Source organism: Balaenoptera physalus, assembly GCF_965194825.1.
Source record: "Balaenoptera physalus genome assembly, chromosome: 21".
Classification (NCBI taxonomy): domain Eukaryota; kingdom Metazoa; phylum Chordata; class Mammalia; order Artiodactyla; family Balaenopteridae; genus Balaenoptera; species Balaenoptera physalus.
This window is the reverse complement of record NC_138902.1, coordinates 22,006,317-22,294,674: the sequence shown is the minus strand read 5'-3', so window position 1 is coordinate 22,294,674 and position 288,358 is coordinate 22,006,317. Positions and strand designations below refer to the sequence as shown.

General features: G+C 37.6%; 2 protein-coding genes and 1 long non-coding RNA gene across 5 annotated transcripts in view; 1 reads left to right on the top strand and 2 right to left on the bottom strand.

The window, feature by feature from the left end:
* Positions 1-75,213: 75,213 nt before the first annotated feature.
* LOC309651746 lies at positions 75,214-98,211 on the bottom strand. 2 transcript variants are annotated; one of them, XR_014258355.1, is made up of 4 exons: positions 98,082-98,211; positions 97,400-97,468; positions 80,931-82,567; positions 75,214-80,610 (listed from the first exon to the last, which is right to left on the bottom strand). It is a non-coding gene; the product is annotated as an uncharacterized lncRNA (long non-coding RNA). The 2 variants fall into 2 exon arrangements; XR_014258356.1 differs by lacking the exon at positions 97,400-97,468 and having other exon boundaries at positions 98,082-98,192.
* On the top strand, positions 97,543-273,192 carry TNKS (tankyrase). Its single transcript, XM_082444601.1, has 27 exons — positions 97,543-98,461; positions 122,783-123,007; positions 144,980-145,075; positions 180,509-180,545; positions 181,305-181,380; positions 202,357-202,451; positions 203,926-203,992; positions 204,298-204,484; positions 208,090-208,211; positions 209,677-209,768; positions 209,861-209,939; positions 229,471-229,642; positions 233,294-233,373; positions 236,564-236,709; positions 239,030-239,195; positions 240,557-240,776; positions 241,078-241,187; positions 247,375-247,563; positions 249,421-249,658; positions 250,248-250,330; positions 257,392-257,512; positions 258,726-258,823; positions 260,826-260,900; positions 261,614-261,719; positions 262,328-262,514; positions 265,242-265,398; positions 271,382-273,192. The coding sequence occupies exons 1-27, from the start codon at positions 97,789-97,791 to the stop codon at positions 271,466-271,468; spliced, it is 3,984 nt and encodes a 1,327-aa protein (XP_082300727.1). The 5' UTR covers positions 97,543-97,788; the 3' UTR covers positions 271,469-273,192.
* Positions 273,193-287,962: 14,770 nt separating this feature from the next.
* The window catches only part of DUSP4 (dual specificity phosphatase 4), a 16,424-nt gene continuing 16,028 nt past the window's right edge, over positions 287,963-288,358 (bottom strand). For both annotated transcript variants that reach the window (XM_082444414.1, XM_082444415.1), the window contains exon 4: positions 287,963-288,358. This exon is cut by the window's right edge and continues 3,546 nt beyond it. The gene's annotated coding sequence lies outside the window, so the exon portion shown is untranslated.

The window sequence follows — 288,358 nt, the reverse complement described above, 5'->3', positions numbered from 1 at the left end:
ATAATGCTCACATCCTAGGATGTTTAGGAAGATGGAGAAAGATATGCAGGTGAAAAGACACAACACAGCAGCCAGCACATAGTAGGTGCTCAGCCCATTATTTCTCCCCTTTGGTCATGAAGTCTCTTTGCTATCTCATCAGTTTTAAAGACTATCACTCTCTAATGTCATTTTTCCTCATATTACTGAATGGCCTGTTGTCTCGATCCCTGTGAGAGAAGGATGGTCTTATGTGGAGAGATGGGGAGTGGGCAAATCAGAAAGAGAAAGCCATTTGTTAGGAACAGAGAACAGGATGTCTTTGTAATCGAAATGGATTAAAACTTCTTCCCAAACCAGGTGGCCAACGGCCCGCTGCCTCTGCCAGAGCCCCAGGTGCATTTCTGCCCATCTCTTGCTCGCCTAGGTGTGCTCCAGAACCTAGTGCCACCCCACCAGGAGGGCCTTCATCCTCTCTTGACTTAGGATCTTCAGCTTCATCCCAAAATGACAGACGTCACAGTGCTTTGGTAGATGGTATTAAATTGAGGCTCTACTTCCATAGAACTAAATTTTAATCTTACACATTTCTTTGGAAACTCCCGAGATTTGATAACTGACTCAGTGAGCATCTACATCCAACATTTCTCCACCCTCAGGGGCCTGGTTTACTGGTACCTGGCTGCAAAATCCCAACAACAAAAGAGCTTTAAGTTCAAGATTTATTTCCCTCTGCCTTCTTGGCTTCCCAGTTGGTACAGGACATGCATTCCAATGGAAACACAATGCCAAGCGTGGTTAGGCTGCCTATGGCTTTATTGCCTCGGTTCAGCTACGTTTTGGATAAGTAGGCTTTTGCGGACTGGCCTGGGGACTTTGCCATTATGTATCATTTTCTGGCTATGGGAGGTGAGGCCCAAATTCTAAATGACTGGCTTACCAACTTACTTTCAGAATTTACATTGGGAAAAGCCAGTTCTTTTGTGAATGGCTGGAACTGGAAGCATGATTCAGATTAAACAAGGGAATTTCTAAATGACAAGAGGGCCCACAAGAGAGCTGTTTGCAAGAGGGGCTGACGTGCCTTAGGAAGACAAGCAGGGCACACTTAGGTTCTTAGAGCAAGAGTCAAGGTCAGAGAGCCTGGTGACTCTGAGTAGAGAACACTGTCCTTCAGGCCAGCCCATGGACCATTGCCCATGTCTCAGAGCAAAGAGAGGCAAAAACAGAGAGCCTATAATCATTTCAAAATAAAAAGTTTTTTTTAAAAAAGGATTTAGAATATCCAAGGAAGGGTTTTCACCATGAGACCCTGTGTTCCTGCGGCATTGGGTAGGATTAGTGTTCTATAGCACACACGCTGGGAGATGCACATCAAAGAAACTGGATTCTGGACCAACTATCTTTTTCCCCATTGCCCTGACATCCCAGTCCCAGACCTGACCTGCCCGGCTTTGCCTCCATCTGTGGCCAAGCTTGCCCTGAAGTCATATCTCACAGAGTTGGTTGTATTTGAGAAGGTTTTCTAGAAAAGTTATGTCTTGGTTTATTTCTAATTTTTGCTTTTCTTAGCCTGTCCTGTCAAACTTCTGTCAGTCTGTGTCAAGTGCCATGCCTCATCCACAGCACTTAATGGGATGTGACACAGGTGGCAGGTCAGGATAATGATAACCAAGAGTCTGGAGGAAACAGATTCATTGTTGTAACAATAACTGAATACTCTCAAAAGGTATCATGACATGAACAGAATAGATCTGGAAGAAAGAAGTAATTGTTTCTGGTGCAGCTGACCTGCAGTGTGTGCACATTTGGGTTGATATCTGTATCTCTACTGACGCACAGCCTAGATCAATGGTTCTTAAATTTCAGTGGCCATAAGAATCACCAGAGGAAGCCCTGTTAATGCTGAGTTACATTAGCATCTAGGGGAAGGGCCTCACCAGGTGATACTGAGGCAGGAGATTCTAGGAGCACACTTTCTACTATGATATAACTTAAAAAAAAATCATGTTAGTTGAGAGTCTTGTTACTTGCAATTCATATTACATGAAATATTTAAAACAGATAACCTCTACCCACTCACACTAGCTCATACATTTATCAAATGATTTTTTAATTCCCTTGCACATCATTCAGAAACAAACCAATGTAGGTGTGTGTGTGTGTGTGTGTATGTATTGAAAAATAAAGAGTAATAATCATTTCCAACTTGTTGGAACCTCAGCATAATTTGTGATATTCCTAGGGCTCTGGGAAACTGATTTTTGTTCTGTTTATTTTGCATAGTCATAGTCAAGGAATCATGAGAGAGAGTGTGAATATTACCTTTATGAGCCCTGTAAAAGCCTCTATGAGTGCTTTGAAAAGCTTTTTTTTTTTTTAATTGACCAAAAAGAAATCCTAACAAATGAATCTGATAGACTTGGGAGCTTGTTTGCTATTGGATATTCTGGCTGATCTTTAGAAGCCCCAGCTGGAGCCATAACCCAAGGACAAAACAGTTTTAGGAAAACAGAATAAGACTCAGTGATTCGAGGGTATATAACAGATATAGTCTCAGTAATACACAATCCCGGACGTAACCCGGATGCCTTGCTGTGAGTTTCTTTGGCTGGACCATGGTGATCCACATCACCCTGGTGTCTCCCGGAACTATTGTACGCAACATGGCAGACTCTAATAAAACGTATCAAAGGATTTTTTAGCCCTTCCAACCACCCTTCCCCAACAAGGAGGTTTCTAAGTTTCTCTGAGTCCTGTGATTTTGTTGTACTGATGTAGTTCAGTGATCTCCAAAGTGAGGTGTCCAGAATTGACCCACTGGGTATAGAAGAAAATGTTGGAGCTTTTCATATCAGTTTTATCTAAAAATAAAGAAGTTTAACATAACTAACACTAATACATCTGTTGGAGTTTGGTATCCTCACAGGCTATATATCCCGAATGCAATCATGGGACCCCTGTAGTATTCCCAGGATCTTAAGAAAAGAGTAGAGACTTTTTGATCAAGGAGGTTGGTGATAGCCCCTCATTCAGCAATGAGCTGTCGGTTATTGGGAGATATTGCAGTGGACATGTTCCTGGCTATTATGGATCATGTTATTTAGATTTCACTAAACTAATCCTCACAGAATGAACATGTGGCTTAAAACAATTCCTACAAGAAACTGCCCATGCCTTTACTACAGAAAACCCAGAAAATGTCCAAATAACCTAAATAATCAGTTGATGATAATAATAATTCAAACACAAGAGAATGCCAAGAAAATGAAAAAGCTGATATTTTTTCTACTCCCCAAGTGGACTCTTCATCTGCCCACATCATGGGATATTTTAAAAATAGGAGATAACCTATTGGATTTGGAAAGAAGTTGGCCAATCTGTGAGAAAGTGCTTTTTGAAGAGTTGCATGCTATGAAAAGAACAATTTGAAAGTGGATATTTGGAAACATTTCCATGTTTATGTGATTTTTTTTTTACATGAAAAAAACTTCTGTGTCACTTATAAAAACTCTCATATCAGTACACTTAAAGAAAGTATCAAAAATCTGTTGAAAATTCTTCCAAAATGAGTTTTGGTGAGTTTTGACCCTATTTATTAACTGTACAAAAGTGAAAATCATTAGTTAGGAAAAGTAACTGAGTGATGTCAGGGAAGATGAAATTTACTAGCGGAATTTAAACAAAAACCTTTGCATAATCAATAGGATGAAATGAAAATGTGCATCTAAAGGGGCACTTCTTCCATCTGGTTCTGTGCATCTTTGCAAGGGAACTTTTTCAGCTGTAATAAGTAATAAACCCAAGTATCAAAGAAAAGGAAGGAAGGGAGGAAGGAAGGTTGAAAGGAAGGAAGGGGAGCAAACCCATAACCTGAATTAGAACCACTGTATCACAAGTATTAAACCAATGCATTCTAATATAACAAAGTATATTCAATCATACTACTCTCACTAAAAATTATTAATAGGTTTCATAGTGAGAGCAAAGTTTTAACTTAATAAATAACAATTTACTTTTAAATATATATATATAAATATATATAGAGAGAGATACAAATATGAACTCTGTCTCAAACTTTAAAATTTTCTTCTATGTACATTTTATAATGAATAAAATATATACATTGATAGTACCTGAATATTTTAAATCTCTCTCTCTCTCTCTCTCTGTGTCTGTCTCTCCCTCTCGTTTTTTTTTTTACGGCTCAGATAAACAGTCAAAAAAGTTTGAAGACCATTGATTTAAATAGGAGTGAAAATGACATCTGGAAACATCCAAGAGAGGTGGAATTAATTTGGTTGATAATAATGTCGGCCTGAGAGCAGTGGCTAGGAGAGGGATCCACGGGGGTGAGTTGCTGGGAATGGGGAGGAGAGGCAGACCGGACTTGTTCTTTGTCAGTTTGTCTGTGTGTCAGGCTGTGTGAGAGAGATGAAGAAGAGAAGGAAAGCACTGCTGTGGGGAGAACTTTCTACTGTGCTGCTCTATGACATTCAGTGTATTGTACTTTCCACTTTGATGCCTTTTCAAGAGCCTTAAACAAAGGTCTGAATGACTTTTCCATGCTTTTAGGATAACTGACTTGTGATTCTGTTTGTGACACTGAGCCGAGATTGTCATGATGAGACCTAGCTGTCTATGGGCAATAGAGGCATCACCCATGTCTTTACCATAGAAAACTCTGGTCCAAGAATCCCAAATAGTCAAAGAGTGTGGCTCACCAGACTGATCACAAGAATAAATCTTTTAGTTCCAACATTGCCAACTTAGTGAATATGTGTAAATATAGAAATACAAATTTATCAAAATAAAATGTTTAATTTGCTCAACATAAAAATAATTTGGGAAAGATATGATACTTCAAAGGTGCATGGGGTCAGACTGTGAGGGTAAAATGCAAAAACATCCAAACTGAGAATGCACTTGCTATTTGAGACTTGGAAATGGGCCAGCAAAAGGAAATCTATGGCTCCCTTAAAAGCAAACGTGACATGTAAACAGAAAAGCATGGGGTGCCTATTGACCTGTCACCTCACTGGAGTCCCCAGACCCCTTCCGACAACTGGAACCATGCAAGTGATAAGACCACATCCAGCTCCCTACGGAAATCACATGGACCTTTCCACTATAAACCCAAAGACATACAGACTTCTAGAAACAGCAGAAGTGTGTAAGGAGCTCTTCAAGATAGGCAGAAAGGTGAGCGGATATGGAGGCCAAGGTGAGGCATGTAATAAGGAATCCGGGATGTGATATTTTAAGGTGATAGAACTGAGATGCCAAGATTCTTAAGCCTTTGGAGAAGTTTCCCAAGGAATCCCAAATATAAGGAATCAGGAAATAGAAAAAGACACTATGAATCATATACAAATCTACACGTGTACATGAGGAGTATATGTGAGCAATAGTGTAGAAATCATGATATTAAGAAACATTTCTAATCATAAATGCTTTGAAAATAAAATTGCCCCTTTAGATATTACAGCTTCTACGACTATGCAAAACAATGCAGGGTGCTGGATGCTTTCAATATGACCATTTTATTAGTCAGGTCAAGCTGCCACAGCAAAGCTCCACAAACTGGTGGCTTCAACAACAGAAATTTATTTTCTCAAAGTTCTGGTGGCTAGAAGTTTGATATCAAGGTGTCCATAGGGTTGGTTCCTTCTGAGGGCTGTGAGGTGTTAAAAAACAAAATCTCCTAGTAAATTTTAAAGATCTTATCGGCTTTATTCAACAACTCGTGAATTGGGCAGCACCCAATCTAGCAGATAGAAAGGAGCTCCAAGGAGCTGTACAACATGATACAAGTGGAAGGGAAAAGGAACAAGGAAGTTGTACTAGGCAAAAAAGCAGGCTGGTTATTGCAAGGTTACTTTCCTTTAGGGGACAGTAGGGGTCTACCAGGCAGATCACCTAACTAGTGCTGATCAAGTGATTCCTCATTGACTGGTTTAAGATTCCATTTCTGTGGCAGCTAAAACCGTTAACTAAATTAAGTCTTGGTTTGGTGATGTAGGGATTAGCATAAGCGACTCCATATTGGGCGTGTTGTCTTGTTTTCAACACAGGGAAAGACCTGTTCCATGTTTCTTTCCTAGCTTCTGATGGTTTGTTGGCAATCTTTGGTGTTCCTTGTAACTGGCTGACTTCTCCCTGTGTCTTCACATCATTTTCCCTCTCTGTGTCTCTCTCTGTGTCCAAATTTCCTCTCTTTATAAGCACACTAGTCACATTGGATTAGGGGCCCATTCTGTTCCAGTATGACCTCATCTTAACTAATTACATTTGCAATGACCTTATTTCCAAATAAAGTCACATTTTGAGGTACTGGGGGTTATGACTTCAACATATGAATTTGGGAGGGACACAATTCAATCCATACCAACCATGATTATGTAAAAACACTGTGGTTTGGGTCAAGGGCTGGAACTTGCCAAGCTTGCAGTTCTGCATGACTGTCACGCATCACATCTGCCCTCAATTGCCCCATATGCAGCCTCCATCCTGTACCCAGTGTGTGGTACCCCAGAGATAGAAACCAACCAGAAATATTTTGAGGCAAGAATCAGTTCTATAATTTACATTCCTGTCCCTGTCGCTAGCCATGCCTTCCCACGGCTGTTTGCTCCTTTCCATATGTCATACCCTTTGCTCTTCTAAAGCTGCAGATAAAAGATTTCAGACCAGGCAACATTTCAGGGTGTCTGTACCATCTGTGAAATCTCTTCCCAAATGAACAGTGAAAGGAGACACTTTAAAGGTCTTCTTTCAATAAACTTTTCATTCTGAACATACTGAAAGTGGGATTTAAAAAAAAAATTCTTGCCCTTTACTTGCTTTCATTTTCAATATGAATAAAGAATTTGTCCTTACCTCAGGGCAGGATGCTTTCCTTCAGAATACAGCGGCTAGAAATACAACACTTAGATAGTCATAAATCCTTAGTGTAGGTGATAAACAGAAAGTATTCACGACCTGTGAGGATAAAAATCTTCCACAGCCATCAAATGTTGCTTTTGGTATTCCTGTGGCCATTATTCATGGTGTGAATAATGAGGAAGGCCTTGGAAACAGCCAGCAGGCTCCAGGAGCGAGGTGAGGTGGGTGACTCAGCTGCCATAGGTAATTTCCAGCTAGAAATTACAAGTAGAAAATCTGAATTGAACTGAAGTTTCTCAACCGAAAAGCATCTTCCTGGAATATTAAAATAACCCAATCTGAACCCAATACAGAAAACTATAAGTCTCTGGATTGGTGGAAGATACTTTATTTATTTATTTGATGTGGATCATTTTTAAAGTCTTCACTGAATTTGTTACAGTATTGCTTCTGTTTTATGTTTTGGTTTTTTGGCCTTGAGGCATGTGGGATCTTAGTTCCTCGACCAGGGATCGAACCCGCACCCCCTGCATTGGAAGTGAAGTCTTAACCACTGGACTGCCAGGGAAGTCCCAGAAAATACCTTAAAAATGTGTTTATGTCTGCGATTTTAAGGGGCTCTCTGAGAAGAAAGGGTGAGTAATGGTTACAGGGTACGACCTTTCTCAAAGATAGAAGCCACACCTGTGTGTGATCATTTGACAGGGGACCTTTTGAGCCTCTTCCAACCATGGGTAGTAAACAGGGGACCTTTTGAGCCTCTTCCAACCTTGTGATTCTATTAGTCTTTGAACTCTGGGTGGTGAAGACATTCATAAGCCCAAATAGGGCAGAGTGAAGTGAGTTTGGGCCACAAATCCAAAAACCTTTACCTATTCCAGCTCTGAACTAAAGTATTCAGTCCTGGAAGTGAGAGAAAAAGGGGGAGCCGGCAACAGCATTCCAAAAAATGTACTGAGCACCTATACTCAATGATAATCATTATCATTTCCATAGGAAATGAAGGACAGTCTACCCCAGAGACAAACTCTTAGGTCCATCTTTTGGTGGATAAAAGGCATTCAAGCCATTCCAATACTTAAGTGTTTAAGTCTTAGGAGTTAGGGAAGCTCCATTTGCTCTCAAATGCACCAGAATTAGATTGAGCATAAGCATCTGCATGGTTCCTACAACAAGAGGCAGCTTTGGTCACTGCTCCCAGGGTAAGTCAACGCTACAGAAGGGACAGAAGGTCATTGAGCCAACTGAAATCAAGAGGGAACAAGATGGCAGCTGTTTGTTAATTACCCCCCTCCCTATGATAATCTATGGATAAGCCCAACCCACTTCCTTAAAAAAAAACTGTGGTAAAATATACATACCATAAAATTTACCCCAAAAAATTTTAACTATTTTAAGTGTATAATTCAGTGGCATTAAGTACATTCAACAATACTGTGCACCCGTCACCACTACCCATATCCAAAACGTTGTCATCATCCCAAATAGAAACTCTCCACTTCCTCTTTAATCCAAAAGAAATAAACATGCGAATTGTCTTCTCTCCCCTCTTCGACTCCAAGCACTGCTTCAGTCTTGCAGTGCCTTCTATGGAGAAACAGCAATGCTGAGAATAGGCCGTGACCACCATAACTGCACAACTGTCCTCGCTGAGATTCCATGACCTGCATGGGACCAGAGACCGGGCTGCACCACGCTGATGGAGAGAACACACTCAGACCGTCCACCAGTATTTTTCCAGGAAAATGCGTCCCTCACATGGTCTGCTTGTTATGTGCCGAGATAAGCACTCAATTAATTTAAAAAATGCCATAAACTCGATAATCGGAAAATGAAGTGGACCAGTCTGCTTTCACTCTTAGGGGTTAATGACAAAGGACACACGATAAACAAATAGTGTTAAGGCTGAAAATGACTACTTTCTCTTGGTCATCTGTCTGGACTGGGCTCTTAAAGCTCCCATAGTTTTGTTTATTTAGGAGGTAGCAGTAAATCTCTGGAATTAGAATGGCCAGAGCACGAGGGCCAGGGCATAGAGCTGCCCAGCCTTGCTTTCCTCTACTCCTCAAGCTGTTCCACCCCAATCACTGGGAACGGCTAACACCAATTCTGCCCCTGGGGTGAGGAAAGGTTATGGGCAACAAAGCTTCTTTGAGTCATTCAGGTCTCCTTCTAGAATACAGGATCAGCTTTGATGAGATATCAGTTCTATCTGTGCCACCGCCTCCTGGGATCTTCTCCCCTTCAGGTACTCAAGGCCACCTGATAACACGTGCATATTTTGTCTCTGGTGTCTTCTCTGCTGTGATAATATTCTAAGTCTGTTTCTTTCATCTCTAGGAGATAAATTGAGTGGCTGGGGCTTGTGAGTTACAGCCCTCATTACGAATGGCGAAACTCTAAAAGAACCATTAGCTAAAACCCCAAAACTTACCTGTTGGCCAATTTCTAGGTGCTCCCTTTCCCAGAGGAAGAGCATCAGAAGACCAGAACTTGGGGCTGACGTTGGTAAGAACCAGCAGTAAGCTGGGAGCTTGAGACCATGGAACCAGACACTGGACTCAATACTCTGAATAATAGAATTCCATAAGTGGAAACAACTGTAAGGATATTTTTGGACCAGTGAGCCTCAAACAATTCATACTGGTTAAAATATAGATTCCCAAGGCTCTTTCCTAACCTATTCATTCAGAGTTTCTTGGAGGTGGCATCCAGAAATCTGTATCTTTTAACAGTGTGCCAGGTTATTCTGGTGTTGTGTCAATTCTAGGAAACAGTGGTTGCATTGATCAAACCTCCCACAGAAGATGCATCTGGAAGACCCATGAGACAATCCCCTCTTTGTTCTGGACTTGCACTCCTGTTAATGCAGCCTGAGATGGCATTGAATCATAGTGGAGAATCATTACTGAGCTTAGGGTCAGTGAATATTCTCAAGTCCTCTACCCCTGAATCACCATCATATTTATTCTTGAATCTTGAAAGGCACAAGGCAAGGATGAGATGTGACAAATTGGAAGCATAATTTAAGCCTAGTTAGTTTACTCTGCCCTTCTTTCCTATGTGCATCTTTCATTGTTAAAATCGATGGTTTCCATCCCATCATGGGTATCAAATTATAACACAAATAGAGAGTAGACCTCAGTCTATAGCATGGTTCACATTTCAATTCAATTCCACAGATATTTAATGAGCAAATAACTCAGCAAAGTATTAAAGTGCTAGACAGTTCATATATAAATCTATAACTCAGATACAAGATAGAATTGATATCTGCCCCAAGAGAGATGCTAAATGTTATGCATGTTCAAAAAGGCAAAGATCACATCTCGTTGAGAGTGGGCTGAAGACACAGAGGGCCCTTTTGGGGAGAGGTCCTATTTGAGCTGGAGCTTAAAGTACCATCTGCATAGAGGTGCTAAGGAAGGCCTAGCATACATAGAAAATCTTGTGAGTCAAGTAATGAATGTAGAAAACATGTGTGTTGAGGGTGGGAGTGATCATAGAATAGTCAACTTTAAGACTAAAAAAAAGTGGGTTAGGCTAGTGCATGGAGGGCCTTTGCACTAAAGAATTTGGATTTCATTTTCCAAAAGTGGGGAGTCAAGGAGTGGCCATAGGGGGCAGAGCGAAGCCAGGTCAGATTGGAGTCAAGGGTTCCTATCAAGAGGGAAGAGGCACTAAAATGTTTACAAGTCCAAAAATTTGGAAACAACCTGTATTAGTCTCCTATGGCTGCTGTAACAAATTACCACAAATTTCATGGCTTAAAAAAACAGACATTTATTCTCTTTGAGTTCTGGAGGTCAGACATCCAAAAATCTGTTTCTCTAGGCCAAAATCAAGGTGGCTCTAGAGGAGAATTTGTTTGCTTGCCTTTTCCAGCTTCTAGAGCTGCATTCCTTGCGTTTCTTGGCTCTTGGCTTCTTCTGAAACAAGCATGTGACATTTTGGTAATTAAAATAAAGACAGGAGGAGTGAATGAGGGCCAGAAATAGTCCAGTGAAGATGAAAAGGGAAGAACTGATGCAGAGATGAAGTCTCTAAGATTCACCAACCCATCAGATCTCAGAGACAATGGAGGAAAGACCGCTCTCAGGCAGTAAGCCTGGGTGACAGAATGGCTAGGCTGCCAGCAGACATCTGTGCAGGAGGAGCTAGTTTGGGGAAGAGGAGGCATCTTTCAGATGTGTTTGTCCTTTGGGTCTCATTGTAAATCCACAAAATCAGACTTTTTCCTGGAGGGATCTGGCAATTAGTGTTCTAAAAAGTGTTCCATGTGGATCATAGCATCCGAGACCTAGAGCAGTGGCTCTAAAAGTGTGGTGCTGGAACCAGCATCACCTACATCATCTGCGAACTTGTTAGAAACGCAAAGTCTGAGGCTTCCTCCCAGACCTACAGGATCAGAAACTCTAGGGTTGCAGTCCTGAGATCTGAGATTGAACAAGCCCTCCAGAGGATTCTGATGCATGCTCAGTTGGAAAAACCACTGACCTAGAGAGCTTCTAAGGATCCAGATGACACTGATAATTTGAGTCTAAATCTTGCATGGGCAATTTTATTCCGTCTCTCCTGTGGACCCAATAAAAAATAAAACCCTATGGTCAATCCTGAGACCTTACTCTCCACTGAGACTGACTGGGTAACTCATGCACACTGTCCCCAAGCCAAAAGTCAGGATGGTAACCCTTTCCACTATTCACTGCAAAAAACCCAGCTTTCCAGAAGAAAAATATCCACTCTCTTCATGGGACCTCCTCATTGTAGAAGCTGCTTGGGCACTATATTATTCGCTAGACAGGTAAAAATACTTTCGGACTTATCTGATCTGAGTCTTATAGACTCTTTAAAGCTCATAGACTCATGTTATTGGAAGAGAATGGAACGGAGCATCTAGTCTAATCCCATTTTACCGATTAAGAAATGGAGGGGCCCAGAGCTAGTTGGTACCTTTGTATGGTAACCGAGATCATTACACAGTTTGTGACAAACCTGGACTCAGACTTTCAGACTCATTTCACTGACCCCGTTGCTTCAGCCTGGAAGGGACAGGTGCCTCATCTTCTAACCCTAAGACGCTGCAAGCCCAGTGTAGCTGCCAGGGCCATCCATACATGTTCAGGGAATTCAGGGTCTCCAGGAACGGTGTGGATTTGGATTCCTATTGGCACAGAGGAGGCAAATAAAGGGAACAAGGAGAAATGTTTTTTCTAGGCGTGCTACATTAATAACAGCTCTTGCTATAGAGGTTCCCCCATGTACCAGGTAGATCTTTACCTCAAAACAACTTTGTAAAATGGGCACAACTATCCCAATTTTACCCATGAGGAAATGAGGCACAGAGAGGCCAAGTACATGATCAAGTCCAAACAGTGGGCAATGAGTGGAGGTAGTATTAAAACCTCAACTCTGAATCCTGGGCTTTCCCCATGTAGCCATACTGCTTTCTGGTGAGTTGCTTTTGAACTGGGGGTGTGATTTCTTTCAGCCTCTAAATCAGTGAATCCTAAGCCTGACTGCAGGTTAAAATCGTGGGGATCTTTTAAAAGTACTAATAGCTGCTGCCCTTCCTCCCACTCCCATTAAAACAGAACCTCTGGGTTCTGATACCAAAACAACAGGATTATTGGTATTCTTTTTTAAAGCTCCCCAGATAATGCTAATTGCTGATGGGATGCAAACCACTTTTCTAAATGTTTAATTTGCTTCAAAATAATTTAGCTAACCAGGAATAGACACTGTTCTTTAGGCAAGTGGTGGATAGTTAATTCATTAAATTACTCAAACCGATGATTGAATTATATTTAGAAGTTAGATAAAGAAAGGAAATGGGGGAAAGGAGAGTTGAGTTTTTAGGAAATAGTTTATTTGTGGGCAGGCATGCAAGACTGTTGTTGGACATCAGAAATATCAGCTCATCTCGGGGACCCCCACTGGTACCCCCGGCCCCCAAGATTCCCTGGAACACAGTGTTATCCTGGTGTTTGAAAATGTATATGTGTTTAAAAGTAATTAAAGCAAATTGGAAGTTAATTATTCTGAACATTACTTTACCAAGAGAAAGTCCTTTTTAAATTTAACAAGCTTTCTATTTAAAGCATTTTGGGTCATGTTCCTAGGTTAAACGTAGAAGACAGTAATCTCATGGTAATTCCTTGGGTCTTATCCAACAGAATTTTTAATTAATAGCATATTCATTAAGGTTAAAAATAGATCTTGAACAGAGGTCTTTCTTTAAGGAAATCTATACCTCCTACTCTTTAATTAAAGCTTCCTGGTAGGTGCCATGCTCCCAGAAATTCTAGTCCTTTTGATTTTTTAAAAGCTTATATCCCCTGAGACTCGGAGTAACCAACCTTCTATTTTTGAGTGTGAATACTCAGGCAGTGACGAATCCCAGAAAGCGTCCACCTGTAGCCATCAAAGCCTCCCTCACCTCCTTCTTCACATGAACAAGACATCAACCCGGATGGCAAAACCCAACCACTAACTGCATCTCCAGAAAACTGCCATCTGCTTTTAAACTCTTTTAAAACTGAACCCCAAACTGGTTTATAGACTACATATTTACTTTTATTTTCCTGCCTGAAAATTTTCATACCTTATTTACTTATACATTTATTTAATCTTGAAACTTCAGTAATAGAATTTCTTATGATTGGAGTAAATTTTTTTTCAATAAAGACCTCTACAAGTTTCTGGAGCATTCCTCCACCTCTCCAGGTCAGATGAAAATGTCCAAAATTCTGGAATTTAGAGAGAAAGGTGCTGGGAAAAAATCTTTGCAATAGACTTAAGTTAGTAGGATTTCTTAGCCTGGAGGAAACTGGCTTCAGGGTAACCTATTAATTGTCTAAATGTATACAAAGATGGCTCTACCATCTTTGCATGGTAGAAGGGGTAACCAGCTATTTCGCACATTCACTGAGTAAAGAACAAAGGAAGCCTAGTTAAACTGCCAGAGGAGGGATTTTAAGGGATCGTAAGAGGAGGACTTTTGCACTGAAAGATATGAAAGAGCAAGGACTCTTTTTTTAAAGCCTTAAAGAAAAAGCAACATACTCCCTTGTATTGACTGGAGTTTAGCTATTCTTGAAGGGAGGAGAATTCATTGAGAACTTTTCACTGAACTGTAACAGAAATCCAACAACTAGCTCCTTTTTAAAAGACGAAATCGTTGGTTCACGTAAATACAAGTCCAAGGGGTGGACTCCAGGCACTGCTGGATTCAGGGGTTTGAACAATACGATGGGCACTCTGTCTCTTTTCATCTCCCACTCTGCTTGGCTTTATTCGCTGAAAGAATTTCTTCTTGTGACAGCCAGATTGCTGCAGGCAGCTTTGAGCTTATTCTGCCCTTAAAGCTCCTTTTCCAATATCTATATCAGTAAAGGATTCTGATTAGCCTTGACTCTGTCCCTAGGCCATTCACTGGTTCCAGAATAATTGAATCCATCAGACCGGGTTGCGTGCCCATCCTCATGGCAGAGGCAGTGAGACCCCTCAGGTGGCAGAACCCACAGATCATATGGAGTGCAGGAAAGAGAGTTCCAAAAGGCAAAGAGGCAAGACGGGAAGAGAAAGAACATGGTTACTGCAGAGATAACTTGGGAAGAATTCTTGTTTTCCTGCAATCACAGGATGACTACTGTGAACTGAGATTTTAACAGACTACCCTGATGTCCCAAACCCCAAAGCTAAACACTAATTTTTTTTCGGCTAAACTTTAAGCTTGGAGCATCTTTCATTGTTTTTGTATTTTGGTTTTGGCTTTTTTGAGGGGGAGGGCGTGGGTGGAGGCAAAATAATAAGCTCCTGATGAACTAGTTAGAATAGGAAGCCATGTAACTTCCCTTAATCTTTGGATCACTATTACCCAATCTGAATTTGATTTGGTTTGAGTTCATCGGCCATGACCTTCCACTATCACCATGTCACAGGGGCCAGATAACTGCCCACCAATGGAACCCTGGCCCTCTTTCTCAGAGTCTAGACTGCAAACTTTCCCTGGCTCCAGAGTACAGGAAGTCCAAAGTGATTGATAGTGACCTTGCTCCCAGGACACAGGGAAGACAATTGCTGACAGTACATTTGCCAAAGTTTGGGCTGTTTGGTCTTTATTAAAACCCTGTGTATCATTCAGGGTCCTGGGAGGATACAGAATTCATCTCAGGTGGCTTGAATGAAGAGATTTTATGAAGAACTATCTACAGATGGATGAGCAGGATTAAGGAAACAAACCAGAGAACAAAGATATCCAGAGACTAGCAGTGTTGGAAGCCATTATCACCCCTAAGGCAGAGAGACAAGGAGGAAATAGAGGTACCAGGGCTGGGTGAGAGCTAAAGGTAGAGACAGGACCACCTGGCAGGAACAGAAGTCATGGAGGGGGTTAGCCATTTGCTGCCTCTCTGATACCCTGGCACTATCCCCCTGGACCAAATCCACTTGCAGCCAGTCAGCAAAGGGCCAGGGATTCAGTCCACAGGGATCGGTGTCCCAGGGCATGGAGTGGGGCAGAGAAGGGAGAGAATGGATTGGAAAAACTAGCTCTGGCCTCCCAACAAGGGAAGTGACACCTAAGAAAACACAAGGAAGAGGAGGATGCATTGGTCAAGTCTATCTCCTAAAAATCTAGAGAAAGTATAGCTCTAATCCCATGATGCAATGAGTCTCTCAATGGCCCTAAAGAATTTTGTTCTCAAAGCTTTGAGATTTGTTTCTTCCAAATTTTATCCCAGGTAGGCATGCAGTGACATCCATAATAGACTACTGCAACCATTACACCTGGGCTTCCCTGAGAATTAGTACTCAGGAACAAATTCAAATTAATTATCTGGCTACACAATGGCAGGATTAACCTTTAAAGTGGATGCAACGACCATGATTTACATAATCTATTTAATCATTTTTCATTAGAGTTAATATTTAGAACGCAAGTGGGGAGAAATAAATTACATCTTATAGCTTTTTGTGAACACCACGTTCAGCTCACAAAGAATAAAATTAACATTATCTAAGGTATAGAACATATCAGGTGCCCGGAGCAATAAATTAGATTACAGGGATCATTAACAACCCTTCCAGAATCTCCTTGTAATATGAATTCATCCGGAAAGTAAATAAACAGTGACACACAAAAGGAGCAGATTTTATTCATCAGTTTCCTCTCGGATCCAAACAGAGATAGTCTGATCTGGTAGGACCTTATGAGATATTTGACAGGTGTGTGTAATAAACATCAACAACATTTATTTAAGGATCTATTGGAAATATATCTAGAATAGAAGGAACAGGCTGAAAATGAGGCAAATAAAATTTAATTTGAATCTGCGTTCATTTCTTATCTGATCATTTTCTTCATTTAAGTTCCATTCTGGGTGGAACATGTGTGTTTTATTCTTTCTAAAGAAACAAGGGCCTAAGAACTGAGCACTGGAATGGTCTGTTCTCTGGTCCTAACGAACCTGGTGCTTGAGAGCTATTCTTTGAGGAATCCAGAGAGTTCTTGGGGAAAGTGTTTAGGGAGAGATGCCTTATTTAAAGTGAAATTCCTACAGAGAAAGACAAATACTGAATGATATCACTTATATGTGGAATCTAAAAAATACAACAAACCAGTGAATATAACAAAAAAGAAGCAGACTCACAGACACAGAGAACAAACCAGTGGTTACCAGTGGGGAGGGGGGAGCAAGATGGGGGAGGGGAGTGGGAGGTACAAACTATTGGGTATGAGATAGGCTATAAGGATGTATTACACAATATGGGGAATAGAGCCAATCTTTTGTAATAACTGTAAATGGAAAGTAACCTTTATAAATTGTGTTAAAAATTGTTTTAATTTTAAAAACAAAGTGAACTTCCTGAATCTAAAACTTCTAAAAATTTAAATTGCCCCAAGAGAATGAGACTGGAAGAGTCATGGAAAAGCAGAAACCGTGTCAATTTAAAAGGGACTTTACATAAAAAATTAATTTTCAATTAAAGTACTCACTGTGAATTTTGAGAACACAGGAATAAAAGGAGAGTTCCAAATGGATCCAGGAGCTCTCCCTCTTGGTAGAATATGAGAGGTAGAATCAAGTATACACTAGAGGAAGCAGGGGCCTGGGGGCCAAAGAAGCAGGTTCCAGCCCAGCCTGTCACTAACTAGATGGTTCTGAGCAAACCCACATTACTCCTCTGGTGTCCAGAATCCTCATCTGAAATATAAGACCCATATCACATACTAGTAAGTGTGGGTATAGACTCAGTCCAGCCTGCGTTTGAGTTTAAGCCCTACTAGCTGCATAGCTCTGAGCAAGACATTTACATCTTCAGCCTCAGTTTCCTCATCTGCAAAATAGAGAGATTAGTAGAACCTACCTCATAGGATTATTGGGATGATTAAATAAAATAAATGTATAAAGCACTTAGCACACAGAGCCTGGCACATAGTAAGGGTGTGATAAAAATTGGTTCTTATTACATATAATATAGTTCTAAAATCTCTCCAGCTATATTATTCTATAATTCTAGTTTTATAGCACAAAGAGAGAAAACCCATAGTTGAACAACATTACAAATGATGAGTCTGTAAGCTATGTCAATTCATGAAAACCTACATATACCATCATCTTAAGTAGAAGAAGGAAGTTGGGAATAGTTGTCCCCAGTGTAGATTTGCTGGTAAAAAACAAGGGGAATATTGAGAAGCAATGGAAGGAAATCGTCATTGAAACAGTTGAAATGTCATATTATCCTTTTTTCTAAAGTTGTTCAGGAGTTCAGTACAGAGTTAATAAGGAGCTGAAACTCTATGAAAAGTGGTTTTTGCTTGTCTTCTTTTTCTATGAAATTGTCCTAGATACGTAGAGATTACCATTTAGGGTTACAGTCAGTGCTCGAGGGCCCTTGGATAACCATCCTGCCAAGGTGATGGATCTAGTTGTTTTGTGGCTCGTCTGTAGCTTCTCACAAAAAGCTTTTCAAAATAGAAAGATGGTCCAATCTCTCTTAGTGAAGCTGGCTGAACATCTCTCCTCAGAAAACGTTCTTATTAGCTTTTCTCCAACTCAGCCTCCAGTCTAATCCATAAATTACGCAGACACACTCTTCATCAAACTTGGACTTTTTACTTCTTGAACGTTAGTGGGAAGAGAGGATTTAATTAACTTTGGAGCGTGAGAAATCACAAGCGAACTCCTGAAGGTCTCTGGGTTACTTGGATAGTTATAAAAATAACAACAACAGGAGCTCAATTATTGACTGTTATCTAGATGCCAGGTGCCATGCGAAGCACTGCACACATCATTTGATTCTTAAAACAGCTCTATGAAGTAAGTAGTAATATCATCCCCAGTTTACAGATGAAGACATGGAGGCTTAGAAAATTTAAGTAACTCGTTCATGGTTACAGCGTTAGTAAACAACAGAGATAGGATTCGAATTGCCTTTGACGTGGTTCCAAAGCTCATGATCTGAACAGTTACTCCATAAGGGCTGTCCACTGACTGAGTCATTGCTCATCCTTAACAGTCTTTCCCAAATTACTGTGGTGTCTCTTCTTCTTTAAGAATAAGACATCTTACTGTACGTGGCTTCAAGAGAGTTTTCCCCAGAGTGGGTGCCCAATTAGCCAATAGTTGGTCTGTTTTATGCCCAGCATTGTGCTAAGCTAAAAAAAGCCTTTGAACTTCCAGCCTAATCATTTTCTAAAGAAAATGTATTGGAGGAGAATTAATAGACAGATGAGGTTGTAAAAAATTAAAAGTCCAGCCTTAAGAGACTCCTTCAAAAGTAAGCTAGAGGGCAAAAAAATTCTAAACCAGAATCTGTGTGTGTGTGTCTTTTTGTGTGTCTTTGTGTGTGTCTGCATAAGGGGAGTTGAAGAGAAATGTTGTCCATTTATTCCACAAAATGCCAACAGAAAAGATGAGCTAGACCAAGGCAAGAGAAAACTATAGCTATTTATTCCCCCAAAGAAGAGCATTCGAAGAGATTCATCGGCTTGACATTAGCAATCCTCCCAAACATTTACACATGAATTCTTGAAGACAAGAAAAGGACAAATCAATCAGGAGCCCAGCATTTGAAACTATCACACTATCCAGTTCTGTAATAAGACATCGACTGTGGATACAGGGTCACTCGCCTCCCCTTCACTTGGCTTCCTCATCTTTCACCTCCAAGTATGAAAATACAGCTGGGAATCAGCCAAATCAAGGCAACTGTACTACACATGGGCTCTTTCCAGTCAATAAGCAGGAAACAAAATGGAAAAAGCCCACCTTTAAATCAACATAGTCATTCGTAAAGAGAGAGCTCCATCTCTTCCTGTATATGGCTACAGCACCCCTCAGAGAAGGGCGAGGGCTGATTTATCTTTCTCTTTTCAAGGGTTAATTCTCCTGTTGTCATTCACAGAATAGAACATAATATCAAATTGGAGGAAAGATCCTTTTGTTTCTCTATGTCAGTAATAGATGTTTCTTTCAGATCAGGGAGCTGCAGGGAGGAAGAAATTTCGTCTCGTGCAAACTTAAAATGAGCTACCCAACACTGCAGAGTTATGTCTCTGCCAGGTTCTTTGGGAAGATTCCTGACCTTAAGATCAGCTCTGTTGGAGCCATAAAAAAGTGTTCCTTTTCTTTATAGGAAGCAACTTATTCACATCGATTTGGAACACACCAGTTCTTGGGCTAAAAGTCCCGTCTCCCATAGCACCGTATGAGGCCGTGGAGTTTGGCTCTATGACCCTGAACTCTGAAGATGTGCAGACCTGAATTCAAGCCCTCGATTTCATCTCAGCATCAAGATCTACTGTGATTTGGGGAGAGAGAATAGAGGTGTCAAGTCCAGAACTATTGTTTACAGGATAAATTATAGATCTTTGGGAACTGTTGTCAAGGTTTGAGGAAAGAGAAGAGGATTCTCACATCAATCTTTTAAAGGCTTTATTATATATCTGGGAGAGAGAAATTCACCAAGTTTTTCTGAAATTTGGTTTCTTCTTTTGTAAAATGGAAATAACCTCTTCTGCTTACTGCATAAGAACAATCTACTACAGGAAGAGTTTCTTGTGTGTAAGGACAGTGTCCCCTAAAACTTTGCTCTCCAATTTTTGAGCAGTGCCTGGCATAGAGAAAATGCAGAAAAATGTCATCGTTGAGTGAATGAGTAAATGAAAGAATGAGTACATCAATGGATTGACAGTAATAAAATATGAAAATTTATGAAGTCCTCTACACTAGTTGTAAGCACTCTTCTCCAAATGAAATAAACTACTGGTGCTTCCTTTGGCATAGTTCAAAGTCTCTAAAGCATCTCAACCTTTGATTTGGAGCTCTTTGAATTATCGGTCTTTTAAATTCTGTTTTATCTTTGGCAAGCCAATGCGAATACAAACATAGCTTTTCCTCTAAAGACTGTGTGATTCATCAAATAGCCTTCACCTGAGCTCTGTCTAATCTCCTGACTGGTCTCCAGGTAGCCAGAGGTGTTTTCATTTGTGACAGCTCAGCGGGAGGTTTTAGGAAGTCACTTCCTCCCCTAAGCTGCATTTCTAGAAAGCAATTCCCCTCCAAATATGAGTGGGAAATGGTGCTTTTAGTGGAAAATATTAATGAAATTTGAGGTCCTAGTCTCAGGTGTGGTTTCCCCACAAGGCAGGCAGCAGGATCCGCCGGGTTCCTCACATGCAAGACATGCCAGCTGGGTTCATGCTCTTTGTCACATCCCTAGAGGAGATGTTAGCCATCAACCTGTTCTGACAATGGTCCAGGCCCACGTGAGGCTCTGTGGGGAAACCCAGGTATGTTGCATCCACCTTTTCCAGAGAGACAGACATGAACACATAAAAGCTATCCAGTAATCCAAGCCAGCCCATCTAAAGGGCCACCTGAGTGAGCTAGAGTCACCAAAAACAAGAGAGCCTTAGGGCCAGAGTCTTCAGGGAGATTTCATGGAGAAGGTGGGCCTTGAATCAGGAAGACTCCGCATCTGCACTGACCTGGCATGGAGCCAGTAGGACTCTGCATGGGTCCTGGGAAAAGTCAGCAGGCCACCGGGACTCTGGGTTTTCCTTTCTTGACAGCATTTTCTCCCTCATACGGTCCTTGGAATGACCAAATTAAATAGTGGATGTGAAAGTTATATGAAAATTCTAAACTGCTACTATCATTGTTATTTAGGAAAAATATGGCCTGAAAAGCAGGTCAGGCACAGATCAGGAAGGACATTAAAAGTTTGGCTAAGGGGCTCCCCTGGTGGTGCAGTGGTTGAGAGTCTGCCTGCCAATGCAGGGGACAAGGGTTCGAGCCCTGGTCTGGGAAGATCCCACATGCCGCGGAGCTACAAGGCCCGTGAGCCACAACTACTGAGCCTGCGCGTTTGGAGTCTGTGCTCCTCAACGGGAGAGGCCGCGATAGTGAGAGGCCCGCGCACCGCGATGAAGAGTGGCCCCCGCTTGCCGCAACTACAGAAAGCCCTAGCACAGAAACGAAGACCCAACACAGCCAAAAATAAATAAATTTAAAAAAAAAATTAAAAAAAAAAGTTTGGCTAAGGAGCCGTGTTGGTTAAAATTGAACTTCATAAGCAAGAAAGGGCAACAAAAAACCCTGGGCAGGCCCTTGGGCTCCTGTCTCCCTGCAGCAGCCTCCTTCTCTCCCCTCGCTGGGTACCACCCACTGCAGCACAAACCTCTGTCACAAACTTGGTGGGAAATGAAAGCTTATCTCTAAGAGTGTTGATGAAGTGTTAACTCACCCATTTCAGCTCTCCCCTCTCCCCTTCACAAAGCTAAAAATGAGCAAATCAATGAACGTGGTCTATTTTAGAATTTCGGCAAACTTCGAATGTTGGAGGCAGCGCTGCCTAGCAACAAGAGAGGATGTAGGGATCACCTGAGCTCTGATGCTCTGATTCGGAGTGTCCCACAGGCTAGCTGCTTAACTTTGGCTTAACTTTCCTTGTCTGAACCTCATTTTCTTCCTGTGTGAAATGGGTGGTGTGTGTGTGTGGGGGGGTCTTCCACGTTCCCTAAGGACTTGTCAAATCCTCTTTGAGATGTTTCTGTACCTGAGGCCAGGGGAGGGGAGAAGCTCCGGGGGGGGGGGGGTGGTACTAGGGGCTCTAGGAAAAGCAGGTAAACCATGTGGAGGATACACCGTCAACCACATATCCTGTCTAGAGCCAGGCTGACATGGTCTATTCTTCCAACAGACACTGTGGATGTGCCCAGTAGGTCTGTGGATGAGTGACACAGAGCTTCTGACATCACGAAGCACACAATCCAGTGGCAAAATCAGACAAATAAACACACCGTTACTCGGAAGCATGGTAAGTGTCAGGATGCAGCAGTGCTGGGAACTATGGGAGACAGAGGAGGGACCACTGCACCAGACTGATTTCCAGTATTCTTGTCCTGTGCTTCCTGCCATGCTTTCTCGGTCTGTTTCCTGAACAGCTTCCCCAATCAAGAAGACTTGGATACATTTGATCTATTTTTTAAGAATTACAACGATATTAAGTATATCAGATGTGCCCAACGATCAGGTTTGGATCCTCCCCCACCCTCCATGGTGAATCATAAATTACCTAAGGACCTTGTCCTGTGCCATCATCCCATGATTCCCTATCTTGGTCTCTGCCGGCTGTTTCTGTATGGCATTTTTTGAACTCACTTCGAGAAGCATGCCCTTCCTTTTCCTTGCTCTGTACCTGCCACTTGGCTGTGTTACGCCTTTCACTGGGTGTCCGAATTTTGTTGGGCAAATTCCCTATATCCTAGGGCAGATACCAGGATACAGACTCAGCACTGACAGAGAAACAAACTATTAACCACCTGCTTGGATTTAATCAGGAGAGTTCATGCCCAAAGCCAGTGAGAGTCAATGGGGTCGTGATTAGTGGTGTTTAGCAAACATGTACAAGTTTCCACTAGAAAAATTCATGCTTTATTTCTTTTTTCCTAAAATGGCCTTTCTAAACCCTAGAGGGTTTGATATCCAAGAATCTTGTGACCACACACATAATCTCCATCCTTACCCTTCCCCCGTTTCAGAGATCCGTCTCCCCCCTACCACCCGCTTTGCCTCCTCCCTACCACCCGCTTTGCCTCTGCCCCTCTGGACTGAAGATCCCAGCGTTTCCCTTCTGCCCAGTCCTCCAACCCCTTGATCACTTCACTGGCCCATCCCTGAGCCTTCTCCTGTTCCATTAGGGTTTTCTTGAAGTGCAGAGATGAGAATACGCATAGCATCCCTCAAGTAAAAGCACGTGTTTGTTATTTGTTTCCAAAACTCTTCCTGGAGCCCCCAGTCTCTTGCTGGCTTTGTGGCCACATCAACCCATGTCAGCAGATACGCCAAAAGATAACCTCTCGGCTTCCTTTCTTCCTCTATTCTCAGGGACAGACTCTCTCCAAGGCTCTCTGAAAATGACCCCCCCGCCAGACAATAGCAATTTCTCCTTGCTGTATGGCTGCTCTCTGCCACAGGTAAGAATCGGTAAGAAGCAAAACCCATTTTGCAGCCAGGAGAATTCTAACCCTGGGCTAAGCGTGTTCGCATCCCGCACGCATGCAGGGCACGGATTCTGACACACAGATGACGCAGCCGCAGTTGTGGAAACAGAGCTGTTCAGAATCTGCCAGCTTCCTCCTGGAGCGGTGGGAGAAGCTCTCCATCAATGCCAGTCCCTCTGATTACACCCCTAAAGCACAGCCGCGGTGTGCACTCTCCTTCCAAACAGTGTGAGCCTAAGTCCATGTGAAATGAGCTGGACCGTGTTCATCAAAATAGCTTCAGCAGCGATGTGAGCCATTCCGTTTCTTATGTTCGGATACAGGACTCTTCTCTGTTTTGACTAAAAATTCTAACCTAGGATTTACTTTTGTTCTCCTAGAGACACACACGTGTGTGTGTGTGTGTACCCGCCCCCTCTTCCCCTCTCTGGTACTGTTTCCATATTTCTATTTTCTTCTCTTTTTATATATTTAAGTATCTCCTTTATTTCCTTCCTCCATCCCTTCTCCTCCTCGTCCTTCTCCTCCCCCTTCTTTCTTTCCTTCTCTCCTCTCTCTCTCCCTCCTTCTCTCTTTATCTCCCCTCTCCTCATTCCCTTCCTCTCCCTCTTTCTCTTCTCCCATCTTCTCCCCCTGTGCTTCTCTCCCCACAATTCTGCTAATTCTCCTAATGCCTTAAACTGCACAAGCAAAAGAGTTCAGCCCGCTCTCCTGAAATTGCAAACTGTTGTGTGGCTTTGTGACGGTAGTGTCATCTACTCAGTCCCTCTCACTATATCCCGGTGTCTAAAGATTTTCTTCAATACGTACTCGATAAGCACCAACATAAAAAATAAAGTAGAAAAAAGCCGTAAAAATCAGACTGTACTGAGCTTGACTTTTCTGCATTCATTAAAACTTGTTGATACCATGGATTCTATTAGGCTAATCCCAGCTACAGCGGGACATGATCTTTATTATGCCAATGCAGAGCCCTGAAGTGCTTTCTAAAATATAAAAGATAAAATGAACAGGAATAGGGGGGTGGTGTTTGAAGGGGTATTATATTACACCTTGATTTTTAGAAAACTGGTAATTTGTCTATGGTATAATTTATATACCAGCTTATAACCAACCAGAACATGTGATGGACCTAAACTCTTTCTTCCCTAATGGTGTCACATGGCAGAGAAGCACCATGGAAATAGCTATACAAATTCTTTGTGTAACATATTGGAAGATAATACAGAAATGTGTGTAAATGTCTCAGAGTATACTGGGGTATGATCCAGAAGTGTGTATAAATGTCAACAGACCTCGAATATCATTCATTCCTATCCTTGGAGTTCCAATGGCAATAGCAGCTGCTTCTGACAAATCCTGATTGTGAATCTGTCCTTGCTGACCCACGCCTTTTGATGCCTTTGCTCTGGGAAGGTCACCCACTCCTGTTGGCTTTATCTCCCTGGCCTCTCAGCCTTAGTGCTGTCAGGTCTCAGCCTCTAAGCTGCATGTGTTTGTCATTTCAGCTTCCCTGAGAGTAGGTGATGCCTAAACAACTCTGTCCTGCACGCATTTGGAATGAAAACATATTTTGTACTTGTCCCAGCAGTCATGAATTATAGAATCATAACTCTGAAAGGAACCTCAGAGTTGTCTACTCCAATCTCTCATTTGACTAGTGAGTAGAGTGACTGGTTTGTCTGGACAGTTTCAATTTATGCCTCTTGTCCTGACATAGTTATTAATAGCTCCCCCTTTTACTCTCAGATGTATCCTGATGTGGACGATAAATTGTATGGTATCCCTACTAATGAGGAAGCAATGTAGCTGAGGCCAGAACCCACACCCAGGTATCCAGAGTTTTTATTTTTTTTAATAATTATTACTGTGCTGCCTGTTTCACCTTAGAGATATTCCTTTAGAGCAATGCTTCTTAATCAAAATCACCTGGAGAGCTCTTCCAAAACACAAATTCTTTAGCTCTAATAAACTCTCAGGGTAGGGGTTGGACATACATCTTATGGCAGAATTCCCACGGCAATCCTGATGTACATCTCTGATTCAGAGCCACTGCTTAGAGAAAAGAGGTGGTTAAGAGAGATTGCTACACCCCCCAAACCATGTGGCAAGATGTACTATTTCAGCACTAACAAACCTGACGAACAATTCACCAGACTCTGAGGCTTCATCATTGATCGCTCCATTTTGTTTTTGTATATGCCGTGTGACTTTGAAATTAGGCTAAACAAGAAGCTAAAAAGCCCGAAGGTGACTTCTCTCTTGGGTCCAACTCTAGGAGACATACAGAAAGACTTCTTTGATCCATAGAGGTTTCCGTTAGTTTGACTTTCTGCTTCGTATTGACCACGCCATGAAATCAGAGGTCAAAGAGCTAGACAAGGATAGATTTTCTTCATGCCATAACAGATGAAGTTTATAGCCTAAGGGTGGCTATAAGCTAAAAAGCAATGCCAACCACCAGCAATGTGGAGCTGATGACCAAAGAGATTTAGTAAAAGGCAGGAGTACTTCTCACATTTGGCCAGGAAGAAAAGAAACCAGCAGAAATGACTCCATGCCGGTAAGGAGACGTGAATCACAGCTGGAAATCTAAGTGAAGGAAGAGCAGTGATTAATCAGTGTTCGAAAGCCATCTGCTTTCTTTGGCTCTGGAATTCAGGCCGGCAGCACTGGCTATACAGATGCTTGAAAGTGGGCTGGGTGCCAGAGAAGGGACAGTGTTTTCCTGTTCAGTGAAGGTGTAAAGGTTTATCTTCTGCAAGACTGGAGCTGTGAAAGGGCATGTTCGTTTGGGGCAACACGGGTAGGTCCCACCCACCAGCCCATCTGGCTGACTTTCTTTTATTTCAAGCTTTTGTGTTATGATTTTACTGATGTAGTAGGGCTGTTTGAGAATGAAATGAGATAATGCATGGGGAGGGCTTTCCACAGTGACTGGAACATAGTAACCACTCAATAAATGAGAGCTCTTGCAATCAGCTTTTAAATTCCTCCCAATCCTGAAATTTCTTGATCTAGTCTATTTTAGTCTGGAAGGTCTAGGTAGGAACACCTTACAAAGAGAAGAGACAATAGCACAGAGCCACCTGAGCTTTTGAGGAGGGCATATTTTGCACATGTGTCTGGTGTGGACTTGAAGATTATTATTGTTCGCTCCATTCAAACCCTGTACAGGAACTATGAGATACATAAATGCTTAAAATTCACATTCCTACATGTTGGTAGCTTGTTTTCTCCTTAGTTGATTAGAGCAAGGGTATGAGTCAACAAGTAATGAGATTTCTTGTAATTGCTTTTATTCTATCCCTATCTGCGAAAATGTATACTTGGATCCCATTTCCTATTCTATGAACTCTAACAAGCCAACATTTAATTGACTTATCCTTCAAAAAGAACAGTTTTCTTTTTTTTTTTTTCCAGTTTTCTTTTCTGACATAGTATTTTACTTGAAAAATAAATTTGGATGACTCACTGTAACTAATAACATATTTTGGCTGAAATAAGAACTTCCACAAATAACCTAGAAAACACATGGGCAAGATATATCAAAGAGAAACAGTTTTTGGTGTGACTTTACCTAAAACAATAAATCCTAAACTGCTATTACAAATGTATACTATTTTCCTTTAAACTGTGAAATTTAAAAAAATTTTCCCATGTATTTACTCAAAAAGATTTTCTTAAGCATAATCTGCTCAGACTAAAGGGATTTGTTTTTAAAGATTAACTTTTAAGGCGCTCTTGAGATTTGCATAAATCTTCTTTAATCATAAATTCCTGTTCAGCTATTCTGCTTCCCTCTATAATATTTGGAGCCATTCCCCTCTTTAATACCTTTTGTCTTTTCAGTCATTTTTACAGAGGGTTAAGTAATAAAACCACAAAGAACTTATTCCATTGAAATTTCCCTGAAACATTTGCCATTCTCATAACAGATTGTTTTATGAGTATATTTTATCCACTTGCATGAAACAGCAAGACAGATTTTCCTTCAAAAAGAAAATAGGTTGCATGCATCTTTAACTTTTGCAATTCAATTAGAATAAGCAATAGCATGCTTTCAAAATACTAGATGGATAGCCCAGTGTGCTGCTTGTTTCATATTGATTATTTAATTGTGCCTAATATATGGACTTATATTGATGTGTCTATCCATTCAATATGCATTGATACCTACCTGTGCCAAGCTCGGTGCTCGTCCTAAAGAGCTCAGACAAGATTAGGAGGACACTATCTCTGCCCCAAAGAGCTCACGGTTGGTCAAGGAGATAGAAGAGGCTTCAGAAGAGGGGACGCCACTTGAGCTGAGCCTTAAAGGAAAAGTAGAAGGTTGCCAGGTAGAGGAGTGATGAAATGCTATTCCAAGCAGTGGAACAGTCTTTTCAAAGATTCTAAGGTGCAAAATTGCATGAGACTTTCAGGAAATGAAGAAGTCAGTACATATAACAAGAGGGCAGTTGTCTGTCTTTGAACAAAGGTGTGATTTTACTTGCAAATTGGTAAAAGCATTGATTGCAGATGCACGTTTCCTAATCCTATATTGTGGGCCACTTGATCCCCGATCTCCTGGACCTTCAGCACTGGGAGGCTTGCTCCGATCACCATCCACTAGACTCCCTGGGGTCACCTTGTTCCCAAAGTTTCACATACACATAAATATCGTGCCCACTCTAGGCAGTGAGAGCAGGATAACTCAATGATGAACGGCATGTACTCTGAAGTCAGTTCTGCCACTTCCTGTGTGACCTCTAGCAATTGACAACCTCTTTTGCCTCAATTTCCTCACTTGTAAAACGAAGATGAAAAGGCACCAACCTCATAAAGTCACAGCAAGGATTAAATGTGATGAGGTATATCATGATTTACATAAGTTCTTGGCACATAGCAAATTTTAGCTCTTGTTTATTAATAATATTTCCCCCAAATTCCTCACTGTCTGTAAAAAATAAGATTCTATTAATAGTTCCCTTTTCGGCTTCATCTATGCTTAAGGAAGGTCAAAACTTGTGGTATCTGCTGCTTTCAGACTAATGAAGAACCTCCATGTCCTGGGAGGTGAAGTTCCCCGTTCCTCTACCCACCCCCATTATTATCTGTATGATTATCTGACATTTGCTGAAATAGACACAATACCTTTTTTCATCTAATCATGCGACATAAAGAAAACTCAAATAACAATATCATCTTGAGTCTCTCTTCTTTGATCTCTTCCCACAGGTTCTGTGCAAGCTTCCCTGGGTTTGTGGCTCCCCCAGCAGGTAAACATTGCTCCATACATAGGGCCACATCCCCTTCTCATATACTGGTTTCCATTGAAAAAGACATATTTATCCCATCCCCATACTAAAATTCTGAGTTCCATCACGTAGGTCGAGGCAATCAGCTCCTGAGATTATATTTTTATGTTCTAGCCACTTAATTCCAAGGCTCTGCATGGTGGCACAAAGATGTCAGAAGCTCTGAGTACTGTTTCTGCCTCTCCCCAGCCCCCCACTTCAGTGTTTCTCCCTGTGAATTTCCTGACCAAGCCCCTTATTCCTCTGTAGCTGGGAACTTTATCTCCTCCTGCTGTATATTCAATTCAAACTCTTCTTTAACTGGCAATTCTCCAGGCAAATAGGCTCTCCCCGTTCTTCATGAGGTACAACGCATGTCTACCCAAAGGATCACTAACATAGATCGAACTATGCTTCATAAATCACATTTGGATTTTGCACAACCTTTGTAGAGCCGACCTTCTTCTCACCTCTAAAATCCCAATAGGAAAATATTACCTGTATTTCCAAGTCCTTTCCTGTTTTATCACTACAACAATAATGGTAACAGGTAACATATATTGGCCCCTGCTTTATGTCAACAACTAAAATAAGCATTTAATGAACATCAGTTCACATGATATTAATGAGTCCTGTGAGATAGGCAAAATTAGTGGTCTCATTTTACAAATATAGGAAACAATGCTTGCAGGTTAAGTAATTTACCTGACATCACACAGGTGGGAAGTGTTAGGACAAGGATTCAAGCCCCAAACTTTCTTAACACAAGACCTATGCTATTAACCATTAGATTCAACTGTCTTTCCTAAAGATACCTCAGAATATAAAGTTTTCTTATATATTCTGCATCTTATGTGTAGTAGATTAAATGATTATCCCCATTTCCATCTCTCCCAATATCTACACTCTTGCCATGGCCTCACAGTGGTTCAGCATGTTCTTCCTGCCCCTTGATTTGGGGTTTAGGCCAGGAAATGTGGGCGGAAGTGAGAAGCTTGGGCCTTGTATTAGTTTCCCGGGGCTGCTGTAACAAATTACTACAAACGTGGTGGCTCAAAATTTAAAGAATAGAAATGTATTCCCTCACAGTCCTGGAGGCTCGAAGTCCAAAATCAAGGTGTGGGCAGGGCTGGTTCCTTCTTGGCAGCTCAAAGAGAGAATGTGTTCTATGCTTCTGTCTGAGCTTCCAGTGGTTGCTGGCAATCCTTGGAGTTCCTGGGTTGTGTCAACATAACTCCAATCTCTGCCTCCATTGTCACATGACCTTCTCCTTGTGTGTCTGTGTTCGAATTTCTCTCATCTTATAAGGATGCCAGTCATTGGATTAGAGCCACCCTAACCCAGTTTGACCTCATCTTAACTTGATTACATCCCCAAAGACCTTACTTCCAAATAAGGGCATATTCACAGGTAGCAGGGGGTAGATTAGGACTTCAACATATCTTTTGGGGACACAAATCAACACACAGTAGCCTTAAAAAGCGCTTGGTTTTTCTGCTTGGTACCTAGTACTACTGCCATCACCCTGGGCCTAAATGAAGATCTACAGAGTAAGAGCTGCCCCAGCCAGACGGATCCACAGTTCAAAGCAGAGCTGCTGGACTGAGTCCAGACTATGTGAGCCACCCCCGTCTGACCCCCAAACCATGAGAAAATATGATTGTCATTGTAATCCATAGTGTTTTCAGGTGGTTTGTTATACAGCATTTTTGTGGCAACATCTAATCAGTGCAATAGGTCTCCTACCCACTAAAAATAACTGATTAAAAGATACCATGTGAGGGAAAAACCCATTTGCAATAGCAACAAAAGCCATAAAACACCTCAGTACACCACTCTTCAGCAGATATTGGTCATGTGAACTTAAATTTTGTATTATTCATGGAAGACTATTTTCTAATAAAAAAATTATTGGGGAACCCACTGGAGATTCATTCAAGAAACAATGTGAACCTATCTGTGGATAGTAAGGAGGGATGAGGAGGAGAAAAAAAAGGAGCTAAAGACGTTAAAAGAAAACATCCCTGCCCTCAAGTTGCCCACAATTAGATGAGTGTACAAACTTCTGTAGGTGAATGGGGTAAACAATATGCCATTATAACTATGTCTAGCTATTTATTTCTTGCCCCTCAAAGGCATTTCTGAAAAAGAACAGCAGCTGCAAAGGAGCCTAACCATTTTGCCAGGAAGAAAAGCAAGCATAGGTGCCCGTAATAGCCAGACATGTTTCTAGGCTTTTCTTTTCTATGGGCCACAGGAGTTCAAGCTGCCCATTATGCTTTCCAGCTAAAGCCACGCTCAGACTTTCTCATCTCATTCAGCCCTTTCCTCCTGTCACATGTTTCCCAGTCCTGACCATACCCAAGCATCTCCAAGGAAGATTTTTTTCATGCTGCTAATTAGAGTTGATGTATTCATGGGACTCTATTTTCCCATCAGATCATCCCGTCTGAGGCCAACATTCCTTTTGAAGTCTGGAGACTCTGAAGCTTGGAGGAGCTGAAGAGCTCTCAGAGAACAGAGCCTCCGGGAATAAAACTTTAGAAAGATCTTAAGATCATTAGCACTCTTTTTCTTCCCTGCTCAAAGAGTATCTCTTTGGAAAATCTTCGATGGTGAAAGTCATTAAGGATCACATATAAAACCCTAATTAATCAAAGTGTGAATCCAATTCTTGACGAGCTGTTTTCATCTCCATTAGATTTGGGGTTTGTAGAAATCTGGACTACTCTAGCCCATAACAAAAGGTGGTGGCCCTACAATGTTGAAGTCTAAGTCACTCGAGCTATCTTTTCATTTCGTCAAATTCCTGGTGACCTCGCATGAGTCATTGTTCAACACTGAGGATTTCTAATTCAGTCAACAAAGAGCAACGGAATGTTCATCTTTTGCTACCCATTCCTCAGTTTGAAAACGACATTTACCTGCAGTATTCAGTATTCAATTTGTTCTCTTGAATGACCTAGAAAAGTTACCTTATACCAGGCACAATCTTCCTGTTTCTCTGGCAGACAGCTGTCTAGGAAATGCACTCTGTACTGTTGTTTATTACTTGAGAATCTGCTGCTGTAGAAGCACAGGCACATTTACAACACCATAGAGGGATGGATGGAAATGAAGCAGGGTATAGAAATGAACTCTATGGTTTTAGGTTATTTATTAAGGCTCTCTAAGCATCAGTGTCTTCATCTGTATAATGAAGATAATATTTCCTGCCCATCTTACAGGATGATTATGAAAATCAGTTCATCAATGTATAAGCAGTACCTACGATATCCAACACTGTGATAGCTGTTTCTGAAAACATAAAGGCATTACTTCTTGACTCCATGGTTTTTTAATGGAAAAATAAAGTAATTTATGTAAATGGTTAACAGTCCTACAAATACAACGTAGTAGCCGAGGTCATGGTAGTCAACTCAGAAAGTCAATATTGGAAGAGAAGTTAAAGATTCTGCAGTCTAGCCCTCTCATTTTAAACAAACTGAGTTCCAGAGGGATAAAGGACTTATGCAAGGATGTACAACTAGTAGAATCAAATATTTGTTGTTAAAATATCCCAATTTTTAAGCAGATTCCTGGAAATTCAGTATGAGCTAGTCTAGTCTGCTAAAATTTAAACAGTTCTATGGGGAGAGCTGAGGACATTTAGAGAAACCATTTAGCTTCGTTGGACACTGCAGCTAAAAGGACAGGCTCAGGAGTCAGACTGATGGGTTTTGGATTCTGGCTCTGCCACCTATTAACTAGTGACCTTGGGCCAGTTACTTAGCTTTTCTGTCTAATTTCTTCATCTGTAACATGAAGATAATAATAGTACCAAACTCCACAGGATCGTTATGAAGAGTCAGTGAATTAATATATAACGGGCTTAGAACAGAGTCTGGCAAATGACAAGCCTCAGTAACTGTTATCTATTAATATATTTAAGTCAAGTAGAGGCTCACATGGGTCATTCTGTTGGGAAGAGAGGTACCTATGGAAGGGATGACTGGGAAAGACAGTCACATTAGACCAAAGGGCAGCACCCAAAGCAGTGAATGCCCTGAACGCCACTTTCCCCGCAAACCAACCCAGAGCTGTTACCTTTAGGCTATTTCCTTCCTTTCATAAAAGTGTCAGTTAACATCCTGAGCATTTCAAATATTATGCACGAGGGTTGAGGCAGAGCATGAGCCCGTAATTCTAGAACTGTAGCACGGCTCTCTCATCAACTCGGCTCCCAGCAGCAGCTCACTCTGGGTTCAATTCGGGCAGCCAGTGGTTTGCAGAGAAGAGGCAGCCCGTGTTCTGCGATAAAGGCATTGATCACCCATCATTAACAATTCATTAGCCTCCTCTGCCCGGCTGGAACTGGCCTAGATGTTGACAGGCAAAGCCTGGAGGGGTTGTTTGGTCTACACACTGATCACACGTAATTATATAAGGCTTTCTAACCTCAGCAGAACGCGACAGGCACTGCAGACCCTAGGTTAGGGTCACTCTGGGACAACTGTCCATTTTCCAGCCTCACTAGGTGATGGGGCTGTAAGCTAGTCAGTGAAATTGGCGCAGCTGGAGAATGAACGTGTCAGCCCAGAGGTGTGGCCAGCTCGGGACAAAGCAGCGTCCACGGGCTAGAGGGAGTTGGGAACGCCCAGGTCGGTGCTGGAGCAGTGACCTGCCACGAGAATTCAGTCGTCTGATCCCCTCTAGGTAAATCCCTTTGATAGACAGCTAAGCATCCGGCTTCCTTTAACATTCCAATCAGACAGCCACCTCCCTCTCCCCCCTCGGATTGCAGGCCGCCTGGCTGTCTGCTGATGATAATTTGACTTCCCACGTAGACTTCACGGCAGGGAGAGAAGGTGCTTGAAACAGAGTATGTGTCTGATCTCCTGGCTGATTCCACTTGTCGTTGTAAGTTAATACAATGGTGTTTTGATTTACACATCTCTCTCTTGTGAACTTGGTTAGTATGACTAAGGGCCCAGTAAACTGATCTTACCTCAGTATGCTGACAAAACCAATTTGCTCAGTTTTTGCACCTGAAAAACAAAGGGCCAGACCCTGGGCTGTGTGGTTAAATCACCAAGGTAAATTCCTCTTTGAAGCATCTGGCAGCGGGACAGCCAGCCTTCCCTCTATTGCTTATTAAACACATTTATCTCCTGGACTTTAATCTTTCAAGGTGAACGCTCCATGCTCAAGGCCCACTAAATGATTGATTCCATGGTGATAAACACAGGAAATGGGAAGTTTGCCCCTACCCTGAGCTACCCAATCAACGTTTTGATAAATCTACAAAAGCACCTAATCACAACATAATTCTAACGAGCATGCGATTTTTAGTGTTTTACACATGTCCTCTATTCAAAACTATTAAGTTATTCTTCATTTATAAGCCAAACTTTCCTAAGACTTCTCAGACAGTACAGATTAGGTTATGTTATCTTTAAACCCAGTGGTGCTGGCTGGGTGGCCCTTAGCCCCTTCCCCCAAGTCCCCAGTCTGCTCTGGGAGTTGTCTGAGGGCATCTCACCTGTGCTCACAGCCCTCTCCTCCAGCCTCTTTCTGAATGTTGGCTGCCCACAGGTCGCTTCCAGGAGAGCCTGACCTTTGCCACCACCCCTGCTTTTGGTGTTGCAGTCATTCAGAAGATTTCGTCTTCCAAGCATACTATTTCTGGCAGTCTGCAAAGATATTTTTGGAAGTCAAGCCCATCTTCAGAAAGTATGCATTTTCCATCTTCCTTTTCAAGTCAGACAAGGTAGTCTTGCATCCCATCATCAGCCTCTGGTCTTGACACATCTAAATGGCAGGAAAATTCATGTATCTGAAGTATTCAGATCGCTGTTAACAGATCAACAACAGCTATATCAAAATGTCTCATATTTCCAATGGCCAAAACTGTTGGTACTCATGACCCGTCAGATAGGAAGATACTGGAGGATACAAGCTCTCTCCTACCGGCAGCCCACCAGCTACTTGACAAGGAGCTGCAGAGTCTTTAGGAGTAGAATGGCACCTCTCAAGCCCAGACCCTATACCTGTTCTATATCTTAGTCCATTAACAGCAGGGAGGGAACTTGAAAGCTTATTAGAAAAGAAGGCAATCATGCAATAACAGTGGCAGACTTTGTAGATCATCATCCAATTGCGTTTTGGAAACTGGTGTGGTATTTTAGGCATCTTGACTTGCCCAGTAATTACCTGGGTTGATTCTGTTTTCTGAGCATTGTAACAGATATTCAAAGATACTCCACCCCTGTAGTCTGAAGATGGTAAATATGTTTTAACACAAATGTTATGGGACATTATGAAAACACGCAAAGCCTCCTTTGTACATCCCCACACCCCAAAGTATCCAATGGTCTCATTTTTGCGAAAAAGTGATAACTCATTTAACCAGGAGCTATTGAAAAGTATGGTGAAAAACATTAAAATGAAGATCTATGGACCAATGAATCAGATTTTAGAGACACTAAGTGTCCACATTTTAAAAGACAGCAGCGCTTACACTGAGAAATACTATTTCTATCACTTGTCATATAAAGATGGCATATGATCGTCTCACACAAAACTGTGACAGATCACAAGTACAAGGGTGATGGATGGGATGTGGAATAACCTTTGGATGTGTGTGCATGTGTGTGTGTTCTTTTGATGTGTATTGTATAGTCAGTGTGTAAAATAGCACTTCTATAAAAAACACAAGGAAAAACTAAAGCCATAATAATAACAAACTGTCATGTATCCAAGAAAACAGCAACAAAAGACCTGGAGCAAAAACCATTAGCATGAAAAGCCACGTCAGTCTATGACAGAGCAAAGAGATGCCCCCCAAATTTAATAATGTGTTTGAGCAACGTAAACTTAAAAATGATATTTTATATATTTACATAAATGTATATGTATGTGTGTATATATGTACATATCTATGCATATGCATATATATATATATATATATATATATATATATATATATATATATATAATGTAGATGTTTATAATCTTTCCAGGGATGGGATCCTGGGTGTAGTTTTGTACTAGCTGGTCCCTGTGTTTTCAGGAGAAAAGCAGTAAAGCATAAAGGGTAAGGTGCTCTGGGCACACACCTTACACACTTCAGTTCTCAGTTCTTCGATTCACTTAAGAGGAATGCTTCCATATGAGATGTTCAGAAGAGGCAAATTCACTGAGACTGAAAGTATATTAGCAGTTGCCAGGGTGACAAGGGAATGGGGGTGACTGCTCATGGGTATGGGATTTCTTGAGGTGATGAAAATGTTCTAAAATTGCATAGTCATTATGGCTGCATGTCCTTATGAATATCTACCCAAACCACTAAATTGTATACTATAAAAGGGTGAGTCTAGTATGTGCATTATATCTTAAGAAAGCTATTATTAAAGAAATAGGTTACGAAAAAAAAAAAGAGGAATGCTTCATCTTCCTGAGCCTCAGCTTCCCCAGCTGTGAAATGGGATGATGACGATAGCTGCCTATGACGATGCATGTAAAGTGCTGAGCACAGAGTCTGCTTCCAGTCACTTCAGCAATATCACCCTGTCCTTGCCTTCCTCTGCCAGTGGCTGGTACTCAGGCCTCTCCCCTGACAGAGGAGGGGAGTTGCCTCCTGTACAATTCATACCATTATATAACTTCACTGGTGTCTGTAACTTACGTTTCTGCCCTGTTGTAGCACTGATCCACCCTAGAGGTGTCCTTTCTATAGAGGAGGGAGAGAGAAAAGAAAACAGCAACATTTCCTGGGCTCTGGTGACAATTTTTCCACTTCCTAGGCTATGGAGCTATAGAGGGAGCTCCCAGGAAGGTTATTTAAACTCCAGGGCACATCGGTGTTGCTAGGTGCCTGTACCTGGTAGCACAGCCTTGCTCCAAGATCAGTTCGCCCATCAGAGAGTGTGATGAGAGTCCAACCCACATGCCTGATGCTGTTCTCTCTTATGGCACCTTTATTTAACCGTCTAATGCCACCCAGCAACCTGAATGGACTCGCCAGCACCCCAATCCACTAAATGTGCATATATATGCCTAAATCCCAGTTTGGACAGATTTCAAGTTGTTGCCTATAGTGCTTCTTGCCACATATGGCATGTGGCTGGTATTGCCCAGCTTCGTGCTCTGGAATAATTGAACCTGAATTTTAATCTAGCTGGGCCCCCTGAGTCTGCTCTCTTCTGCAGAAAATAGACCTTCTCTTTTTGAGAGAGCCATAGAATGTTTACCAAATATTAATCATATGAAGATAATCTCAATAAATTCAAAGAATAGAAATTCAATAGGCCACATTCTCTAGCCATAATGCAATAAAACTAAAAGCAATTTATTTAAGTTATAACCAAAAAAAACAAAAAACAAAACCCTAACCATTTGGAATTCTTTTAAGTCTTCTAATAACCATTAGGCCAAAGAGGAAATCAATAATACAAGGATATATCATTTAGAAAATAATGGAAATAATGAATACATATCAAATCATGAAATGAGGCCAAGCAGAATTGAGAAATAAATTTATAAACTTCAATTGTTTAAATAAAAATGAAAAACACATGCTAAGCTGTAAAGTTAAGATTTTTGAGGAAAAAAAAAAAGGTCCCAAGGAAGGAAATAATCAAGTTAAGAGCAAAAAGAATACCATCTTCCTTATAATGATTGCCTACGATGTGTCGGGTTCTCTTATATACATTTTCTAATCCTTCCAAAATTACAAATTGGGTACAGTCATCCCTTGGTATCCTCAGGGGATTGGTTCCAGGACATTGGTGCCAAAATTCTCCAGTGCTCAAGTCCCTTATATAAAATGGCTCAGTATCTGCATATAACCTATACACACTCTCCCATATAATTTAAACCATTTCTATTTTACTTATAATACATAACACAATATAAATGCTATGTAAATAGTTGCTGGCACACAGCAAATTCAAGTTTTGCTTTTTGGAATTTCTGGAATTCTTTTTAATATTTTTGATCCGAGGTTGGTTGAATCCACAGATGTGGAACCCACAGATACAGAGGGCAGATTTTACTATTATTTCATTTTGCGAATGAGACTACTGAGTATCAGAGAAGATGAGGAACTTGTTCAAGGCTTCACAGCTCTTAAGTTATGAAAGGAATTTGAGCTCAAGTCTGTCTGACTCCAAACATTGCCCTATTTCTACTATATTCCATCCACTGATATGTGATCTTTCTAATATATCTCATTCATACAAACATACATTAAAAAATTGACCACATGCTGGGTCATTGAGAAGGATTATATTGGGTTGGCCAAAAAGTTTGTTTGGGTTTGTCCATAAGATGGTATGGAAAAACCTGAACGAACTTTTTAGCCAAATATAATGGATAAGCCTCAGAAAGACTTAATGAACAAAAAAGATAACAATAAATATTATATCAGATGCAGAGATTTAAAAATAAAAGTCATACTCTATACAAATACATAATACTAGGCTTTCTATCAGATAGGCAAAAATTCCAAGTTTAACAATATACCCTTTTGGCGAAGACTGAGGAAGAAGGTGCTCACTCTCTCTCTCTGTCTCTCTCTCTCTCACTCCTACATTGCTGGAAAAAATGCAAAATGGTAAACCAATGGAGGGAAATTTAGCAATACATACAAAAACTCCACATGCATTTACCTTTCAACCAGTCCAGCAATCTCACTTCTATAAACTTATCCTGAAGAGACACCACCAACAACACAAAAATAGCCAAGCATAATGTTATTCATTGTAATTTCAAATTATTGGCAATTACCTAAATGCCCAAGCACAGAAAGTTGGTTAAATACTACGGAACATGCACAAAGAGGAGTACTATGCAGCTGGAAAAAAGAATAGGGAAGAGCTTTATAAACTTACATGGAGTGATTTCCAGGATATATTGTTACATTAAAAAAACAAAATGCAAAAGATTTTGTATAATACAGTACCTTTTGTGTAAGAAACAAGGGAAAAATCAGAAAACATACATAAATCTGCTATTTTGGGGAAAAAAACACAAAAAGGATGAATCATAAAACAGTGAAATTTGTTACCTACAAGGGATAATGGAATGGAGTAGAAAGGCTAAGGGAAGGACAAACATCATTGAGTATCAGTATAAACTTTAATTTCAAAAATAAAAATACATATATTTCCTAGTACTATCTGCTAAAAGGACCTAGTGGCCAGATACTGGTTTCTAAATACCAAGGCTGCTTTGAAGGGGCTCCCATTGGCTAAATCTGGGATAATTTGAGCATCAGAATAAGTAAGAACTATACTGGATTACATTCTGCTATTTAATATAGGAATCATGAGTCCATACTGATGGTAGATAACTAGAGAGATAGTGGATATTAGGTAAGTAGGTAGATTGATAGATAAATAGATAGATACATACACATGTACATATGAAGGGAGAGTTCATCCATGTAGCCCATTTATTTTTAAAAAATAGTGATTTGCAACTGCATCACCCCTTGCCAACTGATAAATGTGTAGGGAGTGATGGAGTTGAAAACCACTGTTTTGCAATGATCACAATGAAGATTATTTCAGGCAAGAATCATCAATAGATGCTAAATTTGAGGGGAGAAATGGGAGCAGGATATTTACTTGGTATAATGTGTCTCCCCACAGAATGTTTATTAGTTGCAAGGGGAAAATAGTAATTATACAGTGAAGAAACTGGGTAGCACCTTGATTGGGTGATCAAAATTAGCATCAGTAATGAGGGGCAGATGGGCCTCCTGTGCCTCCAGATATGATACCCTGAGGACACGGTAACAGCTTTGTGGTATTCTGGCCTCCAGTGGATAACTGATGCATTTCATCATGAAGAAACACCAGACAAACCCATATTGAGGAACATTCTGTAAAATAACTGGCATGTTTTCTTCAAAAATGCCAATGCTATGAAAGATAAAGAAAGGCTGAGAAACAATCCAGATTAAAGGAGAATAAAGACACATGACAATTTAACACGATACCTGATTCTGGATTGTATCCTAACTTGGAGGGAAAAAATATGGTCTAAAGTTCATTATTGGAACAATTGACAAAATTGGAATATGCATTTGATTAAGTATTAGTCAAAGTTAAATTTCCAAATTTTATAACTGCACTGTGGTTACATAAAAGAATAACTTTTTTCTCAGGAAACACACATTGAAGTTTTAAGCACAGTGATACAGTCAACCTGCTCTAAACAATGACGTTTGTCTGGTGTATGTAGGTACTTGTGTGGAGAGAGAGAACAAATGAGGCAAAAAGTTTAAAAATTGGTGAATTTGGGTAAAGGGTATATGAGAATTCTCAGAATTATTCTTGAACTCTGGTAGATTTGAAATTATTTCAAAATAATAAGTTAAATTATATATATATAATTTATTTAAATTATATTTAAATATATAAATTTTTATTTTTAACAAAATTATACATATATATTCCTGAATGGATTAAGGGCTTTCCTGTCTTTTTTCTCATTCTCATTCACTTTGGACAATTCCCTTAAATGAAAGACAACATTTTATATTCTTATTCTCATCTTCATCTTTGACCAGATCAATCTCTTCCCCTGCTGATACCTTTATATGATGTTTCATTACACAGTTTTAGTTTGAGGTAGGTAAGAAATGAGAATTTTTCTTCCCAGTTGATAAGTGATAAAAAGAGAAAACTAGAAGTGCTAGGAAGAGAACATCCTTGCCAGGGATTAGGCAGGGGAGAGGGCAGCCCGATGTGGATTTTGCACTAGGACACTCGGTGGCTCCCTGGAGACCTCTGGACTTAAGTGGCGGCTTGTAGTAGGGTGTGAGCCCAAGGCTAGAGGAGGCCCCGGGTCCTTACGAGCAGCCCCGATGTAGTCAGCGTTTACCACTTCCTGGACTGTACCCAGGAGCACCAGGGGTCCCGTTAAAGAGGCAGAGCCCAGAGCTCAGTCTTTCAGCTCTTATTCTCACCCAGAGACCATCCTCTCTCCTCTCCCTAACAAGGCCATACAGTGATAATTATAATGATTTTTTCCCATTCTTCCTAGACTCATTTCCATCTAGTTAAAAATGCACTTCCCCAATGATTCATTTATCAGCCTGCTCCTGTATTTAATCATGCCTTCCCCAGCGCCCTTCCCAATGACGCGAAATTGTTATCCAACGAGACCCAAACCTCTCATACTCCCATATGATTGCATGGCACTCGCACCATTTCCTTAAGTTATAGCAATAATTAAACTGTGCTTTAATTAAGTAAGCCCTACCCTCCTCTTATAACAGCCCCATTCAGGCAATTTCCTTCAGGTGATTTCCTTCATTTTGATATTATTACTCACGCCTGCTGGGGTTAGAGGAATATATGTGCCGGCACAGGATGAGATTTTATGCTGTCTTTGAATGTTGATTAATTACCTTAGCAACATGTGTAATTTCTACAGCTCTATAAAATCTAGCTCCTTATTTTCTCTCTCCAAAACCTCTTCTTCTGGGGAAGTAGAAAAGCAAGCCCTTCTGCCGTTTTCCACCTGAACTGTAATCTGCATACAACTCTCCAGACCCAGGAAAGAATTGATATTTATAGCTCTTGCTATTATGCACATCAGAAAACATGACAGACTGGACAGTTCTGAGTGCATACATGAAGCACCATATTGTGGAATTCCTCAGATCCCTATTAAGTTACAGAAAATGTGAGGCAATCCGTATAATTCTGCTCTGTGTCAGCCTTGCAAACAGGAAGTGCTAGTATATTTTTCAGACCTGAGTGTCCTCAACCAACACAGTCAGGGGCTCTCAGTCTGAGCTTCGTAGCTCAGAAGGTTAGTAAGTATGGCTGAGCCCAGGCCCCAGTTAAGCCCCTGTCTCACACCTGGGAGTCCAGCTGGGCGTTTCTGCCCAGTCTACCGGAGACCCAACCCAGTAACTATAGGGCACAAGAGGACCAACCTTCCTGGTTTACCGAGGACTGAGCGGTTTCCTAGGACCTGGCACTGATGCAGGGAGCAGGAATACCTCTGGGATCTGGGGACATCTTCAACCCAACAGGAATGCAGGTGCCCGTGGCTCACAGCAGAGATTCTGGGTTCACAGCAGCAGTTCTAATCTGGACCTCACAGCTGATCTGCCCACTCTGGCAATGGACTCTTTACCCCCTTCAAGCCTGACGTGTGCAAGGGGTCAGGACTGAGAGTGAATGATCTCAGCTAGGGCCGGCAGAGGCAGGGCTAACCTCTTCATTCAGCAGGCCGGTGAATTCGCCTGGGGAGAAGAAATTGCAAGGCCAGTGCGCTAAGGTGCACAGTTGAGCGTGAGCTGCCCAACTGCCTGAAGTGACCCAGGACCATGACTTTCAACCCTTGGAGAGAACGTGGTTGTCTGAGTCGAAAAGTGGTGGCGGCACAAGTGAACTGTCTGAAACCTGAGAAAGAAATGTTGGCATGCCTAACATGGTTTTCAGTCAAACACAGAACCAGCCCCAAAGCTAGCCAGTTAGGCCAGATATGTGGTCTGAACAGTCCTACCTGGAAAAAACACAAAACTGTGAACCGTTCTTTCTGTCTTCCCGGGAAGATCTGAGGTTCTCAAGAAAATGGACGCTCTGCCTCTTGCTTTAAACGAAGAATTCTCATTCCCTGGCTCTTCCCCAACATTTGGCGTTTGCGTTGCATGAAGAGCGATCAGGACCACTGTGGTTTTAGCAATGGGTCCTGCTCCTCTGGCCCTGTGTGTGTGTGTGTGTGTGTGTGTGTGTGTGTGTGTGTGTGTGTGTGTGTGTGTGTGAGAGAGAGAGAGAGAGAGAGAGACACACACACACACACAGAGAAGTACCTTAGCTTGCGCAAAGGCCTCCTTTGCTATGGATATTAATGCAAGTACAGCTCGAAGCCTGTTTTCTTCCCAGAAGTCATCACAGTACACATTTCAGCTTCTTTTTAATGTGCCTGTGTTCTAGAAGCTGAATGTCTCCAGTTGAGGAGAGCAGAGCCTGTTATTTTGCCCCAATCTACTGTCGAGCTCTTGTCTTGGAGAATTGATGGAAATCATATTGGCTTTTGTTTCTTTTCTCCTACCCTTGCTGGTGGAGAGTTTTAGAGAATATGGCCACCCCGACAGACTGCTGTTCCTGATCAAAACTCCCCGGGTTCTCTGGGCAGAGGGCTCAGCCGCCAGCCAGCCGTTTGTAGAGGGTGAGGAAATGAAGCAAAATTAGCACCATATCCACACTCTTTCTTCTCCTAACAGGCCAGCAGCTGGCTCTTCCCACTGGGCAATTTTTCCCTTTTTCTTTGTGATTTGCCAAAGAAAAAAAAAAGGAAAGGAAGAACAATTAGGAACATCATTTAAGGTGTGTGCACCTGGTGGAGCCCTTTCAAGTGACATTCAGAAGCACTGGATCCCCGCAATTCCTGTGCCCCAGGCCAGTCTGGCCCAGATTTCTTCTTTCAATGACATCCATTCTTCAGCTTCCTCATTGTGTTCTGGTCTCTTCTCAAATGACGGTACCCAGGGGATAAAACATTGCCCTTCTTTTTTCTTTTTGTCTTTATTTTAAGGGCAATTCCCCTAGTCCTTTTTTTTTCAACCACGGAAAGGAATTCCTGTTATCAATGGCTCTGCTGGGCTGAGGCTAACCACAGGTAGATATGTGGACAGATCTTAAAGCTGGTGGCCTGAAATCTTTTACCCATTATAGGTGAGCCCCCATCTAAAAATACTCATTCTGGGGAAACCTGAACTTTCAAACAGATTATGAAAGCACTTAAGAGATTCTTTACAAAAAGAATCCTCCCAAGATTGATTCCTGTAGGTAATTGCTTACAGATCATTCACTATAATTAAAGATTGGTAGAAGATTCACTGGAGAGGAAAAATTAATTTGGAGAGAAATTTAAAGTCAACCTGTCAGAACCATCAAAAATTAAAATCTCTCAGAAATGTAAATAAACCCTTGGGTTATAATAAAAACCTATGCTGAAACAGCATTTTGTATACAATAATTAAAGCCATATTTTTGTTTTCTAAAAGCTAGATTCTAATGGAATTTGATTAATCAAATGATTAAATCAAAGGCTCATCTGTAAGTACAAGGAACAAACTAGTGTGACCATCTTATTCCTTTCAAATGAAGATGTAAATGCAAACTAGCTCATTATCAGGCAGAAGGAGAAAAGAATGCTTCTTTCTGTTTGGAAAAAGGCAGCCACAAAAAGAACCACACAAGAGTTCCACATTTTTTTTTCTCTTAAACTCCTTGGTAATCTAATAAATGAAAAATAGTATCTTATTGTTCTAATATGTATTTCTCCATCCATAATAGAAAAATGTATTTTCACATGTTTATAGTCCTTCAGATTTTCTCCTTTGTGAATGGTCTTATTATTATCGTTCTTTTTAAACTTGTTTATAGGAGTAATTTCTATATTGTAGGTCTATGCTATCCACTACTGTACCTAATAACCACATGTGACTGTTGAACACCTGTGGTTAGTCTGAATTGAGATATTCTATAAGTGTAAAACAGACACTGGGTTTCAAAAACCTAGTACAAAAAACCCGAGTCTGGATGAATTAAAAAAACACCCAAACATAGAAAAAGATCCAATTATATACTGTCTATAAGAGATTCACTTTAGATTTAAGGACACACGTAGGCTGAAAGTGAAAGGATGGAAAAAGGTATTGCATACAAATGTTAACCAAAAGAGAGCAGGGGTAGTCATACTTAGACAAAATAGACTTTACATCAGAAACTGTCACAGGAGACAAAGAATGACATTATATAATGATAAAAGGGTCAATTCACCAGGAAGAGATAACAATTATAAATATATATTCACCCTATATCAGAACAATCAAATATAGGAAGCATACATTGACGGAATTGAAGGGAGAAATAGAAAAAAACACAATAATAGTAGGGGATTTCAACACCCCACTTTCCATAATGTACAGAACATTCATACAGAAGATCAATAAGGAAACAGAGAACAACACTATATACCTGATGAACCTAACAGACATATAGAGAAAAAGCAATCTTAAAATTCATATGGAATCACAAAAGACCTCAAATAGCCAAAACAATCTTGAAAAAGAAGGACAAAGCTGGCGGCCTCATGCTTCCTGACTTCAAAATATATTACAAAGCTACAGTAATCAAAACAATATGGTATTAACATAAAATAGATGTATAGACCAATGCAACAGAATAGAGAGCCCAGAGATAAACACGTATATGATCAAATGATCTTCAACAAGGATACCGAGACTATATCATAGGGAAAGGATAGTCTCTTCAGCAAATGGTGTTCAGAAAATTGAATATACACATGCAGAAGAATGAAACTGGACCCTTATCTTATACTGTACACAAAAATCAACTCAAAATGGATTAAAGACAAACATAAGACCTGAAACTATAAAACTCCTAAAAGAAAACATAGGGGTAAATTTTCATAATATTGTTCTTGGGAATGATTTCTTTGCTATGACATCAAAAGCACAAGCAACAAAACCAGAGAGAGAGAGACTACATCAAACTGAAAACTTCTGCACAGCAAAGGAAAAAAATCGACAGAGTGAAAATGCAAGGCAACCCAGAGAATGGGAAAAAATACTTGCAAACCATATATCTGATAACGGGTTAACAGCCAAAATATAAAAGGAGCTCCTTCAGCTCAATAGTAAAAAAATAAAAAAACAAAAAAACCCAAATAACCTGATTTTAAAATGGGCAAAAGACCTGATTAGACAGTTTTTCAAAGAAGATATACAAATGACCAACAGGTATGTGAAAAGATGTTTAATATCACTTATCATCAGGGAAATGTAAATCAAAACCACAATGAGATATCGGTTAGGATGTCCATTATCCAAAACAAACAAACAAACAAAAAACCCAACCATAAAATAACAAGTGTTTGGAAATTGGAACTCTTGTGCACTGTTGCTGGGAATGTAAATTGCTACAGCCACCAGGAAAAACAATGTGGAGGTTCCTCAAAATATTAAGTATAGAACTTCCAGTTGATCCAGCAATCCCACCTCTGGGTATTTATCCAAAAGAATTGAAAACGAGATCTCAAAGAGGTAGGTATTTCTACTCCAGTGCTCATTGCAGAGTTATTTACAATAGTTGAGATGTGGGAACAACCTAAATGACCATTGATAGAAGCAAACTGTGGTGTATACATTCAATTAAATGTTATTCAGCCTTTTAAAAAAGGGAGGTCCTGCCATACTACAGCATGGATGAATCGTGAGGATATTATGCTAAGTGAAGTAAGCCAGTCACAGGAGGACAAATGCTGCATGATTCTATTTATATGAGGTATCTAAAGTAGTCAAACTCACAGAAGCAGAAAGTGGAATGGAAGTTGCCGGGGGCTGGGAGAGAGGGAAATGGGGAGTTACTGCTCAATGAGCATAGAGTTTCCATCATGCAAGATAAAATTTTTGATTGATGTAGTCAAATTTTTAAAGTTCCCTTTAGGGCTTATGCTTTTAATATTATTCCTTGTATTAATCTTTATAACAATATTCTATATTTTATTCCAGTTGCCTTAAATTTATTTTTTTTCTTTTGTTTAAATCTTATTCCATCTGGAATTGTGTATGTATGTGTGTGTGTGTGTTGTGAGGTTTGGATAAACTTTTTTTTTTTGTGGTTTTGAAAACCAGTTGTCCTTATATCATTTATTAAACAATGTATCCGTTCCTCCACTAATTTGTTAAGCCACCTCTATCCTAAATCAGGTTTCCATGGTGTGCAGGGATGTGTTTCTGAGCTCTTTATTCTCTATCATTGATCTATTTGATCTATCTTTTACCCCCATGCCACATTGTTTCAATTGCTATGGCTTTATAATACATCTTATCCCTGGTCAGAAGCTCCTTGCCAACCCTCCTTGTTCTTTATTTTCACTTGCTGTTAGAACTTTTCAATTTCAGGATTGGCTCCCCTGCAGCCCTACAAAGAGTAGGTGCTGAGCAGTCAGGCAGCTGACTCTCCTCTGGACCCTCCCCTGAGAGATGGTACATTGCCAAGCCCTAGACCTAAAGTCACATGATCTGGTTCCTATCTAGAGAGAGAATCTGTTTCCTCTCCTGGCCTCTGGCAACTGGTCCATTGCAAGCTGTAACTGGAGGCTATGTTACATCCTCCATCCTCTAGTATAAAGCATGACCTTCACACAGCATTTTAGGAGTGGCTTCCCTGGGTACGTGGTATATATTTGCAGCTCCCACTGGACCACAAAGTGTTGGCCTCCCTTTACTGCAACTTACTGCCCCATTCATCTCTGAATGCTTGGGGCTCCCTTGGTTGCTGTTCACCATGATTCCCTTTCCTATTTTCAAAAACAGCTATACAGTTTTAATATCCTTTTGTTATTTTATCCATAATTTCTCTGTATATTAGTGCAGAAGGGAAAGTTTTCTGTGCACATTGGAGCCATCATTAAAAATTATAGAAGTATATTTATTAATATGTGAAGGTATTTTGATATATATGTAAGGGGAAAAGAAATTAACAAACAGAACAAATGGATATGCTCATTTAAAATACTGACAAACATGGGACTTCCCTGGCGGTCCAGTGGTTAAGACTCCGTGCTTCCAATGCAGGGGGCACGGGTTCGATCCCTGGTTGGGGAGCTAAGATCCCATATGCCGTGGGAGGCGCAGCACCCCCCAAAGTAAAATAAAATAAAATACTGACAAACAAAATATGCTCCCATGTACATATATAAGTAGAAACTATATTAAGGTTTTTGGGGCTGATTGGAAAAGACATAGGTTTAGGTTACATCTGATGACATATAAGAATAAATTCAAGAGGAAAAATGAAAGGGAAACTTTTAATGCTGCTCATTTAGTCCTTATGGAACTGCAGGGTCCTCATCACTGTTCGGAACAGAGCAGTGACTCTATGCTCCAATCTGGCAAACCTGGAAGAGATGTGACAATCATGTGGCAACTTGCCTTGTCATTCCCCTCAGAGAGCTCTGCTTTGTTCTTTCTGTTATTCACAGGACCCGGTTCCCTTCTGTCTTGTGTTTACTTCTGCCACTGCCTACTGCTGCAACCACATCTCTCTTTGCTCCCTTCTCTCACTCACAGTTTCTGCTTACCCACTGCTCCTACGGCCTCCTGGCTTCTGGTCACTACTTTCCCTCCTTGTTTTTCTTCACCACTGAGCTTCTCTACCTTCCACATCCATCTCTGTTTTGTTTGGTTTTGTTTTGCTTTTTCTAGCTCCAAAAGAAGGATCTGATTCATTTTGTTCTTCATGATCCAGTATAGGGCATCCTTTTGGCTCAAAGTTCTGACAAGAAATCACCTTAGACTATCACAACATTGTAAATCAACTGTACTCCAATAAAAATTTTTTAAAAAAGAAATAAGTGAATTATAAATAAATAAAGGAATAAATGAATGAAAAGAGAAAAAAAGAAAAAGAAAAAGAAATCATCTTAGAAACCTCTGGCTTCCTGGTATCCGATCTGCATATTGCTGCCTTTGGGACAGCCACAGATGCCTGGTTCCATGAGCGATGGTCAGGGCTGCAGAACCAGATGACCGAAAGCATGAACACCCTTATGTAGAGGCTGCCTGTAACCACGTGACTTGAGAGGATCAGGTGAACCTGCCTGGCAGCCGCCTGGACCTCCAGTACATCCATTAAACCTTTAGGAGCTGTTACTATGAATGGGTGGGATTTTAACTTTCCTTTAAAAAGAATAAAAATATTTTCTCATGTAAAATTTTAACATTTGGCAGAGTTAAATATATCTTCTAGCTTATATTTCTTTAAACCTTGCCTTGAAGTATACATTCTATTTAAATGGTGTCCTCTAGCATAATAACTTGACTAATAGAGTTGAAATGAGAATAGTAATGGATTGTTTTTGCTTAATATGATACAGTGCAGAAACATACCAATGTTTGTCTCCACTAGCCATGTGTATGGAAACCCAGGATATTTAAACCCCAAAGCATCAACATCCATCATGTGGTAGATTATCCACTCGGGAGAGGCTACCTAAGTGGAAATCAACCAAGGATTTGTCTTCAAGTCAAAATGATAAAATGACAATAATGATCATATCTGTTTTGTAAAACGTGGAATGGTATGATTATGATGATGTTGATGGCATCTCTCATTTGCATAGGAAATATAGTATAAAATGGAATTGTATACATTTCATCTTATTTGATTTCTATAGCAATTCTGTGCAGACAAGACATGAGATATTATCCCCATTTCATAGTTGAGAAAACGGAACTGGGAGAGACTGAATAAAATTGTGGAGTACAAATAGGATTCAGAAATCTTGACTAAGGTCCATTGCTTCTCCCAGTATACTTTAAAATCCAGTAATAAAAATGTAAATTATTTCCATTGGGAAGCACCATTATAACCCTCTTCAGGCACTTGAATAATATGGCATACATACACTTCAACTCACAACTATATTCCCGTATGTTCAATTCGATTCAATTAAACCCAGCAAAGATTTGTTTTCTTCTCTTCTCCCAGGTACATCATTTTCTTATAGAAGTGATACCTTGGAGATGTCCAGTCCCGACATTTTTACGTTCTTATTATCTGACACTCTTTTTGGCTTCCTGAAGCACCTCTGGGGCAATGGCAGCACCTACTTTATCCAAATATGCTTGATGTACCTAAATCTCCACCAGGTGGGGAAGGAAGGAATGTTTCACATAAGATAGCCATAAAGTATTAATGTTAAATTCACTACACTATACTGCTGCCCAAATTTCCAAGACCCCCAGAGTTATATGTTCAATTGAGCATAAAACATATGTCAGGTTTGTATTTGACTGTAAATAACAGAAAATTTTACTACAATGGCTTAGGCAAATAGAGGTTGATATTTTTCTTCGCATTCCAAGACATCCTGAGTAGGGTAGGACGGTCTAGACAGGCACTAAAAGATACCATCAAGGAACCAGGCTATTTACATCATTCTGCTCCGCCTACTGGTCACAAGATGGCTGCTGCATCTCCAGGCATCATGTCCACACTCAAGTGGAAATACAAAGCATCACCAACTGCCTCCTTTTTTTTGTTTTCAATTTGGTTTTTTTTTTCCCCAGATAAAAAGAATCTTTCCTAGAAATCCCTACAAAAGAGTTCCCCTTAGGTCTCAAAATTTCATAAGCTAGAGCTAGTTAAACATGGCAGCTCTTCTCTGCAAGAAAGGTAAAATTTGGGGAAATTGGGGCACAGGTTTGTCATGACTGATCATGAGCAGGCACAATCCATCACCTGAGGCTGGACTCATGGCTTCTCCAAACAAAATCTAGGTTTGTTTATAGTAATAGTGTTGGCCCCTCATGAATCAAACATTATGTGGTGATGATAATGAATACCCAAATCCACAGAAAATGAGGAAATGAGGCCAGGTAGCCCTACTCCCAAATGTGGGATGAGAAGGTTGCTTTACCTATTCTTTTCTTTCTTTCTTTCCTTCTTTCTTTCTTTCTTTCTTTCTTTCTTCCTTCCTTCCTTCCTTCCTTCCTTCCTTCCTTCCTTCCTTCCTTCCTTCCTTCCTTCTTTCTTTCTTTCTTATTATTTTTGGCTGTGTTGGGTCTTCGTTTCTGTGCGAGGGCTTTCTCTAGTTGCAGCGAGTGGGGTCCACTCTTCATCGCGGTGCGCGGGCCTCTCACTATCGCGGCCTCTCCCGTTGCGGAGCACAGGCTCCAGACGCGCAGGCTCAGTAGTTGTGGCTCACAGGCCTAGTTGCTCCGTGGCATGTGGGATCTTCCCAGACCAGGGCTCGAACCCGTGTCCCCTGCATTGGCAGGCAGAATCTCAACCACTGCACCACCAGGGAAGCCCCTGCTTTACCTATTCTTGAACTGAGTGGAAAGGGGAAAGATTTCAAAACTTTGATTTGGTCAATAAGAACATTTTTATGTATGCCCATATTTTTAAAATAGATTGTACTGTCTGCAAAAAAGTTTTGGAACCCTATAGTCTCACAAGGCACAGAAGGCTACAGTTGGGCCTGTCCCAGAGGGGATGCATTCTGAACAGCAATAGAACTGGTCTAGGATGGCAGCGCCAGGCAGCATCATGCTACCAAGAGGCTTATGATGATTCAAATTACCAAAATGCCTGGGAGTCACTTTCATTATCTTTATTGACAACTTTAATGGCAAAATGAAATAATTAAGCAAAAGTAATTCTGGAGCACATAGCACTCCCTTTACTGTTATGAAAGGAATTCAGTGGTGCAAAGGCAAGTTTACCAAGTCTAGGGCTCTTTAATATGAACCAAGGTGGTATGGAGCTAAGATTATGGTGAGAATTATGGTGAGTCACTGAATTCATTAGCAAAATTAACTTTCCGTTTGGCATTCAAGCTATTGCTTTACAAGTTATTTAAGGTAATTAATAGAAAATGTGCTACAATAATGAATGGTATTTTAGTAACTTCTTTGCCAGTATGCATTGCAAAGAGCACTCGTATTTAATACTCCCATTTTTTTGTTTGTTTGTTTCTGCTCCTTGGAAGGCATTTTGCCAGGAGCTTGCCTACATTTAACATCCTCGCTTGTTGACTTTGTCAAAGTTAACAGAACTCTAATTTGCCTCTCAGTCACTGTCTTAGAGAACATTAAAACTGGGATTTAGGATTTAGGATTTCAGTGTTTTCCAATTGAGAAATGGTTACAATCTTGGTGAGGATATGCATTCTTGTGCTGGGGGACTGACACCCATATTGCAGGGAATTTATCATCCCTGGTCTCTGGGCACTAAATGCCAGTAGTATCCCTCAATAAATGCCAGTAGTATCCCTCAATAAATGCCAGTAGTATCCCTCAATAAATGCCAGTAGTATCCCTCAATAATTTGATGACCCCAAACACTCCCACCCATTCCCAAATATCCCTTAAGAACACAGGTAAGCCACAAACTGAGATCCAGAGAATGTCTTAAATTTACAGATGTCCAAAGTAAGATGCTCAGTAACCCAGATTATATATTGATTGGTGGCAGAGGCAGTACTGGAACCCAGGGCTAGAACTCTGAGTCGGGGGGAACTTCACACAACAACAGGCTTTTTTCTGTCACCTAATAGAAAGTTAATAATGTCCTCTCTTGTGCATAATAGCTATTTCATCAATATTTGTTGAATAACTGAAAATCTAATTCCATCAACAAAGGCAATGTTATTCATTAGGAGGTGGCCATCTATGAAAAATGGCATCCTTAATAAATAAATAAGGAAAGGTATTTTGCATTTGGGCTCCAACCAAATATTAACTGAAGAGGCTTTGCGTTGCCTACAGGGTCAGACAAAGGGCTAGAAAAAGGTTGTTGAATATAGGCGTTTGGGGCCAAGGCAAAGTCAGTAATTCCATAAATGAGGCATCTGGGTGTCCAGAGAAGCATTTTGTACAATGTCATGCTTTTGGACTCTGAGCAAAGGACTCAGAAGTATTTTCAGCAATACTTTCTCTACTTTCTTTTGTCAAATAAACTTTTATTTGGTAATATTTCACTCCCTTGGCCCGACCTTCTACCTTTATCATTAAAATGAGCACTAAATACTTTCCTTCACTAAATACTTACAGTATTCTTTTGCCTCCTTGCTAGCCACTAAAGTACACATTCTATTTATCACTTAGTCATTCCACACAAGTGGGCACAAGAGTACCCACAATGTGACAGGCCTGATGCTCAGTGTTGGAATACAGCTGAAATATATAGCTCACAGAAATGTTACAACAGATGTGTGGCTCTGGAAAACCAGGTTCAAATTCCAACTCAGACTCTTGAAACCTCTTTAACTTGGTCATATTCCAACTCTGAGCCTCGGTTTTCTCATTTCTAAAAGTGAGGGAAACACCTATGTTCTAGAGTTATTATAGAAATTAAATATAAATTATGTGAAAATTCCAAGCACAGTGCAGGGCACATAAATTTCCTTTTGCTTCCAAAAGTTTTGTGTTCTGTGATAACTTTGCCACTGCCCTCAGCTAAGACTTTGAGTGAGCTGCAAAACCACACGGTTTCCTCATCTGTCAAGTGAAGGTGCTACCTGCCATATCAACAGGAAACAAGGGGATTCATTCACAGGGGTATTATGAGATTTGAGTGATTTGACAGAAAAAAAGAGATTCACATGGATCTTAATCCAAATTTTTATACTTAATTGAAACTTTAAGTGCACCTACTAATATGTTTAACTTATTTCAGATTCATAGCACTGAGTATAGAATTGGAATAACACAAGCTCAATTCTGATAATGGCATATGCTTTGCATTAATTTTTTTAAAATAAATTTATTTATTTATTTTATTTTTGGTTGCATTGGGTCTTCGTTGCTGTGTGTGGGCTTTCTCTAGTTGCGGCGAGCGGGGGTTACTCTTCCTTGGGGTGCGCAGGTTTCTCATTGCAGTAGCTTCTCTTGTTGCGGAGCATGGGCTCTAGGCGCACGGGCTTCAGTAGTTATGGCACGTGGGCTCAGCAGTTGTGGCTCGAGGGCTCTAGAGCGCAGGCTCAGTAGTTGTGGCGCACGGGTTTAGTTGCCCCGCGGCATGTGGGATCTTCCCGGACCAGGCCTCGAACCCATGTCCCCTGCATTGGCAGGCAGATTCTTAACCACTGTGCCACCAGGGAAGTCCCCTGCATTAATTTTAAAGAACTAATTCTTACATGCTTTTAGCCAAAATAATCATATTCTCATTAATGCCACCTTTAATCACACATAGAAAGATTTCTCTCTTGTTCTTTTAAAATAAGCCCCCAAATATACATATATATACTATATCTCAATCCAGTTTTAAGACCCTATGATGTCACAGTGATCAATATAATTGTCCTGTGGTGAATGCAAGTATTACTGGGAACTTTGTAAAATTAGATTGGCACAATAAAAATCCAAATATTTTAGAGGCTGACCTGGATGCAAATTCCAACCTCTCCACTGACTAGCAATGGAAGCTTTAGAGAGGTTCTTCAAAATCTCTGTTTCCTCATTTCTAAAAGATTAGTGTGAAGATTAAATTAAATACTGTCTAGGAAACTCATAACAGGATTAAGTACTCACTAAAGATTTGATCCCACATCCAATAGCAGGTGTGACTCCTAGGCTAAGAAGGACCATTTCTTCCCTCTTAGTCTGGCTAACTCCTACTCATCTGCCAAGACTTTGACCCTGGCATATCTTCTCTGGGCAGCTCCTGGCCACTACCAACCCACTCTGATTCCCAGCTGGGCCAGGCATCTCTTCTTGTGTTCCCCTGACACTTTGTGTGTGTCTATCTCAAATCACCAAACACTCCAAATGAGTTGCCATATTTTACCTGTTTGCCTCTGCCACTAGCCCTAGAAGAGCTTAGAAAAGTCCAGGGACCGTTCTCAGCCTTATACTCTAATTCCTCACATGCCATAGGTGTTATAAACATACACTTGATTTCAGAAATTTGAATGAAATAAAGACACACACCAAGTTCTATAAAACCATGCCCCCAAGGTGTTAAAACACTTTTTCTTCCCCATCTTTTCACCAGCCATGAGAGCTACAGTCTTATCACTGAAGCCCAGAACTTTGAAGTCATTTGATAACGGTGTTAGTGGTGCCAAAAAAGCAAATCAAAAGACTCTCTAAGGGGTTGCTCTTCTCCTGAATTTGAAAGCCAGTGTCCGAACACTGAGATCCTGTGGCAAGAAATGACAGTCCCTTTAGGACAAGCGAGAGAGATTTCTAGTTACTTCCTTCTTTCTGTAGTACTCTATGAGGCCATTTCTTCCCCAAAATGAATATGGGAGATAAAAGCAATGGTATGGCATATTTAAGATCATTATTCATTTGAGATCCTCATGGAAGTGGCATGCGCTGTGGATAATTCTGTCTAAAACTGCCATCCTGTTGGTTACTTATCTCTCTAACCCCTGCTTGGTCTCCTCTCTGGTCAAGGCAACAAGATAGGCATCCGAGGACAGACGGTGTGTTGTCTTCATGGAATAGGCAGTGAGGGAGAAGGGAAGAGAAAGTATCCGTTACTAACTTATTCTGCCAGCCTTTATGTATTTTGCATACATTATTTCATTTAATCCTCTCAAAAGCCCTGTGAGGTAGTTAAGCAGTTCATTATCTTGGTTTTACAGATGTAAGCCCACAGACTCAGAGACAGTCAGTAACTTGCCCAAGGTCACACAGACTGGAAGAAGCCCTCAGTGCCATATGGAGCTCCCACACAAGGAAATTTCTCAAGAAGTCACTAAGTTGCACACAGTTCTTTCATTCATTCACGGGCTTTGAAGCCACACAGAGGGGTTGAGTCCCAGGCACAGAATACGCTGAGTGAATGTACAATCTGTGGGCACATTTGTTACTTAATCTTTTTCAGGCTCGATTTGCTTATCTGAAAATGAAGATTATAAAAATGCCTGCCCCGAGGATTGTTTGGCAGATGAAATGAAATAAAGCATGACGTGCTCAAGACAGTGCAACTGTGCTGGTACAGGACATTTAAATGTGTTTCTACCGATGAAGCAGTCCCAGTCCAGCGGGAGAGCCAGTGTCATAATCAACCCGCTAAGAAACAGCGAGCACTCTTTTCGTAATGATATAAACTAAGTTCTACAGGAATACTAATGAGGAAGTGAAGGATTCTGCCTAAGGGACTAGAGGGGGCTCCCAGAGGGGATGACATTTCAGCTGAGCCTTACAGGATCTGTTCTATTTCCCTGATTTGGCAGAGAGAAGTTGTACGGGGTTGTATCACAGGCGTGGGGAACGCTATAAACAAGGCTTGGGATGCTAGATAGGGGTCGATCATGGGGTGCATGGAGGGGGATGGCAGGAGATTCAGCTCAAGTCGTAGGTTAGAGTCAGTGGGAAGAATCTGACATGTTGGGCTCCAGGGTTTGGGTTCATGCTGTAGGCAGTGGAGAACCGTGAGAACTTCCCAAGCCGGGGAGCCACATGTTCTCATTTGCATACTGGAAGAAGAACTGGGGAGGCCATCTGGACCACAGATTAGAAGGGAGAGAGCCGGAGGCAAGAAGACCATAGTGACTCTCCAGAACATACAGGTTGAGCAAGCGCATGGGAAGGGGACGGAGAGTAGGGCTCCCATCTGACGGGATGGGTTACAAGTGTCAGTGATGCAAGCCTGTCCCTCACTGCTCTAGGGCAAAGCTGTTTAGTGTTCTATCTTCTTTTTCAGAATCAGAAAGTCTTATAGGTTTAAGGCAGTTCTTAAGAATTTGAGAAGTGAGGGGACGCTATAAGAAACAAACGAAAATAAGGGTAGCTTTGTGGGGTGTGCAGCAATGTGACGTGCTTGATCTGGATGGCCTTCTGACCTACTCTACGGATACCCCCAATAAAACTTTAAAGTATAAAGAGTTACTGGAGTTGCCATTCTGTAAACAGACTGTGAATATCATATTCCCATTTTCCCAGGCTCTGCATTCTAGCATTCTTCTGGAGAACGTATGTTGGTCAAAATCAGGTCATTAGGAAAAAGAATACCGACAGAGGGGTTTTCTTCAAGAGTCATTTTACCAACTTGGCCCCCAAAACACAAATGGTAAGATTAGCATGAATGTCCCAATACTGGGTGCAACCAAACTCTGCAAGATGCTTAATGTTCAAGGATACGTCTGGATTTTAAAGGTAGAAAACATTTGTTTTCAGATTTTTATATAAACCGAGAGATAGAATGCTAAGTGTACAAAATTTTTTTTAAAGGTTGTGAACTGAACATTTTAGTCCAGGACTGGTTAAGAGCTGACAGGGAAAGATGTGAATACATAATAAATAAACATTCAAAGGGCAACTTCGGGTATTTCAAAACATAGAAAAAAAAAAAACAAACTATAATATTTGATGAATGGTGTCAGAACATTAAGCTGTAGAAAAAACAAAAATCCAGATTCCTACATACTCATTAATCCAAAATAGACTCCAGATGGGAAATAAAACTATTAAGACAGAACATTTAAAAATGTGTTATGATTTTGCAATAAGGAAGACATTCCTAAGTAGAAAATATACCTAAAAGCCATAAAGGAAAAAGATGGATAATTTTGACAATATAAAAAGTAAAAACCTCTGTAAACATATATTAATAAAGTCAATATTAATATAATATATTTATGTTAATATACATTAATGAAGTCAATATATTTATGTATTATTAACATTATAGATATTATTATGATAAAGTAAGAAACAAACAACAATCTGAGAAAAAAGGCATTTGCAACACATATGATCACCGCTCACCTGGCCTCCATACCTTTATCTGCAAGTGTTAAAAACCTCCCTACAACCCTATATGCTCATGGCAAGGTTCCTTCTTCTCCCACCTTCAGTTCCCCAGCCCCCTCACCTCTACCCTCACAGCCTCACCCCCATTTACCTCTTTGAGATCATCAGCACTAATCTCCATCATGACCTTTATCCTGGTTCATATCAATCACCTCAAGAAGCCCAGATTTCCCTCATTATTTGGACCCTTATTCCCATTCGGCATACATTCCTCTTCTGACCGCACACCTCTAATTCCTAAAACTGTTCCACTGTGCTGTCACTCAAAAGCAGGTCTCCTATATGCTGAACTTCTTCTCTAAACGTTCCCATCAGCTTCCTTTTTTTTTTTCGGCCCAGTGGCATGTGGGGTCTTAGTTCCCCGACCAGGGACGGAACCTGCACCCCCTGTGTTGGAAGCGCGGAGTCTTAACTGCTGGACCACAGGGAAGGCCCTGCTGTCAACTTCTTACTCTACTGCCCGGCTGCCCCTGAGCATAGAGCTTCCTCACAGCCCCAAAGCAGTCTGTAAAGTGTGTGTGTCCATTAAACATCTCTGGAAGGACATATAAGAAGCAGTTAACAGTTATTGTTTCCGGGGAGCAGTTCCAGGAGGTTGAAGAAAGGGAGATTTTGTTATTGTTATATTCTTTCCTATAGTGTTTACTTTTCATGACATGTATGACATTTTCTTTTTTTCAAAGGAGAGAGAAGCACCTTAAAAGACAATGGTCAAGTTCTTTTCTCTTTTATAATTTCAATATTGTGTGTGTGAATCTATTCACATGCGCACACGCACACCCACATCACCTTTCGTGCAGTGCATGGAGTTAAAGCAATTTCATATCAGTTAATGGATCCAGTTTTTTTGTTTAAAAACTGTTTTCAGAGGGTGAAAACAACCTGTCAGGATAGTTGATTAAGTGTTCCCTACCCCCCACATACATATACATAAATGCAATAATAGAAAAATATCATTCAGACCATTTGTTTGGCATTTTGAAGACAAAGCAACTAACTAATCAATAAACAGCTTCTCATTTGTGAGTGTGTGTGTGTGTGTGTGTGTGTGTGTCTATGTGTTATTCTTTAGACAAATACTATATTTCGGGATTTAGATAGGTAAGTCTATTTTATCTGCCTTGTACCTACAATTGTCCAACACTGGATTAGGTCCTACAAGTAAACAAACTAAGCCTCTGCCTCAAGATGCTCATACTCTGAAAAGGTGGAAAGAACAATATAAACACAAAGGAAACTGTCAGGAAAGATTTAATGGAAGAGTGAAGACTTGAGAGGCCACAGCAGAAATCAAACCACATAACCAACAATCAATGGCTTTCTTCTAACAGTTGGCCTTTGAAATCACAGTTTTAATAGTCCATGTACTCCAGTAAATTATGACAAATCAGAATGCTACATTAAAGTGGACCCCTGGGGCAAAACTCCTTACCAAACCAATTTGAATTCAAATGGGCAGCAGGATATACAAAGAGAAGAAAATAGCGGATACCATTTCCAACATTGCTTTATAAATATAATCAACTTTTATTTATTCAGATATAAGAAGATATTGCATAGTGGAAAATGGTAACTATTTGGGGATGTTGCTAAGGATGCAAGACTTTCAGGAGATTCCCTCCCCTCCGTTCACCCTTCCTGAATTATTATGCCCATTACCAACTCCATGTCTAAATCAGAAAATTACTCAAAGGCAAATTGAACAGAGCAATTTACCTGTGACTGAAAATATCTCCGAGTTAACAGAGCTCCACTGATGAGATCTAAACAAGCCCAGGGAATCATGGTACCTAATTTACAACAGTATTATTTAGCAACATAAATTTAACCACAAGCAATGTATATCGTGAAAGTCATAATAAACACCAGAGAAGAATGGAGGAAAAATAAGAAGTTACACAAAATGTGTTCCATTAAAAGGGAAAGGGATCACAGGACTATCACATTAGTACTTGACACACAGTCAAATTTCAAACTGGTTAAAGTAATGAAACCAGCAAATTAAAAATTGTGATTCCATTCCTTTCCCCACTGCAGATTTACAAATAAGTAATCAACTTTTTTGTGCGATTTAAGGTCTCTTGAAAGATTTCCACAGAAAACTATTTCTCCATCAACCTGTCATGGTGGTGAAAGTATCATTGTTAAAAATATAAGGATTTAAAAGTCTTTTGGTTTCCAAGATTTCTCTATTAAATCTCAGAGAAAACTGACTCTTCATCAGCTAATGTATCATCAGAAATGATGTATCCTAAAACTCTTGAAATTTGTAGACAAAAGAGAGCTTAGTAATGCAATTATTCCTTTTCCTCCGAATTTAGAGATGAGTAAATTGAAACTCAAAGATATTATCCTAGGTCATGAAGCCAACTGTTGGCTGAAATGGAACTAAAATTTAATGTTTTAAATTTCCTATCTAGTACCTTTTCCTTACTCTGTGCCTGTTTCTTTCCAAGACTCTACAACAGTGAGACATGAGAGAGATACCCAGGGCAAGAAACAGGAATTGTAGGTGTGTCCCAGAAAGAAAAAGGGAAAGCACCATAAAGTAACATCACTAACTTCACAATTTTGCCTAGATAGGCTCTATTAAAAACAACTGAGCGCTGCCCTGGTGACGCAGTGGTTAAGAATCCCCCTGCCAATGCAGGGGACACGGGTTTGAGCCCTGGTCCGGGAAGATCCCACATGCTGCGGAGCAACTAAGCCCATGCGCCACAACTACTGAGCCCACGTGCCACGACTACTGGAGCCCACGCTCCGCAACAGGAGAAGACACCGCAAGGAGAAGTCCGCACACTGCGATGAAGAGTAGCCCTTGCTCGCCACAACTAGAGAAAGCCCTCACGCAGCAACAAAGACCCAACGCAGCCAAAAATAAAAATAAATAAATTTATTTTTTAAAAAAAAGTATAAAAGTTGCCTGCTAAAAAAATAAATACATAAATTAAAAAAATAAAAACAATTGAGTCTGGGAATTCCCTGGTGGTCCAGCTGTTAGGACTCTGCGCTTCCACTGCAGAGGGCATGGCTTCCTTCGGTCCCTGGTTGGGGAACTAAAATTCCGCAAGCCGTGTGGTATGACCAATAAGTAAATTAATAAATAAAATAAAATGGACCATACTACCTTTAAAAAAAACACAAAAACCTGACTTTGGGTTTTTTTTTTTTCCCCGTCAAATTCAAAGCTGACCAAAGTTGAAGCTTGGTGTTGGAAAAGTTGACACTGTGTACAATGTTTAATCATATTATTGGTTGTAGGTGATCTTAGTTGACAGTCCCTACAGGGTAAAATTCCTAAATTAACATTATTTATTGTTCTCCTGGCCGGAGTCGCTACTGCTCAACTTGATCACTCACCACTTGCAAGACTAGGTTATTATACAAGGTCTATATGTACTTACTCCCTTGTGGTAGTGAGATTACCTAGTAGGTTACCTGGGTTACCTAGTAGGCACACTATATAAATGGTTGGGAAACTAGCAAAGCAGAGGCAGCAAGGAAAATGGAAAGAATTTGATAGTTGATATTTTAAAAGTCAAAGTAGACTTCATTTAAGAAAGTCAGAACATTGTTAGATGGCTTTATACCTCTTTTATAGCTTGGTGTTTCATTTTAAATTCATATGGCTGAAAGTTTCCATAATCGTTTTTAGAGCTCAATGCCACTAAAGCATTTAAACTAGAACTTCTGGTCAGGATGACACAGTGTCTTCATGCTTTGCTGCATTCCCTATGCCTCACTCTCAACCCCTCATTAAAATCAACAATGATAGACAAATAAATGGGTGAGTATAGTCAGTGTAAGAAAACCAGATAAATATCTCTGCAGACCAGAAGCAGAACAGGACCTCAGAACGGTGAAAGAGACAGAAGCCCGAGCCCCACTGGGATCTGGGTCAGGAAGCCAGCAATGGCACCTGAGGAGTCACAACTTCAGAATGACAAGGATAAACAGTGCTTCTCCCTAGATGGACCTGGAGCCACATGCATGGAGAGCCCAGGGACTAGGATGGGGTCCTCTGTTCTTGAAAAGATGCTGAACACAAATGCTGCCACCATCTGGGTGGAGCCATGACTTTATGGAAACTCAGGGCTCTGGGAGAAGGGAGAACAAACCAGTCCTCAACTGGAGACTTAAGTTGTCCTCTTGGCTCAGTGGAAGGATCTTCAATATCCCCAAGGTCACCGTGTGCCACTCTTACCCAAATTTCATTACGATTGATCTGGTTTGTTAGAGAATAGTGAACACTTTCTTAGTCCAATCAACAAAAGTCCACCAGGGACAAACCTATAGTCCAACAAAACCAGGTTTATTTACTCATTGCTACAAGCAAGACAGCACCCCCAGAGAAACTGTGAGTGTCTCACCAAAGGGGGAAAATAGGGTTAGCATTGGATTTGGAGAAGAATGGAGTTTAGGTGAAATTTAAATGAAGAGGGTGTTTATTTAAACCATCCTAACCATTTTGAAGTGTATAGTTCAGTGGCATTAAGTACACTCACATTGTTGTGCTACCATCACCACCCGCCATCTATAGGACACTTATCATTTTGCACAACTGAAACTCTGTAGCCATTAACCATTAATTCCTCATTCGTGTTCCCCCCCGCACCCCTGGCAGTTACTCCTACTTTCTGTCACTATGAATTTGCCTACTTAGGTACCTCAAGTAAGTGGAACCATACAATATCTCTCCTTTTGTGACTGCCTTGTTTCACTTAGCATAATGTCCTCAAGGTTTATCCACACTGTACCATGTTTCAGAATTTCCTTCCTTTTTGAGGCTGAATAATATTCCATTGTATGTATAGACCACATTTTGTTTTTCTATTCATCATCGACAGATATTGGGTTGTTTCCATATTTTGGCTATCAGGAATAATTCTGCAATGAACATTGATGTACAAGTATCTGTTTGAGTCCCTGTTTCCAAAGCTTTGGGGCATATACCCAGAAGTGGGAATTGCTGGGCCATCTGGTAATTCTGTGTTTAGGTTTTTGAAGAACCACCAAATTGTCTTCCACAGCAGCTGCCCCATTTTACATTCCCACCAGCAATGCATGAGGGTTACAATTTCTCCACATCCTCACCCACACTTGTTATTTCCATGGTTTTGATTATAGGCATCCTAGTAGGTATGAAGTGGTGTCTCGTTATGGAATGAAGTGGTGTTTTGATAGACTCAACACTAAGCAGGCCTGTGAATAAAAGGGCCAACACCAGGCTAGGACTGTGAAGTGGACTCAGGGTCTCATTTCCTTGGAAACTGCAAAGTTAAGTTAAAGTGAAATGTGTTCAGAAACCCCTCATCTGAGCCTCTGTGCCTGGGTTGATCATTGAGGCTGCTTGTCTGTTGCAGAATGACTTAGATCTTCCAGGCAAAAGTGGAATGCTCATTCTTCCTGATATAATTTCAAACTGCAAAATCTCAGACAGTCTGTGATTTTAGAAAACAAGTTTTCACAGTGAATACATAAAAGAAACACCCCTTAAAAAATGGGGGTGGTTGTGAATTTTTACAATGGCAGAGTGTCCTTGGGAGAAATATTGGTTACTTTTCACTTCGCAGCTGGCTTTATCTGTTACCTGTTAGCCCAGAGTGATGAGTAGCAGGGCAGATATTTTATTTACTTTCTTAGTCTGAGCTTTTGCTTTCTCAACATCAAGGATACGGTAGAGAGCAAGGAAAAAATAAGTCATAAATCAAAAGCTTCCTACTCAAAATGAACCTACAAACCAAAATTCCAAATCACATAAATATGATGCGAAGAGAGACAGCCACTTAGCTACGGCCACATCGGCATGACACTGATGACAGATGCGATGTGAGGTCTGCCTACCTTACCATTAACTAGCAGCGTGGCTTAGTGAATTACCAGCTTTTCTCCAGTTTTTTATTTCATCATGTACAAAATGGAATTAACAATATGACCCACTCAACAATCTTGTTATTAGATGATTCAAGGAGGTGATATGTGAGAAAGGCTTAACATTGCAACATGACTTTCAAAGGCCGGGTATCACTATTAGTGCCATTTCTTCTTCTCTGAACGAAATGTTTGGTGGTGTTGTTCCTCCCGCAAACAAGAGCATCTATTCTTCTTTCCAGGTTAACTGAAACGCACGGAACATTTTCTTCATGACCCTAAGCTGTAACGTCAGGGCAGAGTCTGGGCGGGACCTACCTCTAGCACCCTCTTCCCTAAAGCCTCTTCTGTTCTTCCGAAGGGTTATTGCACCCATTTAGACTGTATTTTCATGTACTGAGATACGGTTGGTAATCTCTTACTATTTCAGCCATTGTCCTTTTAGTAGCAGAAACGGATAGTGAGCTTGTGAGCCTAAAGTGCCAACTGTGCAACTTACATCCATCACTACATAATTAGCAATTAGCTGAGCACAATGAAGGGAGATCCTGCTAGGAATACCTCTCCACACAATCCAGACTGGGACATCATGCTTACTTCTGCCTTGCAAAGTGCAAATTGGGAACCATCCAAGTATTTAGCAAGAATAAAATACAACATTTAAATGAACTGCTTAGAGATGATGATGGGACAGCTTTTATGCAATATTGTCAGGCCTTCTTTGGGGATCTCATTTTCATTGAAGTCCAGCTTCCTGAGCCCGGGTTGACTCCCTAAAGAAGAATTTAAGATATTTTCTAAATGAAGATGGGGCATTATTTTGGGTAGTGACTTCAGACCCTGGGCTCTAGTTAGCGGCTGATGAGGAGACTTTCAAGCTGAAAGCTAATATCTAAGAGGGAAACTGATGCGGCCCTTTTCACTTTGCTTCTTCAAGGCTGAAAGCCAAGTAGAGCAGTCCCTTGCTGGCAGGAAAGGTAAAATAGACCAGTATGACCAAGGCATCCTTCAGCTTTGCGATTAGAGTAATAATCACTCTGCCCCCTAATTTTCCCGCCACTGCAGGAACTATAAATGGCATTCTGTGAGGCCACAAATTGCTATGGAGCACTTTGTACATGAGGGAAATTCTCCCATTGTGTAAATGGATCGGTTCCCACCTGAAAATTACTGGCCTCTCTCTGACAAAGTGATGTAGGAGGTCTTGTTATTGCTTGCTGGGTTGTGTAAAATCCAACTAATTTTACAGGAAAAAAAGCTTTCTCTACCTTATGATCCCTTACAATGGGAGTTGCCAATTTTTGGTCAAACTAGTGAGTGAAGCAGTGGTTCTTTTCTTCCTTTTACTCTTAGGAACGGTCATCTCCTGAACTGTCATTGTCCAGGAAAAGAGAGTCGGTTCCCGTCCGAGGAATCAGCTGAGAGAACATTTTTGTACTCTTTTCCACCATGGTTCTAGACCCAAACCCTCTAAAACGTACCCCCCACCCCCAAAGCATACCTACCTTCCCTGTCTCTACTTCATCCACACATCCACACCCACCCCACACAAAGATTCACTGTTAGGAAAATTCTCACACACTCTCTAGGCAGGTTTTCTTGGGCTATCCACAAGAGGTAAACACATCCTTCTTTGCTCCTACACTGCCTTGCTCATGCTTCTGAAGTAGCTCAGCTCACTTCGCCCTAACGATTTGTCTCCCCACTAAACTGTAACCTGCTAGACACCAGAAACCATGCTGATTACATCTAACTTTGCATTCCCAACACAGGCCACCATGCCTGGCACAGAGTTGGTTCTTAATGAATGTTTATTGTTGAATATACCTTCTAAGTCATAATTTACCTGTTCTTTTATAACAGGCAATTTAAACATACTTTTAAGATACTGATTTAAGAAAAGATGGATAGATTTGCTTCCTAGGTCTATGGTGTATGTCTCCTCTGGGCTGGGCAAAGAGGGTGCAAAGAGGACTGAGACACTGCCTACATCCCTAGAGGCTCACAGCTCAATGGGAAACAGACCTGAAGACACATGATCACAATACTGAAATAGAGAAATAAAACAGTGCTAAAGAAGCACAGTGGGAGTGGCCAACTCCATCAGGGCCAACTCGAGAAGATTTCACAGAGAAGATGACTTTTAAAGGGGTCTTGAAATATGGGTAAAATTTTCCATGTATAGGAGGATGGAAGGCATCCTAGGGCAAGAAACAACTTCTGAAAATAAAAATTTCAAGTCTAAAAGGGCTGTGAAGAGTGCACTTTTAGGGCTGTGTTGCTGTCCTTCTTACTTGTGTGTACACCCATCCAATCCCCTCCCCTCCCCTCCCCATCCCCTATCTCCAAGCACACTCTGTGGGCTTTCAAAAAGAATCTCTTCCAGTGAGGGGCGGTTGAAATGGGTGAAGGGGGTCAAAAGGTACAAGGTTCCAGTTATAAAATAAACAAGTCCTGGGGAGATAATGTACAGCAGGGTGACCGTTGTTAACAATAGGTGTATTGTGTATTTGAAAGTTGCTAAGAGAACAGATCTTAAAGTTCTCATCACAAGAAAAAAAATTTAGTATCTATGCATGGTAATGGATGTTCACTAGACTTATTGTGGTGATCATTTCTCAATGTATACAAATATCAATTCATTATATTGTACTCCTGAAACTAATATGATATTATATGTCAATTACACCTCAAAAAAAAAAAAAAAGGAATGTCTTCACAAGTATTTCAGAGTCTTGTTTGTCTTTCCTGCCGTGTATTTGGGAACTTTGGGTCCCAGTAGGCAGGGGTAGGAACTCTGTAGGGGGTCAGTTCACTTAAATCACAATTCTCAGAAGGAAAGGAAAAACCTCTCCCCTCAACTATGAGTGAGATCCCTGAGTGCCTTGTTCCTGGTTGCTTGTTTGTAGAATCAGAGATGCTTCTTACCAGAGAAGCCTTTAGAAGTCACCACCTCTGCCCCATAGGAACATCCTAACCCAGCCCCTCCACATTCCTCCCCTCCCTTGTGTGTATCTGACTTTCTGAGCTCCAAAGACCCTGGAAAAAATTCCAGAGTATCACTAGAGAACATGCTGGAGAAAATCTCACATGAGAATAAGCATGTAGCCTAAGTTCCTACCAGTGGAAACCAAGGTATTATCTTTTGTCCTATTTTTCTTCCTCGCTGCCATTTTATCATCTACTCCGATATCTGAAATGACCTCCCACAAGGCCCTGAGGACAGGACCAGATACAGGACAGTGTGTGGTAGCATTGCATATTTTAAAATTCTGGTTAGATTATGCTTTTACATCCAGGCCAACTTTAAATATGTTCCCGAATTGCACCTTTTAACTGCAGCCATCCTGGTTTAAGTGGCCTGGAGGGAATATAATAAGCCAATTTGCATCGTAGACTAAGATACAACTGTTAGCTACACATCAACTTTAACAGACTTTGACCTATGAAAGTCCTGATTCAACTCCTATATTTTGTGTCTCTCTTACCCAGTTGGGTCTGCCTCTGACAGTTTTTCAGTGCTCTCATCCACCTCGTTCACTGTCCAAGGCCTCTGCAGGGGCACCTCACCTGGAATTGACCTTGTTCCCTATACCAGTGATTTTCCAACCTGGATGTACAGTAGAATCACCTGGGAAGTTTGTTTTTATTTCAATTCCAGAGCAGATTGCTGGTATTTGTTTTAAGGCCCCCAGACAATGCTATCATGCAGCCACGGTTGAGAATCATTGCTGTAGACAGTGTTTTGTTTTGTTTTTAAGCTTCTGAAAGCTGTAGAACTCTGTTCAAATGAACACTTATACCAAAACCCAAAGTGTAAAGGAAATTGGAGCAGAGTTTCTCTGGTTGATGAAGTGTAAGTGTGGAAAGGAACACACATCCACAGGGGACTCCGTAGGACTGTCTAAAAGCCTTCACGGATCTCTACCCACTCCATCAAAATGTACCTTCCCTGAAAGCCACTGCATTCAACCCATGGGCCCGCAAACTTTTTCTGTAAAGGGCCGGTGAGTAAGTATTTTTAGGCTCTGCAAGTCATATGGTCTCTGTTGAAACTACTCCACACTGCTATTGGCCATGAAAGAGCCACAGACAATAGGTAAAATAATGAGCATGGCTGAGTTCCAATAAAATTTTATTTACAAAAGCAGGCTGAGGACTGGATTTGACATGCCAGCCATAGTTTTCTGACTCATGTCTTAAAGCATGGCCCCCTTCTAAATGATTGATTGCTCATCTTACAGACTAAGCATACTAATGTTTTTCTTCCATCCAAGTTACGTCTGTGCTTGTTAAGTTACGTGTGTGTTAATTGGAGCCCTCTGATAACAGCCCCAAATACCAAGAATTGGACTTCCTAGATGGCTTTGGTAGAACCGAACCAAGCGAGGAATTATTTGGTGGAAGGTGGCAGGTCTATGCCATGGGCTAAAGTGGGATGATAGTAACTCAATCAATAGTCTCTTCTGAACTGGAGTTTAAAGAGTATAGGAGAGAGGTCCCTCCAACCTCCTGGAAGCACCTGGTAGGAGGGCCCTGATCGGGGGGCAGCGATCGCTGTAGCGATCTTGCTCCCTTTATCAGATAATCGTGATAGTGTGTTGGGGTAAAAAATGCCCTTCCAAGGTCTGCCATGTTTGCTTGTAAGAGTCTTTGTGTTCGGGCTTCTCCTACTTGAAGGATCACATCCAGTTCAGCTCAGAAACAAAAGCTGAAATCAATGCTCCAGGGAGGCTGTAAGTGCTCCTACTGTAGAGGCCACATAAAATGACATGGGGCCATTCAGAGTGTGGGGATTTGATTCTGCCTGTCAACAGTTCTGCAGATGTATTTACCTTTGTGCTGCCCGGCCCTGGACTGTGTTTCCCTTGGGCCACATTCAGGATCAACTTGTCCTCCTCTGCTGACAGAACAGTATTCTTTTCCCTGGTCAAGCTGCTCCTGAGGTGCTGGAGCTCACTTATTTAAGAGCATTTTTAAAAACCACATTCTTTTTTATTGCTTTCTGTTTCAAATCTACTTGACACTCACTTTTCGTTCTCACTCAAAATGCCTCATTTTTTTTTAATCTATAGCCCCTTGTAAATGAGAAAAGAAAATAAATGTTGGAACTAGTTAAAGATATGAATGTTGAAGTATTTGTGGAGAAGTATGCTGATATTTGCAATTTACTTTGAAATGCAACAAAAAACTGAGATAGGTTGACAGATGGATAGAAGGGTAGATGGGTACCTGATAAAATAAGTAGAGTAAAATCTTAATGGTAGAATGTAGGTGGTAGGTATACGACGTTCATTGTAAAATTCTTGCAATGTTGCTATAAATTTGAAATTTTCATAAAATGTTGAAAAAAATAAATGTTGGAATATTTAGAAAAAAATAATTTCTTCATATGAATTATGCCAATGCTTGAGTCAAGACTCAAAAACTTGGACCAACATATGAGAATCAGTCTGCTTGGAGTACTAATTATGAGTAACCCTATTACCAAGGAGCCTAATTAGATTCAAATATTTTATTCCATCATCATGGTTATGAAATTCCGTTAAACAGCAAGTACTAAATGAAGTGTTCTAGGATCAGCATCATTTATTCTTATTTTTCTCTTTCATCCCTTTGGCTCTCAGGTGGCCAGAATTGGATTTTCCATAATCCTTGGTCACACTCTCATTATTGGCCCATGCTTGACCCATTTCTGTTTATTCATTATTTAGTCATTTGTATTAAACACCTGTAAACCCACCACCCAAAATAAAAGCCAGAGCCTTGAAAACCCATATCCGACTACATGGTCTCCCCAGCCCATTCCACACCACCCTGAATTCCATGGCCATCATTCCCTGCTTTCATATGTGTATGTGTTCTTTGTATATCCATATAGTCCTATAAAAATATTTTTTAAATTGTTTTTAACTTTGTAAAAAGGGTATATTCATTTTGACCAGTCTTCGTTTTTCCCACTTAATATTATTTGCAGAGATTTATTCATACTGTTGCGAAATTGCTGTGGTTCATTTGTTTGATTACTATATAATATTCCATTATGTGAATCTACCATTTATTTTTTCCCTTCAGTTATAGACATTTGGTCCCAGATTTTAATGTTACAAGCATTCTTACATGTATCCCCTGCTATATATGTGCAGGAATGTATCTTGGCTATTTGTCTATGAGTAGAATTGCTAAGTATTAGGCCATAAAAAGGTTCGACTTTAGGAGATAATATCAAACTGTTTTCCAAAGTGATTGCACCAATTTGCACTCCTCTCGCCTACATTAATATGGTCTCTGTCCTTGGACAACATTCAATCCAGTGGAATATAGGAAAATATAATGAAATGATTTAATATTACACATACATAAATGGAGTGAATAATGGAATAAAAGCTTTAAGATATGCCTTTTAGTGATGAGGAAGAAGTGATAAATGGATTTGTCTCCCCCTCAATTGCTACTCATTGGAGTTACATCTAGATAGATGTTTGCATTTCTCTCCTTCCACTCCTGTTTTCTTAGTTTTGAAATTGTTTGTTCTATGTGAGTCTCTTGGGTTCCTCTTCATCTTAGAGGCTGTGGAAATGTTTTAACCTTTTATTCTTTGGCGAAACTGGAAGCCCCTTCCTACAATTTTTTTCTTCAGCATCAAAAAGCACTAGCCCCCCACTCCCACCTCTTCCAATAGCTGTTGGTCCTTCTTTCTCTCTCAGTTTTCCTCTGTCCAATGAGTGGCTTTGTGCTTGGAGGTCAGAGGTGCCCAATTCATTTACTTTGTTATTCAGCGTCTGGAGAGCTTACTTGGGCCTCTGGGTTTGTTAAAAACACTCCCCGCTGGTCACAAATTGGTGTGATTCATTTTATAGCTAATCCAAGTACAGTCAGGCTGTTAGTGTCCTACTGGTGTCCAATCTGTCTAATATCTGGACAGCCAACCCTGAAAATGGATGGTCTCGGGGGCAGCAGTTGCGATAGGCCCGTGACCACACCCCACCACCCCTACTAAGAGCTTTCAACATTTATTCTACATATCAATTCACCCCGACAGCAGAGAAATCCGCCACCTCTGCGGCAGGTGGGAGAGTCATCTCAGGTTCCTGGGAGCCGGTGTTCAGTATGCTGCTCTGCCTGCCCTTGGGTCTCCTACACCAAGGCGGCCTCATCAGATAGCAAGTTTCATTATGCGCTGTCCACTGGGGACTCTCCTAAAAGCAATAAATTCATTTCACTGTGCTAGTCTCTGGACTATTAAAGCATTTTAGTCCTGTTTCTCCTTTAAGCTCCCAGGAGCCAAATATTCACTCTGACAAATGCTATTCATTACAAAGTTAAGATGACTTTGACTCTGTTTCTCTCCCATATAATACAATGAAGACGCTTTGTCCTGGATTCATCTACAGCCTGACAGTATTAGGAATAAAAACGTGCCAAGGCAGGCAGTCTGTTCTCCAAAATGGACTGTAATTACCTCTAGCTAGCTATGCCTTGCTCAGATAAAGAGTAGCTGAAAAAAAACAGTTTTCTGCTCATTTTTAATATCCTGACCGATATATTGCTTAAGGGTGGATGATCAGAAAAAAAATAATAAAGTAGAAAAATGAAACATCACTGGAATAAAAAAAATATCAAATCCCTTTCACTCCTCTTTAATCCACAGATCTTTTCTCCTGCCTTTTCTCCCCAGGCTGAGAGTTAGCAAATAAATGGGGGAATTTGGTGGAGTTATAGAATATCTCCAGACCTGGACACAAGGAAGATCTTAGAAAGATCTTGCTGATTGATTGATTTGAGCAGAAATTATAGCTATATTTGATTTATCATCAAAGTCCAGCTGTGGGTCCAAATCATGCTTCTAACACATACCAGCATCGGGTAAATTTTTTAACCTCTGGTATGGGGGCCTCTTTCCTCATCTATAAAATGCGAGAAATAGTACTTCCATTATAGATTTATTGTGAGGACTACATGAAATAACATATGCAAATCTCCTAACCCAGCACTTAACATATACAGTAAGAAAAATTGAATATTTATTTCCTTTTCTTTTTCCTCCCTCTTCTGTGGAGAGCTAAAGAGAGAGGCAGGAGAGGAGAAGAAGAAGAACACAGAGGTAGATTGTTGTTGAGTCTCAGAGAGAAAGCTGTGTCCCACAAATCTGACTTCAGAGAATGTGATCTCTCTTCTGTCTACACCGACGGCATTAAACCAAATAACCACAGAAAATGTGATCACTGTGTTTGATGCAGGAATGAGGTTGCAGATATTTCAGATAAAAGCTGCTAGAGGAATTTCTTTGTAGTCAGAAGTTGGAGGAGAGCTTTGCAGCCCAAGAGACCAAGTTTGCTCTGGTTTTATGTGTAACCGATCATCCTTCCCTCTTTATGTGTCCTGGGCTTTATAGCTGTGTTTTGGGTACCAACTTCCGGTCTAGTTTCATCTTAATCCTCCCCTTCATTTCCTTTCTCTTTCACCCACGAATCTTCTTGATTTCCTTGCTTATTTTCTGCATTGTTGTATGCTAGGTACTGTTGCAAACTACCTTGTACCCTATCTGATGACTTTGTTGATTAATTAAAACTTGGCTCTCATGCTTTTCTCCCCACAGCTCTGCAACAGGCTTTTCCTTTGCACGCCTGATGGGAACAGTGGAGGCTTGTCTGTTCTAACAGCTAATGTCCGGCCTCAGGAACAAAGGGAGTCTCTGTTGCTTCCACAGCTGTGGCCAGCCCCATCCCAGAATAAGGAGAGATTTGGGCTGAACTTTCCAGAACACTGGAAAAAGCCCCCCATCCGCCAAGAAAATAACAGCCAAGTCATTCATCCTCTCACTTGTCTGTCCAATTAGAGACATTGCTTTATAAATAATTATTTTTCTAAAAATGTTTCCATCCACTCTCTTTTAGTAGAGTAACTTTAAAATACCTGATATTGTCAACTCTGAGGAGTTCCTTGGAGAGTATGCAGGATCCATCAGGATAGGAAAAACTATTTTTTTAATGCCTTCTTTTAAAAAAAAAAAAAAAAAAGCCTTCTTAAACCCTGGAATTACTTTTGAAGGACACCATTAGAATACCATGATGGGGGGAGGGAAGGAGAATAAGGATAAATAAGAGTTTTTCCAATTAAAGTTGTATATTTGTGCCTCAATATGTTCAAATAGTTCATCAATTATTTTTTTATAGTTTATTTATTTATTTTTTTATTTTTGGCTGCGTTGGGTCTTCGTTGCTGCGTGTGGGCTTTCTCTAGTTGTGGCGAGTGGGGGCTACTCTTTATTGCGGTGTGCGGGCTTCTTCTTGCAGTGGCTTCTCTTGTTGCGGAGCACAGGCTCTAGGCATGCACAGGCTTCATTAGTTGCAGCACATGAGCTCAGTAGCTGCGGCACGCAGGCCCTAGAATACGCAGGCTTCAGTAGTTGTGGCACGCGGGCTCAGTAGTTGTGGTTCGCGGGCTCTAGAGCGCAGGCTCAGTAGTTGCGGCACACAGGCTTAGTTGATCCGTGGCACGTGGGATCTTCCCGGACCAGGGATTGAACCCATGTCCCCTGCATTGGCAGGCAGATTCTTAACCACTGTGCCACCAGGGAAGTCCCAGTCCATAAATTATTAACTGACTGGGAAAGTTTGCTACACCAAAACATACAACACCAGAAGGCATTCACCAAAACAGGTTCTATTTATTGAACGTTGTTTACTATCTCTTGGCAGCTCTGTCTTTTGGGACGTTGTTTGGAAGTCTCCCTAAGGTATACACTGTCGAGGGGAGAGATCTTTGTTTGGATTTTTCAAATAAAAGACTGGCAGACACCCAAAGGCAAGTACACTAACTTCAGATCCTTAGAGAGATCAAAGCAAGGTATTCAGCAGCAAATCCACCTATGTTGAGTCCCTTCAATTTGTTGAATCAGTTCAGGACTCTGATTTAGTGGTGAGGATTAGACTTGTAATGCCGTGGTGCGTTATGATGAAATTCAGAGCTTAACATACTGTGAGTGTGAATCGAAGAATAGATATGAGTAGAGAAGAAAATTCATGGTATTTAAGATGTGAGTTGGTGTTGTCCATTCTTGGCAGCATGTTGAACATTTCTTTTTATCCTAAAATCCTTTAGTTTGTTATTCTAAAAGGTAGAAGGAGTTGAGAAAGAATGAGAAATATAGGAGATTTTATTCTGTATGTCTGAGAGGTTTCTTTTAGCACATGCAAATATAAAGACCTGGCTTTCAAAAACATGCACAATTGTGTAGCCTTTTAGGTGTGAAATTATGAATTTATAGGTCTTTTCATTGATTTCTTTTTGCGATGAGCATTTTGTTGAAGCCTCACTTTCAAAGGAATAAAGAATGAAACAATAGGATGAAGAAAAGAGGTTGGGAAAAACAGATCTGCTGAGATCTCAAGAGTGACTGGACATGGCCTTGACTTTGCAATGCAGTCTCAGAGATGACCACAAATTTGGTGTGTTAAAGATCACAGGGCAAAGCAGCCATTCCAATTAATTACCTGGGCACGTGCCCAGGGCACAACAATCTAATGCATGACCGAGTCTAGAGGGGGGCTACTTTGGTGGCCATTTCCACCAAAGTAACCTAGAACCCCAGATGTTGACTCCTATCTCAGGCTAGAGGCATGTGGAGGAGTCTGGGGTACCCTATGTGCAGGTACAGAAGGCAAAGATGGGCAAATTCTTGGTGGTTATATCCACCAGCATCTTTTGCATTCCCTCACCACCAACTTCCCTCACAACTTGGGTGAAGGTCCATGTAGGACTCTTGGGGCACTGAAAGCCACATTGCACAGGGAACAGCGCTAGCCAAGCAATTGGATGACTTTTTCTATATTAACCCTCACTTCTTGGAGACACAAATAAGAGTCCAAGGAGGTGAAAGTACTCGTCTATGTCTACCTGAAGCAAGGCAGTGGCCAGGAATTTACTAAAACCTATGAACTACAGATTCCAGGCCCAGGGTTAAACATTCAAAAAGGTTGGTTTCTCTCAGTAGAGCAGTACCTTAGAGTGAACAATCCCATAATGTAGGATCATACAATTTTTATTCTAACATATAGAGGCATAAATGGAAAATATTTCTAAGTTTTTTTTAAAAAGAAAAAAAAAACACATGAAAGTATCTAAAGCTATTTTTTTTAATTTCACAAATCCAGAGTATAATGATTGTTTTATTACATTATTTCATCACTTGCTTTTCCAAGAAATATCATCCAACTTAACCTCAGGGTACTTGAAAGAGGCACAGAGTCCCGGCTCTGTCTAGAACAGTTGAGGAACTGGGGTTCTGTCCTCCTTTGGTGAAAATTGCAGAGGATATATTCTTGCTATGTCATCTGAAGATTTATATCCCAAAAATAAGGGGGGAGGGATAGTTAGGGAGCTTGGGATGACAAGTACACCCTGCTATATTTAAAATGGATAACCAACAAGGACCTACTGTATAACACAGAGAACTCTGCTCAATATTATGTAACAACCTAAATGGGAAAAGAATAGATACATGTATATGTATAACTGAATCACTTTGCTGCACACCTGAAACTAACACAACATTGTTAATCGACTGAACTCTAATATAAAATAAAAAGTTATAAAATTTTTAAAAATTAAAAAAAAAACATTGCAATGTACTTGATTAATAGCAACCATGTTCTATAATAATGTTCAGATGCACTGGCTCTATGCCATCCCCAACACAGAATGACAAAATGGAGATAATGTGATATAGCAATCTCCCTCTCCTACCTTATTCCTCATTATATAAAAGCAGTGCCATTTTTCTCTGAACAACAGACCTAAGAAAGACATACTTTTCTTTTATACTTCCCCAAGGAGCAAATTTCACGAGAAAGAGTTACATCCACCAAGAGCAATTTGTGTACCAAAAGTATTCAGAAATGCTCAGCCTGCAGAACCATCATTAGCATTCGATCACACACTTTGTTCCTAACAAGCACTCCTTGGCCCTACAAAAGGTAATAATTGTAGTTCTCCTTTATCTACTTTAAATTAACTTATCCTTTGGGGTCATAGGACTGCCAGGTTAGCAGTCCCAGAATCTAACATCGTAATTGTACTAAACTATAGCCTTACAAGCCTTCCTTAACAATCACTTTAAAAAAAAAAAATAGATTCTTTCCAAATCCTGGAGTTTAGAAAATAGGCAATGAGGGACACAGCCGACCTAGATCTAGAGGTTGATTCCTAAATTATACAAGACAGGACACAGAGCGTTCAATTCTTTGTATCTATTGTATACTTGTTATACATATTTATCTGTAGAATAAACAGATATTTACAAAGTACGATTAGGGTACATTATTCAGAGTGATCTGAATTAAAGAAAATACCTAAAACCACACTCTTCCCTTGAATTTGCTAATCTTGGTTGATTTTAACCCGTTGTGTCTTTTTTCCCGCGTCTAGTTCAGAAATGTATTTAATGATGTTGATAACAGGGTGCAACCTGAAGTAAACAAAAATGAACCTTATGGAGATTTGAGAGATCCAGCTGATGCCATGACAGCTCCGAGCCTGGGCTTCCCACTCCTTGAAGCAACTCTCAAGTAAGAAATCATTGCACTCTGCCCTCTCTGCTAAAACCACGTTCCAGTGGGAGCAGGAGACTGGGTCCAGCTGGTAGGGTTCCAGGCAGGAAGATCAGGACCCATGGGTGCTGGTATCCACATACTTGACTGAGCTCCTAAAACATTGGCCCAACAGGTCAAATCCAAGAAATCGCAGAGTAAAGCACTTCTCTTGGGGCTTTGGGAAAACCAAACACAGGAAAACGATTCATGGTTACAATCAAAGCCCATTATAGAGTCCAGGAACAATTACAGGAATTAGAGGATGTGTTGAGCAGAAAGAATGGCCATTTACTGGGTCAGACTGTACTCACAGGAGAAAGACGATTGCTGAGCAAAGTTGAGAGGACACTGAATGAGCCCAAAGTCAGAACAGAGAGATCCAAGCTGGTCAGAGTCAGCGGCCTGCTGCTCTGGTGAGTACCCAGGGAGCAGTCACTTTCTAAAGTGACAGCTTCAAACCCTGGCCTTAGTTGACCTTATTTTTAAATGCCTTCCACCCTAGTAGGCTGAGAAGCTGCAAGGGTCCTCCCAGTATTTGGTGACTCTAAAGAAAGCCGTGTGGCACCTCCCTGGTGGCGCAGTGGTTAAGAATCCGCCTGCCAATGCAGGGGACACGGGTTCGAGCCCTGGTCCGGGAAGATCCCACATGCCGCGGAGCAACTAAGCCCGTGCGCCACAACTACTGAGCCTGCGCTCTATAGCCTGCGAGCCACAACTACTCTACTGAAGCCCGCGTGCCTAGAGCCCGTGCTCTGCAACGAGAAGCCTGCGCACTGCAACGAACAGTAGCCCCCTCTCGCCGCAACTAGAGAAAGCCTGCGCACAGCAACGAAGACCCAAGGCAGCCAAAAAAAAAAAAAAAAAAAAAATGCTGTGTAGGGAACTCTGAATGTTACTTTAAACATTTGTGTCCCCAGGGTTGAGCACTGTGTGGAGATCAGAGGAGGGACTCAATAAATATTTGTGGAAGGCGGGGAGGTCAGGAAGGGGTGAACAGGCCAGATTCAAGTACCATTAACAAACCATTCAAAACAAGTCTGGCTTCCAAGGCTGCGTCGGGAAAGGACAGAAAGAGCCATGGTCGAGCTGCTAGCTGTGGGATAGTAATCATCAGAAAAGGGGTTGTGACTGGGGAGGTGGGTGGTGGAACTCTCCAGTCACAAAGAAGGGCTGAGGTGCAAGATGGAAACTCCAGTGTAGAGAGAACGAGGGATACATCCTGCTTCCAAGGAACTGGAAAATTAATTACGACCTTAACCACCAAGACACAGGAAGGAGGAGAGATCAGGGTACCAGGGTAGGGAGGCATTGAGGATAGCAGGACTAATAACCCCAAGCCCTGACTAGGATATTCCCCTAACCAGGGTCATTGTTAGTCCCGGAATAAAGATGAACCTGCACGAGGGGCTCCGTACTCTTCAAAGAAAACGTTCAAGGTCCAGCAGACATGGAAACCTAACAGATTATTGCACGCCTTTCTGGTGGTTGGTTATGAGTTATTCATTCTGCCCCCTGGGTAGCTGGGGAGATAGGGTAAGTCCTCTTTGGTTTGGTAAAAGATCTGCCTCTCGCATTCATTTTTTTAAAGAGAGGAAGGACAAAGGACATTGATGAATTGTTACCTGGAGAAATAAGGTGGTGGGAAAGTTCATCCATAAGTACATTTCTTTTAGGAAAGTGTGATGGAAGGAAACAGGATGACCTTTAAGGGTGAGGCATGATGTTCCAATTCAACAATATCCTATCAATCCAGTCCCTGGCTGTATATTTCAGCTCCCATGTGGGGTCATTTGCCCCCTCCTAGCATCCTCTGTTATTTCCATCTTAGTACACTCTGTACATTCTTTACAACTGCCAGGTTATTTTATTTCTGTCTCTAAAACTATAAACTCCAAGGGAATAGGTACCATGTGTATTTTTTTCATCTTTGTATCCCCAGAATCCAGTTCTGTGCCTGCAATGCTCAGTAAATAACAGTTGGATGGATGAATGAATGAGTGAATGAATAAATATCAAGAATTTGTATCCAATTTCAACAATAGGGAAGAGAAAATTTTAGAGACAAGAGATGCAGGGATAGTGTTGCTTCTAAGTTTCTGCTAAGAGGGTTCCTGAGGGCTGCAGTGTAGCAATATATAATCTCTCTCAACACAGAATTTGGGGCTGGAAGTCCAAAACTTACAAGAAAAGAATGGATGACAGAAGTATGTAATAACTTAACAGTAATTTCTAGGTCACTTGCAAATGATTAGCATTAATAATTACAAGCTTTTATTGGGCCCTTTCTATTTTCAGAGTGCTTTGCAATCGTTAATTTGTTATTTCTCACAACATCGCTATGAGGTAGATCATCGGTATTATCGCATTACAGAAGCACTAAGGATGTTGAGTTGGATTTAACTGACCCAGGAATGTAGCTATTCTTAGTAGTTCATTTGCCCCTCTGCTTTCTGTTCTTAAAAATCTATTGATGCTGCCTACAGGGTGATACTGCTGAAGTGCAATTTAGAAAGAAACATTGCAGACAACCACAGAGAATCACAGGAGCAGAGTAGGTACTAAATTTCTGAAAGGTAAGAGGTGCCAGAGAGAAGCTTCAGTGTAGTCTGGAAGGGCAGGCACTAGCTTCCCATCCTTCCAATCATTCTCTAAAATCCTCCTTTTCACCTAAGGTGACTGCCATCTTGAAAATACAGATTTAATTTAGCATGCATAGGTTTGAAAGCAACTCATACGATTTGGCCTCACAATGTTAAGCCAGGTTTCCTATCAGTGATAGGTCTGAGTCCCGGGACCAAACTGTTTTGTTTCTATGGGAGCTACATGTGATTAGATGTTCACTCCAAGGACTAAAACAAGTAGGGTCAAATGCTGGAAATAGTATTGCCCAAGAAGGCTGATGAATCTGTAAAGCAGCACTTCAATCATTGGAACGATATTCAAGGAGAGTGCTTTACCTGCCTGTCTATGGGATATTTTTCCTTTCCCTCTCCATTGCCTGGCTTTCCATTTGTCCACCTGTGGAGTCTTCTCAACCAGCACTGAAATTGTTCTTGTTGTGGGCTGAATTGTGTCACTTAAAAAACCTATGTTGGAGTCCTAACCCCCAGGCCCTCAGATTATGACATTTGGAAACAGGGTCTTTGTAATGGTAATCAAGTTAAAATGAGGTGATTACGGTGGACCCTAATCCAATATGACTGGTGTCCTTATAAAAAAAGGGGAAATTTGAATACAGAGACAGACATGCAAAGAGGGAAGAAGGCCATGTGAAGACAGAAGATTGGAGTGATGCATCTACAAGTCAAGAAACACCAAAGATTGCCAGCAAACCAAACCACCAGAGGCTAGGAAGAGACAGGGAGGGAACATATCCCTATAGGTTTCGGTTTCAGAGGGTGCACAGTCCTGCCAAGGTCTTGATTTCAGACGTCCAGCCTCCAGAACTGTGAGACAATAAATGTCTACTTTTGTAAGTCACTTAGTTTGTGGTACTTTGTCAAGGCAGGCGTAGGAAACTAATGCAGTTCTATTGATAGATTAATCTCAAAAGGAGATGAAAAATGACATACTGTCCAAGGCCACTGCCCAGTATGCAATCCTTCTTTGTATAAGTCACTTCCTACTATATAGTAAGTTGGGTGCATGAGAGATGAGCTCTACCATCCAGACCATTGGGCAACATTTCGAGTTGTTCCATTAACAGTTATAATTATGGCCACAGCTCTACATCATAGAAGCTGCCCTCTAAAAAAATAAGGTTTTCATACTTAGTTTCTTCGGGGATCCTCATTTGAAAACTCATGCTTTTGGTTCCACAAAAGACAATGAGGAGAAAGGCAAATGGTATAATGCAACCTATCACCACTATAGAGAAAGTGTTTTAAATGCATATCTTCCTAGTATCCATCACAAGCAATTTCTTAAAACACAGTAAATCACATTCAAATAACGTAGAACAAAAGAAATAACAGAAAGGGGAGATGAATGAAATAGAAAATATAAAACAAAGAAAATCAACAACGTCAAAAGCTGGTTCTTTGAAAAGACATTTAAATGTGATAGATATTGAGCACAACTGATAAGAAAAAGAGAGATAAGACACAAATTGTGAATATTGGAAATAGAAAAGGGACATTACTATGGATTAAACAGATGCTAAAAACTGCTAAGATATTGTGAATAACATGTCAACAAATTGACAATTTAGACAAAATGTACAAAGAAAAACACAATTTAATAACAGAAAGATAAATTTAAAATTTTAAACGTATATCTATTAAATAAATTGAATACTCAGTTTAAAACTCTCTTACAAGGAAAACACCAGGCTAGGCTAGATGGCCTTGCTAGTTAAGTTCATCCAAATGTATTTAATGATGGAGTAACAACAGTCTTAACAAAATCTTTCATAGCACATAAGGGCAGAAGCCCTTTCCAACTCATTTTATGAGGCCAGCATAACTTAACAATGACATTACACGAAAGAAAAACTACAGGATGATATCTCTCATGAGCATCGATGCTAAAATCCTAAACAATATGCTAGCCAAGACCTCTTACAGAAAACTGTAAGGCACTTTTACAAAAATTAAAGCGGTCCCAAATAAATGAATAAACCATATGCACCAATTTAAAAATTTGATATCATAAAAACAGAAATTCTCACACAAATAGATATATAGAGTCAATGAAATACCAATCAAATCCCAGAAGTTTTATTTCTATGAAAATTGACAAATTGACTCTAAAATTTAGAGGAATAAAGGAATAGCCAAGACAACCTTGAAGAACAAAGCTGGAGGACTTACACTACTAAATACCAAGACACTATAAAGCTGTAGTAATTAAGACAATGTGGTATTGGCCCAAGGATAGATAAATAGACTGATGGGAGCGAATACAGAATCCAGAAATCGACAAACAGCAAATACAGCAACTTGATTTATGACAAAGGTGACACTGCAGTACAACAGAGGAAAAGATGGATTTTTCAATAAATGGGGTCAATTGGATTCCATATGGAAAACCATACTGTTATTCCTGCCTCACATCATATTAAAAAAATCAAGTCTAGATGATTTCAGATTTAAATATAAAAGGCAAAACAGTAATGCTTCTAGCTGGGAGAATATCTTCACAAATGGAGCAAGCAGATTTTTCAACAGGACACAAAAAACACTGACCATGGGCTTCCCTGGTGGCGCAGTGGTTGAGAGTCTGCCTGCTAATGCAGGGGACACGGGTTCGAGCCCTGGTCTGGGAGGATCCCACATGCCACGGAGCAACTGGGCCCGTGAGCCACAATTGCTGAGCCTGCGCGTCTGGAGCCTGTGCTCTGCAACAAGAGAGGCCACGATAGTGAGAGGCCCGCGCACCACGATGAAGAGTGGCCCCCGCTTGCCACAACTAGAGAAAGCCCTCGCACAGAAACGAAGACCCAACACAGCCAAAAATAAATAAATAAATTAATTAATAAAAAAAATTTATAAAAAAAAAACACTGACCATAAAGAAAAAAAAAATGAACATACTGAACTTCAGTAAAATTAAGAACTTGTGCCCATCAAAAAATAACATTGAAAGTGAAAAGGCAAGACACAAAATGGGATAAATATACGTGTGTGTGTATAAAATTTCCTGTATCTAGGATGTAAAACTCGGTATATATAAATAACTCCTAAAATCAATAGGAAAAAAGTGAGCATCGGAAAAACTGAGCAAAGGACTTGAATACACACTTCATAAAAAACAAAAATCAAAATGGCCAATAAACATATAAAAAGTTTCTCAACATCAACAGTCACCAGGGAACACAAATTAAAACCACAATGAGATAGCACTACCCATTCACCAAAATGGTTAACATGAAAAAGGACTGCACAACCAAGTATTGGTGAGGATGTGGACAAACACTCATTTATTGCTGCTGGGAATATAAATTAGCACAACCACCTCAGTAAACTGTTTGCAGTATCTACTAAAGCTAAGGATACACATACCCCATGGCCCAGTAATCCTACTCCTAGGTTCACATCCGACTGTAATACACACAAGCAGCTACCAAAACACATATACAAGAATATCGAGATTAGCGCTATTTCTAATAGCCCCAAAATGAAAACAACCTCATGTCCATCAAAATAAAATGGATAAATCGGAACACAATACAACAATGAGAATAAACCAACTATTGTTACATATGCTAACACAGATAAACCTCACAAATCTATGTTGAACAAAAGAAGCTAGATACAAAAGAGAACATACATTTATGTAGAGTTGAAGTCTGGAAAAACTAATCACAAGTGATAGAAGGTAGTGGGCAGGGAGTGAGTGGGAGAGGGTCTGCAGAGACTAATAGGGGTGCTGGTGATGGTCTGTCTCTTCCTTTGAATGATGGTAAGTTTGTTTAGAAAATTAATCAAGCTATACACTTAAGGTTTGTGCACTTATTTGTTTGCATATTTCAATACAAAGTTTCCTTGAAAAAAATGCATCTTACTGATAGCGGATCTTACAAAACCACAGAACTTTAAAATCTGATAAATTCTTAGATTTAAGGGTCAAAGGGGAATGACTGACTCACCCTTGATAGGGAGGTGGCTAGGAATGAGGCTGGGAGAATAAATTCAGGCCACACTGTGACGTTCTCTCAGTGCAATGCCAAGGACTTGAGAGTTTATTCAGTGGAACGCGGAGAGTGAGTTGGGACTCAGTGACGCAGTATGACTAGATTCATGTTTATAGAAACAAATCTTTTACCAAGATATGAAATAAATTGAAAATGGGGAGGGGAGAGAAGATCCAGGGAAACTAGGTAAGACACCGTCAAAATAATGAGGAAAAAAATGAAAGCCTGAGATGCAGAAGAAGTAAAACATATGTTTTCCCCCTGCCCATCCATGTCTGCCCTTTATCTGGACCTACCGAGTAAACAAGTACAGATTCTGAAAACACTGGTTATGCCTGGAAAGTTGCCATCCCTCCATCCCAGGAGCACCTTCATGTTGATGGCTTGCAGGAGAGGGGCGATTCCCCGGAGTAGCTGCTGTCAGACCGTTTTTATTCTGACGAGTTCTTGGGTGCTAGTTCTTGTCATGCTTCACAGCTCAAGGCACTTTCAAGCATGGCATTTCCTGGGAAGTTAAAAGAGAAAGTTATGTTATCTGTTGAAAAATCACAGGACCGAAACTGCAAGCAGCACAGATCTGAGGACTACAAAAGTGGATCAGTGTTTTTTGACACTAACTTCTTTACTTGGGTAACGCAGTCTGAGGTTTAAGATAGATTGGAAAGGTTTTCTGGTCTCTTTGATGGATCTTTGTGCATGTATACCTTGTTGATAAACTGGGGGGAAAGGGTATTTCTGGGGTCCACAGGGCTGGAGGAACACTCTTGTTACATTTAAAACCATAAACAAGCTACGGCGTTCCCTATGCTTTTTTCCCTGTTACTGTATAGATAGATACATAGATACGTACATAGAGATAGAGATATTTAGAGAGAGAGATTTTAAGGAATTTGCTCACACGATCATGGAAAGGCTGGCAAGTCAAAAATCTGCAGGGTGGGCCAGTAGGCTAGACACCCAGGAAGATAACCATCACAATCTGAACACCTGCTTTCCTTCTGGGAGTCTGGGCATATGGTACATGCCAGGCAGAGGTTGCGTTTGTGACCAGTTCCCAATAAAAACCTTGGGCATGGAGTCTCTAATGAGCTCCCCTGGTAGACACCATTTCGCAAGTGTCTTTTTTGTTTGTTTGTTTGTTTTATACTGCAGGTTCTTCTTAGTCATCAATTTTATACACATCAGTGTATACATGTCTATCCCAATCGCCCAATTCAGCACACCACCATCCCCACCCTGCCACGGTTTTCCCCCCTTGGTGTCCATACGTTTGTTCTCTATATCTGTGTCTCAACTTCTGCCCTGCAAACCGGTTCATCTGTACCATTTTTCTAGGTTCCACATACATGCGTTAATATACGATATTTGTTTTTCTCTTTCCGACTTACTTCATTCTGTATGACAGTCTCTAGATCCATCCACATCTCAACAAATGACTCAATTTCGTTCCTTTTTATGGCTGAGTAATACTCCATTGTATATAGGTACCACAACTTCTTTATCCATTCATCTGTCGATGGGCATTTAGGTTGTTTCCATGACCTGGCTATTGTAAATAGTGCTGCAATGAACATTGGGGTGCATGTGTCTTTTTGAATTATGGTTTTCTCTGGGTATATGCCCAGTAGTGGGATTGCTGGATCATATGGTAATTCTATTTTTAGTTTTTTAAGGAACCTCCGTACTGTTCTCCATAGTGTCTGTATCAATTTACATTCCCACCAACAGTGCAAGAGGGTTCCCTTTTCTCCTCGCAACTGTCTTCACAACTTGTTGTTGGGGGAATTAAGCACATCCTGTGCAACTCCACTGGGAGAGGACCCTTGGAAGATTGCTTTCCCCCAGACTTTATCCCATATTCCTTTTCCCTTTGCTGATTTGGCTTTGCATCCTTTTGCTGTAATAAGTCATAGTTGTGAGTATGACTAGATATTGAGTTCTGTGAGTCTTCCTAGTGAATCATTAAACCTGGGGGTGGTCTTGGGGATCCCCCAACCCAGGGTATTACAAGAGCCCATCTTATTCCCTTTCTCCCTTGAACTACATCAAAAGGTGTAACACAAGTAAATCACATAGTGTATCAAAAGAACATTATAACGTATAACATAAAAACAGCTCAAGAGGAACTAGTGATTATATAGTACTTGGGGAATAAGAAGTGCTACAAAAATGCTAAGTAACGATAATAAGACAAATTATACTTTTCCACTAATTGCAAAGGACATTACCACAGATTTTCACAGAAAACAAACTTAATTATGTTTGTCCAGCAAGAACTATTATAAATCTTTTAAATAGATCTAGAATATTTTTAGTGAGAAGGATAAGTACAGAGATCCATTAACCAAAGGGAAAAATGTTTAGGGACAATTGAATGAAATTTCAAGCCTAATAGGTTTTGAAATCAATTTATTAGAATTATAAGGAAATATTTCATGTATAATGATCTCTGGGTTTTGCTTAATAGTCATACTAATTAACTTCTCAAATTCAATAAAAGTGTAGGAAATTTACTTATGTTCAGTACTTGACAAAATAAATCATGGTAATTACATATTCACATGGCCAATGATAATTCCTCTAACTCAGTCTAATAAACAAGAGTTCTTTAAGATAATTATTCTTTAAAAAAAAAAAAAAGAAAAAAACACATGTATAAAATGACTCCTACTTATTAGGAGTTTTGAGCCTTCATGATGATGTATAAACAAGAGTTTCCTAAATCTTCAGGTCAGTAGTAACATCCTTTCAGGTCCAGCTTTAGTAAGCTGTGTATTCCCATGACATTATAACACACCCAGGTACGATCTCTAGGGGGTTGAAGGTGTTGGGTGACATAGTTATGGGATTTTTCAATTTCAGGGCTGCCCTGACGTCCACCGTGGCTACATGGGGAACAAGGTAATATATCAGAATCCCAGGAAAGCCATAGATGATGAATTATCAAAAGCCTGATACCTAAGAAGTGATTAAAACCATATACCAAGCAAACTTTATCTGTCTTTTGTATCACAAATAAGGCTGGCATTCCATCTCTTGACATATATAATCTAAAACAATTCTCAAAGTGTGACTCTCAGATCATCATCACCTGGGAATTTGTTAAGAATGCAAATTATTCAACAACAACAAAAACAAATGACCCAATTCAAAAATAGGCAAAGGACTTGAATAGACATTTCTGATAGACAGATAGATAGGTAGATAGATAGATAGATAGGTAGATAGATATACAGTACATATATGCAAATGGTCAATAAGCACATGAAAAGATACTCAATATCACTAGCTGTAGTGTAAGTGCTTGACTTTCAATTCCCGAGGCATTCATTTCAAAAGACAACCATTCTGAATAAACATATTGCCAGGTGTATAACACAGCAATTAGCAAACCAACCAGATAAGGGACTAGGCTGTCCCCACCCATGAAGGTCCCCTTTTGGAAAGCCCAAGGTAATCAAGATAACTGATTGAGTTATCCCCTTGGGGGACCCCACTTCTCCCTTTTTGTGCTACGATTCCTGTTCTTATCCTTTCAATTAGCCAATAAAGAGTGAACCCAAGAAACTCTTAGACACCTCACTCTCAGACCCTAATAAAGGCAGAGCCCCAGGTCTGAGCTCTCTCTCTCTTTACCCATGACCTCACTGTGACGCTTGGGTGTGCTGTATATCCTCCAGGACTTATGAGTTAAAAGTATGTTCCTTAGCGCTCCCTGGCGGTTTTTGCTGAAGTATGTCTGTAAGAGCTGGCCCAGTCGTAAGTAGGGGTCCCAGTGGGGAAATGTCTATGGAGGTCACTGGGAGTAATGTGTGCCCAGTGGGTGTCGCAGGCATTCCTAACCAAGGGCACTACCATCAGTAGGCTTGGGACCCATGGAACATTAGTCATTAGGGAAGTGCAAATCAAAACCACAGTGAAATACCACTTCCCACCCATTAGAATGGAAATGGAAATTATTTTTTAAAAAACAAAATGGAAAACAGCAAGATTTGGTGAGGATGTGGATAAGCTAGAACTCTTGCGTGTTGCTGGTGGGAATATAAAATGGGGCAGCCACTCTGGAAAGTGATATGGCAGTTCCTCAAAAAGTTAAACAGAATTACCAAATGATCCAGCAATTCCACTTCTAGTTATATATCCAAAGAAATTGAAAGCAGGAACTCAAACAGATACTTGTACCTCAATGTTCATAGCAGCATTATCCACAGTAGCCAAAAGGTGGGAATGACCCAAATGTCCATCAACAGATGAATGAATAAATAAAATGTGTTCTATACCTACAGTGGAATATTACTTAGCCTTAAAAAGGAATTAAATTCTGATACAAGCTACAACATGTATGAACCTTGAACATATTATGCTAAATGAAATAAGCCAGCCATGAAAGGACAAAGACTGTATAACTCCTCTTATATAAGGTGAAAAGCCACAGCTGGAGACATCCAAGACAAACAGACCAGGCCTTCTTAGCATCAAAGGACAGTAAAGTCTGATCTTAACAACATTCTGAGTTCTCACTCTCCCAGCAGGAAGCAGCAGGCAGGAAGAACTGACTCATTAACAGTCATAAGCACCCCTGGGAGTTCTAGAGAATATTTGGAGAGGAGACACCTAGGGAAAGTCTGGACTGCTTAATCATCTGGCAAGTGAAAGGATATAAATATGGGTATAAATATGTGACCATATTTTATTGTTGCAGATGGGTAAGGCCAAGTCTCTGTGTTACAAAAGGGAAATAATAGTGAGATGTGGTTGTCTGAGAGGTATTTTTTTCAACTATCCTCTTACATACTTGTCTCCTGTGGTACTTGATTGTAATAAATCATAGTGGGAAAGAGTCTGTGTAGCTGATTCAGTAATATCCTAATATCCCTGGCAATGGAGAAGCCAGGCATTCAAGGAAAGTAAAATAGGCAATAAAATAAGAAGAACACAGACGTTCAAGCCAGACAACTGAGGGTAGTGGATTCTAAGGGGGTTCCATGCGTGCTCCATGGGCTCCATTTCTCAGCAACACTTTGAGAAGCAATGTAGCATGTACTTGATAATGGGTGCTATTGATATCATTCTTGTTATATGACGGCAGTAGACCTGTGAAAGAAGTTCATTTAGTAAACTCTTACCTTCTGATTACTTACATCTGCTTTGATTTCACATGACCAATAAGCACCCTGTGTATTCTCAACAGCGACCAAGGGCCACTGGGTTCCCTGTCTTAATCCATGTCTCTGTCACTTTGGAGCGCCTCCCCCGCCTCTAATGATGACCACCCTTGGTAGCTGACCTCTTTGGGTCTCCTCCACTTCTCCAAGTCTGAATAGGGATGATTATGAGTTTCCAATGTTAATCAAGGCTTAAGATATTGTCAGCCAAATCAATAAAAGCTTTGTATAATTAAAGTTGAGCACCTCTTATTTTGCTTGAGAAAAGCTGTAAGGATGCTCTTGCTCTTTAGAAAGGGTTGGCTGACATCTAAAGATTTTCAATAAGTTCAGATTGCCAGAGAGATTTGTTTCTGAGAGGGCCGAAAGAAAAACGATAAAAAGAACTTGAGAGTACTGTATTGGAGAGAATTGTAAAGATAATTACCCACATTAGTCACATTTTATCCATTTTCTTTCTCTGCTTTTTTTCTAAAAAACTAGAAAGGGAATCCAATAAAAACTTTTGTGATAATAGAATAGATCCCTTTATGAAGTGTATGTGCACTTGAGATAAATCCAAATGGCAGTGCTGTAACTGCCAGCCTATGTTCAAATATTCTGTCCAAGTTAGGTGCTGAGATGACACTTGATAAAGATACAGATCACTGGTGTTCGTAAGAACTTCTCCTCGGGTGCCCTTGGGTTGGCATGGAGCTCTCCCAAGGGAGATTGTGATATGATTCTGGGCACCCTGCTCACAGAGTAAAACCAACTATGCTGCATTCTATCTCCCTCTAGAAGCACAGGGACCCTGGAAGCCCGGGGGCAGCTCCTTCAATGATTTTAATGCCATTAATACCAGTCACCATTTATAACAAGACCTTGGTAATCAGTGATGGTACTTCATGAATACACAGTGCACCTAACTGGCTGATTGGTATTTGTTGGATATCTGTGAGATTTTCAGTGTTGTACAAAATAACAGAACTACTATTATTGAAGGTGTGATCCCATGAAGCTTTCAACATGGTAGAGTTGTACATATGTGCAACCCAATGCGTGTGAGGACCCGTATGCAGGGGTGATATTCAAAATATTTAACAATCTATATGGCCCAGCCACCAATTTGTCAGATAGATGTCAGTCAACAACAATCATTGCAGCCCGACTACTGCTTTTTTGGAAAATTATTTTATATTGGAGTATAGTTGATTAACAATGTTGTGTTAGTTTCAGGTGTATAGGAAAGTGATTCAGTCAGCCCTTGGTTCCTGGATTCATGAATTCTGACTATCGGAGAAACAGCACCATATATTGGATGATGAATTAGAGCATATACAACCTCCCAGAGAACATTGCCCAACACTGCAAGTATTGCCACCTAACTTGCACTTATATCTAACTCTCTTCAAAAGACCATTCCACAGTTCTACCAAGCCACCTGTTTTAGGTCGATGGGAAACATGGTAAGACCAGTGAACTCCATGAGCATGGGCTTATTACCACACTTCATTTAGTGTGAAATGAGTTCCTTGATCAGAAGCAATGTTTATACTATGACAGTGGATAAGGCAGTCTGTAAGTCCACAGACAGTAGTTTTGGCAGAAGCATTGCATGCAGGAAAGGCAAATTCATATCTAGTGTATCTATTCCAGTAGGAACAAAACATTGTCCATTTCCTGATGGAAGTGATCCAGTGTAATCAACCTGGCACCAGATAGCTGGCTGATCACGTCAGGTTGGTGCCATATTGGGGACTTGGTTTTGGTGTCTGCTGTTGACAGATTGGGCCCTCAGCAGTGACTACAGCCAGGTCAGCACTGGTGAGTGGAAGTCTATGCTGCTGAGTCCAGACATGACCTCCATCCCTACCATCATGGCCACTTTGTTCATGGTCCATTGGATATGACAAGAGAGGCTGGGGGAAAGGCTGACTGGTATCCACGGAACGTGTCATCCCATCCTCGTGATTATTAAAATCCCACCAGTTGGTGAGTATTGACACAAATATCTTCATGTTTTTTACCCACTTAGAGAGGTCTGTCTACATCTACCTCTTCTCAAGACTTCTTTGTCACTAATTTTCCAATCATATTCCTTCCAAGTCCCTACCTATCCAGTCAAACCACTGGCCACAGTCCATGAATTGGTATGTAATTGCACATCTGGCCATTTCTTTTTCCAAGCAAAATGGCCAGGCAGGTGCACTCCTCAAAGTTTTGATTAGTAGAAGGATTTCCCTTTACCACTAAGAAAGGGGTTGCAGTGCTCTTGCATATTGTGGTGCCTGAATATTGTGCAGGACCATCTGTAAATCAGGCACACGTTTTCTCTTCTTAGGGAACTCCCCACAAGGCCATAAATGCGGGCTGGGAGAAAATAATGTAAGAGTGGCAGCCATGGACACTTGGGCCATTTCCTCGTGTAACTTACTTGTGCCTTCAAGGCCTGCTCAAGCCCCGTCTCCTGTATACTAGCTCCATTTGATTACGGAGTGTGCTGTGCAGGCCCAACTTTATGGCTCTGTGGGTCCGACAACATTCGGTTCACGATGGGCAGTTCAGGTCACATGGTAAATTGGTGAGCTGTGCATAAGCAGCTAGTGTCTCTAAGACCCAGTAGCAAGCAAGTCTCTCAAAAGGAGAATAATTATCCACAAAGAATGGCAGGACTTTGCTCCAAAATCCTAAGGGTTTGTGCTGGGATTCACATATAGAGGCTGCCACAGGCTCCAAACAGTGTCCTTATCTGTCACTGCCACTTCAAGCACCATTAGATCTGCTGGCTTGTGTGGCAGAGCAGTTTGCACATCATCGTGGACTTGTTGTAGATTTTGGACCCAATTCCAAACCAGCAGCTTTGGGGGTCACTCAGTAAATAGGCTGGAGTCATACGCTCTGAGGAATATGTCTCCTCCAAAATCCAAAGAGACCCACCAGGCATCGTGCCTCTTTTCTGATCGTAGGAGGGCCAGATGCAACAACTTATCCTTCACCTTAGGAGGGATATCTTGTCATGCCCCTTCAGAGGCAGAAGACCCCTGAATTTCGGATTTATTTCCTATCCTCTGACAGGCAAATGTCTTAATAATAAGCCCACAGTCATTACAAACTCTTGCTCACTAGGTCCAATCAGAATACTATCCTCAATGTGATGGGCCAGTGTGATGTCTTATGGAAAAGAAAGGCAATCTAGATCTCTGCGGACTAAATTATCATAGGAAGCTAGGAAGTTGACATGCCCCTGAGGAAGGATAGTGTTAACCCCTCACAGTTCTCTGACTAAATATGATGCTTTGTCTTCTCCTGCTCCTTCCATGTGGTAAATTGACCCAAATCTGCCCCTTAGGGCAGCCTCTCTCTCCTCTTCAGATGAGGGGCTCTTTGGCATTCTCATTGTAGTAGGCTGAATAATGGCTCCCCAGATATTCCCACATCCTAAATCCAGAGCCCATGAATGTGACCTTATATGGCAAAAGAGACTTTGTATATATGATTAAATTAGGGATTTTGTGATGGGGAGATTATCCTGGATTATCTGGGTGGGTCTGATGTAATCACAACGGTCCTTCTAAGAGTGAAGCAAGAGGAGTCATAGCGAGACTGACTTGTTACCCCCTCATCTCCAAAGCACATCACTCCAATTTCTGCTTCCATCATGACATCACCTTCTGTCTCTCAAAGAATATTGGCAGCTACTAGAAGCCAAAAAAGTCAAATAAACATTGTCCCCTCAGAGCCCCCAGAAGAAACCAGCACTGTTGACTCCTTGACTTTAGCCCAGTGCCACGGATTGCAAATGTCTCACCCCAGAACCGTAAGAGAATAAATTTGTGTTGTTTTAAGCCACTAAGTTTGTGGAAATTTATGACAGCAGCCGTAGGAAACTAGTACACTCTGCCTAGGGCTTTGAGGTCAGCCTGTGCTATGAATTGTGATTGTGAAATGTGAGGAGGACATTTTTGTGACTCCACAGTGTCCATTCCACCTTCTTCCATTCAACATGAGCCATACCATTTGGCGAATTGATCCCCGGAGGGGGTCATGATTAGCTCAAGCCCAACTTCCTTAGAGTTGGTTGGTTCAGGAGCACAAGCCCAAGTCAATCAATGCACGGATTTCTCCTGGCAACAGGGATTAATTTAGAAATGGGCATGTGACCCAACTGGGGCCAGTGAGATGCAAGGAGAAACAAAGACAGTCTTTCATCTCTGCTTTCTATTTCACTAAGAAAGAAGAAGCAATCAAGAGTCTTTCTCAATCTCCCACCATGTATAGCCATGTATTGCTTCTGTGCCCATACACTCTGCCTTTTTGTGATACTAAGGATGAACGGTCAGTTACTGTCCTCTAGACTTGACCCCTTTTACCTACTTGAGGACATATTGCCCCAGAAATTCTCCCCTCTATCTACTGCATCATGAATTTCCCCCTCTCTACTAGATTCTTATTAGCATGAAAATATGCTTTTATTTTTCCCATCTTAAAAATTTCCCTTTTAAGTGACTGATAATGGGTATGAGGTTTCTTTTTGGGTTGCTGGAAATGTTCTAAAATGGATTGTGGCAATGGTTACACAACTCTGAATATACTAAAAACCATTGGTGTGTACACTTTATTTTTTTTTAATTCCATCAGTATTTTAATTAATTAATTTAGTTAGTTTATTTTTGGCTGCGCTGAGTCTTTGTTGCTGCGTGTGGGCTTTCTCTAGTTGCGGTGAGCGGGGGCTACCCTTCGTTGTGGTGCACGGGCTTCTCACTGTGGCGGCTTCTCTTGTGGAGCGTGGGTTCTAGGCACGCAGGCTTCAGTAGTTGTGGCATGTGGGCTCAGTAGTTGTGGCGCACGGGCTTAGTTGCTCTGCGGCATGTGAGATCTTCCCAGACCAGGGCTTGAACCCATGTCCCCTGCATTGGCAGGCGGATTCTTAACCACTGCGCCACCAGGGAAGCCCGGGTTTTTTTTATATTGAGCTTTATAAGCTGTTCGTATATTTTGGAAATTAATCCCTTGTCAGTCGCATCCTCTGCAAATATTTTCTCCCATTCCTTAGATTGTCTTTTCAGAAAATCTCCCTATTTTAAGGTCAGCTGATTAGCAGCCTTAATTCTATCTGCAACCTTGAATCCACTTTGCCATGTAAGGTAACATATTCACAGATCCCAGGGATTAGGGCATGGCTATCTTTGGGGCACTATTATTTGGCGTACCACGAGCCCTAAATATAGATATAAAAATGAATGTTGGATTGTTCTATTATGTTTCCTCTGATACAGGGCCTTTCATTTGTTGGGTTTGCATTTTCTCTCTCATGCTGTAGGCCCCTCTCATGTATTTGGTGACTTATGGTGCAACTTCCGTGGGCGATTTCTGCAGACATCCATATGTCACTGACCTCAGGAACCATGGCTGCGTTGGTTTCCCTTGAGGGGGCTATGGTGGACTCCCACACAATAGCCACTGTGGTTTCTCAGTACTGTGGACAGAATGTTTTAAGGGAGAAATGTGCAAACTTCCAGGCTGAGCATCCCTTCTTTGCAGAGTCTCCACCCCCCACTGCACCCAGCACACACATCATGACTACAGCCAGGAGGGAATAGCTGCCTTTCCCCTTCTGGTTCCCAAGCTTATTAGACCTTCCTTTAAGACACTGTGAAAAAAGAAGTATGTACGAGAGGCTGCATATCAACATTATTGGGTGAAAAGGAACCTGCTTGTTATTAGGCAGGCAAAACCAGTGCTGTCTCCCAGGTAGCCTTTAATGTCCCATACCAGAGGCCTTCTCCAGTTTTTGATAATAACAGTTGACATTTACATAGCATTTAGCATGTGCCAGAAGATGTTCTAAGCATGTGGCACATATTAACTCATTTATTTCTCACAACTCTTAATATCCCCGCCTTGCAGATGGGTTTACAGAGGCTGAATAACTTCTTCAGGATTATTCAATGTTTTATTTTGAGCAACATCTTCAAAACAAAGACGATATGAAGGAATGCGCAACAAGAGAAACTGCACACACACACACACCCACCATTTAACTCAAACAGCTTTCACTCATTTATTTCCTTCAACAAGCCAAACAATGCCAGCAGGCAAGAGGAGTCAGTGGCTGGAGAAGCAGGGGGAATCCTGTTCTGGGATGGACTAGTGCCTCTCGCTCCCTCGGCTGCCACTTATTCCCAGCCAGTAGGTCTGGTGATCTCTGCTCCCAGAGTTCTTTGCTCCAATCTCCACTGGAGGTAGGAGATGGCTCACCATCACTATGTGGGAGCCTGCAACCCCTGACAGTCGCAGGAATCAACACTCCACAAGGCTTGGCTGGCTGGCCCTGTGTTCTGACTGGGGAGGCTGAGCCCTCCAGGTGTGCCTCACAATCTATTGGTTTGCAGCGGCATCAGCCCTATTCTGATTGGCTACATGCAAAGTTTCATAAGCCATCATTCCATATTACATCATTACATATGCATTATTGGCTAGTTACAGCATTCTTCATCAATATATTCCAGAACTTTTGGGAACTTTTCTAAACGTGTTTATGAACTTGGGAACTTTTCTAAACTCGTTTATGACCAGGTATTTATCTTTTTTGAGTGAGGAAGCCACATGCTAACCCTTAATGAGGTATATATGTACGATTTTAATTACTTTTGGAAAAAATGTTTACAAGAAATGCTTTGGGTGGAAAAGCTAGTTTACCATTTTTAAAGTACAGCAAGTAGGTTTTTATTTATCCCTGTTAGAACATAGGGTGGGCCATCCTTTAATCACACACAGCTAGCCAGTGACAAAGCTAGGATTCATATCCAAGCAGTCTAAATGCAGAATCCACATTCTTAACTACTGTCTTATATTTACATTGCCTCTCTGCCTGGAACTAACACTCTTGGCTCAACTCAATACTCCTCCCAAGTGTACAGACCATACTCGGAGAAAAGCCAGGTTATCAAAAGGGCAGACTATGGATGTCTTGTGAGCAACGTCCAGAGGACCCTGCTGTGTAAAAGCTATAAAGCTACTGAAAAGTTCCGAGGTGGGGGATGCTAATAAACTAATATATAGGGGATCTTTAAGTTACTGTAATTTTCCTGCCTTGTAATAGTTGCTTTGCTTTTTTAATAAAATTTTCTCTGATACAATGTGGTTGGCATGATTGCAGCTGTTGGAATTATTGCCCACCTATAGCTTTACAAAAAAAGATTCTCCTGGGTTTCTGGATGAAACTTCAGCTAAAAATTCTCTTAGCTTAGTAGTAATATCTTCATAGAGAAATCTGGGCCTTTGGCACCATGGGCATTAAATAATATAAGAAAAACGTTATCTTTAAAAAAATTTTTTTTATTAATAGCTACTTTTATTTATTTATTTATTTATTTATTTATTTAATTTTGGCCGTGTTGGGTCTTCGTTTCGTGCGAGGGCTTTCTCTAGTTGCGGCAAGCGGGGGCCACTCTTCATCGCGGTGCACGGGCCTTTCACTATCGCGGCCCCTCCCGTTGCGGGGCACAGGCTCCAGACGCGCAGGCTCAGTAGTTGTGGCTCACGGGCCCAGTTGCCCCACGGCATGTGGGATCTTCCCAGACCAGGGATCGAATCCGTATGCCCTGCATTAGCAGGCAGATTCTCAACCACTGCGCCACCAGGGAAGCCCAGGATAACGTTATCTTTTTCTAAGGCCCAGGTAAGGAAATGGCACTGCCTCAGCCAAACTATAGCTTTAGCTTGGGCTGTGGTTGCAGAAGAGGCATTGCACAGAGCATCAAACAATAAGTGGACTTAGTAGATTGGAGCCACTACCAGTGAACGTGAATGTGGAGCAGATTACTGGGAAGCATATGAATGGAATAAACACACCAAGTCTAATTGAAATATGGAGACTGCACAAGTTCACGATTGTGTAATTTACAAAGTGTGTCCTTTGGGGGAAAAACAAACATCACAACAGGGTCCAGAAGGTGAGTGACCTTTGAGTTGGTGGCTCTTTCCTTTGTAACAACAACATGGCTTAAGAGAGTGCTATGTGCTCACATTTTTATACCACTTGGACATGATTTTTCTGAAAACATTTTTGAAAATGGTAAGATGCTACACAAATTTGATCTGCAACAATTATTGGAAACAGTCAGGGCCTGTATGAAATCTTAAATTTTCAGATGAAGAAACAATTCAACCTGATTTTTCTTTGCCTAAGATTCCTGTTACATGTAAAATAGTGGCTATTTATTTCTAGTCATTATCTTTGTCATAAAGGAAGTTATGAGGAGAGAGCTACCGATAGTGGCTATTAACACTTTATGTATGACACGTAAGAGCATGAAACTAACAATCAAGGTGTGCTTACAAAACACCCAGGACTTCTAATCCTCACGACAATGCTACAATAAAATCATAATTTTAGAATGACAGAGCTGAAGCATATCTACCAAGACTAGCCAACTAGTAATCATTAGAGATGTGATTCAATCCCAGGTTTGTTTTACTATAAGCTTTGCTCTTTTCACGAGGGTATAGTGCATCACTCATGGAATTGTTTAGCTATAAAAGATCAGGTAATGATATCTGCTTTTTCATGTTTAGAGCTCAACATTAGTCCATATAAACCCAAACCTTATAAATACTTAATGTTAAGTACTTTTACTACTTTCCAGTGGAGGGGAAAAAAGCAATTTCCAATTGATTGAATGCATTTTCAGACACAGTTTACCAGTAGGATAGTTTCAGGCAATTCAGCCTTTTTATCTCAACCAGCAGAAACTTTAAAATTTATTTTGTACTGATAAACAGACATGCTAGATGCATTTTGAATTCGGGTGAACATAACTACTTCTTGTGATCTATGAGTAACTGGCCATCAGGGTACCAGGTGAGATAATTCCTATGCTTCCCATTCAGGGAGAAGGTCATAGTCAAGGGGGCACAAGGTGAGTTATGGGCATCTAATGCATCATGTTGATTCACTCCCACTCCTCAATGCCACCCTCTGTTGTGCATTATGATTCAAAACCAGGAGAATGTGTGTTGTGGACAGATTTTAGTTACACTGATGGAGTCTTCCTATCCAGCCACACATTTGTCAATATGTGAACAACTGCACAAATTTATAAAACACACGGATAATGTTAGAGTTATAATCTGCAACCCCAGACTAGATGACAATAAATGTCACTCATAATATTATGTTCCTGACCTTGTTGTATTTAGATGGTAGTCCTAAAGAAACTTACCTATTTATGTGGATGGGAATATTAGCATCACACTAATTATATTTCATAATGAACATGTGAAAGGACAATTTATCACATAGGTTAGTATTCTGCAAAGCAACATTTCTACTTGACCCATTTAAATCTTGGGTTTTTCTTAAGACACAGAAGCTCCATTTGTGTCCACTCTTTTGGAATAATGCTGTTTGTCTAAATTTCCAAAATGCCTAATTTACTATTAAACAGGAGGCAGGAAATGGAGACCTTACTGAGATTATCCCATTCATTGGTACATTTCTTTTGATGGTAGACAAAAAAAGTAGGTATAGGCAGAGGAAAAAGAGAAAAAGTAATTGTTGAAGAATGGCTTCTGAAGGTGAGTGATGGATGGAGAGCAGTCAGGTTTTTATCTTAGTTTGGGAGGGGGAGGGGGGAGGGATGAGAGGAACAGACATGAGAAGTTCAGCTAAAAAGAATTCAAAAGAAAGGAACATATTCGTAATTATTTGGGTCAAGCTTAAGGTGAGAAATAAAAGTACAGAGATAATAGAAAAACCCACAATTTTAATAGTTAACATTTATTGAACTACTAATTCCATTTTGCAGAGGGGAACCTGAGACACAGAGGGGTTAAATAGCTTGTCCAAATTTACACAGCTCGTTCACGACAGAGCTTGAATTTCAATCCTGGCAATCCGAACCACTATTTTAAAATGGGATATTAACGAAGTACAATACATAAAGTGAGAACTCTCATAGAGAAGGGATAGAGAGACCAAGGGATTAACTGGGGGGGGGGGGGACGGGGAGGGAAAGAAGACTGCATTTCAAAAAAAATTTACCAATGGGCTAATTATAGTTGTGTTTTATTAACGTACGGAGCACTTTGTATATGTTAGCTCATTTAATCCCGCTAACACTTCTGTGAGGTAGATACTAGTCCATTTTTCAGACAAGGGCACTTGATATTTGATAAACGACACATACCTTGCACAGAGTTCCACCTCAAGAGCAGGCTATGGAGCAAGAAAAGGAAGACTGAAGAAGACCTGGCAACTGAATGGAACAGGGCAAGGTAAGCAGGCTGAAAAGTGAGAAAGGCAGGAAAAGCTTCCCGTTTAAGCCTAGGCTGGCTCCAGCTTTCAAATCTCCCCAGCCAGCCCGCCAAGGAGTCACAAAACCCGCCCCTCAGCCACAGGGCCACGCCCCCTTCCGTGGAGGTTCTCGGAGCTCCCAATACTTCCCGCCCACTCTTTGACCCCGCCCACCGCTCCAGCATCATTTCCTGTGCGCTGGGTGCTAATTGGTCCAGCAGTCGGAAGTGAGGGCGGGCGGTGGGGCCGTTGCCGCAGTGACAGTGCTGGGGGAGTCCGAAGATGGCGGCGTCGCGTCGCTCTCAGCATCATCACCACCATCATCAACAACAGCTCCAGCCCGCCCCAGGGGCTTCGGCGCCGCCGCCGCCACCTCCCCCACCACTCAGCCCCGGCCTGGCCCCGGGGACCACCCCAGCCTCCCCTACGGTGGGTGGCCTGGCCCCCTTCGCCTCCCCGCGGCACGGCCTAGCGCTGCCGGAGGGGGATGGCAGTCGGGATCCGCCCGACAGGCCCCGATCCCCGGACCCGGTTGACAGTACCAGCTGTTGCAGTACCACGAGCACAATCTGTACCGTCGCCGCCGCTCCCGTGGTCCCGGCTGTTCCTGCCTCATCTGCGGTCGGGGTCGCTCCCAGCCCAGCCGGCGGTGGCAGTAACAATTCACCGTCGTCCTCTTCTTCCCCGACTTCTTCCTCATCTTCCTCTCCATCCTCCCCCGGATCGAGCTTGGCGGAGAGCCCCGAGGCGGCCGGAGTTAGCACCACAGCAACACTGGGACCTGGGGCAGCAGGACCTGGGCCAGGGGTCCCAGCAGTGAGCGGGGCCCTCCGGGAACTGTTGGAGGCCTGTCGCAATGGGGACGTGTCCCGGGTAAAGAGGCTGGTGGACGCGGCAAACGTGAATGCTAAGGACATGGCCGGCCGGAAGTCTTCTCCCCTGCACTTCGCTGCAGGTCAGAGACTTTGAATTGTTTTTTAAGGGTTTTGGTGTTGGGGACGTGGGTCCGGGTCGGGAAAGAAAACAAGTTATTATGATGAAACAATGAGGGCGTGGTTATGGTTCTTCAACACTTCTCGGGAAGACTTGAGGTTCCTTTCTTTAGGTGGTGCCTGGGTGACGGGGGGCGTGGTAGGGGAACGTGTGAATCCCTTCTTTTTAGTGTTTGCACAGTGATCCTTGTACTCATCCCCAAACTCCTTTACTGGTAGTCTCAGGATATGGGTATACTTAAACTTTTTCAGTTACGAGTGTGCAGGAATAAAGTTAGATCTGAGCAGTCTTAGAGTAGTTTTGTCGTTTGTTTGCTAGTTTATTTCGTTTTTGCAAGAGTAGGTCCCAGGAGGACAGTATAGACCAAAAGAAGTTTAATGTAACTCGACAAGTGTAGAAGTAGCTATCGTACGTAGTCTTAGTGAGCCCATGAGAGACATAAATGAAGTTAGTGAAACTTTCCCCCCTTTTTCAAGGAGTTTACAGTCCAGTTGGGTAGATCGAAAGGTGCCTGTATGAAACAACTGGAGAAGACTATTTGGATGCATTATGTGATGGCGGAAGAAATATAGGCTTTGAAGTTATGGACACTGCTGTTTGTTAGTTGTGTAACAGGCAATTTACCTTATTTCAATTGCCTCCATTTTCTCTTGGGCAAAAGTGAGATACTGAGGTTGTGTGAGGATTTAGTCAGAAGCATCTGGCGCGTAAGTTCTCCCCCCAAAATGCTAATTCCTAAACACTGGACCACTACACACTCTTGTCTTTTTTTTTTTGAGCAAGTAGTTGACTATTTTCTTTTAAAAACACATAACATATTTTTATAAAATGCAGAGAAATATAAAACAAAAAGGACCATAATCTCACTGCCTAGATACCTACTATTAATATTTTAAAAAATAAAGGTAGGGCTTCCCTGGTGGCGCAGTGGTTAAGAATCCGCCTGCCAATGCAGGGGACACAGGTTCGAGCCCTGGTCTGGGAAGATTCCACATGCTGCGGAGCAACTAAGCCCATGCGACTGCGCTCTAGAGCCTGCGAGCCATAACTACTGAGCCCGCACGCCTAGAGCCCGTGCTCCTCAACAAGAGAAGCCACCGCAATGAGAAGCCCGCGGACCGCAACAAAGAGTAGCGCCCGCTCTCTGCAACTAGAGAAGGCCCGCGCACAGCAACAAAGACCCACCTCAGCCAATAAATACATAAATAAATAAATTTATAAATTACAAAAAAATAAAATTAATGTTATATACATTAGAAACGCTACATTAAAATGTATATGTTGTATGTACATTGTAAACTTAATGTAGTATAGAAATAAATACAATGAAAAAGCACCACACACGCACACACACAAACATCAAAGATAATACCCTGAAGATAACTTCTGCTAAGTTTCTTGCTGTGTTTCTAATATATCACTCCTTCAGTTTTTTCTGTTAATGGTAAAGCATATGTTAAGAACTTACTAAATACATTATTTATTTTTACCACAACTTGGAAAATATTTTTATCTTCATTTTATAGATGACACAAGTGTAGCACATACTGCTTAAATAAGCCCAAGTTCACTAGAAGTAGTGGAACTTGGATTTAAACTTTGTTTTTAGAGTTTGTGAAATCAAGTTTAAACAGTTATAACTTATACCAGGTTTAAGGTCACTTTTCTTTTTTGTGAGTAATTTTGATGGAGTTTCTACTTTGGCAGTGTTTGGGGGGAAGAAGTAATTGGGGGCATACACTCCAGGAATAGTGTTCACACATTTTTTTTTTTTTTTTTGCAGCCCATACTTAGCAGTATATTGTCACCCACACACAAACTGAATCAAAATTTCAGGAAACAATTCTATCCCTTGCTACATGTGTTGCACTCTGATATTTTATATCCTATTCCATTTCCTTTCTTACAAATGCTGTTTGTGATCCCATTAATGAGTCATGATCAACAATATGAGAAACACTTGCAGGAAATCATTATTAGATGGCTGGATCCATTCTTGAAATGTAGCCACTACTGTTAGGAATGTAGTGAATTGAATCATAAACAGGCTTCCATTTAAGTAGATGCATGCTCACGGTGTTGCTTATTTTAGATGAAAAATCATTTCTTTTTCTTTAGGCCAAATGATAGATGTATAATGAATGAAACGAGACCTTTTGCTTTTGCAGACTTTATTCCATATTTGACTATTTTAACACATTGTTTCACAAATCTTGTCATTTCTCACAATATTGCATTACAAGTAATCACTAACAGGTGATAGCTAGTTATATTAATTTGGGTAATAATATACTTATTTAGGGTTAGTCACACATAAAATAGTGCTTATCTCCCAAATCACATCTTCTGTTTGCCACAATAGTTACTTTATATTCTGTTTTAGTTTTATGTGTACCCAGATAAGCTAGAAGACAAACAGTAAAACAGTCCAGTAATTATGTTGTAGTTATGAGAACCTAATCTGGAACTGGCTTTTTTAGAGAAAAAAAATAATTTTTTTTAGTTCAGTGTGGAAAACAGAACAAAAACAGTAAAACTCTCCATGGTCTAAAAGCACAACACCCTGTAGTCAATTTACCATGCTTTCATTTTTGTGTTCCTAGCACTAAAGCATTAAAGCTTTGTTAAATCTAGTCTTCTCCATCATGTGTAGCCTGGATAATTAAAAGTAATTCTCAGTTGACTATTAGTTGGTTAGAACGCTAGTCACTGAATGTCATGGAAGAGCTGTTTTAAAGATAGGAAATTGGTACAATCCCTTGGATGGAAAGGTTTAAAAATTGTAGTTCTTTTGTTGCACAAATCTTTTATTACTTATCATAGGTTGGTGTTAAATAGTGACACAATTTTCAAGTGGCAGATAGTCCTTACCCTTATGGAGCTTCAGTCTAGGGGGGAAAATTAAATAACAACAACAACAAAACCCCACAAATTGTATAACCTAGAGTGACAGGAAAAGTACACTATACTCTCTTTTGGAGCAGGCAGTAAGGACTCTTGTCCTGATTTTAGATCATTTAAAGAAGAGGTCTTTCTAAAGAGGTTGTTTAAAACAGGGATTTAAAGGATGAGTCCAAGCTAGCCAAGCAAAGATGGGAAGGAAGGATGTTAATTAATGCCTTTATTCCCATTTAAATATAAGTATAGTTCTATAGAATGAAATGAAACCATTTTTAAGGCTCTCTGAAGTGGTATGAGCTCATACTCATATTTAAATCCTTATGCTTTTTTTTTTTTAACCGTAATTCTTTCCAGCAGCAGAATTAAGAATCCTTTCTATCCCACTGTGGATTGTGATAATTATTAGTTTAAAATGTGGCTTAGAGACAGTATTAATAATGGAATCACCCTATCCACAACTAGAAACATAATCTTCAGTTTCCACTGTTGATACAGGTTCTTAAAGTTCTATTTCTAATACCTTCTTAAGATAGCCATATCAAAATGATCCAGTCTTTTATTGTTGACTAGAGTTTATATAAGACTTTTTCTTCTAGAAGTAAGATCCTTGACCCTGGTTTTCTATTGTTCAAAGGATAGTAGTCAAAGCTTTAGAAATAGCATCAATTTAGAATGATATATCTCCTGAGTTCAGTTCCTAGTAGTGACATATTTTTGTTAAAGGACCAGTGTATTCTGATGACGTCTCTTTTTAAAGAAAAGTTCAGATGAGGTCTTTATTAAAAAAAAAAAAAAAAAGGTTTAACGAAGCATTGAATCCTGAAATTTCACGGTATTTACTTTAAATTGAAGAAATTTTGAAATAGGCTTCCTGGTTAACTTTAATGGTTAACATTAATTAACATATGACTTGAATTAGGACGTGTAATATGAGGTACTTCAGTATAAAAACCAGCAAATAAAAACCAGCAAAATATGTAGGGCAGTTTTATGCTTTTTTTTGATTTGAGTGGTTTCTACATCAACACACGTTTAACTGTGTATAGGTTGCCTCACTCATTTCTTTTTCTCCTGATTTTTTTCAGCATATCCATGCTTGTCCCTCCCCCCACTTCACTGTACAAATGTAGTTTCTAGTAAAAAACAAAACAAAACACTATGTCCTCTAAACTGTTGCCCATCAGTGGGTAAAAAAATGAGTCAGAATGCTTCAGTCCTGAAATGGGAATCTTTCTATACTTTCCATTGTCTGGCAAGGTCCTTGATTATACTATTTTATTTTATTTTTAATATCTTTATTGGAGTATAATTGCTTTACAATGTTGTATTAGTTTCTGCTTTATAACAAAGTGAATCAGCTGTACGTATGCATATATCCCCATATCCCCTCCCTCTTGTGTTCTCCCTCCCACCCTCCCGATCCCACCCCTCTAGGTGGTCACAAAGCACCGAGCTCATCTCCCTGTGCTATGCAGCTGCTTCCCTCTAGCTATCTGTTTTACATTTGGTAGTGTATATATGTCCATGCTACTCTCTCACTTCATCCCAGCTTACCCATCCCCCTCCCCGTGTCCTCAAGCCCATTCTCTACGTCTGCGTCTTTATTCCTGTCCTGGCCCTAGGTTCATCAGAACCTTTTTTTCTTTTTTATTTAGATTCCATATATATGTGTTAGCATACGGTATTTGTTTTTCTCTTTCTGACTTCACTCTGTATGACAGACTCTAGGTCCATCCACCTCACTACAAATAACTCAATTTCGTTTCTTTTTTATTTTTTTAATTTTATTTATTTATTCATTTATTTTTGGCTGTGTTGGGTCTTCGTTTCTGTGGGAGGGCTTTCTCTAGTTGTGGCAAGCGGGGGCCACTCTTCATCGCGGTGCGCGGGCCTCTCACTATCGCAGCCTCTCTTGTTGCGGAGCACAGGCTCCAGACGCACAGGCTCAGTAATTGTGGCTCACGGGCCCAGTTGCTCCGTGGCATGTGGGATCTTCCCAGACAAGGGCTCGAACCCGTGTCCCCTGCATTGGCAGGCAGATTCTCAACCACTGCGCCACCAGGGAAGCCCCGTTTCTTTTTATGGCTGAGTAATATTCCATTGTATACATGTGCCACATCTTCTTTATCCATTCATCTGTCGATGGACACTTAGTTTACTTCCATGTCCTGCCTATTGTAAATAGAGCTGCAGTGAACATTGTGGTACATGACTCTTTTTGAATTATGGTTTTCTCAGGGTATGTGCCCAGTAGTGGGATTGCTGGGTTGTATGGTAGTTCTATTTTTAGTTTTTTAAAGAACCTCCATACTGTTCTGCATAGTGGCTGTATCAATTTACATTCCACCAACTTGTAAGAGGGTTCCCTTCTCTCCACACCCTCTCCAGCATTTATTATTTGTAGATTTTTTGATGGTGCCCATTCTGACCAGTGTGAGGTGATACCTCATTGTAGTTTTGATTTGCATTTCTCTAATGATTAGTGATGTTGAGCATCCTTTCATGTGTTTGTTGGCAATCTGTATATCTTATTTGGAGAAATGTCTATTTAGGTCTTCCCCTTTTACCTTTCATTTCTCATAAGGCAGGAGTTAGGAAAGTTTTTCTATATATGGCCAGCAGTAAATATTTTAGGCTTCGTCCCCTCTGTGGTCTCTCTTTAAACTGTGTCAACTGGTCAGCTCTGCTTTTGTGCCATGGAAGTATCCATAGACAATACATAAATGAATGGATATTGTTATATTCCAATAAAACTTTATTTATAAAAATAGATGATGGCCATATTTGGCACAAGTGTTGTAGTTCACTGATCCCTGTTGTAAGACATTGTCTGTGGTATTTTTTTTTTTTCATTTTTGTTTTCCTTCTTGTTTAGTCTTTACTTCTGGAATAACCTTTTCTTTTATTTTGAATTATTTTCTGAGTTCTGTCATCTTATTTCTAATTCACATATGCTAGTTTTTCATATCTTACATCATTTTCACATTGTCTTTTAGCTAATATTGAAATAGTAGAGCATAATTTTGTCTTTTTGGGCATTTTCTTCTAGTATATTGTCTATAGGAATGCTATTCTGCTCAAATTCTTCTTATAAGAACTTTACATGGGATTTGACCTCATTTTTTTTCTACCGCTCATTTTTACAGAAATTAATTGCTAAGTAATTTCAAGGATAAAAATAGAGGTCTGAGATGTTGAGGGTAACTCCCCTTGTCCTTCCTCCTCATGTTGGATATGCAGGTCTGACCTAGAATAGATGAAGTCTCACAGGAAGGTTTGCAGGATCGTCTCTTACAGTAGTAGCATTTAAATTATGAAACATCATTTTCTATCTTAGTTTATATAGCCTACATGCCACTTTCTAGAGAGCCTTTACCAGAGACATTATGCTAAGGGCGTTTTATAGATAAGATGTCTTCCTCATAGTCTATTTACATAGAAATTTTAATTACAAGAAGTTTAGTCACCTGCCTTATTTTTCCTCCCCTGGGGCATCCCTTTTATTCCCAAGGAACTGAATAGGTCATGGGCTAGGTGTGCCTTCCTTCCAAACCAGACGTGATTCTTTGGCAGTTGAAAGGCCAGAGAAATATATCTGGAGAATAGAAGACATACCTTTAAGGACCAAATTTAATTTGTGAGCGTAAATATGTTTTAAAAAAATGGTATCTTAAGCTTAGAGCCCAGGAGAAGAAAAGTGGTCAAGGAATGTAAATCATGCTAAGAAAATGTATTTTTTTTTAGTATTAGGTTTTAGGAAGGAATCAACATCATCATGAGTCTTGTGGTGAAATGCAGTTGAAAACACTAGTGTAGCTTATTCTTAAATGTGTTTAATAGCCTGCTTTTGCTTCATGGACAAAGAAATGTTTCTGGTAGTTGATTGTAAAATATGTGTGAGATACGATTGAAGACACAAGAGCCTCTTAAATTCTTATTTTTCCTGTATGTCAGGGTACTTGAAGTTACTTTGGTCTATGTTTATTCTTCTGACAGGAACACTCAGAAACGTGGGATGTAGCTCTGATCTTGGGGGGCCTAATACCTGTATCGTCAATGTGGATTCATAATAAGAACTGAGTAGTGTGGGTGTTTTGGGGATTTATACTAAAGCCTAGGTGCTCAAGATAACTTTGAGGTTCATTTTCTAAAAATCATTTGATTTTGAGTGATTGAGGAAGGTTATGAGAGTTTTGTTTTTGTGTGCCTACTGGGTTTTCCTTTTAAGGCTTCATCAGATATTCAGGATTGCTTTTCCCTGCAGTGAATTGCTGGGTTCTTTGTCAAGTGGAAACTTGTTTTGCCTGTTGGTTCAGGAATCTGTGTATAAAATTAAAATTAAAGTAGTGTGAGCGTAAACCTTTTTTTTTTTTTTTTGAGACTTCTTTTGGAATGTATCAGCTCCCTATTCAGTTAAGATTTGTCATTTTTTTTTTAATTGTAGAAAAAGGGGAAATAAAGTGATGTAAATTTTCCTCTCCCTTTTGCCTTTTCAGTAGAACACTAAACTAATGATTGGTGGCAGATGTTTGTTGGTTTGTTTGTGTGGACTTGCAACTTTTTTCATTGTGGTAGATTAAAAAAAAAAAATGAAGCAGACGAACTTTATTAACTACAAACTGAAAAAAAAATTGTTTTAAATTTACTGATTGACCAGATGTTTGAAGCCAAGGTCCCTGTATCATCAGGTATGGTTTAAAAATAACCTAAACCTCCTGATGCCCAGATGTAATGCTTTGGAAAAACTAGGATATATGTATGTATATTATGAGCCATAAAGATCAGATGCCTTCATTCTGGTATATCCACCAACCATAGAAACCATTTTGACGTTCTCATCCATCTTGTTAATAAATAAGATATGCAGTTCTCCATTTCCAAAACTCAGGTTGTTCTCATGTTGACAACGGAAAATGGGTTTTTTAGAAGGAAATGACATGGGATTACAGTTGATAGCTACATTTTAGCTATTTTTTTCTAATATCTTGGGAAGAGATGCCAAGCTATGCTTTTGTCTTTGCAGGAAAATGTTCTCTTTTGGAAAAAAAGAAACAAAAAAACCTTTTGGACTAATTAAAAAACTTTTAGCAAGCTATCAAAAACTTGGTTGCCCTCCCCCCCCCAAAAAAATCCACAGAATTTAACATTAGGAAAGTGTAGCTTTTGTTACCTTGTTGGAATTTTATGAAAGCAGATAAGTTTGAGGTAAATAATAGGAGAAGTTCAGTGTTTAATTTAGTGAAATGTTCATGGTATGTGCTCTATAAATATTTGAGCAGATGAACTTTGTAAGTTAACACTTCTGATTTCTTATATTCTGTCTTTCTTAAATGTGTAAATGGTAATTCTTATATATTAGTCTAGTTCTTTGTCATCAAAGTGCTTTCACTGCTCTGTTGGCATATAAATGAATAAATTTAGTATTGATATTGTTGCTAAATAATAGTAAAAACTAATAAAAATAACAACAGAAAAGCTTTCAAGTGAATTTTGCACTTTCCCTGTGTTATTTAATCCTTACAGCAATCACACGAGATAGGTTTTAACTCTGTTTTACAGATGAAAATCCGAGACTCAGGGTGTCTTGTCTAAGGTCACATAGCTGTTAAGTGATGGAGACAGATTTAAACCCCTATCTGACTGTCCTAAAATTGTTTGGGTAATCCTACTCAAATAGAAAGTTGGTAGCAGTAAGAAATCAACTCTTTTGAGTCATTTTATAATTTGACAGTTTGTTATTGCCGTCTCAAATTTGTTTTCTGAAAATAAAAGTAATTGTACACATTTTGGAAAGTTCAGTAGAAAGTAGTTCATCATCTCAGTACCCCAGTGCAGCTAATAATAGTCATTTTGGCATATTTTCCCCTAGCTTTTTTCCTAGGCATTTAAAATAAAGCAAAACTGCGTATAGATGCTCTCTTAAAACATGACTAGGATTTGATTGAGACCATGCTTTTAGTAAGTAGGCTGTTGGAACATTTGTGATTAATAGAATATTGGACCCTGATCTTTTGATCAGTTGCTAATTAAACATAAAAAGTGTGATTGGAAGTAATCTTTGAAGAACCTCATAGTTTAATGGAAGAAGGATATCTTAGCAATTCCTTTCTTTAAAAAACTACTTAAATCTGTTAAAAAATCTCAAAGATAAGCTGCTGTATGCTTTGATTCATGGAAGCAGTCAAGAAAAAAGCCATTTTGAACAGTAAATAAAGCATATGGGAGTCACAACAATTTGAAAGTTTAATGCCCCTGAACTGATAGTTTAAAATGGCTAAGATGGTAAATTTTATGTTAAAGGTATTTTACCACAATTAAAATTTTTAAAATGGGGATGGATGTCTATCATAGTGTGCATTATGGTCTCTCTATTGTCCTTAGAGAGAACTCATTTCTTAATATTACCAACATGAAATATGGAAAGTAGCATATTTAGCAGCGCTACATTGAGGATACCCTTTCATCTCTTTTGTTAATTCACATTTTTGAGAGTCATTGTGGTCCTTTGGCAGTATGAAACTAAGTATTCATGAGGTGTTTATGGAAATTCAAAAGAACTTCATGCAGCTTGTTTAATTAACAGTCATTGAGACAATTTCATAGTGTGTTTTCCCCCTTTGGTCTGTTTTTTCAGGAATCTGGCATGAATCCTAAGGTTTTATAGTAGTTCAATGACAACTCAATAAATATAAGTGCTATAAGGAGCAAGATGATGGAATGGCATCAGTTCCTGCCCTTGCAAAAATTTATAGTCAAAATGCAGTAGTTCTCAAACTTTTGATCTCAGGACTCTTTTACACTCATAAAAATAATTAGAAGAGTTTTTGTTTATATATATTATATCGATGGAGATTTATCATATTAAGAATTAAAACTGAGAAAATAAAAAAATAATAAATTCTATTCTATGTTAGAGTAAATCACACTTTCAATGAAAAGTAACTATTTCCTAAAACAAAGATTAATGAGAAGAGAGGCATTATTTTACACTTTGCTAGTCACGTTAATGTCTGACTTAATAGAAAACTGGCAAATTCTCATCTGCTTCTGCATGCCATTTGTTGTGCTTTATTATGTAGATTGAAGTATATTTAGAAAATCCTGCTTTAAACAGATATGTAGTTGGAAAGGAAGGAATATTTTAATAGCATTTTCAGATAATCTTAGAATTTTTTGTTTGATACTACACCCAGACTTGACAAGTAGTAGTTTCTTAAAGGTTAGTTGCAATGTGGAATCTGAAGCCATATCAATAAATTTTTCATACTCTGTTATGTATGAAATGAAATCCATTGGTCTATCTTATATAAATGGATTTTATAGCTATACACATTTAAGTATCGAGAAACTGTTAAGCTCATGGTGGCAGATGCAAGTTTTACAAAATTCTCATTTTTTGCTTGAAAGCTCAAATTTTATCATTGGGAGCAAATACTGTTTGTTGTTTTCCTTGAGGTGACAGGCTCACTTTGTTCATTCTTGAGAAAATGTTTACCAAGTACACAGGTCAGACTGAGCTCAAACAGTCTCATAAGTGTTGTTCCTCAAGACAACCATACTTTGGTGTGTAGCAGAAGTGCTTGATGTGTATTTCTTATTTTGCCACAAGAATACTAAAAAAGATATATACTCAAGGGTTGGAATTTAATAAAATTAATAATATTTACATTTTCATGAAGGACATTCTTAGGTGAAACTGGTGTTTTTTTTTTTTTTTTTAAACTGTGAGGGCCTGGTGGTGAAAAATTCAATGACTAATATATGTCCATATATGTCAACTCTACAGAATACAATGACTGTATAGTTTGGTGCCACTGTTTTGGTTCATGCCAAGATGCCAGCAGTTTCACCTACCATTGCTTTTGCACTATCATGAGCACCATGAGTACATTTTCCAAATGTCCAACACGTGATGTTATAAGATCTTGCACTATAACTGTCTTGACAGTAAGAAAGCTAAAATCATCTTAATATTATTTTGTAAATGGTTTTGACTTCTCAGACCCCCAAAAAGTGTCTCAGGGACCACCAGGGGTCCATGGACCACACTTTGAAAACTGCGGAGCTAATACAAATAGATATTAATTGTGTTAACATTCTTTTGAGAATCTGATAATAGGTATGGACATTTTCCCCAGAAAGATATACTTAAATAGCAAATTTTACATGTAATTTTCAGAGGATTATAAACTTCCAGAAGCACTAGAGCTATGGTTCTCAAACTTTGCATCAGAGTCACCAGGAGAGCTTTGTTAAAACAGGTTGCTAGGCCACACTCCCAAGTTTCTCATTCAGTTGGTCTGGAGTAGTCTAGGAATTTGCATTTTTGTGTCCATTCTCTTTGGTACTTCATGAATTCTTATTAATATGAAATTTTACATTTTCCTTTAATTATGAGACATCCTGTCATTATTTCTACGTATATCTTTCCTCTCTTCCAATCCTCTGTCTTACCTGTTTCTTCTCATTCTCTGCTTCTGTTTATCCCTTTCAGATATTTTTTGGGAAAGTTCTTCTACCAGTTTTTCCTCAGGAATTTCTCCTTTGTTTCTATTATTATTCAGTCAATTTATTGTTTTCTTTATTTCTCCTGTTATATTTTTCATGATAATATTTCCAGTTGGTTTTACTTGGTAGATTTTTGTTCTTGTGTTTTCAGTATTCTCCAGTTTTTCTCTAGCAACATTTAATTTGCCAATTTTAAATGTCTTTTTTTGGTCTGTTAATTCTGCTTTCATTTGCTCTTTCATGGTACTTGCACTCCTCAGACATCTTATTGTTTTCTGCTGTGAGCTTATATTCCCTTGGAACTAACAGCTATTTGGGCCAATATTGCATTTGTTTGGGAGGATGAGTTTTGATGGGGGTCCGGTTTAGGACCGGTGAGAAACCTGTGTTCTAGGTTTTGGTTCTCCACGTGGTCTGAGGCAAATAGGGACATGCCTCAGGGTAGAGATGCTCTGGATGGTGGTTACATCCTAGTTGTTCAGGATTTCACTGAGCAATTACACGAGGTGAGTGCTATCACCGTCGTGTAATTGCCTAATTGGGAGTCCACCTGTACTTTGCTTCCCACCTCAGCCAAGTTCTAGTATTTTACCTTGAGGTTACCCCTTCTCTTTTGGCTAGAGGTGTGCTGTAGATACTGCTTTCATATTCCACAGCACAGGGGACAATGTGATAATGTTGAGGAGTGAAAAGGACACAGATCACTTTCCTCTGGCCTATCTTCTGTCCCGGATAACTGACCTTCTGCAATTAAGCTGATGTTTCTTCCCACAATGGCACCCAACCATTTTTTTTTTTTCTTCCCAAGGAGGAATGATTTCTTACAGTGTTTTTTTGTTTGTTTTGTTTTTTTTTGCTGGAATCTGGGATTTGTCTCTTACCCTTTTGCTACTGGTGATTTCCCAATGTTTTTGGAAAAACCACACATTTTTAACTGTGCTTGCTAATGAAATACTTCTTTTATCTGAGTATAAATGTTTTCCTTTCTAAATCAGGTTCTAGAAAATGGAAAAATTAATTGGTCAGAGTCCACCTTTGACGAATGAAAAATATATGCAACTTCATTGCTTTATAGAAGTCATTTTGTAGTTTGTTTTCTAAACTGTTATTTTAGAAATAACGGAATATACTCTCTTATAAGTCTTAACCATGACTTCTGATCTAATGAAGTGTAAAATAGTTCTTTATTTAAAGGCTAATAGAGTTAGAAGAGGAAGCAATGATGACTAATGTTAAGTAGAAAATGCATGTTTCTTTGTCACAGAACATTTCTTATAAAGTAAGCAGAAATCTATTATTAGGTACCTACAGTTCTGTGTATATTGGCCTGCATAAATTTAACACAGTGTATAGAAAACCTTTGACATTTTAAAGAATATATCACAAGAGTTTCAAGACTTTCCCCAACTCCCAGCTTAGAGCATAATACTGTGGCATATAATTTCCTTCATAAAAAGTAGTAAAACTGAAAACTTTAAAAGACTAGAAGATAGGCCTGTACAAAAAAGTTAGTAGAATTACCCGTCATGTTAAGATGGGTCTGCTCTGCTAGGTACTCCTAATTTTGAGGCTGCCTCCTGCACATCAGCCAAGATACAGGTGTGATTCAAATTTTTTTTCTTCCAGTTTTATTGAGATATAATTGACATATAGCACTGTATAGTTTCAGATATACAGCATAATGACTGATTTACGCACATCATGAAATGAGTACCACAGTAAGTTTAGTGGATATCTGTCATCTCATATAGATAAAAAATAAAAGAAAAAGAAACAAATATTTTTTCCTTGGATGAGAATGCTTAGGATTTACTCTCTTAACAACTTTCATATATAACACAGAGCAGTGTTAATTCTATTTGTCCTGTTGTACATTACATCCCTAGTACTTATTTATCTTATAACTAGAACTTGTACCTTTTGACGATTTTCATCCAGCTCCCCCTCCTGCCACCCCCCCCACCATCTCTGATAACCACAAATCTGATCTCTTTTACTATGAGTTTGTTTACTTTTAAAAATATTTATTTATTTAAATTTATTTATTTATGTATTTATTTTTGGCTGTGTTGGATCTTCGTGCTGCGCGTGGGCTTTCTCTAGTTGTGGCGAGCGGGGGCTGCTCTTCATTGCGGTGCGCAGGCTTCTCATTGCGGTGGCTTCTCTTGTTGCGGAGCACAGGCTCTAGGTGCACGGGCTTCAGTAGTTGTGGCTCGCGGGCTTCAGTAGTTGTGGAGCATGGGCTTATTAGTTGCTCAGCGGCATGTGGGATCTTCCTGGACCAGGGCTCAAACCCGCGTCCCCTGCATTGGCAGGCGGATTCTTAACCACTGTGCCACCAGGGAAGTCCTTGTTTACTTTTTAAATACAATTGACCCATGACATTATATTAGTTCCTGGTACACAACATAGTGATTCAATATTTCTATACATTACAAAATAATCAGTTATCATTTGTCACTATACAAAGATATTACATTGTTATTGACTGTATTCCCTATGCTGTACGTTTCATCCCTATGATTCATTTATTTTGTACCTGGAAATTTGTATCTCTTAATTTCCCTCATCCCCCAACTCCCTTCTCCTCTGGCAACCACCTGTTTTTTCTCTGTATCTGCGACTCTGTTTCTGTTTTGTTATATTTGTTCATTTGTTTTGTTTTTTACATTACATGTAAGTGAAATCATAACGATATTTGTCTTTCTCTGTCTGACTTTATTTCACTTAGCATAATACTTTCTACATCCATCCATGTCACAAATGGCAAGATTTTCTTCTTTTCTTATGGCACAGTAATATTCCTCTGTGTGTGTGTGTGTGTGTGTGTGTGTGTGTGTGTGTGTAATACCTTCTTTATCCATTCATCTGTTGATGGACACTTAGGTTGCTTCCATGTCTTGGCTATTGTGAATAATACTGCAGTGAACATAGTGGTGCATATATCTTTTTGATTTAGTGTTTTTGTTTTCTTCAGAAAAATACCTGGAAGTGGAATTGCTGGATCATATGGTAGTATTTTTGAGGAACCTCCATACTGTTTTCCATATTGGCTACACCAGTTTACATTCCTACCAGCACTACAGAACAGTTCCCTTTTCTCCACATCCTCACTAACACTTGTTATTTGTTGTCTTTTTGATAATAGCCATTCCAACAGGTGTGAGGTAATAGCTCATAGTGGTTTTGATGTGCATTTTCCTGATGAATAGGGATGTTGAACAACTTTTAATGTGTTTCTTGGCCATCTGTATGTCTTCTTTGGAAAAATGTCTGTTCAGGTCCTCTGCCCATTTTAAAAATTGGGTTGTTTGTTTTTTTAATGTTGAGTTGTATGAGTTGTTTGTATATTTTAGATATTAACCCCTTATCAGATACATCATTTGCAAATATCTTCTCCCATTCAGTAGGTGGCCTTTTCATTTTGTTGATAGTTCCCTTCATTGTGCAAAAATTTGTAGTCTGATGTAGTCTCATTTGTTTACTTTTGCTTCTGTTTCTCTTCCCTGAGGAGACATATCCCTATTGCTAAGACTGATGTCAGAGAGTGTACTGCCTGTGTTTTCTTCTAGAAGCTTTATGGTTTCAGGTCTTACATTTAAGTGTTTAACCATTTTGAATTTATTTTTGTATATAGTGTGAGAAAGTAGTTCAGTTTGATTCTTTTGCATGTAGCTGTCCAGTTTTCCCAACATCATTTATTAATTTTTAATTCAGTACAATTATAAGTTACTGTGTTTAATGAACCTTTAGAGATGCTCACGGATATCTGGAACTACTGGTATTAAATTGGTGAATGATGACTTTGTTAGCTGGGAAAGAAAAGTTACTTTAGGAACCTAACAGCTATTGCATAAATGTGTCATGGCTGAATTTTGTTTAATTGAAAGTAATTTTATTGTCATTGTTAAGGTTTTTTTTTTTTTTTAATGTTTTTACGGGGGTGGAGGTGGATTGGTATGCTTAAGAAAGTAACCAGGTTATTCTGATATTTTAGGTTCAGGTTTTTCCTAATGTTTTTTGAGAGAACAGTGAACACATCTCATCTGTCACCAAGTACCTTTTTATCTTCCCCAACTTACTTTCCGTTATTTCTTCTGTGTCAGGAAAATAGATATTATTTATATATATATATATATATATATATATATATATATAAAGTTCATGAGTTATTTTTCTAGACAGTCCCAAACTTATTTTATTGTTACTTCAGTCTTTTGAGTATAATTTTTTTGCACTTAAGGAAAAAAATTATAAATAAGTAAATGTAAGAGCTGCAGTATAAATTTTCTCTTTTATAAGTGTAAGTCGATGAATTTAGCAGTTCAAATGATATACAGTGCTTGTGGCTTTGTTGACAGTCCAGTTAGGTCGAAAGAGTCTTTAAGCTATGACTTTGCTACTGTAAATAAAAACATCACTTTTTAATACTCCAAACACTTTAGGATTTTCTCCTTTTATTAAATTTTAGAATACATTGTTGTTATTTACAAGATTTAATATTGCCCAAGATTGTTCCTTTGAAGTTTTAAGTTTAAGCAGTTTAAAATGCTGAACACAACTGAAACAAATTACTGTCTCTATAAACTCAGACCTAGTGACTAGATACCAGTGACCTTACATTTGATATTGAAACGTTTTTGAGTGGTTTTAATTGAAACTCTAACATTAGAATAAGAAAATTGTTGTGTATATTGGGTTTAGGTAATGTGTTATGAATTTAGGTTTTCCTCCAGTGCCAGCACAATGCTTTCCACATAGTATATTTTAAAATTTCTTTGAGTATGTGAAATAATGTAATTGTTTCTCCTACTGCTTAGGGGAAAGAATGTGCTGAAATTTACAAAAGAGGTTCCTATTACTTAGTTTGGTTGGGGAAGAACAATTCATCAGTGTGAACTTTTTATTGCTACTTGCTTGCCCTGCTCAAATTCAGACTCTGTTACTTATGACTCAGAGGTTCTGCGTGATCTGGTTTTACTGACCTTTCCTAATGCACCACTGCCCCTTCCATCCCCAAAGCAATGAAAACCTTAAAATAACCAATAATCCTTGACAGATATGCATAGGGTATTAATGCAGAAAAACACAAAATAGAAGAACATAGGAGACCTCAATTGAAGGAGAGGTATATCATACACATGGATTAGAAGACTCAGTATTTAAAATTTTCAACTTTCCAGAATTAATTCTACTCAGTAAGCTTTAAAAAAAACCAATTTCCAACGGCTTCTCATGGAACTTGAAGATATTTATATTGAACATCAAAAAACAGTAATAGCCAAGATAATTTTTTAAGAGGAACAGAGTGGATTGACATTGCCCTACTCAATATCTAGGCTTATTTTGAAGTTAAACTATTGAACAAACAAACTGATGGAAGAGAAAAGATATGGAAAAAAATAAAATTAGATCTTTAACTCACACCATGCTTACAAGATCTAAATGTGAGAAGCAAGATTATAAAAGTAATCTAAAAGAAAATGTAGGAAAGTATGTGAATAGGAAAGATACTTTAAAGATCACATAGGAAGCACAAACCATGCTTCCTATGTATGTAGGGAAAGATTGTTTAAGTTTAAAACTTGTATGAAATCAAACACAATGTAAACAACGTTTAAAGACAAGCCATAAACACAGAGAATATATTTATAATGCATATAACCAACACAAGATTGGTGTTCAGAATATATAAAGAACTCCTACAAAACAATAAAAAAAAGACAAATGAAAAATTGGGCCAAGATATCTGTCTGATAGCTGACAGATGAAACTTGAATTGTCAGTAAATATATGAACAGATGTTTGTATCAATTTGCATGGATTCAGCTATAGATATTCCAGAACTCAACTAACAGAAACGTAAAGCCTAAGGACATTTATTTCCTGCTTGACAAGTCTAGAGGTAGGAAGTTCAAGAGTTGGTCCAGTACCTTATGAGCATAGGAAGTATCTATGCCATTATTTTCATAATTCTCTTGACCTTCTCATCATGGTTTCAGTGGCTCCAGATGTCACCACCTTTTATGAGAAATTTTCTAAAAATAGAGAGGAAAGGAGAGAAGAGAAAGGGACCCTCTTCCTTCATACACCTTCTCTTAATGGGGAGAAAAATCTTTTCAGAAGTTTCTAGATTTTCCCTTCTGTCTCATTGCCAGTCACTGACAGAGAGGAATAAAATCACCTTTCTGGCTTAGAGGAATCAGGAGTCACTCCCTGGACTGGGGAAAGGATTGCCTTCTCTTAGCATATATTGTCTGTCCAATTCCTGAGCAAAATTGAGTTTCTGTTTGCCAGCAAGAAAAGGGGATAATTAGAAAAAGCATTTGACAAAATTCAAATCCATTTATGATAAACAGTCAACAAAGTGGGTATAGAGGGAACATAACTCAACATAATAGAGGCCATATATGACAAGCCCACAGCTAACGTCATACTCAGTGGTGAAAAGATGAAAGCTTTTCCTTTAAGATCAGGAATAATACAAGGATGTCTGCTCTTGCCACTTTTATTCAACATAACATTAGGAGTCCTAGCCAGAGCAGTTAGACAAGAAAAAGAACTAGAAGTCATCCAAATTAAAAAGGAAGAAGTAAAATTGTCACAATTTGCAGATGGCATATTATATATAGAAAGTCCTAAAGGCTCCATCAAAAAGCTTTAGAATAAGAAAATTCAGTAAAGTTGCAGGATATAAAATCAATACATAAAAATCTGTAGCCTTTCTTTGCACTAATAATGAACTATCAGAAAGAGAAATTAGGAAAACAATCCGATTTACAATTGTATCAGAAAGAATAAGATACCTAGGAATAAATTTAACCAAGGAGGTGAAAGACCTGTGTATTGAAAACTGTAAGACATTAATGAAAGAAACTGAAGAAGACAAATAAATGGAAAGGTATTCTGTGCTCATGGATTGAAAGAATTAAAGTTGTTAGAATGTCTATACTGTTCAAAGCAATATATAGATTACATGCAACCCCTATAAAAATTCCAATGGCATTTTTCACAGAAATAGAACAAACAATTCTCAAATTTGTATGGAATCACACAAAAGACTCCAAATAGCCAAAGCAGTCTTGAGAAAGAAGAACAAAGCTGAAGGCATCACACGCCCTGATTTCAAACTACATTACAAAGGTAAAGTAATTAAAACAGTATGGTATTGGCATAAAAACAGACACATAGATCAATGGACAGAATAGAGAGCCCAGAAATAAACCCATGCATATATGGTCAATTAATTTATGACAGGAGCCAATAAAATATAATGAGGAAAGGACAGTCTCTTCAATAAATGGCATTGGGAAAATTGGACAGCTACATGGAAAAGAATGAAACTGGACCACTGGCTTACACCATACACAAAAATTAACTCAAAATGGATTAAAGACCTGAATGTAAGACCTGAAACCATAAAGCTCCTAGAAGAAAACATAGGTGGTAATCTCCTTGACATAAGTCTTAGTGATGATTTTTGACTCTGACAAAAAGCAAAAGCAACAAAAGCAAAAGCAAAAGCAAAAGCAACAAAAGCAAAAATAAACAAGTGGGACTACATCAAACTAAAAAGCCTCTTCATGGCAAAGAAAACCATCAACAAAATGAAAAGGCAAACTACTGAGTGAAAGAAAATATTTGCAAATGATATTTCTGGTAAAAGGTTAATATGCAAAATATGTAAAGAACTCATGTTGAAAACAATGATGGAAGAATGTGTGTGCGTGCGTGGGTGAATTGAAATTGAGTAGTCAGTCAAAGTCTCTCCTAGTTGTTATCTTTTGGCTGAGAATTGGATGACAGAAGGAGCTAAGCATGTGAAGATCTGGGTCCAAGGTCTTCAGGCAGAGCACACAGCAAGTGCAAAGTCCTCTAGACTGAAATAAGTTTGTCATATACAGGGAACAAAAAGTGGAAGACAGGGTTAGTAAAGCTCAATGAGATGGGAGAGGTGAGAGTGGCCAGCTCACATAGAGCCTTGTTAGCTCATAAGGAGATTTTAGTAATATTTTATGTGTGTTATTGGAATCCATTGCAGGATTTTAAGTAGGGAAGTGACCTAATCTGATATGTGCCTTGAAAAGATCACTCTGTCTACTCTGTTAAGGATGAATTGTCAGGCAGCAGCTGTGACAGTAGAGAGACAAACAGAAGGTTACGTGCTGAAGTCTAGACAAGAGATTGTGGAACTTGAAACCAAGCTGGTGGCACTGGGGAGTAGGCAGATTTGAGATGTGTGTTTGGAAGTACAGTTCATGCATATCAGGACTGAGGGAAAGAATTCTTCAGCAGTAAAATGAGGGTAATGGTATCTCTCACAGGGTGTTATCACAGGAGCTAATGCTTGTCAAGCATTTGGCATACTTCTTGACACACATAAGAGCTTACTAAATGTTAGCTACTTAGCATTATTATTGTTATTTTTATTGTTGTCAAGAATAGGGCATGTACTTTAAGCAAAAAGAAGTTTTCTGTAAAAGCTAAATTATACCTGTTGTACAGCTCTCAGATTGGAAGTGTTATAGCACATACTGTTTTGTTGGTAAAAATCGGAGTATTACTCTGTCTTAATTTTTAACAACCTTTGGATCAGAGGGCGATGGTTCATTGGTTTTCCTTTTGTACTTCATAATACTGAACCATAAATATATATATATATATATATATATATATATATATGTAGCAGTATTCCTTTTAAAAACTGTGACTTAACTTTTTTAAACGTGTGCTAGCTTGATGAACTGCGATGCTGAAAATCTTGTCTGCAGTATGTCTGTAATGCTTTCACTTAGGGACTGTTTCTTTGAGTTAGTTACTGATACATTACTTCAAATTCTATGTAGTCCTTTGAACTGACCCTAATTATTATTTTTACTTTGGTTCTTTAGACCCAAATAAACAAATCAATTATAGAGATAATTATGACTACAAACCTTGGTTATGAAACAAAGGCCTTATATAACCATCAGAGATAATGAATTCTCTTTATGTGTGAAAAATAATGCATATGCATTCAACATGGATAGAATGGTGAATGACCAATTATGATTTGTACTTAACAGTACGGGTAGAGTATATGTTTTGATAAACTTTTTATGTATGGTTTTCTAAATTATAGTACCTTAAATAGGAGACTTATTTGTTTCATAGATAACAAAACCTCTGATTTAATAATGTATTTTAATACAAAATCAAATTAGAAGAGTTGACTTCATAATTGCCACATAAAATGTATCTTTACTGATTTTGACTGTTCACCTCTACCTTCTTTTGTAAACTTCTATGTGTACACCCACATATATTTTATACAAAATTATGTTTTTATATAATAATTAAGAAAACAGATAATCAAAAAGAAAAAAATTCCATACTTCTGCTACTTAGTGATTTAGTCTCTTTTTCTACCCATCTATGTATCAAATATATATATATTTTTTTCTCCTATATTTTGTTTTATATATTTTTAATCTAAAAGACTGATTGATCTAAAAAAAAAAAAATCTATGTTGTTGAATTTTCTATAATATCCTGGTGTGTGTGTGTGTGTGTATGGTCTATACCTTTTTTGGTGATTTTTTTCATTGTGGTAAAATATGAATTTTAAAATGTTAAAATTTTGTTTATTTTAAGCAATTTAAAAATAAAATACCATTTTAGCCATTTTAAAGTGTATGACTCAGTGACATTAAGTACCTTCACAGTGTTCTAGCATCCTTTTAATACAGGATGGTATTATATCAAAAACCATCATTTCATCATTCACTTAACAGAGTCTTTATTGTTGGGCATCTAATTTCCATGATTTTCTATAAATAATGTTATGATAAATATTTTTTTTTTAGTAAGCATTCAATTTATACTGTTTTAATATGATAATTTTAGACCCAGTATTACACATACAAGTAAATCTAAAAGGAGGGGAGAATACATGTTACATTTGTACACCAACATTAATGTGACTGCAAGTTCCTATCATAACACAAAATTCTAGTGAAACTGTTAAAAGTGGCTTATCCAGGTGTATGACTTCTATCTACAGTTATCTCTGGGACCAAATGCATTCACATTCCTCCACATGACTCCACAAGACCACTTCATAAGGATTCACGGGCCCCAACATAGCACCAAATGAAGAATTTCCTTGCCACCAAAGATTCAGGGAATGAGCATAGAACTCCAAAAACTACTCTGAAGATGACTCTCTTTATGTTTATTCTCACCATTTTCCAATTTGTTTAGATGTAGCTAAATATGGTCTACAAGTACCTGCAAAAGAAGTTGGCCATAAAATTACTTACAATAACACAGCAAAATTTAGTTCTCTGCAAAATAAGTTAATATAATACTGTTTGTTCCCTCCCATAGATAACTTTGGATTTGTAATATTTCATTTCCTTCACTTCTATTTTAAAAGAAAGAAAAAACATACAATAGGGGTAGCCAAACTATTGCATGGAAATATTTATCCCTTACTTTCCCTCCACTTTACAAAGCAAATTGTATGATTCTAACACTTTTAAAACAAAATAGACTTTAGGAATAATTTGTTCTAAACTACCTGTATAAGTTTCCTGTGGCTGCTGTATCAAATTACCACAAACTCTATGGCTTTAAAAGAAATTCTTTTCTCTCACAGTTCTGGAGGCTGTCAATCCAAAATCAGTATCACTGGGCCAAAATCTAGGTGTTGGCAGGTCTGTGCTCCCTCCCAGGCTCTAGGAGAATCTGTTCCTTGACTATTCCTGGTGGATGCCAGCATTCCTTAGCTTGTGGCCACATCACTCTAATATATTATGATAAATATTCTTGATGCAAAATATTTGTTCATATATGAATCTTTTTTTAAATGATAATGTTTGAAAAGAGGTATTGTTGAGTCAGAGAGTATATTTGTTTAAGGCTATTCATGATAGTGCTACATTTTTTTCTAAAATGTCCTACCAGTTTTTATTCACATTATCAGTATGTGAGCACAGTTCCATTTCACTTTCTTGCTGATACCAAGCATTTTTGTTCTGTTTTGTTTTATTTTATATTTTAGATCTAAAAGTTTTAGTAAAAAGTAAACACACTCTTTGCTATTTTGCTTCAAAGTTATAACGTATATCTTTTAAAGTGCCAATTGATACGTTAAGAAGTATCTTATTTTATCTTTATTTATTAGTGAAGAAAAGAAATTAGTTCTCAAACATTGTTAATGCACTGATTAGGGTGAGTTTGCACTCAGGCTTTACTCAGATCTATAAAGCAGGAAAATCACTAAATCTTCATGGGTAAAGAAAGCACCTATGGCCCAGTGGGAGAGTAGGGCTGTGATAGTAGAGGCAGGAAGCACATTGAAGTCAGAGAATTAAACAGAATGTAATATCTGTAAAGTTTGGCAGATATTAAAGAAGCAGCAAGATGGTGATAGTTACATTAGCATGTACCCTATACTTTTGGTGTTCCAATTACTAATATGAAATTGACTTCTTTTCACCCAAAATTTTCAACTTAACTTGAAGGATATTTTCTATGGAAACCTAATTCTAATAAATATCTGTGGAAACATATCTTTTACTTTGAAGACTTTTTCTTAGAGCCTGCTTTTCTGGAATGAGTGGATTTCTAAAGATAGTGTGGAGGACATAACGTTGAAATAAACCTTTTTTTTTTTCCTTCTATTTTCTACATAGTTCTCATTTATTTAGTTTATATATGCATAAAATAAAGGAAGATATGACCCTTATTCCTTTTCAGTTTTATTTAAGATATCATTTTCTAACAACATTGCATGGTAAGTAATAGCATGGAGGTAGTGATACCTAGCCAGTTAAGTTCTAGTTAAATTTAAAGTAGGAAAGAAAGGATCATAAATGAAAATATTAAGCTGGTAAAGATAAAAATGCTAATATTTGCAGTTTCCTTTTTTTTTTTTCAACCCATTGCAATGTAGCTTGTAATTTCATCACAGTACTATAATGACTTTCAAATTGTCAAAATGACTGTTCTTTTCCATTCGCCATTGATCTCACTAAATGCTCATCACGCTGGACTTTGCATAGTGTTGTTGCCCTTTGACTTCCATAGTGGTGTGTTTTCTTGCTTTTCCTTACCTTTCTCAGTGCTTGCCTAGTCCTTACAGTGCTTTAGATTTTTTTCTAGCTCTTCCGACAACCCCCCACCATTTTTCTGTCTGAAAATTGTGATACTTTTCACCAGTGTTCTGGCTCTGTATTTCCAAATGCCTGCATTCTCACTTGTTTGTCATAAAGTTTCCTCCAACTCAGTAAATCCAAGCTTGAATTGTTTCACCTAACTACCCATTCACTTAGTTTGGCTACCAGTCCCAAGAATAGATACTATGGCATTATCTTTATTTTTTCCTTTTCAAATATCTTGTAACCAAACTATCACCGCCTATTTCTGGTTTCCATGTGTTCTTCTCCAATTGCCCTAGTGTAATGTTGAGTGTTGTGCTTTGTCTTAGATTTGGTTGTCATTGGTATTTAAATAACCTTTATTAAAACATAGAGATGGATTTTATACATACGATATTGTCTTGTGAAGCATGAGGGGAAAGTGAATGCCTTGGACAGGAATCTTGCCTCATTCATTTTACATTTCTAGCACAGTTGCCCAGCACATAATAGATGTTGAAGAGACGTTTTTTGAAGAAACCACGCAAATTAAGGGAAGAGCTTTCTTAGTTCTAAGTTCTGTGAGATGAGAGAATCCATTTGAATGGCAACTTTTTTTTTTTTTTTTACCTTTTTGCTATAGAACACAGTACTTCAGTTGTTCGTATTTGTTGATATTGTTAAAGGAATTCTAATGGTTCTTTTTACAAAATTGACTTACTGTATAAAATATTTTCCCTCTTCCGTTTTAGGTTTTGGAAGGAAGGATGTGGTAGAACACTTACTGCAGATGGGTGCTAATGTCCATGCTCGTGATGATGGCGGTCTCATCCCGCTTCATAATGCCTGTTCTTTTGGCCATGCTGAGGTTGTGAGTCTGTTACTGTGCCAAGGAGCTGATCCAAATGCCAGGGATAACTGGAACTATACCCCTCTGCATGAAGCTGCTATTAAAGGAAAGATCGATGTATGTATTGGTAAGTATTATTTGTTGATATCTAAATTGTATGATCAACCTGACAGGTGTAACATTTTAAATAAAGATTTACCCTTCTTCCTTGTTTTTTATTGCAGTGGAAATAGTGTTCCCAGAGAATAAATAAAGAAGGCTTTATTACTTCTTATTCTTAGAAGCAATTCTTTTCCACCAAGGGAAAGTAGAGAGATGGAAATCTAAAGTTGGTTAAGAACAAGTTTCACAACATTAACTCTCCAAATGTGAGACAAATGTCCACTGGTGTGGAACTAAATTTTGTTGGATTGCTGTTATCAAATTTAGTTAATTTACAGTCTCTTTAAAAGACTGCAAGTTTTCCATCCTAGCATCAATGAGAACCATTATAAAGTACAAGTTCTTACTGAACTGGATGACATATTTGGATGTTTTAGGTTGATTCAAGGAAAGTCATCGAGTACTAAGGCAAAACCTTTTTCTTTATGTTACTAAAATTGAACACCAGCTATTTTATTAGCACTGGAAAAGCTTTGAGTGGTTTGAATACAGTAGTTCAAGGCCTCATATTTTCAACATGTGCCATAGTCTAGAGAAAAAGCAATTTCAAACAAAATTGAAATTTTCAACGATTTTAAGTATTATGATTATATGAAATTGTATTCAATCAGCATGTCTTTCTCTTTTATATGTATCTAAGTATATTTTTTTTAGATTTTGCTATATTGTATAAACCCTTTCATTTTGAATCTAAAACAAGCTTCTAGAGAACAAGCATAATTTCTCCTGAGTGTATCATCTCTTCCTTGAAACTTAAGGTGGTGGATGTTTGTTTAGCCTGTGGCAGGTTGATTTACATAATTGTTGTCTTCCTGAATGGCATCCATTTGTTTAGTCAGATATTTTTATGATAAAACTCAAATAGATATGTCATTTTTAAAGATACAGAGGCGGTGCCATTATTAAGATTTTCTCCCTCTTCATAGCCATCTCTTCCAGCCTCAAATATATTTTTTAGTTTTCCTGAAATTATTGCATTGCCTGACAAAACTTCTTTATCCCATTCTCTGTCATTATCTTTTGTCACTTCACCATCCACTGATGTGACCCTTTGGACACCATATCTTTTTTGATCTTTGACATCTTCCATTTTCACTTGATTTACCCATTTCCTCCTATGTCTCTCACTAAAACAGCCGTGTCCTAAGCTAAGTCATTTCATAAAACTAACCCAAAAAGCTTGAACTTACCACATATTCTCTGACCACTAAACATCTTAAGTTACTTGTGATAAGTTACTAAGTGATAACAATTATTGAACTTGACATGTGTTCTTACCTAATCTTCTAGACCTTCAACTTCCCTACTTTCATCCTTTCTTGCTTCACTTTGTCATATCCATTGGATTTTTCTGTCATTAGTTATAGAATTTTATACAGTTTTCACCTTCTTGGAATATTATCCCTTTTAGGCTTCAGTGTTCTATTTTCCTACCTGTACCTCTCTGAATTTTTCATTCTATCAGTGCTTTTAATACCTTATTGAAATTAATATTCCTCTCCTCCTCCTAAATCCACCTCCCAAAAGTATATAATGAAAATGCTCCTTTTATCTACGTTCGTTTATTGGTTTTTGAGTGTCAGTTATAAATTGAGGTTTAGTTTCAGACACCCCATTTCCTACCATAAAAATACTAAAATTCATTCCATAACTAAAAGTATAAATATATACCTCTATAAACATTAGAATATAAAACCAAACTCTTAATATAAAGCTATGTTATAAATATTCCTTTTGGGTCATTTTCCTGCATGGGCAGAATTGAATGAGGCCTTTCTAATTCTGAGTGCAGTGATATTTGTATCTAAACTATATACTTTGTTTTCCTAAATCTCCCACAGGCAAGCATAGGCATTCTTTATTGCCCAAAGAACTTTTAAGTACAAAATTAATTTTTCTGAATATTTTTATTGATGATTGTGATTCTGATATTATAGATTCTCCTCTTGAAGTGATTAAACCATTTTTTTCCCCACTGAAAACTACTGATGTCTTACTTTATCCATTAAAAATTGCAAAGGAGCATGTCTTTGCTGATGTTGTCTGCTTTGGAGATGTAGATTTGTTTCATCCAGTTGTGGATTCAAAAGGCTTTACATGTCATAAGTCAGCACATCACACTTTATCTTCAGTTCCATTGATCATAGTAGAATTGGTCACCATTTTGTTGATGATGATCAATAAGATTGTGTGGGACTCATTATAAGGACATAAATGTGTTTGATATTTGGGTGGGAGTTGAAGTTAAGCTTTTAGCTCTTAACCTCTTATGAGTTGACATTGGCTAGGATGGTCTAGGAAACCATCAATTGTATACTATAGAGTCTTAGTTCTAAATAATACAGAATATTCACAGAATTATAAAATATTTATTAAATAGAAAATACATTTCTCATCTATTTCTCATACAACTGAATCTATAAATCTTTGCATAATGGGTCGATAAAACTAAGAAAGCCTCCTGTATGTTATCTTGGCTAGATTGTTGTGTTGCCCTTGCTAGATTGCTGTGTATCCCAGTAAACCACAGATCTTAAAAAATCATATTGCTTTATTATATTTGACTCTTTAGAACTCTTTATATAATAAGAGGCATTTATTATGTATTTTTAACTTTTATTTTGAAATATAGATTCACAGGAAGTTGCAAAAATAGTACAAGAAGATCCATGTATCCTTCACCCAGTTTTCCCCAGTGGTTACATCTTATGGAATCATAATACAGTATCAGAAATAGGAAACTAGTGTTGGTACAATGTGTATAGTTCTATGCCATTAATCACACATTGAGATTCATGTAGCTACTACTGCAGTCAAGATACAGAACATGTTATCAGACTCCCCCAAAGATCCCCGTCATTCTACTTATTTATAGCCTACTTTTATAATGACCTACTCCCCATCCCACATCCTTAACCCCTGGCAACCACTAGTTCTCATGTGTATAATTTTGCCATTTTGAGAATTTTATATAAATGGAATCATACAGTATATAATTTTTTGAGATTGGCTTTTTTTTTTTTTTTTACTTGACCTTCCAGATTTTTTTTTAAATTGCTGATTATTATGCCATGGTGTTGATGTACCATAGTTTAGCCTTTCACCAATTGAAGAACATTTTGGTTGTTTCTACTTTTTGGCTATTACAAATAAAGCTCCTGTGAACATTTGTGTACAGGTTTTTATGTGGAGATGAGTTTTCTTTTCTCTAGATAAATGCTCTGGAGTGTGATTGCTGGGTAATACAGTAAGTATATGTTTAGATTTTTAAAGAAACTGTCATAGTATTTTCCAGTGTGTTACATGATTTTTCATTCCTAATAGCAATGTATGAGAGATCTAGTTTCTCTGCATCCTTGCCCGGATTTGGTATTGTCACTATCTTTTATTTTAGCTGTCCTAATAGCTCAACAACGTTTTAATTTACACTTCTCTAATGGCTAGTGATGCTTCACATGCTTATTGCCATCTGTATCTCCTCTTTGGTAAAATGCCTCTTCATGTCTTTAGCCCTTTTTCTTGAAATGGAGTAGGATGTGTATTATCTGGGATGCTTTAGTTGCAAATAACAGAATACCTCATCAATAATCGCTTAAACAATAAAATCTTATTGACTCACATGATAGAAAGTCTGCCCGAGGTTACAGGATTGACTCAGGAGTTTCAACAATCTCTAAAGAATAGGCAAACATGTTAGCTTTTCCCTCTTGGTTTCAAGGTGATAGCAGTAGCTCCAAGTGTCATATTCTCACATCAACATCCAAAGCAGGAAAGGAGGAGGTAAAAAAAGGGCTTTTTCTACTTAAAATTTTTTTTTAAGAAGAAAAATCTTTCCCAGAAAACTTCCTCTTAAGAGCCCATTTTTCAGAAGTAGGTTACATGTTCATCCCCCTGCAGTAACCACTGGCAAACAGGAATGAGATTATCAGAATTAGGACCAATCATGATTTATCCCCTACATCTGGGCACCTTGCTTCCCAAATAAAATTGGATTTTTTTAAGTAGTGAGAAGAGGAAATAAGTTTGAGTGGATGATTAATGATGTTTCCACAGAAGGATAAAACAAGTAAGATATAAGACTTATTAGTAACATGCCTAGGAGTGGGATTGCTGGGTGGAATGGTAAGTGTATGTTGAATTTTACAAGAAGCTGCATTTCCCTGATGGCTGAATGTGTTGAGCATATTTTTATGTACATATTGATCATTTATGTATATCTTTTTGTGAGGTCTCTGTTCAGATCTTTTGACTTTTTTTCCTTATTATTCCCGAGTTTTGAGAATTCTTTTTTGTGTTATGGATATAGACCTGTGTTGGATTTATATATTGTGAATCCTTTCTCCCAATCTGTGCTTTGCCTTTCATTTTCTTAATGGTGTCTTTAGGCAAGCAAAAGTTTTCAATTTTGGTTGAAGTCCAATTTGTCAATTAAAATAGAAAAAGTATTTGGTGTCTGCCCAGCACTGGAATAATAAGGTGAGGTATCTAATAGACAATTATTCTTAGGTTAAACACAGTTTATAGTGAAATAGGATTATAGTTTTAATTATCAATACATTGCAGAAATTCAGGAAAGCAGGTTTTGGTTTAAGGGTCTCTTGCTTGAAGTGCTTTATGATAACTTAGGATACACTTTTAAAAATTAAAATGAAAGAATTAGCTACCCCATAATGAAAAATTGAATGTATTATGTGGCTCATTTTTAAGATTTAAAAGTCAGGTGGACCTTGTTTAATTAGAAAATAATTATCCAAAATATGCATGTTATTTCTGTGATAACATTGTTTGCCCCTACTATTTGGAAGTATATTTCTAGAATCTAGGGAAATAGGTTATTTTTAATAACTTGTTGCCTGAAATCTTTCTGTGAAGGAAGACATTAATTTGTAATACTTAAACTTTTTTTTTTTTTTTTTTTGGTTTGTGCTATCCCTTCGCTCTTCTGAGATCAAAAGACACACACAGATGTTATTTGAGCTGTTTCTTCATGTCACTGGCTTTGGTCATAGTTTCTCATATTCCCGCAGTATTGAGACAGGAATTATAAGCAGTTTAAGTAGTTCAAAGACAGTCTTTATAGTTCTGGTGTAGTCTTAACCTCTAGTTCTCATTGGCATCTCGGAGTAGAGTAGCCGTCTGTCCACTCAATAGTATATTTCCTTTCCTTTTTTTTTTTCCCAACAAAATGTGAGTTGGGAGCCAAATATAAACTTCGGAGCACAAGTGTTAAGGACCAGAGTACCGTTTACCATATTTTAGTTTTTCCTACCTTTGTTATTTAGGGATCACATTTTCACATAGAGTCCTCTTCAGCCTGGGTCTATGAGTGAGGGAACTCCCCTGCTGTCACTTTCCAACTTGTAGCAGAAGCAAGGAATGAACTTATTTTACTAATAAGCCTTTGAGATTATGGAGAACATTGTTACTGGCCATAACCTAGACTACCCTGACTGACTACACTCTATTTATGAAATTGAATTCCTAAGTAAACAATAAAGAAATGGTTAAGAAGAATGACTTGTTTGGTTGCCATCACAGAGAAAAATATCTTGGAGCTGATCCCCAAGTGAATCAGGGTCATAAACACAGTTCAAAATGCTTTCCTACTTAATAATTAGCATATACAAGTGGTATGTGCATAGTGATGAATTACACTAAAATTGTTGTAATCAAAATATATTTGCTTTCTAATGCAGCTGTAGGGTCAAGTGACAGTCTCTTAAACTGAATCAGGTAAGGTGTCAATTTGAGCATGCTTCAAATCAGTTAGTGCCTTGTTATATGCTCCTTTGGTATTCTGCTTAGATTGTACTTGGTTCTTCTTGGCTGATCCTATTGTTAGTTTTCTGTGGTAAGGAACTAACAATAATTGTCTCATTTATTCTTGTATTCTTGTTGCCTGTAGCTGGTATCTAATTGTATACTCAAGAAATGTGTGTGGAATGGCAGAGCAATTCACAGGAAGATGGCTAGGTTCTCTCTGGCTTTTTTGCATTACTTTGTGTTAATGTGGGTAAGGAAGTTGAGTAATTTTATACTTCTTCTTGATTAGGTGGTATTTTGAGATTCTTTTATTTTAAAGTAATGTGAATTTGCAGCATGTCAGATAATCCTATATTTATATACAAATATAAAACGTATAGTCAGATATAAATTATGTTTAGATAATCTACCATTTGTCAAATCGTCATTCTTCATTAATGGTGGGTTGTTGAATATTGGTTCTGAGCATGCATTGACTTCTGGTTATGGATTTTCTATAAGGAATGGGCAGTCATACACTTTTTGTTGTTACTTGTAGATTAAACCCATGAGTTCTCCTGTCATGAACTGAAGAGTTGAGACAGGGAGGGAGAAGAAAGAAAAAGGTGATGTTGGTACATTTACCAAAAATTGCTTTGGTTACATGATACATAATACAGTGTTTTCCCTTGAGGCAGCCCAAAGTACCTAACCAAACAATTTCACTAATATTTATATCCTATGCATGAAGCAGATGATTCAAATTACCTACCATTTTACTAGTGAAGAAAGGAGAAAGCTGTTACTTTGCCACAGTCTGTAGAACTGATATAAAGTTGTTATAATAAGAAATGTTTTCTTGACTAAGAACAGAAAGTTCTCTCTGCTTAGTGAGATTTATTTGAGTGTATTTTAAGCATAAAAAACTAATTTCATTCTTTAAATGTGCCAAACAAATCCTTCTTTATTCTTAGTTCAGCTTTTTAGACCATCTAATATTTAACAAATTTAAAGTGATAATTTTACCTTGCTATAAAAACAAAAACAAAAACAAAATCTTAAGATAATCTATTTACTAAAGCTTAAACTGTTTTTATTATTATAACTCACTCCTAAAGTAGTATCTCTTTCATAATTTCCAGGTAACTCTATTTTATGTATCTTTTATCTAGAAAGATATATTTACTTTCCTTGTTCAAACTATTTTAAATTACCTTATCTACACACTCGTGTTTCTCTTTGGATCATATAAATCTTTCTCCTTTACTAAATTACCTGATCACTTCCATGGTCCTTTGATGAAAAGTCCTAGAGCTTGGGAGTGGCATGGGATTGAGGGTGGGGGGAGGGAAGGGTGGGATTGCTTCTGGTACATTCTTGTCTTATGTTATTTCAAATATAATATATTGAAGATTAACAGCTTTCTGGGTTTTGTCTTAACAGTAATATTAAAAGTAATAGATGTTCATTTTTAAAAAAATTAGCAAATACACTGATAATAATTGTCACACCTTATTTTCTGGCCATTTAGATTTATGGTAGCCAATAAATGAAAATCGGTTAAAATGTAAAAAATTTAAAACTTAATTCCTCAGTTGTACTAGCCACATTTCAAGTGCTTAATAACCATATCTGGCTATTGGTTACCTTATCAGAGTGTGTAGATATTGAAATTGCCATCATTGTAGAAAGTTCTATTGGATAGTGCTGTTATAGTCAGTGTACCTGTGTCCATAGTCCTTTCTACATAAAAATGAGATCATTCCACGCATCCTGTTTTCTTATTTTTTCACTTTGTGTTATGACCATATTTCATTATCTGTGAATATTTTTGTCTAATCTCATTTTTAAAGGCAGTCAAGAATTATATAGAAATAACCACTTTTTAAATCATTCACCTATATTAAGCCATTTAGAATATTTCTGATTTTTCACTATTTTATAAACAGTACTATAGAGACTATCATTTTCATTAATTACATATGTAAACCCTGATTACTTTAGGATAAACTACTGGAAAGCTAGAGCTTCTTAATAAGAATCAAAGAAATGTAGCTGCTGGAGTACTTGATTAGGGCTCTTGATTTAGTCTGTCACATTATCTATCCATATGCCATCCATAAATGAGCTAGGTTAAGAAAAGTCATTTCCTATACCTTCCTTACTCTTTGCAAAAATTCATTGAAAATTCAGTGAAGTCTTGAGAATTTGCTTCACTTGCTTTTGTTTCATTATTCTCTCCCCTTTTCCTGCCAGAATACTTCCCTTTGGCATTTTTAACATTACTTTTCCATATAAAAACTGAATTGGGATCTTTTTTAAACAAGTCTCAATGTAGCATTTTCATAAAAAGTAAAAAAATGGCAAAATTCCGTACTTTTATCCTTTAAAAGGAGAAGAGCCAAAAATGATAGCAATTTTTCCCTTCTGAAATAATCCCTGCTGACACTGAGCACCATTATCTTGATGACTTGCCCACTTATGTTCAACTTCATTCAAGAAAGTTAGAGTGTTTATGCATTTACCTGATATATTTGGGATTACTTTAGTAGGCATTCTGGTTAATGGTGTTAAATATATATTGATATATTTATATAGAGAGTTTGATATTTGTTCATTGTATTTTATTAAAATTCCCAGAATGAATGCCTTTATTCTCCTAAGCACTTAAGAAATATATCAAAGATGCTTAAATTAGGGGGAAAAAGGTCAAGTAACAAGAACAAAAGAACAACCAAAAACCTCATACATTTTAAAAAGTGATGTAATGCTTTGCTTACTGCTCAAGACTGTCTGTTAAATTAATTAATTATATGTTTGCATTTACTTTTAAATTAAACATGATTGTCCAAAACAGTCTATGGATTTCAGTGAGATGTATGGCTTAAGTTTGGTGTTGTATGAAAGTGGTATTTGAGGCAAATGGCTCATGTAACCAGTGGGTTCTCTTTACATGGTTATCGTGTTATCTGAAACGCGTGTATATTAAACTGTGTCCTTGCTTTGTACAGTTGCCTGGTAACTGAGATTTCAGTGGCAGGCCCAGATTGGAGATAAAGACTTATGGAGTCCTTCTCACTCCCCATTTTCAGCTGAGCAAACTAGAAAGTTGTTAAGTATAATAATTGCAGTTTCAGGCTTTAAAAAAAATGTTATGTATTTTTGTTGTTTTAGTTCTTCAATTATTTAAATCTGCTAATTCTCTTTTTTTAAGTGGGAGTGGGTGTTAGACTTTTCATCTGCCAACAGAATCCAGGATTAAGAATGTAACCTTATTGTGAGTTGTTTCATATTCTGCCCTCAGGTGTGACAGTACAGATAAGACATTAAGAAATCCCACAGTGTGTCCAAATATATGTTTATTTTGTGTCAAGCCTGAAAATTCCTATATTTGTTGTGGTACAAATAATCATGGTTACAGATAGAGGGCATATATTTCATTTTGCCTTTGGGGGGCACAATTTTGAGTGTTGATCTTTTGAAAGAATCTATTGTACGTGAGTATGAGGATGGAGGGAACAAGAGCAGGTATTCCAGTGGGTCTCCTAAAATGGTACCCTGGCTGTCTTGGTGTTATTGCAGGGTCTGGTTGCTTGCTTTCCCCCGGGGGGTTGTTGGATGGTATTAGGAAGAGGACATTGGTCATTGGAGGAAGGTATTTAGGACAAACGCGTAGATGTGCCCTTTAGAATTCACATGAAGGAAAGAAAGCTTGAGTTACAGTTCTGGTGTGATCTTGGCTTCTACTTGTGTAGAATGATAAGGTAGAAATTAAATGCTTGGCTTTAGAATTAAGTATGAATTCCCCTTTACCACAAATAATTTAGTTGCTTTGAGCCTCAATTTCTCATTTATAAGGTGGGCATCAGACCTACTGCATCAGGTTGTTATGGACAGTTAAATGAAATAATAAAGCAGGTAGCGCCTCAGCAAGTGCTTGTTTCCTTCCACTCTCTTTTCCCTTGGGTGGCAGCATAAGGTGTTCTCAGAGATCATTTCTGTGTTCTGACACTCAGTAAAAACTTAATGACAGATAGGTGGCTCTTTGTTGCCTTCAATGTGAATTAGTTTATGTCCTTTGTTTCATATTCATTGTTACTTTGTAAACTTGAATTATGATTTGATAAGACATGAAACTTTTTTAAAAATTGCAATTTAGGGGCTTCCCTGGTGGCGCAGTGGTTGAGAATCCGCCTGCCAATGCAGGGGACACGGGTTCGAGCCCTGGTCTGGGAAGATCCCACGTGCCGCGGAGCAACTGGGCCCGTGAGCCACAAGTACTGAGCCTGCGCATCTGGAGCCTGTGCTCCGCAACAAGGGAGGCCGCGACAGTGAGAGGCCCGCGCACCGCGATGAAGAGTGGCCCCCGCTTGCCGCAACTAGAGAAAGCCTTCGCACAGAAACAAAGACCCAACACAGCCAAAAATAAATAGATAAATAAATAAATTTTTAAAAATTGCAATTTATGCCTTTTAACTTAGCAGAGACATTGCAGATAGGATAATGGAAAATTATCGTAACGTAAACATTTTCCCCACAAATATTTCAATAACAGGAGTATGAAGTTCTGGTGATTTGCTGTGACTAAGTAAAAAGCGTATGAAAGCTTGACAAATGCAAAGAGATGTGAACAATGATAATTTTTTAAAGGCAAATTAATTATGAGTAAATAGTTCTTCAAGCTGCTAGAGGGCATCATAATTGCTGTTTCTGAAAATTGCAGCCCTCTAGGAATGAGAGAAGGGAAAGAGCAAAGGAGGAACTCTGTTAAAAGAAAAAGGCATTCTTTTCCTCCTCACTGTGGGGGAAAGGAGCTCAGGTGGGATGTGAGAAACGTGATTGAATACTGTCATTAAGAATATCGCTCATAGGATAATTTATCGAAAACAAGCTACATTAAAAAAATTATTTGATATATTTCCCAAAGAATGATAACAGTTATGTTCTTTGCCTCCTCAGGTTGAAAGTACAACAGTGTATTGAGGTTCCAATCATTTGAATTCTTAGAGACATAGGAAAATAATAATTGTGATATTATTTCTTAAGAAACTAAAATTCAAAGCAGAATCAGAATATTATGGTACTGGCTCAACCCTGTGTTCCTTGTGAAAAATGTTTTCAAACATGTGACTTTAAACCTTGTATCCAGTAGCACTAAAACTGAATTGGTCTTAATATTTTATAATGGGGGAATTTGCCTGGAAATGCTAGTAAGTCCTTGAGGCCTTACTCGGCTCGTAACAATTTAGGGATGGACTCAGAAAGCGGGTGAAACTTCTCTCAGAGAGATTGGGAGGCACCTTTTGCATGTGGTTGCTGTCCCTAGAACTGTAAAAGTTCTGTCATCCTGTAATCAACTTATGTGGTCAGACTGTAATATCTACTTTGTTACTTATTAGTGTTTTATTTACATGACTCTAGTCAAGTATTAGAAAAAGTGATCTTCCCCTAAGTACGAGGAAGTATAAAACAATAATTGGGCACAAACGAATTCATTGTTCCTAGGGCTGTTACCAGTTTGCGTTTATTTTAATCCAACTGGTATTTTTTTAGCACTCTCTGTGCACGGGATTCTATTTTTGAAAGGCAGATGAAAAGGTCCTGATTGAAGGGATAGGGTGTTTATTGAGTCCCTGTTGTGTGCTAAGAACCAAGCTAGGTTTATATATATTGTCTGAATTATGACAGCAGTCCTTGGAGGAAGGTAGTGAAAGAGGAAATTGAAATTGACAGAGGTGAAGTCACTTGCCTCAGGCCAGACAATTGCTAAGTAGAGAGCAGTATTCTCAAACCCAGGTTTGTCTGACTCCTAGACAGGACTTTCTTTTAGACTTGATTCTCTAGGGTTTCCAGGTAGAAAGGAGATATGCTTTGTTATAATCATTCTTATATTTGTTCTACTGCCTGCTTTATCTTATAATAAACTGTGGTTTGTGTAAGCAGATAATGCTGATTTCCCAGATGTATTGGGGCCTGCCTTAACTCCTTATTGCAAAAAGGATGTAATTGAATTGGATATAAGAATCTGCTATATACACATACAGAATAATCTATACCTAAGTTACTCCATATGTAATGGGCCTTTTCAAAAATTCTTGGTCTTCTCTATTTATAGGAAATCTTGATAATGGGAGCAAAATTTAATTGGAGGATTCTTTTATTATTATAACATTTCATGCCAAAGTTTGATCATAAAGAACTAGTCTCATGTAAATTCAGTAAAATTTTATTTACTTGGATTAGCTTTTTTGAGTAAGTAATTAAATATTTTCTAATGTCTTTAAAAAAATGCTTACATGCACATGTGTACTATATGTTAGCCACTGTTCTAAGAGCTCCTCAAATATTTATTTGTTTTGTCCTCCTAATAACCCCATGAGTAGGTACTGTTATTATCTCCTGATTTACCGGTGAGGAAATGGAAATACAGAGAGGTGATGTTGCTTCCTGGGGTCCCAGAACTAGGAGGTGGCGGAACTGGGATTCTAACCCGTTCAGTCTGGTTCCAGAGGACCAACTCTTAGCTATGGTGTTTTGCCATTAGTAAGTGCAGCAGACTTAAGAGAGAATTTGATTTTTTTGAACTTATTTTAGCTCAATGAACTATCTGCCTTTATGTGCCTCATTAGATGGAAACCCATTTGTACCTTTTTTACATGTCCCTCACCAGGAAATAAATAAGAATACATTTTTTTTCTAAGTTCAAAGGCACATAAAGGCAGATAGTTCCTTGAGGTAAAATTATGTATCACAAGTATGCTAGTCCCAGTTGTTGACAGAATTCTGAATTTTTGGTGACTTTTGTATGAAAGGCAAAGACTAAAAAAAGTATGGTTAAAAACCTGGACTTTTACACAATAGAAAATTACTTGTTGACTATTTTACTTAAGACTTATTTCTACAGTCTCAGCATTATCACAGATTCTAAATTAATGTATTTATTTTATATTGGAATTGTTTATTTAATGCTATACCATATTTAATGTTGTTTGCTTGATAAGAACTGCCCAATTTTTATTTCTCCATTGGTTACAAATTAATTACTTTAAAGAGCAGCTTTAAGAGAAGTATTGTTTTGGCGAACATACTTAAACAGCATGTGTAAAGATCATTTTTGTCTGAGGAGAAATATCTCTCTCATTATAAAAATAATATATATTTGTAATAAACATTAAAACACTGTAGAAATATGTAAAATAGAGACATTTTTGTAAAGATTCATTCACCATGTATAGCCATATCTACATAATACTTTAAGATATGTTGTTGCTGTAGATGCCCATTGAGATCCGCCCATGTACTCTAGAACTAACGCCTCTTTCCCCATAACCATTGTTTTTATTGCCTCTTCCAGCTTCTCTGGCCAAGCTTTTGAAGTCCAGAACCAGATATGAGGCAAGCTGGAGCAAATTCTCTTTAATGAGAGTTTGGAATTAAGGTTCAGATAGTACAAGTATATGTATTGTCTGTTGCCGAGGGTGATGGCGATAAAGCTGGGAGACAGGGATAGACAGCAGCAGGAAAAATTGGGGGACATGTTTCTGCCTTTGCTTTTGATGAGATGCCTCTATTCTTCAATAAATGTTCATGTTGTTTAAGCCAGTTAAAGTAGTTTTTTCTCCCTTGTAATTAAAAAAAAAAAGCCCTCTACTTGATAAAGTCAGTACTCAAAGATATATTCATAAGTCACAGCATCTTAAAATTAAAAGAATCCTTAGAAATCATTTTTATTATTTACCATTTACTATTATTTGCTATTTTTAAAAACATTTACTAGTTACTATTTTATTGATTTACTATTTGCTTATTTCCTATTATGTTATTAAACCACAGAAATATTCCTTCAAATGAAATCTAATGCAGTAACCCAATATGTAAAAGTGTTGAGAGGGGAGAAGCATAGACCTTCATGTATCCCACCTCACAAAAGTTCATGTGTGTGTGTGTGAGTGTGAGTGAGGGGAGTAGGTGTGGGTCCTTAAGACCCTAAAGAGCAGAGGTCTTAGCCAGGAGCAGTTTTGCCCATTGAGGAGATATTTAGCAATATCTAGCGACATTTTTGGTTGTCACAGTGGGGGAGTGCTGTTTACATCTATTGGATAGAGGTCAGGGGTGCTGTTAAACATCTTACAATGCCCAGGGCTACTCCCTACTGTTGCAAGTTCACGTTGCAAGACAAGCCAAGGCCAAAGCCAGGGCCTGACTAATTTGACTAGAAACGATGCCACAAGTGCCAGCTCCTTGTGGTCCTTGTACCATACAGCAAAAAGGATGACACTGAGAGAAAAAGGGCTGAATGACTGCAGCACAAGTTGTGGGGTCCTCTGTTGCTGAAGAGCCAATAGAAGGGGAGAGGAAGAAAGCCCCCTACCCTACCTCATCAGAAGTGGGAAGTGATGAGGGAAGGTAGAGAGGTGAGTGGAAGGTGGCCTCACAGTAGCTCCTTGCAAGTCTCTCATCTTTCATTTCCAGAGGTCACAAGGCATTTGCACCAAGACACAGATGAACTGTGATTCAAGTCTTTGCTTAGCATGTGAGGATACTTGCAGAGTCTCCAGGGCACCATGGTGGAGCCATCACCCTACACCTGCAGTAAATAATTATCTGGTCCAAAATGTCAGTAGTTCACTCTGCTCTAGAGTAGTGCTGTTCAGTAGATACATAATGCCAGACATGAATGTAATTTAAATTTTTCTAATAGCCACATTAAAAAGAAACAGGTGATATTAATTTAATAATATATTACTTAAAGCAGCATATCCAAAATATTATTTCAACATATAATGAGTATAAAACATTATTATGCTAAGTGAAATAAGTCAGAGAAAGACAAATACTGTATGATATCACTTATATATGGAAATCTGAAAAATACAACAAACTAGTGAATATATCAAAAAAGAAGCAGACTCACAGATATAGAGAACGTAATAGTAGTTACCAGTGGGGAGGTGGGGGAGGTGCAATATAGGGGTGGGGCAGTGGGAGGGTGTTAAGATAGGCTCCAGGATATATTGTACAACCCAGGGAATAGAGCCAATATTTTGTAATGACTGTAAATGGGAAATAACCTTTAAAAATTGTATACAAGATTAAAAAACATTATTAATGAAAAATTTTATATTTTTTTCAACTGGTTTCTGAAATCTAGTGTATATCTTCTACTTAAAGCACATCTCAATTCAAGCAAACTTTTCATCAGTAATACTTGATCTGTATTTAGATTTAATAAAATTTACAGTTGAAACAGTAGATTCACATATCTAAGGTGTTCAAAACATATTAAACATTTTCCAATAACTGAATTATGTACCAGTGTATCATGTAGCAACTTAATATTTATATTAATTAAAATTAAATATAATTAATAATTCCGATCATCAGTCTCACTAGCCACATTTCAAAGACTCAATACTAACAGACGGATAGTGGCTACTATATTGGACAGTGTAGCTCTAGGCACTAGAAAATCACTTAATCATCTTAATTTATGGCTAACCAGGCCAAGCTAAGACCACACAACCATTACTTCAAAACTTTTCTCCAGCTTGCTCGGATCTCTGTTCATTATATACCAGAATACCTGCTCTTAAATCTCCATTTCAGAGGAGCTTTATAAGTAGGGTCACATTAGGCTAGGCATTATATTATGAGGTTCTCAGAGGTTTCTCCAAAGGATATTAATTAAGATGAAAGAAGCCTTCTTCACTCAGTGAATGTCACTACTCATTCAGTGAAAAGATACCACTGAGCATCAAAAAAAAAATCAACATGAGTCTAGTTTATGTTGAGAGAAACTTACTGATTAGCATGAGTATGTTGACAGGGAATAGAACTGGTCACTCTTTCTGAGTCCCAAATTTAATTTGGTGTGTAGAACCAGTATTTATCTCCTATGAATGTTAGAATTTGAAGGATTTAAATAGTTAGTTTATTTGGGGGTGGAAACTGCTGGTAAGAAGATAGATCTTAATAAAGGAAGAGAATTCTAAAAAATATAAAGAGGAAATAAAATATTTTTAAAACAAAAAATTCTGCAAATGAAAATAAATATTAAATTTATATCAAAGAGTTTTCTTTGATTTGCCTAGTCAGACCTTATATATCTTGGTTCTAGAGTAGTGTTTGTAGGAATGTATTTAAAGCTATTGACATTTATTTTAAAGTAATTTTTAAGGTATAACGTAATTTAATTGATGTTACCTAAATTAAATTTATCCCAAGAATAGGAATATGGTGTTTTTACACTTGTAAAAATATCGTTTTTTGCAAATATACATGGAAACAGATTTATAATTAAATCATTGCTTAACATCTGCTATATAGTATAACATACACTATAGTTAGGGTAGGTTCACAAATTATTTACCTCTGACGTATTACTCTATAAACTTATTGCTTTGTTTTGAATTATCAGCTATTTTTTCATAGTAGTTGTTCCTAATTTATATGTGTAATATTTTTTTCTGTATCATTGAGTTTATCCTGTTTGAGCTTCTTGAACGTATAAATTTGTGTCTTTTATTAGTTATGGGAAAATCTTAGGCATTATCTCTTCAGATAATGTATGTGTTTCTTTTAAGACTGATTACAACATATTAGACCTTCTCACTCCATCCTTTGTCCATGATTATTTCTCCTTGCAGCATTCTTGGATCTGTTGACATGTTTTCCAGGTCAATAAATTTCTCTTCAGATTTATCTAATCTGCGATTAAACCCCTCTATTGAGCTTTTAAAAAATCAAATTTATTGAATTACAACATAAAATTAGTTTGAGAAAATGAAATAAAATACATCCATTTTAAGTATATATATTGACGAGTTTTGACAAATGTATACGCCCATGTAACCACTACCACAATTTAATAGAGCAGTTTTATCACTCTGAGAAGTTCTTTGGTGTCCATTGGCAGTCAGTTTTCTCTTCCCCTCCACCATCCCCAGGGAACAATTGATCTGTTTTCTGTCACTGTAGATTAGTTTTCTGTTCTAGAAATATGTTCTTTCCTGTATGGCTCCTTTTGCTCAGCATGTTGTAGAGATTTCATCCCTCTAGTATGAGTCAATAGTTTATTTCTTTTTATTGCTAAGTAGTATTCTTTTGTATGGATATGCTACAATCTGCTTATCCTTTCACCTGTTGATGAATATTGAGATGTTTTTCATTTTTTTGCTTTTCTAAATAAACATATGAAATTTTCATGTGCAGGTGTTTTGTATGGACATATTTCTTTTCCTCTTGGATAAATATCTAAAAGTAGGATGTTAGAACATACAGTAGTGTATATTTACCTTTATAAGTAATTGCCAAATTGATTTCCAAAGCAGTTACCTACCTCTCTACATGCCCACCAGCAATGGATGAGAGTTCCAGTTTAGTACATTCTCATTCATATGGAATACCATTAATAATAAAAGATGGGTTACTGCCCATCTTTTAAGTTTGCATTTTCTTTTGAATAATGATATTGAGCATCTTTTCATATATTAGAAGTTTGTATATCTTTTGTCTTATGCATTGAAGATTATAGCTAGTTAAAATTTGGTCTCTTAGTATTTTGCTCTAAAATTAAAAATTTTATTTGCTAAACTTGGTGCTTTGTGTGATTTAATTTTAGAAACTCAGTCAAATGAGCATCTCTATACTCTAATTAAAAGAGTAAGGTGACTATGAAATACTTGCAAAACATTTTAACATAAACATAACTTCTTTTAAAATTGAGTGTCTGTTCATTGTGAAGAACAGTTTTAGACCTTTAATGTAGCTCTAAAATTCACATAACAAAGAATTTACCATACCTTAATAGGAGGGTTTCTGCCATTAAAAGTGAAAACTATACTTAAATGCTTTTTCGTAATTTACCTAAAAGCCTTGCTACATGTTTAGCTTGGAAAATTCACATTGTTTCTATTTCTTATATCTTCTTAAATCAGTTATTAGTGCCTGTACTTAAATATAATTTATCATAATAGCACTTCATATTTTTCTAGGAATTTCATAAGATGAGGCTTCGCATACGTGTAGAAATATTTTCTAAAATGATATGAATGCTTAAATTTAATAGTTTTGAGGAATTAAATGAATCGATTTCAGTCTCTGCCGCATTGGTCACAGACTGAAGGCATGCTCCCTGAGTCTGGCTCACTGTAGCTGAATGTTTGCACCAGAAATAGGAAAATCACATGTCCTTCTTGCCATAGCTCTTTTGAGAATGTCATTTTGAATATTCTGATCTTACCTTGGGTTTAACTCTCTGTTATTATGCTAGCTGCTATATTTTCTCCACCCTTATAACTTCCAAAGGAGATAAATGGATTTGAGATATACAGCCTAGTCATTTGGGATTTGAGGTTTGATAATGCCCTAATTGGTTAAAGATAATACAAGGAGATTTTGAATGTCCGTCCACGGTAGTCTTGAATTTACTTACTGAATGTTACTCAGATTTTAGTTTCCTTGTTTTTCTTTCAAACCTTAGTTTGTATATTGATTGTATATTCTGGGAACTTTGCTTCAGACATTTGTGCTACTTTTGAAGAAGAATCTGTTACAAGATGAATTTCTAATTGTATTGTGTATCCGTAGTCATATTTTATTATTCCTTTTGGTAGCACAGAACTTTGAAAGCAACTTTTGAAGCATCCAGCATTGAGAGTCCTACATGTCGCCACTTCAAGTACAGACTGACATTCTTGAAAGCCATGGTTGTTATCTTTGCCCTATGTATGTGCTGTTCTTCTGGTTTTAGAAAATCACACAGAAGATCACACAGATCTTCATAGGGAATAGTGTGAAACAAATTTGACTTGAGGAATTGCTCAAGAAGTAGTTTGGTACTTTTTAGTATGTACCCTACAACTTTGATCATGGTCTCAACTATTAGTTTTGTTTTTGTTAAATCAAGTGTTAGGGTAAATAAATCTTTTTTTTTTTTTTTCCATTTTGATTAAAAGGGTAGGGAAGGAAAAGGGTCTGCTTGAGGCAAATCTTTTTTTCTTTTTTAAGATTTTAGATCTTAATGCTTAGACTGTAACTCTAAAAGCATTATCAGGGATTTGAGGCCTATTCTAGATACATAGAAATCATTTATCTAGTCCAGATCCTTCACTTTATAGACCTGGGAACTGGCTTAGTGCTTCTCAACCTTGTCTGTGGTCAGGGACCAGTTTTTTTCCTTCCCCAATGCATGGCAGGCCAATAACTCTGTAAACTACAATAAAGATGAGGTACTGGAAAAAGTAATTTTAAAATGACACACACAGTTTTAAATGCTTCCTCTTAATTTCTGTGGTTATCTCAATGTCAATGGATTACAGAGAGTTCTAGGACTAGGAACAGTCCATGGACCACACTTTGTCTATCACTGCCCACACTTTATCTATAATTGCCCAAGGTCGAGGTTGGCAGACTATGACCATGGGCCAAATCCAGTTCACCCCTTGTTTTTTGTATGTCCTGTAAGCTAAGAATTGTTTTTACATTTTAAATGATTTTTAAAAATACACAATAATAATAATATTTTCTTATATATGAGAATTATACAGAATTCAAATTTTAATAAAGTTTTATTGAAACAGAGGCACACACATGCCTTTAAGTATTGTCTGTGGCTGCTTTTCCTCTGTAATGATGGGGTTGAGGCAAGGCTGAATAGCTGAGACAGAGACCATATGGTCTACAAAGCCTAATATATTTTCTCTCTGGCCCTTTACGGAAAAAGTTAAGATCTGAAGGTTTGGCTGTAGGACAAAGCAATGAATTAGTAGTTAGTGGTAGAGTTGAGAGTACAAATATATTTTAAAATGTGCTTTAAATATTAGTATTAGTTGATATGTATTATCAGGCTCTGTGCTTAGTACTTTTGATGCCATTTTTTGTTCCCATTTAATCTCCCCAGTGCTGCCCTTTTATAAAAAGTTAGGTAAGTTTAGATCCCTTGTGGTCTAGTTATGGATACCTTTATTGCTCCTAAAACTCTTAACTCTACTGAGTTTTGTGGGGTTTTTACCCATATCTGGTGAATTAAAATGGTTCGATTATTTTCTAATGTGGATTTTGTTACCAGCATCTGGTTTGAAAAATTCAGCTTCTTCTTCCCTGTTGCTATGTAACTCTTCAGTGATGTTTCTGTGTGTTCAGGTCCAATGAATGAGATGCATATGACTCAAAAATGTTTAGAAAACGGATATTTCTAGTGAAAAGATTACTCCTTTCAAAGTCTACTAAAACAAAGCAAAACTGCAGCTAAACTGTAATGGCAGATTTCTGTTGCAAAATAGCAAAGATATAATAGGTAAGGCTGAGACTTTAGGTGACTTTTGGAGGAACGATAAGGCTTTCTATGTTTTGCCTCTACCACGCATTAAGCTGCAAAGTAAAAGCTCCCACCATATTATCATCAAGGATGTTAAACTACGTTCTTATACTTGTTTAAAGCAGGTTCTGAAGTTCTCGAAGTATGCGATAAAAAAACTCAGCTTTTCATGGTAGCTGTTATTTCTTTGTCTTCCTACTTTTTGCATGTGATCACTCAGCAACTAAATAAAGATATAGCGATAGCTGTCGTCTTTACATTTGATACATGAGCTTGCTTCATGATGAAGACCCTTTACAAGCCAAATCTGCATGTTGGGATTTCTTCCTGGAATAAAAAAATATATATTGCTGTGAAAGTTTATTCATTATGATGAAAGAATAACTACAGTTTCACATTATGGTACTTGCTATTTTGTGCTACTTTTGTCACTTTATAAACATCTGGAAAAGAATTATGTTCATTGCTTACAGTCAAGAGTGAAAGTCTTAGCAAAATCTCACTGCATCTTTTCAAGCCATGGCTAGTTTTTGTTATCCCAAGTCTGAAAGTATCCAAGATGTAGTGCAAGAGATGCTGATGCACGCTGTCCCAGCAGCTGCGTCCCAATTCTAGATAAGGCTATTCCTTTGTGCCTTATAATAAAGCCATCGACTAGATGGCTTATGTATTAAAGGGAGAAGAAGAGCTTTATAAAGCTCTATACTTAGTAATATATGAGGCTTGCCTTCCAGATATTCCGAAAGAATGTATGTACTTTAGCATGGGACTGTTAATGAATGAAAATCTGGGACACATCAACAGTCATTATATAACATGTCTTTAACCATTTATTTGCATTTAATATTTCTGCTTTGTTTTAAATTTATGCTATAGAATATTGGTAAATGGTAACTTCTGTTCTCTCCAGGAGTACACAAAATCTTGTGTTAGATTTGAACTGTTAGAATAACTTGTAATTGAACTTTGCTTATTAGACTAGTTTTTAATATATTTATTAGTTTAACCATTGGTTGGGTAGTGTTATAGCAACACCCGCCCTCCCCCTCCACCATCCCCACCCCGCCCCTGTACACACACATACCAGATGTAGTTGAGAAATGTTTTAGATTAATAAATTATATCTGGATTTTACTTAAACAGTGATTCTCTCTTTTGGAAGCCTACACATCTCAAAATTCTCTGTAGCGACTTTTTACCCAATATAGCATGTGTAACATTCATTCCTCAGCATATAGCATAGTGATTGAATTTCTGATTCTAAAAATTTTTGATGGCCAGAATTATTGTGGAAGGCAGTTCCTTTCTGCAGCTCGGCTACAGGGAACCAAAGTTGCATGCGTTACTGTGTCTGGTAAACTTCTTGGAAGCAAGCCAGTATGTTCTGGTGAGTTTCCATACATGTAAGCGGTGATCACTAAAAGGCTTGCACAGTGTTACAGCTGTTCCAAGACGAGGAAGCGGTGGGAAATTCAGCAGTGAAGCAGCAGCAGCAAAAGCAGCCACAGTGGTAGTAAAGACAGGGCAGGCTCATAGCGAGAGGATTTCACAGTGCGAGGCAGCGAGCACGCAGCTCCCCATCCTTCTGCCTGAAGGAGGCGAACCCAAACTGTCTGTTGCAGGATTTTTCTAGTTTCCTGTTTATGATGTTAAGTCATGTGATAATACTGTACCACAAGTTGCCAACTTCGCTTTACTCTAGAGAGGATCCTTTGCTGCAGTGCTTTTTTTTTCTTTTTCTTTCTTTCTTTTTTTTTTCTTGAAAGAGAAAAAATTGTGCAATGTATGTTTATGCCTACACCATGCCGAGGCGGCACTTACCAGTAAATAATCTTTGTATCCCTGAGGTAAGATACTGTTTCTGCTTTCCCTGCACAGTGCTGCTGCAGCACGGAGCTGATCCAAACATTCGGAACACTGATGGGAAATCAGCCCTGGACCTGGCAGATCCTTCAGCAAAAGCTGTCCTTACAGGTAAGAAAACAGAGCTGCCCGATTATTTTATCTACTAGCTATTGGATCTATTAGCTTGCTTTTATAAAATCTTTATGGTCTGAATTCTATTTTTTTTCTACTGATAAAAACTCAACAAATATATATGCCATTATCTCTATTATTGATTTGTTATATTAACTGTTTTCGTTAATCGCTATACTGGCATAAGCATAAGCAATAGGATTGCTTATTATACTTAGAATTTCTGAGAATCACAGCATTAAATGATAACATAATTACTCCTGCTTTAGACTTTTTTTTTTATGGTTTGGATTGTAATTTCCTGTACCTCATCTTCTCAGTTGATTCTTTTGAAGACCTTCACTATTGAGCAAGCAAGGGCATTTGTATTACTTTATAAAAGTAGTTTTGATAGGAAAGACAACCTGCTGCCTTATTGCTTAGATCAATGGTTAAATAAAATATGATGCCGCTCCTCCCTTGCCACTCTGTTTATATTTTTATCATTATCTTCTCCCTTTTACCATGATAGCAAAGTACTTTTTAACTGAGGCAATGGATTGATTACCTTCTTTCTTCAGAGTGAAAAATTTTGGCTTAAGTATTGGTTTTATTAAGGCAAGTGTCAGGAACCAACAAAGAGGAAATGCTGGAATAGAAAGGCTCTCTCAATAACAACATAGGAAATAATGCTATAAGTGATGTGCTATTGAGCAACCGTTTTCACTGATCTTCATTCGCAGAGTGCTGCATTGGATCTATTTTTGTTTTTATTCTCAGCATCTGAGTTCTGCTGCCTTTGCCTTCTTTTACTTAACTGACTTTTGTAATTTGGAGCCTCTGTCACTGCAGTGCTCACAGTATTGTTTTAGGTTGTATGAAAGTAAATGACTTTTAGCTTCCTTTTAAATTTGTCAGGTTTGAAGAAAATAAATCTTTTATTCACTTCTAAATTGAGTCCATTTTTAACAAAGATTCTGAGGTGAATAGAAAATATCTATATACAGAAAGCTTTGAAAATATGTGGAATTTTGCTTAATTACTCTGCATGGAAAGACAACTTCCCTCAGTGTTAAAATTAACATAATCTCTGCTAAATCAGAGTAATCTGATTTATCTAAATTAATAAGAGCTTAGGTGATTCAGTTGCTGAATCAAGATAACATACACTAGAGGAATAAAGCTATTTTAAACCAGTGTAGATAAGAAGAAATTTAAATATAATTATAAAGTTTTAAATAATGAAATTAAAGTCTGTAGCCTCAGGGCTGCTGTTTAGGTTCTGCAGCCTTTCAGTCTCTTCCTTTAGCAAAGCCCCGGGCAACGATTGCAGCCTTGGAGTGGTCTCTGACCAAAGGAGAAAATTCAGTACTAGAGGGATATTATAAATGCTGACCAAGACTGTCTCTGTATCTGTGTCCTCCATCTGACCTTTCCTTCTCTTCAGTCCTGCCTTGTCTGTTTGTTAGATTTGTCCATTTGTTCATTTAATGCAGCACTGCTTTAGATCCACTTTCACTTTTTTTAAAGACAGTTTGAATATAAGTTATTAACAACAAGAAGCTATCTTCTAAGTGGAAGTGAATTTCAGGGGAGGTTATACTGGCTGTTGTTAGTTTGGGAAAGAAATTTGGCAGAATAACTCATAGAGACCAAAGCTTCCTGGAGGACAGATACTATGTCTGTTAAACTTCCCTGGAAAAGCATCTAGCACTGTATTTGGCTTAGATAGGAAGATATTAAATTCTTCTTGGTCATAATACTGAGCTCATTAATTGTTTTTTTCAAGAATATGCTCTTTTGGAAATGACATACAATTTTTCAGATATGATTTAAAAGAAAAGCATTCTAGTGGAAAATATAAGCTAATGATATTTACACACTCGTGTTACATAATGCAGTGAAATATATTCCAAAATGTTTTTCTGCCCATGCAGGTTCTCTTCTAAGCAGTTCTTTCTGATGGAATTATGGTGGAAGTATTATTTCCAAAGTTAAATTTAAAAGATTGAGCAGTGGTAAAAAGAGAATCTTTTGAAAGGAAAGTCTTAATTTAGAGTTATTAGAGATTATTCTAGATGATGTGTCATTATTTTTATGCCAGATGTAGTTATAGTACCATTACTTAACCTTGAGGGTGAAGTTTCTGTTCTTAATTTTTTTCGTCTTTGGGAATTTAATTGCCAAAGATGACTTACAAAATTTTTTATGTTACTGCTTTTGTGCATTAGCCAAAATTGTGTATAGATATATGTATATTCCTTAAAGGAAATTAACAAAGTGAAAATCTCTCTTACCGAATATTTTAAAATAAGTAAATGACTAATACCCTCTTCCGCATAAAGAATGCATGAGTTTTTACAGAGCTGTATAAAACAACAACATACCCTTAGTTTTACAGCTAAGGGACCCCAGCATATAGCCATCTGCTTTGAATAGTGCACTTAGGTATTTTAAAGAGAATAATTAATTGGAAAGACTCGTTAAACTCTTTGTTGAATTATTAAGTGAATGATATGCTTAGAAGAGATCTTGAAGGTTTTTTGTTTGTTTTTGGTTAATGACTGAAGTTCTGGGCAGTCAACTGAAGGACTTGGAGGTGGTTTTGTTTGTTTATTTTTTGTTTTTTAGGAAACAAGGATAGGAAAAGCCTAAACAAGCCTGTGTAAATTTCATTGAAGAGCAGTTTCAGTGTGTTATGATTATGGATTTTTAAAAATTTACTTATTTTGACCTTTTTTCTAGGTATAAAAAATACATTCATTAAGAAATTAGGGGAAATAGGAAAAGTACAAAAAAGAAAAAATTACTCATTATTCTACCACCTACAGAGAACATTCTGGTATATTTTATTTATAACCTTTTTTTCTTAGTACACACACCCTGCATTCTTCTTTCTCTTTAATCAAATCAGCCTTATACATTACATATTGCTTAATAATCTTTCTTTTTAATTTAGTTATATGAATATTCCCAGAAGGTGCTAAGTATTCTTCTGCAACATGAATTTATAAATTTCATGGTATCCTTCTATGGATATATTTTAGTTTTTTGAACTAATCCTCTAGTATTTACCATTAAGTAGAGTGTTGTCATCCTTTATTCTCCTTGTGAATTTAGAGTTATTTTATCATTTCCATTGGAATTATGCTTCTTTACCATATTCAGACTTAGCATCCACACACATGTATCTCTCTGTTCCTGAATGAAGTATGTGGGGATTTGGTGAACGAGGAGCTTCCTTTTTAAAGGGCTGCGCTGCATGTGGTATTACTTTGCCAGAGCTACAGGTAAATTAAAGGTGGTTGACAAAGGGAGTGTTCATTGAAGAGTATAAGGATGTAGGAGTATTTGTTAATCATGTAAAGGGGATTCTGTGGGGCACAGTGGGAAGTTGGGTCATAAGAAGAGGTGACAGCAGATTGAGTCTGAGAGTTTGGGAAAGGATAGATGGCCAAAGGAGAGTTATCGTTGGTAGAACCGAGGATGGCAGGGATGTAAAGTGAGTGAGTTTAGATGGTCACGAGGTTGCCAAGGTAATTCATCCCAGCAGTTTCCTAGTAGATTTAGGGATAGGGGAATAAGGGAGAGGAATATATTTGCACCAAGGTGTCTCAAGAATAAACTTTTGTCTGGATTCATTGCACTTCTGAGGAAATTCTAATCTGTGATTGATGGGCTGGCTCCGTTTCTAGAAGGAATCAGCTGTGGCTCAGGCTAGAGGCAATGTTGAGGGGTCTGGTGTGTGCTTGCGGAGCCTGGTGTGTTAAATCAGCAAGATATATCTGGAATCCTATCTCCTTTTTTTTTTTTTTTTTTTTTTTTTTTTTTAAATTTTTATTTATTTTATTTTATTTATTTATTTATGGCTGTGTTGGGTCTTTGTTGCTGTGCGAGGGCTTTCTCTAGTTGCGGCAAGCGGGGGCCACTCTTCATCGCGGTGCGCGGGCCTCTCACTATCGCGGCCTCTCTTGTTGCGGAGCACAGGCTCCAGACGCGCATGCTCAGTAATTGTGGCTCACGGGCCTAGTTGCTCCGCGGCATGTGGGATCTTCCCAGACCAGGGCTCGAACCCGTGTGCCCTGCATTGGCAGGCAGATTCTCAACCACTGCGCTACCAGGGAAGCCCCCTATCTCCTTTTTGTTGTTGTTCTTCTTCTTCACTGCTTCCTACTGCTTTTCAGATAAAACGAAAGCCTTCAGCATGATGAGCGAAGAGTTAAATGATCTGGACCCTGCCTCGGTAGGTTTGACTGCTAGGTTTTGCTTAAGCCAAAATTTAGGATTCCTTTCTTTTTCTCACGTTTTGAAAGCAACCTATCAGTAATTCAGGTCTACCATACTTTCAAATCCCCAATCCAACCATTTCTTACCAGCTTCACTGCTCTAGCCCTAGTACACGCCTTTCGTCTTTCTTTCATGACAGCGGTAGCTTCATAATGGGTCTCTCTGCCTCCACTATAGCTGGAGTGGTCTTTCTAAAGCATAAATCAGTGCTGTGATTAGAAAATTCATTAATATATTCTCATTACCCCTGAATAAAATCCAGACTTCAACCCTAGCCGACCATGATCGGGCCCCTGCCTTGCATATCTCTGATCTTGTCTCGTACTGTGTTCTCCCTGAGCTCTTTGCTTCAGCTACAGCTGTATGCTTGCTGCTCCTCACGCAGGTGAAGCCCCTTTCTGTGTCTGGACCAACACATGCTCTTTACTAAAACTGGGACGGTGCCCCAGAACTTCACGTGGGTCATCAGTCAAATCTCCACTCAAATGTTTACTCCTCACAGAAGCCTTCTTGTTCTCAATCCCATTAGCTCACTTCATTTTCCTTATGGATTTATTACTTTATTATCTTTATGGATATCTGAAATTGCATTAGTTTGTTGTTGTTATTTTTTTGCTCCAATAGAATAAAAGCTTCACAAGGATTCGGGCTTTTGTCTCTCTTGCTCACTTCATTGTGTCCAGGACTTGGACGAGTCCATGAAACAATTGAATAAATAAGGACATCTAGGGTCTGATTACTGGTCACTGAGGGCAGCATATTTTCCAGGTCCTACAAGTACTCAATAACTATTAATATTTCACTCTCATGCCATATTGTAATAGTCTTATTAAATTTTCTACTTCTTAAAAATTGTTTTGAATTGCTTATAGTCATGTACACCTCTTAAAACACAGTGCATTAAAGTTTTTCTTTTTTTTAATTGGTGTGATGGGTAAGGTATCTGTTGAGCCTTTTATCAACAGATTTCTTGGTTAGTTCCTTTGCTTGAGAATATTCCAATTCTGGAAAGATCAAACTTCCTGCAGCTGTCACATCAGACTTCCAGATATCAAACCAAGGCCTAATTTTTACTCTTCTTTTTGTTATTGTTTTGTTAATGGGCTGTTTTGCACATTAGCTGTACTAGAGTAGAGCATATTGCCTTTCATGTGTAGTACATTTTTACTATCAGCCTCCATGATTGAAGACAGATTTCTCATGTCCTTAATTTGAACTTAAGGAATTATTTTTATCAGTTATTAGGAAGTCTGATAGTACAGTGTACCTCCTAGAAAACAGACCTTGAAAGGAAATCCCTTACTTTTAAAGAAAAGCTATATGTTTATCTACTTCAGTTTTATTAGGTGAAAATTATTGTTAACATGAATTCCTGATTTTTAAAAAAAATTCCCTTTAGCATTAGAGCAAGAAAGTTAAAAATTGTCATTGAAATAAAACAGTGTGAATACTCATTTTAAAGATGTGTTGAAAATGTTAATCCCTTAACTAATTGTTAAGAAAATTTTATTAATGGTTTGATCTGTCTATAATTTTGGACATGAGCAGGAAAATTAAGATTTTGTTATTAAAAGTGATTGCAACACTTTTTTGAAACCTTAAGAATATGAAAAGGACTTAGGAGAGGAATATAAAAGTAGTACCTTTTTAAAAAGACCGTATCTGACATAGGTCACCATGATTTAAATTTTAAAGTGTTATTTGCACCTTGAACAAACAGGTCAAAGGTTAACCTGAAGCTAGTTCATTTCTTCTTTTTAGCACCTATTCAGTTCATTTAGTAGTTTTTATTGAATTGTCTTTTAGGTTACTTGCAGCAAGCCAAAGTTTGTTTTAGAAGTTAGCTTTATGTAAAATACAGTAATAATAATAGCAGCTGACAACTCCTGAATGCTTCTGTAAGCCAAGACCTGTTCTAAGGGCATTGAATCCTCATAACACTAGGAGATAGATATTATCACTGTACCTTTTTTTACACCAGAAGTTAGGTTACTTTTACAAGTTCACAGTCCTTAAGGGAAATTTTTGGGATTTGAACTCAAGCAGTTTGGCTTTAGAGTTCAGTATTCTTATATATGCAGAATCAGGTTTTTTAACCTACTCATTCATTTAGAAGGATGTGGTATAAAACACGTTTGAAAAATTGGACTGACCCATAAATTCAGGGTTTAAATTCAATCCGTTAATATAATGTTTCTCTACTTTCTTAGCTTAAAGATTGTTCTTTTCAAAAAGAAGAAAATTTACCTGATTAATATTACCTGCAAGATTTATCATTGTATTATTATAAGAAAATGACTTACTTGGATAATAAATTGATTTATCCAACTTTATAAATGATATTCTTAAGTCTTTGCTCTCTAGGCAGCAGGCTTGAATAACATTCATTTGAAATATTAAGAAAACAATATTTAGAAGTGTCGTGTTGACTTAAAAAAAAAAAAAGCACAGCGTGAGAGTTGCAAGTTAAGTTTTATTTGGGGCAAAATGAGGACTACAGCCCGGGAGACGACTAACAGATAACTCTGAGAGATAGCTCTCAGATGACTGAGAAACTGCTCCAAGGAAGTGAGGGGAGGAGCCAGGATATATAGGAGTTTTGCAACAAAAGGACAGGTAGTGAAAAGATTATCTTCAATTAAAGAAAACCAGGTATCTCAAGTTAAGGAATTTAGTGCTTTTCTATGTATGGGAAGATGCAAGAGTCTGGGCTCACTGAAATCATTCCTTTGATATGCACCTCAGCTTTCTGGGGCCAGTATCCTGTATTTTCACAAACTGAGTTTTCTCAGGGCTCACCGCAGGGAGTGGCTGCAGTCTGATGGCTGCTAGATGGCAGGTATTCTTTTCAGCTCTGAGTTTTCTCAGGGCTCACCGGCTCACGTTGGAGGGTTGCAATCCTTGATGACTGCGACATCCTTTGTTTATTGATATGGCAAGAAATATTCCATTTATAAATATTCCATTTATCAGAAGCTATAAGGAAAGATTTAATAATCAAAATGTTTGAACTATTCATTTCATAATGAATAAGAGGCAGCTCAAATAATTTAAATGTGTATGCCTTAAATGTGTTACAGTTAGACATAAATATATGGAATGGGAGAGAATAGAAATTTTCTGTTTAGATAACCCAGAATTCTAGTATTTCACCCTCTTCCCATCAACCTTTTGTGTAATTAAAGCCAGCAGGCCTACTTTAATGATCATTAAAACCAGCATGATCATTTAACTCATCAAAAATGACATATTTGTGAAGCATAATATCTTGTTAGTGTACTCTGAGAGCAACTGTCATTTTCCCTAGTAAACTGTAGCAACCTTATAGCATTTTCATTGCAGTTTATATTAGAGCTTCAACTACAACCAAACTGCTGTTTTAAATGGCTCTTTTAAATTTTCTTATAATAATTAGTTAACATTTGCTTTCTTAAGTAGAACGTGCGACATTAGAATTCATTAATGCTTTAGTATTGTAAGGGTTAATGAAATTTTCATTAAACTTTTATTTTGACATAATTGTAGGTTCACATGCAGTTGTAAGAAATAATACAGGGAGGTTCCCAGTACCCTCTTTATTATTTTCCCTTAGTGGTAACATCTTGCAAAACTGTAGTATGGTATCACAACCAGAATATTGACATTGATGCACTAAAGATACAAAACATTTCCATCACCAGAAATACTGATTCTGTAGTTTTCCCTACTTGTCATGTCTTTATTTTGGTATTAGGATAATGCTGGCTTCATAGAATGAATTAGGAAGTGTTCCATCTGCTTTTATTTTCTAGATGAGATTGTTTTCTAGAAGAAATTATTTCTTTTATAAATGTTTGGTAGAATTCACCAGTGAAACCATCTGGGCCTGGTACTTTCTTTTTTGGAAGATTATTATTCATTCAATATCTCTAATAGGTACAGGGCTAATTAGGTTATATATTTTTTCCTTGTGTGAGTTTTGGTAGCTTACGTCTTTCAGGGAATTTCATCTAAGCTGTCAGATTTCTGTGTGTAGAGTTGTTTGTAGTTTTCTTTTGTTAGATACCTTTTAATGTCTGCAGAATTTGTAGTGATAGCCTCTGTTGCATTCCTGATAATTGGTAATTTGTGTTTTCTCTTCTGTGTTACTAGTGTTTCCTAGAAGTTTGTCAGTTTTATTGACCCTTTTCAAAGAACCAAGTCATTGTTTCATTGATTTTTTTTTCAGTTATGTTGATTTCTGTTCTTATGTTTATTATTTCCTTCTGCTTACTTTGGGCTTATTTCACTCTTTTTCTTGGGGTGGTAGTTTAGAAAATTGATTTGAGACTTTTCCTCTTTTCTGATGTATGCATTTAGTGCTATAAATTTCCCTCTAAGTACTACTTTGGCTGTATTCCACAAATTTTGATACGTTCTATTTTTATTTTCATTCAGTTCAATATATTCTTTTTTAATTCTCGAGACTTTCTCTTTAACCCATGGTTAAATACTTTCTCTTTAACCCATGGTTAAATATTTAGTGGATGTATGTTGTTTACAATCTAAGTGTTTGGAGATTTTTCTATTACCTTTTTGATATACCTTCTAGTTTGATTCGATTGTGGTTGGACAACACTTGTTACGTTTTCAGTTCTTTTCATTAAAAAATTTTTGTTTTATGGCCCAGAATGTGGTCTATGTTGGTATATGTTAAATGGGCATGTAAAAAGAATGTGTTTTGGCTGTTGTTGGATGGAGCGTTCTATAAATGTCTGTTCCATTCTGTTCGTTGATGGTGTTATTGAGTCCTTCTCTATCCTTGCTGATCTTTTCCCCACATGACCTTGACTGACATCACAGGAGGAGAAGAGGGTTGACTTCATTACCATTGGGCTGTAGTGAAAGTTTGTGGCAGTCTGTGGTCTCCACCAACACTGTGGTGAGGAGGGGCTAATTGTTACCTGGCAGAGATAAAGTCTTGTTTCCTAGTGAGCTTGCAAATTTAGACTCATCGCAGGCCTTTGCTTCGTGAGTAGGGGTAGAGCCACAGTTTTTTTGTTTTTGTTTTTGGGGTTTTTTTTGTTTTTTGTTTTTTGTAGTATTTGACTGGAAGAGGCAGTTATTGTCTAAAGGTTTTCTGTCATGCCAGACTTTCCCTTTCCTGGCCCTTTGGCTTGAGAGAACAGACTTTTGTTTGTCTGCACCTATTGGCATTTTCTGAGTTGTCAGCTTCTTCAGCTCTTAAGTCTGTATATATGGGGCAAAAAGGACTTGAGAACTCACCACCATGAGTCATTCCTTGCATACCAAGGTCCTTAACTGGTCTGCCTTCTTCTGTCCACCATTGAGAGTCTTCTTATATATATTTTTACATATGATGTCCAGGTTTTTTTAGGTGTACTTGGTGGGAAGAATACAGAAAAGTACGTCTACTCCATTTTCCTAGAAGTCTTGAAACTATTTTTGATCAGTTATTACTATTTGCAATCAGTCATTTCTCATATGTATACTCTGAGGATTTAAGCATTGAGTGTAACTACATGAACAATAGGAATTTCGGTGGCATGCTTATTTTTCTAAATCTACCTGCTGATCAGAAACCTATATTTAAGCAACTGTGAGTTATGAGGGGTATGATTGGACTCTCAGTACTATTCACATAGTACTGCAGAGAACTTAATTGTTTAATGCATTAGCTTTTTATAGGTGAATAAAAAGCAAAATTATGATTTTAGTGTTTACAGCTGAAATAATTGTGACTAAAAGTAAAAATTATCAACAGCTTGCTGCTTTATCAGTTGGTAACTGGTAGATAAGCCCATAGTCCCCTCCTTCATGATCTTCTTTCTGTGCTGTTCATTATTTCCATTTACTCTTTGGCTCAGCCCTAAGGTTGGAATAGCCCAGTAGCCAGTATTTTCCTAGTTTATCTAACGTAGGAGAGTTATTTTTCTGAAACTTTAAAAAGTCATTGAAACACATATCATGAGGCTTTATTATTTAAAAAATGAGGTGTCCCTGAATAGTGGAGTAAAGGGAGTAATTGGTAATTATTTAGGATTAAAGAGGCTCTGTAATTAAAGTAACTAACTTAGTATTGGAGAGTTTACTGATGGAATTTTTGCAGAATACCATCTTTTCCTGCTGTACTCCAGCTTTGTCAGTGTCCCTGCCTTACCTTACTCATTCATAAGGCTGAGGAAATTGGAGCAGGGTGTGATGGTACAAAAAAATATAGGTTGACCTAAAACAAAAACCTTCTTTGAACAGATACCCACTTTTGTGCCTGGTGTTTTCTAGCAGAACTTGCCTTACACCTACATTTTCCTACCTTCCAACATGCTGTTTAAGCAGATATCAATGAGGAACATGTGCTAGCTGGTAGGAAGAAACGAATGAGCTGTGTATACCCATTTGCTTACGGAGCAGTTTCTCAAAACTTTGGACTAGAATGGTTGTTGATGACCTAGGAGGCACTGTGCTCTTCCTAACCCTTTCTTCACTTTATGGAGGAAAAGCTATCACTAGCAGCAGGTTCGTGGCCATACTGCAAGACTGCAGCACTGGCTATATAGCACAGTTACACGAATTTTTGGAATCAAGAATATCTGCATTGGAATGTCAGTTCCAATGGTTCTGAGCGTGGCTGTTGATAGATAAATTATTACTTGGGGAAAACAGTAACTATACAGTGGAGAAATCTGATAAGACCCTTACTGGGGAAGCAAAATTAATATAATCAGTGAGAGTCAGATAAACCTTGCATGCTGTCAGATGTAATACCTGAGAAGGACACAACATCTCTCATGCTGTATTCTAGCCAGGGATGCATAACTAAATCTCACAGGGAGACATTAGACAAACACAAATTTAGGTGCATTCTACAAAATAATTGGCCTGTATTTTTCAAAAATGTCAATGTCATGAAAGACCAAAGGCTGAGGAATTATTTCAAATTAAAAGAGATTAAAGAGACATGACAACTAAATGCAAAATACATGATCCTGGACTGGAGGGGGAAAATGCTATAAAGGATATTATTGGAACAATAACAAAATTGGAATATGTACACTCTGTTAGATAAAAGTATTGTACTAATGTTAAATTTCCTGAATTTAATTACTGTACAGTGCTTACATAAGAAAATATCCACGTTTTTAGGAAATAAACACTGAATTAATAAAAGACAAAGAGACATGATGTATTGCAACCTTCTGAAATGGTTTAGAAAAATCATTTATTGCTTCTACATACATACATAGAGATATAGAGGGGAAAGAGAGAGAGGATATAAAGAACATGGACAAAATATTAAAAATTGGTGAGTCTGGGCAAAGAGTATATAGGAATTCTCTGTACCTATTTTGCAGTTTTTCTCTGTGTTTGAAATTATTTCAAATGAAAAGACTTTAAAAATTATCACTCTGGGCAAAAAAAAATGTGGCAGTTTGGTTAATAAATTATATGGTCACCCTGTACTATTTTTTTCTACTTTTCATCCTCATATAGTCTCATTTTTTGAATTACTAATGTTTAGGGAAAGCTCAATCTTTTTTTTTTTTCTTTACATTTTACTTTTTTTTTTTTTTTTAATCTTTTGGCTGCACTGCGTGGCATGTGGGATCTTAGTTCCCTGACTAGGGATCGAACCCATGCCGCCTGCATTGGGAGGTGGGTTCTTAACCACTGGACCACCAGGGAAGTCCCCTCTTTACATTTTACTTCTAGCTACATTGGTGTCCTTTTCTGTTTATTACTGCGTCAAATTAAATGCTTGTTTCTTTTCTATGGATAAAGTTTCCTTGTTTTAGATCAGAACACCATCTTATGGGCATTGTTAGAATTGTTAACTTTCCTTGTTTTCTGTCTTGTTCTGAAGGAAACTCTTGGGCATTAAATTTGTTGAGATTGTTTTGAAACAAATATTATCCGTACCCTTTTGTCTTTCTCCCCCACCCCCCACCCCAAGACCACAATGTTCCTGTTTGGGTGAGAGTATATTCACTCTGGTTGGTTGAGGATACATGACCTTAGTGGGCACAAGGTGGGTACTAACTATTTCCTAGGAAGCTTTTTAATCAGATTAGCCTTCTTGCGCTTCTGACTGTGATAGGTAGGTGAACAGTATTTTCTTTTCTCAGGGAAAGGATCAGGTTTACTTAGAGTGTCAATAACTTAGAGTGTCTTAAAATTATGTGTTTGATAATCAACCTCTGACAGTTTTAGAATTGCTAGATTTCTTTTGATGTGGACATTGAAAGTCACCTGAATTGATAGTCTGACAGGGCATGGAGAGAAATACAGTGAATTATGTGCTCAAGTGTTTCTGAATGAAAGTGGGAAATATAATCAGAAATAACAATGAGTATTGTTTTTTATATGTGGGAATTTCTTTTAAAAGAAGTAGTTATTAGGAGATTAATTAGACAGGAAATCAGTACTAGATAAGGAATGCTTTACAAATAGGCTGTCCTTTGATTTGTGGATTATCAAAACTCGTCATCTCGTTTGTATGTCTTTTCTTTCTGAGGCGGAGTAACATTCTGTGTATGAGTTTTTGTTTATGTTCTTTCCCTCATGTTTTTTTCTTTGTGGGGAAAAATTCATGGCTCCTTATAATTCTAGTTATATGTATTTGGCTTCAGTGTTTGGAAATAGGCCCCAGTGAGTGAAGAAGAATCTTTTTTTCTCTATTGATGTTCTAATCTTCCCATATGTTGTTTTTCTATTATTCTATTACCCTCCATTACACTGAAATGAATGCAAAATGAATGATATATTGCTTATGACAAGACATAAAAATGACTCTTGTTTTTAAGAAGTTATTAGAATGCCAGTGGCAGTAACAGACAGACATGGGAGAGTATCCTATTCTCCAGAAGAGCAACCGATTTTGTGAACTTGTTTGCAAAATAAGTCTTCTTTCATTTTTAAAACCTAATAAGGAAAAATAAAATAACTGCTTGCCTATACTCTTTGTAAAACAGAAACAAAAACATACCAAATAGTAATATTAATGATGGTTTATAGAAGAAAAGGCTAGCCAAGAATGTAGAAGGAAAAGAAATTCGATTAAGAATGGAAGCAATATTTAGATGTTTTATGCTTAGTACCATCATACCAGAAGTTTGTGATTTTACTCATTTCTTTCTCTTAAGGGTATATTTTTATACATACTCTTCTTGATATTTTAATTCTTAACCAGAGAACATTTGACACTTAAAGGACTAGGACTTCTTAGAAAGTTCTTGGATCCTTTTATATTTCCCTATGTTTACCTTAATCATGGCTCTCAGTGTCAATGTTACTTACTGTCTCCATTATTTAAAGTACACTTTGGGCCAAATATCATGCTTAAATGTTGTGGGTAATACTTTGAATTATTGTGGGTTTTGGACCTAAAGATCTTCTAATCTCCTGGAGAAGAAACTAGCCATGCTCATACAGACACACACATACATTTTACATGATTACTTTTTTTTTTTCAGAACAAAAGAATAATGTTACTGAATGATAGTTTATATATTTTGTTTCTGAAAGAAAAGAAAACGGCAAACATTATTCGAAATACTTTTTTTCTTTAGGTCCTTATGTGATGCTTTTCAGAGAAAAATGGTTAACAAAAGTTGAGATGCTCTTTTTAAACATGATTTGACCAAAGAATGAAAGTAAAGATAGTCTTTCCTAAGAAATATTTGAAAATGTGAAGTAGAAAATTATTTTAAATGTGTTAGAAGCTATAAGAGCAGAAAGGAGAATGGCATATTTTTTGGAATAGAAAAAATAGGAAGTGAATGTACATACATTGTAAAATTGGTGCCCAGATCACAGAGCTAAAGAACATTGAAAGGAATGAATGATTGCAAACTTTCTATAAACCTAATTAAAGAGATGGAAATGAGGTAGCTATGTCCTGAAAATTCTACTCGTAGAGAATAAAGTGAGAAAAGTCCTTAAGAAGCTACAGAGATTGCAGAAAGACAGGTTTACAAAATGGCTGCCTTCCAACAGAGTTTCTGTCAAAACAAATGGTTGTCTTACCCACTTCTGTTAACTTTTTTCCTATGAACCTGAGTTGAAAAATATTGCTAGACTTTTATCATCACACTTTGCCAATAGATTTGCATTGTCCAGTAGTGTGATATAATTGTGTAAATGTTCTCAAAGTTGTTATTTAAAGCAAATCAGAATGCTACTTTATAGATTCTTTAAGGTTAAAATTCAGGAACACTAGTCTATTTTTAAAAATAAACCTATCTTTAATTGGTCTGAAAATCAATTAAGCTTTCAAGTAACCCACATTTACAAACTGTAAGTTGTTTAAACATAAGGAGGACAGCTTATGAAAAGTTTTTATTGGTAGGATGTGAGAGCAGCTTTCTTTTGATTTTGACCAATCATTTCTCTGTGGGCTAAAAGAAATGAAATGTACTTTTTCAATTGAAATGATGAAAGTATATATGATCACTTTACAATGTATTTATTACATAGTAGATTTTTTTTTCATTCTACTGTATAATCTTGTTCACTAATTCCTTATTTGTTTGGTTATCTGGGTTTTCCTAAGTATTTTTCAATGAAAGACCTTGTATCTTTTAATGATGTAGGATAACATAACATGTATTTACTATGTTTTATGTGTTTAATGAAGTTAAATAACTTTCGTATTTACCTGATTTAATTAAGTGAGCTTAATTAACCAGTGAGGCTATTCCTCAGAAACTATGGTGAGTTCTTAGTGTCATAATTAGGGAATTTTGCTTTGTGTTATGAGTCTCCTGCTGTAAGGGCGTGAATTGAAGAAGGTGCAGAAGCAGAAGGACTTCTTTGAGTACTTGCAGTCCCTATACTTAGAATTTTTCATTCATTTTCCTTAAGACACTCATTTACACATATGTCTTCCAGTAGACTCTATAAAGCTTGATGTCCCAACACAGTTAGGAAAGATCAAGAGCAGTGGGAGATGTGCTTTTTATGTATTCAACAAAGGATAATTGCAGAAAAGCACCGCGGACCTCTGTAAATCTTTCCCACTACATCTGAATTCTTTAGCTGAAGAGTACTTATGCAGGGAATATATCAAAAGATCTCTCTGGTAATTTTGGTATTCCTACATCTTGATCATGCCAAGATTAGGTTTATCCTTAAATACCTGGCTATATTATTTGAATTATTTATTGGAGAATCGTTCACCCCTTGAACATTTTTAGTTAGACTATAATATTGGAAAGGAACTAAATCACTGCCGCCATTACATTCAATAATCTATTGGTTGTATGGATGGCAATGATAGACAATTAAATTTGGCACAGTAAGAGTTCCCAAAGACAAGTTTATTATTTTTTTCACTTGTAAATTTTTGCTCAGCTAATCAGTAGAAATAATTTTTTCATTATCAATTAAATGTTCTTTTTGAGAAAGAAAATAACACCTTATAAATGGGAACTGTTGTGACACATCTAGGCCACAGACAAAAACAAGGTCATTGTGAACTCACAACATAGCAAACATCTTCCTCAACTGGCTAATATAAGTGACAGTTGCTTTTTTACCCAGCCATAGAATTGCCCCCTTTTCTAATGGCATACAATCTAGAACAAACCTTCGCTTCCTTATATCCTCCCCTGAAATCTCTTAACTAAGCTCAAAAGCTATAATGGATTCTAACATACTCTTACTGAGGTGCCTATGTTCCCCATGGCCTGTGTTCTCCCTCACTGTAACAAGAAACGTCCCAACTTGTTCAACGACAGCTGTGTTCCTAGTGGTCTTTGGCTGGAGGGCATCGACACTTTCCTTAAAGATATTTCTTAAGGTACAGATTATTCCCCTAACACTTAAAAGTCGAATGCTTTGTTAACTTTTTGTGTATATATATTCAATTCAGCGTGTTTGTTAGTACTTACGTGTTCAGACATTTTGATAGTTGTTAAGTATGTAAGGATAAATAAGACACTGTCTCTGCGCTCTAGGAAATTTCAAACTGAGCGATTGTTATATTTTCATGTGTTAATAACAGTGAGTCTGATTTATTTATAAGTCTCTTTCCTTTATAGATTATACTCATTTTTACCATGTTTCAACTGAAGCCAAAAGAAAATGCTTGAAAATTTGTTAACTTTGTGTAGGGTATGGAATTCTGGTTACCTTTGCCTAATACCTTGACAAGGGCTAAATTTTTGGAATTTATTCACAAGAACTCTAGTGCTACAGAGTTTATAAAATAAACTCTTACTGAGAATGCATTTGTGTGTATGTGTGTGTGTGAGAGAGAAAAAGAGACAGGGAGAGACTGAGAGAGACATTTACTTTGTAACTCAGTCATAATGATCTACACAGAACCACCTGATGGCCAGTTTTGATGATATAGTATGTGCCTTTCCTAAAAGAACTTCTGGAATTACTGTTAGTTCCAACATCTGCCACAGGATATATCTATCTCCACAAGTCATTTTCAGTAAGATGTGAAAGTTTCTCAGTTCAGTCTATGTCATGAAAACTATAGATCTTCATCTCACACAAAGAGAATGAATCTTAAAGTGTTTCTTAGTTTCATTCTTCAACAAATAACCTTGCCAAGTCTTCTTATATTCCAAGGCAAATCAGTGGGCTGCTGGGATTTAAAATTTTTAACACTTCCAAACAGCTACAGATATTTCTTTACAAACTGCATATAGAAATGTTTGCCTTAAGTCTTTTAAGATTATCAAGATGAGAAAACATTAGGCTGTCAAGAAGCTGAAAATAGCTTACTGAAATTTTATACTAACTCACTCTTAGGTAGTCCTTGTCAGGATTCTTGGGTAATTATTTGCAGAAGCCTTTATACAAATGGCTGGTTCTATCAATTAAGCCACATTTACTCAAAATGAATACATAGTATTTTTTGCTAGCACAGAATGAGAGATTATGTATGGGAAGAATCATTTTCAGTATTTGAATGGTGCTAGTTACCCTTAACTATAGCTTTCTCCAAAATGGATGGCTATTATTACGTAATCACAAATTAGAAATGTTAAATTATTTGAAGTAATTATCTACTTTTGTCACACCAAGATTTTTACAAACATTACTTAAGGTTTATTTGTGTCTGTATGCTATTTGGGCTGGGGACAAATAATTGGAGATGGTGGCGGGTGGGTCAGAATAATGTCATCTTTCATAAACACGACTAGCCATGAACTATCATAGCTGTAATTTGTCAGACTGTTCCCTTTATGTATAAAATAAGTTTTTTAATGTTGTCCTTGAAATAAGGCTCAGTTTATTTTAGTTTAGAATATTGAATACCATTTTTTTCTTTCATTTTTTTAGCTCTAATTTCTCATCAGGTCATTTCTGGAGATATTTTAAACTCTCTATTTAAAATGTATAATGGTACCTTTAGTAAAAACATGTTATCTCTTTCTAGCATATATAAACCTTGGTTTATAACTGCAAAGAAAATATGACTAAATAAATGTACATACTTTAGTGTCTCATAAAAATGTATGTAAACTCAAATCAAAATACAGAAAATGTATTGTTTTTACCTCTTTTGGAGGACGGCTATCACTAACAGCCTGCTAAAAGTATACAGTTACTGTACTTCTTTCTACCCTATTGTCATAAAGCAGCTGATTATACTATACTCCCATAGCAGTAATAAAAAATGAATATTTTATCAAATTTATTTTTATATAAATGTTAAGTCAGTGAAATGAAAACACAGGTCAAGGAAAAACCAAAATCAGCTTTATTAAACATAATTTAATATGAGAAATTTCGATAGGTTTGCTTTTTACCATATTTTTAAGTCATTTACAGAAGCTTGAGAAGTCAGTTTTTATTTAAAAATGTTTGCATTAGACATAGTCTTGAAAAGAAACATAAAAGAAATATATGGTAATACCACTTCACACCCATTAGGATAGCTACTATTTTTAAAAAAATGAAACAGAAAACATAAATATTAACGAGAATGTGGAGAAATTGGAACCCTTGTGCACTGTTGGTGGGGAAGTAAATGATGCAGTGACTGTGAAAAACAGTATGGAGTTTCCTCAAAAATAAAAATAGAATGACTATGATTCAACAGTTCAACTTCTGGGTATGTATTCAAAAGAACTGAAAGCAGAGACTCAAAGGAATATTTGTACACTCATGTTCATAGTAGCATTATTATAGCCAAAAGGTGGAGGCAACTCAACTGTCCATCAAGAAATGAGTGGATAAACTAAATGTGGTCTATTCATAAAATGGAGTTTTATTCAGCCTTATAAAGGCCTACCATTCATAAGCCCATATTCTCCTAGAGAGAGAAAAGTAAGTTCTTTGCATAACATAAAGGACTAAATGCTTGATTCGTTTACTATTGCTATTTATTTATTTATTTTCTTATACTAATTCAAATAGCTCTCCCCTCAAAACTATTTGCCTTGCTTTCAGGAATAAAAGATATGTTCGAAAAAAAGCTAAAAAGTAATAGCCAGCCAAACTTTTACTGGAAAGTACTGTTATATGTATATGCTTATAATAATTTTTTTTGACTGAATTAAAAGCATAACATTTTCATTCAACAATTTCAGGTTGCCACATCAGATTTTGTGTTTGCTCATTCTGATTTATTTATAATGCAGTTTTCTAAATCTGTATCCTAATCCTGTTCTGTTGGTTTTTTTCAAGGGTTTCCTATGTAACCTCATAACACTTGCATTTTTAGTTCTAAGCTTAGATACAGTAGACTCCTCTGTTCTTGCAGTGGAGCTTCCTCTGGATAAGACATTCCTTTTAGGAAACACAGGCGTCTCCAGGGATGGGAACGTGGGTTAGGTATTCCTCTTTTTTAAAATACATTGAGCACTTCTGGAGATATGAGAAAGAGTATAAAATATGGTCCCTGACTTCAAGGGGTTCAAGTTAGGCAGGGAAGACAGACCCACAATTATTTTTCATACAATATAGAAAGTGTTATGGAGCACAGAGGAAGGTGCAGTTGATTCTCTGCAGGAATTACTAAAGCCAAGAACTCAGCATTTACTGCACCTGGGTTGTTCTCCGTCCTCTTTTGAGACTTAGTATTTTCTATCTAACATTTTTATGTATTTTTCCATTTAGAATATTTTGTTTTTCTGTACTTTTGATCAGTAGTGTCAAAAGAATATGGCCTAGACTAAAACCAAATGATCTTATTCAGTTTCACTCCCCAGTTACTTCTGAGTCATCTGTAAGCTTGGCAGAAAATAAATGCAATAAGCAAACTAAGCAAAAGGAAAAAAAAAATAAAATTCTTCTTTAGCTTGTTCTCAGCAAGAACAGTATCATTCTACCTAATAGATAGCACTTTCTTCTGAATCCATCAGGAGGCATCAAGTGATCAGAATCATTATTCAGAACTTGAACACAGTAAGTTACTGGCTAGAAGGAGGGTAAAAGTGAGTTTGCCTGTGTGCACACACTGGTTTGCTAGTTGTTTTTTAAAGTTAGAGCATGTATAACCTTGGAACCTTCTCCTGAAGATGGTAATAGGTAGTTGCTGATTTGAGTTTCAAATGTGCCCTTTCTTTAATTTTTCTAAGATACTAATTAATATCTTGCTGCTAAAGAAGCAAGAAAAAAGGAAAAGGAAATATATATCTCCAATCTACAAATCGTAGATTTCTGTGCTTTATTTAGTGTTTAGCTGATACACTGGGGGTATATACACCTACGCACATGTGCGCACACACACACACACACACACACACGGGTGTGGGTAATCAATAACTAGCCGCACTGATCCTGAGCTCAGGTTGGTGATGTCATTATTAAGAAACCAGCAGTAGGGAGTCCCTGGTGGCACAGTGGTTAAGAATCTGCCTGCAAATGCAGGGGATACAGGTTCGAGCCCTGGTCTGGGAAGATCCCACATGCCGCAGAGCAGCTGGGCCCATGCGCCACAACTACTGAGCCTGCGCTCTGGAACCCGTGAGCCACAACTACTGAGCCTGCGTGCCACAACTGCTGAAGCCCGCGCGCCTGGAGCCCGTGCTCCGCAGCAAGAGAAGCCACCGCAATGAGAAGCCTGCGCACTGTGGCGAGGAGTGGCCCCCGCTCGCCGCAACTGGAGAGAGCCCACGCACTGCAACGAAGACCCAACGCAGCCAAAGATAATAAATAAATAAATAAATAAATAAATTTATAAAAGAAAATAAAAGAAACCAGCAGTAACTCAGAAGAAAGGATTGTCCATCATTTTTATAGCAGTGGTACGGCCTTGTAGAGAAACATTGTTTTATGTGGCCTTGTCCATGTCCTGTTGGAAACAGTCTTTATCAGCAGGGCTGACTTGCACATCCTCAATATTTAACATAGTACTAATGTTAGATTGATTTTATCTTTAATTTACCTCAAACCTCATGCTTTAAAATACTGACTATGTGCATATTAACCTTCAGTCACATTTCATAAGGCTTGCTACATTGCAGAGTTGGTACATTTCTGTGGTAGATAGATAAAAATATGCCAAAATTGATACGTATTTCTTGAAATCATTATATATAATATAAAGTAAATCTAAAGTTAAAAATTAAAAAACAAAACATGTATGAAATATAGTAACAAATTCATATTTTTCAATATGGCTTATCATTATTGACACATGGATATACTTGAAGCCTGCTTCTAGAAGTCAGTAGGTTACCAATTAGTTTATTACGGAACATCAAATATCTGTATGATAGGAGCTTACTACCTAAATATACATCTTTCTTTTGGAATGAAGTTTTCTCTCTAATGAGGAAATGAGATTTACTCTTTGTAAGGTTCTATCAATCTCAGTATGATTCTATCTCTTTGGGATATGGAGGAGAAGGGAGAGTTCACCTGCATTGTTTTTCTAACTATCTTTCTCTGAATAGCTTTCACTTTTTCTTGGAAATTATTTAAAACCTTCTATTTTTTCCACTACTTGATTAATGTTGTACATCAGTTTTTATAGCTTTCTGCTCATGTTGTGATTACAACTTTCTAAGGACCCAGCAAAGTGTTTAGGACAGTGAGATAAAATACCCCCCCCCCGTTTTCATTATATTAAAGCCATTTCATTATAGAGAAAGTTAGTGGAGTATGGAGAAATCTGTTCTCTCAGATCCCTTAAGTGTTAGTTGTTTTCAATCAAAATTCTTTCACTGATGCTAATGAAAAAGAGGTCCTATCTCCCTGATGATTTCAGGGAGAAATAATAAACAATTGTTAGTAAAGCAATTGCTTTAAAATTTGAAAAGCATTATTCTTACCATCATCGTCATCATCATTATCTTGTCTTGGAGGTTTACTGTAAGGAAAGCATTGTTGTGTGTTTTATTTATATTATCCCTGACCCTCAAAGCAACCCATAAGATAAGCTTTATCTTTCTCATTTTACAATGAGAAACAGGAAGCTCAGAGGAAGGTTAAATGATTTGGTCAAACTCATGAGGCTAGATAGTAGCTGACCCAGTATTTATTCAAAATATCTGGCACAAATGGTAATGCTCCTTGATATGACTTACCAGTGATTCCCAAGCCAGGCCCAGGTCACGTGCCCCCAGTGGACATATGCACAAACCACCCCGATCTTTGTGATGAAAGTCATGAAGTTAAGGAGGAAAAAAGATTAAAGACAGCAGTAATATACCATCCAGACTCAATTAGAGCATTTTACCTTCTCCTTTTAAGTCTGTTCAGTCTTTTTTTTAAAAATTCCAACATGCCATTAATACACTATTTCCCTATGAACTTTCAACCATAATTAGTCCATTGTTGAACAACTTAAATGGTTAGAAATATTTCTTCCATTAATTAAGCCAAATACAGTAACTTCTTTTTGGAACTACATTGTATATGGCTAAGCATTTTTCTTTTGGAGAGCCTCCTCTGAAATACAGACAAGAGTAGACGGGACCCTTTGTATAACTGTAACCATCACCTCTACCACCTTAGTCTTTTATACTGTAAGCCAAATAGCCCCCTCACCCCGTTTTTAAAAAATTTCATTTATTTAATTAATTTATTTTTTGCTGCATTGGGTCTTTGTTGCTGTGCATGGGCTTTCTCTAGTTGCGGCAAGCGGGGGCTACTCTTCGTTGTGGTGCGCGGGCTTCTCATTGCAGTGGCTTCTTTTGTTGCAGAGCACAGGCTCTAGGCGCACGGGCTTCAGTAGTTGCGGCGCATGGGCTCAGTAGTTGTGGCTCTCGGGCTCTAGAACGCAGGCTCAGTAGTTGTGGCGCACAGGCCTAGTTGCTCTGCGGCATGTGGGATCTTCCCGGACCAGGGCTTGAACCCATGCCCCCTGCATTGGCAGGCGGATTCTTAAACACTGTACCACCAGGGAAGCCCACCCTTTTTTTTTTTTTTAATTCTGCTGATACAACAAGTTTCCATGTGCTTTTTTGTAAATTTGTCACATTGATTCATTGAGCTTCCTGTCAAACCAGCTACAGAGTAGTTGAATCTGGGCTAATCTTAAGCCAGTTTTTAGTCTTTCTTGACTTATATATTTGAACAGTTGACTTTTTGATTTGTTTTGTTTTTACTCTAATAGCAGGACACTGTATTTATCCTAATTCTTTATGTTCTTCTTGTAATGCTTGCCATCAGTTGCCATCATTCTGTATCTTAAGATGGTCAGGTTCCTCAAGACCAGATTTTGTTCCTCCATGTTATCTTGAAAGCCAGCTCTTTTTTTTTTTTTTTTTCCCAAATTTCCGTTTCTCTTAAGTTAGTCAGCAGGAAGAAATGATGAATTTAGCAAGTCCTTTGGTCTTTTGCCCAGGACTTTCAGAGTCACTAGAAATGGTCTATATTTCTTTTGATACAGTTGTTCATCTCTACAAGATTCAGTAAAAGTGATTAGTGGTGTATTTGATATACTATCTAAGCATATTCTTAGTCACTTCTTGGCATTTGCATTTGAATGAGTAGCCTTATAAAAAGCTGTGCTATACCCATGAATCATCATTAACCATACTGGTCCCTTTCTCTGGATACTGTAGTACGTTGCAAGGCTTCTTCAGTCCTTAATAGCTATGCATTCTCATCATTATTGCATACATCTTTGAAAGACCTAGATTACCTACTAAGAAAAGCCTCATTTTTGCATTATTCTGGTCATTAATGCTCAATACTTCTTAGGTATTACTCACCTCTGAGTTTCTAGTCTTCTCACCTGCTTCATTGTTGGATTCTTTCCCCCTCCCAACCTCATTTATACCTCTGTTTTTACTGCTCTCCTTCTCTCTTATTTCTTCTTCCCCTTCCCTTTCCCTTTTCTTCTCTCTCCCATGCATCACTCCACCCCTACCAAATAAAGGTCCAGGAGTCATGCTCTGAATCGGGAGCTCCTTATACCTAGGAGAGTCCTTACATCACTCAGAGGGAATTTGCTCCTCCATAGTGACAGTGTTTACCAAGTTTTGTAATCTTCCAGCTCATGATAGTTTTCGATGCGCACTGTCCAGTACAGTAGCTACTGGCCACAGATGGCTATTGGACAGATGAAACAGGCCTAGTGCCACATGTTGAAATGATAATATTTTAGATATATTGGATGAAATAAAATACCTTATTAAAATTAGTGTCCTCCATTTACCTTTTTATAACATGGCTAATAGAAAATTTTTAATTACATATGTGCTTTGAATTATGTTTCTACTAGACAGCATTTTTAGACACTCTAAACTAAAAGGAAATACATAAAGAGATTATTCATTAGCACAATGGAAAAGAGAAAAATAAATTACACATGAAAAAAATAATAAAATGCATAGCATTCCGGAGCCATTTTGGATCGGCACATCTCAATAGGCCCAGAGAGCTTTGCTATATTATTGTACAATCTGGTCTAGGTTCAAAATAATTGGCCCTTATTTGTCAAGAAATGTTAAATTATATTTTGAATAATCCATTTTTGAATGCATAGAAGTGTTTAATGTATTTCAGAAAGAAATTCCCTCAAGAGCAGGAGAATTAAAATGCTAAATTAGCAGTATGTTGAAAACTTGGCTATCTAGAGTGATTTAGCCCTTGACTTTTCCAAGAGAATTAATTTTTATGGTTGCAGCTTTTAAATAAGGCTAAGTGATAATTTTTATATGAGGGTAGTTGATAAATTTATGGGAGCAAAATAAGCCCATCAAAGAGTAAAAGTACCGAAATATTCAAAACCACTTTTTTTCATCAGAAATGTTTCTTAATGTTTGATGTGAAGTATTTATATTAAAATTATTTCAAAAAGAATTCATTTTTGTTGTTTGTTATTAAAATTAGTATACAGATTTCATCTCTTCATTCAAGAAACTTTCATATGTAGTACCTGCAATCTCTTCTTTGGTCATCTTCTTTAGAAATGGTAGTAAATGTTTCTCATAGGCAATTTCTACAATAAAGTTATGGATAGTACGAAGCTAAAACCTAACCATGGAAAAACAGATTAATGTTTTGAACAACGTGGCAGGGTTGTATGCATGAAGTGATACATATCACAGGTTAATCCAAGTAGCTTTCTGAAATATAAGAGGAACAAGGAAGTTCTGAATAACCATCTACTGAAAAGATAATATCAAGCATTGATATAAATCTAATTTCTGCTAAGAAATTCATATTAGCACACACAAAAGACATGGAATGTTGACACAGATTTCATTATTGATATACAGTTATCTTATACATGTTTCTGATATAATTGTTGCTGCCCTGTTTTGCTAGGTATTTAAAATAAAATGGAACTAGACAATAAAACTGATACTAAGGGATGGGGTTAAATATATTCCAGATAAGAAAATTAAAATGTACAGTTGACATGTGGCTTCCTGCTTCTATACATAGGAAAATATATCCCAGTAAGATATGTAATTTTAAGATTATCTGAAATTGAACATCTACTTCTGTTTCTCCGGTTTGCTACTTCAAATAAAGATGTTTTTCCTGATCTACATTTAGACAGACTTGAAACAATTTCCCAAAGCAAAATACTACGAAATAATTTTTCCCAAAAAATTGCAAATATGTCCTCTTCATTTCCTCAACTTTAAAATCTTTCCTCCATATTTTTCGGAAATAATAAACTTCCTCATATATCTCCTTCTCAGTTGAACAAAATAAGAAAAGTAGATAAAAGTCTAAGAAGAAAGTCAAAATCAGTAGTTATCATGTTAGTACACTAGCCCATTATATTAACTTTACAATAAGAAAGTAGTTAAGTAAATTAAGTGAATGCTCATCTGTATTGGATTTTTTTTTTAAGCTAATATTATGCTCAGGAAAGGAGCAAACTGGCCTTCCAGACATTATACCTCAGTACCTCTTTTATAGTCTTTTATTTTTTCTAAAACTATTTCTCTTGGAGAACATTTTCTTTAATATGTCTGAAACGCCTCCTAGGTGAACTATGAACTCTCAATGTCTGTCTTGAAATAGGCTGTGCAAGAATCAAAGACTGTAGTTTCAACATCTAAATTAATAATTAAATAAATTAGCTATATTATTTAAATAGATTATTCTAATTTAATGGACATTTCTCAGTATATGAAGTCTGAGCCTGTGGTAATATATCCATTAAGTAGAAGCTGAATTAGCAAAGTGTTGCTACTGTGATCATGTTCAGAAAGATTATTGGGTGAAGTATTAATCTAAGATCGAGATGTAAATATTTTAAATTTTACCATTTATAGCTATGTAACATGATATCCCAGGTGACACATAAAACTAACACATCAAATATAAGCTCTGCTGCATTGTGATCCATTCAATGCCTTCTCTCTAGTTGACATTCTTTCCATTCTTACTGCCACCATTTATGTACTTTTCTTCTCACCATCTTGCTACAATAGCCCTGTAACTAATCCCCAGTGTCTCCAGGTCTTAGTTCATTGAGCTACCAGGTTAAGTTCAGCTTTAATTAGTTTACTCCCCTGCTCAAAAAGAAAGAAAAGAAAAGTAAACGAAGAGTTCCTATACCTTACAAAACCATGTTAAACTCTACAACCTAACATTCAAGATCCTTTAAAATATAAATTTACTTTTTAAATTATTATTCAGTGCCCCCCATTCCACTTCACCTTCCCAACATATACCCTAAATTTGACATCAGTCACCTTTCCCCAATACACATTCCATTTTCCTGCACTTCTTTGCTCAGATTGATAATTATCCAAATTCCAATCCATTTCCACATGTTAAAATCCTGCCCAAAAATGTATGGCCAAGCTTATATATGACTTACTTTAGGAAATCACCCCATACTACTCCAATTAAAAATACTGGCAAAGGACATGGATTCTAGTCCTAGCTTTGCCACTGTATAGTTTTAAAATTTTAGGCAAGTTATGTACTTATTCTGGGTCTTAGCTGAGTCATGTATAAAATAAGGATATCAAACTAGTTTATCATGCCAAGCCTGCCTTAAGATTATATTTAGAATCAATGAGTGTAAGTCAGAGGTACTTTTTTTTTTTTAACAGCAGTTCTTAACCTGTAATAACTTCATAGACTCCAGCGATTCTGTAAAAACTCTAAAACTGTAGGCAAAAATTTGAGTTTGTCTTCATATGTGCAAAGAATTTCCTCCCTACGGAGAGGGTCTGAAGCTGCTTTCATTAGCTCCTTAAAGTGCTTCGTGATCCCCCCCGAAGTTAGGAACTATCATTTCCCTGATCTAAATCCTTTATTAACACAGACATACACACACTCAATGCCTCAATCTCTCTCTCACTGTCAATGGTAAATATCTAAAAGCTTTAAGAACTTAGTGCTTAGCTCTGTCATCTTCTGAAAGTGGTCCTCAACATCTTTTCCTTAACAGACCTGACAGATAATGTTTACACGTGTGATATACTTCCGTCAGTGACAGCTGTGCACTGCAACGTGCTAAATGAATAACATAGTCTATGGATTTGATACCATTCCTCGTGTTCTAGCTCTGATTCCATCACTTTTGTCCTACTAATTCAAGATTCAGTAGATGATACAGTAGTAGTAGCTGTGTTATGCTTGGCATATTATAGATAGTGAATATATATTTGTTAAATGAATAAATAAATGATGTTATTCAAAGGAGAACTAATAAATGAGTGACATTAAAAGAGAGAGAGAGAGTTTGAATGAGAAAGATTATGCCCAGGATAAAATACCATTACTCAGACTTCACTAAGTTTAATTAACTCTAACCCTGAATAAGAGATTTAGTGATACTTTGGGGGAAATATAAGAAAAAAATAAGTTAAGCATTTGCAGCTTAAAGAAGTACATCATAATTGGTGCTTCCTGAAAAGACCAAAATTGCAAAGTTACTACATCTTTCAGAGACTTTGTAAACAGGACAAAATATACAAAGAATAAAATGCAATCATATACAATAATTACAGTGAAGACAAGACAATTCTTACATCATTCAAAAAGTAGTCACTTGTACTTCTGCATTAGCCTTAGTTTCCTTAATTCCTTATATTTGGTGTAAGAAGGCAGAGGTCTGACTATCCCAAATAGGTGTCTCACCAAACTCCTAGCCCTCAGTAGGCTGATGCATTGAGGGGCTGACCATCCTGATAAGAGCAAGGACTGCAGGAAAGTAATTTCCTTTTCACAGATAACAGTATGGTTCCTATAAATCAAAATATGCTTTGTTCATGTATTCTCGTAGCTCTGAGATCGCAGGTACTACATACAAAACAGTTCCTTGAATGAAGAGATTAAATTTGTATATTCTCCCTATTTCAAAAAAAATACAAAAGACAGAACAAGTGAGAAATGAAGAACTAAAAGCTGTGCAAATTAGTTCAGTTTTTAGGTGAATTGCCCTCAAAAAGAGGCAAGATTGGGATTTCTAGCTGTGAGGTTGAGATTTCTAGCAGTACAGTACTGTCATATTTCTCATTAGTCAACTTTTTCTCTTTTGTTCTTTTTCCTTTCTGTAGGTGGTGTGATTATAATTCCAGAATAAAGAATTTTTCAAATTTTAAAAAAGATGTGATTTGTCAGTTTCTTATAAAGTTAAACATACATTTACTGTACATCCCAGCACCCACACACCTAAGTATTTGCCCAAGGGAAATGAAGACATAGGTCCATACAAAATCCTGTCTGAATTTTTACAGTAGCTTTATTCATAATCAGCAAAAGCTGGAAACAGCCCACGTGTTTATCAACTGGTGAATGGACAAGCAAATTCAGGTGCATTCATATAATGGAATACTGCTTGATAATCAAAAAGAACAAATATTGGTAGTCCAAAACATGAATGAATCTCAACAGCATTTATACTAAGAAAAAGAAGCCATACTTAAAAGTCTACATATCCTGTGATTCCATTTATATCACATTCTATAAAAAGTAAAACTACAGAGAAAGAAATTAGCTTAGCAGTTGCTATTGGTTTGGGATAGATTGATTACAGAGGGGCCTGAGGGAACATTTTGGGTGATGGAGATGTTCAAATTTTGAGATAGTGGCTACACAGCTGTATAAGTTTGTCAAAATTCATAGAGCTGTACATTTGAAAAGGTTGAATTTTAACGTATGTAAATTGTACTTCAGTGAGTAAATAAAATATTAAAAGACATAGCACATCTACTATATCATAAAATATCCCAGAGGAGTCTGGGCTTAACCCTGTAATCAAACATTAATGTATATGATAGCTATGTATACCAGGTGAGTCAAGTTTTGCTGCCAAATGAATTTTTAGAGCTTTGGGGATTTTGAATTGGCACATAAGAAATTGTGGGTTGATTGCTATAGAAGAAGGATCCCTGATATAGAACAAAGAATGTAAAACTATTGGCCTGTTTTGGATCAAATACGATTTTACTTTTCCAGACCATTTTTGGACAACAAACATTGTGATAGTAAAAAGTCAATATCCCAGTTCTCTCAGCCCTGACCAGCCATTTACACAGATAGTTGATGGCTTAAGCAGTGGTGGGCATTCCAAGCACTCAGACACCACACCATACATGGCATCACAATCTGACATGCTTAGAATGAGTTCTTCCTTCCTTCCTTCCTTCCTACCTTCCCTCCCTCCCTCCCTCCCTCCCTCCCTCCCTTCTTATCTTCTTTGTGACATATCAAAAGGTCTTTTAAAGTACAGGCACACTTTACTATGGAATGTCACATTGGTTAACAATGTGCATTAGGAATACTTCTTCTGGTTTTTAATACCCAACTTTAGAGAATGCATATATATTATAATACAACATTTTTTTGGCCAGTGTGTGTTTGTAGTTATGTCCCAGATTTTAATACTTCCGTTTTTAACAAACTAACAAACAAATCCGTGAAAAGTCTTGAGTTACATTCCAAATACAATTGACAGAATGTCAGAAGCAGGTATAAATTATTTGAAACCCTACTTAAGTGTCCATAAATGGGATGCTTATCTAAGATGTCACTGGGGCTAAGTGAAGACATATTACTGCATACAAAGAAACTGGTTGGTAACAATCATATTATTTATTGACTGCATTATATGTTTTTTTTTCAGAGCCTTTGTTATGTCTGAGTGTAATTTCGTGTTTTTTAATGTTTTAGGACCTTGGTTTAGGTTTTTTGGTTAACATGTAATACATTGTAATTTTTATCGTTTAAATATTATAAGATAATATGGTTGTATTTGGGGGCCTTTTATCTTTGAAAATTGATTTTCAGCTGCCCTGCAGGGCAGGATGTGTGGGACATCTCCATTTTTCTAAAGAATTGGAAAATTCTTCTCAAGCTGCACTGTACTGGACAGCCAGCTTAGAGTTTACGTTGGTACTGTAGCACAGGTTTAATGTTAGCGAATTAGAAAGGTCAGAGTTGTAGGGAGCAGAAAATAGGAAGGATCTCCACCAGGAAAATACTCTATTCAAGGCTAAAATTTTAAAGCCCCCAATTATTCCTTGTTTAGAATCGATGTGGAGCGTTTAGTTTGATCGTGATTCTAGACTTCTCTAATGCTATGGACTTTGAAGCCAGAATCAGAATGAGTGGGAAGATTGATAGGATTCAGAAGTTGGAAGAAGGCATCGAGGACTCTTAATACTTTGTAATTTTTTCCCAACATTGTCCTGAAAATATTTATGAAAGATCTCAGAGAGCGAAATAATAATTCAGTTAACAATTGAAATAAATAATTCAAATAATTCAAAAAATAATTTCAGAGAGAGGGTGCAGATCATTCCTGGGGCCATGTGTACGTATAGTAGATATCAGCCTGTCTGAAAATTGCTTTCGGTGGAAGACCTAGCTTAACATCTTGAGATCAGATTATTTCCTGGTGCTTCAGTGAAATTCCTTCCACAACTACGTAGCTGTTTCTAAAATATCAAATCTGTTAGTGAAAACACAATGGATTATGTCACCTAAATTAATATTTTATTCCCCATATTGGCTGTCAGTTTAGTTATAAGAATCAGTTCATCTCTTGTATTTGTTGGCAGCTTGATGAGAAAGTATCTGTATGAGAATTAGCAATTCATGGTACTACTTAGCCCTCAGCAACAAAAGGGTCCCTAAACTTGATAATTGAGATTCTTGATTGAAGTCTTAACGTAGCTCTTACCTTGAGATACCTAAAGCATGAGGAATTAACACATGCTGTGGGAAATGCAAAATGTATTGGTCATTTTAATAGACCTGGAATACATTGTCTTCATTCCTACCTATTCCCTTGGTCCAAAATGTTAAAACAAACTAAAAGGTAAAACTTATATGCTTACTTTTTTTTTTTTTGGCCCATGTTTACAAGCTCATGTGAAAGTTCCCTGCTTTAAAGTAGTTTTGATGGAAATATTTGGCATATGTTATCTAAATATGTTCAACCTGTTTAAAGCTAGTTCTTGTCATTGTTTTTAAAATTGTTTTATTACTATTATTGTTTTGTTACTCTTTTGTTTACATCGCTTCTTCCAAAACGCAGATTTGGTTAGTTTCTGCTCACGTTAGCCTTTTTTCAGGGCTTGACAGATAGTGAATAATACTCAGTGAAACCTTAAGCAATTCATTTAATTGTCTTGGTGTCAGTTTCATTAACTGTAAATAATATGTTGATGATCCCTTAGGAAAGCTATTCTGAAATTGGGGATGAGGTGACAGGAGAAAGGTGACTTTCAAGTTACATCCCCCCTCACTGCATATAACAAGAGATGTTACTGATAGGCATGTATTATGCATGGTTTCAAAGTAGAGAAAAGAAAGGTCAAAATTCTTTTTTAGTCCTTTATTGCTTTAAGAATTTATGATTCTGTGTTCATAATTTTTCCACGTTGCACCATCTCAACAAAACCAAATGACTCATTTTTAGAAAATGTAGTCGGCTTTGATCCTGTCAGTTGCTGAAGAAAAGAACGAAAACCCCTTAAGATGTTGAAATTGAGATAAGTCAGTAATTATGACGTCTATTTATTGATTCAGGTTTTCTTCATTTTTATTCAAAAAGTAATTTTGCCTTCACAGTAAGTGAAAGAGAAGTTGTTTCTAACTACCTCAGAGAAATACAAAGGGGAGCTTTATTTTTAACCTTTATTTTTTAACTTTCATTTTTAACCTTTCTGATAACATATTGATACTTTTTAACACATTAACTCTTACCTCTGCCCCCCGACTGTGTGTGTGTATGTGTGTGTGTGTGTGTGTGTATTTATCTTTACATGCATCCTATCAACACTTAGTTTACTAATAAAAACAGTTCAGATTTTGGAAAGTAAACTTTGTGGCTTGCTTTTTTTTTTTTTAGCCCCACTTATTTTATTCTAATCAAAGAAAAATATTTTAAGCCATCTGTTTTCTCCATTTCTGGCTGCTATTATCTTGACTATAATTGCCTAGTTTCCTTTCTGGCTGATCTATTGCTAGCCTTTATCTGGATGTTATTAAAGAATATAAATGCTCCACAGAGCACCAGAGTCTCAGCCAGAATATTTTCAGATTCGCAGCTAAAATGAAATAGAACTGGGGTTTCACTGTTAAGTAAGCAGCTCAGGTTTGTTGTCAGAGTGTGTGAGGGACTCTAAGTTCATCACGCTACTTATTTCTGCGATGTAGCATTTGAAAAAGAGCTTTGACTGCTTATGGATCGTGGTCCTTGGGCACCAGACAGTGGATGTTGGAATGCATTGCAGAAAAGCTGATTCAAGTACTAGGGTCTCTAACAGTGAAAGTAGAAAGTCATTTGTAGTACCTGGGTCTGCCACTGTTGGGTGCACTTATATGTATCCTTTTGAAAGCTTTGGTTTATTATCAGTTTATCCATGAGGGAATAACTTTTTTTTTTTCTTCAAAAAGTGCCCTTTGGAGAAAATATCAATAAGCTATACTTGATGAGAAGCTTATGTAAGTAGACTGATTTGAACTTTGGAGATGCCAAATACTTTGCAGTTTTATTTCCTAGCTTACTAAAGTCATGTTTCACTATGACTTCAATTTCAATAGTAGCTGCTTTCACTTCTCAATTTCAGTATGATTACTGTATATCAGGAAATGTATACTTACACCAAAATATAGACTGTGTCCGAATTTATTGTCTTCACCTCCCTTTACCCCGTTTGGGCCACTTTCCTCCCCAAGAAAATTTACTGGAGTAGAATATGGGAATATTTTAAATAATCACAAAACTTATAGATCTTTAAATATACTTTGCATTCTACTTGTTAAAATATTTCAGTATTTCCTCATTGTTTTCAAAATAAAGTTCAAACTTCTTAGAGTGCCATTCATGTGATCTTTCTATTTCTTCTCTGCCTCATTCTTACCCATTGCCCTGCAAATGTGCTTTGTTTCAGGTTTACTGAGCGGCCATTGCCCCTCTCATTTCTTTTACTTTGGTTGCTTCCTTCCCCCTCACCCTTCTTCACCGGAGGATTACCTGTTCTTCCTTTAAAAACTCTGCACAAGTTTTCCTTCTTCCAGGAAACCTTCCTTGAACTACAATTATCCTGCCTCTTATTAATCCTACTTAAGACTAGCCTTTAAACTCTTCATAGCATAAGACTCATTTCCTACTCTCATCATTTGTTTACTTGTTTGTCTTGTTTAATAGACTATTATTCCTTGAGTTTAGAGATGATAGTTTCTTTTTTGGTTTTGAATCTGGCCTATAGGACTTTCAAATAATTGTTTGCTGACTGACTAAATGAATGACTTTTATAGATTACCCCATAATTTCACTTATTTTGCTCTTGATTCTTAAGGCGTTTGAGGGTATGGGTCATACTATTTTCTCAGAAGGAGATTCTTTTTTTTTTTTTAAATAAATTTATTTATTTATTATTTATTTATTTATTTTTGGCTGTGTTGGGTCTTCGTTTCTGTGCGAGAGCTTTCTCTAGTTGTGGCGAGCGGGGGCCACTCTTCATCGCGGTGCGCGGGCCTCTGACTATCGCGGCGTCTCTTGTTGCGGAGCGCAGGCTCCAGATGCGCAGGCTCAGTAATTGTGGCTCACGGGCCCAGTTGCCCCGCGGCATGTGGTATCTTCCCAGACCAGGGCTCGAACCCGTGTGCCCTGCATTGGCAGGCAGACTCTTAACCACTGCGCCACCAGGGAAGCCCAGAAGGGGATTCTTAAACTGACTCATTCACTTCCATATTGCCACCTAAAATATTTAATAAAGGTAGGTCTTTGGTTTTGGGAAGACAAGAACCTTATTTGTGGGGGATTAGAATAATGTAAATCTTAAACTGTCAATTAGTTAAAGAATCTGGAATACAATACATGGGAAATTAGAAAGACCGACTCTTTCCATGAAGCATGCATTCTAGCTTATCCATGTATATTGTTGAGCCCGTGACTTTATTGGTATGTAAAATTCCCTTAGGAGAGAATAGATATTTAACAACTTTTTCCTTATTTGAAAATAACTGCTTACAGTTTCTAGATTTTAATAAAATCTCCATCTAATAATCAAGACAAAAGTTTAAACTAAAAAAATATTTGCTAATGAAGGGTTATAGAATTTAAACATGTGCTTGATGGTCCTGAGACGTCCTTAAAATATTTACATCAATATTCTGCATTCTGTAGCAAAATAAACAAAATGCAGAGAAATCCATATTTATAAGTGATAAGATTTTTAAAAGTAGTTTAAGCTTATTTCTTAATAGAATTATAACATTTTAATCTAAAATTTTATTTTTTATATGTATACTTAATATTTGCCTTCACATAATTACTTGCTTAGACATTTTGTATAATTATTTCTTTAATGATATAGCAAACTGAGTCAGCATATTATAGCCGAATCATGGTCCTGGCTGTTCCTTTTATTTATTCAGTGAGCAAACTCTATATTACTAAAATTCCTTCAATTGTGCTTGCAAAGACTTGTTTGTTAGTTCTTGAATGCCCTAAGAAATTTGTATTGAAGATTCTAAATTATATACCTATTTTCAGTCTGTGATATATTAAAAAATAGAATGGAGAAAAATTATTCACATCTTAATAGTTGGATGTCTGCTTATTCTCAGAGACCCCAGTCTCCTTTTAAAAAATATTTTTAAGATTCTTTGTTGTTCAACTTTGGTATTGAATTTGTATAAAGTATAGGTTGCAGCACGTTAGAATATTATTGTCATTTAAGAATGTATTCACTGTTTTGGTTTTTAGAGCACTGCCTGCAAGGGGTTCATAGCATTTGGTACGTAGTTCACGTATTTCTAGTCTACAGACCTACCCTATCGAGGCAAAGGCTTCATGATCCTGATATTTTTTTTCTTCTGCTATAAAGCTCAGCAATGGTAATTAATGTGTTGGGTTTTTTTTTTTTTTGACAAAACTTTCCATGTCATTACAAATAAAACTGAGGTTTTTTGAAGACTAGTAATTTGTACCTTTAAAGAGCCACATTATTTTGCTTTTGTCTCAGAATGTATTATGCTTCACAAGTATACTGTGACAGCCTGAATAGAAAAGGGGGGAGGGGACATTGTCTTCAACTGGCATGCTGTTATCAGAGGGAATGTGTTTCTGGACACAAGATTTAGCATTCATTGGTCGTCTGAAGAAAGCTATTTCATCTGAGGATTGGACAAGAAGCTGCGTCAATTTGCTGCCCGTCTCCAAGGCACTGGTGATGCTGCCTTCACAAGCTGGCTAACGTCACGGCTCCATCACCCAGCGGGGTGTGGACTCTCTTTTTCTGTTCTTTTCTATTTAATTCTCTATTTGCTGCCTACTGCATTTCTTAATCTGTCTTCTGCCAAATGCTAACAGCATGATATTTTGCAATCATCTAGGTGAATACAAGAAAGACGAACTCCTAGAAGCTGCTAGGTAAGTGATTCCATTCATTTTAAGTGAGTATAATGCATTTAAGGGAGAAAAGGGGGAGGGCAGGTGGAGGACTATAAAAATTATAACATGTTATTGTCTTGCTTGGATTTTATACGATAATGCGGATAAGACCTTATACTAAATCTTTGTATACTTTATTTTGCACGATTAGTGTATTAAATGAGACTGTCTTTCAATATGGTGATGATTGTAAGGTTAATTTTATTTGGAACATTTCTTAAGGTAACTGCAAACCCGAGTTGCCGAGCTTTTCGAATGATATTCTTGGAGTATTTAAATACCTATATCTTTATTTTTCTCTGGAAATTTTTCTAGCCAAGCTTGAATGAGGGGCATGAAGTAAATGTTAAAATTCTCACCCATTTTCTTTTGTTCTTGTTCATTTATAATTTAATTGATTAGCTTTTTACAGCATTTTATATGTGTTTTTAACTCCAGCGTTTTAGATCACTTATCAGAGTAAAGTTTGTTTGTAATTAAGAAGGTGACTTTATGCAGATAAATAAAACAAAAATGTAGAAAGCTACCTTATCTGTGATATACCACTGTATGATGATTAACAGGAATTATTAGGAATATATTGATTGAATTGAATATAGCAAAAGAGATTCATTCAGAACCATATAAAAGAAATCAAAGCAAGCCCATATCATTTTCTACTCTCTTGTGAAAAATATCCATAAACATTCATAAGAAGCGCTATAATTTTATAGGAATTAACTTACTACCTTTTTGTAGGAGTGGTAATGAAGAAAAACTAATGGCTTTACTGACTCCTCTAAATGTGAATTGCCATGCAAGTGATGGGCGAAAGGTAAGTCATTTAAAATATAATATTCCCCTTCAGTGATTTCTTTTTGCTTTACAGTTAAAAATTTTAAAGTTGGCATATATATGTGTATATACATATATATACACACACGTTTATATACATACATATATATGGCTGTATTTTACTGGTACCTTTTAACTGTAAAATGAATGCTGTTGTGACATGTTCATAGAGCTGGTGAAGCATGGATCTTAAGCCTTTTCTCTTAAATGTCAGACACTGAAAGTTATTTGTTAAATGGAACTGCAGCTTTTTTGGTGATTAAAATTATAACAATGTGTATTATTTTCTGTGTATGATAATGGAAATTAGAAGTATTTGTTTACATCCTAATTACCCATCTTGGTTAGGATATATTTTTTATTTCTTTTTGGCAAAGGAAAATTTGTTTGCTAGACAACCAACACTTTTTCCATTTAAAGCTGAGAAAATGCTAATGATCTTTTTAGGTCTATTGTAATGGCCCTGCTTTTTTTTTTTTTTGCTGAGTTTTCATCGTTACATATTGAAAGAAAGTATTAAAGCAGAGAAAAATATTCTGTATTAATATACATTTGTCATAAATGTAAGGTAATATATAAAATATGCAGTGGTATCTTCATTATCTGCTTCATATTCTTGCTGAATAGAGACTGAAAATGTAATCCTTTATAGCCTTTGGTATCTGACCACAAAGTTTTGCAGTGGTTTGCCTTATAGATACGGAAAAACAAAACACTTTGTACTATGAAGTCTTTTTAAAAATGTTGGTTAATTTTTTAATGTTAAAGGATGGCTTTTATATTTTTAAAACCTAAAACATTTTTAAAGTTATACTGCAGATATTGAGGAAAATTATCTTGTACCTAATATTTAAAGAATTAATTCCTTTGGAATTATTTATATCGAAAATATACTATGGAAAGTATCAGGAGGGATGGTACCCCTTAGAAATAATGAACTGTTTTGCTTTTAAAAAATTATTTTTCTCTGAGTGATAATTTTATAGATTAAAATTATTCAGCTTTCCTTTCACTTTTTTCCCCATTCTAATGAAACCCATATAATAGTGGCATTGAATTGAATCCTTCCAAATATATGTTGTTATTGAAGATGGCTTGTATATTATTTCACATGGCCTAATGAATGTTTAGTTTCTCTGGATAATTTGGAGGAGACTTCTACTTTCGTGGTAGGTTAAATTATGTATATATCAAGCTATAAATTAGCAAAGATTTACTTGGTACTATTAATGACTTCTGGGAGATATTTTTAAATGGTAACTGCTCGTTTTCCCTTCAATTTTGTAGTTGCTTTGGGAGTTTTAACTTCCTTGAGTTACTTTGAGTTCCAGATTTTGTTTGGATCCTTTTAGTAGATAAGGCGACTTTTATCACTATGCAGAAAGAACCCTTCTTATCTGTAAATGCAGCTATATCTTTAGACAGAGCTCTTTTAGAGCCCAGCCTACTTCAGTTTTCCACAGCCATTTTAATATTCCAAAATTTATGTGAGATTACTGTAATAGGAGTCAGTTTCCATCCCAGCCTCATTCTCCCATCCTTACCCTTATACCTTGACAGCCCCATTCCTAGCTCAGTAAATCAAAATAATTAAGGAGCGTGAACACTGATAATTAACAAATTACCTCTTCTCCTTGCCTCAATCCCTACACAAATATGTAGAACTTCTTTATTTTTCCTTCTCCCCAAAGGAGGATACACTTCCTTTATTCCTGTAGCTGAAACTAACATATTCCTCATTCAAATTCCTATGGCTCCTTTTCTGTATTACTCTATGGCATTTACCGCAGAGTTCTTGAATTGTGGTTATTCATACGTGTCTTTTTCTTCTACTTGGCTATTAGCTCTCTTTTGTACCGGACCAAGCCTGGCATTTTGCATGTAGCAGAAGCTTAGGCTACGAATATGCTCCCGGATGAACATAATTTTATCCTTCGAGTGAAAAAAATCATCTGTGCTCTTTGCCAGTTAGAAAATTAACTCAGAAGTATATGAATAGGGAATTGTATATTTTCTGTTATTATATATTATTACTAGTATGATTTTATCAATTTATTTTTGAGTAATTGTACCACAATGAAGAATTATATATTTTAATGTGTAGAACATTTTTAAGAACATGTCTCAAACATTACTATTATACTGAAGGCTTCACAACATATAAATAATGTAATAATTTTCCAAAATGTGCTCCTATACTTTTTTAGATTATCAATTTTCTCAAATTAGATAGAAAGAGAAAATTAGACTTAAGCATTTATTACGTTTTGGTGCTATGCATATAACATAAAAAGTCATTCAAAATTGTTCATCAGTATGCAAAATGCAAATAAAATTTCATGTTTAAAATTGAATAATGTTCATATTTAGATATTACCCTTGTTTATGGCACAGAGCAATTCTTATTAGATATGCCAGTTGCAGTAAAGCCGTGAAGTGGTAGATATTGTGGGTGCTGATGGAGATTGGGGAAAGATCCTTTAGTTATGACAGTCTCTTTTGTTTTCTTGCTGTTGATATCAAGAGGTGTGTAAGCAAATCTAGCTGCTGAATTACAAGTCAGTCGTATATATTTAGTATTTTTCCAGGCCATTAGCATGTGTTTATCTAGAATTAGGAAGTCAGATTGTATATAAACAAGAGGATACAGGTACTTTACATGTATAGTAAATTAGTCAGGTATATGAAGTTTTATTTCTTGAATTTGCATTTTAGAACACAGTACAGAATCAAATTCATTTTTAGCAGGTTTTTAAATGACTATATCAATGCTTAACTGAATCCTTGCCTGTCACTGTTTTTACTACGATTCCTGGTTTGTAAATTTTAAAAGCCCATGGAAGTGTCAATTTTGTAATGTTTTTAGAAAAGCAATGTTCCTTATACACTAACTAGTGGGTGGAGAGATTGCCTAGATATATGTGGGGGGTTTAGACGTCAGCCTTCCTTTTCCAAGTGGTACGTGGGCTTGTACAGTGACAGTGTAAATTTAAATAGTCTCTTAATTCTGTACTGTGACTTGATGATTATCCCATTAGGTAATATCTCAGTGGTTAAAATTTTTATTTCCCACAGACATTTGTTTTTCTAACCTGTAGAATCTGAAAATAGTGAAGTACCAATAAGGTTTTAAGTAATTTACATGGTTATATTTTGCTTTTATTTGACATGTAAATCAAAGCAGAGCTTGACTACTCTAGAAATTTCCAGTTGTTGTTGTTTTCCCTAAAAAGCAAAGGCAGAAACATTTTTTGTAATGTTTTGTTCTAAAATGCTACTTTCATACAATTACACGCATGTTCTAATGCTGGCCACTTTAGAAATATAGGGGCATAGATATAATTTATTGTTCTTCTGTCTCCTGCCCATTGTGATTAGGCATAGCATTCCATAGTTTCTTATTTTGAATTGCAGCGACCAGGTCCTTAAAACAGATTGCTTCCTTTCTGTAATTCCTATATTTTCAAACTTAGATGTCTTGTCCTTTAATCTCTCTTTACAGCATGTTCTATCATGATCAGACATTTTGTTAGCAATTATCCAAATATTTTGGTCTTGTTTGATATATAAATTTGAGATGGTGGTCGTCTCTTGTTTTGCAATATTAATTTTTATAAGGATACCTTTTTACAATGAATGAAAATAAGTATTTGAATACATTTCAGATTATTCCAACACTCAACCCTCTTCAGAGTTCTTTTAGGTCCCTTTCCTGGCTGCCTTTATCCCCTTCCAAAATAAATGTCCTAAATTTATGCCCTCCTTATAACAAGGAATAGGTTGGAGTTTGGCATTACTGTACATATTCCTAAATAGAAATAATATGTATCTTTGCATGCATTTACTATGCATACTATTGCTGTAATTGTTTGTCACCAAATATTGAAAGTAACTAATGTTTGGTTGGAATTTTGTTTTTATTATAAAATATTCAATGTTATGGTAGTTTCTTTCTGCTCCTTTTGTTCATTCAGTCAGCACTCAGTACATGCCATGTATAGGTCATTGTGCTAAGTGTCATGGGAGATAACTGTGTGTTTAATGGTATTGGTTCACAAGGAGCTCAAAATTGTTAGAATGATGAAGACATTATCCAGGACATTGAAGCCAGTGCCTAAAAAAATATGATTCCTTTTGCTGTGATACAAAGTGTAGATTTAAGGTGAGATTTTTTTTCTAGCTCTTTTATTTTTAAAGCATTAGTATTTAGACATGTATGCTCTTCTGTAAGAAATCACAAATTTAGATGAAAGGCAACTGGAGGAGCATGATTTAAATTCAGAAAGATTAACTGAAGGGTTTCTTTAAATGTTGGATTTCTACTGTGTAAATGTTTGCTTCCATAAAATAGTTAATAATGAATAAGACTCTGGAAATGGAGAAAAGTAAAGTGTTTAAAAACTATTTTTTAATAGGGATCAATCAAAAATAAAGTAGAATTTAGTACCATCCCTTGTAGATACCATAAAAAACTATGTGATAATAGTCGAAAGAGCAAATGGGCTTTGAGGCCAAACAGATGGATTCTCTTCTCTGCTCTTGCACTTTCTAAGTGTGTGACTATGGCTCTACAGTTTTCAGTGTATTCTTTACTAAATGGGGATAATGATACCCATTCCACAAGACATTTGAGAGGATTAAATGAAATAATGTGATAAATGTAGCACATAGTAGAACTTCAGAAAATTAGATCCCTACTCCTCTGATATATTTTTGGCTTTTGAGCATATTTAGAATGGACACATACATACTTCTGAGTACTTCTGCATCCCCCACTTCTCCACTTAAATTGTCTTTATTACCAAGCTCAGTCCCAGGTGGCATTTGGATAAAATGTAGGTTACCAGGTAATCTACAAAGCATACAATCGAATTAATTGTCTTGGAACTTGGTCGTTGTCTCCTCCCCACCCCACATCACATTTAATAAATTAAATTTGTTTATTTTTGCAGCTTATAAATTCAGAAATGTGTTCATAAGATACATATACCCATTTTTAAGAATATATTTATTAAAAATTAATATTCGGCTGAAAAATAATGCCACAACATTCATTTAAATTCCATAAAGCACATCCAGTGTAGCACAAAGAATATGTAGGATTAATGCAATGGTTTTTGCAATTTATACTTAAATTTTAGGGTTATGTGAATTTGTCATATTCTAATACAGTATTCTTGGTTAACACCTCCCTCCTTCAGTGTAAGTCTTCTCTAAATATTTTGCTGGAACAGGATTTTAACAGTCCTCATATTGTTACTTTGACAGCCCCTCGATGAACTGGACCTCTCATTATTTATGCTCTTGTCTAGTCCCCTCCCACACAGGCTGTGAACTAAGCCTGGGACTGCTTTGATGAATAAAATAAAGTAGAAGTGATGCCATGCCAGGTTTAGGACTAGCCCTTGGAATTGGCCTGGTAGCTGCAGTTTCTTGCTTTTGGAACACTCTTTCTTGGCTCCCAGCTGCCATGCCATGAGCAAGCACAAGCAGCCGTATGGAGAAGTTCATGTGGGGAAGAACTGAGGCCTCTAGCCAAAGACCCACCGAGACTGGTTAAGGCTCTAGGTGACTCTAACTCTCCACGTGTCCTCGACTTTTAGCCTCAGCTGAGCGTCCAGTCCAGCCTCCAGGTGACACCAGTCGTCCTAACACCTAGCTCATACCACATAGAGCAGAAGAGCCACCCAGGCAACCTACCATTTTAGGGGTGGTTTGTTATGTAGTAATAGCTAACTGAAATACCCCTGCTATAAGAAAATATTGCGTATAACTCAATGCATATTGTCTATTGGTCAAGAAAGTTTGTGTCATTTCTCAGGCGGATTACTGACAATGGTTCTTTCACAGCTGCTTGGAAGAATAGGTGAAGATTTTTAAACAAATCACCAAACATATTTATTTCTTTTGATATGTTCAATTACTTTGTATTTGTATCTTACAATTTAAGATTTTTTTTCCCTCAGAAAGCAAAAAATAATTTTATGCACATCTTTATGGGTCATGGTATTGTAGGAAAAAGCAGGAAGTTGAAGCTAGAAGACCAAGTTTTAAGTTAAAATTATTACTAGCTATGTGATCATGGCAAATTTTATTATATCTCTTGAGTTCTCAGTCTTTTAGCCTAAAAAAGGATGGCTTTGGGCCACATGAGCTCCAATTTACCTTTCAACTCTAACATTTTAAGATTGTTATGTATTTTGTTACTTACTTTTCATCAGAGTAAGTAATACAGACTTGGATTATGTAAGAGTCGGTAGATAAAATACTCCTGGTATCTGGAATAAAGTTTATATACAGCCTTTTTCCCCTTTAAGAAAGTGTTAGCATTACCTGAGGGCCCATGCGTGGCTCCCTGTGGCCTTTAGTGGCCTTTATCATCCTCCTGTGTTCTTCCCACATCCTGGTAGATAAAAGGTCAGACCATTTTTTAGTGTCCAACTTTTCTGGCTCATAGTTTAGATGTTACTTGGGATTATAAGAAGGTCAAAATGCAGTAAGTGTGCATTAGGGAACTCTTCAGGTACTTTAAGTTTAATTATGTATCTAATCAAATCACTTCTTTAAGGTACATCTTGCTGAACAGTGCATGTCTTAACGGTAATGCAGAAATCCCTTGGAGCGAGTTTTCTTGCCTGCTTATGTTGGGATATAGTGTATAAAATCTTTATGCATGTGTATATTTATAGTGTAACAATAAGGGCTTGAAAATGTCTTTTTTATTTTTCATTAGGGAATCACTTCTACTAAAACAGTCTCTATTTTGTCAAGCATGACATCTCTACTGGTGAGGGTAATTAGTACCCATGCCAACTATGTTCTGTTTTTCTCTTCGAGAAAAGAATTTTTAGTAGAAAGGGACCTGTGTTAAAAAGCAGGTGGTAAAGCTTAGGAATTCAGTTAAGCTCAGCTTAGCCATCCTCCTCTGAACTTCGGTTTCTCCTATACTCATATCCAAAAAGCACAAGTTTCCTGCAGTTTTCAATATTAGACTAGTTGAGGGATAAAAAAGGAGCGAGTACTAAATCATTTTGCTGCAAATATGATTCATTATTAAAATTTGATTTAGAAGCCAAATTACAAAAGTGATATTTCAGTATATCCTTTTAAAATTGTAAGAATCTAAGTTTAAAGTGCTTCTTCTGACTCTCCAAGTATACCAGACTTTACAGGGTAGGTTAGATTACAACTGCAGCAGTAGCTTGAAAAACATCCATCTGGCAGAGTGGCAAGGGAATAGGAGATCAGGTAGAAACACAGAAGGTCACTTTATGCTATTGTTGATGTCCTAGTTCTTCAGTGAGTGGAATTGTGAGTGGTGTTATTTACATATAGTTATTTATTAATTATTACATGATAAAGGTATTTTAAAATAGCCCTCTAATGATTATGATTTGATTATGGTCTCCCTGGCTTAAACTGTTTAGTTAATGTCAGTTGACAGTAGATTATTCCGCAAAAAGTTTTTAAATCCTTTTAGTAAAGGGTGAACCTTAGTGTGTGAAAAAGGCTTGCTTAGTTACAAAAAGAAGTCTGATGTCAGAAACTCTTCTGGCCTAAGGAAAGGCAGCAAAAAGTGGAGAGTTCATTATGGATTTGAGAACTCTGATATTATCTGTAGCTTTGAATTGGTATTATTAGAAACAGTTGTTTGGCCATAATATGAAAACAATATAAACAATTAATTTCTTAATTCATTGTGTACCAGTTACCTGGTGTCTCAGTTAGCTGGGGCTGCCATACCATACTGGGTTCCTGGCTTGCGGAGGGCTGCCTTTTTGCTGAGAGAGAAAGAGAGCTCTTGGCTCTCTCTTCTTTGTAAGGGCACTAATCCCATCTTGAGGGCTTCTACCCTCATGACCTCATCTAGCCCTAATTACCTCCTGAAGGCCCTGTCTCCAAATCCCATCATGTTGAGGGTCAGGTCTTCAACATGTAAACTGGAAGGGCAGACACAAACATTCACCTGGTTATTTTTGTATGCTACTTTTTTTTTCTTTTTTAAAGAAGTATAATAATTGTTCAGGAAATCTCCCCTCCCCCACCTCCGAAGCATATCCATCCATTCTCTCACTTGCTTAATTAATTTAGAATTATAAAAGGAAATTTCTAAAAGTATCAAGAATCTTAATAATATCCTTTTTAAAAGAAGGCTATTTTCAGTGACTAATAAGAAAATGTCTTTCTCTGCTAAGAATGGTATCAACAGTAAAACTTTAAAAACACTATAAATACCATGCATAATTATTTGAAATGCATATTTGGGTAGTCAAATTAGTAAATTTGGAAATAGACTAAATATAAAATACTTCATATGTTGATTTTCCTTTTGTAAAGATGCTTTAATTTTTCAATAGTAACATGGTAATACCCTACTCTGAATACCATAAAAATTCCCCTAAAGTGATCTCCTAGTGTCTGAGAGGGTTCAATACCCATTAGAATTGGGTAAGGAGGCTTCCGCAGGGAATAGAGCTAGAGACCTCTGCTCCTGGCTGCCTTTGGCTGCTGAATTCACATGTGCAAACTCAGAAGTGTCAGGACTTGATCACTGAAGGAACTTTGAGGTAACAGCATGTCTCCCAAGTCCTAGCGCTCTGAAGCACACTAAAATCAGATAACAGAATTTCTCATTCTCTAGTTTATACAGTTACAATGACTGTTCAAGGATCTAAGGTGGAATGATTTCCCCATAAATAATCATTAAATGACAATTGGTGGACTTGTTTCCTTGTACTTCCAGAATAAGTCATCTATCTGTTGAACATTAGTTAGAATCTTTGATGTTTAGATTTGAAAACCTAAGATTGTAAATATTAATTATAAAAAGGAATTCATGTGAGGTTTGAGTAGTGTGAAAACTTTTCTTTTGAAAAGTATAAGACATCAGGTTACTGTCAGACCAAGAAATTTGATTTCCATAAAGTCTTCCAGCTGTTTCTCATTAAGCAATGCAAAATTAATGTTGCACTTTCTGAAAGTGCTAAGCATCCTTTTTTCTTTCCCATACAAACCCTATGAGAGGACGCTAGAAACTCATTTTCATGCATACATTTCAATTCTTCAGCTGATTCTGAGGCTGAAAAAGAGAAACACAAATTTCTGGCTGTTGAAGAATCCCCTTGGAGTTCCCACAATGATAATGTTGAGTTAAAATTTAATTAAGTTGGCATTCAGAGCTTTACAAAATTACCCTATGGATTACCCGCTCTTTACTCTCTGTTCATTTCCTTTCCCCTATCCTTCTCTTCCCCATACATAACACTTAAAGTAAGGATAGTCCTTTATAGACTCACTTTAAAAAATAAACTTTTACTATATAAGGCAATTGAAGTACAGAAATTTTGTTTTATGAGACATTTCATAAATTCTACAAATTTTCAAATGCCTTAGGTTCCTTCCTAAAGATGACTACATATGTTACTTTGGAAAAGCATACTCTTTGAGACTAAAATATCAATCATTATTCTACCTCATAGAACTTTATCTGGAAGAGGACTTAAATGGCAACGAGTCCAACCTCCCAGTGCGATGTTGGAAGCTTTACTCTGATAATGCTGACAGGTTGTCATCTGGCTCTGCTTGAATGCATATCCAGACCATATCTGGATTTAGCACCAAACTTAGGGTTTCACAATTTAAGGAGGGATATTGACCAGTCAGAGGGTGACCAGGAAGGTAGTCAAGAAATTATTCTGGAAGAAGCAGTTGAATCAATTGGAGGGATTCAGTTCAAGAAAAGACCAAATGACTGTTAGAGATACATAGAAAAATCCAGCACTGGGAAAGAAGCAGATAAATTTTCTTCTCCAGTTTCAATATTCTGTTATTCCTCCATGTCCTCTGATGCTTATTATTATTATATTATTTTACTTTATTTTTTGGCTGCGTTGGGTCTTTGTTGCTGCTCCTGGGCTTCCTCTAGTTGTGGCGAGCAGGGACTACTCTTCGTTGCGGTGCACGGGCTTCTCATTGTGGTGGTTACTCTTTGTTGCGGAGCACGGGCTCTAGGCGCACAGGCTTCAGTAGTTGTGGCACACAGGCTTAGTTGCTCCGCGGCATGTGGGATCTTCCCGGACCAGGGCTTGAACCTGTGTCCCCTGCATTGGCAGGCGGATTCTTAACCACTGCGCCACCAGGGAAGTCCTGATGCTTATTATTTTAAATAACTTCTTTTGTTAAGAAGTCCTACATTTCTAGGGAACCCTCCTACACTGTTGGTGGAAATGTAAATTGGTGCAGCCACTATGGAGAACAGTATGAAGGTTTCTTAAAAAGCTAAAAATAGAGTTAACATATGATCCAGTAATCCCACACCTGGGCATATATCCAGAAAAGATGAAAACTCTTAAGTCGAAAAGATACATACACCCCAATGTTCATAGCAGCACTATTTACAATAGCCAGGTCATGGAAGCAGCCTAAGTGACCATCAACAGATGAATGGATAAAGAAGATACATGCATACATACAGTGGAATATTACTCAGCCATAAAAATGGATGCAATAATGCTATTTGCAGCAACATGGATGGACCTAGAGTGAAGTAAGTGAAGTAAGACAGAGAAAGACAAATATCATGTGATACAAATTATATGTGGAATCTAAAATGAACTTATTTACAAAACAGAAATAGACTTACAGACATAGAAAACAAACTCATGGTTACCAAAGGGGAGAGGCAGGGGAGGTATAAATTAGGAATTTGGGATTAACAGTACTATATATAAAATAGATAAACAACAAGGACCTACTGTATAGCACAGGGAACTATATTCAATATCTTGTAATAACCTATAATGGAAAAGAATCTGAAAAAGGATATATATATATGAATCACCTTGCTGTATGCCTGAAATTAATACAACAGTGTAAATCAACTATACTTCAATTTTTTTAAAAAAAAGAAAAAAAGAAGTCCTACCTTTCTGGGGCACTCATCCAATAGTATGGTCACACTGTCAGTATTGATAGGGTTTGATCTGAGTGCTGAGTTGAGTCAGAACTACCGAAGCAATCCCTTCCTACCAAGAGTAATTCTTCCTGCCTCTCAGCCATACTGATCCATTTCTGAACATACTGTCCAGAACCTGAGTGCCCAGCCAAAGGAAAGGAAGGCAGGCAGAATGAGAGTTCTGAAGTCAGACTTACCTGCATATGATCTCTGACTCTGCTGTTAACGCCCCTGTTTCTCAGTTTCCTCATTTGTTATATGGAGATAATAATAGTTTCTAGTTCTGGTAATAGTTGTGTAAAGTAAACAAGTTAATACATAGAAAGTACACAGTACATTTTAGCTGTTATTTCAATAAAATACTTGGTATTTTCAAAATGTTTTTATATATTTTATTTCATTTTAGCCAGAAAATAACGCTGTGAGGAAGCCAGTACTATTGTTACCCAACTCCCTCCCATTACAGAGATTGTGACTTCAAAACATTAATACGTTAAACACTGTTAGGTTGTAGGAGTAATATGTCTATTTATGAAACTAGTCCTGATATAATCTGCTGTGATGGGACCGTATCTCTTATTAGGTGTATTTAGCTCTAGGCACTGTGCTTTAGAGAACTGTTGCCCAAGAATCCCAGGACCAGAAAAAAAGACTCATAATGGGAAAGAAGTCATTATTATTAAAGGATCTAGTAAAGTGTATTCTGTAGAAGAGACAAGTTAAAGGAGATACAGTTTGGGGGGAAGGTGTGAATAAAGTATCTTTTTAAAATTTTATTTCTACTTTGGTTCATCAATTTTCATTCTCCAGATAGTTTCTCTTTTAAATTATTATAATAATAGCCCAAGAGTCGAGAAACTTCAAGGAGACTGTCTAATCTTTATTATGGTACTACTTAAAATACCTCTTCAAAAGACAGGCATCAGTGATGAGATATATTTATTTCCATGGACTCATGCCCATATTGATTCTCTAGCTTTTAATTTGCCTTGATTCTGATTTAAGTATCACTGTCTCAAAGAACTTCTTAGCTGTACCTCACAAGCAGATTAATCATGTCTCTGTGCCTAAAAGAAATTTAATAAGCTCTGATTATGCAGTTATTATATCTTCCTGGGAGTTTTGTATTAATGGCTGATACAGTATTTTATTTGTAGAAGGGGAACACTGATCTATCTTAACCAAATGATAAGTTTGAATGAGATGTGTTTTGTTAAGATAACCAGAGCAGAGCTGTAACATTTGTAAATGTCCATTTATAAGGTGATGGTTAAATAATTACGATGCAGCTACATAATGGAAATACTATACAAAGAATAAGGTAGACCTCTATGTGCTAATATTTTAAGAGAAGAAAAGCAAATTGCAGAAGAATATAATATCCATTTGTGTGACAAAAGCAGCAGCAAAAAGAACTCAAAAACAAACATACCTTCATATAACGTAGAAAAATATCTCAGATGACACTTGTGTAACTATAAACAGTGCCTACCTTTGGGAAAGGGGCTTGTTGTGCTAGAGAGAGAAATAGACATTTTACTTTGTGTTATTTTATAGGGAATATATTATTTTTATAATTTAAAAGAGAATTATGTTGGGGTGGGAATGGTGAGTAAATGAAAGTAATTGATAATTGAAACCAGTTAGAACTGAGAAAATACATATATGGTACCTCATTTTTGAAACCAGATCTGAAAAGGCATGTTTTTATATGTCCCCAAAACTAGAAATAAGTATTGGAATTTTTAAGTGTAATGATTTTGTGTTTGTTTATATATATTGTATAAAAAGATGGCAGGAAGTTAAGAAAATTACAGATGATATCTAGGATGCACGAGTTCAGAGAGGTAGTATGTACATGCAAAACTGATGCTACATTGAACAATATTATCACTGAAAGTCGAATATCCAGACATAATGTCACCTGATGTAATACTATATGACGTACTATCTATGAATATTCGTGCCAATATAGTTTCAACTTCCAAGTTACATGAAATACAGAAGATACTGTCACAAGTTAAATAATCACACAAGGAAGGGAACAATTAACAAGGTTTCTTCAACAAGAGTTGAGAAACTTCACGGAGAGTTGTCAGTATTGTAGAAAAAGAAAGAAAGGAGGGAGAAAGACTGTCGTAGATTTGGGGAAACATAACGGCCCAATAACCAAATGTATTTTTCCTGACATCTGGCAAATGAACTTTTAAAAGTTTTGAGACAGATAGGAAATTTGAATACTGACATGGGCATTAGATGGTACCAAAGACTTACCACTATTTTATTAGATGTAATAATATCGGGTTTTTTAAAGAAATTGCCCATAATTTTTAGAGGCACCTACAGAAGTATGTAGTGTCTTGAATTTGCTCCAGAATACTTCAGTGGGGAAAATAAAAGAGATAGCAGAAGCCAGTGTAACAAAGTCTTAATAATAAGTGATTGTTGAATCTGGGTGATGAGTACGTGAACGTTCAGGCGAACGCGGAAAGATCTGAGCAGATGATAACGTTTTATGATTCTTCTCCTAATTTGGTAAAGTAGTAAGTCTTGCCTTATTCTGAATGCATGTGTGCCCTTGCAGGTGGGCACACACACACAGACACACACGCTACTTTCTGACTTGGGGCAGCTCCGGAAACCAAGAAACTCATTCAGCATTAAGCCTGGCTAGAGTAGGGTGATCAACCATCCCAGTTTGCCTGGGATGCGCGGGCTTCCTGAGACTAAGACTGTCTCGGGCAAACCAGGATGAATTGTTTACCCTAATCTGAAAAATTCAGGAGGATTTGATCTAGGTCAAAGTGGAAATCTTAAAGAAAACCTCAGTGCACTACACATCATGAAGTTAGGCAGCTCTCTGATGACTTACATCCTGGCTTCTCAGTTGTGGTTTTGTTCTCTCCTAGGGAACGCTTCAAACATCACACAGGCCTGTGTTGAAATGTGGTGTAAATCTTTCACACAAATTCGAAGTCAAATTCACCAAGCTGGATTATTCATAGCCCCCGTTCTCTTTAATTAACGTAAATCAAAAGCTAACCATAACTTTCATTTCTTTTTTACTAGTATGAGGCACTGTGTTAAGCCTTCTAACGTAAAATTAAGATATGCTCTTCATTCTCAATGAGCTCACAGTGGATTACAGGAGACAGACACATAAATATTTAACTATTTGATTTCATGATAAGTGTCACAGTAAAAGATTGTGGCAAATAGTTTTAAGACCGTCTTTGGCAATCTTTTTAGTGACCACTTTTTGTTGCAAAAGTAGTGTCCAAAGACAGAATAAGAGGAAAGGAGATATTTATCTGGAGTACTGGTATTTTGGAATCTCATTTTAAAATCTTGTTTAAGGATTGCCCCAAATTTTATACAGGCAGACCTCGTTTTACGCTTCACTTTATTGTACTTCTCAGACACTGTGTTTTTACAAATGGAAGATTTGTGGCAACTCTGCATTGAGCAAGTTTATTGGTGCCATTTTTCCAACAGCATTTGCTCACTTCGTGTCTCTGTGTCACATTTTGGTGATTCTCACAATATTTCAAACTTTCTCATTATTATATTTGTTATGGTGATCTGTGATCAGTGGTCTTTGATGTTACTACTACAGCTTGCTGAAGGCTCAGATGATGGTTAGCATTTTAATAATGTATTTTTAAACTAAGATATGTACTTTTTTTAGACATAACACTATTACACACTTAACAGACTGCAGCATAGTGTAAATATAACTTTTGTATGCACTGGGAAACCAAAAAATTTGTGACTCGCTTTATTGCGATATTCACTTCATTGCAGTGGTCTGGAACAAAACCCACAATATCTCTGAGATAGGCCTTACTTTATAAAAATAGAACAATAATAATAGTCTTAAGAAATTAAGAATTTTTATAATATTTTATGTTTCTTAGATGAGAAGTGCTGTAAAGATTGGGATATTCTGTCTCTGTGTTAACTTAAAAAGCTTTCTCAGTACTAACAAACTGAGGAACCTTTCCCCAGTACCCAGCAGTCATTTGTGAGATAGCCATGTGTGTTTTGTGTTAAATGCTAAAATTCCCTTAGGATTGAATATGTAATAACACATTTAAATCTTGAGACGTAGTTTTCATGATTTCTTTGCTCAGTAGGAAAATAATATTTAGAAATTAAATTTTGGTATTCTAGGCACATAATAATATATAGGTCTTCCAAAGGTGATGGCTACATTGTGTATCTATAGGATTTTCTTGCTTTGATATTTAATCCTTAGGAATACTTTGTCTTCCATTGTTTGGATTTGTTAAGGAGTCATGTGTGAAATTAAATTTAAGTGGGAAAATATTTTGTTACTGGTAGGCCTTTAGTTTTTTAAGCAAATTAATAATTGTGGCAGTTGAGCTGTTTGGAGTGAACCAGAGTGAATGATGAAGTCAGAAAGTTGGAGGTAGTAATGAGAGATTGTCTGTGGCCTTCTAGATCATTATAAAGACTTCAGCTTTACTTAGAGTGAGATGAAGAGCCATTGGAAGATTTTGAGCTGAGGACCGGAACCTCTAACATTTTAACAGGATCACTCTGCTGCTATGTTTTATAGGCTCTCAGAGGATTATGCTGGAAGCAAGGAGGCTGTTACAACCAATCAGCTGAGGGAGGATGGTGCTTAGACCAGGATAGTGATCGTAGATGTGGTGAGAAGTGATGGGATTCTGGAGAGACTTTGGAGATAAAGCCAACAGAAATAGTCTGATGCAGTGAGCATAGTGTGTGAGAGAAAGATGACAGTCAAGAAAGACTATCAAATTTTTTGACCTGAGTAACTAAAAGGATGGAGTTGCCATTAACAGCAATAGGAAATTCTGCAGAGTAGCTTTTGGAGGGAATACTAAGAGCTCAGTTTTGGACATGATAAGCATGCAGTGTCTCCTGTATATCCGTAAGGTGATGTCAAGTAGGATGTTAGATTGTGAGAGTTTGGAGTTCAGCAAAGAAGACTGAACTGGAGATAGAATTGAGGAGTTGTCAGCATATAAATGTTGTTTAGAGCCCCAAGACTGCATGAGATCACCAAAAGAGTGAGTGTAGATAATGAGGAAAAGAGGTCTAAGGACACAGTCCTGGAGTTCTCCAATGTCAAGAAAGTGAGGAGCAACCAGAAAAGAAGTGTGGGTACCTAGGTGTCCTAGATACCAAGGGGAAAAACATTTCAAGAAGGAAGAAGTGCTCAGCTATGTCAGATGATGCTGATAGGTAAAGTAAGATGAGGACTGATAAATGACCATTAAGAAATAACTTCTAAGTGTGTAAGATACTTAATAAGGTGATAATAAGTAATAACCACCATTTGTTGAGCTTTTTCTATGTGATACTGCATTAGGTGCTTTATATAGTTATCTATAATGCATGAAATAGCCTTATATGGTAGGAATTATAATTCTCATTTTACAGATATTAGAAGCCAAGGCTCAGAGACATTAAGAAATTAGTCCAAAGCCATATACCTTGTAAATTTTGCAGAGGAGGAATGCAAACCCAAGGCTTAAAAGCCTCTACTCACTTCCTTATATTGTGCTGCCTGCACTTCTGTTAAAGTTGCATCCACAGTTTTATAACAGGGTTGTCAGTTGTTCCTATTTTAACTATGCATGTATGTGTAGGAGAAGTTAATGCATTATTGTATGCTGCAAATCTATATCATAAAAAGCAAAGATAAATGTATATATATATATAAGTTTATTGTTTCCTATGGCCTGATTCCAAGAAGAAAACTTTGAATTATGAGATTTATTTAAGTAAGGATTCTTTTTTCTGTAAACATTTTACAATATGAAAATATTAGTAATAACATTTCTCTTACAGCAGAATAATATCAAGGTAGGTTTTTTGATAGAGTTTTTACATTTGTAGTTGTTTCATACTTTATCACCCTACATGTTTTTTATTTTATTCTTTTTTTCGCTCTACATGTTTGACTTTTAAAGTATTCCCAACAAAAAATCTGTTTTAAGAATAAATGTGAGGTGTGCAAACTGGCAGTGATTGCTGTCCTGTGCACAGTGATGCCTTAAATGTTTGATTGTTGTGTTTGCTAGTTTACAGCCAACACAAAATTATCAAGTAACATGTGTGAGTATTTTACAAACGGGCCTGCTTTTCTTTTTTTTCCAAACCAAAATTACACTCTGTTAATTATCCTAGCATTTAGAAAATTACTCTTATCATTGCTGTGCCATTTGGTAGTTGAGGTATAAAGTTGGCACTATGTGCTAACCATTCATTAGATCACATGATTTTAATTGCTTTGCATCAGAAGATAGCATTTAGTATATAATGTTTAGTGGTAAATTTTTTTCTAGAGGAAAAACTCCTGGACTCTTAGTAGTATAAGCTTGTTCAAATCATCGTTTGTTCTCAATTTGTACTTTTTCTTTTTGCTTTATAGCATTTCCTCAAACTTATTGCAGGCATGTCACAGATTTTTATGTGCCTTCCAGTGACACTGTTTAGTTTGCACGGTTAGCATACACATTGGAATGACTCCTCAGAAAGTGTCACCCTGCTTGTTCTGTACTCACTCTCCCTGTGAGTTCATCCGCTCCCATAGCTCAACTACCTCTACTTAGATGCTGCTACCATTTTACTAACTGACACCGTCATTATCTCCCTCCTAGATTAGTCCTGCAGGCTTCTATTCAGGTCTTCCTGCCATCAGATTTGCCCTCCCTCTCCAGTTTATTCTCTATTGAGTAACCAGAGTGATCTTTCCAAAACTCCATTCTTAGTCCCATTACCACTAGGGTATCGTATAGGCACTCAAACACAATAAACCCAAACCTCACATTCTCTCCCTTTGGGTTCCCTTCCCTTCCCTTCCCTTCTCTTCTTCCCTCTCTCCCTCCCTCCCTTCTTCCTTCTTTTCCTTCCTCTATCACTGACATTTCCAAACTGGAAACTGCTATATTCCTTACTACTTATTATCAATTATCAGATTCTAGCAATTCTCCTTCCTAATAGTTTTTGACACTCACTCCTCAACTCCATTTTTTAACAACTGCTCTATTTCAGGCCTTCTATCACTTTCTACCATTTCAATTACAGAGCCTTCTAATTTATTTGAGTTATATAAGTTTTAAAATTATACAGGTTAAAAATTGTATTACTGTTTTCAAAGCATTATAGATAATTTTTAGTCTCATAATGATTTTTTAAAATCCAGAAACTAGATATAATTTTTTGTTTTGGCCTTCTGTATAAACAGTTAGTGTGTGTGTATAGGTATTCATTTATTTAGGGACTTAGTTTATTTTCAAGAATAAGAAATAAATACTATTATTGACCCAACTATATACAAATAAAATTTTGTAAGAATACTTAATATGAAAAAAAAAATCTTTTTGTGCATCAGCAATGAAATTGTCACCTTTTCCTTATAATAGTAAATGTCAGCTATGTCCTATGAGAGCTTACTGACACATTGACCATTCATCCAAAGCAGTTACTATTTCTTGAGGAAACTTCCCAACTGCAGTATAAAGTCAAATTCAGCCCTGAAAGTGGGCCAAGAAGGAGTGACAGGAACTAGATTTACCTTCCTTCCTGAAACAATTAAAAAAAAAAAAACTGGATAAAATATATGAAACTGGTTTTCAGAAGTTGAACATCAGGCAGTACATAGTAGTGCTTCTTGAGTGATAGGAATCAAATAAGGTGAGTTCTGTGATTGCTCCAGGTTGTTGCCTAGAAAGAATTTCCAGGCCTTGATGCAGGGAGGGAAAATCCAGGAGGCACCCAGTGGTTTCCCTGACTCGAGAAGATGGAATTAGAAGATTGAGGAGACCAAGGTGGCAAGAGTTAGCAGGGTGGAGGACCAGGGAAGGGAGAGCTGCACAGAGAAGAGAGCTCCAGAGAGCTGCAAAGGATCCGCTTACTATCTTCAGCTGAGTACTGATTAATACAGGTATGAGAAAACTACCTGAGGCTGATAAAAGAACCACCCAAAAGGATTAGAGGTAACAATCCTAGCAACTCACAGAGACTTTAATCATTTCTGTTGCCACCAGCCAGAAAGGACAAACCTCATAATTCATTAGATATCATAGAGTACTCAAAAGGGTAATGCTTCAGTAGAAGGGGAAAATTAGTCCTAGACCAAAGGCTGCTTTGGTCCTGCTTACAAAGCTTAAAAGCAAGCTTTGAAAACAGCCTAACATCTGTACAATTGGAGTCCCCAAAGGAGACAATGGTAAGAGAGAGGGCAGAAAAAATATTTGAAGAAATAATAGCTGAAAGTTTTCCAAATTTGATGAAAACTGTAAATAGTAGATCGAAGAAGCTCAGCCAGCCCCAAGCACACACATACACCAAAAAAAAGAAGGAAAAAAAAAACTGTACCAAGGTACATCACAAGTCAAATTTCTTAAAGTCTGTGATAAAGAGAAATTATGAATGTATCCCGAAGAAAAATCTCATGTACATAGGAATAAAGATACCATGTAGGCAGATTTCTAGTCTGAAACAATGCAAGCCAGAAGATAGTGAAACAACATCTTTAAAATGTTAAAGGATGGGGAAAATAAGTCCTGAAAATAATTGGGTAGTCCCTAGAGGCATCATTTACAGTAACATTTGACAGGTGTCTGAAGGCAGAAACTTGGATGGGCTTGTTGTTTGATGATTCAGAAATTTTAATCATCTGTTTTTATATGGCATTTTACATTTTAAAGGTGATTATATGTGGGAGAAAACTTTTCATGCACTTTTGAAATAGCTAGGATGGGTGGTTTTATCTCCATTTTACATGTGAGGAAGCTGAGCTATGTAGGTAATATAACTTTCACAGTTCCACAAGATCCAGGACTGTGACGATGTTTCCTGACTTCCTATTCAGGACTCTTTTCCAAACTACCTGATCTCATTATTAGCTGTGTATTGCTCAAAAATAGTTCCTAAACTTAGAGACTGTCAGAACATATAAAATGTATGGAGTGCCTTGAAAGCAGTAATAGATAACACAGTATTAAGTAATTCTTTTGTATCAAAATATGTGAAGAAAATAAATTGAAAATCTTATTAAATCCCAAGGCCCAAAATAGAAGACATGAGACATGGTAGTATATTAAAGTATACTAGACCCTGTGTGAAAAGCCGTTACAGTATTTAAACTTTAAATAAATGAGCAGAGGTGGGGAAATTGCTATGGTTGCAGAGAAACTTTTAATTAATGTTATTTCTGATTTTTTTTTAAATGTGTGGAGAAGTTTGATTATTTTAATTATCATATTATATGTGAGCAGAACACCTTTTAATAACTTGGTTCAAATTAAAATGTAGCAGAAATTAGTTGGGAAGAAACTTTATTTTCCTCCTGTATTTATACTGCATATGCAGTACATAAAATAGAAGAATTAAATACTATCTTGGCATATTTCATCGTATCCAAGGTAGGAAATTAGTTCTGACCCATTGCTAGCAGCCTAATGGAATGAATATGGTCCATTGTCTTTTTTGTTTCCACTAGAATTTCTTCCAATATTCTTCAGAGATGCTTTTCAGCTTTTCCTATTAAAGAGAAATTTTGAGAGCTAGCTCTTTATGATAGAATTGGGATTGAAAAGTTAGAATTTGAAAGGTGGACAGGATGCAAGTAAGATAAAGAAGAATGTTTCCAATTATGAGGAATATGAGCCCTGACATGTCTTCCCAGAACAGTAGGAATGGTCCATGATGGAAAGAAATTAAGAAATAATGTGGAATAGGTAGGGTAGGGCTTGATAACTGAAGGCCTTGAAAAACCAGTAGGAGAAGTAGGTGAATGGCACTGAAGTTAGAATTTACTCCTGAGATGAGTGAATTGTCTCTCATCCAGTTAGGAAATATGAATTTTTGGCACTTCACCTCAGTATTTTCTGTGTATGTTAACACTCATTGTCTTTAAATAAATAAATACAGATTAGATGCCAAAGCAAGAATTATTTACCTGAAGAGGGGGATACGTTTTTCTTTCTCTTTTCTATCTAGTCAACTCCTTTACATCTAGCAGCGGGCTACAACCGAGTTCGGATCGTTCAGCTTCTTCTCCAGCATGGTGCTGACGTGCATGCAAAAGACAAAGGGTACGTGTATCAGTGTATTCCTGGAATGGTTTCATTCATGGATATTTACGCTTTGTTTTCAACATCTGATACACAAAAGTTTTTGAGCACTAGACAAAGTCTTATATCCCATTGCCTTACAGCTTGTATAGCATTTTAAGAATGTTCACAGTGATTTGACTTCATTTTCATGTTCCTACTAATTAAGGGTTCTTCTCATAACAATTTCCTAAATTAGTTTAATTTTATTGTATTCTATTATTTGAAGTTAAAATTTGTTTCTCTCAATTGCAATTACTATTTTTCAACTCTTAAGTTACACTTCAGAAAGACAGATAAATAAAAAATTCTGATAATCCAGTAACATAGCTATCCTATTTATCAGGTATGAAAGGACCATCTCTTACTAATAAACTAAAATCATAAGTATACGTAAGTATACAATATTCTCATTTTTTCCTGATGAAATCTTGGCCATCTAAACTGAGAAAACCTAAAAGGTCCTTATGAAGGTTGATATGGGAGAGAGGTGTCTGGGAACCAAGAAAGCAGTATGTCATTTATTTTATGAATAGGTGCATTTTGGAAACCTTTGTACCACTTTCCTAGCTAATCTCCAGGGACACGTGATTTGGGTCTGCTAGCCTATGTGATGGGCTAACATTTCTCATTATGCCACTTTAATATCTAAAAGATAATTGACCTGACTGCCCAGATGAAGTAGTGTTCCTATTACACTGATGAGCAGCATAAAGAAAAGAAGCCCTGGAGCAGGCTTTCGTTCACTTTGCCCCTCTCCATGTCAGGAAACAGACAAGAAGAAAGAGCTCAGTACTTGAGACAGTTCTCAGAAGAGTAGTCCATCATTTCAAATCTGCTCTTTTTGGTGCTGTTTCTCTCTTGCCTGCACCAGGTTCTGTGCCACGTGTGAGTGGTGTTCCCATAGTATAGGGGCACAAATGCCTGATGCTCTTGTAAATCGCTTTTCCCTCGTGCATGTCTGAAAGCAGATGGTGTACAGTAGGTGAGTCCTCAAGATAAGTACACCACAAAAAAGAGGGTCTTTGACTCATGCAGAATGATACTCGGATATGCAAGTTGTAATAGTTTGGATATTGAATTCTTGTGCTGGAAATTACCATGAAAGTGAAATAAAATGGTAGGAATATTTCAATTCACTATCAGTTAACATGTATTTTCTATAAATACTTACTATTTAAAGCATGCAATTTTCAATTAGTACATGCACTTCTTCCTTTTACCGAAATGCTTTTCTAATTGGTGCTTTTATCATTATATTTAATGACATACATAAAACAAGATAAATACAAAAGGTTGAGCATTAGTTAGCTTTTTATTCTCTTATTAAATACTTTAAAATATTTTAAACATAATTGTACTAGGATTTATTAGATTTTGTTTCTTAGCACTTCTTGGATAAATGACTCTAAGTTCTTTGAAATTTTAGTATTTTAATTGGCCTTTTTCCATTTAGTGGACTTGTTCCTCTTCATAATGCATGTTCATATGGACATTACGAAGTCACAGAACTGCTACTAAAGGTAAGAGAAATTAAAAATATTGAATATTATTTGCTTTTTTTTTTAACTCATCATGAGTTTTCATGGGGGTTTTTTGCCAAGATTTTTAAGATAATAAAATTGGTTTTTTTTAATGTTCACCATTGCCTTAAAATTTTTTAATTATTCAACTTATTTTAAACTGTTTTTTAAAAGCTGAAATTAAAGAAATTAAAACAATTGTTGACATTTCAGAGTTATAACTGAAATTTACAGTCAAATAAACGAGTTTTATTTGATCCAGTGAAATGATTACTGACCTATAACTTTTTTTTTTCTCAATTCAGCATGGAGCTTGTGTTAATGCTATGGATCTCTGGCAGTTTACCCCACTCCATGAGGCTGCTTCCAAGAATCGTGTAGAGGTCTGCTCTTTGTTACTTAGTCATGGTGCCGATCCCACTTTAGTCAACTGCCATGGCAAAAGCGCCGTGGATATGGCTCCAACTCCTGAGCTCCGGGAAAGATTGACTTGTATGTATTTATATCCTAAAGTCAACATCTCTAGTTGTAACTTGTAATATCTTTCTTTTTTTTAATATTAATTAATTTATTTATTTGGTTGCGTCAGGTCTTAGTTACGGCTCGACCAGGGGTTGAACCCGGGCCCCCTGCATTGGGAGTACGGGGTCTTAACCACTGTTCCACCAGGGAAGTCCCTAGAATATCTTATTTTTGTTATTAGGGCTGTTGTTGTGTCTAACTTAGACAATAGACTTCTAGTCTTACATGTTCACTAGTTTATTATCCTCTTTTCTTATCATTACTTTTCTTTTTGAATTCTACAGGAATCTCATATACATATATTTATTTTGTGTTTATTCAAGCCTAATTCTAATTCATGTGTTAAGTAAGGCTCCTTTTTTTTTTTTTAAGACAAAAGAGGGTGAGTCCATCAATAACCATCTATTGAATACCTACTATGTGCCAGGAACTTGAAATATAGCAGTGTACAAACTAGAAAAAAATCTCTAAGCTCACAGAGGTTATATTCTTGTGCTATTGGTAGTAATAGATGATATCTAACATTATGGAGTACTCACTATTTCCCAAGCCCTGCAAGTTGCACATTCATGTTTTTATTTATGTGTGTTATAGCCCAAGTGCAATCACTTGCCGAAATTTAAATAAGATAATTTTTATGATTTGGTGGAAGTAATCTTCTCAGATACTGATACATATTACCTATGTTTACATATGCATGTTTTTAAATAAACTTTTTGTTTTAGAATAGTTTTAGATTTACATAAAACTTAACAAAAATAGTACAGAGAGTTCTTGTATACCCTATACCCAGTTTCCCCTATAAATATCTTATATTAATATGGTACGTTTGTCAAAATAATGAACCAATACTGATATATTATTAATTAAAGGCTGTACTCTATTCAGATTTCCTTGTTTTTTTACTGCAAGTCCTTTTTCTGTTCCAGGATCCCATTCAGGATACCACATTACATTTAGTTGTCATATCGAATACTGAGATATATTTAATTCTATACGTGGGCATTACAGGTTTAAATTAAAGTAGGCATTACCTAATTTTTAATTTGTCCCATGGTTGATATTCTCTTACATCTAGGATTCTAAGAATCAGATAACTAGATTTAAACACCTGAGAAAACCTTTAAATGATAATTTAAGAAAAAGGCATAGTCAAAATGAAAACATCATTTAAGTTTAAACAGATAGTAAATTAGTTTATGTTAAAACAGGAAGAGTTCCTTGCAGTTTTGATCTTGTTTAAATGGAAATTTAAACCTATTTTGGTACCGGAACAGATGACATCTACTAGATTACAGGCCAGCACAAACCAGATTATAACTGGGCAGATGTCTTAGCAATGAATCCTTGTAGAAGTGCATTTATTCTCTCTCCCACTCATATGACTCTTGCCATATGTTATCTTGCATTATATAGTTCATTTTTCTATGTGATGTTCTGTCTCCCCAGTGAAGTTTAAATTCTTAGAAAGACCTTTGGTTTTATTATTCTGTCTTCTTAGCACCTACACAATGCCTGGTTACCTAATAAAAATGAGTTGATGGTAATTGTGCTTGGGTCTGTATCTGCCTACCCCCAACTTAGCACAGTGCATTGTGCATGCTGTGTGCCCAGCAGGTTTATTGAATTGAATTTAACTCAAGATTTATTTTTTACATCTTTTTCTAATTTCTTTCTTTTAGTTTTATACCCTGGCCTCAGCTTTATCCCCATGTCACCATTTGACTTCTTTTTTCCTTTGAGTCATTTTGTACATTATGAGTACTGTTATGGGTTTTTACGTTGTATTTCACTGGTCTACCTGATTCCACTGTAAACATTAAGATTTAACATAAATTTGTATAGTTTTGTAAAGGAAGAAGTTCCCTGAGTAGAGTACTTTGCAACCGTCTCAGTATCTCCTTTATTTTATTAAATAAGATTCTACCAAGGAATTACCTGAAGGAGAGGATTTAACAAAGCTGGAACTTTTCTCACCAGTTTTCATCCTCATGCTCACTGCTTTATACTAGGAAACTACAACAACAGAATTCTTTTTAAGAAAATTATACAGGAAACAAAAACAATATTTTGATCATACCCATGTTTACAGCATTTTCATTACACACATTTTTTTGCTCTTTCTTGTTTACTTTTTTATTTGTTTTCATGAAGCCAATTGAACACCATAGTGTGGGTTCTGCACACACTGGAGCTGAAAATACTAAAAGTAGCTTTTATTCTTGTTTCAAAATGCATTTAGAAAGAGAGACTTTTAAGGCATTTTACAAATATTAAGTTTTCAGGGTAATTGGGATTTCTGAAGTTTTCTGAAGTTTCAAAAGCCTGTACTTTGAAGAATTTAGCAGTGATAAAGTACCACTAAACAAGAGGTTATATAAAAATGTTTTTTCCCCAAACCTGCCATGACTTAGTTTGTAAATATTCAGCATTCATGCAGCAAATACTTATTGGCTACCTACTGTATGCCAAGCACTGTGCTAGGTGATGGGACTACCGTAGCAGATAAGACAGTGTGATAAGCCCTGTGATATACAGCTAAAGGCAAGTACAAAGGACTTCATAAGAAGGAATCCTAATGGGGAACAACAGGAAGGCTTATCCAAGTATCTGAACTGAGACCTTGAGTGACGAGTAGTAGTTAATAAGACGCAAGTATGTGCACGCATGTGTCTCTGTGTGTGTCTCTCTTTTTAAAATTCCCTTCCTTTTAATTAATTGATTAATTAATTTATTTATTCATGTATTTAGGCTGCATCAGGTCTTAGTTGCGGCACGCAGGATCTTTCATTGCGGCGGGTGGGCTCTTTGTTGCGGCGTGCGGGCTTCTCTCCAGTTGTGGCACGTGGGCTCCAGAGCATGTGGGCTCTGTAGTTGTGGTGTGCGGGCTTAGTTGCCCCGCAGCATGTGGGATCTTAGTTCCCCGACCAGGGATCGAACCCACATCCTCTGCATTGGAAGGTGGAGTCTTAACCACTGGACCACCAGGGAAGTCCCTCTTCCTGTCTTTTGAAGAAGAGGAGAAAGTGACATGGGGCCCTCAAAGGAAAGGGAGAAAGGAAAAGAGAAAGAATTCAGCCAAGTGACTCAGCTTATATATAGATCTGTCTTTTTGTTTAAGAGTTATAAAGTATTCCAGTGTATAAGTGTTCACAAATTATTTAACTGGTTTCTATTTGGTGAACGTTTAGGTTGCTTGTTTTAAAACTTTGCTGGAGTGAGTATCTTTATGAACTCTGAGTAGAAAATAGTCTTATTTCAAAATTTTTCATTAACCTACACCCTCATCCTTCGCACCTTTATCATCATATTGTCATGTTGTTGCTGTTGCTAAAATAGAGGAATGTGTAAAATTAATAATTTTTCACGTATGGACACCAAGGGGGGAAAACCGCGGTGGGGTGGGGATGGTGGTGGGCTGAATTGGGTGATTGGGATTGACATGTATACACTGATGTGTATAAAATTGATGACTGATTAAAAAAAATTAATAATTTTTCTACTTTATTTATAATCATGCTAACGAGTTTTATAGATTTTAAATATTTATACGTCAACCATTATTTCATTAACAGATGAATTTAAAGGTCATTCTTTACTACAAGCAGCCAGAGAAGCAGACCTAGCGAAAGTTAAAAAAACACTTGCTTTGGAAATCATTAATTTCAAACAACCACAGTCTCATGAAACTGCACTGGTAAGATATTATTGTTAATCCATTCCTTGGGTCTGTAATAGTAGTGTATATGCAAAATACGATTTTCATTTCAGAAACATTAAGGTAACTTTAGTATCTGAGGTGCCAGGAATTTGCATTTTAATATTGGTTGCGTTGATTTTTAAATTTGGTTAGGGAGATAATTGCTTTCCTGGATGAGAGAATAGACATTTGCTCAACCTTAATCTGAAAATTATTTTTACTTTTGTCTTTACCCAACCATATTATAACAAATGTACTTTTGTGGACAGTGCTCTCATGAAATACAAGATGTGATTTTTCTCTATAGAATCTTCTTTTTCTTGTGGTTGCTAGATAAATACTGTCTTTGCTTTCTATCAACGATTAAATTATTTTCAGAGGTACTTGCATCATCCTTCTGAGCAACTGTAGTCAAAGAATTGTTACATTCATTATAGAAAAATGGTAAGGTTAGGAGTTTTTTTGTTCCAGACTGTACAAATTGTTTTTAAAACTATTCATGTGTTTTCTTCTAATGTACTTTCAGAAAGATTGTTCTGTGTTCCTTGTCATTGACCACATTAAGTTTCAGGTATAGGGCTGGTTGGATTACACCTGAATTCAGAATTTAAGCATAAGTGATGCTTCTATCACAGACCTCTAAATCTGCTTCAGTTAACATTCTTTATATCTGGCACAAAAGGGTCAAACTGTAGGCAGTACCTGCTAAAAACAACATTATAAGAGTTACCAAACCAAAATAGGCCAACTGTATGTATGCTCAGAATATGGCTCTCATGCTGGGGTTTAGATGCATTCAAGCTACACAGCATTTCTGCCAGGAGACACTCAAAGCCACAGAATGAACCTGACCTGCTTTTTTAGAGTGTTCATTCTATTCATTAGTACGTAGTTTTCTTACTTTTTCAGTTTTAATACAAACATGAATATAAAATGAAGTTGAATACAAAAGTTGTATAAATAGAGGATAAAACATAAAATTTCTGAGAATACTTCTCCCTCTAAGCTCCTTCAAGTCTGTTACCTTCTTACCTGTCCCTGGGCGTATGGACTTATTCTCCTGTAGTGCTAGGAGTACCTCTGGGAAAGAGCTTGAGAAATATTGATCTATGTGGCTGACAGCCCACTGAAGGATTGAGTAATTCAATTATAGATTTCTGTAGCTTTGGAGAGGCAGTATTCTGATACCTTCAAGTAAATATATACTGGATAATTACTTACTGGCTAAAGGGAAAGAAACGAAGTCTCTTACTGCTCAACTGAGAGCATAATTTCACCTTGGATTAAAGGCTTATGTTTTATACTCCCAGTGTATTTAGGAGGAATTTTGATCATCTCCATAATGTTAAAATATATGTTTTGAGATAACAGTGTTTTAAATAGTCAGCAGGTGCTATTCAATTCAGAAATCTATTTTTACATAGAAGTTTATTTTATTAACTTGGTTTTCTTTACTTTACAGCACTGTGCTGTGGCCTCCCTGCATCCCAAACGCAAACAAGTGACAGAATTGTTACTTAGAAAAGGAGCAAATGTTAATGAAAAAAATAAAGAGTAAGTGCAGTTGCAGAAGGAGTTGCTCAGTTCTTAAAGGGCAAGTGTGGTACAAGTTAGGAGATTACCTTTTCCTTTCCTCCTCTCCATAGTTTCATGACGCCCCTGCACGTTGCAGCAGAAAGGGCCCACAATGATGTCATGGAAGTTCTACATAAACATGGAGCAAAGGTAAGGCTCATGCCTGAGATAAGGTGCCAACCTTGGCATTGAGTAGCTAGCTGCACTTAAGACTATTCCTCTTCTCTCTGATTCTCCGGAAGAAATTAATCTTATAAAGGACTGTTAGCATGTATTTGAATTCATAGATTCTCCTTTAAAGCTGGTTTAAATCTTGTTACTAATAGAGATAATTACCTGTGTTTTATATTATACTTTACTATCATTCTTCTATAAAGCAATAAATGTGGCTATGGTCTTATCATTTGAAATACATTTCAGCTTTACATTGTTTTACCTTAATACTGGAATTGATAGATTTTGGTAGTCAACATCAATTATGGTTTATCAGAAAATAATTTATATAAATGATAGGTAAAATATTGCTACCTATTTTAAAGAACATTTGTTCCTTCAAACTGGTAATGATAATAATTCTCTCAAATAACCTTAATATAAAGAAATAAAATTTTAATAACCATTTTTATTGGCATTGTCTGAGTGACATTATCTGCAACTCCATGACTCCATAAATTGCTTGAGGAAAGTTTGCTTGAAGGAAGCAAACTGGTTGTTTTTCGGAGCTACTTGAACTTGCAGATTTTAAATCCTCAAGAGTGAATACTTTAAAGCAGGAGTCTCCAAAGTAGGGTGCAGACACTCTATGGAACATACAAGATGAGCCATTGGGCGTAGGAAAAAAATATTAGAATTTTGATTTATTAATTTATTTACGAATGAAGAAGTTAAGATCTACAGTAAGTCCCCTACGTACAAACGAGTTCTGTTCCGAGAGCATGTTCATAAGTCTAATTTGTTCTTAAGTCCAACAAAGTTAGCCTAGGTACCCAACTAACACAATCGGCTGTATAGTGCTGTACTGTAATAGGTTTATAATCCTTTTCACACAAGTAACACATAAAAACACAAACATAAAAAATAAAGAAAACATTTGTAATCTTACAGTACAGTACCTTGAAAAGTACAGTAGTACAGTACAACTGCTGGTGCTTCTTAGGTAGTACCAGCTACATCACCACTGCTTTTTATGCTTGCTTCCAGACATCCTGGGCTTGAGATAATGATACTGTACTACTGTACTCTATACAGTACTTTAAAGTATACAAAAGCACAACCACTTGTAGAGGATGCATGCATGTAACAATGTATGCCAGACATGTGAACTAACTTACATGATTGGACATGGGAACGCACGTTCGCATCTTTGGAAGTTCTCAACTTGAAGGTTTATATGTAGGGGACTTACTGTACTAATATTTCATACATAGACTGATGCTGGCACTCTCATTATGTCCATGTGTCAGCCTCTCTGAGTCATGTCAGAGCCCAAGGTGTTTCGTGAGGAAGAACACGAGTTGTGTGTGGGGGGATTGACCGTGATACACTCACTCGTCTGCTCACTTTCAGCACTTTGTGACACATTGCACTTTACATGAGTAGATTTATGGATATTATCCTAAATGGTAGAATCTTGATAAATACCGTTGTTGAAAATCAGAGGGAATGACCATGACAGTCTTATAGCATAAAAAGTTTATCTGGCTATTTCATGAATCAGGATTTTCAGGTTGACATACTTAGTTGTTGTCCCTTTTTTTTTTTTTTTTATGAAAATAAGGGAATTCAAAATTTGCTGATAGTTCTATGGTGACAAATGACTATTACTTGTATGTAGGTACATTTTTTTTTTAAAGAGAAACATAATCAGAACCTTAAAGGTGAAAGTTATATATTTTAGAGTGAATGAGAAAGTAACTTCTCTTTAAAAGGAACTTTAACAAATGAAGAGGACATTTTGAAAATAGATTTTTAGAAAATATCCACTGTTTTGTGATTTTGTTGCCGAAAAATGATGTATATTTATCACCCATCTGTCATATCTATATAATTTAAAAACTGGGCAACAGGATTTTCAAACCTGTTTTAAAGTTTTTGGTTTTTTTTAAAATTTGTGTTCAGGTAGTTTTTGAACCTATTAAAAATATTTTAATGCAACACCTCATAATAAGTTTGCAAGAATCAAGAAAAATGTAATTTTACTAGCAGAATTCAGTTAAAGCCTTAGCATAATTAGTAAATTGCATTAAAAAATAAGCATTGTGATTTAGAAGGCTTTGCTAACAATGCACTTTTTCCAGTGGCACTACATATCTATGTGAAATCTTTTTAGCTAATCTAGCCAATGGGACCAACTATTGAAAATGAACTTAGAATCAGACCCTCAAATCTACAACATAATTTTTATAAGATTTTTTAAAGTTTTTTTTAATTGAGCCAAATGATATTTTGTATGACTAATAATTTAAAATTTTTTTTAATTTTTAACTGTTTCATCTCTTTCCCATCCTTTGTAATTTTTTTTGTATAAATTTTATATATGTTTATTATGTATTAGTTTAGCCCTGCTTGGTTATAATTTACAAATGTACATAAATGTATATTGAGATGGTTCTTAAAACATTTTTTTACTCCTAAGGTGCATGATCCAAAAAAATTTGTATATCCTTGCTTTAAAAGGACGGTTGATGTTTTTAATTAAACAGTCAGGATGAGCTGGAATGAAAGGAACAGAGTTCTACAGATTTATTACCTATTTTCAGGGTACAACTACTGCACTATTACATAAATAATGTCTTGTTGTTCTATCAAGCAAAATAATAAGCTAAGTAGGCTTTTTCCTACACTTAAGAGCATAGTATGTTTATCATTTACCTATTTTTAAAAATATCTTATGGCATTTATAATGTTCTTGAACAACCATGAATAATGCCCTTCATTTTGGGAAAGTATCTATTTGTTGTCTCCCATGAGTCATTTTATTTCCTGAAGGTTCAATGAGAAATAACATTATTTTATATAACCTATCCTAGTCAGCATTACTCTAGGTCTGTGGTTCTAAATCTTTTTTCTGCCCTTCATGTTCACAGTACATTCTCATCAATAAGGTCACAATTCATCAGTGGGTTATGTATAATTTTAACCGCCCTGCCAGTGATGTAGAACGCCTTTTAGACTAGTATATCTTCCCTAGTCCTTCCACTTCAGTTCAACAAAATTGAGAACTTCTGCGACTAGGCACTTTAAATGGGAAAAAAAATCATATTTAATCAGGGTTAGGAACAAATAGATACAAATTTCCATCCTAGCATTCACTCATTTCCCGGTCCCAAGGCAGACTGCTATCCCTCAGGGCTAGTTTATCTGGTGACTAATGCATAAGTAAAAGCTCCCTATGAAGACCCAACTTAGCTACTGTTGGACCCTAATGTTTGCTTGCCTAGTGTTCCTTCTGGGGAACTTGTGGTTTCAATTTGATTTTTGAAGGACTCATTGTTTCCATTTGATTCTAAAAGCACCTTCTGAACAAGCAGCCCCACTCCTGAGTTAGGATTCAGCCCTCTTACGCTGCTTCTTCCATTCTGCTGTCTTCCCCTCCTCATGATGAACCTAGTTCTCAAGCTAAGACTACTAAATCAGAAAAGGCAGAGAATTTGGTAGGGAGATCTAATGCCATTAACTAACTTGTCTTACTTAGACAGATAGAACTTAGTAATATTTATATAAGCCAAAGCATTCTTTTGTGTAAAACTTGGTAATAAATACAAAGTTCAGGTTCACTCTGCAAGTTAAGCATATTGTGTATGTAACATAGACAGATATAGTTTTCAGTTTAGAATCCTCCACTTTCTGGTTTTATGACCGTGGACTTAATTTCTCTGAACCTCAGTTGACTCATTGGTGATATGTGGGTATTAATACCTCCCCCACAAGGGTGGTTTTTTGTTCGTTTGTTTTGTTTTTTTGGTAAAAATTAAATGAGCTTATATATATATGTATGTTGTATAGTACGTGGCATACAAAACAATACTTTGATTACTAGTAAGTATGAGCATTGTATTTTTTTCTGTATTTGTCTTTTCAAACTTATATACTATATATTTCCCTTAATTATCTAAATTTTATTTAAGACATGTATATAATTCCTTTATAATTTGTTTTGATCCACTAGCTCAACATTGAGTTGTAAAATGATAAAGATTGTGTGCTGGATACTGTGGGAAATAGTTTGGAAGTTAAAGCAGTTACCAAACTTGAAGCTAATCCTGAACCAATTTAGTGGCATCAGCAATGAAAAAGGAAGAGAAAGACGAAAGCCATTTGGAAAGACTAATTGGGTGCTGGAATAGACTTAGGAAATGGTGGTACTTGGAAATGAATTGGGTGCTGGAACAAACTTAGAAAATGGTGGTACAATTAAGGAAGTAAGAAAGCTAGAAAGAAATACTGGTGTCCTATGTCTTGGTAATGATTTTGTACTTGGAGTTAATATGATAGAGGGACATTAGATAAAACTAGTGGTTGGAAATATAGCACTAGAGTATGAAAGAGAGTTTAGGATTAGAAAGATCTATTGGGAAGCCATTGACATAGTGATCATACGTTGTGGGAATGAGGAAGGTTCCTGGTAGAGAATATGGAAAGATGAGTTGAGAGTCAAGGAATAACCTTTGAGGATTACTCATGTTTGTGGAGCAGTAGTGGGAAGAGGAAACTGAAAGGCTTATCATGGTGTCTACTGAGTGCAACGGAGTGTGAAGAAGGAACAGGTGATTAGTGCTGCAGAGAGAAACCAAGGTAGACGATCCATTTAATTTGGCAATTTTCACATAAGGGCCTTGGTGGCTTTTGAAGGTAGTGTTCCAAAGATATAGAGGTAGAAAGTTGTATTAGTTAGGGTCTTGGCAATAAATAGCACACTCAAAGTGGGTACTTTGAGGAAAGTTTAATAAAGGAATTATATACAAAGGTGTGGGCAAGGTTCAGGAAATCAACAAGGGGTGAGGTAGTACCAGCAGCAAGTGGGAGCTATCATCAGCCTGGGCCTGAAGGGGCAAGAACAGGGCAGCTATATAGAGCAGGCCACCTGACAGCATCTGTAGCCTTTGGTAAAGGCTATATCTAATCCATTCTCCTCAGTCTTCTCCTTCCCACCAGTCCCCTTGTCATTACTTCCCACTGGCCACATACAGCGAAAAGTTAAAGACCAAAAGAGCCCATTGATGTGATCCATACACGTGATTTTCCCAGGACACAGAGCAGGGTGGAGGGTGGATGTGGGTCCAGGGAGGCAAGCAGGCAATATTTAGCAAAAGGACAGAAAACAAATGACTCTTAAGGAAAGGATGGTTATAAGAAAATGGGGTTATTAACCAACTTTTTTGAGAAATCCACTTTTATAGGAGCAAACTTCTGTATCTTAAAAAATTAATAATTATCTCTACCAACCCCCTGCTTCACAAGATTACTGTAAAGCCTAAATGGGAAAGACATGAAGATTTTATCCTTTTTTCTTTATTATTGTTAATGTACCCTGGCATTCTGCATTCTTTTGCTTCTGCCTTGTTTGCTATCATTATTAAGTACAACCTAAGCCCCAATTGCATACGGTATTATTAATACCGCAGATACAAAAGGTTTAATTCAGAAGTGCTTTTTTTTCATACATGAAAGCACTGCTATTTTGTCATTAGTGAGCATCTGTTAAATGTGTGAAACATGAAAACTTTTTTTGATGTTCGTATGTCTTAATTTGACAGGTTTATTTATAATGTATGTAAGAAGAAATTGTGTCAATAGTCATTGGCATTTAATGGGCTTATTTCTCATATCGAGTGATCAAGAGCTTTGCTCACTTTGGAGAAATGTGTTAGCTTATTTTAAGGATTTTATTAATGCTCTTCTAGAGGTGGATTGATAAGCAGATTCTATTAGCCCAAAGGTGTTAAAGTGCTTTTAAAGATATAGATCCAAAGTAGCTTTTATAGTTCAAATAATATCTGAGGTTTGATCATATCAAAATAAAGTCCAAAGGGGCCAGTGTCTCAGAGACATTTTAGTTACTGTTCAGTTAGATCGACTGAATCTAGATTAGACATAAGTAGAAATCTGTTTTATACTTATTTATATACATGCCTGCTTAGTAATTCTATGAGATAACCGTGTAGTTAAGAGCTGGAACAACAAGTTTGGAAACTGTTACCTTGGCTGCCATTCTCTCTCTGTGTCTGTCTGTCTCTCTCTTTCTGAGATTGTGTGGCTTTCTTTTCTCTGCTAGTCTTTGTTCATCTGCTTCATTCTTCTTTTCATAGACTATATTTTTCTGTTTTACTTCTCTATGGCCCAAATATGGTCTTTGCAGCCCTTACTTTATAAGCCTTTGGCTTAAAAATATACCATCTGCAGCTGCCATCTCTCCCAAGTCTCAGGGATGAGAAAGGGAGCGTATGAATAAGACTTCAGTTTGTTCAGCACAGCCATGGGATTGGAACCTCGAGTCTAATCAGCTATGCTCTCTGCAACTTATTTCTCTGACAGTTAGGGCATGTGGGCAAGGTAAGTACCCCTTTAAGAAAGCAAAGAAAGTATGCACCATTATAATATAATATACCTCTTTTCAGAGAACTTGATTGTTCCTTTTAAAATTCCATTGAATGTTGAAGGTTTACAAATAATAATACTCAAGTTTGGCTAGTAAACATTAATCTAGTTTCATGTTTCTCAAATTATATTAAAATTTAACTTCTTAGACAAATTCCATACTCTGGTGGGTTCATAACACATTAAAGGATTAACAGCCTATTAGAGTAAAATATTGATTACTGTAGCAGAATTCTAGCTAAGAATGAAATTTGTGGTTATTTTGTTTATTTCATTCCTCACAGGAGATACTTTTAACTGTGTATATCCCACTGTGGATAACGATGGCCTGTAAATATCTGTAAAAACGTAAATTATACTTTTATTATAGATTAAGTGAATCGGTTTTTTTCAATATTAAACAATTCTATCAACACAGGCATTTAACTTTTTTCCCTCCAAATTTCTAGAGAAAGAAGAAATGCATGGTTTTTGGTTAGTGAATAGTTTGATAGTCTCTAATGTTTGTTCAGTATACAGAGTAGTATGTTGAAAACAGTATTCTTTATCATCAGAATTTACTAATTTGTCATTCTTTTGAGCCCTCCATTCACCAACCATTTTCAAACAGCCGGTGTGCAAGGTATTGCACTTGTTACTATGAGGTATATAGGAAGTTTGAATTTGATAAAGATTCTTTATCTTAAGGGACTTAAAATCTAAAAATAGTCTTGTCTAACACAGTCTACTTGAATATCTGTTATACAGATTGGAAAGTACAGGTAGATTGCTATTCAGAGGAGAGACCAATTACTTCTGTTAGTGGTGGCAGGCTAGGGGAAAGAATGGAGAAATTCCATGAAGAAAATAGAATTTAAGCTAAGAATGTCCAAGAATTAGATATATAGAAATAGACAAAATACAAAGAATACATTTTAAATAATGACTCAATCAGGAAAGCAAAGGAGTTTTTTAGTCAGAAGTTATGATTAGTTAGTTCAGTAGGTGGAGTAATAGGCAGTCCATGGGGGATGGTGAAAATCTGAAAAGATATGCTGGAACAAGATCTTGCTGGTCTCAGCTGGAGAGCTTTGGTTTGTTCTCATGGTACTTGGAGAGCCACTGGAAATTTTGAATAGGCAGATGGCATGAACAAATCCTGCTTCAGGAAGATAGATAACGTCCTAGGAAACTACTTTCTCTTAGAAAACCAATTACAGAAATCTGTAGACTCAAGGTATATGTATAATAGTTGGCATAATCATTTAGCAGTATTCAACAAAATTAGCTTTTTAAGATTTTTATAAAAAGGGATGATGTCAAGTTAATGTTTTTTTTTTTTAAAGACATCTCCATTTTAATTAATTAATTTATTTATTCATGGCTGTGTTGGGTCTTCGTTTCTGTGTGAGGGCTTTCTCTAGTTGCGGCAAGTGGGGGCCACTTTTCATCGTGGTGCACGGGCCTCTCACTATTGCGGCCTCTCTTGTTGCGGAGCACAGGCTCCAGATGCGCAGGCTCAGTAGTTGTGGCTCACGGGCCCAGGCGCTCCATGGCATGTGGGATCTTCCCAGACTAGGGCTCGAACCCGTGTCCCCTGCATTGGCAGGCAGATTCTCAACCACTGCACCACCAGGGAAGCCCAGAGTTAATGTTTCTTACCTTCAAGCTAAAAAGATTACAGTATGCCTGCCACCTACCTGTTCCCTAGGTTGTAGTCTCTGTCTACCAGGGCGTAGACCTGTTTCAGATTCCTGTCTTTATCCCTCTATTGTAGATTTTATTAATGCCTGTTAATTTTTTTTTTAACTATTGTTTGCTTTTAATTTCAAAGTATCCTGATTTGGGCAGAAAAAAAAAATTGTCACTCTAGCTAAAATAATATAGAGACTGTTTTCAACTCTCAGATTACTTGAAATCAGGTTTAGTTTGGGATGTACGCATGTTCATAGTTAACGTAAAATTATAATGTGAGTCTACATGCCTAAGTACAGAAATGTCACAGAACAATTCATGATGAATTACCAAATGAGTGATGTGGACATAGCTGAAGTTTAGGCGAGAGATGAACTCAGCCTCATAGTTAGCTGTTGAGACTAGGCTGTTCACACTGATTTTTGAAAGAGTCCCCTTAACCATTTCCTTATAGTCTGCTTGCTGATTTCCAAAACTGTTTTTGGCATTTTTTAATCATAATTTTATGTCCTATATATTTCAGGCCCATACCATTGTGGTTTTATATCATTTTATCAAATTATCCTCTTTAGGAAAGTCATTCTTACTATTCAAATAGAAATAAAGATACATACCTCAGCTTGTTATCTCCAGATACAAAAAAAAAAGAATGTTTGTCTTTAAAACTGCCAGACATCTGTTGTTCTTCTCACACCTTCTGAATTTGTATCTTAAGCCAGTTCTAACCATTAATTACCACAGTTGAGGTGTAACACATTAAGTATAACATTTTTCTTATTTGAGGTAGTTTCTGTACTTAAGAGAAAATAGATCTCTTTAGTGCTGAATGCTAAGCGTCTTTGAAGACATCCTCTATCATATCCTTGTGGTGGAGATTGAGATAGAGGAAAATAGAACTGTGTCTTAAAAAAGACTTCATTAGTCCCAACATTCCCGAATTTCTTCAGTAAGTATGCTGGTAATTCCAAATAATACATATATATTAAGAATTAAAGTTGTATCTATTTAAAATATAAAGAATAAATTAATGCTGCTGTATATAAAATCAATCTGTCAAATAAATTTTTTAGGTTGAAAACAAAACTCATGGACAGCAATACATATATATAGCTGTATAACTTGAAAGTTCTTAGAAGATTCCTTGTGAGCGGCAATGTCATTTATTTGGTTAGCTCAGTTTGAATGACCATTTAGGCACTTAATTATATGTATAATACTAGACTGTATATTTGTTTTGTCTCTCTGCTTTTTAAGAGTTTGACTCATATATAAAGAATATTTTGAATGTTGTTGAGCCTAAGTTTTTTGCCTGAGTGAAGAATTAACACAGCGTGAGTCACAGTCATCAAAGGCAAGAGGACGAAGAACAGTGTTGTGTCAGAGATATTCTAGCTTCTGGACTATATTCTGTACTTGAGTTGGCCCCTTTTTTTTCAGTGTTTCCAGCATTGATTTTGTGGACGACCTGCACAGGTCATTTAATCTTTTCCTGTTATTTCTCCACCAGTAGAGTGAATTATTGTCATTTACCATTTATGTAACTTACAGAATGGTGGACATTAGAGTAATAAATCCAAACTTAGGAGAACTCCCTTTAAACAATGAGAGTTCCCTACAATTCTCTGGGATCACAACAAAATAAAATTATACTGGCTCCAATATGAAACTGTGAAACTGAACTAGGGCAGCAACACAAATCCTGCCAGGTGACTAATTTAAAAAATCGGGGGACGGGGATTGATCTCTAGTCATATCACATAGTTACTGCTGCCCTCCAGGAATAAATTTATCACACACATTTTGTACTTCTGTGCCTTGAACCACTTCAGAATATTTGGAGGAAAAAATTAGATTGCCCACTTTATAGAGAGCCCTGATTCTATCCCATGACTGACTGATAAATAAAGGTAGAACCTTAAGGGTGTTGATCAAGTTAGATATGAGAGGGAGTTAGGGACCTTGATTTTTCTTTTTTCAATTTTGAGTCATTTTAAAGATCTGTAATGACTCAAGCAGAGAGTCGATTTCCCATCCAGTAATCATTTTTCAGTAAATGTGTTCTTAAAAGTCCACGTAGTAAATATTTTAGGCTTTGTGGGCCAAGAGACAAAATAGAGGATTTTATGTAGGTACTTATATAGCCATTTAAAATGTAACCATTTAAAAATGTAAAAACCATTCTTAGCTTGCAGGCCGCACAAAACCAGTAGGTTGGAGCTGGCCTGCAGATCAAAGCTTGCCAAGTCCTTCCGTAGAGCTCTGTTTTGTTCAGATAGAGGAGCTTGAGGGTCTGAGACAGCTCTGGTGATCTCATCTCGTCCTTACTAGTGCCTGGTAAAGGCATGGGCCCACAAACCATCTCTGGCCCCAACCATAAGGAAATGTTCGCTGAGAAAGGTTTCTTCTCTTTTAAAATAGATGTCGGCAACTTCCCTTTTGGCCTTGGTTGAGACTGCCTGGCACTGGTGCAGCGCGGCTGCCGCAGTCATCTTATGACCTGAGACGGGCAAGCCCGGAGCCCTGAGACCAGGGAATTGGAGAAATTTCTGACATTTGCTTCTAGGGAGGAATAATTCTTCACAAAAACCCTTACAGAATATCTGTTTAATATTTCCCTATTATTGATTGTCATTCTTTCTAAGTGGGTTGTACAAAGTCTCACCAAATTTTTCTAGTTTCTTTTTTTTATTAAGATTTTTTTTTTTTTTGATGTGGGCCATTCTTTAAAAGTCTTTATTGAATTTGTTACAGTATTGCTTCTGTTTTATGTTTTGGTTTTTTGGCCACGAGGTATGTGGGATCTTAGCTCCCTGACCAGGGATTGAACCTGCCCCCCCTGCATTGGAAGGCGAAGTCTTAACTGCTGGACCCCCAAGGAAGTCCCTCTAGTTTCTTTTCTTTTTTTTTTTTTTTTTTTTTAATATTTTAGCTTTTTATTTTTTTGAAGTATTTATTTATTTATTTATGGCTGTTTTGGCTCTTTGTTTCTGTGCGAGGGCTTTCTCTAGTTGTGGCAAGCGGGGGCCACTCCTCATCGCGGTGCGCGGGCCTCTCACTGTCGCGGCCTCTCTTGTTGCGGAGCACAGGCTCCAGACGCGCAGGCTCAGCAACTGTGGCTCACGGGCCCAGTTGCTCCGCGGCATGTGGGATCTTCCCAGACCAGGGCTCGAACCCGTGTCCCCTGCATTGGCAGGCAGATTCTCAACCACTGCGCCACCAGGGAAGCCCCCTCTAGTTTCTTTATTCTACTTATTTCCATGGAATGAGTGCTTCCATTATATTATTCACTGATACTTTTCTATGACTTCTTGTAGTGTTTCAGCTTTGTTGTCTGATGAAGCACTCCATGGATATTCTTTTGTTGCTATGAAACTATTTCAAATTTGAGGGAAGAATTATTTCATAAGGAAAAATATGTACATTTACTAAAGCAAAGAATTTTGTGTTACACTGGTCTCTCTTGTACTTTAGGGTAGAGGGAAGAGTTACATTTAAGGTTAAGTCATAGCCTCTGCATTTAAATAAATAGCTTACAATTTACATGTAGCATCTAATATTAGCAAGTACTTAGTAAATGGTAGTTGCATCCCTTCCTTATATTAGTGAGTGGTGATTTTTGCTCAGTATTTCACTCCATGAGTGCATGTCCCAGAATGAGTAAGAGGTGGAAGAAGTGAATCTGCAGTGTTCTATATTGCAGTCAGTTCCACCATGCATATTAATAGAGAGAACCGCTTCTTACACATAGTGTGTTGTTAATGTTTAAAAGTACTGTCTTTACTTTATCTGGTGTTCAGTTGATCTGCTTAGACACTGGAAGTGAAACTGGCTGGTGTTGGATTTACTGAGAAACTTTACATCTGTCTCTACCATTGCATTGCTAAGGTATCTTCAAGGATAATCTTGACCAAAGGCAAATTTTACCTTTCACGATGACTTTAGAAACTAACACCTTCAGAAAATGGGGCTCCAGGGTAATCTAATAAAGCTGGAGCATAGCAGGCCTATCAGATTGTGATGAAAAAATATAGTGGAAAGAGAGGTAGGAGAGGTGGTGTAAAAGTAAATTACAGATGGTCTTTAATGACATGCTGAAGGATTCAAGTTTATGTGAAGGCACTGAAGAGTCACTGAGTTTGGGCTGAGGAATAATTTGGTAAGATCTGTATTTCAGAGTAGTAGTTCTGAAACTATGTTCCCATGATTTAATGAGCTGGATTATGGATTTCCATCACTATAATTGAATAATTTAGTGGGTGTCTTATCCAATTTCCAGAAAAATGTTAATGATTAGAATGTTCTTAAAGTTTTTCTCCTGTGATGAGGACATAACAGAAATATTCACAGAAAAATTCAAGAAGTTTATTTTGACCACTTGTGTTTTCCATTAATACATGCTAACGGCTGTGCTTTTATGTTGTTTATGTATAAACAGTCGTTTTTCTGCTGGCAAATGTGATATAATTAAATTTGGCAGCATTTCATGGTGAATCTTGTGAACACCATTAAGAATTTATTGACTCCCTCTTGTGAGAACACCAGAATCACAACTAGCTGCTGGACAATCATCGACAGGAAGACGCTGGAACTCACCAAAAAAGATACCCCAAATACAAATAGAAAGGAGAAGCCACAATGAGACGGTAGGAGGGTCACAATCACAGTAAAATCAAATCCCGTAACTGCTGGGTGGGTGACTGACAGACTGGAGAACACGTATACCACAGAAGTCCACCCACTGGAGTGAAGGTTCTGAGCCCCACGTCAGGCTTCCCAACCTGGGGGTCTGGCAAGAGGAGGAGGAATTCCTAGAGAATCAGACTTTGAAAGCTAGTAGGATTTGATTGCAGGACTTCGACAGGACTGGGGGAAACAGAGACTCCACTCTTGGAGGGCGCACACAAAGTAGTGTGGGCATCGGGACCCAGGGGAAAGAGCAGTGACCCCAGGGGACACTGAACCAGACTTACCTGCTAGTGTTGGAGGGTCTCCCGCAGAGGTGGGGTGTGGCTGTGGCTCACCGTGGGGACAAGGACACTGGCAGCAGAAGTTCTGGGAAGTACTCCTTGGCAGGAGCTCTCCCAGAGTCCACCATTAGTTCCACCAAAGAGCCCAGGTAGGCTCCAGTGTTGGGTTCCCTCAGGCCAAACAACCAACAGGGAGGGAAACCCAGCCCCACCCATCAGCAGTCAAGCGGATTAAAGTTTTTCTGAGCTCTGCCCACCAGAGCAACAGTCAGCTCTACCTATCACCAGTCCCTCCCATCAGGAAACTTGCACAAGCCTCTTAGATGGCCTCATGCAGCAGAGGGCAGACAGCAGAAGCAAGAAGAACTACAATCCTGCAGCCTTTGGAACAAAAACCACATTCACAGAAAGGCAGACAAGATGAAAAGGCAGAGGGCTATGTACCACATGAAGGAACAAGATAAAACCCCAGAAAAACAGCTAAATGAAGTGGAGATAGGCAACCTTCCAGAAAAAGAATTCAGAATAATGATAGTGAAGATGATCCAGGACCTTGGAAAAAGAATGGAGGCAAAGATCGAGAAGATGCAAGAAATGTTTAACAAAGACCTAGCAGAATTAAAGAACAAACAAACAGAGATGAACAATACAATAACTGAAATGAAAACTACACTAGAAGGAATCAATAGCAGAATAACTGAGGCAACATTAAACGCAACAACATTCACATTATAGGGGTCCCAGAAGGAGAAGAGAGAGAAAGGACCCGAGAAAATATTTGAAGAGATTATAGTCGAAAACTTCCCTAATATGGGAAAGGAAATAACCACCCAAGTCCAGGAAGCGCAGCGAGTCCCATACAGGATAAACCCAAGGAGAAACACACCAAGACACATAGTAATCAACTTGGCAAAAATTAAAGACAAAGAAAAAGTATTGAAAGCAGCAAGGGAAAAATGACAAATAACATACAAGGGAACTCCCATAAGGTTAACAGCTGATTTCTCAGCAGAAACTCTACAAGCCAGAAGGGAGTGGCATGGTATACTTAAAGTGATGAAAGGGAAGAACCTACAACCAAGATTACTCTACCTGGCAAGGATCTCATTCAGATTCAATGGAGAAATCAAAAGCTTTACAGACAAGCAAAAGCTGAGTGAATTCAGCACCACCAAACCAGCTCTACAACAAATGCTAAAGGAACTTCTCTAACTGGGAAACACAAGAGAAGAAAAGGACCTACAAAAACAAACCCAAAACAATTAAGAAAATGGTCATAGGAACATACATATTGATAATTACCTTAAACGTGAATGGATTAAATGCTCCAACCAAAAGACACAGGCTCGCTGAATGGTTACAAAAACAAGACCCATATATATGCTGTCTAGAAGAGACCCACTTCAGACCTAGGGACACATACAGACTGAAAGTGAGGGGATGGAAAAAGATATTCCATGCAAATGGAAATCAAAAGAAAGCTGGAGTAGCAATACTCATATCTGATAAAATAGACTTTAAAATAAAGAATGTTACAAGAGACAAGGAAGGACACTACATAATGATCAAGGGATCAATCCAAGAAGAAGATATAACAATTATAAATATATATGCACCCAACATAGGAGCATCTCAATACATAAGGCAACTGCTAACAGCTCTAAAAGAGGAAATCAACAGTAACACAGTAATAGTGGGGGACTTTAACACTGCACTTAAACCAATGGACAGATCATCCAAAATGAAAATAAATAAGGAAACAGAAGATTTAAATGACACAATAGACGAGATAGATTTAATTGATATTTCTGGACATTCCATCCAAAAACAGCAGACTACACTTTCTTCTCAAGTGCGCACCGAACATTCTCCAGCATAGATCACATCTTGGGTCACAAATCAAACCTCAGTAAATTTAAGAAAATTGAAATCATATCAAGCATCTTTTCTGACCACAATGCTATGAGATTAGAAATCAATTACAGGGAAAAAAACGTAAAAAACACAAACACATGGAGGCTAAACAATACGTTACTAAATAACCAAGAGATCACTGGAGAAATCAAAGAGGAAATCAAAAAATACCTAGAGACAAATGACAATGAAAACACAACGATCCAAAACCTATGGGATGCAGCAAAAGCAGTTCTAAGAGGGAAGTTTATAGCTATACAAGCCTACCTCAAGAAACAAGAAAAATCTCAAATAAACAATCTAACCTTACACCTAAAGGAACTAGACAAAGAAGAACAAACAAAACCCAAAGTTAGCAGAAGGAAAGAAATCAAGATCAGATCAGAAATAAATGAAATAGAAAAAAAGAAAACAGTAGCAAAGATCAATAAAACTAAAAGCTGGTTCTTTGAGAAGATAAACAAAATTGATAAACCATTAGCCAGACTCATCAAGAAAATGAGGGAGAGGACTCAAATCAATAAAATTAGAAATGAAAAAGGAGAAGTTACAACAGACACTGCAGAAATACAAAGCATCCTAAGAGACTACTACAAGCAACTCTATGCCAATAAAATGGACAAGCTGGAAGAAATGGACAAATTCTTAGAAAGGTATAACCTTCCAAGACTGAACCAGGAAGAAATAGAAAATATAAACAGACCAATCACAAGTAATGGAATTGAAACTATGATTAAAAATCTTCCAACAAACAGAAGTCCAGGACCAGATGGCGTCACAGGTGAATTCTATCAAACATTTAGAGAAGAGCTAACACCCATCCTTCTCAAACTCTTCCAAACAATTGCAGAGGAAGGAACACTCCCAAACTCATTTTATGAGGCCACCATCACCCTGATACCAAAACCAGACAAAGATACTACAAAAAAGGAAAATTACAGACCAGTATCACTGATGAATATAGATGCAAAAATCCTCAACAAAATACTAGCAAACAGAATCCAACAACACATTAAAAGGATCATACACCATGATCAAGTGGGATTCATCCCAGGGATGCAAGGATTCTTCAATATATGCAAATCAATCAATGTGATACACCATATTAACAAATTGAAGAAGAAAAACCATATGATCATCTCAATAGATGCAGAAAAAGCTTTTGACAAAATTCAACACCGGTTTATGATAAAAACTCTCCAGAAAGTGGGCATAGAGGGAACCTACCTCAACATAATAAAGGCCATATATGACAAACCCACAGCAAACATCATTCTCAATGGTGAAAAACTGAAAGCATTTCCTCTAAGATCAGGAACAAGACAAGGATGTCCACTCTCACCACTATTATTCAACATAGTTTTGGAAGTCCTAGCCACGGCAATCAGAGAAGAAAATGAAGTAAAAGGAATACATATTGGAAAAGAAGAAGTAAATCTGTCACTGTCTGCAGATGACATGATACTATACATAGAGAATCCTAAAGATGCCACCAGAAAACTACTAGAGCTAATCAATGAATTTGGTAAAGTTGCAGGATACAAAATTAATGCACAGAAATCTCTTGCATTCCTATACACTAATGATGAAAAATCTGAAAGAGAAATTAAGGAAACACTCCCATTTACCATTGCAACAAAAAGAATAAAATACCTAGGAATAAACCTACCTAGGGAGACAAAAGACCTGTATGCAGAAAACTATAAGACACTGATGAAAGAAATTAAAGATGATACCAACAGATGGAGAGATATACCATGTCCTTGGATTGGAAGAATCAATTTTGTGAAAATGAGTATACTACCCAAAGCAATCTACAGATTCAATGCAATCCCTATCAAATTACCAATGGCATTTTTTACGGAGCTAGAACAAAAAATCTTAAAATTTGTATGGAGACACAAAAGACCCCGAATAGCCAAAGCAGTCTTGAGGGAAAACAATGGAGCTGGAGGAATCAGACTCCCTGACTTCAGACTATACTACAAAGCTACAGTAATCAAGACAACATGGTACTGGCACAAAAACAGAAACATAGATCAATGGAACAAGATAGAAAGCCCAGAGATAAACCCACACACCTATGGTCAACTAATCTATGACAAAGGAGGCAAGGATATACAATGGAGAAAAGACAGTCTCTTTAATAAGTGGTGCTGGGAAAACTGGACAGCTACGTGTAAAAGAATGAAATTAGAACATTCCCGAACACCATACAGAAAAATAAACTCAAAATGGATTAGAGACCTAAATGTAAGACCGGACACTATAAAACTCTTAGAGGAAAACATAGGAAGAATACTCTTTGACATAAATCACAGCAAGATCTTTTTTGATCCACCTCCTAGAGTAATGGAAATAAAAACAAAAATAAACAAATGGGACCTAATGAAACTTGAAAGCTTTTGCACAGCAAAGGAGACAATAAACAAGATGAAAAGACAACCCTCAGAATGGGAGAAAATATTTGCAAACGAATCAGCGGACAAAGGATTAATATCCAAAATATATAAACAGCTCATGCAGCTCAATATTAAAAAAACAAACAACCCAATCCAAAAATGGGCAGAAGACCTAAATAGACATTTCTCCAAAGAAGACATACAGATGGCCAAGAAGCACATGAAAAGCTGCTCAACATCACTAATCATTAGAGAAATGCAAATCAAAACTACAGTGAGGTATCACCTCCCACCAGTTAGAATGGGCATCATCAGAAAATCTACAAACAACAAATGCTGGAGAGGGTGTGGAGAAAAGGGAACCCTCTTGCACTGTTGGTGGGAATGTAAATTGATACAGCCACTATGGAGAACAGTATGGAGGTTCCTTAAAAAACTAAAAATAGAAGTGTCATATGACGCAGCAGTCCCACTACTGGGCATATACCCAGAGAAAACCATAATTCAAAAAGACACATGCACCCCAATGTTCATTGCAGCACTATTTACAATAGCCAGGTCATGGAATCAACCTAAATGCCCATCAACAGATGAATGGATAAAGAAGATGTGGTACATATATACAGTGGAATATTAGCCATAAAAAGGAACGAAATTGGGTCATTTGTTGAGACGTGGATGGATCTAGAGACTGTCATACAAAGTGAAGTAAGTCAGAAAGAGAAAAACAAATATCGTATATTAACGCATGTATGTGGAACCTAGAAAAATGGTACAGATGAACCGGTTTGCAGGGCAGAAGTTGAGACACAGATGTAGAGAACAAACGTATGGTCACCAAGGGGGGAAAGCCGCGGGTGGGGGGGGTGTGTGTGTGATGAATTGGGCGATTGGAATTGACATGTATACACTGATGTGTATAAAATTGATGACTAATAAGAACCTGCTGTATAAAAAAATCAATAATATTCAAAAATTAAAAAAAAAAATTTATTTGAACCCTTGCCTGAAGTGTCACAGCCTTACAACAATGAAAAGCTGGAGACAGGGAGACTGTCTTAAATCCTTTCTTTTCTTAATCTTGTGTTTGGTGGGAGTACCCAAGCATTTTGAATAACCAACCAGCATATATTTGAGAATTTACTATGTACCATTAACAGGAGCTTTCTAGAGGACCCAGAAAACCTATACAGTACTTTCCATATTTCAGTAACCTTAGTTTTACTTGGTAAACAAACACTATCCCTGTGTTCTAATTTATAAAATAGTGCTGAATTGACATAGGTGTTCAGAAAGGAAGTAATCATCAAGGCTTCAAGTAATCAAGGAAGATTTCTTAGAAAAGGTGAGATTTGCACTGGATCTCATAATCCAGAAAGGCAGAACGAAGGGCTTCTCTGAAAGAAGCAACATGTACAATGAACATGGACTTTGGTCTGAGTAGAGTAGAGTCTTTACTGGGGTATCCTAGAAAACAGTTTAGGACTCGTTAGTTTTGATCAAATTATAAACATGATTCAAAGGTTTAACATTGTCTTAACAGTCTTAAAATTATTCTTCCTATATAATTTTTCAAAGTTTTAAAAATGGAACCTTTGAATCTTCAAATCAGGTTTTTGGTTAAATGTGTAATTCAATTAGGGCATTCTATCATAATCATTTACTAAAATTAGAAAAGAAATGTAATTAATTACTTTGACTATCTTTGCTTACTTATTCTGTTGTCTTTATATTCCGGGAACAAGTTTGGTAGAACTCATTCATCCAAAAGTATTTAATGTGCATCTTCGACGTGGCAGGCAGTGAACATCAGGCAAGAGTCCCAGCCCCCAGGGACCTTACAGAGACCCCTAGTTGTGAGGAGAGTGGCAGGGAGTGGAGGATGGACAGGAAGACAGTCGTTCAGGGAAAGGATGGGTATGTTAGAATTTTCAGTAAGGTGGTCAGAGAACGGCAACTAAGAAGATGGTATTTCTTAGAATCAGTGAGCGAGAATTAATAATGAATAGTCTGTGGTATTTTTCAAAAAGCTTTGACAGTTGATTTTTCTCATAATTTATTCGGTAAGGTGTAAAAGGGAACAAAAATAGCTGCTCGATCTCATGTGCCCACCCAATGATTTTTCAGATGAATGCACTGGACACCCTTGGTCAGACTGCTTTGCATAGAGCTGCCCTTGCCGGTCACCTGCAGACCTGCCGCCTGCTACTGAGTTACGGCTCTGATCCCTCCATCATCTCTTTACAAGGCTTTACAGCAGCACAGATGGGGAACGAAGCAGTGCAGCAGATTCTGAGTGGTAAGTTCAAATAGATAGACATTGCATTCTGTTCTTCCTCTTACATGTCTTTCCACTGATAAACTCTTTTCACAGACAAACTTTGTGCCCCTTGTTTTAAGTGGCTCTTTGGAAATTTTCTTTGCCTGAATATTTTTCCTGCCTTTCCTTGCTTGCAGTTTAGCCTGTGGCTCTGCCCATCAGCCTATTTTGGTGGGGTTGAGGTAGGTGTCATGAAAAGAGACAACCATTTTCTTTAATTTTTTTAGTGTTAAGTTGGAAACCTGACTTACGGGTGTTATGATCAAAGGTTTCTTAAAACTCCTATAAACAGTGTGGAATTATGGTTGCTCCGAAATCTATCAAATAGGGAAAATTACAAATCGTTCATACAGTAATGATCTTTTAATTAATTGTTCTTACATGTGTTATATTCTGCTTTCTGTAATTCTTATCTTCATTGTACTATTATGATATTATCTTGTTTTTCCTGGTTTAAATATAATTATAAAATCTTACTGAGTGTTACAGTGCCTACCTAGCACAGTGTTATATACTTTAAATATCTAGTTTATTGAGGGCGATCAAACATAAAACTGTTACAAAAATAGATACTAGTTTCCAAAGCCCCCAAATTAGAGGAAATAACACAGTCTGCCTACTGAAAAATGAATAAGAAGTTACAAAAGAAATTTAATATAATTGACTCTTCTTTCTTGTTCTTTTAATTTTTTCCATGGATTATGTCTGCTGTAGAATGACCTCACAAACTGAAAGAGTAAAATTGAGTAGGCTACAGGCAAGGAATCAGAAGTCTTTGCTACTTTCCCTACGTGTAATGCAGTAGTTCTTTTCTTCATCAGACACAGCATACCCTCTTTATTATGAATATTTTATAGCATCCACTTACTATCCAGAAATGAAATTCATAGATATTATGACCTAACTATATAGAGACCTTTCCAAAAATCTTTATTAAATGCCCTATCTATAATAGAAAGGGAAAATGAAAGTAAATTACAGTAAAATAATTTATAATTGTTACAATAGTAATAGCTAGGGCATGACTCCACTAGAAGACAAAAATTAACCCCACAAATTTCTGAAGGGCCCCCCAAAAGTACAGCCCAGTTAAGAATCACTACTATACATGGAAATAGGGGACCTTTCCAGACTTACGGAGCATGGTACGTGTTGTTAGAGCTGAATCAGAGCTAACCAGCCTCATAAGAGTAACTGTGCCACATTGTCAAAGCTGTTGATTTGGTTTATTTTCCTTGTGTTAGTTCATTCTTAGATAGTGGCATTCTTACTTCAGTCTTAGGTGATGATCTCTAGACAGTTAAATTTAGACCTATCTAGGCCATCTTCACTATCAATACCAATAAGATCTATCTAAAGGAATAAAATTTGCTATCATAGGATTTATAGCTTCAACTATGAAAAACATGCCTTCATTTAACTTCCTGTTTCTACAGAGCAATAGAACATTTGCTTAAAGAAGATAAGCACTCTTTGACTAGGAAATACTTCTGCCTTCTCAGTAAATTCTAATAATTTCTAAAAGGTGTGATTTTTCTTTCAAAAATTTTTCTCTTATACTTTTGTAAGAACCATTTAGTAGTGGATTTTAAGTTAGTTTCTATAAGTTGTAACCATAAATCGGCAAACATTTATAGCTATTACATCAGATTTTCTAATAATACTATACATAGTTTTTAGAGGTAATTGACAAAATGGTGAGGAAAAGATTGAATAAATTAAGCAGATTAGCTCCAGTAATGCTTTTAAAACGTCTTCTAAATGAATAGCTAGAATATATGACTGCTGGTAAAAGATAAATAGTGAATCACAAATGAAAATTTTTTCAATTATTTTGGTAATTCTTAAAAATTGATTAGTAAGATAAAGCATTTTATAGGTCATTGAATGCCTAATTTAATATGTGCCAGAACTTTTTAGTTTAGTTCTTCATATTTTTTATTGATCTGGAAAGATAATACAAATAATAGAAATTAACGGTAAAGTCTTGCCCTTAGATTTTTTTTTAAATGGGAATTATTTTTTATTTGGAAGAGGATATAATTTTTTAAACTAATATTTCTCCAAGAAACTTGTGTGTCTGTAGTCTGTAGACCATGTACTGGCTGAACTTTTCAACTGTACCTATATTTACTAATCCAATTCCAGGTTATATCTATAATGACTCCTGAAAGAATACATCAATCATATAGAATGTATAGTAAGTTATTGGGGTTCTGTTCTGGGTAATATTTTAAAGATTCATTTAAAAACACCTGTTAATACCAGATTTGAGATCCACTTTTAGAAACCTGCACTTTCCGCTCCCAAGTCTATAGTTGCCAACAGTTTACATTAGTAAAGTTTTCTGCAGACTAACAAATGCAATAAACTCCCTTTTTAAGAAAAATAATTGTTGATATTTCAAAAATGTATTTCATTATATGAAATACTCTCATCTTTCCTCCCTTTAATCTTAGCATTTTATCTGCTAAGTATTATTATTATGACTAAATAAATATAGTTTATCTTCCATTGAAGACTTCCCATAACTTACTCTGTAAAACTCACTTCCCTGAATAAAGTACTTTAGAAAGAGCTGAAGTATTTCTTCTGAAATCTGAAACCTTATTATAGCATCACTTGATCTTCCCATTTGGACACCGGACTCAAGGAAGGTGTCTCTGGCCACAAGATATTGAAATCTTAAGCCTGGAAGAGAATTTATGGGAAACCAACCAATGCTCACTTTATAGGTGCGAAAACTAAGCTATCAAATGATTTGTCCATCATCACAGTAGAGCCCAGTCTAAATCCAGGTTTTCTGGACTTAAGTTCTTTTGTGTTACATGAGTGTGTGTACACATGTGCATTATAAAAGCCACACTTAATGTCCATGAACATACTTTGAGTGATAAGCATTGTTTCCTTTAAAAATCTTTTTATTTGGGCCAATGTATAATGAATTTTTGGTTTGTTTATAGTATTGGATTAATCAGAATAACTCATTTGTTAGCCTCATAACTTCTAGACTTAACAGCCTGACTTAATTATATTCTATTTAACATTTGTATCACACCTCTTAAGACATTTTAAATTGCATTTCCCTGAAGCCATAATAAATGCGAATTAAACAAATTTCTGTATTTAGTAGGCCTTTTTTGTACACTGATTATATTTTCTAAGGTCACTGATTTCAGGAGTATTACTTCTGTTTCATATTGTAGAAACTGAGACCAAAAAGAAAGGCTAAACATTAAGTACTGAAAGTTGAGTGGCTTCCCTCGGTTTACATAACAGAATCTATTGCAAAGCTTCGCTCCAACACTTTGAAAGACCAATGTATCATAAAGATGTCCTTGATCTCATGGTCCTATGTTTCTCCATTCCCCTTTGCCAAGTTTTGACCATAAAATTTGAAAGACAGAGTAATTGGGATGGAGAAGGATTTGTGTGTCCTAAAATTTGTTTGAATTTGGCTTATGATAAGGTAGATATAGATTGAAGTAAGACACCACAAAACCTTAAATTAGATCTTAGAAATTTCTGACACCTTAACCTCTCTCTTTCCATTCACCAAATAATTTTCCCTCCTTAGCTACTCTGTGATTCCTTAAAAACCAACAGTACTCTTTCCTTTCTTTCACGTAGAAAGTACACCTATACGCACTTCTGATGTTGACTATCGGCTCTTAGAAGCATCTAAAGCTGGAGACTTGGAAACTGTGAAGGTAAGGCAGCGCTTTAATGTCTTGGGTAGCTCTGTGGAACCTTTGCTTACCAATTCATTTTAAGCTTGTAAGTGAAACTACTCAAATCCAAACAATAAAAGGGATGAGCAGAGTAGATCCATAAACAGGAGAGATCTTTAACTGTGAAGGTTTTCCAGTATGTGCCTTATTACATTAAACCACCTTCTAGTCACTTTACTTCTGGTTATATGAACGCTCTTTTTATTTCCACTTTTATTAATTAAAATGTTATTTTGGCCACTTTCATAAATTTCCAAGCTAGTTCAAGCCCAGGTAATAGTACAGTAAATTTTGAAACAATGTTCTTGACCTTTTCCAAGAGATTCTCACATTTGCTCCGGGAAAGCATCCTTACGATCCTGCGACCATTTGGAATGAATTATATGCAGAAGACGGGCCTTCTTTCCTGTGTCATTGCTTGCCAAGGAAATGTTATCAGCCTTTACCTGTGGTGTAGAAACAATGATTATAGATTGAATTTTTTCAAATATAAAATTATATTCTAATACTGAATATGCCTTTTTAAAACACATACACTTCGCATCTATAATCATTCATGTGTGGATGAAGATAGCAGAAAGGGATATGAGTTTTGCTTTTGTTTGGGGATTGGTCTTGTAGTTTTATTTTTTTTTCCTTTTTTTAAAGAAAGGCTAATTGCAAATTTAGTATTGATATTCTTACCAGCTTATTTTTTACAAACTAATCTTGCCCATTTCTTATTGTCATTTTTTATTAAGCAAACTTGGTTTTTGTGATTTTTAGCGGACAAATTTTAGTACTCTCGATGATGTATACTGGTTGAAAACAATAGTAAATGCTTTCTAAACTCTGTTGCCTAGAAATTTTATTTTTGTTGCATTATGTGGCTACTTCCAACCTCTCTTCCATCTTACATTAACATCTAAGTTATTTAAAGGAAAATAGTAAATTTCAGTCATAATAGCCACTAGAGAGAAATTTTAAATTTCCCTTAGATCTGAAATTATATATATTTTTTCTTAAAAATACTTTTATCATTTGAAATATATCCTAATAAAATCTTAAAATATAAAAGTGATTAGGACTCCTTTTCTGTATCACAGCATGATAACCCCAGTGCTAGAATTGCTATATGTGCCCATTATAATTAAGTTAATAGTTTATTATTTTTTTAATGTGTAGGTTTTAATTCCGACATCTTGTATGTATTAGAAACCATGCCACAGCTTCCAGGTTTCTTAAACAATCCATTCACAATAAAGGCCAAATATATTTTTATGAATAGAGTAGAAATGGCAGAAGAAAACAAAGCACAAATTAAGTGAGAATTAAGCATGGTAAACTTCCTTCCTTAGAGGCTTTAGAAAGCATTAGAGATTAGTTATTAGAAAAAAAGGCTGTTTGCTGAGTAAAGTATTTGAGAAGCAGGTAGGAAGGATGTAAAAATTGCCTTGACATTCAAAAAGAAATTAAAATAGAATAGAGGATAAAGAACTTCCAAATAGTAAAAAGCAAATATTTAATAAACAGAATTGGCTTTCTTTTTGTTAATAAAAAAATAAAATAAGGTAAAATAAATTGGGTTTCATTCCCTACCTCATCCCCATTTTGCCACTGTTCTCTGCAAAAGAAAAAAAAAGCTAACTTAGAGTATAAAGAACTAGAATAAAAGCAGCAGCAGCAGGAAGCAGCTTCAATCATGTAAGACACCATAGAAGGTGTTTATTGTCAATTTTTGTAGCCTTTCTTTCTAGTTTATGTATTTATTTATTTCTATTTAATTTTGTTTTTTGATTCTGTAATTTATATATTAATAAAATATATAAAATTTGCCACAGACTCAGTTGTCATGAAAAGATATAACCTGGCCAGATGACAAGGGCTCTTCAGATTTTAGTCTCTCCCTTATGCCCAGACTTCCTTCTGTCATATAAAAATTGTACCACCTGATAAGCCCTGTTTTTACCTTACCAGCCCCTCCTCAGTATCTCCATAGATATCTTCCAGGTTCAGAGTTTTTGTATTATAATAGCTCATTACAGTGAGCTATATATGAAAGCCCTTGCCATCATACCTGTAGCCTAGAAAATGTCACTGTTTTTCTCTGCCTTTTTAACTTAAGAATTCTTCTTTTCATTACCTCTCTTCTCATCACTTCCCTGAATTTGGGTAATTAAGTAGGTAAGCAATGATGTAGCAAGAAGATCAAAAGATTAAGAATCAGGAAAGTGGGGTTTGAGTTTTATTCTACCCCTTACCAACTGTATGAAAAAGAATGTCACTTAACTTCTCTGAGCCTTGGTTTATTTATCTGTAAAATGGAGATGATGGTTGTTTTCACACATAGATAATAATCCTCTCACTGAAAAAATATGAGATTCTTTATAAATTGTTACTCAAATATTTTTACTGGAGTCCATCTGTCACCATCAGTGATGCAACTGCTCTGGCCTAACTTTGCTTCTACTGCTTTGTAAGCAAACAGTTGAGCTTGTGCTGAAATGATAATATTGAAAAGGAGAATAGGTGAAAGAGAAGAGATTTGGAGGATACAGCTGAAGGAGATAGAAGGCCAAAAACTAGAATATGATCAGAATCAATCTGTGTAGACTTAGACAAATATCCCCTCAAAGATCAAGTAAAACATTGTTGACTGCGTGGCTTTGCTGAGATGGATCGAAGGGCCAAGTGGATGGCCCAGACAGAATTAATGTAATTTTCCCAGAGCCTTCTTGCTTGCCACATCAAAGGAGGCAAGAATTCTGGGTAATTCTGCAGTCAACCAGGGTTGGTCTTATTTGAGCAAAGAGTGGCTAAGAGCGTGCTGGTACAAGCATACAGGCTGTTACAGGCAGTCTCGGGGAGGAAAGCCTTATAACTGTGAAGGAGGAAGGCACCATTTGCCTTGGAAGTGCTTGCCTTATTATGGGTTTTTCATTTTGATTAAGATTTTGGCGAGGAAATGTTGAAAAAGATTAAATAGCTTTGCAAACAGAACATTTGTAGACACTGTAAAGCCAAACATCGTGCTGATTTTAAAACATCACTTGTATTATCTAACCTTTGGAAAGAAATATTCATTAGAAAAATACAATTTATCCAAGATGTCTGCAATATTTTGGAGTGAGTTCTATGAATAAATACTAACGTGCTTTTTGTGTTTGTCTGTGTGTGTGTGCCATAAAAGCAACTTTGCAGCCCTCAGAATGTGAATTGCAGAGATTTAGAGGGCCGGCATTCTACACCCCTACACTTTGCAGCAGGCTATAACCGTGTGTCTGTCGTGGAGTACCTCCTACACCATGGTGCCGATGTCCATGCCAAAGACAAAGGGTATGCATTAGAATTGCACTGTTTGGGATTCATTTTCTTGACACTTAAAATTTGTTTTCTTTATATTTTTGAAGTTTTAGATTTTTTTTCCCTATTAAAAAAGTAATGCATGTTTTTTTTTTTAAGTTTAAAGCATAAATTAAAACATTATGGAAATGTGTAGTATAGAAAGTGAAAAGTCCCTTTCACTCCACCTCCTAGAGATTACAGCATCAAAATTTTGTTGTAACTGTCTGGAGTTTTGAAGGACCTGTCGCAGTGTGTGTGCTGTTGTGGTGGAGCTTGTTTTTAACGTAAATGATGATGTCACTCCACACGGTCTGCTTTGCAATTTGCCTTTTTCACCCAGTAGTATATCTTGAATGTCTTTCCATGTCAGTACTTAATAGTTCATTTCATCCTTTTAATGCCTATATATAGTATTTTATTGCATTATGTACATGTGTTTATATAGTTTGTAATTTATTGTTCATCCCTTTTTTTGCTATTAAAAATGTATAATCTCCTCCTAAAAGAAGCCACCCATCCCAAAGTCATATTAATAGAAACATAATTTTATTTTTACTCATTCAGATATTCTCTATTTTTATATTAGTTTACTGAACTGTTTTAATTTATCTAGACAGAGTTTAAAGCAGCCATGGAAGCTATTTAGAAAAGCAAGAAGGAAGTTTTAACTGAAATGAGCTTCCATATCCTGAGTTAATTTCATATCATCTCAAAATATAAATAAGCACCTTTCTGTGTAATTACATACCAGACTGCTGTAGAATTAAACCACACAACTTAGACCTCAGTTAACCATTTTGGGTTTATTTATCTTTTAAAAGGGACACAGCAGACATGAATATTTAATAATATTATCACTAGCTCTTTCAAAGTATTATGGTGCGTTAGAGAGGAACCAACATTTGTTTCTATTGCCATCCGCCCCCCCACCCCCGTTTATTTTTGGCCGCTCCACGCGGGATCTTAGTTCCCCGACCAGGGATTGACTGCACCCCCTGCATTGGAAGCGCAGAGTCTCAATCACTGGACCACCAGGGAAGTCCCTCTATTGCCCCATTTTAGCAGTCAGTATTTTTGGTCTCAAAACATTAAAAACAAAAACAGAAAAACCTGATCTCTCTAAGTAAAAAGGTACTAACTTGATACCTTGTGTTTGCTGTATACTAAGTGCAACTTAAACTTATCCTTTTGATGCACCCTTTTTTATGGGGACATCTTTGTCCTTTTAGAATGCCAGCTGCCTTCCAATCAGAACTTAGAGTCATCACAGGATAGTTTGCTCATCTGAGTAGTGTTTATGGTTGATTTCATTATTTTCTTTACTGATAGTTTGCTCATCTGAGTAGTGTTTATGGTTGATTTCATTATTTTCTTTACTGAATACTGAAGTTTCTCTATCACTTGGATTTTGAGTTTCCATTGCTTGGCACCTAAATATTTAAATCTATGCACAGAAACCACTACTGAATTTTTAAGAATACAAAAAAAAAGCCAAAAACAAAAGGTTGAACTTGCCAAAGTAGATAAGTTAAATTGCATTGTGTATTTTATAAGTAAGCAAGCATACAATTTTCACTAGGAAGACCCAAATGGAAGAAAATCTGAGAGATGATAAAACCAGATTATTAATTAGTTATTCCTGAAATCACTTTGTAGTGTTGCTCTTTATATTGCCAGGATGAAACCTGAGTTAAAAGTATTATAGGGGCTTCCCTGGTGGTGCAGTGGTTGAGAATCTTCCTGCCAATGCAGGGGACACGGGTTCGAGCCCTGGTCTGGGAAGATCCCACATGCCGAGGAGCAACTGGGCCCGTGAGCCACAATTACTGAGCCTGCGCGTCTGGAGCCTGTGCTCCGCAACAAGAGAGGCTGCGATAGTGAGAGGCCTGCGCACCGCGATGAAGAGTGGCCCCCGCTTGTCACAACTAGAGAAAGCCCTCGCACAGAAACGAAGACCCAACACAGCTATAAATAAATAAATAAACAAATACTTTAAAACAAATTTAAAAAAAAAGTACTATAATAAAACCTTTTTTATGGGTATATCTATATGTATTTTAAGAATAAAGATTGCTGTGAAATTTATATCCATCACCAAGAAACTAAGCAAGGTCCTTATATTGAAAGGGACATTTTTGAAATTGTTAATCCTTATTTGGAAATGGATCATGCTATCTTCAAGATCAGAGGAGAATTTTTTTTAAAGTGAATGTTCAGTATAGTCAATGCCATAGAGAATTATTTTTATTATACATATCATTTTAATGCAAAGATTTGTTGTATGTCTTTAAAATAATTTTCTTTTCTTCAGTGGCCTGGTGCCTCTTCATAATGCTTGTTCATATGGACACTATGAAGTAGCTGAGCTCTTGGTAAGGCATGGGGCTTCTGTCAATGTGGCAGACTTATGGAAATTTACCCCTCTACATGAAGCAGCAGCTAAAGGAAAATATGAAATCTGCAAGCTCCTTTTAAAAGTATGTAATTTTAAAAATTATAAAATATAAAGTAATTATATTTATTATTTGGTTAGGACATATAATTACATCAGAGTAAATTATTCTATAATACAGTACAGTAAGTGCTGTAGAGACTGCTTCCATTTTCTATTTTAGGGGCATGTGTTAAGTGTGATATCATGATACTCACGTAGCTTTGAGTAATGTCTGAAGTGCCTTTCTGAACTGACTTGATTATGTTGAGTTCATCACAATTCAACAAGGTAGGTTTTGGAAAGAGTTGAATTAGTTTGCATAGCTTATCTGATACTTACAGTATTAATATCAGAAAACATTTGTACGAGAAGAACCAAGTTTTTCCATCAAGTTTGATTTTTTCTTCTTACTAGCTATTTTATTATTAACAAGCTCATTTCTAATTATTAAGCATTATTTAAACATTAAAGGATATGAAGTTAAATTAAAAGATGTGAAATTAATTAAAAGATGTGAAAAATGACTGGACATGTATTTATGTCATTTCCTCTTTTTTTTTTTTTTTTTTTTTTTTTAAACTAGAGAAAAACTTGTCCTGGTTAAATATAAAATTCTTCTCCTGCCACTTTCATGGGATCAAGTATGTTCTTATGAGTTTTGAGAATAACACTGTATTTGATACTCATTTTTATTATCACTGGTTATAAGAAATAACTTCTAGGACAATGTGAATTCATTGTCTAGGTTGATTATTCCAAATTTCTCCATTGGGCCTATAGCAGTCTGTGTCAGGCCTGTAATAAAGATTCTTGACTTTTATTGACTTTATTTCATAGGTATAGATGATTAAACTTTTAAAATCAAATTAACTGTTAATACATTTCTACCTGATTTCATGATAGGTTCTAAGACTTACAATGGAAATATTTTGAAATTACCAAACTTTCTTTTTATTGATTCCATTTGGAATTAAGTACTTTTTCCACCTGTGTGTCTTCCTCTTCTCACTTCATCAACACTGAATATCTCTATATAATTGAAATCTGGTCAACATTAATATCCAGGCCATGATTAAAAGGAAAAGTGGTTTCTGAAGACAGCTTGGAGTCTGAGAAAGTATATGATACGAAAAGTAAAAGACACTCGACACCTTTCCCACTCACCACCACTGTTGATCCTGAGGCTTGGGGCTTTGGTTGGGAAGTATTGATAGTTAGAAAGCTGATCCAGTATATTGCTAAGAAGGAATTTTGCAAGAAAGACCGAATATTGCCTCTGTTTTTCACAATGCGTATAGAATAGATAATCTTTCTTTGGATGAGTGAAGGTGAAGTTAAAAATAAAGAAACAAAACTTAACAAAGATACTACAGAAAACACAAACCCTATTTGGTCATTTTGTAGCATGGAGCAGATCCAACTAAAAAGAACAGAGATGGAAATACACCTTTAGATTTGGTAAAAGAAGGAGACACGGATATTCAGGACTTACTGAGAGGAGATGCTGCTTTGTTGGATGCTGCCAAGAAGGGCTGCCTGGCAAGAGTGCAGAAGCTCTGTACCCCAGAGAATATCAACTGCCGAGACACCCAAGGCAGAAACTCAACCCCTCTGCACTTGGCAGGTAAGCATCACCAGCGCTTCCAAGGCTCATGACCTTTCTTAGATACCTAATACAGCTCACCAGAAGATGAAAGAAATGCTGAGCATGAAGAGTACTACTCAGAAAATGCTTGATTGATGTTATTTTATATAATTTCTTATTATAAATTATAAAAATTTCTTATTGTAAATGTCTTATTCTTAATTATGTGATAGTGTTAGCTTTTAAAGCAAAAAGTATTAATGTTTTCTAGTCCTTATCATTTATATACATATTTTCCTTTTTCTTTTAAGCTGACGTTTGCCTTTTTTCATTCTAACAGCAGGCTACAATAACTTGGAAGTAGCTGAATATCTTCTAGAGCACGGAGCAGATGTTAATGCCCAAGACAAAGGTGGTTTAATTCCTCTTCACAATGCAGCATCCTATGGGGTGAGTATGCTAAAGTTAAAGTCTAGAAAACGTCACTGATATTTACTACTTTGTTAAATGCATACCATGCATGCAATAAGTAGATATCTAACCAACAGCGTAATTTAGCACAATTTTAATCTTACTATTCAGAGTGTTTCTAGCCTTCTCAGTTAGGCATAGGCCAAGGACCATACTTTTTATAGCTTTTTGGTCTCTTCACATTATCTAGCACAATAATTGGTATGTAATGGCTGCTCAGTTAATATTTATTGATGTAGATAATAAATCTTAACTCTACCTTAAGTAGATTTTAGAAACTATGAAAGCCAGGAGGTTCCTCTATAGGCATGGAAATTATGCTTGCTTATGTTTTTCATCAGCATCTTAGAAAGATTCAAGTAAATGGTTGAGCTATTGGTATATATGGTCTCATAGAGTTCAGATGACTAGCTGAAACCCCACAGTGAAAGTCGCAGTTGATTCTTGCAAAGCCCTGTAACTGTAATCTGTAATCATCAGCTGAAAGAGGAAGAGGGTTGTATTCCAGTGCCTTGACATTTGTTGGACTGACTGCCTGGAAGTCACCAAGGCCCACTTTAGGTCTGATGAATCACACAGGAAGAAGATGAATGCTTTTGTGCTTGTCAGAATCCCTATTTGACTGTAAAGATGCACACGTGCCAGAATGTACATACTAGGGGCTCTCATAGATGGAATCATTATTGGTGAGGACAGTTTCTAGATTTGCAAAAGCCTGACAGACTATAAGTAAAAACTAATCACCATGATTTCCGTATTCTCTTACTCTCTTCTCCCTTGCGCTTCATAATGAGACTATCTGCATCTTCTCATGCCCCCTCTCAAAGGCCAGTATTTCAGGGAGATGACATGTCTGAGTGGGAATAATCAAGGACAGCAAACAATCTAGTTTCAAGTTGGACAGAAAGGAAAGAAAATTTTACTTCCAAGTGTGATATATGCTAATTGAAAGTTATCAGATTTAATAAATATATTATGAGTACTGAAATCCTCTTGAAACTTCTGTATTTAAAGTTATCTTTCCAAAGATAATTAATCTTTTATTAAAATCATTAGAATTTTCTTTTAGCCTTCTTTCATATAAAATTCTCAATTTCACTGTACAACGTGTATTTCTACTGAAGACCAGGCATGCTAAATATTTACTGCTAATATACTACATATACATGTATGTATAATCCTTTTACCTTTGAGTTATAAGTATAGATATGTATCATTTGGAGAATAATGTCCAGCACTTCTTAGCATGATCCTTCTCTCCGTATTGTATTCCATGAAGCTAAGCCTCAGTTAAAAGTTTATCAGTTAAGATTTTATAAAGCTGATGGGATCAGTGTCTTTTAACTTCTGTATAAATCTACTAATGAGTGAGGATAGGTGTAGGCAGTAGAATTATACTTCTTGACTTGATCTAATAAAACATAAACTGTCAACTGTGTAGACTATGTGGATCTATGTACTGTGTTTTCAGTATATCCCATACTTTGTGGATGTGGAAAAGTTCAGTCCCGTCAGTCTTTTCCTTTCATAGCTTTCATAGTTGTCACTGAGGATGAAAAAAGTAAAACTAAATTTTTAAGGTTTAAGTATTTTACCTTTTAATTCCCATTCTTCTGATGGGAAAGGTGTTGAGATTCTACTTATTACACATATGTGTCAATTTGTGACCAGTGTGAAAGAAAGAAAATTTATAGTGGTTCTCTTTTGTGGCTAAATATAATAAGGTAGAGTGCAGGACGGCCTGGTCTTTGTTCGTATTCCCTTGGAGCTATCTTGCCATTAGCTGAGGGAGTGTAATGCAGTCCGCCTCCTGACCAGAGGCCCGCTGTTCTGTTTTCATAAACTTATTTCACCATTATCCACAACTCCTGCTCTCCTCTTCTAACTCCAAGTGAGAAAGATCATGAGCATTTTTAGTTTCATTCTCTATTTTTATGTTATCCTGCTTTTTTATCACATCCCTACTGCTGAGCTCTTTGTAAATGAATGTAGCTTATGGAGGTAAAAATGAAGAGAAAGTTCTCCAGGCTGTGTAGAGGGCATTTGGTAGAGGTTTCAATCAACCTGGTTCATCCCATCCTTCTACTAAAGAATGCTAATGAGCTAGACAGTATGTTTGTAGCAAGTACTTTTGCCTCAGTGTGGGGGTGGATTTTTTGACTCACTCTACAAATCCTTCTTGTATTAAACTTGGAAACTTAAAAATCGAATATCTGTGAGCTAATGACTATGTACTCTTATTCACTAAAACCTTTACTTTGGTGGTTTCTTGACTTGTTTTGGTTACCATGTTTTTACCAGGTGCAACATATACCCACCCTCCCACCCCCAGTAACATCTCATAGTGATTTTCAGTTGGCAGTAGGTAAGGTCATTCCCTCCATTGAGAATCTCTGCTCTACGAAATAATTTTATCTAATGCAATTTGTATATCATATAACCTGTTGTCAGTAACCACATCAAATCTGTATTTATCTCAATCTCAATTAGTAGATTTAAAATAAGGACCAAGGTTAACCATGATATAAAAAATGTTTAAGCTACTTTATCTTACTTTAGCTAAGGGGTAGATATAATTATATTTTCATTGTCTCTAGACATATAAATCCATATGTCTTTCCAAAGCCCCTTTTTATTCATATAGCACATAAGCCTTGGCTGGATATTTTAATGAAATTATAGGTCTCTGTTAGGGTGGCAGAACACTGGTTATATAGTATTAATATCAGTGATGCTTGGACTGGCCTGGCTGCATGGTGTATATGATGTACCGCCCTGAAACGATAGTTTTGTGAAGGAGATTTTGGTGGCACTTTGTATGGAATAGAGGCTTCTATATTTAAAATAAGGCTATTGGTAGAGTAGTTTTAGGTATAGGGTTACCCAATGATCTGTACTTAAATAGCTTTTCCCTGATATCATACTCTCTGCCATTTTCAACTTGTCAGGAAATGACGCTTGTGTTTTAGTCTAGCGAGACCATGCAGGCAGATGTGGCGAAATGGAGACCTGAACTTGCAATCTGAACACCTGGGATCTAGTCTTTAATCTTTTCCTCCATAACCCACAGGTCTTCAGCAAGTGCCTTCATCTTTCTAATCTTCACTGTCCTCACTAGTAAAACTTAGATGCTGAGACCGTCTTTACAGGGTTATTGTGATAATTAGGTAAGACCATGCGTGTGGAAAGTGCATTCTATCCAAATCCAAGGGAACACAGTTATTATGAGATAACTCGATCCACACAGCCCTCATACTGGGCCGGTCAGAATAAGGTCTGTGTGTCACTTTTACATCTCACAGCCTTAGGAGTTAGCTGTATGTTTGACCAGCTCAGTATCAGTATTAAATAGACAGATTAATTGACTTCAGCAGTGGGTAATGACTGATAGCCTGCAGATAAAATAATTGTGTGAGATATCTGAAATTGCATCAAGTTACTTAAGCTGTCATTTATTGGTCATCATTCTTTGATACATATTTTACCTTTTTTCCTCTGGAGAGCTCTGTCAGCTCTCTGTGTGTCTTTGGGCCTTTTTATGTAGAAAGAACTTACCACTTCAGTTTTTCCAAAAGGAGAAACAAAGACATAGTTTAAGAAGTTTAAATAAAAGTTACAGATTTCATGAGAGTATATATTAATGGTAAGGTGCATTATCCTGTTTAGTGTTTTTGTATTATAATGCCTTATATTATTTTTTTAATATACATTTATAGAAGACAACTAATTTTTTTGCTCTTCAGTAGATATAAGGCATTGATATTTATTTACCACACAGCATGTAGTTTTCTATTATCTCATAAGAGTAAATCAATTTGCTGAGTTTTCTCTCTCAAATTTTTCATTTTTTAATGCTTTCTCTAAAATGTATAATGTTAGGGGAATTTCATGACGTTGTCGTACAATTAAATTGCTCTAACTGGAACCCAAACACGTTTCTCTTCTCCCTACTTCCCAACTTTCTAAAATTAAATTAGGGCCTTTGCAGTGTTTTTTGTTGCATTTGTCGTTTAAAGCATTTTGTGTTGCAGCTGAATTTTGAAACCATATTAAATTGACTCCTGCAAACATTCCAGCAGAGTTCAATTCCTTTTCTAGACCTTCTAGTTCAATACTTTGCTCTTATGTATTGTATAGGACTGAGCTGTAGCTTATTTATTGCATTTGTCAGCCTTAAATTTCAGTTACTTTTTTTGCCCCAGTGGTGTGGCTATTTAAAAGATTTAAGAATTGTGTTTTTAGTCTACTTGGGTAGCAGTATATTTCCTGTTTATTGCTGTTTCAGATGTTTGTCAGCAAATTTAATAAGCATATAACTGGTTTCTCTAAGCATAAACTATAAATTTAATATAAAGAAAGTTTAATAATACATACCATATATATGATTCATTTTATACACACACACACATAATTTTCCTTGGACTATCTAATTTTGGAAGCCTATACAAATTAGTCTACCAAATTATATTATACTGCCAACCCAAATGGGAGTAGAATAAAACTAATCATCAGGAACCTAGTTTAAACACCCCATATCCTTACTGGGGAGAAGCTTGAAATTACTCCGTGCTTGAACAAAAATAACTATTCTTTTCAACATATATCCTTTGAATAAGGGAGATAAATCACTGGGGTCTGTTTTGTTTTAAGTGATTTTGATAGTACTACAAATGTTACCTATTTTTATCTTTTGTGTTAGAATCAATTTTATAATCATGATGTATCTCACTCATAATCCCCAAAAGATCACAAAACATGGCCTGTTCTCAGAAGCCCTAGTCTGATTATGCTCTTTTTTATTGTTGTTGTTGTTTTTATATTGTCAGAGCAAATATGGAAGCTTTCTTAGAAGTTGTCTGATTTGTATTTTCCTAGTAAATTTTCTTCTGTTTTCTGAAATCACTTTTCCTAAAATTAACAAATATTTGAATTATATTAAAAAAAAAAAACTTTAATACTACCTCAGAAGAAGTACGTATTCTTTTTGAAGTGAGTGTCTTCAAGAGAGCAAAGAAAATATTAAGGAATTTTAAAGGAAAATTTGAAGAAACATGCCCTATATTCTATCCTGGGATACTTCTGTCCTTACTTTCCCCATCTCTTCCCATTCTCATGAAATTCAGCTTCAGATAGGTGTTCAGCAAATGTTTGGTTGGTGGGTGAGTCGGTAAGAGAGAGTAAGTGAATAAGTAAATGACCCTCTTATCTGTGCTCTGACCTTTTGTGTGAAACCATTTACAGAACATCATTACTTAGATATTTTACCTCAGAAACCACATACCCCAAGTGAACCTTCCTTATAGTTTCATTCCTAATTAAACTTCTGCTACTCAATTTCTGTTAATGCTTCCATCTACCTTTTTTTTTTCCTTAATCTTCTAGACCAAATTAAAAAAGAAAAAAGGCAGTCACCTTTGACTTTTTTTTTTTCATCTTTCTTCCTCTGTGGTTAATTTGTCTTTCTAAAACCCGATTTTTTTGCCTTCAAAATTTCTCAAATTTAGCTCTTCTTTTCTGTTCTTCTCTAACCATCACAGCTGAGGATCTTATCACCTCATGCCCAGGTTATTAGTTAATGCGTCTGCAGCTGACATTTCCTCCACCCCTTAAGTCATTTTGGCTCGACAGACGAATTTTTGTAAAATGTTGTTTTGTTATGTTACTTTCCCAAAGGCTGAAGAAAGAACATTGAGAAGCTTTGAGATGAGTGCTTTCAATAAATAGATCAGGTTGCAATAGGTTAGAAAGAGAAATGGGGAGATAAGAGAAGCAATGCTTATAGGACGCTGGTTTGAAAAGTTTGACAGACAGATTAGCCCATTATTAGGAAACTTGGAGTCAGGTAATAGTTTCATCTTATATGTTTATTTTTAAGATAGATCTGAATATAAGGCTGAATAAAAAAGTTTTTAAAAGCCCCCATGAAGAATTACAGGGTAACAGAATAATTGTGGAATTAATATTTTAGAGGAAGCAAGAAAAGATGAAGTCCAAAATAGAGGTGGAGGGGTGCAATGAATATTCTTTTTTTATAGAAGAAACTTCTGTTAAGGATGAGAATAGAGATATAGAGGGAATGAAATGTTAAATAAAAACAAGTGTAACTGAAGGAGCTTTACCAAATAATCTCATTCTTACCTCTTGGCATCCTTTTGTTTTTCTTCAGCATGTGGACATCGCAGCGTTACTGATAAAATACAACACATGTGTAAATGCAACAGACAAGTGGGCATTTACTCCTCTTCACGAAGCAGCCCAAAAAGGCAGGACACAGCTTTGTGCCCTACTCCTGGCACATGGTGCAGATCCAACTATGAAGAACCAAGAAGGCCAGACACCTTTAGATCTGGCAACGGTTAAGTCCTCATTTCAAAATATTTAGAATTACTTGTTATACTTTCAGAAATGACAGTAAATTCCAGGGCTTAACAGGTTTACCTCTAGTGGTGCATATATCTCTTGGAAGAAGAACAAATTTCCTTCCTTATGAATTTTTTTAAGTTCTCATTTTTATATAATTTAAAACTATTAAGGCAAACTAAGCAGTAAGTTAATTTTTTTTGCCATACTTAACTTGGAGGGAAAACATGAATCATAGAAAAACTTGTATATAGATTGTATTCGTAAAATATCTTAACACCTTCTACTTTGGCTTATTATTCTAGAGCATCTGATGTTCATGGTAATTTACCTAAGGGGGTGAGATAGTCAAAGAAAAATTATCTTCTAAGCAGTATATCATTCTTCTGAAGATGGAAAAGTAAACTGATATATTGTAGAAATAGTTTCAAAACCAAGAATTAAATTTTTGTGGTTAAATGCTATTTAACTACATGTAGAATTAAACACAGTACAGAAACATCTTTCCTGAATTTTCTGGAAATCAGGGAGTTACTGTATGGTCACATAATTTAGAATTTTTTAACCAAAAATACATTTCTAAGCCACATTGTGTTTTATATATCTGTTGCTGAGTAACAAACAATTTTCAAAACACTTAGTAGCTTAACCAAAACCAAGTGAGTGGCTAATACAGTGCCACTCACAGTTATAATTCCTCAAGTTCTCTGGGTTGACTGGGCTCAGCTAGGCAGTTCTGCTGTGCTGGCAGCTCCCTTTAGCTGGGAGCTCAGCTGAGGCTGCAGCATCTCGGATGGCCTTAAATCCTACAGTACCTCTCTCTGCGTAGTATCTCACACTCAATGGTCTAGTTCAAATTTCTTTACAGCATGGGAAGATGACTTCTAAGAGAAAAGAAGTAGAAACTGCCAATCCTTTTAAAGCCTGGCTCAAAAGCCTCAGACCATCACTTCCTCTACATTCTATTGGTCACAGAAACTCATAGGCAACCCAGATTCCAGGGAAGGGAGGTGCCACCTCTGATGGAAGGAGGGGCACAGATGTACATGGAAGAAAGAATTGATTGCAGGCTCTCTTTGGGGGCAATCTCCCACATACTCTAACAGCAGTTGTGCCTAGCAGACTGTAGAGTTCGTGAATAAGCTAGCCAAAATAAGTGCTGTCCCTTTAATATTTCACCAGATTTTAATTGTACATTAAATTATTAAGTATGCACTAAATAACTGAACAAAAATTATTGTAGTTAAGCATAACCAAAACATACTATGTATGGAAACTCCTTCTAAAGAAGAGATGATTGAGAATCAGCATTCTAAAATGTGCTCCTTTTTAGATGAAAGATGAAATATTTTATTTTTTTAACTCTATTCAGATCTTTATTAATTTACGTGTCCTTTGAATACATGTGTAATAAGTATGAACAATTGTGTGCACACTTTTCATTTAGTGTTAAAAAGTATTTCTAGGAGTCAACATAGTTCACATTCTTGGATTTTTTTCATAGTTAACTTTCTTCTGTGTGTGAGAATACTTAAGATCTACTCTCAGCAAATTTCAAGAATATAGTACAGTATTATTAACTATAGTCACCAAGCTGCACATTAGATCTTCAAAAGATGAGATATTTTTTTTAAATTGTATAGTTTCTCCATTCTACCTGTTGAAACTACTGGGACCCTTTGGAGCTGTGGATCAGAGAAGGAAGGAGGAAGGAATGATCAGGAACCAACAGGGAATAATGGAGCATCCATTAAAGGAAAAATTCACTGAGCATTTTGTCCTTAGTGAGAAACTTATTGTTTTAAAACGTAACTTTTTGTGTTATTTTATTTTATTTATTTATTTTTTTTAGGCTGACGATATCAGAGCTTTGCTGATAGACGCCATGCCCCCAGAGGCCTTGCCTACCTGTTTTAAACCTCAGGCTACTGTAGTGAGTGCCTCTCTGATCTCACCAGCATCCACCCCCTCCTGCCTGTCTGCTGCTAGCAGCATAGACAACCTCACCGGCCCCTTAGCAGAACTGGCAGTAGGAGGAGCGTCTAACGCTGGGGATGGCGCAGCGGGCGCAGAAAGGAAGGAAGGAGAAGGCAAGTACACCTGTGAACGCGTATTGGTTTTGCGGTTTTAAATGAACAGATTCACTTTTCTATTGGTAATTATTGAACACCTCACTTAAAGACATCCTGTCTGTAAGTTTTCATGTACACAAACAGCTTATAAGAAATATGTCTTCGTAGAATAAATTCTTTGGCATCTACTTTGTTCTTACTTATGTATATCCCAGTATATCCTTTTCCAACCATAGTATCTTATTGAACTGAGTGAGTCTTATTACTGAAATTATATCAGAAAAATACTGAGAGATTATGTAAGAAATGAAAACTGAAACAATAGCTGATAAATGAAAGCTGAAACAATAGCTGATAAATTTGGATTTTTAAATTCCACTGTTAAATATTTCACTAAAAGTATTATATTATGCTTTATAATATTAATATAAGTACTACTGATAAGATAAACTCTGCTTTTATTTCCCCATCAAATTCCGAGATAACTTGAAGTAAAATCATCTGCACAGCCAAAGGTGTCAAAGAGCCGTGGCTTTAAATAAATACTGGAACTTCCTTTAGATTGATAAACTTCTTTCTGAAAAACTTTAATGTATGTCTGTTTTAGTTGCTGGTCTTGACATGAATATTAGCCAGTTCCTGAAAAGCCTTGGTCTTGAACACCTTCGGGACATCTTTGAAACAGAACAGGTAAGCTCTCATATATAGTTGAGTCTTTTTAATTTAATATTGAGTTATTAATTGCCACTTGTTCTTTCTTTTTTGCTTCTTCGCTGCTCTCTTAAAACTCAAAACAAATTTCTGAAAAAGCTAGAGGAATCTAGTATTTTTATACTTCTTTCCAAAATTGTCTAACAGATGATGAGAGTCTGTTATTTCGTTGTATCTTTATACGCAGTCTGGCTCAATATGTTTTATTACATATCAAAACTTAGGCCCTGCAAAAGAATGTTATCAAAATCTTTCCTCATTATTTTGTTTCCAAAAAGTGTTAGCCATTATCCATCTCATTTTATTACCAATGTGACTAGACTCCACTTAAAACCAGTGAGAAATTTTTATGTTAACTATTTAGCAAAATCTTCATGAAGCAATTATCCATTAAATTGGATAGCAAAATAATTCTTGGGCAAGTGTACGTTTTAAAAATTGCTTCTTTATGAAGTTTCCATTGTCTAGTTGGAGCCTAAAATAATGCTGAACCAAAACTTGGCCATATGCTTATAGACTTAGCCTATTTTCAGATATATCTGAAATGGCTGTGAAGGTCTTGGTATGAAGTCATCATTAGGGTGTTTATGAATTAAGATCCTTCTGTTTGTCATTCTGTTTTTATACAGGATAATGAGTTTTTAACTTATCAGTGTATGATTTTATTACCATTAACTATCAAATAATAAATTCCTGAGTTTGACTTGACTATTACTAATACACATAGAGTCTTAGGATGGGAAGGATCTTTAGAGGTCACTAAGTCATTCTCCCAGATGTAAGAATTACCCTTTTTATATCCATGTGGGACAATAACTTGTTACAATTTGGGCAGGTATGATAAAATGCTTGTAATTTAAAGTACACCCAAATCTGCCCCATGTATAATCTATTAATCTTATGTTTACATTTTACCCTGTTTTGCACAGAAATCTAACCTCTAGTCTGCATATTAGACTAGCATTAGTTTCAAAGGGCTGCCATAACAATTTCCCACAGATCTGTGGCTTAAACAACAGAAATTTATTCCCTCACAGTTCTGGAGGCCTGAAGTTCAAAATCAAGGTATCGGCAGGGCTGCACTCCCTACAGAGGCTCTAGGGGAGAATCTGCCCCATGCCTCTGCCAGCTTCTAGGCCCCTTTGGCTTCTGGCCACATCCTTCCAATCTCTGCTTCTATCTTCACCATGCCTTCTCTGTGTCTGTCTTCTCTTCTGTGTGTCTTTTGTAAGGACACTTGCATTGAGTTTAAGGCCTCCCCATATAGTCCTAGATGAATCTCCTTGTCTCAAGATCCTTAACTGAATTTACATCTGCAAAGATGTAAAAAAAGTTTTTCAAAAAAGATTCTTTGCAAGTTCTGGGGATTAGAACATGGGCATATCTTTTTGAGGGCCACCATTCAGCTCACTACAACATAATATAGCCCTTCTTATATTTCTAAGACCTAGTCAACTTATCATGGATTTACCCTTCCAACCAACCAACCACCTACCCTTACAGAGTTTCTCCTAATTTAGCATAAATTCGTCTTCTTTTTCAGTTATTCTTTATATGGATATAGTGTCCAAATTCTTCACTGGCCTCTTTGCCCCATCTGATTTCTTTGTAAGCATATAGTCAGTTTAGAGTTAATTAAAAACCCCAGGTCTTTTTCATATCAATTACGATGTTAAGATTTTCTAATGTCTTTTTTTTTTTTTAGCTGAATTTCTTCATATTATATATTGTAGTTGATCTTTAATACTCTTGATGATCAAAACAGTTGGGTAGAAATAGCACTGGACTAAAAGAAGACCTTGATTCTGATTAAGGCATTTAACCTATCACTTGCCTTACCTGTAAAATATAATAATACTTTCAAAAGTCCAGATAGTTAAAATTCCCAGTCAGATGCTTCTGTGCCAGTTTTTAAAATATACTTTAATGAAACATCAGTTGTGTCTTCTGTCTGGTGGGGAGGACTTCATAAACTGCTATAATAATTTCCTTTTCCTTTAAGCTTCACCTGCCATTGATTCACCCTCTGGTTTGGAGATTTCTTATGAGAATAGCCTAAACAGTAAGACTCTTTTTCCCTTATCCTTCCCTTGAAGGTATTAAAGCTGTTGTAGAAGCAGTATCCTCTGCTAAAGCCATATTCCAGCCATCTCCCTTCTTCCCAAATCATATCCACAATAACTGTGAAATTTCACATATCTTTGCTTAATAAAAACAAAGACGCTAATTCAAATAATTCCAATTAACCGTTTTTCAAAAGAGTTCAGTTTCTACTCTTTTAGTCAGTTCGCATCATAATTTTATGTTTTCTTTTTTCTGTTTTACTTTATATATTCTCTTTTATAGTAACTGATTTCCTGTGGCCTGGTTATCTCATTTTATTGATTTTAATAGTTTAATAGTTTAGTCTTAACAGTTGGTCCTTTTGACAGCTTATCCTGGTTTCATCAGTTTCATTGTTATCTTTTTCACTTCAGTTTTGTTCTGGGTAAATGGTTCCATTGATTTTCCTTTTGCCAGAATAATTTCTGTATCTTTTTTTTTTTAATCAATATTTTGACTCTTCCATTTACTGTATATTACCTAGCACAGTTCTTTCCTCCAGACAAATGATATTGCCATTCATTGTATTGAACTCTGTGTGACTGTCTTTTGGCCCAATCTTCAAGCAATCAAAGTTTTATTTTAACTACAGTTGTTACTTGACTAGCCTTTAGTTATAGAGTAATACCTTCTGTAACCCTTTCCATAACTTACCCAGAGCATTTTCTGCCATTAACATTCTGCCATTAACATGTCAGTCCGGTAATATATGATGAGGGCAAGGTATTTGTGAGGTGAGGGAAAGTGTTAGGGTGTATGTACTGTAGCCATTTAGTTCATGTCTACTGAGCTTAAGGCAGAGTCATTCTGTTTCCTGAGATGCTTTGACACATAATATCTTATTGCCTCTGTTCCTACTGATAGATTCTTCTCTCTCAGTGGAGTGGGGAACATAGTTCTTTCATTTCTGGTTCCAGGGAAACGTCCTTCCTCTGAATCATAGCATCATAGCCTCACCTCTTACCTTCACAGTTATTCTCTCAGAAGTCTCCTAACTAACTTGACTTGTTTGTCATATATACTTTGCCAGTTCTATATTAAATAATATATACCTATGTCCTTTATAGTTAGTTAAGTATGGTACCAGTGTCACTTTGGCCCTTCCTCTATAACATAGCTTCCTGACTAGAATACTTTTTCTGTGGGAAAGACTGATTTGATTTACACTGCAGTTCCTGGAACATAAATGCCATGACTTGGAAGATTCCTTGTGAACATATGTATGGTCCACACTTATCATGAAAAGTGACCATATAAACTTTTATTTCAGAATCTGAAGACAAAGGCATGGACTCCAGAAACCCATTATGAACATGATTGTAAAGTTGGGTCTAATTACTGTTGCTCTACCTGCAGTCTTTTAAGCCCAAGTAAAAGAAAGGCCTTTTTCACTAAAACTCCAGGTCTTCTCACTCCACCCCAGAGAAGATGAATAAATCTTAGAAACAAGAGGCAACCCTTCTTAAAGTAACACTCTTGAAGTGACATTTGCTTTATGTGCAAGATGACTTAGCTGATACATGGATAATATTCATTTTAAAGATTGTAATTTGGTTTTTTTTGTTTTTTTTAAAAAACTGTTCTTAAATTTATTTATTTATTTATTTATTTTTGGCTGTGTTGGGCCTTCGTTTCTGTGTGAGGGCTTTCTTTGGTTGTGGCGAGCGGGGGCCACTCTTCATCGCGGTGCGCGGGCCTCTCACTGTCGCGGCCTCTCTTGTTGTGGAGCACAGGCTCCAGACGCGCAGGCTCAGTAACTGTGGCCCATGGGCCTAGTTGCTCCGCGGCATGTGGGATCTTCCCAGACCAGGGCACGAACCCGTGTCCCCTGCATTGGCAGGCAGATTCTCAACCACTGCGCCACCAGGGAAGCCCTATAATTTGGTTTTAATGTGTGCTAAATATAAATAACTGGCCCAACAAACTTGTAATTTCCTGGATGTAACTAAGTTAAGGTTTTGTGTTTTTTTAAAATGAGTTAATTTAAAGATAATTTTCAGAAAAATATTTCTAGCAGTATAAAAGCCTTGAATCTTGGAGAAACATATCTAAAATCCAACTAGCCTGTTTTACTTCCAGTTATTTCCATTTCTTTTATTAACACAATAATCTCATGTTCACTCAGCTTCAGAATTTTGGAATAATCTTTACCCCCATTTTTCTTTTTTTCCTTAACCGTTTCTATTTACCGGGCCCTGTCATCTGTCCCTTTGAAATTGCTCTCCGATTCATCCCTTCCAATCCACTCCACCCTGTCGTCATCTTGTTCTCAGTCACTTTCCCTTCCAGATCTGCCCTTCATACCACCATCCTCCTGAAAGACAACTTTGTTTTGCTCTGCTGAAAAGGTGTCCTTGGACATTTTGGACACTGTCTTAACGTGGTGTGTAAAGCCCATCAGATCTGCTCTTGGCCTGCTGCTCTGTCCATCCCTTCTTTTCTTCCTGTATGTACATTATACGCTAATCATTATGAACTTTATTACTAGAGTCTCTCAGATGTTCTATAGTCTCTCACTTGATTTTCCTTTTGCACATGCTCTTCCCTTTGTCTTAAACACCCTTCCCTTCTTCCTCTGCCTAAGTCCTCTTCCTTAGCTGAATTATTACTTTCTTCTAAGAACCTTTCCTGACCCCCTTCCTAGTCCTTTCTTTGTTCCCTCCCCTACTTGTAGCCTCAAGCCAGTGAGTAATCTTCCTCAGAGTTCCCATAGGGGTTCCTCCGAAACATTTACCCACCTTTACCAAATATCTGTGTTCACCTTTTATGTCCTTGGTAGAGGAAATAGCATGATCTGTAGTGGTAAGATTGTGTGTTCCCCGGCTCCACTCTTTTACTACCAGTTTGGACCAGTTATTTACCTTTCTGAGCTGAAGTGGGTTGTTTTAGAATTAAATGAAATGTTTAATTAGTTACTTTTTTGGAAATATCTAGCATACAGAAGGTACTCATTAAATATATTATGTATGAATGAATGATTAGTGAACATAAATCTAAATTCTTTAGCTCGTCATTTAAGGTTTTCCAGTTGCCAATTCCGATAAATATGAGGACAAATAGGGTACCATGTAACTCAAAGCAACTAAATTTAATGTTTAGTTATTTTAACTTTTTAGTCATCCTTTTTAAGAAAAGCAAGAGGAAAGACAAGTATGGCAATACATTTCAGCTCTTCTGTGTACTATTTTCATGGCTTCACTGTGCCTTAATTTTCTCATAAGGACAGTAATAGTATTTCATGAGTCAGTGTGAGTATTAAATAAGGTATTCATTTCATTCACGATTGGAGCTATATATAAAATGAACAAATGTATCAAATGTTCTCCATTTCTTCTCTAGAAGCTAATACTATGTTTTGCTGGCCTGGTTTCTGCTTCTTTCAGACATACACGATAACGTATCAATTCAGAAAAGCTAAGGACTCTTTAAATTGAAGCTACCACATAGATATGAGATCCTGTTTTTATGTCAACCTTATGTGAAGTTTAGAAGGAAAAAAAAATGGAATATCAGTAACGTAGTAAACCTTGTGCATGGTTTCCAAATTATATTAAAATCACATCTAGCTAAAAATGTAAAGACTCCTATTATGTTGTGATCTATTCTGTCTCAAAGATGCATATTTCAGAACTGTTGCTTTTTAAAAGCTCTGCTGAAAACTTCCTTCGGGTGATTGGAAGTGAACTGCCCATTTTGTGCAATGGAGCGATTATTTCTTAAATGGCCACTTAGGAGCAATAAAGTAAACTATTTCCAAGAATGAATGATGTATGCTTTTTGCACTGAGGAGATCGGACTCATTATATAGTATTTCATTTTGACAATAAAAATCATCAGAGCTCCAGGCCTAATATGTCAGTTTTTTAAAATGCTATGTGCAAGGATAAAGGTAGAGAGAGCTATGGATAGATAAAAATATCTTGTTTGAGTGGGAAAAAGAGTGTCTCTCAAAGGATTTCTCAGTTTCCAGAGGAAAGAGAAAATCAACGGCTAATCTTGTGAAGTAGTATTTGGGCTGTCAGAGGGCCAGCTTCTTCTGAGCTGAAAATTGCAGTTCATCCCTCAAGAAATGTGGCCGCCCAAGATTTCACCCTGTGCCTTCAGAACACTGCCACTGGGTGACGGTAGAGTCACAGTTCCTTTTAGTCAACAAAGGAATCTGGTAATTTTGAGTCGTGGCAGCTACCCGTCTCCATCTACAGGGACAAATAACCAAAAATTTAAAACCATTGTTTTGTACAAAAATAGAATGTATGTTAGGCTTCAGGGATTGTTAGATCTGAGAATTTAGAAGAGAGCTTAAAAACCATCTATCTACTCTCTTTTTTCTTCTCCAAATTGGAATTCTTTATATAGTTTCTATATAAAATGGTCTGTAATCTAACTAAATGCTTGTGATATAAATCTTACTACTTTCTAAAGCAGCCTTTTCCATGCTCGGATACTTCTCAGCACTAGGAAGTTCTTTCTTATTTTTATATAAATGCTGCTTCCCTAAAGCTTCTTCTGTTTCATTATGCTGAACACCTCTCCCGTTCCCTACCATTCACCTCTGCTACCTTCTGGATATTGGGATCTGGTATTTCCCCATTTTCAAGCTACTGGTTGTTCCCTCTTATATCTTGAGGCAAGCAAAATGTGGTAGAATTAAATAATCAAAAGGAAAAATAGCAGTGATCATTTTATACTTCTATAGCATTATTTCTCCTATTTTAATTCTCCATTGACTGAAAGCAAATTAGGGAGTATTTCAAGTGAGCAAAAAGCTGATAAGTTTATGGGGGCAACTTTAAGAAGATTGTAAGTTCATGCTTTAAAGGAAACAGAAGAATTTTCTTAATTTGACTGGATGCTATAGCATTGAAGGCAAATGGAAAAGTTTTCATCATCTGAGGAACTGTTAAAGATTTAGCAATTAATTTTGATTCATTTTTCAGATTACACTAGATGTGTTGGCTGATATGGGTCATGAAGAGTTGAAAGAAATAGGCATCAATGCATATGGACACCGCCATAAATTAATCAAGGGAGTAGAAAGACTCTTAGGTGGACAACAAGGTAAGCTATTAAAAAATAAATAGATTTCAGAAATTAGTGGCACAAGATAAGTGTCCAGGCTGGCATTTGCTCGGGTGGCCTGACCCCAGAGCTCGTGCCCTCAGCTGGGGTGGCACCTCCTGCCTCCCCGTCTCTATCCTTGACCTCGCTCTCCCTCTAGTTGCTTTAGCTAGAAATCAGAGTCACTCTTCCCTCTCCCCCAACACTTTGTATCCTAAATATCTCTGGAATCTGTGCTTCTGTCCTTTCCCACTGCTGTCACCTAATCCCTGTCACTGTCACCTCTCTCCTGGACTCTCACAACCACCTTCCAGCTTATCTCCGACAGTCGCCTGTGCCTCCCCTCTGGTACCTTCCCTACACTGTAACCAGAAGACACTTTTCAAAATGACTATATGATCATATCATTCCAGGGCTTAAAATCCTTCAATAGAATGCTGTTGCTTTTAGGATAAAATCAGATGTTCATAGCATGGCTTTTCATAATCTGACCTTTCTCTCTTACCTTATCTTGTGTCTTTTTCCCTCCCTCACAACTGTCAGCTCAGTCATTTTCCATTGTACTTTGCTGTTACACGCCTATCTTTCTCCTTTGTGTGCCTCCCTGTTCTCTGTTTGTTAGAAGTGCTTTCGCTATAGGAAAGCAAAGGGAGAGAAAGGAAACAACTTGAATTAGTCATTTAGTCTACAGAGGTAATAAAATTGCAAGAGTGACATGAAACTAAACATTAACAGGTGTTGAGCTTGAGTCTTGCTTATTTGTACTAAATCAACACGGGTAATGAAATTAACAAGAACAATGTATTTTAAACTTATTATAAGTGACCATTTCAAGTCATCTCACAGATAATAATTCTTTTAGAGGATAATTCTTATATTTTAGACCACACTACATTGTAATCACACTGTGTTTTCTTTTGTATCAGCATCATGTATGTTCATGATTGAGTTCAGTTCAACAAATAATTGTTGAGCCTGCTGTGTGTATGTACAAGGACCTCTGTAAGAACAGATCAAATTGATCCCCAAACACATCTCCATTACTTCTCTTGTCTTTGGATGTACTTGCTTAATACAACCTTATATATTAGGTTCAAATTGCACATACATTAGACTTGTTCCAAAATATCTATTATTTATGACAAGTGTTCCCCAAAATAAAGCCTGAAGAGTGTGGACCTTTGTTTAATATGTTAATTCTTCTTTCCTGCAGGCACCAATCCTTATTTGACTTTTCACTGTGTTAATCAGGGAACTATTTTGCTGGATCTTGCTCCAGAAGATAAAGAATATCAGTCAGTAGAAGAAGAGGTAATGCACATGAAAATTTTTAATTATCTTTTCCTGAAATCTGTGCTTAAACCTCTTTTTCCAAGAGAGGTAGGCTTGTCTTACATTAACTTACGGTCGCTTGCCAGCAATTATTCTGTCTCCCTTAGTCATTGTGGTGGCGTACTGCCAACATTAAAATAGGACTATAGAGTAGAACTGTACCACACTGCTTTCACATCATAACCCTAGGATTGCCAGTGGCTGGGCCAGATGTATCTTTTTATTCTGGAGACTTTCTTGAAACTCATACAAGTAAGGACCCTATTAGAACTATTTTCTTGTATTGTTTTTTTTTAATATATATAAATTTATTTATTTATTTTTATTTTTGTCTGCGTTGGGTCTTCGTTGCTGTGCGCACACTTCTCTCTAGTTGCGGCGAGCGGGGGCTACTCTTCGTTGCGATGCGCCGGCTTCTCATTGCGGTGGCTTCTTTTGTTGCGGAGCACGGGCTCTAGGCGCGCGGGCTTCAGTAGTTGTGGCTCGTGGGCTCTAGAGCGCAGTCTCAGTAGTTGTGGTTCATGGGCTTAGTTGCTCCGTGGCATGTGGGATCTTCCCAGACCAGGGCTTGAACCCATGTCCCCTGCATTGGCAGGTGGATTCTCAACCATTGCACCACCAGGGAAGCCCTATTTTCTTGTATTGTTAAAATGCTACCTAAGAATAATATGGAGTGAGCATCTTGCCTCATAGATAGCAAATATCTTCTCATCTTTATTTTCATGCAAAGTAATAAAATGTGATTATAAAATAATATGCCTAATTTTCAAGAGTGCCTAGGAAATCTGTCCCATAACTCAAGTCACCTTTCATTTCTGCAGTCACAGTTATTTTAAAGCACCATATTAAGGCTATTTGTATGAATCTATCTATCTGGTAGAGATGATGCCACAGAGATTCCCTCTGAAATCTGATGGCTTATCCCTCACTTCTTACAAATAATAAACAAAGTGCCTAATGGCATTATCGTAATAAGTAAACTTCCGAATTAATTCCACTGTTTTGCAGAGAAAGACATGCCTACATTTTTGTTTGTTTTCCACCTCCGAATTAGTGCTGATATTATTCCCATTCTAGGGACTTAGGACCCTTACCCCAGGGTAGTATTTCAGCTTGTACTTGTCAGTTTATCAGGAAAGCATCCTGTTTTCTCATGTCTTATTGTGTAATCATTCTCTTAGTAGTAAGTAAATTTTGATAGTAAGGTCAAAAATGTAGTGACTAAGTTCACAAATGGAGTGGTAAGATAGAGAACCAACTCTTTGAGTCAATTCTATGAGAAACTTAGGTCCTTAAAACATTTTACTTTTCCGTCATAATTATTAATTTGGAGAGTGGAAGTAGGGTGAGTAGTGTCAGAAGAAAGTTATTCCACTTAGTTACACGTTATATCCAACTTCCCCTGATCTGTGTGGATATACTTTGAGATCCCAAAGTAAAGAGATAACGTGGAATTTTTCACCTAGGGAACAAAGATTTACTGATTTTTAAAAATTTGTTGTGTTTATTTTTAGCGTTAGTCCAATGGTGTATTTGTCCAATGTGAGGAGTTTTAATTTGACTTAATCACAATGTTGTTTCTCCTCAAGAACATAAAATAGTAATATAGATGACTTAATGTGATATTTTACCCCATTGTGTTTACAGAAAAACCTTTCAAAGCTTTTATTAGAAAATAAATAGAAAATGCAAAAGTTTAATATTTATGTCTGTGACTATTTTCTCACCAGAAATACTTTTTCACTTAACTTGTTGACCAATTTATAGTGAACTCCTATTTATTTATTAGTGCTGAATCTTAGACTCATCAGTGGCACAATGTAATAGAATTGAACTTTTGAAAACAACAGGAGGAATGCTGAATCTTAGACTCATCAGTGGCACAATGTAATAGAATTGAACTTTTGAAAACAACAGGAGGAGTGTCTTCAGAATTACACACTGGCGTATTTTCAGAAAGTTACTTTCTTTTGTTCTATAGATGCAAAGTACAATTCGCGAACACAGAGATGGTGGTAATGCTGGTGGCATCTTCAACAGATACAATGTCATTCGAGTAAGTTGTTTAAATTTCAGGGTGAAATTGGATTGCACAGCTTGCCTGAACAGCAAACATAGGCTGGAGCAGCTGGCGTTAGTGAGGCAAACATGGCAATAGGACTCCCAGCTCACCCACTAATTTGGACCATAGCTGACAGTAATTTCTGTTATCACTATTTCAAGGTAGCATTAAAGGCCTGGATTTTCAATCTAATTGAGTCGGTGTTTATATCAGTATGCATGTATCTCTTAATCTCAGTATCTTATTTATAACATGGAATAAATGACTGCCATATGCTTTTTTTCAGAGGGGTGTCATGAAGATGATTAAAATCAATTGAGGACTGGGTTAACCCTTTGGGTTGATGGACCTATTGAAATTACACCAGTGCACATCACAGTCACCTGGGGAGCTTTTTGAAAGTACAGATTTATAGGCCCCTGTATCCTGAAATTCAATGAGTCCTCAGTTGATTTTGAGGTATAGCTAGGTATGGTGCAGAACAACAAACAAAAACTATAGCTGAAACTTATGTCACTAAAAGCCAGAGTATTAACTGAATTACACTGGCCTGGCAACTTTATCGTTTTAAAATAATGTTTTAAGCAAACAAAACAAAAAACAAAAATTGAACCTCCCTAAAGGAAAACATACTTCTTATTTTAAATCATAAACTACCAATTAATATACATTTCACTAATTCACTTCTTTCTTCCTCATCCTTAAAGATTCAAAAAGTTGTCAACAAGAAGTTGAGAGAACGATTCTGTCACAGACAGAAGGAAGTGTCTGAGGAGAATCACAACCACCATAACGAGCGCATGTTATTTCACGGTGAGTGTGCCGACGGTCATTATCTCTCCGGGCGTTTGCAAACTCCAATAGGGTGAAAAGCCTGTGTTACTGACTATATTAGTGTTGTGTTACAAATGGTTTGTTCTGATTTTTTTTTTTAACTACATGTTAGTACCAGCTTTCTAATGCATTACATGTTAGTACAGGCTTTCCAAGGCATGTACAGTGAAAATAATTTATCTGAACTTGTCTCAGAACTTAAGTTGCACACTGAGCCATCTAGATAGTGAAATACTATTTTTGTTGTAGTTTAGCATAATTGTTTTAGTTTATTAGATTATCTAGTTTTGCTTAAAGTAGGACTGGGTGTAAAATAATCTGTATTTTCAAAGCCACGTTGTACTTTGCTATCTAAAATCTCATGCCATCTGCAAAACCCATATAACACCCTTGCTTGGTGAACACTATGGGGCCCTGATAAGATTCTAGTACATGATGATAATGTATGTAAGGAGACCATCTTACAAACTAAACTTTTCATTTAGGCGTTATTAATTAGTATTCATCTGCCAAGTGCAAATAGTATGCAGCTAACTGAGATTCTAGAAAAGCGCTCAAAACTGATCTTTCTGTCTTTATATTTTTAGGTTCTCCTTTCATTAATGCCATTATTCATAAAGGGTTTGATGAGCGACATGCATATATAGGAGGAATGTTTGGTGCCGGGATTTATTTTGCTGAAAACTCTTCTAAAAGCAACCAGTACGTTTACGGAATTGGGGGAGGAACAGGCTGCCCCGCGCACAAAGACCGGTCGTGTTACATATGTCACAGGTGAGCATCCTGCCTTTTGTGTAACGGTTGCTGGCCTCAAGTCATGAACCAGATTGGATTCTCAGGCTCTGCAGAAGTCACAGGTCATCCTCAGTCTTACTCCTAATGAGTCGGACTGTTTTGGGGTTGCATGGGAATAGCTGATCAGCCCCTGCCCCAATAGGAGTAGTGACAGCAGAGCTGACAGCAGTGGTAAAAGCTAGTCATAGGTTACGGTGAAGCTCCCTCCATTTTGGCTTTCTCCCTGGGTTCCACTTTCCTTGCTTCAGATTCAGAACAAGGCTGAGAATTATTTCTGGGGAACAAAGAACCTTTAGCTCCAGTCACATTTGAACTAAAGTCACATTTGAACTAAAGCACATAACTTCTATAAACAAGTAGAACCTTTAATTTGCTCCTGACTCTGCTAGTGATATTTTAAGGCAGGGTATACAATTAGTTAGAAGTCCAACCTCAGAATATAACTTTGGAATTAATAGTAAACAAATGAATAATAGCTTTTTAAATGGGATTTTAAAACTCAGAAATTTGAGAGAATGTAATAAACTCTCAGAAGTCAGTGAAAAAAAACCCATTCCCTTTCCTGTCATTGGAAAAGATACAAAAAGAATTGTGCTGTACAAAGATTACAACTTATTGCATTCCTCTTTAAATTAACCAGCTGCATTATTTTTGCAAAGTCAAGTTAGTAAGATACCTTGTAATCCAGTTGAAACCTCAGAAAGACCCGTATAACCATGAAATTCATTATAGTTGTTCACCTTAGAACTTCTCTCTCTCAGTTTCGTTGTGAAAAAAATGGTAGCCATCAGCAGTTCTAGGACAGATGCCCTATGTCCAGAAGAAAACTTCTTTCTATTAAGGTCGCTGTGGTTAATAACACATAAAAATTCCCAAGGATATATAATTGCAGAAATTTCCCTTTGTTGCTTCAAACCTAACTGCTAAATAACGGTAAAAGTGAACGTAGATGTGGATTAACAGTTGCTTATTAAAATTAGACACACATGTTTATGTCTTGGCCAGGATTTCCTAGAAAACAGAGTCTGAAGCAAAAGCTTATGAACTAGCACTTTCCTGGCAAGTGCAACCTCAGGGAAGCAGGAGTGAGGGCACAGAAGGAAGTGAGGCGGAGAAAGAGGCAGAGCAAGGACAGGGAGGGGCACCGGTGAGCTGGCCACGGTTTCATAACCAGTGCAGTTGGTTGCTCAGTCCGTGAGACCTGGACTCATATGGTCTGAACTGTTACATCTCAGAGCAGTACATCATGGGGGAAGAGGGCTGAATTTATGTGCTGGCGCCTGTCTTGCACTGGTCAGCATTTGCCCCCCAGGGCGTTGCTGTCCCACCTTGGGGCCGCTGCGTCTGCAGGATGCACACAAGGCACAAGGCAAGCCGGTGAGCAGACGTGAGCCGGTACCAGCCTCGCGGGCCAGCCAGGCAGGTCCTGCATCTTCTTTTGTCTCCACAGCAACAGGGACACCCTGGGGCAGTAAGCAAAAGGCAGAAAGCGAGGGCCTGTCAGGTCAAGCTTTGAGTGACATATGGACACTGGGAGTAGCCATGGCAGTGGGCCCAGCGGGCTGAGCGGGCAGAGTCCAGTGACACTGTAGCGCCACCACAGTGTGGAGATAGAGCTCAGAAAGCTTCCTTCTAATGCAGATCCAAATGTTTTCCTCTGGGACCTACAAGAGGATACAGTTGATGCCAAGCCAGCATCCCAGAGGGTCATCAGTAGCATCACGCTAAAAAAGCCAGCCCAGGCAGGACTCAGTTAAACTGGGTCTGGCACAATTTTTACTCAAAATAATATCTCTGATTAGTCACAATGCAAAGATCATACTCCATTACTAAAAATAAACTATTTGATTGAATAACAGGTATTTACAGTTAACAGTGTGACCAATCTTATAGCGTAGTTAAAATATTTATTAAAGTGTTTGTTAAGGGTTTGCAAACTTTTATTTTAAAGAACTACAAAGTAAGTATTTTAGGCTTTGCAGGCTGTATGATCCCTGTCACAGTGACTCAGCTCTGCCCTTGTAGTACAGAAGCAGCCATGGGCGACATGTAAAGGAATGTGTGGCAGTGTGTTCCAGAATGTGTTCCAGAATGTGTTCCAGTAAAGTTTTATTTACAAAAACAGGTGGCAGACTAGATTTTGGCCCATACTTTGCCAACCCCTAGTTTATATAATACACTTTCTTTCCAATCAATCTTTCTTCTCCTCTATAATATTTAACAACTGCCCCAATTCATGTTTCACTCAGGTAGTATAATTTCCAACCATACAGTTAAGCTAAGTATTTTTATTTGTAACCCCCTTTTATTATTTATCTCATCCCAGTTTTTACTTCTTCATAATGAGTAAGCCTAATCTTAATTCCAGATGCTGCTGCCATCTGCTTATTTTCTTCACTTTCTTCCTATCCAGCCACATGCATCCTTCCAGAACACAGTTTTTGCTAGTATTTGTCCTTTTTCCACTAGTCAAAAACTTACCAAGTGTTTTCTATGATTGGTTTCTAAACCACCCCAAAACTTTAAATGTTAAGTATAACTATTGAGCCTGCTAACGGCTTATAGTAAATCAGTATATCAAATCTTATCCTATTCCTACTCATAAAAGTGACATTTAAATTAGCTTGCCTTATATTAACTGCTTTTTAAAACATCAGTAAACCTAACAGTTATGTCCTTCTAAGATTGCTTTCCTTTTTTCTTCAGACAAATGCTTTTCTGTAGAGTGACCCTTGGCAAGTCCTTTCTGCAATTCAGCACCATGAAAATGGCTCACGCCCCCCCAGGCCATCACTCCGTCATTGGGAGGCCGAGTGTGAATGGGCTGGCCTATGCTGAATATGTCATCTACAGAGGAGAGCAGGTATGGTGCTCGTGGAATAAGCATGACCAAGCTACCATAAACAGTAGATTCAGAATGCAGAGCCCACGTAAGACTTAAAGAAAACCATTTAATGAAATATCTGCCACATAGTTTGATAGCATTAGTTGCTTCAGTTCAAAATGAGCATACCAAAATTCTTTGATATCATCTTTATACATAGATCCCACCATTCACCTGTCAGCCAGGTGATACAGTGTGAACAAGATGGTGGCTGAGAAATAAAGGTGTGGCATCTCGTGCAGCTCTTGTGGCCTGCTGTTCTGAATTAACGCTTTGTGTCTTTCATGCCTCCACATGGCATGGAGAGCTAAGAGTAGCTGCCAGTCAAAGATCTCCATGATGTACTTGCCACAGGCTGGTCACATGAGTTGATCAGGGTACTTACACAGAAGAATAGCTTTCTGAGTCTTAAAGCTACAGTACATTGAATTCTGCCAAATGCTTGAGGCTCCAAGATAAAATTGTCAACAAACAGGAAAACTTTCTATCATTTTCAATCCAGGCCTTAACTCTCACAGTACTGCTAAATGCCTACTGATTTGTCTAGAAACAAAAATCAATTTGTCTGAACTTAATTGAATTTCAAATGGATACTTTAACTACACTGTTAGAGAAAACTAAAAAAGGAGAAAGAAGAAATTAACTATATACAAGTAAACTATGAAAACTATTTTCTTATATGCCAACAATCTTGGGCCGGGTCAGGTGTGGAGTAGGGGGAAGAGTTGCAAACAAATCCTGGGTTTCATTTAGTAGATCTGTTGATTGTGGTGGTATGGGCAAAGCATTGAAACTCTTTTAGCTGTATTCTAGGACTGAGCAAATGAGTAAATGTGTTGATGTGTTAATTTTGGGAGCTGGGTTCTCACTGTGGAAGAAGAGACATATAAGTATGGAAAGGGGGGAGGTAAGAATGACGCTAGGGACGGACTGGAATTGGAGGTATCGATGTGAGCTGATGCTTTCTAGTACTTGTATGTATGTTTGTACACATGTAAATAATATGCATGTATAGGTATATGTGTAAGAGATATATATAAGCATGACTATATATGTGCTTGTATTTCTTAGCACTGTCTGCTGAAAGCAAAGAAACCCCAGTAGCAATAAGCACACCTAAAGCCCAGATCTTGGTCTCCAATACCAACCCCCACTAAAAGGAACTTTGGAGAAACAGCTAATTCCAGGGCTGGAGCAGAATAGGAACAAGATGAGCCCGGAATGACATCTTGTTATAACAGAAAGTAATGAAGTGCTCAAAAGTAATGATGGGAGCATGTCACAAGGACTCAGAGCTGGCTTGAAGTGGCTCCCACTGGCCAAATCTGGGATAGTTTGAACATCAGAATAAGTACAGTAATAAATTTTAAAACATTGGAAAGAATACAAATTTATGTTTCTATACTGATAACAAATAGATAAATAAATAAATGAAGGAGAAAGGAAAGCTTTGCTTACAGTAGGAAGCCAAGGGCAGGTGGTAGATAAGGAGGAAGTACTAGATTTGCAGCCATCATGGTAAGGATTAGAGCAATGGATGCTAAATCTAGGGGATAATTTTGCTACGGAGAGGATTGTGCATGGTCTCCTTATTAGTTACAAAGGACGGGGGGAAACCCACAGTAATTATACTTTGGAGAAAGGGGGCAGTACCTTGACCAGATGATCAGAATTAACATTACCAATGAGGGACAGATACACACAGAGTGTGCCTCCAGATGTCATACTGTGAGAAGAGCCAAAATCATCTGTGCAGTGTTCCAGCCAAGAATGTATGACCTCAGTCTAATCAAAATGAAGAATGTTCTATTAAAAAGAAAATTGGGGGGAAGACTGGATTCTTCAAAAATGTCAATGTTATAAAAGAGAAAGGCTTTGAAAACTTTCAGATTAAATGAAACCCAAGAGACAGGACAAGTAACTTCAGACTCTGCCCCCAAATTGGATCTGGTACTAGAAGAGAAAGGACATTATTAGATCAACTGATAAAATGGAAATATGAACAGTAGGTAGATGAAAGTATTACGTCAGTATAAAATTTATGTAAGAGAATATCCGTACTCTTAGGAAATAAATACTGGCATATTTAGGGATAAAGAACCATGGCGAGGTGTATTACTTCCTCTCAAATGGCTCAGGGAGAAACAGAACTGAATCTGTCTGTCTGTCTGTCTGTCTGCCTAGTGTATATAGAGGTGGGGGAAGTACACATGATAAAGCGAATGGGATAAGGAAAACCTTAACAGTATTTGGATGTAGGTAAAGGGTATACAGGTATTTTAGGTACTAGCTTAATTTTTGCAACTTAATATGTTTTGCAGTTGTTTCCAAATAAAAGTTTTAAAACTACCAAAGAATAAATTTGTCAAATTTTTCTGTATAAATCAGAAACTCCCTACTTCTAGAGAAAACACTTTCATTTTGACTCAGTAATTCCACTCTTAGAAGTTTGTTTTAGATATAATCAGTGATGATCACACCCCAAAAAAACCCTACAGGAAGGTTCATCGCTATGTTGATTATCATAATGAAAAATTTAAACAACCTAAATATTCAACAAAAAAAGAATGATTTAAATGAATGTTAGTATATTTATGTGCCTGTGATTAAAAAGTATATTTACATGGTATATGCTAAACACAGAATCAACCAAAACATAAGAGCAGTTAGTTATCTCTGGGTATTGAGATTATAGGTGATTTCAGTTTTCTCTACCATACACTTTTCAAGATTTTGTAAGTTAGCTATGGGAAATAGAATTTCTTTCACATTTGGGTGGAAAGAAATAATAAGGGATACTAATAATAGGTTTACATTTCTAGTATTTGCCTATCTTTCAACCATTTCCCAAGTAGTTTGACTTGATAACTTGTTTAGATTCTCTTGCTAAAAGAATTTTAGAGAATGATGTGGTCCAAATCATATTTGAAAGAAAAAAGTACCTTGAAAACTGAAATGTGTGTAGTAGCTGTTTTGTTTCAGGGGAGCATACCTGTGCTTCCGTATCCAGGTGTTTCCCACATGGACAGTGTTTACTCTAATGTCTACTAGTTGAGTCGCTGCCCATGAGCAATTTCTCCTGATTTATGGTGGACTTTTCCTTTGCTAACTTTTCTTTCATTCCCCTTAAGTTATACCTTAAATCATCTTTCACCCTTAGTATCAACACTTTCAAGAATACGTAAATGTTTTATTCAGAGGGTTGGTTTGAGGAGTATTATTTATTATTGGTGGGATTGTTTGTTTCTTTGGAATTGAAAAGATGTGTTGTAAATTAACTGCACTGTGCTTGAAAGAAAAATAGTTCTGATTTTAGTATATGACTGGACTTAGAATATCAGGAATTTTTTTGTACGTTGTACTTTAAGCTTCACATTAAATTAGACAATAGAGGAGGTATTCTCTGGTCATTGGCCGCTTCAGACATGTGGCCTGTTTTACTGAAATGATATGAACAATGCAGAGTTATTTAATCTGGAGAACAGAAGACTACACAATGATTTGTAGGATGATTTTCAAATACACAAAATCATTCAAGGGAGCCTGATTCTTCGTCTCTGTGGAGAGTAAACTGAAAGCATTTGAGTTTCAATTGTAGCATTGAGGATTTGGGTTAAGAAGAATTTTCTGAAAGTCAGTTACTAAAAGTGGTTGTTGAATCTTTTCTTGTAGGTACTTTAAAAATATGCTCTATGCTTTTATAACCAGCATGGGTTTAAAGTAAGACTTGACAGGAAATCATGTTTGTTGGTCTATCCTGGGCCCTTCTAGTCCTGCAGTTTAGTGATTCCCTTGCCTTAAATCCCTCTGGACTTTGATGTGATTAATTCCTATCTCAGTCTGTACACAGAAGCAGTTCAGTAGCCTAATCAGTAGGAACCAAGAGATAAGGACCTGTAAGTCATTCATACCATTAGTGTCTTAGAATCTGCCTAAAATTCACATGTGTCAGGAATCTCCTAAGATAGTGTACTACCAAAATTCAAATGCTTGCATTACCGATCCCTTTGCTTAAGCAACTTTTCTGCAAGCAAAAGGATGTATCATACAAAGTATCATAGATATTAAATTTCACTGGGACAAAAGGAAGTAGGAGTGGGCTTCACACTCATTTTTGACACTTAGCACATGCTCACTGGGGTTAGTTTTAAATTCTTCTTTTTCTGTCTGGCTTATCTTCCCAAACAAGTGGGAAACTTCTTGACAGCAGGGTCCATATCTTACCCCAGAGTGCTTTGTACGCACTAGATGCTCAATATATGTGTATTGGTGATGAATAGATAATTTTCTTGACCATTAAACTATCTGGTTGATTAACCAGTTTTTTTCCATTTTTCCACCAGTTTTTGAGCCTTCCTAGATTCTTTATACCCAACTCTATAATTAGCAGTAGATAGCTGACCTACCTTGTTTTAGTAACTAAAAACTAAAATACCATTTAAAACCATTTCAACAATTAAGCAGTGTTCACATTATAATAAAATAAAACTACAAACTATTTAGTTATTGCGCTCCGGATTGGAAAGTCAGGAGTAATGAGGATTGTCAGTCTTAGTTATTCCTGCTACGTATGTACTAAAGATGGAAGCCGTTGCTGCTTTTAAGTCAAACCAAAACAGACTGGACTTTTGGGAAAGAATATTATGAGTGATAATGGTTCCTTACATGAATAGAAGCAGTTACAACTTTTCAAAACATATGTACATTTTTTGTTTTTTTTAATCCTTACTGAGACCTCTTCAAGAAGAACTAGTCTTTAATGAATGAGAATAATAATGTTAATAGTAATAACTAACACAAACTAGATTTTTACTATGCCAAACCTATTCTAGGATCTTTGTGTTTAATCCTCACAAAAATCTTGGTGTCATTACTGTTCCCATTTATAGATGAGGAAAGCGGAGGCACCTGACATATAACAGTTTCTGCAGAGGTGTAAAATTATAAAGAAATAATTCAGTAAATCTATCACATGTTCATTTCTGCATTTTAAGTATTAAACAGTCCAGTTTTTTAATCCTTCATTCTTTCCATTATCTTACTCTCTCTAGGTCAGCATTCAACAAATTATTTGGGGACCCCAAAACACTTACCTCACCAAAGAATACTATTTTTCAGCCACAGACCACTCTGAAATATGGAGTCGAGTCTTATCATTATGTTAGAGTTAGGGTTGACGAATTCCTAGGTAGTATACACAGTTTCACCCTGCCCCCCTTCCAGTTGTCTTTGTAGGGATTTCTGGTTAAGGTTTGTAGCGACTTCCTGGTCAGGCTTCCTCTTCCTGCTCCCACCAAGAAGTGCTCTTCTCACTGTGAGCACCGAGCCTTCGGTTTTACTACAAGAAAGAAGACACAGAAGAGGAGGGAGTACAGGGGGTGGAGGCTTTTCATCAGAGTCATTTTCTTTCCTGTACAAATTGCCTTTAACTAGTCAACTTGTAAAAATCACCTCCAAACTGTTGCCTCTGAGTTACTGGTGACTCAGCACACGTTGCCTTTCTTCCTCCTCGCCCAGTGGGTTACATCATCATCTATGATCAATTTGAAATCAGTTCAGTGAATTATTCTGTCATTTAACAGACTTTTCCTGAAACATGCTATGTGATGGCACTATGCTAGGTGCTGTGAGAAAGAGATTTTTTTCTTGCCTTAGTTTTCCTGTTTATGGCATGTGGCTCTCTAGTGAGGGATAGATATAGTGTAACCATTTTACAGTATTCAAAAGTAGAAATAACATTATAACAATTCTAGGATTATAGGATTGACACAGGTTTATATACAAATATGGAGGTGGACCGCCTAACTGTCCAGGCGCCTGTGAATTAGCTGACCTTCGCAGGCTCTTGGGTGTACGTAGAGTATGGGTTATGATAAACAGCCTCTGAGGCGTCCACGTTAAGTCGGGCTTTAGTGTTTTAGCTGCCCAGAGGGTGATGTGTTTTGCTTCCTGTCCTTTCCAGGCATACCCAGAGTATCTCATCACCTACCAGATCATGAAGCCGGAAGCTCCTTCACAGACCGCGGCAGCCGCAGAGCAGAAGACCTAGTGAATGCCCACTGGTAAAGGCCAGATTGGATTTCAACCTGGGACTGGATGACAGTGGATTGTTCTCAACAAAATCAATATTCTATAAATCCCTGACAGCCTAGAAATAAGCTGTTTGTCTTTTATAAAGCATTGCGATAGTGATGAATATAGTATGAGTAACTGATACATACTCAACTGCTACTGTTCCCTTTGAGGAAATGTTTACAGGGGCGGCCTTTTAACATATCTCAGGCTCATTTTCATTGTAGTTATCCATTGCTAAGACAGGATTGCTTCAATCTAGACTTGGAAAAAAAGAAAACATAACCAGTACTCTCCCAAATGTTCACAATTCACACACTACATTTGCTTTGCTATATATGGCACGTGTATATAGTAGATATACACATATGACAGGTTCATTTTTAGTTTTTTCTGAACATTCATCATTCACTTTTTGTTGCTGTCGTTGTTGTTGTTACTTTGAAAATGAGCCGAGCCTTCTTGAGGATATTTTGCACAAAGTCACACTGACTAAAATCACTAGTGATGTAACCCAAGCTTCTGGCTGAGCAAGGCTTAGTTTCTACTTTTTTTTTTTTTCCACTGATTTATTTTGTATCTGTACTTCTTATCAACGTAAACTGAGATGGAAAGGAAAAACACCACGTTTCAGCTTCCTTTTATTGATTGGCCAGTCTTACAAGGGAAAGGCACAAACATCAACCTGATTTAGGAGCTCCCAAGTTCAGAGCAGTCGAAGCCAATGAGAGCCACTCGCACTTTCCAACTCAGGCCTGCCTCCGAGGTGTTCAGGACGGTGCTGGAGGGCCAGGAAGAGCCCAGCCAGCGAGAGGTTTGAGCGATGCCGTTGTGACGTTCAGAGGGGAGACCGCCAGCGAGGCCTGTGAATCCCGGAGAAGCAGCATTACGACGCGTGCGGGGCCCGTGGTGCGATAATAGGACCGCAGGAGAGGACAGCGAGGACTTGTCACAGGAAACACGACTTCTCTTCACTTCACCACCCGCACCGCCCGCACCGCCCGCACCGCCAGAGTTGTCGCCCCCGGAACTAGCTGCCTGATTTCCAAATGCAGTGGGATTATTGTGCTTCATTAGGGTCACAGAACAATTACTTTATTGTTTCTCTAGTTTAGAAAGCTGGGGTTCAAATCCGGTTTAGTCACTAGATAGGCACAGATGCAAGAACTTTTTTGTTTACTCCAGATTTGGGGTTTATTTTGAGTGAGGTGCTTCCGATAGTTTATGTAGGTCCCTGCACTAAATTTTTGAACCATTTTCTCAAACTTCTTAGTAGACAAGGAGAACAAAAATGGAAACCAAAGCTCCTTCAGTTATTTTTTAAATGAAAGTGGAGAAATAACCATACTGTTCCTTCCTGAAGTCACTACTTTGTTTCGCTTTTTTTCTCAACATTTGTCAAGTGCGCATTGTTACTTGTAAAAGATTATCCATTACAGTTCTCACGCTTGCCCTTTTCACCTTAACTGAATATTGAATTAAGTGCATTAACTTACTTACTTTGACATGCTGTGCGTCTACTCAGCTTCGAAGCAAAAGTAATATAAATGTGATGAAAAAAAGGAAAAGCAGTGTGACGCAAACTTGCCATTTCAACTTAAAGTCCTGAAAACTAACTCGCTTGTTTGTTTTTTAATACAGGCTGATTAAGCTGTGACCTCCTTTAATCTCCTGAGGAAAAATAAAATGGTTCCATGCAAAGATTCTAGCATAGGCTCTTAAAATACACATTTTGCTCCCCTTTGGCCTGGGTCCAATGCTAGGACTAGACCGCGGGAACGGGAACTGGTTTTGAGTCTTATAGCTCAATCTTGCACGGGTCCTCAAAATTAAATCAAGAATTAGCCTCAGTTGTTGCTTCTATTGAAGTTTCAGTGACCCAAGCTGGGTGTTTGTGTCTTGGCTACTTGTTTAATAGCGCTAGAATTCCACATGAAGCTCTCAAGTTTGATATCCATTGAGGGCTTTTTTCCTCCCTTCCTTCTTTTTTGCTGTGTGTAACAGTGGGTTGAAGGAATTGGCATCTGTGTAGTTTTCAGTAGCTGTGAAAGTGTATATTACTTGCCTCCCCGATTAGATATAGTTTAAAATGGTAAACACAGCTGTGATTTTTTAGTTAAGTAAAAGGGTTAATATGGTATAGATCCCAAAAGCTTTATAGCTTCATTAAAAAGATGAGCCACTACCCGACTGTGGTTATATGTTATTTCCATCATACTAACTAGATTAACGGATGTGCCAGTTTTAAACTTCAGCCTTACACTTGAGAAGTTAAACTGTGGTTCAGTATTTAAACTGCCCATGTTACGTATCTGATGTTCTGTGTGCCAAGTAAAGGTACTGTGTGTAAGGAGGACATTTGCTGTGCTTCTTGTCTCGTAATGATTCAAGTATATAGTAGTTCTTGAAAGAATGTGTACATATTATTCATCTGCTGAAGAGAATGAGTTCATTGATGTCTCACAGGAGCCAAATACATTTTTTCAAAACTTGAAAACCAAAGGTCATCATGAGTGCATTCAAGTTAGCAAAAGTTGATTGCGTTTGGAATTTCCACCCATAGCAGTGTGAAAAACCCTTTGGAACTCAAAAGCATGGCTTTAAGTTAGGCTAAAATGCACTTAATTTCTTGTATACACGTTGTATAGAAACAGTAGCAAGTGAGGACTTCCAGTGTGGCCTCCCCTGAGTGGCCCCTCTGTTTCCCAAACCATATAGAAGAGAGAATCCAGGCGCCTCCACCGGTTCCACCACAGGTCTGACATCAAGGGGCTTCTCGACCTGATGGCCCAGTTTGCTAGCTATTGGCATCAGTTAAGTGCTCTGGACTGGACACTTTCTCCTTGTACTTGGCCTCCTTCCCTTTTCTCCAGATTGCTAGTCTGGAATTATAGTTAGCTCCAGCAATTACCTTTGACCCCTCTCATTTTCCTCCTTTCTCCATCTTGAGTCTTGCATATGGCGACCGTACCTCTGTATCCACTTCGCAACTGGAACTGGGTATTAAGCCTCACGTGCTCTGCTCAGAAGATTCTGCCACTTTGTCAACAAATGACAGCATGGAACCCAGAGTTTTAATTCTATGCAAAATAATAGCAGTACAACCAGGATTCTTCCTTACCTTTTCCTTCTTGGAATTTGGAATACTCTAGCTTTTCAGTAACATAAGTAGAATAAACAATATTAGGATGTTTTTGTGAAATGGCACCCTTGTGCTCATTTGAACTTGATGTTAGTGGCTACAGTAATTTCCCTTTGCTCTCAAAATAGCAAAGTGCATTGATATATGCAGAGAAATGCCTGAATGTGGCAAATAAAGTAATATAGATGAATATTCTATTATTATAGCCTTTATACAAAAAAAATAAAATTTTGGTGTGTGCTGGAAGACAGCATTAGAATACAATGAGTTGCCTACGTTTTTCTCTATTTCAGTAAGTCTCCCAACTGCACAGAGGTTCTTGGCCACTGCTCACCCTCCCTTTTTTTTTGTTTTAACATCTTTATTGGAGTATAATTGCTTTACAATGTTGTGTTAGTTTCTGCTTTATAACAAAGTGAATCAGCTGTACGTATGCATATATCCCCATATCCCCTTCCTCTTGAGTCTCCCTCCCACCCTCCCTATCCCACTCCTCTAGGTGGTCACAAAGCACCGAGCTGATCTCCCTGTGCTGTGTGTCTGCTTCCCACTAGCTATCTATTTTACATTTGGTACTGTATATATGTCCATGCCACTCTCTCACTTCGTCCCAGCTTGCCCTCCCTTTTAAAACGTGTGCACCTTCTGGATTTCTGTAATTGCTTTCAAACAGAGATGGTATGTATTTTTAAGCACCTTTCCCCCAGTGTGTCCAGATCCCATTTGTATGATAATCTGTGATAAACAGCCTTTTTTCTGTGTTTTCTGTTGGGCAGTTATCTTGCAGAGAGCTATAGATTTTAGTCATTCAGGCAACACTCAAAACTGACATAAAGATAGGGTTTCATGTGTCAGAAATTTACTTAAAGACTGAAGTTAAACTTCTTTGTTGTCAAATCAGTGACAGAGAAATGAAAAGACAGTGATTGTGAAGATAGTATTTGCGCTTTGGCTGGACACATCTAGCATATGAAAAGGAAATGCTTTTTTTTTTTAAAAACCACCCTAAAAAGTGAGGCTTCTTCAGATACTTTGTGAGTTCTGAAATTAATAGACATTCTTTCTTCTTAAGAAAGCCTTAACTATGGCAGAAACTTTTTAACCTTTTATATCCTAATAAATACAGAGTTGTAATTCCATTTCTCAGTGTGTGAAAGGTGTCAGCGAGTTGGGTGTATCTCACACCGGGTAAGCATACTTAATGAGAGTCTGCTTCATAAGTAATGCTCCTTGACGTGCAAAGGAGCTGAGAGAATTGATCCATCCCAATTTCTCTACATCTGAACTTCCTCAGCTACCAAATCTTCTGGTTTAGAGAAATGCTAGAAAGATTTTGAAACCCATTAAGTTTTGTGCATGTGGGGATTAGCAGCAACTCATAAAGTGATACCATGTAGAATCTGAGTGTTGCACAAGCTGATTTTTAATCATTTTAAAATATAAACCACGGTGATAAGTGAAAAGCGGTAGGAAACTAAAGATTTTATATACTCTCTAAGACCAAACGTGCTCACGATGTGACCAGTTTTAAACATCTGCCAGCGGGTTGTGCCTCCTTTGAAATAACATTCACACAGTAGAGATGATTGCATTTTGACTCTTCATTCTTTCGTGTTTTCTTTTGTGATTTACACGTTCACATCTCCACACGCAGCCCACCACCCATCTTTTCAAACAGATTTCTCATGCTCTAGAATGCAGAGTGTTTGGTTATTTTTCATCTGTCTGCCCTTTTTTGCAGGCAGCCCTTGAAGCCCCTTGTTGATTCCTAGCATTTGCAGAGAAATGTAGTTAAACCCTGGTAGGGGGGTGTCCCTCCCACACTCCCAGGCCCCTCCCAAGGTTCAGGATGAAAAGCTAGAGGACACAACAGTAAAAACTAGAAAAGAACCAAAATCTTTAAGGCTGATAGCCTAGACCTAGAAGATGACCTTGACTATATAACCATTGTATTCATTACACAGAATATTTAAACTCTTCATGTGTATAGAATACCTGCCTCTGCTTCCACTGTGTCAAGCTCACCCTGTCTATGTGGTAGTAGTATTTGTCTGATACCTACAAACTAAAAAGGTACTTTTATCAACAAGGTTTCTCAAACACATTACAAAACCAGCTTTGAGGAAACCTAGAGTGTTTCCTGGCAACAGCATTTGGAGTAGTAACTGTATTTTCTCATTGTGATGTTGGTCTGTGTACGTAACCAATGTAGTGACTCTTTGGTTCATCATTGGTGTTGTTTTCATTTGTAGTCTCTGTGTGACCCACCAGTGGCAGGGGGTTCCAATCCCCTTTCCTTTCCTTTTTGCATTTGTCTTTTTGTAGAATTGCCAGACAAAATACAAGACACCCAGTTAAATTTGAATTTCAACTAAACAAATAATTGTCTCGCTTAAGTATGGTTCATGCATTATGTGGCATATATTTACTGTAAAAAAAAATTATTCATTATTTATCTGAAATTGAAACTTAACTGAACATCCTAGGGTTTTTTGCTTTGTTTTGTTTTGTTTTACTGAATCTGGCAACCCTATCAATTTGGATGTGGAAAATCGCTTTCAGCATGTAAATTCTTCTAGATTTCACCATCTTTCACGTGGAATGGCACCTTTTTTCCCTCACCCTCTACTTTCCAAAAGAGGGCATCAAGGAACTCAACCTGCCTGCATGGTGGGTTTCTATTTAAGACATCTTTATGATTATATTTAACCAGTAATTGTGCTTTGGCTAAATGTCTAACTTACAGTACTTGTAATTGTTTAATATTCAATAAAAACATTTTTAAAGTATACTGTATGTGGGTAGCAGTTAGCTCTGAAGCGTTTTCATTTGCCTGTTTGTTCCTTTCAACCTGACCAACCTTAACGCAACTGACCTAAAACTGTTGGAAAATACGAATAACAGCTCCCTCTCATCTTCCTAGTGAGACCTGTGTGAAGGGCCTTATCCTCACCTCTGAGCCCACGTGGGAGTCACTGAAATACAGCACTAGCAGGAGAAGCACAGCTGCCTTTTAGAAATATCTCCGCAGCGAATCACACCGACTCCCAGGGCAGCCTGAGGGGCAGCAAACTCCTGTCACTCCCCCACTCCTCCTGTCATACTGGGGGAGGGGGCGGGGAGTGGACTACCTGCCTCTTGTGGTGATACTGCCTTGGTTGTTGGGACTCAGGTCAGAGGCAGCACACCCTGTTAACAACACTTGTAAACCTGTATCATTGGGCACGGTTCACTTTCATATTACTTTATAATCATAAGACAGTACAGCGGGCCTCCAAGTTGAAGGAGCCCCTGGCATTATATTGGGAAGAATAAGAGGTCATCTGTTCCCACTGTTGGGACCTGGCTGCCAGATTTGCTTCTTGGCATCTACTCTGAAGACCTGGAGCTAGAACGAGCAGAAGCGGAAGGGGGTGGTGTGTGATTTCACTTGACCAATCCCCACCTGTCCTGTAGGGCTAATAAAACGTCTTTATGTAAGATAATGTGTAGGTGACATGTTCATTTTGTTAGTACGATTCTTGGCATACTTTACGTAGCCAAGGACTGATTTGAAAAGTAAGTCTGTTCATCACCACTTTCATAATTCTGCTTACAAATCAGGAGTACGTGATACAAAGCATAAGATAAATTAGGTGTGTTTGGGATTAACAGATACACACTACTATATATAAAATAGATAAGGACCTACTGTATAGCACAGGGAGCTATATTCAATATCTTGTAATAACGTATAATGGAAAAGAATCTGAAAAAGAATATATATATATCTGAATCACTTTGCTGTATACCTGAAACTAACACAACATTGTGAATTAACTATATTTCACTTTTTTTTTAATGGTTTAAAAAAAAAAGATAACCATGGATGCAAATCTGCGGCTGTATGGAGAGGCTGGAGTCGTCAAGAAGCCGTGGCTGCCGTGGACCACTAAATTGCTTCACAACTCCCAGGAAATTCTATGGGGACTCTGGGTCTCTACTTTTCTACCTACCAAGTAGGAATACTTTCTGCCAAATAGTTATTTAATAGGAATATTTGGAAGATATACAAGATAACACAAATCAAGTGCTCTTGGGGTCCTAGGAGAGAACAAGTTTAACAATGAGAAGTTTAGGCGACCAGATAGTCTGTTAGTGCAACAAGTTTGCTGAAAGACCATATAGGATGAAGACACCACCTCTGCCCTCAGGCTGCCTCAGTTCATGGCCTGGCTCTGCCACTTACTCACCATGTGACCTCGGGAAGCTCCTTATCCTCCCAGTGCCTCAGTCCCCCCATCTTCAAAATGAGTCTCCTCCTACTACTAGTTCAGAGAGTTGCCGTGAGAATTAAATAGTGTTTTCTGCTGGATTGGAACCCAGGTACTACAGAGCAGACCTGGACCTCCAAGACACACACTGAGCAGCTGCTGATTTAGGCTGTGGTTAACTAGTTCTCCAAAGGGCAGGTTGTTAAGAACAGAATGCTCTGGTGTATTTCAAAATGGCTCCTTTCTCTCTCCCACTGCCCAAAGCACAAGGAGATTTTTCTCCAATATTTACTATTTGAGCTCCTGGAAATAAATCTCACAAAATTGTAGTGGCCTCCGATGACTGTGTCCCCCTGGAGTTTTGAACTTAAGAGTTGTCCACAGTCCGCCTCCAGCAATTCATCAATTACAGTTCTTGTTTTCCTTCCCGGTACTGGTTCCCAGAGCAGTTTCTGCTCATGAGTCTCTGCTCCAGTAAATTGTTATTCTCTGTATTCACCTGTCAAATTCTCCAATCCTGTGGACAGCAGTTTCCCCTGTGTCCTTACCACTCTTACGTATCCTAGAAAAGTGGATTTTTCAGTCTGGTTTTTGACACGTTGTTAGGAGTAGCACCTTCCAAGCTCCTTACATCAGAACTGGAACCCCCAGACCACAATGACTTTTTAAAATATAACACTAAAGGCATGATCTATGACAGAAGGAAACTGATAAGCTAAATTTTTATTAAAATTAAAAACTTCTGTTCTGCAAAACATACTGGGTAGAAAATGAGAAGATAAGCCACAGACTGGGAGAAAATATTTGCAAAAGATACAGCATTGTTATCCAAACTATACAAAGAACTTGTAAAACTCAATATTAAGAAAATGAACAACCTGAGTAAAAAATAGGCCAAAGACCTGAACAGACACCTCACCAGAGAAGATAAACAGATGACGAATAAGCATATGAAAAGCTGCTTAACATCATGTGGCATTAGGTAAATGCAAATTTTAAAAATGACGTACCTTTACACACCTATTAGAATGGCCAAAATTTGCAACACTGATGACACCAAATGCTCCTGAGGATGTGGAGCAACAGGAACTCTCCTCCATTGCCGGTGGGCACACAAGATGCTACAGTCACTTTCGAAGACAGTTTGGCCGTTTCTTACAAAACTAAACATACTCTTACCATATGTTTCAGTGAAAGCGCTCTTTGATATTTACTCAAAGGTGTGGAAAACTTATGTCCGTACCGAAACCTGCACACAGACGTTTATGGCGGCTTAATTCACAATTGCCAAACCTTGAAAGCAACCAAATGCCCTCCAGTAGGTGAATGGATAAATAAACTGTGGCATATCCAGACAGTGGAATATTTATTCATCGCTAAAAAGAAATGAGCTATTAAGCCATGAGAAGACATGAAGGAAACTTGAAAGTTAAGTGAAAGAAGCCAATCTGAAAAGGCTACAGCCTGTATGATTCTAACTGTATGACATTCTGGAAGAGGCAAAACTATGGAGACAATTAGAAAAGTGGTTGCCAGGGGTTAGGAAGGGAGAGAGATGAGTAGGTGGAGCTCAGAGGATTTTCAGAGCAGTGAAAATACCTTTGTGCTACTGTAATAGTGAATACACGTCGTTAGACAGTTATCAAAACCAACAGAATGTACAACACCAAGAGTGAACCCTAATGTAAACTGTGGACTTTGAGTGATTGTGATGTGTCCGCAGTTCTAGATCCATCAGTTCTAACAAATGGACCGCTCTGGTGGAGGATACTGGTTAAGTGGGAGGCTGTGCACGTGTGGGGCAGGCGTGTATGAGAAGTCTCTGAACTTTCTGCTCAATTCCGCTGTGAAACCAAAACTGCTCTAAAAAATTTAAGTCCATTTTATAGAGAGAGAAGGATAGAAACATGTACAAGCAAAGTGTATACATACATACTTTCTCTTTTCGTTGAGAGAGGAGACATAGAGATGCACATGAAGAAATAAATATTAAATAAATAAAAATAGTTAGTTAATTTTGACCTAATTCCTCCTTTGACTTCAAGGAGGTGAATAGTGTAAACATATATTAAAGAAACCTGGTATTTTTAATTAGTTTGAAACTGGGGCGAGGGACTTTCCTGGTGACGCAGTGGTTACGAATCCGCCTGCCAATGCAGGGGACACGGGTTCGAGCCCTGGTCCGGGAAGATCCCACATGCTGCGGAGCAACTAAGCCCATGCGCCACAATTACTGAGCCTGAACTCTAGAGCCCGCGAGCCACAACTACTGAGCCCACGTGCCACAGCTACCGAAGCCCGCGCGCCTAGAGCCCGTGCTCCACAACAAGAGAAGCCACCACAAATGAGAAGCCCGCGCACCGCAACGAAGACCCAACACAGCCAAAAATAAAGAAAGAAAGAATAAATAAATATATAACTGGGGAGGACAGAGGGAAAAAGCAAATATTCTCTATGTTTCTTCCACTTTGAGCTCAGAACCCGATTCTGTAGACCAGTGCTCCAAAGTTCAGACCCTGGAGAAGCGTGAGGAAAAGAGAATAGTTAGCTGGACAAGTCTTCTCCCAGGCACTCACTCAAAGTATGACACTGAAATAGAACTGATGTTCCCTTGCTTGGCACTGGGGACCAAGCTACAAGGTGAGCAGCTGTGTTCTCTATCTAAATATTCTTTAAAATAAGACAGGAGAGTGTTTACAAAAAGAATTGAAAGCAGGGACTCAGAAAGATATATATGTTTTAAACTATTATAAGCAATAGTCAAAAGACAAATGACAAACTGGGGGAAATGTTTGCAATTCAGACTGTAGACAAGGGGGCTAATCTCTTTCATAGAGAAAGAGTTCCTGAAAACCTCTAAGATAAAACAAACAAATCAGGTAAAACTTATGAACACACGGTTCCTAGAAAAAATACAAATGGTTCTTGAATATGTAAAAATTGTGCAATCTCATAAAAAAAGAAATGTAAGTTAAAATAATAAGTTAACACAAGTTACCTCTCAGATTGACAAAACTCAGGAATTTTTATAACAAAGTGGTGGTGAGTGTTTGGGTAAAAAAGCAGTGGATGGGGGGAAAGTTACATAAATACAAACACACTGTACCTTCATGTGCTTACTCGTAAATGATTTGCCCAGAATATCTTCTGGGTGAGTGTGTCAAAATCCGGTAACACTGGTAAACACGGGCAACCTGGGTGCTGAGGAGAGATAGTTGAGAAGGAGGCGTTTTATCATACACACATCTGTATTTTTAAAACGTTTGATCTATGTGAATAAATTAGCTACATGAAGAAATTCGGTGTGAGTCAAATCATTTATCATTTGACTTGAGGGGATTTCCACAATACATTGAGGGAAGCAAGATGCAGAAAATTGTGTATTGTAGGATCTTGTGTTTATAAAGCAAACAATACCAAATAAAATCCCTATATGTAGTTATACGTGTAGATATATGGTATATGTGCTTTATACCATATAATACAATACATTATATTGTATACAACTCTATGAGCATGGAAAGATAAGGAAAGACACGTGATCATTAACAGTGGTTGTCTGCAGAATCTGGTGGAGGGAGGGAGGGAGCTAAGTAAAAAGAAAGTATTCTTTAACGATATGGCTGACATTTTTTAAAGAAATAACTCTGTGTGTGTATGTGTGCGTATATATATATTTTTTATGTCTTTCTGTCTAGAACATAGAACAAAGAAAGAAACATCACCTGCAAGCCACAAGGAAGTATAGAACATGAAAGCATGTGTATGTATATATGTATGTATGTATCTATGTATATATACATGCACACACATATATATAGAAAGATGGTCATGGAACGTTGAGGGTGATTGTATCAGAGATACAGGATTTCAGAAGATTTTTTGCTTTCTAATATTTAGATTGTGTTTGAATTTTTCGATAAAGCTGTTTTACTGTGGGAAGGGAAGAAATTGAAACAAGAATAATTTTTTTTTTTAATCATGGGGCTCAGTAATTCAAGGCCTCTCCTCTAAATTTAGAGTCTGATTTCCAGGTGAATTGCTTTAACCTGTTTGGAAACTGAAAAGCAGGAGCAATCATCTTAGAAATGAAAAAAGTTGTGATGATGATGGCGGAACTGTAAATGTGCAATTCTGCTAGTGCTTCTGCTATTTTTCCCCATTTGCTCAGAATGTTGGAAGAGAATCTTTTCCATTGGGAGATGGAAATGAAGAGGATTGGGGAAATGCCTCTTTGCTTCTCTTGCTGGATCTCCTCAAAGCCATGGAGTATATTTTAAATGGGGTTACATTGTTGTAAACAAATATCCAGAATCGACATTCAGCCTAATTACAGAATTCAACCTATAAATCTACAGTCATATTTCTATTACTTAATGGTCAGGTGTTCTCTATGATTGAAAGATAAATCCCCAACTGTTACTTAAAATAAAACGGAGACATATACAGACATACCAGACAAGTGGTAACCAAACCAATGTAGACATGGTATTACTGATTCCACACAAAGTAGGATGGAACATTACCTGGAAAACAAGAAACATCACCTACAAGCCACAAGAAGCCGTTTTCAAGCACGACTTCATGCATGCAAGGCAACATCGGAACATAGAAAACACAAACTGTTAAAATCTTCCACTATGATTCTGATTTTATCACATCCTTGTATTTTTAATTCATTCCTCTAAGAAACTGACAAAATAAAAATGAAAATATCAGGGAGTTGAATATCATATTTAACTAACTTGAACTTTGTACCCAAAAGCAGAGATTGTACATTCTTTCTGAATGTCTTTGAAACATTTAAAATAATTGACTTAGCTAACATCTCAAATATTATCCTGTTATCAGGGAGGAAGAAATTTTCCTCTACCCTTCTACGTTATTCTGGCTGGTCTAAGAATTAAATTGACATGAGATAGATGAACAGGAGAAAATCACACAAAAGTTGAATGACACGTATCCATGGGAGAGACCCAGGAAAACTGAGTAACTCACCAAAATGGCTGAAACCCTCACCTTAAAGACCATCTTCAGCTAAAGATAAAAGAGGACGTTGCGGGTACTGATTTGGGACTTCAGAGGGGAGGAAGGCAATTTATACGGAGATGGAAAAGCAAATGTTTGGTAAATAAATGTTTGCTGGGCCTGCAGAGACAAGGGATCCAGGAATTTTAACAAGCAGACTTTGCTGGGTTCCTCCCTGTCTACTAGGTTATCTATGGTGATGTTCCCTTCCTGGAACAGGTCCTCTATCTGCATTCTTTAGGGGAAGCTCAAAGTTTCTTCCTGAGTCTTTTGTTCCTTGATTACTTCCAACTCGAAATAATCTGCATGGCAAAAAGACATTTAGGGGTGGCAAACCTTGCTCCCAGGCACTGTCAAACACATAAATTTATAAAATGCATAAATAAAAGTCTTGAAGTAATTACACCAAATGGCTCATTTTGGTTACTGAAAGTAAAAGAAAGTGGGGTGTAGGGCAGGGATATGGAGACGGAGGAACTTCCATTTTTCCTTGTATGTATTTGTGTTCTTTGAAGTTTGGGGCAGTGAACATATGTATTCATATTCATGTATTTTCATGTATTTATCATTAAACAAATTTATTGGTGTATAATTTACCCATTTTAAATGTAAAAGTCAGGTTTTGTTTGTTTGTTTGTTTAGTAAATTTACTAAATTTAAGAGTTGTACAACCACCCAAAGTGGTGATGTAGAGTCAGCTTGGGAACACTGTGATGGAGATGCCTGGAACTCCAAGGTCAAGTTCCGGAGCTTTTCCACTGAACTTCCCCATGGCAACTAGTGGGGAGCCAGTTTCCTCAGCTACTGCTCTGGTTAAGAATAGATTCCCTGATTTCACGAGACACTTAAGCACCATTTCCAGAAGATCGTCGGGGTTCCCTCTTCTTCTGTCTGTGCTGTCAGCAGTGAGATCCCTGGAACTCCCATGGGTCCTTTGCTAATTCCTGCGCAATGAAGTGCACACTTCTTCGACCCCTGGGTCCTTGGGCTGGACCAAATCTTTACGGAACAAGTCATGAAATCCGCAATCTCTAGGGTAAGAGACGACTTTTCTCTAAAGGAAAGTACGTGTTGGAGAAACTGTCCCTTGCGCCTTGTTTTTAACTTGTCCATCCAGCCTCTCTCTTCCAGGAAGAGAAGAGGCCCATCCAACTGGTCGGAACTCAGGACACCCACTGGACTACATTTTCCCCATTGGGTAAGGTTCTCACACCTCAAGATTAGCACATTCATCGTATTCTTTCTCCTGCTACAAAGTCTGCACCTTCCCCTCTTCACCTGCAGCTAGGAAGCTAACTTAGTGTGGGGCTTGCTCTGTAGACAGAGCTCTTTTGTGTTCATGGGGTGAGAAGGTCTAAGCTGGTTTGTCAAACTCAGGTCTTATCTAAGACCCACGGTTGGGAGGTAGCAGATGTGTGCCCACATGACGGATGTTACTTGCTTCTAACATCCTTGGATGAAAATCTCAGTCTAAACCTCCCCAGCCCTGTAGCTCTATGTGCCTCCAGAGATCCAGGGAAAAGAATCTTAGCAGGGGCTTGTGGGGATGCGTCTGTCTTACCCAGAGGTCCTGGGTAAGACCTCTGTCTGCCTGTCCCAGCCTGGCCGCCAGACACAGGGTTTCAGTAGCTCTGTCCACTGGTGGTGGAGGATCCAGAACAATTCTCTCTAGCTGTTCATATCGTGCGCTCAGTTGGTCCCTGTGCCACTCACTGGGCAGCAGGAAAGACACCTCAGGTGGACTTGAACAAACGTGACGTAAGCGCTAATGGGGAGAGGCGCGGGGGCTGAAATCGGCGGTGACTTCAAAAGCGCCTGCCTTTATTTCCTCCTCAGAATGTGCTTTTTCAGCTTTCTACTTTCCAGCATTTTTTTTTACCTAAGGTTAGATTTATCTTGTGATGCTTTTTGGATCACATGGGGCCAATATAGCATAAGCAGGCAGTATGCATAGTGGTTACAAACTGCGTTTTGGTCCTTGGACGAGACCTTGGATGACCAATGTCTCTGGATTAGGGGTGGAATTTGCATTTTCAGGTTTCCTAGGTAACTCTGTTTATTGGTGTGGTGGTTTGAAAAATGGCTACGATGAATTTTTGACATTCCTTCCACCCAGAGGCAGGGTTTGGCTTGCCTCCCCTTGAACCTACGCAGGCTTGAAACTGCTACAACTGATATAGTCGAGAGGAAGTGATGCTCTGTGACTTCTGAAACCAGACGGTAGTGGAGCGACCACCTTGCTGGCTGGAATACTCTCGCCGGAGTTCTCATCCGTCTTGTATGGACTCACTGCTCTACTGGAGAGGGTGCATGTAGGCGCTCAAAGCGACAGTCACAACCGAATTGTGAGTCTGTGAGGCGACAGCCAGATCAACTGCCAGTCATGTGAATGAGCCGTTTGGATGACCAGCCTGGCTGAAGCCCCAGATGACAGCAGCCCAGCCAACAGTGGCCGCAGGAGAGACCCCAATGAGAACCACCCAGCAGAGCCTTTCCCAGCTTTCTAATCTCCCAATTCCTGAGCAAAGGAAAATGGTTGTTGGTTTACACAACTAAGTTCTTGGGTAGGTTGCTACAGTAATAGTGATGTGATCAGAATAATTACGGGCTGTGGGTTGTTATAATGGCAGGGGATTGAAGGGAAGGGAGATGCTAGAGGTCAAACCTGTATCAGGCAGTCCTGAAACCAGCTGTAAGTCAGAATCTCTTGGTGGGAGTTTCTGCAGTCTCTGACTCAATGTCTTAGATGAGCCCAAGAATCTCTATTTTTAAAATAATCTCCTATAAAAAATTTAAAACTATTTTAATCACAATAGTGACAGATGCCCAGTACAAAAGGATATAAATCTTACCCCCCAAACTTGTGACTCTTTTTTTTTTAAATTTTCCTGCATATTTGTTTCTTCAGGTGAAATCAGGATCATTTTGCCATGTTCCTCCCAAATCCTGTTGGTGTTTTGATTGAGATATTAAATGCATAGGTTAATTTATGGAGAAATAAAATCTTTTCAATACTGAGTCTTTTCATCCAAGAACGCAGTATGTCTTTCAGCTTTTTTCAGATGTTCTTCTGTGTCCCTTGGTAGCGCTTTACCATGTCCATCAGCTAGGTCTTGCCTATCTCTGGTAAAGTTTACTGTAGGCAGTTTATCTTTAAGCTGATATTGTAAATAGGATCTACTACTTCTATTTTATTTTCATATAGGAAATCTATTGATTTTTTCATGTTAATTTTGCAATCAACCACTAGCTGAATTCTCTCATTTCTGGTAGTTTTTCAATTGATTCCCTGGTGTTTTTCAGATACATATCATCCGCAGATAATTTGGCCTCACACTTTCCAAACTGTATACCTCATTTCTTTCCCTTGCTAATTGCATTGGCCAGTGCTTCTAAAATAATGTTAAATAACAATGACACAGTGGACATACATGTTTCCTAACATGATTTTGGTTTACAATTTGGGAAATTTGTACCAATGGAATCTGATAGAAGCAATGCCCATATCAGCACTGGGGAACCACTGACATATCATCTCCATCCGTTTATTTCTTCTGTCTGGAAGCATATTGCTATTTCCATGCTACAGAATATGAGGGAACATGAGGTCCGTAAAATTTCCTAAGATTCTGTGAGCCAGGCTGGACCCCCTCGTTATTGATGGGGAAGGGTGTGGTAACTCCTTGTATAGTCTTTGGTTATAGCCCTAGTCACCTGTGCTTTAGGCTGTTTAAGATTGACTTCTCCCACCTGGGAACCATCCTTATCACTCCATCCTGTGCTTGGCACAAAGGAGACTCTCAGATGAAGGACATCTCTCTCTTATCCTTCACTTCTTCCTGTCTCTCTGACTAGAGAAATCAGGTTCTTGAGATTCCTATCCGCCTTCTCCTGTCACCTTCCTTGAGTGGTGTTTAGGGAGCTCACAGATCTGACCAGCCTGTCTCCACGGGAGATGGTACGCAGTGCACAAGATTATCAAATGACCCAGATGTTCCGAGTCATCATAGCAACGCAGTTTTTCAGGAAAGGATAAACCAAGCCAGAGGTGGTTGAAAATGTATTTATTTTTCTTCAAATGATCTTTTTTTCAAGCAATAAATAAAAACTGACATGTTGACTTTTCTAAAAAACAAAACCAAACAAAAAATCCCCTAGACTATATACATCCTACAGAAATACAAGCATATCAAATGTAGAAATGACATCACTCTGAAAGATGGGGCTATTTACAGAAGTTACAAGTATTGCATTGCTCTGTCTTGAAGAAGCCTCTTTCTCCTATGACTCATAAACTCTAAGCAAGGGCAGGGTCCTCTTCAAAGAGGTGGCACTCTCCATCCTTCTCGATAGACAGGGAAACTTTCAGGGAAGAACATCAACATCCGGACACTGTATTCGGTTTCGTAACAACGCTCCGCAGATCAGCTGGCTTTCGAGGGGC

What these genes read in the sequence shown, in the direction of transcription:
- TNKS (XM_082444601.1), top strand. Translation starts at nt 97,789, where the DNA reads ATGGCGGCGTCGCGTCGCTCTCAGCATCATCACCACCATCATCAACAA. An exon ending in AGCAAAAGCTGTCCTTACAG is followed by an intron (nt 145,076 to 180,508) that starts GTAAGAAAACAG and finishes GCAATCATCTAG; the next exon opens with GTGAATACAAGAAAGACGAA. An exon ending in AACCCCTCTGCACTTGGCAG is followed by an intron (nt 240,777 to 241,077) that starts GTAAGCATCACC and finishes TCATTCTAACAG; the next exon opens with CAGGCTACAATAACTTGGAA.